Below are 288358 nucleotides of genomic sequence, written 5' to 3' on the forward strand. Positions count from 1 at the left end.
CCTATGTACAAGAATATAACTACTATAATACTGCCTCCTATGTACAAGTATATAACTACTATAATACTGCTCCTATGTACAAGAATATAACTACTATAATACTGCTCCTATGTACAAGAATTTAACTACTATAATACTGCTCCTATGTACAAGAATATAACTACTATAATACTGCCCCCTATGTACAAGAATATAACTACTATAATACTGCTCCTATGTACAAGAATATAACTACTATAATACTGCCCCCTATGTACAAGAATATAACTACTATAATACTGCCCCAATGTACAAGAATAACTGCTATAATAGTGTCCCCTATGTACAAGAATATAACTACTATAATGCTGCCTCTATGTACAAGAATATAACTACTATAATACTGCTCCTATGTACAAGACTATAACTACTATAATACTGCCCCTATGTACAGGAATATAACTACTATAATACTACCCCTATGTACAAGAATATAACTACTATAATACTGCCCCCTATGTACAAGAATATAACTACTATAATACTGCCCCCTATGTACAAGAATATAACTACTATAATACTGCCCAGTATGTACAAGAATATATCTACTATAATACTGCCCTGTATGTACAAGAATATAACTACTATACTACTGCCCCTATGTACAAGAATATAACTACTATACTACTGCCCCTATGTACAAGAATATAACTACTATAATACTGCCCCCTATGTACAAGAATATAACTACTATAATACTGCCCCTATGTACAGGAATATAACTACTATAATACTGCTCCTATGTACAAGAATTTAACTACTATAATACTGCTCCTATGTACAAGAATATAACTACTATAATACTGCTCCCTATGTACAAGAATATAACTACTATAATACTGTCTCCTATGTACAAGAATATAACTACTATAATACTGCCTCCTATGTACAAGTATATAACTACTATAATACTGCTCCTATGTACAAGAATATAACTACTATAATACTGCCTCCTATGTACAAGTATATAACTACTATAATACTGCTCCTATGTACAAGAATATAACTACTATAATACTGCTCCTATGTACAAGAATTTAACTACTATAATACTGCTCCTATGTACAAGAATATAACTACTATAATACTGCTCCCTATGTACAAGAATATAACTACTATAATACTGTCTCCTATGTACAAGAATATAACTACTATAATACTGCCTCCTATGTACAAGTATATAACTACTATAATACTGCTCCTATGTACAAGAATATAACTACTATAATACTGCTCCTATGTACAAGAATTTAACTACTATAATACTGCTCCTATGTACAAGAATATAACTACTATAATACTGCCCCCTATGTACAAGAATATAACTACTATAATACTGCTCCTATGTACAAGAATATAACTACTATAATACTGCCCCCTATGTACAAGAATATAACTACTATAATACTGCCCCAATGTACAAGAATAACTGCTATAATAGTGTCCCCTATGTACAAGAATATAACTACTATAATGCTGCCTCTATGTACAAGAATATAACTACTATAATACTGCTCCTATGTACAAGAATATAACTACTATAATACTGCCCCTATATACAAGAATATAACTACTATAATACTGCTCCTATGTACAAGAATATAACTACTATAATACTGCCCCCTATGTACAAGAATATAACTACTATAATACTGCTCCTATGTGCAAGAATATAACTACTATAATACTGCCCCCTATGTACAAGAATATAACTACTATAATACTGCTCCTATGTACAAGACTATAACTACTATAATACTGCCCCTATGTACAGGAATATAACTACTATAATACTACCCCTATGTACAAGAATATAACTACTATAATACTGCCCCCTATGTACAAGAATATAACTACTATAATACTGCCCCCTATGTACAAGAATATAACTACTATAATACTGCCTAGTATGTACAAGAATATATCTACTATAATACTGCCCTGTATGTACAAGAATATAACTACTATACTACTGCCCCTATGTACAAGAATATAACTACTATAATACTGCCCCCTATGTACAAGAATATAACTACTATAATACTGCCCCTATGTACAGGAATATAACTACTATAATACTGTTCCTATGTACAAGAATATATCTACTATAATACTGCCCCCTATGTACAAGAATACAACTACTATAATACTGCCCCCTATGTACAAGAATATAACTACTATAATACTGCTCCTATGTACAAGAATATAACTACTATAATACCGCCCCCTATGTACAAGAATATAACTACTATAATACTGCTCCTATGTACAAGAATATAACTACTATAATACTGCTCCTATGTACAAGACTATAACTACTATAATACTGCCCCTATGTACAGGAATATAACTACTATAATACTACCCCTATGTACAAGAATATAACTACTATAATACTGCCCCTATGTACAAGAATATAATTACTATAATACTGCCCCCTATGTACAAGAGTATAACTACAATAATACTGCCCAGTATGTACAAGAATATAACTACTATAATACTGCCCTGTATGTACAAGAATATAACTACTATACTACTGCCCCTATGTACAAGAATATAACTACTATAATACTGCCCCCTATGTACAAGAATATAACTACTATAATACTGCCCCCTATGTACAAGAATATAACTACTACAATACTGCTCCCTATGTACAAGAATATTACTATAATACTGCTCCCTATGTACAAGAATATAACTACTACAATACTGCTCCCTATGTACAATATAACTACTATAATACTGCCCCCTATGTGCAAAAATATAACTACTATAATACTGCTCCCTATGTACAAGAATATAACTACTATAATACTGTCTCCTATGTACAAGAATATAACTACTATAATACTGCCTCCTATGTACAAGTATATAACTACTATAATACTGCTCCTATGTACAAGAATATAACTACTATAATACTGCTCCTATGTACAAGAATTTAACTAGTATAATACTGCTCCTATGTACAAGAATATAACTACTATAATACTGCTCCCTATGTACAAGAATATAACTACTATAATACTGCCTCCTATGTACAAGTATATAACTACTATAATACTGCTCCTATGTACAAGAATATAACTACTATAATACTGCCTCCTATGTACAAGTATATAACTACTATAATACTGCTCCTATGTAGAAGAATATAACTACTATAATACTGCTCCTATGTACAAGAATTTAACTACTATAATACTGCTCCTATGTACAAGAATATAACTACTATAATACTGCCCCCTATGTACAAGAATATAACTACTATAATACTGCTCCTATGTACAAGAATATAACTACTATAATACTGCCCCCTATGTACAAGAATATAACTACTATAATACTGCCCCAATGTACAAGAATAACTGCTATAATAGTGTCCCCTATGTACAAGAATATAACTACTATAATGCTGCCTCTATATACAAGAATATAACTACTATAATACTGTTCCTATGTACAAGAATATAACTACTATAATACTGCCCCTATATACAAGAATATAACTACTATAATACTGCTCCTATGTACAAGAATATAACTACTATAATACTGCCCCTATATACAAGAATATAACTACTATAATACTGCTCCTATGTACAAGAATATAACTACTACAATACTGCTCCCTATGTACAAGAATATTACTATAATACTGCTCCCTATGTACAAGAATATAACTACTACAATACTGCTCCCTATGTACAATATAACTACTATAATACTGCCCCCTATGTGCAAAAATATAACTACTATAATACTGCCCCTATGTACAAGAATATAACTACTATAATACTGCTCCTATGTACAAGAACATAACTACTATAATACTGCTCCGTATGTACAAGAATATAACTACTATAATACTGTCTCCTATGTACAAGAATATAACTACTATAATACTGCCTCCTATGTACAAGTATATAACTACTATAATACTGCTCCTATGTACAAGAATATAACTACTATAATACTGCTCCTATGTACAAGAATTTAACTACTATAATACTGCTCCTATGTACAAGAATTTAACTACTATAATACTGCTCCTATGTACAAGAATATAACTACTATAATACTGTTCCCTATGTACAAGAATATAACTACTATAATACTGTCTCCTATGTACAAGAATATAACTACTATAATACTGCCTCCTATGTACAAGTATATAACTACTATAATACTGCTCCTATGTACAAGAATATAACTACTATAATACTGCCTCCTATGTACAAGTATATAACTACTATAATACTGCTCCTATGTACAAGAATATAACTACTATAATACTGCTCCTATGTACAAGAATTTAACTACTATAATACTGCTCCTATGTACAAGAATATAACTACTATAATACTGCTCCCTATGTACAAGAATATAACTACTATAATACTGTCTCCTATGTACAACAATATAACTACTATAATACTGCCTCCTATGTACAAGTATATAACTACTATAATACTGCTCCTATGTACAAGAATATAACTACTATAATACTGCTCCTATGTACAAGAATTTAACTACTATAATACTGCTCCTATGTACAAGAATATAACTACTATAATACTGCCCCCTATGTACAAGAATATAACTACTATAATACTGCTCCTATGTACAAGAATATAACTACTATAATACTGCCCCCTATGTACAAGAATATAACTACTATAATACTGCCCCAATGTACAAGAATAACTGCTATAATAGTGTCCCCTATGTACAAGAATATAACTACTATAATGCTGCCTCTATGTACAAGAATATAACTACTATAATACTGCTCCTATGTACAAGAATATAACTACTATAATACTGCCCAGTATGTACAAGAATATAACTACTATAATACTGCCCTGTATGTACAAGAATATAACTACTATACTACTGCCCCTATGTACAAGAATATAACTACTATAATACTGCCCCCTATGTACAAGAATATAACTACTATAATACTGCCCCTATGTACAAGAATATAACTACTATAATACTGTCTCCTATGTACAAGAATATAACTACTATAATACTGCCTCCTATGTACAAGTATATAACTACTATAATACTGCTCCTATGTACAAGAATATAACTACTATAATACTGCTCCTATGTACAAGAATTTAACTAGTATAATACTGCTCCTATGTACAAGAATATAACTACTATAATACTGCTCCCTATGTACAAGAATATAACTACTATAATACTGCCTCCTATGTACAAGTATATAACTACTATAATACTGCTCCTATGTACAAGAATATAACTACTATAATACTGCCTCCTATGTACAAGTATATAACTACTATAATACTGCTCCTATGTAGAAGAATATAACTACTATAATACTGCTCCTATGTACAAGAATTTAACTACTATAATACTGCTCCTATGTACAAGAATATAACTACTATAATACTGCCCCCTATGTACAAGAATATAACTACTATAATACTGCTCCTATGTACAAGAATATAACTACTATAATACTGCCCCCTATGTACAAGAATATAACTACTATAATACTGCCCCAATGTACAAGAATAACTGCTATAATAGTGTCCCCTATGTACAAGAATATAACTACTATAATGCTGCCTCTATATACAAGAATATAACTACTATAATACTGTTCCTATGTACAAGAATATAACTACTATAATACTGCCCCTATATACAAGAATATAACTACTATAATACTGCTCCTATGTACAAGAATATAACTACTACAATACTGCTCCCTATGTACAAGAATATTACTATAATACTGCTCCCTATGTACAAGAATATAACTACTACAATACTGCTCCCTATGTACAATATAACTACTATAATACTGCCCCCTATGTGCAAAAATATAACTACTATAATACTGCCCCTATGTACAAGAATATAACTACTATAATACTGCTCCTATGTACAAGAACATAACTACTATAATACTGCTCCGTATGTACAAGAATATAACTACTATAATACTGTCTCCTATGTACAAGAATATAACTACTATAATACTGCCTCCTATGTACAAGTATATAACTACTATAATACTGCTCCTATGTACAAGAATATAACTACTATAATACTGCTCCTATGTACAAGAATTTAACTACTATAATACTGCTCCTATGTACAAGAATATAACTACTATAATACTGTTCCCTATGTACAAGAATATAACTACTATAATACTGTCTCCTATGTACAAGAATATAACTACTATAATACTGCCTCCTATGTACAAGTATATAACTACTATAATACTGCTCCTATGTACAAGAATATAACTACTATAATACTGCCTCCTATGTACAAGTATATAACTACTATAATACTGCTCCTATGTACAAGAATATAACTACTATAATACTGCTCCTATGTACAAGAATTTAACTACTATAATACTGCTCCTATGTACAAGAATATAACTACTATAATACTGCTCCCTATGTACAAGAATATAACTACTATAATACTGTCTCCTATGTACAACAATATAACTACTATAATACTGCCTCCTATGTACAAGTATATAACTACTATAATACTGCTCCTATGTACAAGAATATAACTACTATAATACTGCTCCTATGTACAAGAATTTAACTACTATAATACTGCTCCTATGTACAAGAATATAACTACTATAATACTGCCCCCTATGTACAAGAATATAACTACTATAATACTGCTCCTATGTACAAGAATATAACTACTATAATACTGCCCCCTATGTACAAGAATATAACTACTATAATACTGCCCCAATGTACAAGAATAACTGCTATAATAGTGTCCCCTATGTACAAGAATATAACTACTATAATGCTGCCTCTATGTACAAGAATATAACTACTATAATACTGCTCCTATGTACAAGAATATAACTACTATAATACTGCCCAGTATGTACAAGAATATAACTACTATAATACTGCCCTGTATGTACAAGAATATAACTACTATACTACTGCCCCTATGTACAAGAATATAACTACTATAATACTGCCCCCTATGTACAAGAATATAACTACTATAATACTGCCCCTATGTACAGGAATATAACTACTATAATACTGTTCCTATGTACAAGAATATATCTACTATAATACTGCCCCCTATGTACAAGAATACAACTACTATAATACTGCCCCCTATGTACAAGAATATAACTACTATAATACTGCTCCTATGTACAAGAATATAACTACTATAATACCGCCCCCTATGTACAAGAATATAACTACTATAACACTGCTCCTATGTACAAGAATATAACTACTATAATACTGCCCCCTATATACAAGAATATAACTACTATAATACTGCCCTTATGTACAAGAATATAACTACTATAATACTGCTCCTATGTACAAGAATATAACTACTATAATACTGCTCCTATGTACAAGAATATAACTACAATAATATTGCCCCCTATGTACAAGAATATAACTACTATAATACTGCTCCTATGTGCAAGAATATAACTACTATAATACTGCCCCCTATGTACAAGAATATAACTACTATAATACTGCTCCTATGTACAAGACTATAACTACTATAATACTGCCCCTATGTACAGGAATATAACTACTATAATACTACCCCTATGTACAAGAATATAACTACTATAATACTGCCCCTATGTACAAGAATATAATTACTATAATACTGCCCCCTATGTACAAGAATATAACTACAATAATACTGCCCAGTATGTACAAGAATATAACTACTATAATACTGCCCTGTATGTACAAGAATATAACTACTATACTACTGCCCCTATGTACAAGAATATAACTACTATAATACTGCCCCCTATGTACAAGAATATAACTACTATAATACTGCCCCTATGTACAGGAATATAACTACTATAATACTGTTCCTATGTACAGGAATATATCTACTATAATACTGCTCCTATGTACAAGAATATAACTACTATAACACTGCCCCCTATGTACAAGAATATTACTACTATAATACTGCTCCCTTTGTACAAGAATATAACTACTATAATACTGCTTATATGCACAAGAATATAACTACTATAATACTGCCCCTATGTACAAGAATATAACTACTATAATACTGCCCCTATGTACAAGAATATAACTACTATAATACTGCCCCTATGTACAAGAATATAACTACTATAATACTGCCCTGTATGTACAAGAATATAACTACTATAATACTGCCCCTATGTACAAGAATATAACTACTATAATACTGCCCCTATGTACAAGAATATAACTACTATAATACTGCTCCCTATGTACAAGAATTTAACTATTATAATACTGCCCCCTATGTACAAGAATATAACTACTATAATACTGCCCCTGTATATAAGAATATAACTACTATAATACTGCCCCTATGTACAAGAATATAACTACTATAATACTGCTCCTATGTACAAGAATATAACTACTATAATACTGCTCCTATGTACAAGAATATAACTACTATAATGATCTTTTTATTTAAAACTGACAACCAAATATTACAGAATAATTACATTAAAATCACAAAATAATAAATATTAAAGAAAATAAATGCTGTGTTGTTACATCACTTACACAATAATATTAGATAACATTGATAAATTCCGCCACATGAATGTTCCTTCAGTTCACATTACCTGAGTTAATCTTTATGTCCTTCTTATACACTGACTTGAGACTTTCCAGGATCTTATACCTGACAGTATCACAGGACAGGACCTCCTTATTGATGAGCAGGCAGCACCGTGCACACCACAGATGATAGATGGTCACCACATTTATTACATATAGTGAGCTTCGGTTATACGCCCTGAGCTCAGGCTGGAAGTCTCCGTACAGCAGCTGACCATACGACTGTCCCACCAGGTGCGGTAACTTTAGGGACAAGGACACACACTCCCATACCTGCATACTGAAGGGACACTCTAGAAGCAGATGCTCCATAGTCTCCTGTATACGGGGGCACTCCTCTAGGACAGGATCTGTCTGATACATTCCTGCACTTTAGGTTATCTCTGACGTACATCTTACCATGGAGCCCCAGCCACGCCACATCTCTCATATGAGTGGGAATTCTGGGATCTAGTACGTTTTTTGCAGCCTGTTTTACATCTAGACTTGGGGCGCCCCTCAATTGAACATGGACACTAAAGTGAGATGACAGCACGTTCTTATACAGCTCCTTCCTACTGAGCTGCCTGACGTCCTCATACAGGATCCTCCATCTAATAACCTTACTTATTACATGGACACCATACCAAGAAACATTATTCTTTAGTCGGCCTGAGATTCTCTTGATGGGGTCCCCTACCGACCACACGGACACAAACTGCTGGATCTGGCTCTTAAACAAACAAGACCATGGCGTCTTCTCTGAATTCTTACAAAATGAAAAATTCTTCATAAGAAACGTGAGATTAAAGAAGAGCTCAGGACAGGGCATGGAGAGACCACCCTCCTTATGGGGGAGATAGACAATGTTTCTCCTGACCACATTCACTCTGTTACCCCACAAGAAGTGAAAGAAGACATTGGTAAGTCTGGGGAGTAACGCATCGGGCACCGGGAACACCACACTGATATAGAGGAAGAGCGGGAGCAGGAAGGTCTTCAGCAGGCGGACCTTCTCCAGATACGTCAGCTTCCAGTGTCTCCAGCTCTGCATCTTCTGCTCACACACCACCAGCTTCTCCTCCCAGTTCACCTTCCCATCATCTACAGCTCCAAACACTACTCCCAAAATCTTTATCTGACCCTGAACTGTTCTGAAGGGCACAGAGAAGACATCACTGTCACCCCCCAACCACAACGCCTCGCTCTTCTCCATGTTCACAGAGGAGTTAGACACATTGGAGAAGGCTGTCATCTCCTGCTGTAGAGCCGTACAGTCTTCTCTAGAAGACACCACCACCGACACGTCATCCGCATGGGCGCAGAACTTTACATCCTCCACTGTACTCTGCAGGTGACACCTCAGCCCTGTGAAACCTCTATGATCCTGCACTTTTCTGAGGAAAGGATCCAGACTAAAGACATACAACAATGGGCTGAGTGGACAGCCCTGCCTCACCCCTGACATGATCCTGAAGGGCTCAGCCAAGTGACCATTAATCAGTGGCAGGCTTACAGCCTCCTTATACACAACCTGCAGCCACTGCACAAACCGCATCGGGAGGCCACAGTGTAACAACACCTGGTACAGGTAGTCATGATGGACTCTATCAAAGGCTTTACTCTGGTCTAAGCCCACAATATACGCCCCCACATTGTGCTGCTTAATGTACGTCATAGCTTCTCTCACCAGCAGCAATGAGTCCTCTATCGTCCGACCCTTCACACCACACGTCTGGTTGGCGATGATCAGCTCACCCGCCACCTCACTCAGCCGATAATACAAGATCTTGGCCAGGATTTTATAGTCAGTGTTTAGCAAAGACAGTGGACGCCAGTTCTTTACATCTTTTAGATTTCCCTTCTTTGCTAAGAGAATCAGAACAGATCTATACTGGGACTGTAGAGGCTTCCCTGCAGAGAGGCAATCATTATAGACCTGCACCAGGTCCGGAGCCAACAAGTCCCTGAACTCTTTGTAAAACTCGCTGGTCAGGCCGTCCAGTCCTGGGCTCTTGTTGGCCTTTAAGGAGTCAATGCTCCTCTTCACCTCATCCTCAGTTATGGGATCGGCCATACTATCTGCCTGCACCAGGTCTAACGTTGGTAGGGACACCCCCTTCAGATAAGCTTTAATGTCATCCTTATTAATATGAGCCCCTTTATACAGATCTCTATAATAATCCCCAATGATCCTGTGGACTTTCTCCGGCTCTGACTGCTCCACCCCATTCTCTTCTAACAAGCCAGTGATCAGCTTCTTACTAACCCTGTTCTTACAGGCAATAAAGGGATCTGGGTTATGGATGCCCCAACTATCAAACTGTCCCTCCGCCTTGAGAGACTTGAGGCGATCGTACTGCAGCTCCCTCATCTGCTGCTTTATATGGCTGACGCTCCGTCCATCCACCTCCTCACCACCATTCATCCTGCTGTATAGCCGGCTGAGGTGCAGTCTCAGGGCTGTGTATCTCATATAATCCATATTACTACGTCTCCTGGCTGCTCGTATAATAAACTGCTTGATGTCACTCTTCATGATCTCCCACCACTCAGCTGTGTCATCACACATACACTGGGTGGTCCTACGTTCATTATAGAATGTGGTAAAGGCCTCTCTGAACCGAGGATCTTGGACCACAGAGCTGTTCACCTTCCAGTAACCCTTTCCACAGACCACAGCTTGGGCCAAATCCAGCGTCACACTCACCATACAATGGTCCGAATACTCCAGGGGGCTGATCCTGTACTGAGAGCATCTCACCTCCCTCTTTATATACACCCGGTCTATCCTACTGGCATTACCACCCTTATGGTAAGTGTACGTCTTACTGGTATGATGAGACCCATAGGGGTCTACTAGGTGGGCCTGCTGGACTATATTATTAAGGAATGTCTCATCATATCTTAGTTGCTTATGACTGCTGGATCTGTCCACATTACAGGACACATTATTAAAGTCCCCACACAATATAAATACTTTAGATGTAAAGCAATATGGTTTCATGTGGTCAAATAGTTCCCTCCGCTCTTTCCTGGTCTGCGGAGCATAAATGTTTATCGCTCTATAATGGATGGAGTCCAATGTAAAGTCCAGCATCAGACAGCGACCCGGACAGATCTCCAGGACTCTGTCCACCTGGACATTCATGGTATTAAAGAGGACCCCCACACCGTCATTTCTCTCCAGACCGAAGGACCAGTATGACGGCCCAAGTCTCCAGTCTCTCTTGGCTGCATACACATGAGCATTGCTCTTCAAATACGTCTCCTGCAAGAAGAAGACGTCAGATCTCTCGTCAGACAAACGCTGGTAAATCGCCTGCCGCCGGCTCCCAGTCCTCACACTGTTCACATTAATGGAGTTTATTCTCAGCCGCATCCTGATCACTTAGACTTTTTGGTCTTCTTCCTCCTTCCACTGCTGTCACCTGTAGTGCCCCATCTCTTTGTGGACACGGGAGGGTCAGGATCCCCCTCATCAGAGACGTTTTCGAGGACGCATGAAGGACTTTGCTCCATTTGTGACTCTTCATCTTGGTCTTCTCCCAGCACATTGTAACGTCCAGGACTTATCGCCAGCACTGGAGGCTCAGAGGTTTTCTGTACTGTTGTGACTTTTCTGGTGGGATCCACAGATGTATTTTTTCTTTTTACGGTCACAAAGCCTTCCTCATCCACACTGGACAGTGTACCTCAGACTCTGGAGCAGGTTCACTGATACTGTGACTTCTGTCCTCATCCATACCAGCTTCTGGGACATCAGAACCTCTGGTGACATCTTCCTGAATAACTTCTGAGGAGGTCTGGCCATTATATTTATAGTGTTCTGCATGCCGGCAGTCCCGGAACGTATGCCCTGGTTCTGAGCACAGATTACAGATGACGGCTCTCGTGCATTTGTCCTTTGTATGACCTGACTGTCCACATAATGAGCATGTGATATGAGAGCAGTTTATGGCGAGATGCCAGCCTCCACATCTATGGCACAGACGTGGCTGACCAGGGTAGTAGCAGATCCCCCTCTCTGAGCCCAGGTAGAAGGAGTGCGGCAGGTGTCTGGTCACACCGCTCTCTTGTATCAGCTGGATTTTCAGTGTATATCCTCCATTCCATATCTGCTCCTCATCATAGATCTTGTCAGGATGACTTCTCACTATGCACTGCCGGTTCAGCCAGTGCTGCAGATCCGCCACAGCCACCACCTCAGACTGGAACAGGACAGTGGCCGTTATCTCCTGCGGCTTAGACAGCTGGATACAATGGAGGTGATCCCAGATCTCATCTTCTCTGATGTCATTATAGATGTTCCAGAACAAATCCAGATCGCACTGGAGCTTAAAGCTGATGTCATAGATCCTGCTGGATGGGATATGGATCAGAGCGTAGACCTCAGACGCATTGAACTTCATGAAGTCTTTTAGGAGAACTTTCCCAATGTAAATTCTGGATGGGATGTTCTCCTCTGGTCCTGTGTATTTTATCCTGACTGCGTTTCTCCTCTGAGGCGGGGGGTTCACTGGTCTGGTGACATTAGAGAACAGTCTCCTGAACTGATGGTTAGCAGATGGGTCAGTGCCGGAGCTTTCACCAGCCGCAGATGGGTCAATGCAGGAGCTTTCACCAGCCGCAGGTGGATCAGTGCTGGAGATCTCCACCGCTGCTGGAGGATTAGTGCTGGAGCTCTCCCTAGCTCCATGATTACTGACACCTGACTGTGCTGCAACAACACCCAGATCTACTACTGATGGTTGCACAGTGTTGTCTCTATTCACTGACATGGAGGGTTGAGAGCCCATTACCACTGCAGTGTGGTCTCCATCCGCTGACATACATGACATAGAGTCCATCACCACTGATTGCTGCACAGTATTATCTCCAGTCACTGACATGGATGGTTCAGAGTCCATTATAATATTTGTATTATCTGTTGCAGAGAGACATTCACTAGCACCAGTGAGCAGGGTCTCACTCACAGCGCTGAGGGGGGTCTCACTCACAGTATCAGTACAGGGTGCACTTTCTTTCTCACTCTCAGCAGCTGAGCTCACTTCATTGCTGCATACAGAGGTCACTGCAGTTAACCCCTCGTTTGCTGGCACACTTTCCTCTGCAGCACTTTCTGGTGTCTCGGACCCCCCACATTGTGCCCCTGATATCAGCGCTGCACTTCTCACTGGGCTTCCTTGCTCCACAATGCTGTACACAGTTTTATATTTAATGTCTTTATTCCCTATGAAGCGTTTTCTGCTCACAGTCTGCGCTCCGGATTCTTTTTTTTTTCTCTTTAGCCCAAGTCTCCTTTCTGGGCACAGAGATTAAACCTTTCTCCAGTTTTTCTTTCCTGATCACCAGCTCTCGGCTGCAATCATCCAGACACTCGCACTTCATCAGTTTTACCTTAGGATCAGTCTCTTTCTTAATTTCTTCTTTTAGTTTGCTGATATGCAATTCCAGCTTAAATATACTTTGCCTTGTAACTTTACCACTTAATCCAGCAACATTACAAGCAGGTTTAGAAGACTCACCAGCCACCATCTCCAGCTTCCCATTACCATCAGGTGCAGGCTGCAGGCCAGACTCCAGACCAGGGGCTTTCCCTGGATCATCAGCCCAGCTCCCCTCCCCTCCATCTGGGTCAGAAGCCATGCCTCCGTCTTGCTGAGAGCTCACAAACACACGTCTATCCTCTCCTATGGACAAGAATAGAACTACTATAATACTGCCCCCTATGTACAAGAATATAACTACTATAATACTGCCCCTATGTACAAGAATATAACTACTATAATACTGCCCCCTATGTACAAGAATATAACTACTATAATACTGCCCCTATGTACAAGAATATAACTACTATAATACTGCCCCTATGTACAAGAATATAACTACTATAATACTGCTCCTATGTACAAGAATATAACTACTATAATACTGCCCCTATGTACAAGAATATAACTACTATAATACTGCCCCCTATGTACAAGAATACAACTACTATAATACTGCCCCTATGTACAAGAATATAACTACTATAATACTGCTCCCTATGTACAAGAATATAACTACTATAATACTGCCCCCTATGTACAAGAATATAACTACTATAATACTGCTCCCTATGTACAAGAATATAACTACTATAATACTGCCCCTATGTACAAGAATATAACTACTATAATACTGCCCCCTATGTACAAGAATACAACTACTATAATACTGCCCCTATGTACAAGAATATAACTACTATAATACTGCTTCCTATGTACAAGAATATAACTACTATAATACTGCCCCCTATGTACAAGAATATAACTACTATAATACTGCTCCCTATGTACAAGAATATAACTACTATAATACTGCTCCCTATGTACAAGTATATAACTACTATAATACTGCTCCTATGTACAAGAATATAACTACTATAATACTGCCCCCTATGTACAAGAATATAACTACTATAATACTGCCCCTATGTACAAGAATATAACTACTATAATACTGCCCCCTATGTACAAGAATATAACTACTATAATACTGCCCCTATGTACAAGAATATAACTACTATAATACTGCTCCTATGTACAAGAATATAACTACTATAATACTGCCCCCTATGTACAAGAATATAACTACTATAATACTGCTCCCTACGTACAAGTATATAACTACTATAATACTGCTCCTATGTACAAGAATATAACTACTATAATACTGCCCCCTATGTACAAGAATATAACTACTATAATACTGCTCCTATGTACAAGAATATAACTACTATAATACTGCTCCCTATGTACAAGAATATAACTACTATAATACTGCCCCTATGTACAAGAATATAACTACTATAATACTGCCCCCTATGTACAAGAATACAACTACTATAATACTGCCCCTATGTACAAGAATATAACTACTATAATACTGCCCCCTATGTACAAGAATATAACTACTATAATACTGCTCCCTATGTACAAGAATATAACTACTATAATACTGCCCCCTATGTACAAGAATATAACTACTATAATACTGCTCCCTATGTACAAGAATATAACTACTATAATACTGCTCCCTATGTACAAGTATATAACTACTATAATACTGCTCCTATGTACAAGAATATAACTACTATAATACTGCCCCCTATGTACAAGAATATAACTACTATAATACTGCCCCTATGTACAAGAATATAACTACTATAATACTGCTCCTATGTACAAGAATATAACTACTATAATACTGCCCCCTATGTACAAGAATATAACTACTATAATACTGCTCCCTATGTACAAGTATATAACTACTATAATACTGCTCCTATGTACAAGAATATAACTACTATAATACTGCCCCCTATGTACAAGAATATAACTACTATAATACTGCTCCCTATGTACAAGAATATACCTACTATAATACTGCCCCCTATGTACAAGAATATAACTACTATAATACTGCTCCCTATGTACAAGTATATAACTACTATAATACTGCTCCTATGTACAAGAATATAACTACTATAATACTGCTCCTATGTACAAGAATATAACTACTATAATACTGCTCTTATGTACAAGAATATAACTACTATAATACTGCACCCTATGTACAAGAATATAACTACTATAATACTGCCCCATGTACAAGAATGTAACTACTATAATACTGCCCCATGTACAAGAATATAACTACTATAATACTGCCCCCTATGTACAAGAATATAACTACTATAATACTGCCCCCTATGTACAAGAATATAACTACTATAATACTGCCCCCTATGTACAAGAATATAACTACTACAATACTGCTCCCTATGTACAAGAATATTACTATAATACTGCTCCCTATGTACAAGAATATAACTACTACAATACTGCTCCCTATGTACAATATAACTACTATAATACTGCCCCCTATGTGCAAAAATATAACTACTATAATACTGCTCCCTATGTACAAGAATATAACTACTATAATACTGCCTCCTATGTACAAGACTATAACTACTATAATACTGCCTCCTATGTACAAGACTATAACTACTATAATACTGCCCCTATGTACAAGAATATAACTACTATAATACTGTCCCCTATGTACAAGAATATAACTACTATAATACTGCCCCTATGTACAAGAATATAACTACTATAATACTGCCCCCTATGTATAAGAATATAACTACTATAATACTGCTCCTATGTAGAAGAATATAACTACTATAATACTGCCCCCTATGTATAAGAATATAACTACTATAATACTGCCCCTATGTACAAGAATATAACTACTATAATACTGCCCCCTATGTACAAGAATATAACTACTAGAATACTGCCCCTATGTACAAGAATATAACTACTATAATACTGTCCCCTATGTACAAGAATATAACTACTATAATACTCCCCCTATGTACAAGAATATAACTACTATAATACTGCTCCTATGTACAAGAATATAACTACTATAATACTGCCCCTATGTACAAGAATATAACTACTATAATACTCCCCCTATGTACAAGAATATAACTACTATAATACTGCTCCTATGTACAAGAATATAACTACTATAATACTGCCCCTATGTACAAGAATATAACTACCATAATACTGCCCCCTATGTACAAGAATATAACTACTATAATACTGCTCCTATGTACAAGAATATAACTACTATAATACTGCCCCTATGTACAAGAATATAACTACTATAATACTGCCCCCTATGTACAAGAATATAACTACCATAATACTGCCCCCTATGTACAAGAATATAACTACTATAATACTGCTCCTATGTACAAGAATATAACTACTATAATACTGTCCCTATGTACAAGAATATAACTACTATAATACTGCCCCCTATGTACAAGAATATAACTACTATAATACTGCTCCTATGTACAAGAATATAACTACTATAATACTGTCCCTATGTACAAGAATATAACTACTATAATACTGCCCCCTATGTACAACAATATAACTACTATAATACTGCCCCCTATGTACAAGAATATAACTACTATAACACTGTCTCCTATGTACAAGAATATAACTACTATAATACTGCTCCTATGTACAAGAATATAACTACTATAATACTGCCCCTATGTACAAGAATATAACTACTATAATACTGCCCCTATGTACAAGAATATAACTACTATAATACTGCCCCCTATGTACAAGAATATAACTACTATAATACTGCCCCTATGTACAAGAATATAACTACTATAATACTGCCCCCTATGTACAAGAATATAACTACTATAATACTGCTCCTATGTACAAGAATATAACTGCTATAATACTGCCCCCTATGTACAAGAATATAACTACTATAATACTGCTCCTATGTACAAGACTATAACTACTATAATGATCTTTTTATTTAAAACTGACAACCAAATATTACAGAATAATTACATTAAAATCACAAAATAATAAATATTAAAGAAAATAAATGCTGTGTTGTTACATCACTTACACAATAACATTAGATAACATTTATAAATCCCGCAACATGAAATGTTCCTCCAGTTCATATTACCTGAGTTAATCTTTATATCCTTCTTATACACTGACTTGAGACTTTCCAGGATCTTATACCTGACAGTATCAGGCTATGTGCCCACGATGCAGAAATGCTGCATATTTTTCCCGCTTCTCCCTGGCAGGAAAAACGCATGTGGATTGTACATGTGGATTGTACATGTGGATTGTACATGCGGATTGTACATGCGTTTTTCCTGCCAGGTAGAAGAGTTTGTCAAGCGTTTTTGCAGCATTTCTGCATGCGGGTTATCAAGCACTTTTCCAAGCGATTTTAGCATCCTTTGGAAAGTGCTTGACAACTTGTTCACACTATATAAATCCATGCAACCGGCATGGATTTATATAGAGTGACCAAGTAATCGTTAAAAAAAAAAAAAAGAATAAGAATGGTAAAAAATAAAAAAATAAAAGATTATACTTGCCTTCTGATGGCCCCCGGTCTCCTTCTCCGCTCCATCCGGTCTCCTTCTCCGCTCCATCCGGTCTCCCCGGTGTCTCGCGGTGGTGTAATGGACCTGTGATGACATCATTGAGTCATGTGGCAGGTCACGCGACCGCCGACGTCAGAGGTCGCGTGACCTGTCACATGTCTCAATTACGTCATGTCATGCCCTCACACCACCGTGTTGCCGCCCAACATATCGCATGCATCGCTGAGGAGGCCGGGAGACATCGGAAGGTAAGTATAATCTTTATTTTTTATTTTAAATTCTTTTTTTTTTTTTTTTACAGGTTCTATGGTACCCGGATCCGGATGAGAGTCTCCTCTACTCCAGACCTGGGTACCAGCCGCACATTCAACCGTGTGATATCTGCATGTACAGATGCAGTGATGCGGATGTCACGAGGTCTAATGCAAGTCAATGGCGGCGATTACGCTGCATGTCTGCAAAATTAATGGACATGCTGCGTATTGTTCCGCAATGATAATCCGCAGCGGAAATTTCCGCAGTATGTGCAGAGCACATGCGAATTATCATTGGGGACCATGGGGCACGTATTACCAAGCGTTTAAGCGTTTTCGCTGCGGAAATTCCACGGAAAAAAACGCTTGAAAAACACATAGTGGGCACGCAGACTCACAGGACTGGACCTCCTTATTGATGAGCAGGCAGCACCGTGCACACCACAGATGATAGATGGTCACCACATTTATTACATACAGGGAGCTTCTGTTACACGCCCTGAGCTCAGGCTGGAAGTCTCTGTACAGCAGCTGACCATACGACTGTCCCACCAGGTGCGGTAACTTTAGGGACAAGGACACACACTCCCATACCTGCATACTAAAAGGACACTCTAGAAGCAGATGCTCCATGGTCTCCTGTATATGGGGACACTCTTCTCTAGGACAGGATCTGTCTGATACATTCCTGCACTTTAGGTTGTCTCTAACGTACATCTTACCATGGAGCCCCAGCCACGCCACATCTCTCATATGAGGGGGAACTCTGGGATCTAGTACACTTTTTGCAGCCTGTTTTACATCTACACTTGGGGCGCCCCCCGGTTGTACATGGACACTAAAGTGAGATGACAGAACGTTCTTATAAAGCTCCTTCCTACTGGGCTGATTGACGTCATCATACAGGATCCTCCATCTAATGAACTTACTTATTATATGGACACCATACCAAGAAACATTATTCTTTAGTTGTCCAGAGATTCTCTTGATGGGGTCCCCTACCGACCACACGGACACAAACTGCTGGATCCGGCCCTTAAACAAACAAGACTATGGAGTCTTCTCTGAATTCTTACAAAATGAAAAATTCTTCATAAGAAACATGAGATTAAAGAAGAGCTCAGGACAGGGCATGGAGAGACCACCCTCCTTATGGGGGAGATAGACAATGTTTCTCCTGACCACATTCACTCTGTTACCCCACAAGAAGTGAAAGAAGACATTGGTAAGTCTGGGGAGTAACGCATCGGGCACCGGGAACACCACACTGATATAGAGGAAGAGCGGGAGCAGGAAGGTCTTCAGCAGGCGGATATTCTCCAGATACGTCAGCTTCCAGTGTCTCCAGCCCTGCACCTTCTGCTCACACACCACCAGATTCTCCTCCCAGTTCACCTTCCCATCATCTACAGCTCCAAACACTACTCCCAAAATCTTTATCTGACCCTGAACTGTTCTGAAGGGCACAGAGAAGACATCACTGTCACCCCCCAACCACAACGCCTCGCTTTTCTCCATGTTCACAGAGGAGTTAGACACATTGGAGAAGGCTGTGACCTCCTGCTGTAGAGCCGCACAGTCATCTCTAGACAACACCACCACCGACAAGTCATCCGCATAGGTGCAGAACTTTACATCCTCCACTGTACTCTGCAGGTGACACCTTAACCCTGTAAAATCTCTATGATCCTGCACTTTTCTGAGGAAAGGATCCAGACTAAAGACATACAACAATGGGCTGAGAGGACAGCCCTGCCTCACCCCTGACATGATCCTGAAGGGCTCAGCCAAGTGACCATTAATCAGTGGCAGGCTTACAGCCTCCTTATACACAACCTGCAGCCACTGCACAAACCGCACCGGGAGGCCATAGTGTAACAACACCTGGTACAGGTAGTCATGATGGACTCTATCAAAGGCTTTACTCTGGTCTAAGCCCACAATATACGCCCCCACATTGTGCTGCTTAATGTACGTCACAGCTTCTCTCACCAGCAGCAATGAGTCCTCTATCGTCCGACCCGTCACACCACACGTGTGGTTGGCGATGATCAGCTCACCCGCCACCTCACTCAGCCGATAATACAAGATCTTGGCCAGGATTTTATAATCAGTGTTTGGCAAAGACAGTGGACGCCAGTTCTTTATATCTTTTAGATTTCCCTTCTTTGCCAGGAGAACCAGAACAGATCTATACTGGGACTGTAGGAGCTTTCCTGCAGAGAGGCAATCATTATAGACCAGCACCAGGTCCGGAGCCAATAAGTCCCTGAACTCTCTATAAAACTCGCTGGTCAGGCCGTCCAGCCCTGGGCTCTTGTTGGCCTTTATGGAGTCAATGCTCCTCTTCACTTCCTCCTCAGTTATGGGATCGGCCATACTATCTGCCTGCACCAGGTCTAACATTGGTAGGGATGCCCCCTTCAGATAAGCTTTACTGTTATCCTTATTAATATGAGCCCCTTTATACAGATCTCTATAATAATCCCCAATGATCCTGTGGACTTTCTCCGGCTCTGACTGCTCCACCCCATTGTCATCTAACAAGCCAGTGATCAGTTTCTTACTAACCCTGTTCTTACAGGCAATAAAGGGATCTGGGTTATGGACGCCCCAACTATCAAACTGTCCCTCCGCCTTGAGAGACTTGTGGCGATCGTACTGCAGCTCCCTCATCCGCTGCTTTATGTGGCTGATGCTCTGTCCATCCACCTCCTCACCACCATTCATCCTGCTGTATAGCCGGCTGAGGTGCAGTCTCAGAACTGTTTATCTCATATACTCCATATTACTACGTCTCCTGGCTGTTCGTATATTAAACTGCTTGATGTCACTCTTCATGATCTCCCACCACTCAGCTGTGTCATCACAGATACATTGAGTGGTCCTACGTTCATTATAGAATGTGGTGAAGGCCTCTCTGAACCGTGGATCTTAGACTACAGTGCTGTTCACCTTCCAGTAACCCTTTCCACAGACCACAGCTTGGGCCAGATCCAGCGTCACACTCACCATACAATGGTCCGAATACTCCAGGGGGCTGATCCTGTACTGAGAGCATCTAACCGCCCTCTTTATATACACCCGGTCTATCCTGTTGGCATTACCACCCTTATGGTAAGTGTACGTCTTACTGGTATGAGGAGACCCATAGGGGTCTACTAGGTGGCCTTCTGGACTATATTATTAAGGAACGTCTCATCATATCTTAGTTTCTTATGACTGCTGGATCTGTCCGCATTACAGGACACATTATTAAAGTCCCCACACAATATAAATACTTTAGATGTAAAGAAATATGGTTTCATGTGATCAAATAGTTCCCTCCGCTCTTTCCTGGTCTGCGGAGCATAAATGTTTATCGCTCTATAATGGATGGAGTCCAATGTAAAGTCCAGCATCAGACAGCGGCCCGGACAGATCTCCAGGACTCTGTCCACTTGGACATTAATGGTATTAAAACGGATCCCCACACCGTCATTTCTCTCCAGACCGAAGGACCAGTATGACGGCCCTAGTCTCCAGTCTCTCTTGGTTGCATACACATGAGAATTACACTTCAGATACGTCTCCTGTAAGAAGAAGACGTCAGATCTCTCGTCAGACAAACGCTGGTAAATCGCCTGCCGCCGGCTCCCAGTCCTCACACTATTCAAATTAATGGAGCTTATTCTCAGCCGCATCCTGATCACTTAGACTTTCTGGTCTTCTTCCTCCTTCCACTGCTGTCACCTGCAGTGCCCCATCTCTTCGTGGACATGGGAGAGTCAGGATCCTCCTCAGAGACATTTTCCAGGACGCATGAAGGACTTTGCTCCATTTGTGGCTCTTCTTCTTGGTCGTCTTCTCCCAGCACATTGTAACGTCCAGGACTTATCACCATTACTGGAAGCTCAGAGGTTTACTGTACTGTTGTGACTTTTTTGGTGGGATCCACAGGTGCATTTTTTTCTTTTTACGGTCACAAAGCCTTCCTCATCCACACTGGACAGTGCAGGCGGACTAACTGCTTCCACAGATGTACTGGGCTGATGCTTGGTTGGTTAGGTGACAGGCTTTCTGGACACCTTAGGCCTCTCTTTAACAACTAGCATTTTAGTCCCTACTTTAGTGGCTGATCGAAGCTTAGGTCTTATTATAGTTACTGATGGCGGTTTAGGTCTTTCTTTAGTGGCTGGTGGGCCTTTAGGTGGTTCTTCAGTGGCTGGTGGTCCTAGTAGTGCAGAATCTGTTAATACATGAGACTCTGGAGCAGGTTCACTGATACCGTCACTTCTATCCTCATCCATACCGGCTTCTGGGACAACATCAGAACCTCTGGTGACATCTTCCTGAATAACTCCTGAGGAGGTCTGGCCATTATATTTATTATGTCCTGCATGCCGGCAATCCCGGAACGTATGCCCTGGTTCTGAGCACAGATTACAGATGACGGGTCTCGTGCATTTGTCCTTTGTATGACCGAACTGTCCACATAATGAGCATGTGATACGAGAGCAGTTTATGGCTAGGTGCCGGCCCCCACATCTATGGCACAGACGTGGCTGACCAGGGTAGTAGCATATGTGTCTGGTCACACCACTCTCTTGTATAAGCTGAAGTTTCACCATATAGCCTCCATTCCATATCTGCTCCTCATCATAGAGCTTGTCGGGATGACCTTACTATGCACTGCCGGTTCAGCCAGTGCTGCAGATCCACCACCGCCACCACCTCAGACTGGAACAGGACAGTGGCCGTTATCTCCTGCGGCTTAGACAGCTGGATACAATGCAGATGATCCCAGATCTTATCTTCTCTGGTGTCATTATAAATATTCCAGAACAAATTCAGATCACACTGGAACTATAGATCCTGCTGCATGGGATATGGATCAGAGCATAGACCTCAGACGCATTGAACTTCATGAACTCTTTCAGGAGAACTTTCCCAATGTAAATTCTGGATGGGATGTTCTCCTCTGGTCCTGTGGGGAGGGGGAATTCACTGGTCTGGTGACATTGGAGAACAGTCTCCTGAACTGATGGTCAGCAGATGGGTCAGTGCTGGAGCTTTCCCCAGCCGCAGGTGGATCAGTGCTGGAGCTCTCCACTGCTGCAGGAGGATCAGTGCTGGAGATCTCCCTGGCTCCATGATTACTGACACCTGACTGTGCTGTAACAACGCCCAGATCTACTACTGATTGTTACACAGTATTGTCTCTATTCACTGACATGGATGGTTGAGAGTCCATTACTACTGCAATGTGGTATCCATTCATTGACATACATGACAGAGTCCATCATCACTGACTGTTGCACAATATTGTCTCCATAAAGGCTATGTGCCCACGATGCAGAATTGAAGCAGAAAATTTCTGCAGCGTTTCTGCATGTTCTTGGCAGTAAAAACGCTTGCGGATTTGACTTGCGTTTTTCAAATGCATTGTGACCTCAAATCTGCATGCGGAAACGCACAAATAATGGACATGCTGCGGAAAATTCTGCAGCATGTGCACAGAACCTGCAGATTTTCATTGGGGATCATGGGGCACGGATTACCAAGTGTTTTTCAAGCGTTTACGCTGCGGAAATTCTGCATCAAAAACGCATAGTGGGCACACTGACATGGAGGGTTCCGAGTCCATTATAACGTTTGTACTATCTGCTGTATCTGTTGCAGACAGACATTCACTTGCAGCACTGAGGGGGGTCTCACAGTATCAGTACAGGGGGCACTTTCTCACTCTCAGGAGCTGTGTGAACTTCATTGCTGCATACAGAGGTCACTGCAGTTAACCCCTCGTTTGCTGGCACACTTTCCTCTGCAGGATTTTCTGGTGTCTTGGACCCCTCACATTGTGCCCCTGATATCAGCGCTGCACTTCTCACTGGGCTTCCTTGCTCCACAATGCTGTACACAGTTTTATATTTAATGTCTTTATTCCCTATGAAGCGTTTTCTGCTCACAGTCTGGGCTCTGGATTCTTTCTTTCTCTCTTTAGCCCAAGTCTCCTTTCTGGGCACAGAGTTTAAACCTTTCTCCAGTTTTTCTTTCCTGATCACCAGCTCTCGGCTGCAATAATCCGGACACTCGCACTTCATCAGTTTTATCTTAAGATCAGTCTCTTTCTAAATTTCTTCTTTTAGTTTGCTGATTTGGAATTCCAGCAAAAATATACATTGCCTTGTAACTTTACCACTTAATCCAGCAACATTACAAGCAGGTTTAGAAGACTCACCAGCCACCATCTCCCTCTTCCCATTACCATCAGGTGCAGGCTGCAGGCCAGACTCCAGACCAGGGGCTTTCCCTGGATCATCAGCCCAGCTCCCCTCCCCTCCACCTGGGTCAGAAGCCATGCCTCCGCCCTGCTGAGAGCTCTCAAGCACACGTCTATCCTCTCCTATGGACAAGAATAGAACTACTATAATACTGCCCCCTATGTACAAGAATATAACTACTATAATACTGCTCCTATGTACAAGAATATAACTACTATAATACTGCCCCCTATGTATAAGAATATAACTACTATAATACTGTCCCTATGTACAAGAATATAACTACTATAATACTGCCCCTATGTACAAGAATATAACTACTATAATACTGCTCCTATGTACAAGAATATAACTACTATAATACTGCTCCTATGTACAAGAATATAACTACTATAATACTGCCGCTATATACAAGAATATAACTACTATAATACCGCTCCTATGTACAAGAATATACCTACTATAATACTGCTCCTATGTACAAGAATATAACCACTATAATACTGCCCCCTATGTACAAGAATATAACTACTATAATACTGCTCCTATGTACAAGAATATAACTACTATAATACTGCTCCTATGTACAAGAATATAACTACTATAATACTGCCGCTATATACAAGAATATAACTACTATAATACTGCTCCTATGTACAAGAATATAACTACTATAATACTGCTCTCTATGTACAAGAATATAACTACTATAATACCGCTCCTATGTACAAGAATATAACTACTATGATACTGCTCCCTATGTACAAGAATATAACTACTATAATACTGCCCCCTATGTACAAGAATACAGTGGTTACGGAAAGTATTCAGACCTTTACATTTTTCACTTTGTTTCATTGCAGCCATTTAATAAATTCTAAAAAGTTCATTTTTTTTCTCATTAAAGTACACTCTGCACCCCATCTTGGCTGAAAAAAAACAGAAATGTAGAAATTTTTGCAAATTTAAAAAAAAAGAAAAACAGAAATATCACATGGTCATAATTATTCAGACCCTTTGTTCAGACACTCATATTTAAGTCACATACTGTCCATTTCCTTGTGATCCTCCTTGAGATGGTTCTACTCCTTCATTGGAGTCCAGCTGTGTTTCATTAAACTGATAGGACTTGATTTGGAAAGGCACACACCTGTCTAAATAAGACCTCACAGTGCATGTCAGACCAAATGAGAATCATGAGCTCAAAAGGAACTGCCCAAGGTGCTCAGAGACAGAATTGTGGCAAGGCAGAGATCTGGCCAAGGTTACAAAAGAATTTCTGCATTACTCAAGGTTCCTAAGAGCACAGTGGCCTCCATAATCCTTAAATGGAAGAAGTTTGGGACCACCAGAAGTCTTCCTAGACCTGGCTGTCCAGCCAAACTGAGCAATCATGGGAGAAGAGGCTTGGTGAAAGAGGTAAAGAAGAACCCCAAGATCACTGTGGCTGAGCTCCAGAGATGCAGTAGGGAGATGGGAGAAAGTTTCACAAAGTCAAATATCAAATATCACTGCAGCCCTCCACCAGTCGGGCCTTTATGGCAGAGTGGCCCGATGGAAGCCTCTCCTCAGTGCAAGACATATAAAAGCCCGCAAAGAGTTTGCTCAAAAACACATGAAGGACTCCCAGACTATGAGAAATAAGATTCTCTGGTCTGATGAGACGAAGATAGAACTTTTTAGTGATAATTCTAAGCAGTATGTGTGGAGAAAACCAGGCACTGCTCATCACCTGCTCAATACAATCCCAACAGTGAAACATGGTGGTGGCAGCATCATGCTATGGGGGTGTTTTTCAGCTGCAGGGACAGGACGACTGATTGCAATTGGAGCAAACATGAATGCGGCCAAGTACAGAGATATCCTGTATGAGAACATCTTCCAGAGTGCTCTGGACCTCAGACTTGGTCGAAGGTTCACCTTCCAACAAGACAATTACCCTAAGCACACAGCTAAAATAACAAAGGAGTGACTTCAGAACAACTCTGTGACCATTCTTGACTGGCCCAGCCAGAGCCCTGACCTAAACCCAATTGAGCATCTCTGGAGAGACCTGAAAATGGCTGTCCACCAACGTTCACCATCCAACCTGACGGAACTGGAGAGGATCTGCAAGGAAAAATGGCAGAGGATCCCCAAATCCAGGTGTGAAAAACTTGTTGCATAATTCCCAAGAAGACTCATGGCTGTACTAGCTCAAAAGGGGGCTTCTACTCAATACTGAGCAAAGGGTCTGAATACTTATGACCATGTGATTTCAGTTTTTCTTTTTTAATAAATTTGAAAAAATTTCAACTTTTCTGTTTTTATTCAGTCAAGATGGGGTACAGAGTGTACTTTAATGAGAAAAAAAATGAACTGTTTAGAATTTACCAAATGGCTGCAATGAAACAAAGAGTGAAAAATTTAAAGGAGTCTGAATACTTTCCACACCCACTCTGGAAGAGGTTTTCATCCAGGCTCTCTCTCTACTTGGCCGCATTCATGTTTCCTTCAATTGCAACCAGTCGTCCTGTCCCTGCAGCTGAAAAACACCCCCATAGCATGATGCTGCCACCACCATGTTTCACTGTTGGGATTGTATTGGGCAGGTGATGAGCAGTGCCTGGTTTTCTCCACACATACCGCTTAGAATTATCACCAAAAAGTTCTATCTTCGTCTCATCAGACCAGAGAATCTTATTTCTCATAGTCTGGGAGTCCTTCATGTGTTGATAGCTCGCAGAGCAAGGAATTTGAAAGATAATCTCTGCCGGAGTCACTATACGCGCCCCTCAGTGAGATTGAAAGGAGGGGGTAAGATTTTTGGCACGTACCCTTGTGGGGGCTGTAATATTTGTCAATACACTGCAGCACGAGATGGTATCACTTTGCCTATTCCCCCTTACCAGATCAGGCCTAAATCTTACTTTAATTGCAGATCAAGGAACCTGGTCTATGCTCTGATTTGTGGTTGTCCAAAAATATATGTCGGACAAACGACACAAGAACTTAGGAAAAGGATCCAACAACACATTTCAAATATCTCAACAGCAAAGAGGGACCGGGATAAGGACAAACCAATAACATCTGTGGCGGTGCACTACTTGGATGTTCACAATGGCCGAGTGACTAACTTACAGGTAATTGGACTGGAACAAATACAAACCAATATAAGGGGGGGGGGGGGGGGGGACTGCACTAATACCCTTTTAAGATGTGAATCCAAATGGATCTACAATCTATAAAGCCTGGCCCCTTTGGGCCTGAATGAGGAATTATTATTTACTGGTTTTTACAAACAGCTTTGAATATAGGGTTCTATATACCTTACTCACTGCCACCCGTGTTTCTTGCAGGATGCACTTGCTTAGAAATAAGGATTGGTGTCGAATTTGCCTGAAGAGGCTGGGACACCAAGCTAGTATGTGGTCCAACAATAGGAAATCAGAAGAATGAAAGTCATCTACAATACTTTAGTTTGGGACCTGCTCTGTTTTTTGGCCCGAAAATAAGTTAATCACATTAGACTCCGGGACTACAGTGGAAAATTCTCTTTTGGGACTCTTTATCATCGTTCTTTTCAATCCATTACAATAACTCTTACATGTTTCCTTGCCCATGTCTATGCGTTGCATCTGTGGTGGTCAATGTTCTACAGCCGGTCCTACTACAACCTTGCCATTAGACTGATAGGGTTTTGGTGCCTGACATGCTTAAGGCTCATAGACCAACCACCCTCTCCTGTTTCCTGTACGTCATTGGCACACCTGGTTGGTGTCAAATAAAATCAACGTACTGGTCTACAGTTTCAAAAGACTTCAATGTATAAAAGGGAAACATATGATGGGATGTGGTTCGTCGCAGTGGTCTCAAGATAGTGATTGCAGTTGGAACACGGTATTACAGTGGCACATAGTTGCAACCCTCGTAGCAGGCAGATGCTTGCGAGGATGCTTCTTTCAAAAGTCTGTATTTAAACCATAGCCTGGACTTCTCATGCCGGTGCCCCAGTAGTCACCTAATATCCATGCCTCTTACGATGGCGCTTGATGGTTATCATGGTGGACCGGCCACCAAACAGCATTTGTGTAGAGCATTGGTATATTATGAAATACCTAAATGTCTCTCAAATCTCCTATATGGTATATATAGTATGGAATAAACTTAATATAGTGTAGGCCATCGTTAGCCTTTATGGACAGCATGATGTCCGCTACACCCAGGCCTGTATATACTAGTTATATCTTTAAGAAGGATGCATGGTTTTGACTGATTTTTTTGTAATACCGGTATCCATCTAACATGGCAGTTATGGGGTGCCTGCGGGGATACTCGCAGACCCTATGACTTATTATGTGTATTTTCTGATAAGATTTGGGGGACCCATATGCTCTCAATTTATGCGAATATACCGTAGATCAGAAAGCCATGTGTAGTGTTCCTTTTTGGGAAGATTTTGAGATTTAGGAATCTCATTTGGAAGATTGGCAAGGTGCATCCGGATCAGTTTGCTCATTCCTGGTGGTACCTCCATATGGTGCATGAGTAACACCAAATACTTTAGGGGGATACCCTTCAAGAGAATTATATTCTACTCTCTTAATTGAAATACAATGTATTCAGACTGTAACATTGATTAATCGTGCCTTTTTTCTAGCATGAGATCCGTCTTTGTGCGCCCTCCGCACCCCCTGCACTTAACATTGAGCTAGCAATACTATGTGTGATCGGTGACCTGCTGCGCATGCGTGGTGACTATGACCGGCTAACAGCGGCTTCCTTGGTTACGAATATCACTAAGCTGCTACAGGAAGCATACATTGCGCTTGCGTTGTTGTGACTACTTCCGGCAAAATGGACGACGAAGCTACTTCCGAATGCGCGCGCCTCCACGCGCCTCCCGACGATCAGCTGATTACCGGGTAATTGATTTGACAGGCTGTACTTATACATAGACACAGGGTCACTCATCTCACAGACCCCTGACGAAGCCACCGTGCGTGGCAACACGCGTTGGGTACTCAGTACCCCTCTACACCTTTTGGCCATATTGGCTCCCCTACCTCTGTGACTTACCTCTGTGCCGAGTGCAGGCTGGGTTTGTACGGTGCACCGTAGCACCTTTGATATTAACACCTTTACTTAGTGACTCCCTCTAACAGGCAGGGTTGATTCTCTCCCAGTCTGTCTAGGGCATTTGAGGCTAGATTTAGCACAGGCTGATCCACCTCCGCTTATATTTTGGGTCTCTAGGTTCAGTACAACTGCTTACCTGTATATCATTTATTCAATTGTATGTTTTTTTCATTAGGGACAACGGCATTTTATATAACTGTTCCCCATATCTACATTCTCTATCTATTTATTATTATATTTTTGATCTGTAATCCGGGCCAGTGCAATACTGACCATCACAGAGGTTCTGTATGGGGGTGGTTTATATGCATATTACTTTATTTGTACAATCATGTATGTTTAATTGGGTGTAATCATGAAAGGTTTTGCCAGTAGAGGGGTCTAACAGGTGTGGATGGTTCCACTACCTTTTTTAATGGTGTTTTAAAGAATTTGGAGTGTTTATTATATATGTGTCGAGTTTACTTGAAATAAAATTTTGGTAATTTGTATTTATCATTTGAATCCATGATTATTACTAGTGGTGATCACCGCGGTATTGCATGTCTTCTTTCTCTTCTCCATGTGTATGGCTTTTTGATGACATGCTGCAGGTAGATCTCGATTATTGGATGGTGCCCTCCTAATATGTTAGTAGAATATAACTACTATAATACTGCCTCCTATATACAAGAATATAACTACTATAATACTGCCCCCTATGTACAAGAATATAACTACTATAATACTGCCCCCTATGTACAAGAATATAACTACTATAATACTGCCCCTATGTACAAGAATATAACTACTATAACACTGCCCCTATGTACAAGAATATAACTACTATAATACTGCCCCCTATGTACAAGAATATAACTACTATAATACTGCCCCCTATGTACAAGAATATAACTACTATAATACTGCCCCTATGTACAAGAATATAACTACTATAATACAGCCCCTATGTGCAAGAATATAACTACTATAATACGGCCCCTATGGACAAGAATATAACTACTATAATACTGCCTCCTATATACAAGAATATAACTACTATAATACTGCCTCCTATATACAAGAATATAACTACTATAATACTGCCCCCTATGTACAAGAATATAACTACTATAATACTGCCCCCTATGTACAAGCAGGGTCGGTCTGGGCTGGCGGGATACCGGGAAATTTCCCGGTGGGCCCCGCCCCCTGCTGCAGAGTAGAGGGGGGAGAAGAGAACAAAAAAAAATCCTGCGGTTTTAAGGGGCACGGGCCCTTTAAAAGCGCAGGCACAGTGTATGCAGGGAGGCGCGCACGCAGCGTTCATTACCTGAACCACCGCGGCGCACGTCCCAGTGAAGCAGCTGAAGCTGCGTGTCTCCATTCGCCGGCCGGCTTATGACGTCATCGTCATGCGCCTGCTGTGAAGGAGGCGCGCAACTCAGGAGAAGGAGGACACCGCACGGGATCGCAGGAAGGTAAGAGGTGTGTGTGTGTGTGTGTGTGTGTGTGTGTGTGTGTGTGTGTGTAATGGTCTGGACACACAAGGGGGGGCCCAGCTGGACAGACCCACAAGGGGGGGCCTGGCTGGACAGACACACAAGGGGGGGCCAAGTTGGACAGACACACAAGGGGGGGGGGCCCAGCTGGACAGACACACAAGGGGGGGCCCAGCTGGACAGACACACAAGGGGGGGCCCAGCTGGACAGACACACAAGGGGGGGCCCAGCTGGACAGACACACAAGGGGGGGCCCAGCTGGACAGACACACAAGGGGGGGCCCAGCTGGACAGACACACAAGGGGGGGCCCAGCTGGACAGACACACAAGGGGGGCCCAGCTGGACAGACACACAAGGGGGGGCCAAGTTGGACAGACACACAAGGGGGGGCCAAGTTGGACAGACACACAAGGGGGGGGCCCAGCTGGACAGACACACAAGGGGGGGCCCAGCTGGACAGACACACAAGGGGGGGCCCAGCTGGACAGACACACAAGGGGGGGCCCAGCTGGACAGACACACAAGGGGGGGCCCAGCTGGACAGACACACAAGGGGGGGCCCAGCTGGACAGACACACAAGGGGGGGCCCAGCTGGACAGACACACAAGGGGGGGCCCAGCTGGACAGACACACAAGGGGGGCCCAGCTGGACAGACACACAAGGGGGGGCCCAGCTGGACAGACACACAAGGGGGGGCCCAGCTGGACAGACACACAAGGGGGGGCCCAGCTGGACAGACACACGAGGGGGGGCCCAGCTGGACACACGAGGGGGGGCCCAGCTGGACACACGAGGGGGGGCCCAGCTGGACACACGAGGGGGGAACCCTGGCTGGACACGCAAGGGGGGGAGCCTTGGCTGGACACGCAAGGGGGGGAGCCTTGGCTGGACACGCAAGGGGGGAGCCCTGGCTGGACACGCAAGGGAGGGGAGCCCTGGCTGGACACACAAGGGAGGGGAGCCCTGGCTGGACACACAAGGGGGAACCAAGGTGGACCCAGGCAAAGGGGGGTGGGCAGGATGGGTATATGGGGGGCAGGCTGGACACATGGAGGCCAGGATGGATATATGGGGGGCAGGATGGATATATGGGGGGGCAAGATGGATATATGGGGGGGGCAGGATGGATATATGGGGGGGCAAGATGGATATATGGAGGCCAGGATGGATATATGGGGGAGGGGGGGCAGGCTGAACACATGGAGGCCAGGATGGATATATGGGGGGGGACAGGCTGGACACATGGGGGGCTAGGATGAATATGTGGGGGGGGCGGGCTCGATACACATGGGCTAGCATAAATATATGGAGGGGCATGCTGGATATATGGGGGGTGTCAGGATGGATATATGCAGGGGGTAAGGGCAGTATGGATATATGAGGGGAGAGGCTGGACACATGGAGGCCAGGATGAATATGTAGAGGGCAGGCTGGACACATGGAGGATATATGGGGGGGACATATGGGGGCGCAGGCTGGAAACATGGAGGCAAGGATGGATATGTGGGGGGGCAGACTGGCACATGGGGGGGCTAGGATGGGTCTATGGGAGGGGGCAGGCTCGATACACATGTGCTAGGATAAATATATGGAGGGGCACACTAGACAAATGGTGGCCAGAAGGGACATATGGGGGTGCCTGGCTAGACAAGGGACTTAATTACTGTTTGGGAGCCAGATTGAGGAACATACTTTATTAGTTTATGGTGGCCAGTGGGGAACATTATTACTTTAGATTCCAATTATTATTACATTATTACTTCTGTAATATAATTTACTTTTTAGGAAATTGTTTTCCATGGGATGGGACAAAAGAGAGGTCCTGTTACTGTGCAGGACGGCACTATGTTGCTTTTTTTCTTCAACTGGTGTAGTGTAGAGGTCGGGGGGGGGTGAAAGTGGGAATATTCTCTAGAAGAGATCAGTTATTAATAACTGTGTGTTATTTTCTGCAGAGATGATTCCTGGCTGGAAGAAGTGATGGCTGTCTGTGCCAGATGAAGAAGAAAAGCGAAGATGAAGGACTTCACCTAGAGACATCACTGGTGAGTCAGTGTATTACATGTACACTTACACTACACACGTGGTCAAAATTGTTGGTACCCCTCGTTTAATGAAAGAAAAACCCACAATGGTCACAGAAATAACTTCAATCTGATAAATTACAAATTTTTGAAAATGAAGAGATGAAAGTCAGACATTGATTTTCTGCTTCCACAGAATTTAAAAAAAAATTAACCTCATGAAATCGGCCTGGACAGAAATGATGGTTCTTCTTAACTTAATATTTTGTTGAACCTTTTGAGGCAATCACTGCAATCAAACGATTCCTGTAACTGTCAATGAGACTTCTGCGCCTCTCGACAGGTATTTTGGCCGACTCCTCATGAGCAAACTGCTCCAGTTGTCTCGTGTTTGAAGGTTGCCTTTTCCAGAATGTTTCAGCTCTTTCCAAAGATGCTCCATAGGATTTAGGTCAGGGCTCATAGAAGCCACTTCAGAATAGTCCAATGTTTTCCTCTTAGCCATTCTTGGGTGTTTTTAGCTGTGTGTTTTGGGTCATTATCCTGTTGCTAGACCTGCGACTGAGACCAAGCTTTCTGACACTGGGCAGTACATTTCTCTCTAGAATCCCTTGATAGTCTTGAGATTTCATTGTACCCTGCACAGATTCAAGACACCCTGTGCCAGGTGCAGCAAAGCAGCCCCAGAACATAACAGAGCCTCCACCATGTTTCACAGTAGGAACAGTGTTCTTTTCTTGATATGCTTCATTTTTCCATCTGTGAACATAGAGCTGATGTGCCTTGCCAAAAACTTCAATTTTTGTCTCATCTGTCCATAGTACATTCTCCCAGAAGCTTTGTGGCTTGTCAACATGTAGTTTGGCAAATTCCAGTCTGGCTTTTTTACTATTTTTTTTTTTCAACAATGGTGTTCTCCTTGGTCGTCTTACATGAAGTTCACTTTGGATCAAACAACGGTGGATAGTACGATCTGACACTGATGTTCCTTGAGCTTGAAGTTCACCTTTAATCTCTTTAGAAGTTATTCTGGGCTCTTTTGTTACCATTCATATTATCCGTCTCTTTGATTTGTCATCAAGCAGAAAAGCAATGTCTGACTTTCATTTGTTCATTTTCATAGATTTTTAATTTATTATTACTTTTGTCAGATTCAAGTTATTTCTGTGACCATTGTGGGTTTTTCTTTCATTAAACGAGGGGTACCAACAATTCTGACCACGTGTGTATATAGTATATACAGAACTCCTGTGTATGTCACTGGTGATCACTATATTATGTATACACTATATACAGAGCTTCTGTGTATAATGTCACTTGTGACCACTGTATTACCTGTGCAATATATACAGAGCTCCTGTGTATAATGTCACTGGTGACCACTGTATTACCTGTACACTATATACAGAGCTCCTGTGTATAATGTCACTGGTGACCACTGTATTATCTGTACACTATATACAGAGCTCCTGTGTATAATGTCACTGGTGACCACTGTATTACCTGTACACTATATACAGAGCTCCTGTGTATAATGTCACTGGTGACCACTGTAATACCTGTACACTAAATACAGAGCTCCAGTGTATAATGTCACTGGTGATCACTGTATTACCTGTACACTGACACTCTATACAGAGCTCCTGTGTATAATGTCACTGGTGAACCCTGTATTACCTGTACACTGTACACTATATACAGAGCTCCTGTGTATAATGTCACTGGTGATCCCTGTATTACCTGTACACTGACACTATATACAGAGCTCCTGTGTATAATGTCACTGGTGATCCCTGTATTACCTGTATACTGACACTATATACAGAGCTCCTGTGTATAATGTCACTGGTGGTAATAACAGTGTTGTTAGTATTGTGGTTTGTATTCATGATCAGTATTGTAGTATTTGGTCACTTTGGGGTGGTAATATGTGGTCTGGTCATGGTGTGGCCGTATTTGTTCCTTGTATGTAGTATTATTCGGTCACTATGTGGTGGTAATATGTGATCTAGTCATGGTGTGGCGATATTTGTCTCTTTTGTATGTGGTATTATTGGTGTTGATATAGTGGATTGTGTTGTGTATGGCAGTCATTTTGTTCTTGCTGATATTAACTAGGAAAAGATTTTTTTCCATTAGGCCACAGCCCCACCATCAGTATTCGGTCAGTATTTTTTCTCAGGAGTAGCTGCCAAAACCAGGAGTGGGTGATAAATACAGAATTGGTGACTTGTTTCTATTATACCTTTTCTCTGATTGTTCCTCACCTGGTTTTGGCTCCCACTCCTGAGAAAAATTACTGACCAAATACTGATAGTGGGGCCGCAGCCTTAGAGATTAAATACTTGGACCAGAGCGGCAGAGATGCACTTACAGGGGTTCTCTGGTGAAAACAAGTAATCACCTCTCCACAGGATCAGTGATGATATTGATTGGTGGGGGTCTGACTGCTGGGACACAATCGGCAGAATGTGGAGCTTTTCTCCCCATTAGACTGGAGCGGCATGTGAGATGCGACCACTGATCCATTCATTCCCTCAGTGACTGTGAGCGCTGCTCTTTTTTGGAAGCTGCATTTTAAAATGGGGATAAGTGTCCTGTCAGGGATGAAACTTCCCCATTCTTCTGATAGGCGCCTTTTCCAATGTTCGGACCCAAACGATCAATAAGTGATCACCGATCCTGTGAATCCCATGGATCAGTGATAACTTGTTTTAACCAAAGAAGCCCTTTAATGCAAACTACCGTAATTGTACATCCCAGTTATAGTGGTGCACAGTAGATGTGCAGGAGCCGCCAGTCAATGCTCCACTATAACAGGGATAGCGGATAACAGATATTTGCATATGGCTGTAGGTGGGCCCCTAGAGTCAGTTCTCCCTGTGGGCCCCAGACACCCCAGTCCGACCCTGTGTACAAGAATAGAACTACTATAATACTGCCCCTATGTACAAGAATATAACTACTATAATACTGCTCCTATGTACAAGAATATAACTACTATAATACTGCCCCCTATGTACAAGAATATAATTACTATAATACTGCCTCCTATGTACAAGACTATAACTACTATAATACTGCCCCTATGTACAAGAATATAACTACTATAATACTACCCCCTATGTACAAGAATATAACTACTATAATACTGCTCCTATGTACAAGAATATATCTACTATAATACTGCTCCCTATGTACAAGAATATAACTACTATAATACTGCTCCTTTGTACAAGAATATAACTACTATAATACTGCCCCTATGTACAATGATATAACTACTATAATACTGCTCCTATGTACAAGAATATAACTACTATAATACTGCTCCTACGTACAAGAATATAACTACTATAATACTGCCCCCTATGTACAAGAATATAACTACTATAATACGGTCCTCTATGTACAAGAATATAACTACTATAATACTGCTCCTACGTACAAGAATATAACTACTATAATACTGCCCCCTATGTACAATAATATAACTACTATAATACTGCCCCTATGTACAAGAATATAACTACTATAATACTGCCCCTATGTACAAGAATATAACTACAATAATACTGTCCCCTATGTACAAGAATATAACTACTATAATACTGCTCCTACGTACAAGAATATAACTACTATAATACTGCCCCCTATGTACAAGAATATAACTACTATAATACTGTCCTCTATGTACAAGAATATAACTACTATAATACTGCCCCTATGTACAAGAATATAGCTACTATAATACTGCCCCCTATGTACAATAATATAACTACTATTATACTGCCCCTATGTACAAGAATATAACTACTATAATACTGCCCCCTATGTACAAGAATATAACTACAATAATACTGCTCCTATGTACAAGAATATAACTACTATAATAGTGCTCCTATGTACAAGAATATAACTACTATAATACTGCTGCTATGTACAAGAATATAACTACTATAATACTGCCCCTTGCACCTAATAAATTATATGATGTTACTGTAAGCTATGTTGTTGTGGTTAGATGTATAAGTAGGCATTGATTTTTATTTTTTATGTGGGGGAGGGGTGACTTGATGGAGCAGATATTTAGCATTTCCTTTTACTGTCCATGGTACTAGGTTTCGCCTCTATCTGCAATCTGGAGAGACATCAGGAGACATTAGTAGTCTCTTATGAAATTGGAGAAGACGGATGGGTGACCTCTAGAAGTTGAAGTTGTGCAGTAGGGGACTCTGAGGGAGATGTTTATCTTGGCGGAGCGCTCGCTGTATAACGGTTTATATTACGGATTACACTATTTATAGACTCAATTCAGGCTACTTTTGTTCTGTGCCCGAGTTTTGTCTTCAAAGTTGATGTGACTTCGAAATTCATTTTTTGCTTCACATTCCTGTCTCTGATGTTGAAATTTGGCTTCTTAGCTTTATGACCCATAGTGTAGCTTTGGATATATTTCTAGACCAGTTAAGCATGATATACCTTATGGGAGGTGACCTCCACGGGATAGCATGGCCAGAAGGCATCGGGCTGCAGAACTACTAGACACCCAGGACTATGACACTAATCAAGCAGACACTGGGGAGTGTGGCACAAACAAGTCCTATTTAAAGTATCTAAAATGCACACAAGCCCCAATCTTTTACTAATTTGACCATTATGGCTGGACTAGCTAACAACTGATACTCTGGAAACAATGGAGTTTGTAAACTACATTTATATACAAAACACAAAAGAAAAACATGTGAAAAGTTAAAAAAAAAAATATACAAATCAATAAACAAACAAGAAATGTCACATCTGGTGTATTATATAAAGTTTGTAAATTTATAGACTATAACTACTATAATACTGCTCCTATGTACAAGAATATAACTACTATAATACTGCCCCCATGTGCAAGAATATAACTACTATAATACTGCCCCCTATGTACAAGAATATAACTACTATATTACTGCTCCTATGTACAAGAATATAACTACTATAATACTGCCCCCATGTGCAAGAATATAACTACTATAATACTGCCCCCTATGTACAAGACTATAACTACTATAATACTGTCTCCCGACGTACAAGACTATAACTACTATAATACTGCTCCTATGTACAAGAATATAACTACTATAATACTGCCCCCTATGTACAAGAATATAACTACTATAATACTGCCCCCTATGTCCAAGAATATAACTACTATAATACTGCCCCCTATGTCCAAGAATATAACTACTATAATACTGTCCCCTATGTACAAGAATATAACTACTATAATACTGCCCTCTATGTACAAGGATATAACTACTATAATACTGCTCCCTATGTACAAGAATATAACTACTATAATACTGCCCCTATATACAAGAATATAACTACTATAATACTGCCCCTATGTACAAGAATATAACTACTATAATACTGCTCCCTATATACAAGAATATAACTACTATAATACTGCTCCCTATGTACAAGAATATAACTACTATAATACTGCCCTCTATGTACAAGAATATAACTACTATAATACTGCTCCTATGTACAAGAATATAACTGCTATAATACTGCCCTCTATGTACAATAATATAACTAATATAATACTGCTCCTATATACAAGATTATAACTACTATAATACTGCTCGCTATGTACAAGAATATAACTACTATAATACTGCCTCCTATATACAATAATATATCTACTATAATATTGCTCCCCATGTACAAGAATGAGCGGAGATGGAAAAGGTCCCACTGCAATGAGCACTTCATTGTGTCCAAACAGTCCCACTACCTTCAAGTCCATACTTACTGCAGCAAAACAAATGTGACACCCCAGGGGTCTGGTTGCCACAGTAATAGAGATATTATGTCTGAGAGCAAGTGGGAGGTTTCTCTGGTCAGGATCCCTAAACATGCAACACGGTCCGCCCAGACCTGGGAGGGGAGGAATCTGCCCTTTTAAACTGGGTCTGGGGCGGGATTAGAGCAGACAGAGACAGAGTCAGAGTGGAGCTACAGACAGTTCCAGACACAGGGAAAGCAAGAACAGGAGCTCTGTAGGAGCAGTAGCTGAAGTCCAGGGGCTGGAGCTGAGCAGAGTTCGCCCTGGACGAAGACACTAAAACCGGACACAGGAGTCCGAGGCTGTGGGGACTGATATACACCCAGCAGCAGAAACCAGCCGGCAGGGGATTCCAGGTCCTCTGGCCATAGAAGCCCGGAGGCCCAGTCACAGAGAAGGGACCAGCGCCGCCATCCAGGAGCAGAGGCTAACAGAAGGCCCCAAGTCACCAGCCATACGGGTGAGCACCACACGGTATACTCAGGGACGTGGGCTACTTGTAACCGCTGACAGCAAGGTAGCCAGGAAGAGTGCAGATAAACGGGGAGGCCTACAACTCCACCTGGCCAGGGGAACTCCTGCTTGCTCGCAGACTGACCAGGCCCCTTATACTAGACAGTACTCCCGGGAGGGTCTGCCTTGTACCATCAGTAAAGACCCTGAACTGCACCTCACGTCTCAGTGATTCCTTGCCGCTCCTGCACCATTAGCACTGGGACCCTCAGACCATCACTCCCATCATCTTCCACATTAGCTGCCCTGAGGCAATACTTCTCCCGTGGGGAGTCATCCCATACTCGGCTGCGCACACAACATCAGCCTCAGCGGTCTGCAGCGCAGCGGCGGTCCCTACTGACCGCAATCCACGGGTGGCGTAGTCGGACACTTATTACAATACAAATAGACTGCCACTGGTTTGACCACCCTGGGCACGGACCGGGTCACCGCCACACGGAGACTACAACCCCCAGCATTCTACAACAGGCCCGGTTCTGGGTTCCCCTGCACAGCACAGGCCCAGGGGGTGCGTCAACTTTGGCGTAGTCGGCAGGATTTCGTGCCCGCAACCACCGGGTACTGCGTGCCTGAAAAAGAGACTTTTATACTTACCTGTGGTGAAGTTTCCCGCCGTCCGGAGTAGTTTCCCGCCATCCGGAGCCAATTCCCGCCATCAGACGCCATCTTGGACCGTTTCCCGCCGTCTTCTGCCTTCTTCCCGCCATCCGCAGCTGCTTCCCGCCTTCGGACGCCATCTTCGGGACGCCGCACAGGAAGAAGAGGGGCGTGGACGCCGAAAGCGCGCGGGATCCGAAGCTCCGCCCCACACAGTGACGCTGCGCAAGGTCCTGGAAGGGAGGAAGAGCGACGCTGACGTCATCGGAGCGCGACGCCAGGTCCTCAACTTCGACGATCGACTGCAGAGCCGCGGCCTACGGAAGAAGAGCATCACAAGGTAGGCCACGGTCCACTAGGGGGGAGGAGGATGCTGGATACCGAGGGGAGCTCCACTGCCACAGCCACCGCCAGCGCAACCGCTGCAGCAGTCATGCCATTCACCATGCCCTATATCCCGGGGGCAGCCTGGCTACCCCAGTACTCAGGGGAGTCACATACCCTAAATGACTTTAGAGAAAGACTGGATAGCCTCTTCCAGGTGTACCCCCTCACAGAAGAGCAAAAAGTGAGCATCCTGGTGGCCCAATTAATCGGGGCAGCCCAAAGGGAGGTAAAGTCCTGGCCACCTGGGAGGAAGAGGACTGTCAGAGAGATACTAGCCCGGCTGAAAGACACATTTGACACCCGCACCTCAGCCGAAATAAAGCTCCGATTTTACGGGTGCAAACAGCGGGCACATGAGAGTATAAGAGACTATGCTTTAAACCTACAAGAGGCCCTGAGAGCCATTAAGCAGGCAGACCCTGACAGCGTGGGAAATGAAGATAAGCTGTTGACTGAACAATTTATTGAGGGTCTACTGTGCATTGCCCACCGAACCCAGTTGCGGGCAATGGCCTTACAGGACCCTGACCTGGACTTTGCACAGTTCAAGGACAGAGCCATCCGGGTGCTCCGAGAACCGGCACCAGGTGGCGCTGTGACCCACAGGCGCCCTACTATCACTTACCACCAGGAGACGGCGCCCTTGTCTGCAGGGCCTGTGGGAGCTGATGCGCAGCCTTTAAACAGTGACCCGACTACAGACCTGCACCATCAGGTCCAAGAGCTGACTAAGAGCGTTGCCGCGCTAACCAGAACTGTGCAGTCTTTACAGGTCTCTTCTCCAGGAAAGATCCAGCTGGCATCCGGACCGGAGGACGTCCCGTGGCGCCGACTGAGGAGGACCCCACCGGTCAGAGGAAGACCCAGCGACAGATACAACGAGGACGGACGACCCATCTGCCGCCGCTGCAATCAACCCGGACATGTGGCAAGGTACTGTCATTTAAACGGGCACAACCTGGGGTAGAGGGCCAACCCCCAGGCATAAGACCATCAGGCCCATCAAACTGGCATGATAAATACGTAGGGGGACGTCCAATCTTGCCTGTGGTACTGGATGGCATTCCTATGAGTGCCCTACTAGACACTGGGTCACAGGTGACCACCATCCCGTACGTGCTCTTTAAACAGTACTGGAATGACTCGGACATAACCCGCTACCCAGATGACGACCTGAGTATCATCGCCAGCAATGGTCAGCCCGTGCCGCAGGTGGGATTCAAAGAGGTGACCATTAAGATCGGTAAAGTCGAACTGGCGGCACAAGGACTGATAATAGTGGACATAGACCGTCATGAGAGTCACCCTACAATAACCTTGGGAACTAATGTGATTGAAAATTGTCTTGCAGAGGTGATTCTCATTTTACAGCAGGTTGCCAAGAACGCCAGTTCCGGCCAGCAGTGTGTGCTCCAAAAAGAGATCCGGGCACTGATGAAGCGGCAACAGGTGGAACTATCTGGTGGTGAGATAGGTAGCGTGAGAATGTGTGACCCGTTCCCTATTGCCATGCCCCCAAAAAGTGAGATGATGATTTGGTGCCGGGCAGCTATTGGTCTAAGGGGTAGAGACTACCAAGCAATGGTAGAACCCGTCTACTCAGACAGTAGGCCCACCATTTTGACAGCACGGGGGGTGGTCGATGTACGCCATGGGAGGGTGCCCGTTCGCATCATAAATATCGGGGAGAGAGAAGTACACCTGCCCCGGTATGCCACGCTAGCCAAATTGTTCACCATAAACCAGAATTCTGTACAGGCCGTGGAACCCTTGCCTCCATCTCAACCAGAGGAAGGTAACGGCTCTAAGAAACCAATGGAGGACTGATGTCAGCAACTGCATTTGGGTACTGACTCCACTCCCTCACACTAGAAACAGGGAGTCTATCGGGTGGTTCGAGAGTACGAGAGAGTGTTTAGCAAACACCCGCTAGACTTCGGGCGAGTAAAGGGGGTAGAACACCACATCCCCACGGGAGACCATCCTCCCATAAAGGAGAGATACCGACCCGTACCCCTGGCACACTACCAACACGCCAAGGGGATGCTTAGAGACATGAAGGAGGCTGGGGTAATCAGGGACAGCTGTAGCCCCTGGGCAGCTCCACTAGTCTTAGTGAAAAAGAAAGACAACACCATGAGAATGTGTGTAGACTACAGGAAGGTCAACCGTATCACACACAAAGATGCGTACCCGTTACCAAGGATAGAAGAGTCCTTAGCTGCATTAAAATCTGCTAACTTCTTCTCTACTTTGGATCTCACTAGCGGGTACTGGCAGGTTCCTGTAGCAGAGGCGGACCGGGAGAAGACCGCATTCACCACCCCGATGGGTCTCAGTGAATTTAACTGTATGCCGTTCGGGCTCTGCAACGCACCAGGAACCTTCCAACGGTTGATGGAATGCTGTCTGGGACACCGGAACTTCGAGACGGTCCTGTTATACCTGGACGATGTCATCGTCTATTCCAAGACTTACGAGGACCACCTGAAACACCTGGCAGAAGTCTTTGAAGCTCTGGCAAACTACGGCCTAAAGGTGAAACCCTCCAAGTGTCACCTCCTGAAACCAAAGGTGCAGTACCTGGGACACGTGGTGAGTGCTGACGGAGTGGCTCCCGACCCTGATAAGATCACCGTAATTAAGGACTGGCCAAGACCCTCCAGCATAAAGGAAGTGCGGCAGTTCCTCGGGTTGGTAGGCTACTACCGAAGATTCATTCCCGGTTTCACCAAAATGGCAGCCCCTATGCAGGACCTCCTGATAGGTCAATCTCGGAAAGCCAAAAACCAGAAGCCGCCCTTCAGGTGGGAAAAGCTGGAAGAGGAGTCCTTCTGCCAGCTGAAGATGGCCCTCACGGGGGATGAAATCCTGGCATATCCAGACTACAGCCAGCCCTTTATCCTCCACACGGACGCAAGCAACATCGGGCTAGGAGCCGTACTGTCCCAGATCCAGCAAGGGAAAGAACGGGTAATCGCTTACGCCAGCCGAAAGCTACGGCCCACGGAGAGGAACCCTGAGAATTATAGCTCATTCAAGCTGGAGTTCCTGGCAGTAGTGTGGGCAGTGACCGAACGTTTCAAGCATTACCTTGCCTCCTCCAAATTCACCGTGTACACGGATAACAACCCGTTGACACACCTGGACACTGCAAGGCTCGGTGCCCTGGAACAGAGATGGATGGCCCGCCTGTCCAATTTTGAATTCACCATCAAATACCGGGCAGGACGCTCAAATGCCAACGCGGATGCCCTGTCTAGAATGCCGAACTTACCGGACGTAGGGGAAGATCCAGAAGATCTGGAAGAAGTTGAGCTCCCTGCGTTCCACCGTCATGGGATTACCCTGTATTCCCACCGTGTGAAGGACAGGCGCTCCGTGACGTTTAATCCCTTGCCCCACTACAACTGGGCGGAGATGCAAGACAGTGATCCCGCAGTCCATTTGGTGAAGGAAATGCTGACCCAGGCCGATGCCAGTCTTGACCCAGACGCTCCGGAGGAGACCAAGCAACTGTGGAAGGAGAAAAGTAAGCTGTTCCTCTACAGGGAGAAGCTGTGCCGGAGAATGGTTAACTCTCGAACACGAGTTGACCTGGCAGGTAGTGGTCCCAAGACGAGACGCAGCTATGGTTCTGGAGGCATACCACAACGGAGCAGGACACTTCGGATGGAAGAAGCTGGAGTTCTTGTTGCGTGAACGGTTCTACTGGGTAGGCATGAGAGGAGCCATCGAGAGGTGGTGCAGAGACTGTGGCCCGTGCCACCTGAGAAGAAAAGACCGTGCCAGCCAGAAGACTCCCGTGCAGCCCATCATCACCAGACAGCCACTGGAACTAGTAGCCCTGGACCATGTGAAACTGGCTCCAAGCAGATCCGGGTATGTCTACGCCCTCACAATCGTGGATCATTACTCCCGGTTCCTGGTGGTGGTCCCGGTCAAGGACTTAACGGCTCAAACAGCAGCTAGAGCCTTCCAGCAGCACTTCTGCCGTCCACACGGGTACCCGGACCAAGTGCTGACAGACCAAGGACCAGCCTTTGAAGCGGAGGTCTTCCAGGAGTTCTGCAACCTGTATGGCTGCAAGAAGATAAGAACAACGCCCTATCACCCTCAAACCAATGGACTCTGCGAGAAGATGAACCAGGTGGTGATAGATCTGCTAAAAACATTGCCCCTGGAAGAACGCAGTCTGTGGCCTGAGAAACTGCCCGATCTGGTGGACCTGTATAACCACATCCCTGTAGGTTCCACCAACTGTACCCCGGCTTACCTAATGAGAGCAAGACCTGGTAAGCTGCCTATTGACCTGGATATGGGAGTCCTGACGCCTGAGGACACCTCGCCAGAGGCAGACTGGGATACAGAACGGCAGCAGCAGTATCGGAAAGTACAGGAGAGCGTCGAGCGAAGTCTGTCTCAAGCTAGAGAAAGGCAAGAGAAGGCTTATAACCAGTATGCTCCCGCTGTTCCCCTGGTACCTGGAGAGCAGGTCTTGAAGAGGAAGAGGCGGCTCCACAAGTTGGACGACCAGTGGGAGAAGGACCCGTACACCGTACTGCCATCAAGCCATGAGAACCCAAAAATCTGCGTAATCAGTAAGGATGGAGGAGAAACCACAGCCATTGTCTCCAGAGACCACCTGAAGAAGTGTCCCGAGCAGCTGCAAAGCCCTGAAGAAGATCAAGAAAACCCTCAACCCGCAGAGGAAAGGGAAGAAATGATCAGTACCGTACTCGGAGACTTCCCCCGGTCTTGGACACAAGTAAACGGCGCTGTCGTGGTACCCGTCCTCACCTTTCTCCAGCCAGCCCCGCAAGTGCCTACAGAGGAACCGGTAGAGCTGGAAGAGCAGCCGGCCCAAGAGGCAGAAGAGTCCACACCAGCAGTACAGGAGGATCAACCCTCTGCTAGTAGTGAGCCTGCCGTGCCCCTAGTGAGCCAAAGAGTGCGCAGAAAGCTGCCCAGCTTGCCCATAACACCTCCTACACCCTGTAGTGCAGAACCAGTTAGTGAGCTCCGTAGGTCCACTAGAGTCACTAGAGGTCAGATGCCCGCTCGCTGGAGAATCTAAACCAATGCACTGTAAAGTTGACTGTTTATTGAAAAATGTTTATGGTTTATGTTTGTTGCCTGTTACTAATTATGTTTCTCAGTTACCCTGCAGATTTATTTGGACTAACAGGTTATGGACACTGGATAACCGGAACAGTTTTGTAGATAGTTGCACCTTGGTGCCTCTTGTGAAGACGGCCGCGGAAGAGAAAACCTGTCTGGCGTGGCCTCCTTGCGGCCCAAAGTAGTTAGTATACCCTTGCAGCCACGCCCAAGGACAACGCAAGGGGTTTGCTTTGGACAGGTCCCCTATTCTGTGCCAAGACTTCGCCTTGTTGGGTGACATGGACACCCCCTTTGTTTCATAAACTTCACATTGGGTGATATGGACACCCGGTCACGGAAACGCCGTGACCTCTACAGACTAAAGTTTCTTGTGAATATGTTGTCTTGTTATTGTTATACCTTGTATTTATGTTTCTTTAAAAAGTGTGTTTAGTCCCGGAGTACTAAAATTTACTAGAGGGGAATGTGACACCCCAGGGGTCTGGTTGCCACAGTAATAGAGATATTATGTCTGAGAGCAAGTGGGAGGTTTCTCTGGTCAGGATCCCTAAACATGCAACACGGTCCGCCCAGACCTGGGAGGGGAGGAATCTGCCCTTTTAAACTGGGTCTGGGGCGGGATTAGAGCAGACAGAGACAGAGTCAGAGTGGAGCTACAGACAGTTCCAGACACAGGGAAAGCAAGAACAGGAGCTCTGTAGGAGCAGTAGCTGAAGTCCAGGGGCTGGAGCTGAGCAGAGTTCGCCCTGGACGAAGACACTAAAACCGGACACAGGAGTCTGAGGCTGTGGGGACTGATATACACCCAGCAGCAGAAACCAGCCGGCAGGGGATTCCAGGTCCTCTGGCCATAGAAGCCCGGAGGCTCAGTCACAGAGAAGGGACCAGCGCCGCCATCCAGGAGCGGAGGCTAACAGAAGGCCCCAAGTCACCAGCCATACGGGTGAGCACCACACGGTATACTCAGGGACGTGGGCTACTTGTAACCGCTGACAGCAAGGTAGCCAGGAAGAGTGCAGATAAGCGGGGAGGCCTACAACTCCACCTGGCCAGGGGAACTCCTGCTTGCTCGCAGACTGACCAGGCCCCTTATACTAGCCAGTACTCCCGGGAGGGTCTGCCTTGTACCATCAGTAAAGACCCTGAACTGCACCTCACGTCTCTGTGATTCCTTGCCGCTCCTGCACCATTAGCACTGGGACCCTCAGACCATCACTCCCATCATCTTCCACATTAGCTGCCCTGAGGCAATACTTCTCCCGTGGGGAGTCATCCCATACTCGGCTGCGCACACAACATCAGCCTCAGTGGTCTGCAGCGCAGCGGCGGTCCCTACTGACCGCAATCCACGGGTGGCGTAGTCGGACACTTATTACAATACAAATAGACTGCCACTGGTTTGACCACCCACGGCACGGACCGGGTCACCGCCACACGGAGACTACAACCCCCAGCATTCTACAACAGGCCCGGTTCCGGGTTCCCCTGCACAGCACAGGCCCAGGGGGCGCGTCTCAAACATACTTCTCATCTCTCATATCCTCTCTGCCTCACAACCCTAAACAGCTATTCACTTTCAATTCTCTCCTCCGTCCCCCAGCACCTCCTCCCTCTCCTCTCAGCCGAAGACTTTGCCTCATTCTTCAAACGGAAGATTGACACACTCAGACAAAGCTTATGCCTAAAGTCCCCACAGCCCCTCCTCATATCTACTCAATCCTCCTCCTCCAAAACCAGCTTATCCACCATTACTGAAGATCAACTTTCCTTTTTACTCTCAAAGTCACACCTCACCACTAGTGTTGATCGAGCACTAAAATGCTCGGGTGCTCGAAGCTCGGGCCGAGCTCGCCGTGATACTCGGGTGCTCGAAGCTCGGGCCGAGCTCGCCGTGATACTCGGGTGCTCGACCCGAGCAACGAGCCCAATGTTAGTCTATGGGAGACCCGAGCATTTTTGCGGTGGCACCCCCGGCAGTCTTTTAAAAGCCTAACAAGTGCCCAAAACGATAGTGACAGTGCTCAAATGACATGGGGACAGCATGGGGATCGCCCCAGGAAGCATTTCTGACCACCAGGTCACTGCTGTCAACAACGTGGTCAGAGGTATTAAGCCACTTTTACCGGCTCACATTAAAAAGTTCAAAAACGAAACTGAAACTTTTTTCCTGTGAAATATGTTAAGGAATTTCTTTTACAGGGTAAAGACTTGTGTATAAGGTAAAATAAATAACCAAAAACAAAAATACTCCTCCACACCTTGGGCTATGTTCACAAGTAGCATTTTTTATGCGTTTTTGCACTTTTGTATTGCTTTCAACTGTGACAAATGCATTCACCAGGAAATGTCATTTTAACATTTTACAATCTTATCTGGCTATGTGCTGTGTGACACATGCATACAGTGCTGAAAAGACATGAGAACAGCATGGGGAAGACCCCTGGAAGCATCTCTGACACCCAGGTCAATGCCTAAAAGTGTGCCCATCAGAAGTGATCCTTGCCGCATCAGAAGATGCAGACTTGCAACTATCCCCGTGCAAGTTCTACTCCCAGGGCAGTGTTCAATTGTACCTCCCCCATTCCTTGCAATACAAGCGCAAGTATGCAGCCTGCCACCCACGCATCCCCAGGCTGCAATACTATACTGCTTGCTTGCTTGCACTTGAAATTGGGCCTTTTAGGCATGTGGAGGCGGAATCTGGCCACCACGTCATGGCTGCGTTGGCGGCCTGGAATCCATACTCAGTCCCCAGCCGCCCGGGTGTCCATGCTCTGTCCCCAGCCGCCCCGCGGCCGAGTGTCCACACACGGTTCCCAGCCGCCTGGGGGCAGCCGGGTGTCCATAAACGGTCCCCAGCCGCCCATATTTCTCCTTGGAACATCCCCCCACACACTTTTCTTAGCCCGGCCTGCTTTAGGGCAGCATTGGACGAGCCCACCAGAGAACCAGACTCCTCCGGTGGGCCCTGGCTTCTCCATCAGGGGAGTTGAGAGTGCCAAGGTGAGGAGCATAATGATGATGACAGAAGTTAGCATCTGCTTTGTTTTCTTTTAATGCAAGTGTAAGTATGCAGCCTGCCACCCACCCACCCCCAGACTGCAATGCCATACTGCTAGCTTGCACTTGAAATGAGGCCTTTTAGTTTGGAGGAGGCCGAAGCTGGCCACTACCTCATGGCTGCTTCGGCAGCAAAGTATCCATACTCAGTCCCCAGCCGCCCCTATTTGTCCTGGTGTGCCTTATACATAAGATTAAGCGCGTATACCAAAACATTACCTGTGCCCTCCCCAGTGCATTTAGTGGGAAGGAGAGCCTATTCCGCTGTAGTGTGTGCATGCCAAACCCCTGTTCATGGTACATGCGAAGATGCCTCCCACCCTGCACCTGTCATTGCAGACTTGCAACTATCCCCGTTCAAGTCCTTGTCCCAGGGCAGTGTTCAATTGTACCTCTCCCATTCCTTGCAATGCAAGCGCAAGTATGCAGCCTGCCACCCACCCACCCCCAGGCTGAAATACCATACTGCTTGCTTGCTTGCACTTTAAATTGGGCCTTTTAGGCATGTGGAGGCGAAATCTGGCCACCATGCCATGGCTGCGTCGGCGGCCTGGTATCCATACTCAGTGCCCAGCCGCCCGGTGGCCGGATGTCCCCGCTTGCTCCCCAGCCTCCAGGGGGCAGCCGGGTGTCCATACTCGGTCCCCAGCCACCCCTATTTGTCCCGGTAACCTTTCCCACACTTTTCTTAGAGTGGCCTGCTTTAGGGCCGCATTGGCTGAGCCCACCAGACAACCAGACTCCTCCGGTGGGCCCTGGCTTCTCCATCAGGGGAGTTGAGAGTGCCAAGGTGAGGAGCATGATGAGGATGATAGAAGTTAGCATCTGCTTTGTTTTGTTGGAATGCAAGCGCATGTATGTAGTAGCGGCTAGGCCTGAGGTGGTCAGCGTTTTGGCGCATATCCTACCTCCTCCGAGGATTGCTGGATGTTTTCCTGCTACTATCCCAGTTCTATGACTCCCGTTAAAACAAAGCTTCAGGTGATGAATGATGGATGAGGTGGTGGCAAAGGAGAAAGAGCAGGAGGAACAGGGACCATTCACATCAATATCAGGCCAGTCAACCACATCTGTCTTGTAGGATATGTTTCTGTAACAAAAGGAGCGGTTCGGCTACACAGTTATAGGGCATACAGAGAGTGCAATGCCTACCAAAAATTTCGAGGCACTCCAATGCCCCTTGGAAATGACATGGAGGTCAGAGGGCGTTAACTAAACCTTTTTTTCCATTTATAGCAACTGGGTCTCCTGTGCACTGTTGGCCTAAGCAGTGAATGGAAGGCTTTCCAAAAATTATGAAGAACTGCAATGCCCCTTACAAGAGCCATGCAGTACAGCAGATTACAAACATAAGTCCCATTATTGGGGAGTGGGTCTCCCATAGGATTTGCTTATGTCTTCCAAGCAAAAGCTTCCGAAAAATAGGACGGAGCAACTTGCAATGCCTCTTACAAGAGCCATGCAGTACAGCATATTACAAACATAAGTCCCATTATTGGGGAGTGGGTCTCCCATAGGATTTGTTTATGCCTTCCAAGCAAAAGCGTCCAAAAATTAGGACAGAGCAACTTGCAATGCCCCTTACAAGAGCCATGCAGTACAGCATATTACAAGCATAAGTCCCATTATTGGGGAGTGGGTCTCCCATAGTATTTGCTTATGCCTTCCAAGCAAAAGCTTCCAAAAATTAGGACGGAGCAACTTGCAATGCCCCTTACAAGAACCATGCAGTACAGCATATTACAAACATAAGTCCCATTATTGGGGAGTGGGTCTCCCATAGGATTTGCTTATGCCATCCAAGCAAAAGCTTCCAAAAATTAGGACGGAGCAACTTGCAATGCCCCTTACAAGAGCCATGCAGTACAGCATATTACAAACATAATTCCCATTATTGGGGAGTGGGTCTCCCATAGGATTTGCTTATGCCTTCCAAGCAAAAGCTTCCAAAAATTAGGACAGAGCAACTTGCAATGCCCCTTACAAGAACCATGCAGTACAGCATATTACAAACATAAGTCCCATTATTGGGGAGTGGGTCTCCCATAGGATTTGCTTATGCCTTCCAAGCAAAAGCTGACAAAAATAAGGACGGAAGAGCTTGCAATGCTGGCACCCTGGTGGTATAGTGGTGGTGGAGGCTGAGGATAAGGAGAAGAACATAAAACAGCCGAAATGAGGAAGCGTATACCCATGTGTGGGTGTGAAGCGGTGCATGTGAATACACCTTCCGAAATAACACAGTGGATTTGACTTTATGTTACTCTGCTGTCATTTGGTGGTGATGAGAAGTCTGGCCCAATCCAGCCCTTGTTCATTTTGATAAGGGTCAGCTTGTCAGCATTGTCAGTTGACAGGCGAGTGCGCTTATCAGTTATAATTCCCCCAGCGGCACTAAAAACACGCTCCGATAACACGCTAGCGGCAGGGCAGGCCAGGACCTCCAAGGCGTACAGAGCGAGTTCATTCCAAGTGTCCAGCTTGGATACCCAATAATTAAAAGGCACAGAGGAATCACGGAGGACGCTGGTACGGTCGGCAAGGTACTCCCTCACCATCTTTTGAAACTTTCCACTCCTTGTGAGAGTACCCCGCGCCTCAGGGCCTGTAAGCTGGGCGGGTGTCAGAAATCTGTCCCAGAACATTGACAGTGTTCCCCTGCCTCGGCTGGATTGGAGTTGCATCTCTCTCGCCTGTACGCCTTGGTTGGGCAACGAACTGTGACCTCTGCCGCTAGCGTGTTCAGATGGGAATTTTTTTAAGAGTTCTGCAGCAAGGGCCTTCTGGTACTGCCCCATGTTTGTAGACCTCTTCACCTCAGGAATAAGAGAGTGAAAGTTCTCCTTGTAGCGGGGGTCTAAAAGTGTCACCAACCAGTAATGACTGTCACCCAACATTTTGACAACGCGAGGGTCACGGTTAAGGCAGCGTAGCATAAAGTCAGCCATGCGTGCCAGACTGGTAACGGGCAAGACTTCCGTGTCCTCACCAAGATGACAACTGACCATGCTCTCCTCCTCCTCCTCCCCCCTGTCCTCAGGCCACCCACGCTGAACCGACGGTATGACACTTGTACAGGTACTACCGTCTACAGCGCATGATAGCAGCTCCTGTTCTTCCTCCCCCTCCTCCTCCTCATTGTCCCAATGCACGTTGGGATGAGATGAGGCTGGGCTTTGTGTAATCGCCCACTACAGCTTCTTGATCCATCTCATCGTACTCTGGCTGCAATGCCTCCTCTTTAATTCTCTGCAGAGAGCGTTGCAAAAGACAGACAAGTGGGATCCTGACACTAATGATGGCGTCATCGCCACTCACCATCTTGGTGGCCTCCTCAAAGTTTGTCAGGATGGTACATATGTCAGACATCCAGGTCCACTCCTGAGGTCTTATGTGTGGAGTCTGACCTGAATATCGACGGCCTTGTTGCATCTGGTACTCCACAACTGCTCTCTTCTGCTCACAAATCCTATGCAACATGTGGGGACATCACACACCAGTCGGTGTGCCGGAAGCTGCAAACGCTGCTGCAACACAGCAAGGGCGGCGGAAGCTGTAGCCGACTTGTGAAAATGAGCTGACAGGCGGCGCACTTTCACGAGCAGATCTGGCAACTCGGGGTACGATTTAAGAAACCGCTGAACCACGAGGTTAAGCACATGAGCCAGGCATGGTACGTGTGTGATCTCACCTCGCCTCAGAGCCGCCACCAGGTTACGGCCATTGTCAGACACGACCATGTCGGGATGTAGGTTCAGCGGTCTCAGCCACAGATCTGCCTGCTCTTTCACAGCTGTCCACAACTCACAAGCAGTGTGAGGTTTATCACCTAAGCTTATGAGTTTCAGCACAGCCTGTTGCCGCTTGGCGGAGGCAGTACTGCAGTGCTTCCAGCTTGTAACTGATGTGGTGATATCTGAGATGGAGGCTGAACATGAGGAGGAGGAGGGTGATGCGCAGGAGCAATACACTGTGGGGGCAACTATGACTGACATAGGGCCCGCAATCCTCGGTGTGGGGAGGACGTGTTCCGTCCCAAGGTCCGACTGGGTCCCGGCTTCCACTATGTTTACCCAGTGTGCCGTCAGAGAGATGTACCGTCCCTGGCCACAAGCACTTGTCCATGTGTCCGTTGTCAGGTGGACTCTCCCAGTAACTGCGTTGTTGAGGGCACGGCAGATGCTTTGGGACACGTGCTTGTGTAGTGCGGGGATGGCACACCGGGCAAAATAGTGTCAGCTGGGGACCGAGTACCGAGGGACGGCCACCGCTATAAGATTGCGGAAGGATTCCGTCTCCACCAGCTTAAAAGGCAGCATTTCCAACGCAAGCAGTCGTGAAATGTGCAAATTTAGGACTGTGGCCTGTGGGGCGTTAGCTGCGAATTTCCGCTTTCGTTCAAAGGTCTGGGATATGGACAATTGAACGCTGCGGTGGGACGTGGACGTTGATGCTGTTTCTTGAGAAACTGCCATAACAAGTGAAGACAGAGGAGGGGGCATCTTTACATGCAGTATGGACAGGGGATTGCCTTGCATACACAACAGGGGGTTCTATTGCACGCACAACAGTGGAAGAAGCAGTGGTGACACCCGCTGACACTGGTCGTGGACCTTGGGTTTCGCCCCACAAAGTCGGGTGCTTTGCTGCCATGTGCCTGATCATGCTGGTGGTGGTCAGGCGGGTAGTTTTGTCACCCCTGCTGATGCTGGCATGGCAGGTGGAACATATGGCCTTTTTGGGGTTATCAGCAGAGTCTTTAACCCCTTAACAACATCTGACGTACTAATACGCGTCTGTGCCCTGGGTCTTAAGAGCCAGACCCGTATTAGTACGTCATCGAGATCGCGCGCGCACACAGGCTGTGCGGGCGCGATCGCCGCCGGGTGTCAGCTGATTGTCACAGCTGACAGCCGGTACTATGTGCAGGGAGCGGTCCTGCACCGCTCCCAGCACATTAACCCCTGCGATGCTGCGATCGAAGTCGATCGAAGTCGATCGCGGCATTGCGGGGGCAAGGGGAGGTGATCGCCGATACTCACCTCCTCTTCCGGCTTCCAGCGCAGTCTGCAAAGGCTTCCCGGGTGTTGCCATGACGACCCGATGTCGTCATGACAACATCCGGGTCACCAGACAGCAGGAAGATTGTTTGGACATGCGCAGTGCATCTCCAAACAATCTTCACACTGTGCACCGCTGAAAGCCTGTATGGCATAGGGATGGTGCTGCATTCCTGTGCCATGCAGGCGATCAGAGAAAAAAAAGTGAAAGTCCCAGAGTGGGACAAAGTAATAAAGTGTATAAACGGTCTGAAAGTGAGAAAAAAAAAAAAAAAAATTGCAAAAATATAAAAAAATAAATAAAAAAAATAATCCACCAAAAATAAAAATATAATGTACCCATCAATAAATATTATTATAAAAAAAAAAAAAAAAAAAAAAAAACAACAATAAAAAAGTACACATATTTGGTATCGCCGCGTCCGGAACAACCTGACCTATAAATCTGTCCCACTAGTTAACCCCTTCAGTGAACACGGTAAAAAAAAAAAAAAAAAACGAAGCAAAAAACAATGCTTTATCACCGTACCGCCAAACAAAAAGTGGAATAACAGGCGATCAAAAAGACGCATATAAATAAAAATGGTACCGCTGAAAACGTCATCTCGTCCCGCAAAAAACAAGCCGCCATACAGCTCCATCAGCCGAAAAATAAAAAATTTATAGCTCTCAGAATAAAGCGATGCTAAAAAATATTTTTTTCTATAAAATAGCTTTTATTGTGTATAAGCGCCAAAACATAGAAAAATGATACAAATGTGGTACCGCTGTAAACGTACTGACCCGAAGAATAAAGCTACCTCATCAATTTTACCACACGCGGAACAGAATAAAAAATAAAAAAAAAAAACAATTCCTGAATTGTTGGTTTTTGTTTATTCTGCCTCCCAAAAATCGGAATAGAAAGCGATCAAAAAATGTCACGTGCCTGAAAATGGCACCAATAACAACATCAAGTCATCCCACAAAAAACGAGCCGTCACATGACTGTCTGCCAAAATCTGGAAAAATTATAGCTCTCAAAATATGGCGATGCAAAAACTAGATTTTGCAAAAAATGCGTCTTTTAGTGTGTGACAGCTGTCAGTCATAAAAACCCCATATGATTCTGGCATTCCTGTAATCACACCGACCTGAAGAATAAAGTCGTCTAATCACTTATACCGCACAAGGAACGGCGTCAAAAATAAACTCTTGGGTTAGGATTGGGCTAGGGTTAGGGCTGGGTTTGGGGCTAGGGTTGTGCTGGGGCTAGGGTTGTGCTGGGGCTAGGGCTGGGGTTGGGATTTTTTTCAAAAGTAAGAAAAAAAGATGACGATATGGCGACTAGTGTTGAGCGCAAGTGCTCGCTACTTTAGTTTGCATCGGGTGCTCTGGTATGCATTGAGTATCGTGGGTATTTGAGTGACATGCTCAAGTCTCTGCCCCATATGCTTCGCGGCCAAAAAAACTTTACGGGGATTGCCTGCCATGCACGAGCGATCCCCGCATGTTTTTTTTTGGGTGTCTAATAACCGTGAAACATGCGGAGCAGGGACTCGAGCATGTCACTTGAGCACACGCTGTACATGGTGCATACCTGAGTACCCGATGCAAACTCAAGTAGCGAGCACTTGCGCTCAAGAATAATGACAACTTATTCAATATGATGACCTAATGTAAACAAATTCTGTGCCGTACCTCTGGGTTCAAAATGTTCACTATACACCTTAATAAAATCCTTGAGGGGTATAGTTTCCAAAATGGGGACACTTGTGGGGGAGCTCCACTGTTTAGGCACATCACAGGCTCTCCAAACGTGACATGGTGTCCGCTAACGAATTGAATGGAAAATCGGCTCAAATTGTTAGCGGACGCCATGTTGCGTTTGGAGAGCCCCTGTGTGCCCAAACATTGGAGCTCCCCCACAAGTGACCCCATTTTGGAAACTAGACCCCCAAGGCACCTATCTAGATGCATAGTGAGCACTTGGAACCCCCAGGTGCTTCACAAATTGATTCGTAAAAATGAAAAAGTGAAAAAAAAAACACTTTTTCATTTTTATGAATCAATTCCAAACGCAACATGGTGTCCGCTAACAATTTGAGCCGACATTTTGTTAGCGGATATCATGTTGCATTTGGAGAGTCCCTGTGTGCCCAAACATTGGAGCTCCCCCACAAGTGACCCCATTTTGGAAACTAGACCCCCCAAGGCACCTATCTAGATGCATAGTGAGTACTTGGAACCCCAGGTGCTTCACAAATTGATTCATAAAAATGAAAAAGTGTTTTTTTTTTCAGTTTTTCATTTTTACGAATCAATTTGTGAAGCACCTGGGGGTTCCAAGTGCTCACTATGCATCTAGAAAGGTGCCTTGGGGGGTCTAGTTTCCAAAATGGGGTCACTTGTGGGGGAGCTCCAAAGTTTGGGCACAGAGGGGCTCTCCAAACGCAACGTGGTGTCCGCTAACAATTTGAGCCGATTTTCCATTCAATTTGTTAGCGGATACCATGTTGCATTTGGAGAGTCCCTGTGTGCCCAAACATTGGAGCTTCCCCACAAGTGACCCCATTTTGGAAACTAGACCCCCCAAGGCACCTTTCTAGATGCATAGTGAGCACTTGGAACCCCCAGGTGCTTCACAAATTGATTCGTAAAAATGAAAAAGTGTTTTTTTTTTCACTTTTTCATTTTTACGAATCAATTTGTGAAGCACCTGGGGGTTCCAAGTGCTCACTATGCATCTAGAAAAGTGCCTTGGGGGGGTCTAGTTTCCAAAATGGGGTCACTTGTGGGGGAGCTCCAAAGTTTGGGCACACAGGGGCTCTCCAAACACAACATGGCGTCCGCTAATTATTCAAGCAAATTTTACAATCAAAAAGTCAAATGGCGCTCCTTCCCTTCCGAGCCCTGCCGTGCGCCCAAACAGTGTTTTTTCCCCAAATATTGGGTATCTGCGTGCCCAGGGGAAATTGCACAACAAATTTTGGGGTCCATTTTTTCTTGTTACCCCTGTGAAAATAAAAAAAATTGGGTCTAAAGTAACATTTTTGTGAAAAAAGTTAAATGTTCATTTTTTTCTTCCACATTCAAAAAATTCCTGTGAAGCACTTGAAGGGTTAATAAAGTTCTTGAATGTGGTTTTGAGCACCTTGAGGGGTGCAGTTTTTAGAATGGTGTCACTTTTGGGTATTTTCTGTCATAAAGACCTCTCAAAGTGACTTCAAATGTGATGTGGTCCCTAAAAAAATGGTTTTGTAAATTTTGTTGGAAAAATGAGAAATCGCTGGTCAACTTTTAACCCTTATAGCTCCCTAACAAAAAAAAATTTTGGTTCCAAAATTGTGCTGATGTAAAGTAGACATGTGGGAAATGTTATTTTTTAACTCTCTTGTGTGACATATCTCTCTGATTTCAGGGCTTAAAAATTCAAATTTTGAAAATTGCAAAATTTTCGCCAAATTTCCGTTTTTTTCACAAATAAACGCAAGTGATATCGAAGAAATTTTTCCACAATCATGAAGTACAATATGTCACGAAAAAACAATCTCAGAATCAGGGGGATCCGTTGAAGGGTTCCAGAGTAATTACCTCAAAGTGACAGTGGTCAGAATTGTAAAAATTGGCCTGGTCATTAACATGCAAACCACCCTCGGGGCTTAAGGGGTTAAAAAAAATTCCAGACTCTGGAAGACCTACCGGTTGTACTGGCAACGTCTCTCGTGTTGGTGTTACAGGGAACTGTTGCCCGCCTTCTGTGTGCGGCCACCACACTGCTTCTTCCTCCCTGTTGGGGTACTCTGCCTCCCTCCCCCTGTGTGCTGCTGGTCTCGCTCTGCATGTCCTCCTGCCACGTTGGGTCAGTTACTAGATCATCCACCACCTCCTCCTCTCCCACTTCCGCACCACGGTCCTCCTCCTCACTTCGTGGCAATTGTGTCTCGTCATCATCCACCTCTTGTGACAAATTGCCAGCGTCGCCTTCCTGTGGCCGTGGCCGTGGCTGTTCAAATATTTGGCCATCGCTACATGGGATCTCCTCTTCCACCACTTCAAGAGGAGCAGGCGAGGGGCCCAAGTATGGAAATGGACCAGTGAACAGCTCTTCAGAGTGCCCAACTGTGGGATCAGTTGCTGTCTGACGACACTCGGCATGGTGGGAGGAAGGAGCATCAGGGTGAGGAGGAGTATGCGGTCGAGACTCACGGCTACTAAGACTTGACCGTGTGGAAGACATACCGGAGGTGGTGGTGCCCAGGTGACTGGAAGTATTATCTGCTATCCAATTAATAACCTGTTCACACTGATCAGTTGGCAATAGTGGTGTTGTTGTATGCTTCCCTAGTAATTCGGTCAAGAACTGGAAGCGAGAAGATGTGGCTGTTGGTTGTGGCACATTTTCACCTTGGCCACGGCCCCGTCCTCTGCACGAACCATCACCAGAACGTCCAGTTCCACATCCCTTGCCACGCGCCTTGCCCATTGTAAATGAAGTAAAATAGCTTACACTCGCACTATCAATGGCAAAAGGGTAATAAAAAATCCCTGATATCTGGGATGGATATTAGTCCTCAGAAGGACTGTTTGCTTGCTTTTGCAGGCTTTAGAGACCATACACTACCTATTTTGCAGTATAAATCTCTCCCTAGCTCAGCAGTACTCTCCCTACACTGTCTGATCCGGAGCGACTGTGTCCAAGATGGCGGCGCCCGGTTTTAAATACTCGAGGTGACGCTGTGCGGCCAGCCAATCACTGTAATGCCCACAACCAACATGGCTGCGGCATTACAGTGACTGGCTGGCAATTCCTGCATGTTCATTGGCTCTGTAAAGCGCGCCAAACATGCAGGGCAGAGACCCGAACTCCCGCCCGAGTAACCCGAAAATGCTCGGTGCTCGCCGAACGTCCCGAGTAATGAGATGCTCGGGTGAGTACCGAGCAGTGTCGAGCACGCTTATTACTACTACTACTACTACTGCTGCTACTGCTACTACAATACTGCCCCCTATGTACAAGAATATAATTACTATAATACTGCTCCCATTGTACAAGAGTATAACTACTATAATACTGCCCCTATGTACAAGAATATAACTACTATAATACTGCTCCCTATGTACAAGAATATAACTACTATAATATTGTCCCTATGTACAACAATATAATTACTATAATACTGCCCCCTATGTAGAATATAACTACTATAATACTGCCCCTATGTACAAGAATATAACTACTATAATACTGCCCCTATGTACAAGAATATAACTACTATAATATTGTCCCTATGTACAACAATATAATTACTATAATACTGCCCCCTATGTAGAATATAACTACTATAATACTGCCCCTATGTACAAGAATATAACTGCTGTAATACTGCTCCTATATACAAGAATATAACTATTCGTCTGTCCCCTATGGCTCTGAGTTTGGATCTGTTACTCTTTCCATCCTCTGCACTCTCCCGTAGTTTTACACGTCTTTCTGCTGATGTAGATCAGTCAGATATTATCGTAGTTATTCATAGTTAGATATCTGTGTCACTGGCAATAACGACTCTCTTCCTGTTAGCACAATCTGTAACCAAAATAAATTATTTACTATGTGCCTCAGGATAAGAGGGTCTTTGACCTCCAGAGCTGCGCTCATTGGATTGTTTAATTTTAGCTGTCATTCGAATGGAGATAAATATCTGGAGTTGGTTATGGGATATTTACTGTACTATAAGCCACAGATAGAGTCTGCTATACCGTAATATATAATGAGCACAAAGGAACAAGTAAGGTCCTGTTCACACCTTGTTTTTTGTTCACATTTATCGTATATGCCACAAAAAACTGTGAGGCTGTGCTGTACGTCTACCATGAAGGCATGAAGGTATGAAGGTACGCCTAGTCGCATCCATGGGGCTGCTGGTGGTAGTTCTCCTTTCACTGAAGGAAAAGGAAGAGAAATACATGCAATACTTGCACAATAATACCGCCATGCTGTGCCCAATAACAATTCCTTACACTGACTATGTAATGTGACTTCCCCAAAATGGTGTTATACATTTCAAGAGCAAGGTTATCATATAGTGAACACAGAAAAGTGCCATGTAGTGCCAACATTATTTTGCAATTTATTCCATAAATGATACCGCCATATAATTCTATACAGTGTATATGTAATTCTGTGGAAACCCCAAGATATTCATTTTCTAGGTAATATACCATATACTGAACACATTAAAATGCCATACTTTGGCCACATAACCTTAAAATGTAGTCCATAAATAATACAGCTATACAGTGCCAAATAGATCCATACAGTGTCTTTGAAATTCTGCGGGAAACCCAAAATATTGTCACTTATTTTCTGGATAATAGTGAATACATTGGTGAAATAAATATTTAATCTAGTCCCTAAATATTACCGCCATATTGTGCCAAATAGTAATTCAATACAGCATCTATATATTGTAGCTTTCAGAAAATGGTGTCTTACATTGCCCAGGTCATACTACCAAATAAAGAACACAAAGAAGTGTTATATTCTGCCCACATTGTCTTCTAATCTAATTAATAAATAATGCTACCATATAGTTCCAAATATTTCCATACTGTCTGTAATTCTGTGGGAATGCCAAAATAGTGTCATACATCTTCTAGGTAATACTACTATACACTACCCACTGTAAGGCGACGGTGTTCACACCGTGCAGTAACTGAGGCAGTGACTCAAGCGAGTCCAACATAAACAGCTTTTATTCAGCAACTCAGAAAACAGAAAAGTCCTCCGGTTCGCAGCCGGGTTAACAAGAGTCCTTAAACAACGGTTGCCGGGGACAACTGCCGCGCCATCAGAGCCTGACGGGTGCAGAGCCTTCCCAGGCGTGGGTTCAGCTACACACAGGCCCGCTAAGCTTTCCTGCTATGTTTCTTGCAGGTCCCAACACTGAACAATACTAATCCTTAGTGCAGGGTTTTAAAGGACCTGTGGCAAGAGCCACTGGAAAACCCGGGTTGAAGGGAGGAGGCCGCCCCACTGCCTTCCTGTAGCCTCCTCCAAGAAATGAAGGCCCTGCCGGGTTTTACTAATCTGCCCTAGCCAGATAGCCTGACCAGGTCAATGCTCACCTTCATTCCCGCATTGCAGCCGCAGGTGAGTTTGTGACTGCAATGCACTCCAATGGATTTAATAGGTCTCTGTACACATTCTGGGGGATATATAACGTCCCTCGTATACGATCCCGGTCACTGCCTCACATATCCCCCCCCTCTGTTCAAACTTGTGGGGTTGAACATTTGCCATCATACAGGGTGCCCGGGACAGGGCATCCGCGTTTGCTTGCGACTTCCCAGGGAGATGTTCTACAGAGAAGCTGAAATTTTGCAGTGACAGGAACCACCTGGTGACTCGCGCATTCCTCTCCTTGGCATTCCTCATCCATACCAAAGGTGAGTGGTCCGTCACCAAGCGGAACTGACGCCCGAGTAAATAATAACGTAGCGATTCCAAGGCCCACTTAATAGCCAAACACTCCTTCTCTACCACGCTATAGTTTTTCTCTGCTGGGACAAGTTTTCTACTCAAGTAGGTGACCGGATGCTCTTCACCATTCACTTTTTGTGACAATACCGCCCCTAGGCCTACCTCCGAGGCATCTGTCTGTACAAATGAAGGTTTCCTTGAAGTTGGGGCTGATGAGGACCGGCTGTCCACACAGGGCCAACATCATGGACTGAAAAGCTTCTTCTGCCTGAGGGTTCCACCGAACCATTACAGATTTTTTCCTTTCAAGAGATCGGTCAGGGCCGCCGTTCTCCCAGCAAAATTAGGTATAAACCGGCGGTAATACCCAAGGATGCCAAGGAACGCCCTGAACTGCTTTGTACTTGACGGTTTAGGCCAATTTTTTATGGCCTCAACTTTATTGATTTGGGGCTTGATAGCTCCTCGGCCACTCACATACCCCAAATATCGGGCTTCCTATAGCCCTATCGCACATTTTTTTGGGTTTGCTGTTAACCCCGCGGCTCTGAGAGAATCCAGCACTGCTTGTACATGGGATAGATGCGTATGCCAGTCGGTGCTAAAGATGATAATGTCATCTAGACGCGTACTCCTGATGAGGCTTGAGCACTATGTCCATCAACCTCTGGAATGTAGCCGGGGCCCCATGTAACCCGAAAGGTAAGACCACATAGTGATATAGACCCTCCGGAGTTATGAAGGCGGTCTTTTCCTTCACCAATTCAGTGAGAGGTACCTGCCAGTAACCCTTGGTGAGATCGAGCGTGGTAAAGTACTGGGCCTGCCCCAGTCTCTCAATCAGCTCATCCACCCTGGGCATTGGATAAAGGTCAAACTTTGACACTTCATTTAGTTTTCGGAAATCGTTACAGAAGTGTAACGATCCATCTGGTTTCGGAATCAGTACGATAGGGCTAGACCACTCACTCCATGATTCCTCGATGACGCCTAACTGGAGCATTTATTTTACCTCAGCTGTGATGGCTTGCCTCCGGGCTTCAGTACCCTGTACGGTCTCATTCACACCCTTATCCCAGGTTCGGTGACAATGTCATGTTGGAGAACCATAGTCCCACCCGGTAGCTCTGAGAACACGTCGGTATTCTGCTGCACCAGCGAGCGAGCCTCCCGTCGCTGCTGTTTAGGGAGAGCATCACTTATCCTGATCTCTCCCCCGGACGCATCCCTGGCTGAAGGTAGAGAACTCTGATGGCATGCCCCGAAGTGTAACTAAACACTCTCGATCTTTCCAAGGTTTTAGCAGGTTTACATGGTAAAGCTGCTCAGGTTTCCTCCTTCCGGGCTGATACACCCAGTAATTTACCTCCTCCACCTTTTCTCAAACCTCATATGGTCCTTGCCACTTGGCCATGAGCTTACTCTCGGCTGAGGGTACCAGTACTAACACCCGATTGCCCTTGCTAAAAGACCTGACTCTTTTATTATATGTGCGCCTCTCTGCTGCCTGGGCATCTAACAGATGTTCTTTCACGATGGGCATGACCGCCGCAAACTGGTCCTGCATACTAGCCACGTGTTCAATTATACTCCTATGTGTAGTTGGCTCTTGTTCCCACGTCTCTTTAGCTACGTCCAACAGACCCCTAGGGTGTCTGCCGTACAATAACTCAAAGGGAGAGAACCCTGTGGAAGCCTAGGGTACCTCACAGACAGCGAACATCAAATAGGGCAGTAACATGTTCCAATCTCTTCCGTCCTTAGAAACCACCTTTTTTAACATGGATTTGAGGGTTTTATTGAACCGTTCTACTAGCCCGTCGGTTTGAGGGTGGTACACCGAGGTGCGCAATTGTTTTGTTTTTAGCAGTTTGCATAGTTCCCTTGTCACTTTGGACATAAAAGGGGTCCCCTGATCCGTCAGGATCTCCTTAGGTAGTCCAAGACGACAGAACATGGCAAACAGCTCCCGTGCAATCAGTTTTGCAGAGATGTGGCGTAGCGGTATAGCCTCCGGGTACTGGGTGGCATAGTCGACGACCACCAGTATGTTGGATGCCACGAGCGGATTTTACAATGGGCCCTACCAAGTCCATTGCAATCCGTTCAAAAGGTACCTCTATCACTGGCAGGGGTACCAATGGGCTACGGAAACTTGCGATGGGTGTGGTCAACTGACATTCGGGGCAGTATTCACAGTACTTTTGGACCTCCGGGTAAATCCTCGGTCAAAAGAACCGCTGCAAGATACGCTCTTGCATCTTTTTAACCCCTAAGTGTCCACCCAGCAGGTGTGTGTGTGCCAACTCCAGAACCGCCCGACGTTACGACTGAGGTACCACTAACTGTTCCACGACCTCATCCCTGAATTTGTCTACCTTATAGAGAAACTCACCGTTGACTACCATGCGTGGAAATACAGTATCTGCACCGGGCTGTTGGGCTACGCCATTTACCTCTAACACCCTTTCCCGCGCCCAAGTCAGAGTGGGATCCTGTAGCTGAGCCGTCCCAAACGTGCCCCGGGACACTTCGATGGGGTCTCCTCGACCTCTCCTGCCAGCACCTCTAGGGGAAACCCATCGGGGTCACACTGTCCCTAGGTTGGACACCCCTACGGCAGGTTCCCCTGACTCGGGTTCATCGGGTACAGCGCCTGTAATAAATTTTACCGGGTGAGAGTGGATTTTATCTTTTCCAGAGTCCAGAACAGGGGCAAGTCTCTTCCCAACACAGTCCCATAGGGAAGAGTTTTTACCACCCTCACCACATGTTTTATGTCTCCACATGGCGTGGACAAAACTACCTCCGCAGCTGGGTACTCTCGGAGGTCCCCATGGATACACTGTCCATCCACTGGGGTTATCTCCTGCCACCAGCGACCCATGTACCAAAGTCACTAGGCTCCCCGAATCTAGGAGGGCCTCCGTGGGGTACCCATTAACCAGTACCTGGTACAGTTGGGGTTCACTGTCCGGGGCGGGGGGGGTCGGCGCTCGCAGTGCAGACAGTCTTGGCGTACATTGAGACCCGGCGGATAAACCCGCAGTCCATGTGTTCCGTAGTGGTTGCTAACTGCCCCCTGACATGTCCCAGCCCCTGACGCCGCCAGCACCTAATGGTGAAGGTACTGTTAGGTCTTATGTCTGTTTGGGAGGGAACTGGTCTCCTGACACTCTCATTCCGGGGTACCCCTTCAGCACGGGTACGGTGCTGACTGTCCTCAGCAGAGGGACGCGACCCCTTTACTGGTTCCTGGGTTGGCAGGGATCGACGTGACAGCCGCGAGGGGGCAGAGTCCCGGATAAAGTCCTGAGTGGCCGAGTAGCGCTCGATCAGGCTGACCACCTGGTCGAGGGTGCCGGGGCCCCTTTGCCCCTCCCAACTTTGGATAGCGGCTGGCAGAGTCCTCACCAGCCGGTCAACCACCACCCTCTCCACCATCTGGGCTGGAGACAAAGTCTCAGGCTGGAGCCACCTCTTTACCAGCTGCGGGAGGTCATAAGCCTGAGACTGGGCGGGGCGGGTCAGGTCTCCACATAGGCCCATGGAAAAACGTGCTGAGCCCTCATGTATGTATTGACCCCCAGTTGGGCAAGCATCTCACCTTTGAGCCTCTGGTAGTCCTGGGCGTCCTCCCGATTGAGGTCGAAGTAGGCCTTTTGGGTTTCGCCGACCAGAAATGGAGCCACCACTTCTGGCCACTGGCCGGCCGGTTTTCCCGCTCTGCTGCGCGCCCATAAATGGTCAGGAAGGCTTCCATATCGTCCTCCGGTCCCATCTTCCTCAACGCTGAGCAAACCTTGTCCCGGCCCCCGCAACGTTCTGGGGCTGGTGCTGTCGGTGTCTCCCGCAGGGCAGCAATCTGTTGCAGCAACAGTCCGTTTGTTTTTTGCTGCTGCTGGTACAGTAGCTGCTGCTGATTATGCTGCTGCTCCCGCTCCTGCTGTTGCCGCTGGGACTGTAGCTGCTGGGTGAGTACCAGCTGCTTTAACAGCTCCTCCATTTTGTCCACGGGGTTGGGCTGAAAGGTGGCCGGCCGGATTGTGGTCATGCAGCGGCCGGTGGGGTATGCCTCAGTCACATTCTCCACCAAGCTGTAAAGGCGGCGGTGTTCACACCATGCAGTAACTGAGGCAGTGACCCAGGCAAGTCCAACATAAACAGCTTTTATTCAGCAACTCACGGGTAACCAGAAAGTCCTCCGGTTCGCAGACCGGGTTAACATGAGCCCTTAAACAAAGGTTGCCGGGGGCAACGGCCACGCCGGGCCGCTCAGAGCCTGACAGGTGCAAAGCTTTCCCAGGCGTGGGTTCAGCTATACACAATCCTGCTGAGCTTACCTGCTGTGCTCCTAGCAGATCCCAACACTGAACACCACTAATCCTTAGTGCAGGGTTTTAAAGGACCTGTGGCAAGAGCCACTGGAAAACCCGGGTTGGAGGGAGGAGGCCGCCCCACTGCCTCCTGTGACCTCCTCCAAGAAATGAAGGCCCTGCCGGGTTTTACTAATCTGCCTTAGCCAGATAGCCTGACCAGGTCAATGCTCACCTTCATTCCTGCATTGCAGCCGCAGGTGTGTCTGTGACTGCAATGCACTCCAATGGGTTTAATAGGTCTCTGTACACATTCTGGGGGATATATAGCGTCCCTCGTATACGATCCCAGTCACTGCCTCACACTACATAATTTTGTAATCTAGTCCCTAAATAATACCGGCAAACTGTACCAAATAACTATTCTATACAGCTTGTGTAATACTGAGGGTTCATCAAAATGGTGTTTTACATTTCCTGGGTAATACTTTCATATAGTGAACATGTAAAAGTGTTAAACACTGCCCACATAGCCTTCTAATCTAGCCTATGAATAATACGACCATAATGTGCAAAATAATTCCAGCCTGTGATTCGGTAATATGAGTGCCCATAAGAGAGTTAAACATTTCCTGTGTAATACTACAATAAAGTAAGCACAATAAAGTGCCATATATTTCCTACACAACCTTGATGTTTAGTCCATAAATACTACCGCCATACAGTGTGAAATAATTCCATATAGAGTTTATGTAATATTATGATTACCCTCAAAAGAGTATCCTGGATTTCTGAGTAATAGAACCACATAGTGTACACATAAAAGTGCTAAACACTGCCCACATAACCTCCTCCCTAAATAATACCGCCATACAATGACAAAAAGTTGCATATAGTCATGTAATTACAAATGATGATGATAATAGTAATAACAATAATTTTATATATACAGTGTCAACATATTCCGCAGCACTACAATTAAAATTATATTTTGCATTGTGTGAAAATACTACCATATAGTGAAAACGCACAATACAGTTCTCTAAATATAGTCCAAAAATAATACTGCTATAGTGCGTCAAATAATAATTCCATACAGAGTTTATATAGTGCTATGATTACCCTCAAAAGAGTGTCATGCATTTTCTGTGTAATCCTACCACAAAGTGAACACAGAAATTCCATACAATGCCGGCATAATCTTGTAACCTACTCCATAAATAATACCGCCATACAATGACAAATAATTCAATACAGATTAATGTAATCATGTGAGTGCACAAAAATGATGCCTTGCATATAGTGAAATGTAAAATGTGGCCTTCTAATCTAGGCCATAAATAATACCGCCATATAGTGCTCAATTACTAGCTGATAACAGGAGATCAGCTCATAATAAAATGCTGGGCAGAAGGTTTATGGTCGGGAAGGAGTAGTAGAAACTCACAAATAGTGGAGGATACGGGCCGGTAGCCCTTTACATGTTTTGCAATTTGCTTTTTCTTTTTCTGGCCGCACCTAAAAGAAATGATCCAAAAAAAAAAAAAAACTGCAGTGAATGGATGAGGGTTGGGAAATATCCGTTCAGAGGACTCTGCTGATAGACTGAATGTTTGCTCTGCTGCGGACTAGAGAGTTGGCCGGACTGTGATATAGGCCCGAGACCCTGGGGTCATCACCGACACTTCCTGTAAACTGGGTGGGGTGTTCCAAGCCTCGTCTGGGTCGGACGACGCAGAATACAACTGGAGCCCTGAATGCACAACTATGGGGTGTGATCTGCAGAACTACGGCTAGAGAAAAGAATACTCGATGAGTCTCATGACCACCCTTACTTCTAGACTGAGACCCTCGGAGGGAGCCACCAGACAAGCCCCCGATAAAGGTAACAATCCTTGTAGTCCTAGACCTGTGGACCTAAATGGTGCTGTACAGTAGGGTTTGGATTGGTGACAATCAAAGAGGATCTCTCCTGTTGCTTTATCAGCACTACTGATTTTACCTGCAGTGACCCCAGAGGAAAAACATTGAATTACAAGTAGTCTACTGCAATCAGTCCTCCAGAGCTGTAAACTCAGGTGTAACCAATAGATGCGGGTATTCTGGGGCAGGACATCACTCCTGAAAGTTTTCATGACCTAGGTAGACATTATCTGACAGATGCAGGTCACGAAGAAGGGCGGAGGATCAACCTGGATCCTTAATGGTAGAGAGGATCCCGAAATGGAAAATGGTCCAGAGAGGATCTGGTGATGGCATCCATGTATCAGTCATTTGGCCTAGTGGTCAAATTATGGTGCAGGCACTAAGGTATCGAACTAAAGAGATATTCGTGAAGAACTGAAAAACAAGGTACATACCTCCCGACCTTCCCAGATCCAGTAATACAGTCCTGAATTTGGGGAGTTTTCCCTCTGTCTCTGGCGGTCAGGGGTATGTCCGCAAGACACAGATACAGTTGCATTTATTAGTGGAGAAAGGAGCTGACCGATCCCTGCTCCATCATTCTGTCAGGGTAGAGACAAATGAAGGACCTTCAGGGACCTACAGGCCATATGACATGGCCAGGAATGGACAGCAGAGACCAGCTCAGAAGCAGAGAATTGGGAAAGTGACAGCACACACACAGGTACGTTTGGGGGTCCTGAAAGGGGTATCATACTGTACAGGAAAACCAATGGGCTTCACTGGGAGAGATATTTGGGTACACATAAAGGACTGAAATACAATGTACATAGAGTATCTAGCTGGACAGTTCTGAATTTGGGGAGCTGTTCCTGGAGGTCGGGTTATTTCCTCAGGACATAGATACATATGAATCCAATAGTGGAGCAGGGAGCCGACATATGCCTGCTCCATCATTCTGACTTGGTAGAGACTAATGAAGGACCTACAGGGACCTTCAGGTCATGTGACATTCTCAGGACTGGGCAGCAGAGAAGCCGGAATGAGAGAGGACGTACAGACTAGCGAGATACTGTATGGGGAGAACTGTGGGGGCAAAGGATGGGAACCGCACTGTATGGGAAGAACTGTGGGAGCAATGGAAGGGAACTGCACTGTATGGGGAGAAGTGTGAGGGCAAAGGATGGGAACCGCACTGTATGGGAAGAACTGTGGGAGCAATGGAAGGGAACCGCACTGTATGGGGAGAAGTGTGAGGGCAAAGGATGGGAACCGCACTGTATGGGAAGAACTGTGGGAGCAATGGAAGGGAACCGCACTGTATGGGGAGAAGTGTGAGGGCAAAGGATGGGAACCGCACTGTATGGGAAGAACTGTGGGAGCAATGGAAGGGAACTGCACTGTATGGGGAGAAGTGTGAGGGCAAAGGATGGGAACCGCACTGTATGGGAAGAACTGTGGGAGCAATGGAAGGGGAATAGCACTGTATGGGGAGAAGTGTGGGGGCAAAGGATGGGAACCGCACTGTATGGGAAAAACTGTGGGAGCAATGGAAGGGGAACCGCACTTTATGGGGAGAAGTGTGGGGGCAAAGGATGGGAACCGCACTGTATGGGAAGAACTGTGGGGGCAAAGGAAGGGAACTGCACTGTATGGGGAGAACTGTGGGGGCAAAGGAAGGGAACCGCACTGTATGGGGAGAACTGTGGGGGAAAAGGATGGGAACCCCACTGTATGGGGAGAACTGTGGGGGCAGAGGATGGGAACCACACTGTATGGAGGGGAACCGCACTGTATGGGGAGAACTGTGGGGGCAAAGGATGGGAACCGCACTGTATGGGGAGAACTGTGGGGGCAGAGGATGGGAATCGCACTGTATGGAGGGGAACAGCACAGTATGGGGAGAACTGTGGGGGCAAAGGATGTGAACCGCACTGTATGGGGAGAACTGTGGGGGCAATGGAAGGGAACCGCACTGTATGGGGAGAACTGTGGGGGCAATGGAAGGGAACCGCACTGTATGGGGAGAACTGTGGGGGCAATGGAAGGGAACCGCACTGTATGGGGAGAACTGTGGGGGCAATGGAAGGGGAACCGCACTGTATGGGGAGAACTGTGGGGGCAATGGAAGGGGAACTGCACTGTATGGGGAGAACTGTGGGGGCAATGGAAGGGAACCACACTGTATGGGGAGAACTGTGGGAGCAATGGAGGGGAACCGCACTGTATGGGGAGAACTGTGGGGGCAATGGAGGGGAACCACACTGTATGGGGAGAACTGTGGGAGCAATGGAAGGGGACCGCACTGTATGGGGAGAACTGTGGGGGCAAAGGATGGGAACCGCACTGTATGGGGAGAACTGTGGGGGAAATGGAAGGGGACCGCACTGTATGGGGAGAACTGTGGGGGCAATGGAAGGGAACCGCACTGTATGGGGATAACTGTGGGAGCAATGGAAGGGGACCGCACTGTATGGGGAGAACTGTAGGGGCAATGGAAGGGAACCGCACTGTATGGGGATAACTGTGGGAGCAATGGAAGGGGACCGCACTGTATGGGGAGAACTGTGGGAGCAATGGAAGGGGACCGCACTGTATGGGGAGAACTGTGGGGGAAATGGAAGGGGACCGCACTGTATGTGAACGCTAATGCGCCTCAGGAACTATATTATAGGGAGGGTAGAGCCGGTTTATTTTTGGGCACAGTTGCCCTTAGATCTTTAGGTTGTGGTCTAAATATATTGGCGCTGACGGAAAGGGTTTCCATTGATTGCAGCGCATTAATTACGGTATTAATAACATCCCTCAGATGTGCATGCAGAAGCAGTGATGTTGTTGAGCCCCCGTAACAATAGCACGTGCGCCCCCGCCCTCTGCCACCACCGTACTTCCAGGCAAGCAGCAGAAGAGATTTGTCAGGGAGGAAGCCGAGCTGTGCGCGATGGTTTCCTGCCCTCTTCCGGTCTCGATCTCGCTGCGGGGAGGATGTGATACCGTACAGGGAGCTATTCACAGCGCTGCGCCGGAGGTGGCCGAGCGCGGGGCCGCTGAGGGTCTCCCGATGGTACAGACAATACCCCAGGTGGGGAGAACAAATGGCGATCACAAGGATCCTACAGCCACAAATAGGGACAATAATAAACAATAGGGCAGAAATAATGGTGAGAAAAAGGGAGGAGGTGAGAACTAAAGAGTGAGTGAGAACACCCACACCACGTCCACGAGATAAGGAGACAGCATGTGTGTATGGTACCGCAGGATAACTACACTGTACTCACAGTGCCCCCATAATAACAACGACATCCACAGTGCCCCCATAATAACAGTGATATCCACAGTGCCCCCATAATAACAGTGACATCCACAGTGCTCCCATAATAACACTGATATCCACAGTGCCCCCATAATAACAGTGATATCCACAGTGCCCCCATAATAACAGTGATATCCACAGTGCCCCCATAATAACAGTGATATCCACAGTGCTCCCATAATAACAGTGATATCCACAGTGCCCCATAATAACAGCGATATCCACAGTGCCCCATAATAACAGTGATATCCACAGTGCCCCATAATAACAGTGATATCCACAGTGCCCCCATAATAACAGTGATATCCACAGTGCCCCCATAATAACAGTGACATCCACAGTGCTCCCATAATAACACTGATATCCACAGTGCCCCCATAATAACAGTGACATCCACAGTGCCCCCATAATAACAGTGATATCCACAGTGCCCCCATAATAACAGTAATATCCACAGTGCTCCCATAATAACAGTGATATCTACAATGCCCCCATAATAACAGTGATATCCACAGTGCCCCATAATAACAGTGACATCCACAGTGCCCCCATAATAACAGTGATATCTACAGTGCCCCCATAATAACAGTGATATCAACAGTGCCCCATAATAACAGTGATATCCACAGTGCTCCCATAATAACAGTGATATGCACAGTGCTCCCATAATAACAGTGACATCCACAGTGCCCCCATAATAACAGTGATATCTACAGTGCCCCCATAATAACAGTGATATCAACAGTGCCCCATAATAACAGTGATATCCACAGTGCTCCCATAATAACAGTGATATCCACAGTGCTCCCATAATAACAGTGACATCCACAGTGCCCCCATAATAACAGTGATATCCACAGTGCCTCCATAATAACAGTGATATCCACAGTGCCCCCATAATAACAGCGATATCCACAGTGCCCCCATAATAACAGCGATATCCACAGTGCCCCCATAATAACAGTGATATCCACAGTGCCCCCATAATAACAGTGACATCCACAGTGCCTCCATAATAACAGTGATATCCACAGTGCCCCCATAATAACAGTGATATCCACAGTGCCCCATAATAACAGTGATATCCACAGTGCTCCCATAATAACAGTGACATCCACAGTGCCCCCATAATAACAGTGATATCCACAGTGCCCCCATAATAACAGTGATATCCACAGTGCCCCATAATAACAGTGATATCCACAGTGTCCCCATAATAACAGTGATATCCACAGTGCCCCCATAATAACACTGATATCCACAGTGTCCCCATAATAACAGCGATATCCACAGTGCCCCCATAATAACAGCGATATCCACAGTGTCCCCATAATAACAGTGATATCCACAGTGCCCCCATAATAACAGTGACATCCACAGTGCTCCCATAATAACAGTGACATCCACAGTGCTCCCATAATAACAGTGATATCCACAGTGCCCACATAATAACAGTGATATCCACAGTGCCCCATAATAACAGTGATATCCACAGTGCTCCCATAATAACAGTGATATCCACAGTGCTCCCATAATAACAGTGATATCCACAGTGCCCCCATAATAACAGTGATATCCACAGTGCCCCCATAATAACAGTGATATCCACAGTGCCCCCATAATAACAGTGACATCCACAGTGCTCCCATAATAACAGTGATATCCACAGTGCCCCCATAATAACAGTGATATCCACAGTGCCCCCATAATAACAGTGATATCCAAAGTGCCCCATAATAACAGCGATATCCACAGTGCTCCCATAATAACAGTGATATCCACAGTGCCCCCATAATAACAGTGACATCCACAGTGCTCCCATAATAACTGATATCCACAGTGCCCCCATAATAACAGTGACATCCACAGTGCCCCCATAATAAAAGTGACATCCACAGTGCCCCCATAATAACAGTGACATCCACAGTGCTCCCATAATAACTGATATCCACAGTGTCCCCATAAAAACAGTGATATCCACAGTGCCTCCATAATAAAAGTGACATCCACAGTGCCCCCATAATAACAGTGATATCCACAGTGCTCCCATAATAACAGTGATATCCACAGTGCTCCCATAATAACAGTGATATCCACAGTGTCCCCATAATAACAGTGATATCCACAGTGCTCCCATAATAACAGTGATATCCACAGTGCTCCCATAATAATAGTGACATCCACAGTGCCCCCATAATAACAGTGACATCCACAGTGCCCCCATAATAACAGTGACATCCACAGTGCTCCCATAATAACAGCGATATCCACAGTGCCCCCATAATAACAGCGATATCCACAGTGCCCCCATAATAACAGCGATATCCACAGTGTCCCCATAATAACAGTGATATCCACAGTGCTCCCATAATAACAGTGATATCCACAGTGCCCACATAATAACAGTGATATCCACAGTGCCCCATAATAACAGTGACATCCACAGTGCCCCATAATAACAGTGATATCCACAGTGCCCCATAATAACAGTGATATCCACAGTGCTCCCATAATAACAGTGATATCCACAGTGCTCCCATAATAACAGTGATATCCACAGTGCCCCCATAATAACAGTGATATCCACAGTGCCCCCATAATAACAGTGATATCCACAGTGCCCTCATAATAACAGTGATATCCACAGTGCCCCCATAATAACAGTGATATCCACAGTGCCTCCATAATAACAGTGACATCCACAGTGCTCCCATAATAACAGTGATATCCACAGTGCTCCCATAATAACAGTGATATCCACAGTGCCCCCATAATAACAGTGATATCCACAGTGCCCTCATAATAACAGTGATATCCAAAGTGCCCCCATAATAACAGTGATATCCACAGTGCCTCCATAATAACAGTGACATCCACAGTGCCCTCATAATAACAGTGATATCCACAGTGCCTCCATAATAACAGTGATATCCACAGTGCCCCCATAATAACAGTGATATCCACAGTGCCCCCATAATAACAGCGATATCCACAGTGCCCCCATAATAACAGCGATATCCACAGTGCCCCCATAATAACAGTGACATCCACAGTGCCTCCATAATAACAGTGATATCCACAGTGCCCCCATAATAACAGTGACATCCACAGTGCCCCATAATAACAGCGATATCCACAGTGCCCCATAATAACAGCGATATCCACAGTGTCCCCATAATAACAGCGATATCCACAGTGCCCCCATAATAACAGTGACATCCACAGTGCTCCCATAATAACTGATATCCACAGTGTCCCCATAAAAACAGTGATATCCACAGTGCCTCCATAATAACAGTGACATCCACAGTGCCCCCATAATAACAGTGACATCCACAGTGCCCCCATAATAACAGTGATATCCACAGTGCTCCCATAATAACTGATATCCACAGTGTCCCCATAATAACAGTGATATCCACAGTGCTCCCATAATAATAGTGACATCCACAGTGTCCCATAATAACAGTGATATCCACAGTGCCTCCATAATAACAGTGACATCCACAGTGCCCCCATAATAACAGTGATATCCACAGTGCTCCCATAATAACAGTGACATCCACAGTGCCCCCATAATAACAGTGATATCCACAGTGCTCCCATAATAACAGTGATATCCACAGTGCTCCCATAATAACTGATATCCACAGTGTCCCCATAATAACAGTGATATCCACAGTGCTCCCATAATAATAGTGACATCCACAGTGCTCCCATAATAACAGTGACATCCACAGTGCTCCCATAATAACTGATATCCACAGTGCCCCCATAATAACAGTGACATCCACAGTGCCCCCATAATAACAGTGACATCCACAGTGCCCTCATAATAACAGTGATATCCACAGTGCCTCCATAATAACAGTGATATCCACAGTGCCCCCATAATAACAGTGATATCCACAGTGCCCCCATAATAACAGTGATATCCACAGTGCCCCCATAATAACAGTGATATCCACAGTGCCCCCATAATAACAGCGATATCCACAGTGTCCCCATAATAACAGCGATATCCACAGTGCTCCCATAATAACAGTGATATCCACAGTGCCCACATAATAACAGTGATATCCACAGTGCCCCATAATAACAGTGACATCCACAGTGCCCCATAATAACAGTGATATCCACAGTGCCCCATAATAACAGTGATATCCACAGTGCTCCCATAATAACAGTGATATCCACAGTGCTCCCATAATAACAGTGATATCCACAGTGCCCCCATAATAACAGTGATATCCACAGTGCCCCCATAATAACAGTGATATCCACAGTGCCCTCATAATAACAGTGATATCCACAGTGCCCCCATAATAACAGTGATATCCACAGTGCCTCCATAATAACAGTGACATCCACAGTGCCCCCATAATAACAGTGATATCCACAGTGCTCCCATAATAACAGTGATATCCACAGTGCTCCCATAATAACAGTGATATCCACAGTGCCCCCATAATAACAGTGATATCCACAGTGCTCCCATAATAACAGTGATATCCACAGTGCTCCCATAATAACAGTGACATCCACAGTGCCCCATAATAACAGTGATATCCACAGTGCTCCCATAATAACAGTGATATCCACAGTGCCCCATAATAACAGTGATATCCACAGTGCTCCCATAATAACAGTGATATCCACAGTGCCCCATAATAACAGTGATATCCACAGTGCTCCCATAATAACAGTGATATCCACAGTGCTCCCATAATAACAGTGATATCCACAGTGCCCCATAATAACAGTGATATCCACAGTGCTCCCATAATAACAGTGACATCCACAGTGCCCCCATAATAACCGTGATATCCACAGTGCACCCATAATAACAGTGACATCCACAGTGCCCCCATAATAACAGTGATATCCACAGTGCCTCCATAATAACAGTGATATCCACAGTACACCCATAATAACAGTGATATCCACAGTGCCCCATAATAACAGTGATATCCACAGTGCCCCCATAATAACAGGGATATCCACAGTGCCCCATAATAACAGCGATACCCACAGTGCTCCCATAATAACACTGATATCCACAGTGCTCCCATAACAGTGATATCCACAGTGCCCCATAATAACAGTGATATCCATAGTGCCCCCATAATAACAGTGATATCCACAGTGCCCCCATAATAACAGTGATATCCACAGTGCCCCCATAATAACAGTGATATCCACAGTGCCCCCATAATAACAGTGACATCCACAGTGCCCCATAATAACAGTGATATCCACAGTGCCCCCATAATAACAGTGATATCCACAGTGCCCCCATAATAACAGCGACATCCACAGTGCCTCCATAATAACAGTGACATCCACAGTGCCCCCATAATAACAGTGATATCCACAGTGCTCCCATAATAACTGATATCCACAGTGTCCCCATAATAACAGCGATATCCACAGTGCCCCCATAATAACAGCGATATCCACAGTGCTCCCATAACAGTGATATCCACAGTGCCCCCATAATAACAGTGATATCCACAGTGCTCCCATAATAACAGTGATATCCACAGTGCCCCCATAATAACAGTGACATCCACAGTGCCTCCATAATAACAGTGATATCCACAGTGCCCCCATAATAACAGTGATATCCACAGTGCCCCCATAATAACAGCGACATCCACAGTGCCTCCATAATAACAGTGACATCCAGTGCCCCCATAATAACAGTGATATCCACAGTGCTCCCATAATAACTGATATCCACAGTGTCCCCATAATAACAGCGATATCCACAGTGCCCCCATAATAACAGCGATATCCACAGTGCTCCCATAACAGTGATATCCACAGTGCCCCCATAATAACAGTGATATCCACAGTGCCCCCATAATAACAGTGATATCCACAGTGCCCCCATAATAACAGTGACATCCACAGTGCCTCCATAATAACAGTGACATCCACAGTGCCCCCATAATAACAGTGACATCCACAGTGCCCCCATAATAACAGTGACATCCACAGTGCTCCCATAATAACTGATATCCACAGTGTCCCCATAATAACAGCGATATCCACAGTGCCCCCATAATAACAGCGATATCCACAGTGCTCCCATAATAACAGCGATATCCACAGTGCCCCCGTAATAACAGCGATATCCACAGTGCCCCCATAATAACTGATATCCACAGTGTCCCCATAATAACAGCGATATCCACAGTGCCCCCATAATAACAGCGATATCCACAGTGCTCCCATAACAGTGATATCCACAGTGCCCCCATAATAACAGTGATATCCACAGTGCCCCCATAATAACAGTGATATCCACAGTGCCCCCATAATAACAGTGACATCCACAGTGCCTCCATAATAACAGTGACATCCACAGTGCCCCCATAATAACAGTGACATCCACAGTGCCCCCATAATAACAGTGACATCCACAGTGCTCCCATAATAACTGATATCCACAGTGCCCCCATAATAACAGCGATATCCACAGTGCTCCCATAATAACAGCGATATCCACAGTGCCCCCATAATAACAGCGATATCCACAGTGCCCCCATAATAACAGCGATATCCACAGTGCCTCCATCATAACAGTGACATCCACAGTGCCCCCATAATAACAGTGATATCCACAGTGCCCCAATAATAACAGCGATATCCACAGTACCCCCATAATAACAGTGATATCCACAGTGCCCCCATAATAACAGTGATATCCACTGTACCCCCATAATAACAGTGATATCCACAGTGCCCCATAATAACAGTGATATCCACAGTGCCCCCATAATAACAGTGATATCCACAGTGCTCCCATAATAACACTGATATCCACAGTGACCCCATAATAACAGTGATATCCAGTGCTCCCATAATAACAGCGATATCCACAGTGCTCCCATCAGAACAGCGACATCCACAGTGCCTCCATCATAACAGCGACATCCACAGTACCCCCATAATAACAGCGACATCCACAGTGCCCCCATAATAACAGTGATATCCACAGTGCCCCCATAATAACAGTGATATCCACAGTGCCCCCATAATAACAGTGATATCCACAGTGCCCCATAATAACACTGATATCCACAGTGCCCCCATAATAACAGTGATATCCACAGTGCCCCCATAATAACAGTGATATCCACAGTGCCCCCATAATAACAGTGATATCCACAGTGCCCCCATAATAACAGTGATATCCACAGTGCCCCCATAATAACAGTGATATCCACAGTGCTCCCATAATAACAGTGACATCCACAGTGCCTCCATAATAACAGTGACATCCACAGTGCCCCCATAATAACACTAATATCCACAGTGCCCCCATAATAACAGTGATATCCACAGTGCCCCCATAATAACAGTGATATCCACAGTGCCCCATAATAACACTGATATCCACAGTGCCCCCATAATAACAGTGATATCCACAGTGCCTCCATAATAACAGTGATATCCACAGTGCCCCATAATAACAGTAACATCCACAGTGCCCCCATAATAACAGTGATATCCACAGTGCCCCCATAATAACAGTGATATCCACAGTGCCCCATAATAACAGTAACATCCACAGTGCCCCCATAATAAAAGTGATATCCACAGTGCCCCCATAATAACAGTGATATCCACAGTGCTCCCATAATAACAGTGATATCCACAGTGCCCCCATAATAACAGTGACATCCACAGTGCCCCCATAATAACAGTGACATCCACAGTGCCCCCATAATAACAGTGATATCCACAGTGCCCCCATAATAACAGTGATATCCACAGTGCCCCCATAATAACAGTGATATCCACAGTGCCCCCATAATAACAGTGATATCCACAGTGCCCCATAATAACACTGATATCCACAGTGCCCCCATAATAACAGTGATATCCACAGTGCCCCCATAATAACAGTGATATCCACAGTGCCCCCATAATAACAGTGATATCCACAGTGCCCCCATAATAACAGTGATATCCACAGTGCCCCCATAATAACAGTGATATCCACAGTGCTCCCATAATAACAGTGACATCCACAGTGCCTCCATAATAACAGTGACATCCACAGTGCCCCCATAATAACACTAATATCCACAGTGCCCCCATAATAACAGTGATATCCACAGTGCCCCCATAATAACAGTGATATCCACAGTGCCCCATAATAACACTGATATCCACAGTGCCCCCATAATAACAGTGATATCCACAGTGCCTCCATAATAACAGTGATATCCACAGTGCCCCATAATAACAGTAACATCCACAGTGCCCCCATAATAACAGTGATATCCACAGTGCCCCCATAATAACAGTGATATCCACAGTGCTCCCATAATAACAGTGATATCCACAGTGCCCCATAATAACAGTAACATCCACAGTGCCCCCATAATAAAAGTGATATCCACAGTGCCCCCATAATAACAGTGATATCCACAGTGCTCCCATAATAACAGTGATATCCACAGTGCCCCCATAATAACAGTGACATCCACAGTGCCCCCATAATAACAGTGACATCCACAGTGCCCCCATAATAACAGTGATATCCACAGTGCCCCCATAATAACAGTGATATCCACAGTGCCCCCATAATAACAGTGATATCCACAGTGCCCCCATAATAACAGTGATATCCACAGTGCTCCCATAATAACAGTGATATCCACAGTGCCCCCATAATAACAGTGATATCCACAGTGCCCCCATAATAACAGTGATATCCACAGTGCCCCCATAATAACAGTGATATCCACAGTGCCCCCATAATAACAGTGACATCCACAGTGCCCTCATAATAACAGTGACATCCACAGTGCCCCCATAATAACAGTGATATCCAGTTTCCCATAATAACAGTGATATCCAGTGTCCCCATAATAACAGTGATATCCACAGTGCCCCCATAATAACAGTGATATCCACAGTTTCCCATAATAACAGTGATATCCACAGTGCCCCCATAATAACAGTGACATCCACAGTTTCCCATAATAACAGTGACATCCACAGTGCCCCCATAATAACAGTGACATCCACAGTGCCCCCATAATAACAGTGACATCCACAGTGCCCCCATAATAACAGTGACATCCACAGTGTCCCCATAATAACAGTGACATCCACAGTGCCCCCATAATAACAGTGACATACACAGTGTCCCCATAATAACAGTGACATCCACAGTGCCACATAATAACAGTGACATCCACAGTGCCCCCATAATAACAGTGACATCCACAGTGCTACCATAATAACAGTGATATCCACAGTGCCAACATAATAACAGTGACATCCACAGTGCCCCCATAATAACAGTGACATCCACAGTGCCCCCATAATAACAGTGATATCCACAGTGCCAACATAATAACAGTGATATCCACAGTGCCCCATAATAACAGTGATATCCACAGTGCCTCCATAATAACAGTGATATCCACAGTGTCCCCATAATAACAGTGATATCCACAGTGCTCCCATAATAACAGTGACATCCACAGTGTCCCCATAAAAACAGTGATATCCACAGTGCTCCCATAATAACAGTGACATCCACAGTGCTCCCATAATAACAGTGATATCCACAGTGCCCCCATAATAACAGTGACATCCACAGTGCCACATAATAACAGTGACATCCACAGTGCTCCCATAATAACAGCGATATCCACAGTGCCTCCATAATAACAGCGATATCCATAGTGCCTCCATAATAACAGTGATATCCACAGTGCCCCCATAATAACAGTGATATCCACAGTGCTCCCATAATAACAGCGATATCCACAGTGCTCCCATAATAACAGCGACATCCACAGTGTCCCCATAATAACAGTGACATCCACAGTGCCCCATAATAACAGTGATATCCACAGTGGACCCATAATAACAGTGATATCCACAGTGCCCCCATAATAACAGTGATATCCAGAGTGCCCCATAATAACAGTGATATCCACAGTGCTCCCATAATAACAGCGACATCCACAGTGTCCCCATAATAACAGCGACATCCACAGTGTCCCCATAATAACAGTGATATCCACAGTGCCTCCATAATAACAGTGACATCCACAGTGCCCCCATAATAACAGCGACATCCAAAGTGCTCCCATAATAACAGCGACATCCAAAGTGCTCCCATAATAACAGCGACATCCACAGTGCCTCCATAATAACAGCGATATCCACAGTGCCTCCATAATAACAGTGACATCCACAGTGCCCCCATAATAACAGCGACATCCAAAGTGCTCCCATAATAACAGCGACATCCACAGTGCCTCCATAATAACAGCGACATCCATAGTGCCTCCATAATAACAGCGACATCCACAGTGCCCCCATAATAACAGCGACATCCACAGAGCCCCCATAATAACAGCGACATCCACAGTGCCCCCATAATAACAGCGACATCCACAGTGCCCCCATAATAACAGCGATATCCATAGTGCCTCCATAATAACAGTGATATCCTCAGTGCCACATAATAACAGTGATATCTACAGTGCCCCCATAATAACAGTGACATCCACAGTGTCCCCATAATAAGAGTGACATCCACAGTGCCCCCATAATAACAGTGATATCCACAGTGCCCCCATAATAACAGTGATATCCACAGTGCCCCCATAATAACAGTGACATCCACAGTGCCCCATAATAACAGTGATATCCACAGTGCCCCCATAATAACAGTGATATCCACAGTGCTCCCATAATAATAGTGATATCCACAGTGCCCCCATAATAACAGTGATATCCACAGTGCGCCCATAATAACAGTGACATCCACAGTGCTCCCATAATAACAGTGATATCCACAGTGCCTCCATAATAACAGCGATATCCACAGTGCCCCATAATAACAGTGATATCCACAGTGCTCCCATAATAACAGTGATATCCACAGTGCTCCCATAATAACAGTGATATCCACAGTGCCCCCATAATAACAGTGATATCCACAGTGCCCCCATAATAACAGTGATATCCACAGTGCCCTCATAACAGTGATATCCACACTGCTCCCATAATAACAGTGATATCCACAGTGCCCTCATAATAACAGTGATATCCACAGTGCCCCCATAATAACAGTGATATCCACAGTGCCCCCATAATAACAGTGATATCCACAGTGCCTCCATAATAACAGTGACATCCACAGTGCACCCATAATAACAGTGATATCCACAGTGCTCCCATAATAACAGTGATATCCACAGTGCTCCCATAATAACAGTGATATCCACAGTGCCCCCATAATAACAGTGATATCCACACTGCTCCCATAATAACAGTGACATCCACAGTGCCCCCATAATAACCGTGATATCCACAGTGCTCCCATAATAACAGTGATATCCACAGTGCTCCCATAATAATAGTGACATCCACAGTGCCCCCATAATAACAGCGATATCCATAGTGCCTCCATAATAACAGTGATATCCTCAGTGCCACATAATAACAGTGATATCTACAGTGCCCCCATAATAACAGTGACATCCACAGTGTCCCCATAATAAGAGTGACATCCACAGTGCCCCCATAATAACAGTGATATCCACAGTGCCCCCATAATAACAGTGACATCCACAGTGCCCCATAATAACAGTGATATCCACAGTGCCCCCATAATAACAGTGATATCCACAGTGCTCCCATAATAACAGTGATATCCACAGTGCCCCCATAATAACAGTGATATCCACAGTGCCCCCATAATAACAGTGATATCCACAGTGCGCCCATAATAACAGTGATATCCACAGTGCCCCCATAATAACAGTGACATCCACAGTGCTCCCATAATAACAGTGATATCCACAGTGCTCCCATAATAACAGTGATATCCACAGTGCCCCATAATAACAGTGATATCCACAGTGCTCCCATAATAACAGTGATATCCACAGTGCTCCCATAATAACAGTGATATCCACAGTGCCCCCATAATAACAGTGATATCCACAGTGCCTCCATAATAACAGTGACAACCACAGTGCCCCCATAATAACAGTGATATCCACAGAGCCCCATAATAACAGTGATATCCACAGTGCCCCCATAATAACAATGATATCCACAGTGCCCCCATAATAACAGTGATATCCACAGTGCCCCATAATAACAGTGACATCCACAGAGCCCCCATAATAACAGTGATATCCACAGTGCCCCCATAAAAACAGTGATATCCACACTGCCCCCATAATAACAGTGATATCCACAGTGCCTCCATAATAACAGTGATATCCACAGTGCCTCCATAATAACAGTGATATCCACAGTGCCCCCATAATAACAGTGATATCCACAGTGCCTCCATAATAACAGTGATATCCACAGTGCCTCCATAATAACAGTGATATCCACAGTGCCCCCATAATAACAGTGATATCCACAGTGCCCCATAATAACAGTGACATCCACAGTGCCCCATAATAACAGCGACATCCACAGTGCCCCCATAATAACAGCGATATCCACAGTGCCCCCATAATAACAGCGATATCCACAGTGCCCCCATAACAGCGATATCCACAGTGCCTCCATAATAACAGTGATATCCACAGTGCCCCCATAATAACAGTGATATCCACAGTGCTCCCATAATAACAGTGATATCCACAGTGCCCCATAATAACAGTGACATCCACAGTGCCTCCATAATAACAGTGATATCCACAGTGTCCCCATAATAACAGTGATATCCACAGTGCTCCCATAATAAGTGACATCCACAGTGCCCCCATAATAACAGTGACATCCACAGTGCCCCATAATAACAGTGACATCCACAGTGCCCCCATAATAACAGTGACATCCACAGTGCCCCATAATAACAGTGACATCCACAGTGCCCCCATAATAACAGTGACATCCACAGTGCCCCCATAATAACAGTGATATCCACAGTGCCCCATAATAACAGTGATATCCACAGTGCCCCATAATAACAGTGACATCCACAGTGCCCCCATAATAACAGTGATATCCACAGTGCCCCATAATAAGTGACATCCACAGTGCCCCCATAATAACAGTGATATCCACAGTGCTCCCATAATAACAGTGATATCCACAGTGCCCCCATAATAACAGTGATATCCACAGTGCGCCCATAATAACAGTGATATCCACAGTGCCCCCATAATAACAGTGACATCCACAGTGCTCCCATAATAACAGTGATATCCACAGTGCCTCCATAATAACAGCGATATCCACAGTGCCCCATAATAACAGTGATATCCACAGTGCTCCCATAATAACAGTGATATCCACAGTGCTCCCATAATAACAGTGATATCCACAGTGCCCCCATAATAACAGTGATATCCACAGTGCCCCCATAATAACAGTGATATCCACAGTGCCCTCATAACAGTGATATCCACACTGCTCCCATAATAACAGTGATATCCACAGTGCCCTCATAATAACAGTGATATCCACAGTGCCCCCATAATAACAGTGATATCCACAGTGCCCCCATAATAACAGTGATATCCACAGTGCCTCCATAATAACAGTGACATCCACAGTGCACCCATAATAACAGTGATATCCACAGTGCTCCCATAATAACAGTGATATCCACAGTGCTCCCATAATAACAGTGATATCCACAGTGCCCCCATAATAACAGTGATATCCACACTGCTCCCATAATAACAGTGACATCCACAGTGCCCCCATAATAACCGTGATATCCACAGTGCTCCCATAATAACAGTGATATCCACAGTGCTCCCATAATAATAGTGACATCCACAGTGCCCCCATAATAACAGCGATATCCATAGTGCCTCCATAATAACAGTGATATCCTCAGTGCCACATAATAACAGTGATATCTACAGTGGCCCCATAATAACAGTGACATCCACAGTGTCCCCATAATAAGAGTGACATCCACAGTGCCCCCATAATAACAGTGATATCCACAGTGCCCCCATAATAACAGTGACATCCACAGTGCCCCATAATAACAGTGATATCCACAGTGCCCCCATAATAACAGTGATATCCACAGTGCTCCCATAATAACAGTGATATCCACAGTGCCCCCATAATAACAGTGATATCCACAGTGCCCCCATAATAACAGTGATATCCACAGTGCGCCCATAATAACAGTGATATCCACAGTGCCCCCATAATAACAGTGACATCCACAGTGCTCCCATAATAACAGTGATATCCACAGTGCTCCCATAATAACAGTGATATCCACAGTGCCCCATAATAACAGTGATATCCACAGTGCTCCCATAATAACAGTGATATCCACAGTGCTCCCATAATAACAGTGATATCCACAGTGCCCCCATAATAACAGTGATATCCACAGTGCCTCCATAATAACAGTGACAACCACAGTGCCCCCATAATAACAGTGATATCCACAGAGCCCCATAATAACAGTGATATCCACAGTGCCCCCATAATAACAATGATATCCACAGTGCCCCCATAATAACAGTGATATCCACAGTGCCCCATAATAACAGTGACATCCACAGAGCCCCCATAATAACAGTGATATCCACAGTGCCCCCATAAAAACAGTGATATCCACACTGCCCCCATAATAACAGTGATATCCACAGTGCCTCCATAATAACAGTGATATCCACAGTGCCTCCATAATAACAGTGATATCCACAGTGCCCCCATAATAACAGTGATATCCACAGTGCCTCCATAATAACAGTGATATCCACAGTGCCTCCATAATAACAGTGATATCCACAGTGCCCCCATAATAACAGTGATATCCACAGTGCCCCATAATAACAGTGACATCCACAGTGCCCCATAATAACAGCGACATCCACAGTGCCCCCATAATAACAGCGATATCCACAGTGCCCCCATAATAACAGCGATATCCACAGTGCCCCCATAACAGCGATATCCACAGTGCCTCCATAATAACAGTGATATCCACAGTGCCCCCATAATAACAGTGATATCCACAGTGCTCCCATAATAACAGTGATATCCACAGTGCCCCATAATAACAGTGACATCCACAGTGCCTCCATAATAACAGTGATATCCACAGTGTCCCCATAATAACAGTGATATCCACAGTGCTCCCATAATAAGTGACATCCACAGTGCCCCCATAATAACAGTGACATCCACAGTGCCCCATAATAACAGTGACATCCACAGTGCACCCATAATAACAGTGACATCCACAGTGCCCCATAATAACAGTGACATCCACAGTGCCCCCATAATAACAGTGACATCCACAGTGCCCCCATAATAACAGTGATATCCACAGTGCCCCATAATAACAGTGATATCCACAGTGCCCCATAATAACAGTGACATCCACAGTGCCCCCATAATAACAGTGATATCCACAGTGCCCCATAATAACAGTGACATCCACAGTGCCCCCATAATAACAGTGATATCCACAGTGCTCCCATAACAGTGATATCCACAGTGCCCCCATAATAACAGTGAGATCCACAGTGCTCCCATAATAACAGTGATAACCACAGTGCTCCCATAATAACAGTGATATCCACAGTGCCTCCATAATAACAGTGATATCCACAGTGCCTCCATAATAACAGTGATATCCACAGTGCCTCCATAATAACAGTGATATCCACAGAGCCCCATAATAACAGTGACATCCACAGTGCCCCCATAATAACAGTGATATCCACAGTGCCCCATAATAACAGTGATATCCACAGTGCCCCCATAATAACAGTGATATCCACAGTGCCCCCATAATAACAGTGATATCCACAGTGCCCCATAATAACAGTGACATCCACAGTGCCCCCATAATAACAGTGATATCCACAGTGCCCCCATAAAAACAGTGATATCCACACTGCCCCCATAATAACAGTGATATCCACAGTGCCTCCATAATAACAGTGATATCCACAGTGCCTCCATAATAACAGTGATATCCACAGTGCCCCCATAATAACAGTGATATCCACAGTGTCCCATAATAACAGTGACATCCACAGTGCCCCATAATAACAGCGACATCCACAGTGCCCCCATAATAACAGCGATATCCACAGTGCCCCCATAATAACAGCGATATCCACAGTGCCCCCATAATAACAGCGATATCCACAGTGCCCCCATAATAACAGTGATATCCACAGTGCCCCCATAACAGCGATATCCACAGTGCCTCCATAGTAACAGTGATATCCACAGTGCCCCCATAATAACAGTGATATCCACAGTGCCCCATAATAACAGTGATATCCACAGTGCCCCATAATAACAGTGACATCCACAGTGCCCCCATAATAACAGTGACATCCACAGTGCCCCCATAATAACAGTGATATCCACAGTGCCCCATAATAACAGTGATATCCACAGTGCCCCATAATAACAGTGACATCCACAGTGCCCCCACAATAACAGTGATATCCACAGTGCTCCCATAATAACAGTGATATCCACAGTGCTCCCATAATAACAGTGATATCCACAGTGCTCCCATAATAACAGTGAGATCCACAGTGCCCCCATAATAATAGTGAGATCCACAGTGCTCCCATAATAACAGTGATAACCACAGTGCTCCCATAATAACAGTGATATCCACAGTGCCTCCATAATAACAGTGATATCCACAGTGCCTCCATAATAACAGTGATATCCACAGTGCCTCCATAATAACAGTGACATCCACAGTGCCTCCATAATAACAGCGATATCAACAGTGCCCCCATAATAACAGTGACATCCACAGTGCCCCATAATAACAGTGATATCCACAGTGCCCCCATAATAACAGTGATATCCACAGTGCCCCCATAATAACAGTGATATCCACAGTGCCCCCATAATAACAGTGATATCCACAGTGCCCCCATAATAACAGTGACATCCACAGTGTCCCCATAATAACAGTGATATCCACAGTGCCCCCATAATAACAGTGATATCCACAGTGCTCCCATAATAACAGTGACATCCACAGTGCTCCCATAATAACAGTGACATCCACAGTGTCCCCATAATAACAGTGATATCCACAGTGCTCCCATAATAACAGTGATATCCACAGTGCCCCATAATAACAGTGATATCCACAGTGCTCCCATAATAACAGTGATATCCACAGTGCCTCCATAATAACAGTGATATCCACAGTGCCCCATAATAACAGTGATATCCACAGTGCCTCCATAATAACAGTGATATACACAGTGCCCCCATAATAACAGTGATATCCACAGTGCCCCATAATAACAGTGACATCCTCAGTGCCCCATAATAACAGCGACATCCACAGTGCCCCCATAATAACAGCGATATCCACAGTGCCCCCATAATAACAGCGATATCCAGTGCCCCCATAACAGCGATATCCACAGTGCCTCCATAATAACAGTGATATCCACAGAGCCCCATAATAACAGTGACATCCACAGTGCCCCCATAATAACAGTGATATCCACAGTGCCCCATAATAACAGTGATATCCACAGTGCCCCCATAATAACAGTGATATCCACAGTGCCCCATAATAACAGAGACATCCACAGTGCCCCATAACAGCGTCATCCACAGTGCCCCCATAATAACAGCGATATCCACAGTGCCCCCATAATAACAGTGATATCCACAGTGCCTCCATAATAACAGTGATATCCACAGTGCCTCCATAATAACAGTGATATCCACAGTGCCCCCATAATAACAGTGATATCCACAGTGCCCCATAATAACAGTGACATCCTCAGTGCCCCATAATAACAGCGACATCCACAGTGCCCCCATAATAACAGCGATATCCACAGTGCCCCCATAATAACAGCGATATCCACAGTGCCCCCATAACAGCGATATCCACAGTGCCTCCATAATAACAGTGATATCCACAGTGCCCCCATAATAACAGTGATATCCACAGTGCCCCATAATAACAGTGATATCCACAGTGCCTCCATAATAACAGTGACATCCACAGTGCCCCCATAATAACAGTGATATCCACAGTGCCCCCATAATAACATTGACATCCACAGTGCCCCATAATAACAGTGACATCCACAGTGCCCCCATAATAACAGTGACATACACAGTGCCCCCATAATAACAGTGATATCCACAGTGCCCTCATAATAACAGTGATATCCACAGTGCCCCCATAATAACAGTGATATCCACAGTGCCTCCATAATAACAGTGACATCCACAGTGCCCCCATAATAACAGTGATATCCACAGTGCTCCCATAATAACAGTGATATCCACAGTGCTCCCATAATAACAGTGATATCCACAGTGCCCCCATAATAACAGTGATATCCACACTGCTCCCATAATAATAGTGATATCCACAGTGCTCCCATAATAACAGTGACATCCACAGTGCCCCATAATAACAGTGACATCCACAGTGCCCCCATAATAACAGTGATATCCACAGTGCCCTCATAATAACAGTGATATCCACAGTGCCCCCATAATAACAGTGATATCCACAGTGCCTCCATAATAACAGTGACATCCACAGTGCCCCCATAATAACAGTGATATCCACAGTGCTCCCATAATAACAGTGATATCCACAGTGCTCCCATAATAACAGTGATATCCACAGTGCCCCCATAATAACAGTGATATCCACACTGCTCCCATAATAACAGTGATATCCACAGTGCTCCCATAATAACAGTGACATCCACAGTGCCCCATAATAACAGTGATATCCACAGTGCCCCATAATAACAGTGATATCCACAGTGCCCCCATAATAACAGTGACATCCACAGTGCCCCCATAATAACAGTGATATCCACAGTGCCCCATAATAACAGTGATATCCACAGTGCCCCCATAATAACAGTGACATCCACAGTGCTCCCATAATAACAGTGATATCCACAGTGCTCCCATAATAACAGTGATATCCACAGTGCTCCCATAATAACAGTGATATCCACAGTGCCCCCATAATAACAGTGATATCCACAGTGCTCCCATAATAACAGTGATATCCACAGTGCTCCCATAATAACAGTGATATCCACAGTGCCCCATAATAACAGTGACATCCACAGTGCCCCATAATAACAGTGATATCCACAGTGCTCCCATAATAACAGTGACATCCACAGTGCCCCCATAATAACCGTGATATCCACAGTGCACCCATAATAACAGTGACATCCACAGTGCCCCCATAATAACAGTGATATCCACAGTGCCCCCATAATAACCGTGATATCCACAGTGCACCCATAATAACAGTGACATCCACAGTGCCTCCATAATAACAGTGATATCCACAGTGCCCCCATAATAACAGTGATATCCACAGTGCCCCATAATAACAGTGATATCCACAGTGCCCCCATAATAACAGCGACATCCACAGTGCCCCCATAATAACAGCGATATCCACAGTGCCCCATAATAACACTGATATCCACAGTGCTCCCATAATAACACTGATATCCACAGTGCTCCCATAATAACAGTGATATCCACAGTGCCCCCATAATAACAGTGATATCCACAGTGCTCCCATAATAACAGTGATATCCACAGTGCCCCCATAATAACAGTGATATCCACAGTGCCCCCATAATAACAGTGATATCCACAGTGCCCCCATAATAACAGTGACATCCACAGTGCCCCATAATAACAGTGATATCCACAGTGCCCCCATAATAACAGTGATATCCACAGTGCCCCCATAATAACAGCGACATCCACAGTGCCTCCATAATAAGTGACATCCACAGTGCCCCCATAATAACAATGATATCCACAGTGCTCCCATAATAACTGATATCCACAGTGTCCCCATAATAAGAGCGATATCAACAGTGCCCCCATAATAACAGCGATATCCACAGTGCTCCCATAACAGTGATATCCACAGTGCCCCCATAATAACAGTGACATCCACAGTGCCTCCATAATAACAGTGACATCCACAGTGCCCCATAATAACAGTGACATCCACAGTGCTCCCATAATAACTGATATCCACAGTTTCCCCATAATAACAGCGATATCCACAGTGCGCCCATAATAACAGCAATATCCACAGTGCTCCCATAATAACAGCGATATCCACAGTGCCCCCATAATAACAGCGATATCCACAGTGCCCCCATAATAACAGCGATATCCACAGTGCCCCCATAATAACAGCGATATCCACAGTACCCCCATAATAACAGTGATATCCACAGTGCTCCCATAATAACAGTGATATCCACAGTGCCCCCATAATAACAGTGACATCCACAGTGCCCCATAATAACAGTGATATCCACAGTGCCCCCATAATAACAGTGATATCCACAGTGCCCCCATAATAACAGTGATATCCACAGTGCTCCCATAATAACAGCGATATCCACAGTGTCCCCATAATAACAGCGATATCCACAGTGCTCCCATAATAACAGTGATATCCACAGTGCCCACATAATAACAGTGATATCCACAGTGCCCCATAATAACAGTGACATCCACAGTGCCCCATAATAACAGTGATATCCACAGTGCCCCCATAATAACAGCGATATCCACAGTGCCCCCATAATAACAGCGATATCCACAGTGCTCCCATAACAGTGATATCCACAGTGCCCCCATAATAACAGTGACATCCACAGTGCCTCCATAATAACAGTGACATCCACAGTGCCCCATAATAACAGTGACATCCACAGTGCTCCCATAATAACTGATATCCACAGTTTCCCCATAATAACAGCGATATCCACAGTGCCCCCATAATAACAGCGATATCCACAGTGCTCCCATAATAACAGCGATATCCACAGTGCCCCCATAATAACAGCGATATCCACAGTGCCCCCATAATAACAGCGATATCCACAGTGCCCCCATAATAACAGCGATATCCACAGTACCCCCATAATAACAGTGATATCCACAGTGCTCCCATAATAACAGTGATATCCACAGTGCCCCCATAATAACAGTGACATCCACAGTGCCCCATAATAACAGTGATATCCACAGTGCCCCCATAATAACAGTGATATCCACAGTGCCCCCATAATAACAGCGATATCCACAGTGCTCCCATAATAACAGCGATATCCACAGTGTCCCCATAATAACAGCGATATCCACAGTGCTCCCATAATAACAGTGATATCCACAGTGCCCACATAATAACAGTGATATCCACAGTGCCCCATAATAACAGTGACATCCACAGTGCCCCATAATAACAGTGATATCCACAGTGCCCCATAATAACAGTGATATCCACAGTGCTCCCATAATAACAGTGATATCCACAGTGCTCCCATAATAACAGTGATATCCACAGTGCCCCCATAATAACAGTGATATCCACAGTGCCCTCATAATAACAGTGATATCCACAGTGCCCCATAATAACAGTGATATCCACAGTGCTCCCATAATAACAGTGATATCCACAGTGCTCCCATAATAACAGTGATATCCACAGTGCCCCATAATAACAGTGATATCCACAGTGCTCCCATAATAACAGTGACATCCACAGTGCCCCCATAATAACCGTGATATCCACAGTGCTCCCATAATAACAGTGACATCCACAGTGCCCCCATAATAACAGTGATATCCACAGTGCCTCCATAATAACAGTGATATCCACAGTGCCCCATAATAACAGTGATATCCACAGTGCCCCATAATAACAGTGATATCCACAGTGCCCACATAATAACAGTGATATCCACAGTGCCCCATAATAACAGTGACATCCACAGTGCCCCATAATAACAGTGATATCCACAGTGCCCCATAATAACAGTGATATCCACAGTGCTCCCATAATAACAGTGATATCCACAGTGCTCCCATAATAACAGTGATATCCACAGTGCCCCCATAATAACAGTGATATCCACAGTGCCCCCATAATAACAGTGATATCCACAGTGCCCTCATAATAACAGTGATATCCACAGTGCCCCATAATAACAGTGATATCCACAGTGCTCCCATAATAACAGTGATATCCACAGTGCTCCCATAATAACAGTGATATCCACAGTGCCCCATAATAACAGTGATATCCACAGTGCTCCCATAATAACAGTGACATCCACAGTGCCCCCATAATAACGTGATATCCACAGTGCACCCATAATAACAGTGACATCCACAGTGCCCCCATAATAACAGTGATATCCACAGTGCCTCCATAATAACAGTGATATCCACAGTGCCCCATAATAACAGTGATATCCACAGTGCCCCATAATAACAGTGATATCCACAGTGCCCCCATAATAACAGCGATATCCACAGTGCCCCATAATAACAGCGATACCCACAGTGCTCCCATAATAACACTGATATCCACAGTGCTCCCATAACAGTGATATCCACAGTGCCCCATAATAACAGTGATATCCATATTGCCCCCATAATAACAGTGATATCCACAGTGCCCCCATAATAACAGTGATATCCACAGTGCCCCCATAATAACAGTGATATCCACAGTGCCCCCATAATAACAGTGACATCCACAGTGCCCCATAATAACAGTGATATCCACAGTGCCCCCATAATAACAGTGATATCCACAGTGCCCCCATAATAACAGCGACATCCACAGTGCCTCCATAATAACAGTGACATCCACAGTGCCCCCATAATAACAGTGATATCCACAGTGCTCCCATAATAACTGATATCCACAGTGTCCCCATAATAACAGCGATATCCACAGTGCCCCCATAATAACAGCGATATCCACAGTGCTCCCATAACAGTGATATCCACAGTGCCCCCATAATAACAGTGATATCCACAGTGCTCCCATAATAACAGTGATATCCACAGTGCCCCCATAATAACAGTGACATCCACAGTGCCTCCATAATAACAGTGATATCCACAGTGCCCCCATAATAACAGTGATATCCACAGTGCCCCCATAATAACAGCGACATCCACAGTGCCTCCATAATAACAGTGACATCCACAGTGCCCCCATAATAACAGTGATATCCACAGTGCTCCCATAATAACTGATATCCACAGTGTCCCCATAATAACAGCGATATCCACAGTGCCCCCATAATAACAGCGATATCCACAGTGCTCCCATAACAGTGATATCCACAGTGCCCCCATAATAACAGTGATATCCACAGTGCCCCCATAATAACAGTGATATCCACAGTGCCCCCATAATAACAGTGACATCCACAGTGCCTCCATAATAACAGTGACATCCACAGTGCCCCCATAATAACAGTGACATCCACAGTGCCCCCATAATAACAGTGACATCCACAGTGCTCCCATAATAACTGATATCCACAGTGTCCCCATAATAACAGCGATATCCACAGTGCCCCCATAATAACAGCGATATCCACAGTGCTCCCATAATAACAGCGATATCCACAGTGCCCCCATAATAACAGCGATATCCACAGTGCCCCCATAATAACAGCGATATCCACAGTGCCTCCATCATAACAGTGACATCCACAGTGCCCCCATAATAACAGTGATATCCACAGTGCCCCAATAATAACAGCGATATCCACAGTACCCCCATAATAACAGTGATATCCACAGTGCTCCCATAATAACAGTGATATCCACAGTGCCCCCATAATAACAGTGATATCCACTGTACCCCCATAATAACAGTGATATCCACAGTGCCCCATAATAACAGTGATATCCACAGTGCCCCCATAATAACAGTGATATCCACAGTGCTCCCATAATAACACTGATATCCACAGTGCCCCCATAATAACAGTGATATCCACAGTGCTCCCATAATAACAGTGATATCCACAGTGCTCCCATCATAACAGCGACATCCACAGTGCCTCCATCATAACAGCGACATCCACAGTGCCCCCATAATAACAGCGACATCCACAGTGCCCCCATAATAACAGTGATATCCACAGTGCCCCCATAATAACAGTGATATCCACAGTGCCCCCATAATAACAGTGATATCCACAGTGCCCCATATTAACACCGATATCCACAGTGCCCACATAATAACAGTGATATCCACAGTGCCCCCATAATAACAGTGATATCCACAGTGCCCCCATAATAACAGTGATATCCACAGTGCCCCCATAATAACAGTGATATCCACAGTGCCCCCATAATAACAGTGATATCCACAGTGCCCCCATAATAACAGTGATATCCACAGTGCTCCCATAATAACAGTGACATCCACAGTGCCTCCATAATAACAGTGATATCCACAGAGCCCCCATAATAACACTGATATCCACAGTGCCCCCATAATAACAGTGATATCCACAGTGCTCCCATAATAACAGTGATATCCACAGTGCCCCATAATAACACTGATATCCACAGTGCCCCCATAATAACAGTGATATCCACAGTGCCTCCATAATAAAAGTGATATCCACAGTGCCCCATAATAACAGTAACATCCACAGTGCCCCCATAATAACAGTGATATCCACAGTGCCCCCATAATAACAGTGATATCCACAGTGCTCCCATAATAACAGTGATATCCACAGTGCCCCATAATAACAGTAACATCCACAGTGCCCCCATAATAAAAGTGATATCCACAGTGCCCCCATAATAACAGTGATATCCACAGTGCTCCCATAATAACAGTGATATCCACAGTGCCCCCATAATAACAGTGACATCCACAGTGCCCCCATAATAACAGTGATATCCACAGTGCCCCCATAATAACAGTGATATCCACAGTGCCCCCATAATAACAGTGATATCCACAGTGCCCCCATAATAACAGTGATATCCACAGTGCCCCCATAATAACAGTGATATCCACAGTGCCCCCATAATAACAGTGATATCCACAGTGCTCCCATAATAACAGTGATATCCACAGTGCCCCCATAATAACAGTGATATCCACAGTGCCCCCATAATAACAGTGATATCCACAGTGCCCCCATAATAACAGTGATATCCACAGTGCCCCCATAATAACAGTGACATCCACAGTGCCCTCATAATAACAGTGACATCCACAGTGCCCCCATAATAACAGTGATATCCAGTTTCCAATAATAACAGTGATATCCACAGTGTCCCCATAATAACAGTGATATCCACAGTGCCCCCATAATAACAGTGATATCCACAGTTTCCCATAATAACAGTGATATCCACAGTGCCCCCATAATAACAGTGACATCCACAGTTTCCCATAATAACAGTGACATCCACAGTGCCCCCATAATAACAGTGACATCCACAGTGCCCCCATAATAACAGTGACATCCACAGTGCCCCCATAATAACAGTGACATCCACAGTGTCCCCATAATAACAGTGACATCCACAGTGCCCCCATAATAACAGTGACATACACAGTGTCCCCATAATAACAGTGACATCCACAGTGCCACATAATAACAGTGACATCCACAGTGCCCCCATAATAACAGTGACATCCACAGTGCTACCATAATAACAGTGATATCCACAGTGCCCCCATAATAACAGTGACATCCACAGTGCCCCCATAATAACAGTGATATCCACAGTGCCAACATAATAACAGTGATATCCACAGTGCCAACATAATAACAGTGATATCCACAGTGCCTCCATAATAACAGTGATATCCACAGTGTCCCCATAATAACAGTGATATCCACAGTGCTCCCATAATAACAGTGACATCCACAGTGTCCCCATAATAACAGTGATATCCACAGTGCTCCCATAATAACAGTGACATCCACAGTGCTCCCATAATAACAGTGATATCCACAGTGCCCCCATAATAACAGTGACATCCACAGTGCCACATAATAACAGTGACATCCACAGTGCCCCCATAATAACAGTGACATCCACAGTGCCCCATAATAACAGTGATATCCACAGTGCTCCCATAATAACAGCGACATCCACAGTGTCCCCATAATAACAGTGATATCCACAGTGCCCCCATAATAACAGTGATATCCACAGTGCCCCCATAATAACAGTGATATCCACAGTGCCCCCATAATAACAGTGATATCCACAGTGCCCCATAATAACAGTGATATCCACAGTGCTCCCATAATAACAGCGACATCCACAGTGTCCCCATAATAACAGTGACATCCACAGTGTCCCCATAATAACAGTGATATCCACAGTGCCTCCATAATAACAGTGACATCCACAGTGCCCCCATAATAACAGCGACATCCAAAGTGCTCCCATAATAACAGCGACATCCACAGTGCCTCCATAATAACAGCGATATCCATAGTGCCTCCATAATAACAGTGACATCCACAGTGCCCCCATAATAACAGCGACATCCAAAGTGCTCCCATAATAACAGCGACATCCACAGTGCCTCCATAATAACAGCGATATCCATAGTGCCTCCATAATAACAGTGACATCCACAGTGCCCCCATAATAACAGCGACATCCACAGAGCCCCCATAATAACAGCGACATCCAAAGTGCCCCCATAATAACAGCGACATCCACAGTGCCCCCATAATAACAGCGATATCCATAGTGCCTCCATAATAACAGTGATATCCACAGTGCCACATAATAACAGTGATATCTACAGTGCCCCCATGATAACAGTGACATCCACAGTGTCCCCATAATAAGAGTGACATCCACAGTGCCCCCATAATAACAGTGATATCCACAGTGCCCCCATAATAACAGTGACATCCACAGTGCCCCATAATAACAGTGATATCCACAGTGCCCCCATAATAACAGTGATATCCACAGTGCTCCCATAATAACAGTGATATCCACAGTGCCCCCATAATAACAGTGATATCCACAGTGCCCCCATAATAACAGTGATATCCACAGTGCGCCCATAATAACAGTGATATCCACAGTGCTCCCATAATAACAGTGATATCCACAGTGCCCCATAATAACAGTGATATCCACAGTGCTCCCATAATAACAGTGATATCCACAGTGCTCCCATAATAACAGTGACATCCACAGTGCCCCATAATAACAGTGATATCCACAGTGCCCCCATAATAACAGTGACATCCACAGTGCCCCCATAATAACAGTGATATCCACAGTGCCCCATAATAACAGTGATATCCACAGTGCCCCATAATAACAGTGACATCCACAGTGCCCCCATAATAACAGTGATATCCACAGTGCTCCCATAATAACAGTGAGATCCACAGTGCCCCCATAATAACAGTGAGATCCACAGTGCTCCCATAATAACAGTGATAACCACAGTGCTCCCATAATAACAGTGATATCCACAGTGCCCCCATAATAACAGTGATATCCACAGTGCCTCCATAATAACAGTGACAACCACAGTGCCCCCATAATAACAGTGATATCCACAGAGCCCCATAATAACAGTGATATCCACAGTGCCCCCATAATAACAATGATATCCACAGTGCCCCCATAATAACAGTGATATCCACAGTGCCCCATAATAACAGTGACATCCACAGAGCCCCCATAATAACAGTGATATCCACAGTGCCCCCATAAAAACAGTGATATCCACACTGCCCCCATAATAACAGTGATATCCACAGTGCCTCCATAATAACAGTGATATCCACAGTGCCTCCATAATAACAGTGATATCCACAGTGCCCCCATAATAACAGTGATATCCACAGTGCCCCATAATAACAGTGACATCCACAGTGCCCCATAATAACAGCGACATCCACAGTGCCCCCATAATAACAGCGATATCCACAGTGCCCCCATAATAACAGCGATATCCACAGTACCCCCATAACAGCGATATCCACAGTGCCTCCATAATAACAGTGATATCCACAGTGCCCCCATAATAACAGTGATATCCACAGTGCTCCCATAATAACAGTGATATCCACAGTGCCCCATAATAACAGTGACATCCACAGTGCCTCCATAATAACAGTGATATCCACAGTGTCCCCATAATAACAGTGATATCCACAGTGCCCCCATAATAACAGTGACATCCACAGTGCCCCCATAATAACAGTGACATCCACAGTGCCCCATAATAACAGTGACATCCACAGTGCCCCCATAATAACAGTGACATCCACAGTGCCCCATAATAACAGTGACATCCACAGTGCCCCCATAATAACAGTGACATCCACAGTGCCCCCATAATAACAGTGATATCCACAGTGCCCCATAATAACAGTGATATCCACAGTGCCCCATAATAACAGTGACATCCACAGTGCCCCCATAATAACAGTGATATCCACAGTGCCCCATAATAACAGTGACATCCACAGTGCCCCCATAATAACAGTGATATCCACAGTGCTCCCATAATAACAGTGATATCCACAGTGCCCCCATAATAACAGTGAGATCCACAGTGCTCCCATAATAACAGTGATAACCACAGTGCTCCCATAATAACAGTGATATCCACAGTGCCTCCATAATAACAGTGATATCCACAGTGCCTCCATAATAACAGTGATATCCACAGTGCCTCCATAATAACAGTGATATCCAAAGAGCCCCATAATAACAGTGATATCCACAGTGCCCCATAATAACAGTGATATCCACAGTGCCCCCATAATAACAGTGATATCCACAGTGCCCCCATAATAACAGTGATATCCACAGTGCCCCATAATAACAGTGACATCCACAGTGCCCCCATAATAACAGTGATATCCACAGTGACCCCATAAAAACAGTGATATCCACACTGCCCCCATAATAACAGTGATATCCACAGTGCCTCCATAATAACAGTGATATCCACAGTGCCTCCATAATAACAGTGATATCCACAGTGCCCCCATAATAACAGTGATATCCACAGTGCCCCATAATAACAGTGACATCCACAGTGCCCCATAATAACAGCGACATCCACAGTGCCCCCATAATAACAGCGATATCCACAGTGCCCCCATAATAACAGCGATATCCACAGTGCCCCCATAACAGCGATATCCACAGTGCCTCCATAGTAACAGTGATATCCACAGTGCCCCCATAATAACAGTGATATCCACAGTGCCCCATAATAACAGTGATATCCACAGTGCCCCATAATAACAGTGATATCCACAGTGCCCCATAATAACAGTGATATCCACAGTGCTCCCATAATAACAGTGATATCCACAGTGCCCCCATAATAACAGTGAGATCCACAGTGCTCCCATAATAACAGTGATAACCACAGTGCTCCCATAATAACAGTGATATCCACAGTGCCTCCATAATAACAGTGATATCCACAGTGCCTCCATAATAACAGTGATATCCACAGTGCCTCCATAATAACAGTGATATCCACAGAGCCCCATAATAACAGTGACATCCACAGTGCCCCCATAATAACAGTGATATCCACAGTGCCCCATAATAACAGTGATATCCACAGTGCCCCCATAATAACAGTGATATCCACAGTGCCCCCATAATAACAGTGATATCCACAGTGCCCCATAATAACAGTGACATCCACAGTGCCCCCATAATAACAGTGATATCCACAGTGCCCCCATAAAAACAGTGATATCCACACTGCCCCCATAATAACAGTGATATCCACAGTGCCTCCATAATAACAGTGATATCCACAGTGCCTCCATAATAACAGTGATATCCACAGTGCCCCCATAATAACAGTGATATCCACAGTGCCCCATAATAACAGTGACATCCACAGTGCCCCATAATAACAGCGACATCCACAGTGCCCCCATAATAACAGCGATATCCACAGTGCCCCCATAATAACAGCGATATCCACAGTGCCCCCATAACAGCGATATCCACAGTGCCTCCATAGTAACAGTGATATCCACAGTGCCCCCATAATAACAGTGATATCCACAGTGCCCCATAATAACAGTGATATCCACAGTGCCCCATAATAACAGTGACATCCACAGTGCCCCCATAATAACAGTGACATCCACAGTGCCCCCATAATAACAGTGATATCCACAGTGCCCCATAATAACAGTGATATCCACAGTGCCCCATAATAACAGTGACATCCACAGTGCCCCCACAATAACAGTGATATCCACAGTGCTCCCATAATAACAGTGATATCCACAGTGCTCCCATAATAACAGTGATATCCACAGTGCTCCCATAATAACAGTGAGATCCACAGTGCCCCCATAATAACAGTGAGATCCACAGTGCTCCCATAATAACAGTGATAACCACAGTGCTCCCATAATAACAGTGATATCCACAGTGCCTCCATAATAACAGTGATATCCACAGTGCCTCCATAATAACAGTGATATCCACAGTGCCTCCATAATAACAGCGACATCCACAGTGCCTCCATAATAACAGCGATATCAACAGTGCCCCCATAATAACAGTGACATCCACAGTGCCCCATAATAACAGTGATATCCACAGTGCCCCCATAACAGTGATATCCACAGTGCCCCCATAATAACAGTGATATCCACAGTGCCCCCATAATAACAGTGATATCCACAGTGCCCCCATAATAACAGTGATATCCACAGTGCCCCCATAATAACAGTGACATCCACAGTGTCCCCATAATAACAGTGATATCCACACTGCCCCCATAATAACAGTGATATCCACAGTGCTCCCATAATAACAGTGACATCCACAGTGCTCCCATAATAACAGTGACATCCACAGTGTCCCCATAATAACAGTGATATCCACAGTGCTCCCATAATAACAGTGATATCCACAGTGCTCCCATAATAACAGTGATATCCACAGTGCCTCCATAATAACAGTGATATCCACAGTGCCCCATAATAACAGTGATATCCACAGTGCCTCCATAATAACAGTGATATACACAGTGCCCCCATAATAACAGTGATATCCACAGTGCCCCATAATAACAGTGACATCCTCAGTGCCCCATAATAACAGCGACATCCACAGTGCCCCCATAATAACAGCGATATCCACAGTGCCCCCATAATAACAGCGATATCCAGTGCCCCCATAACAGCGATATCCACAGTGCCTCCATAATAACAGTGATATCCACAGAGCCCCATAATAACAGTGACATCCACAGTGCCCCCATAATAACAGTGATATCCACAGTGCCCCATAATAACAGTGATATCCACAGTGCCCCCATAATAACAGTGATATCCACAGTGCCCCATAATAACAGAGACATCCATAGTGCCCCATAACAGCGTCATCCACAGTGCCCCCATAATAACAGCGATATCCACAGTGCCCCCATAATAACAGTGATATCCACAGTGCCTCCATAATAACAGTGATATCCACAGTGCCTCCATAATAACAGTGATATCCACAGTGCCCCCATAATAACAGTGATATCCACAGTGCCCCATAATAACAGTGACATCCTCAGTGCCCCATAATAACAGCGACATCCACAGTGCCCCCATAATAACAGCGATATCCACAGTGCGCCCATAATAACAGCGATATCCAGTGCCCCCATAACAGCGATATCCACAGTGCCTCCATAATAACAGCGATATCCACAGTGCCTCCATAATAACAGTGATATCCACAGAGCCCCATAATAACAGTGACATCCACAGTGCCCCCATAATAACAGCGATATCCACAGTGCCCCCATAATAACAGCGATATCCACAGTGCCCCCATAACAGCGATATCCACAGTGCCTCCATAATAACAGTGATATCCACAGTGCCCCCATAATAACAGTGATATCCACAGTGCCCCATAATAACAGTGATATCCACAGTGCCTCCATAATAACAGTGACATCCACAGTGCCCCCATAATAACAGTGATATCCACAGTGCCCCCATAATAACATTGACATCCACAGTGCCCCATAATAACAGTGACATCCACAGTGCCCCCATAATAACAGTGACATACACAGTGCCCCCATAATAACAGTGATATCCACAGTGCCCTCATAATAACAGTGATATCCACAGTGCCCCCATAATAACAGTGATATCCACAGTGCCTCCATAATAACAGTGACATCCACAGTGCCCCCATAATAACAGTGATATCCACAGTGCTCCCATAATAACAGTGATATCCACAGTGCTCCCATAATAACAGTGATATCCACAGTGCCCCCATAATAACAGTGATATCCACACTGCTCCCATAATAATAGTGATATCCACAGTGCTCCCATAATAACAGTGACATCCACAGTGCCCCATAATAACAGTGACATCCACAGTGCCCCCATAATAACAGTGATATCCACAGTGCCCTCATAATAACAGTGATATCCACAGTGCCCCCATAATAACAGTGATATCCACAGTGCCCCCATAATAACAGTGATATCCACAGTGCTCCCATAATAACAGTGATATCCACAGTGCTCCCATAATAACAGTGATATCCACAGTGCCCCCATAATAACAGTGATATCCACAGTGCTCCCATAATAACAGTGACATCCACAGTGCCCCATAATAACAGTGATATCCACAGTGCCCCATAATAAGTGATATCCACAGTGCCCCCATAATAACAGTGACATCCACAGTGCTCCCATAATAACAGTGATATCCACAGTGCCCCATAATAACAGTGATATCCACAGTGCTCCCATAATAACAGTGATATCCACAGTGCTCCCATAATAACAGTGATATCCACAGTGCCCCCATAATAACAGTGATATCCACAGTGCTCCCATAATAACAGTGATATCCACAGTGCTCCCATAATAACAGTGATATCCACAGTGCCCCATAATAACAGTGACATCCACAGTGCCCCATAATAACAGTGATATCCACAGTGCTCCCATAATAACAGTGACATCCACAGTGCCCCCATAATAACCGTGATATCCACAGTGCACCCATAATAACAGTGACATCCACAGTGCCCCCATAATAACAGTGATATCCACAGTGCCCCCATAATAACCGTGATATCCACAGTGCACCCATAATAACAGTGACATCCACAGTGCCTCCATAATAACAGTGATATCCACAGTGCCCCCATAATAACAGTGATATCCACAGTGCCCCATAATAACAGTGATATCCACAGTGCCCCCATAATAACAGCGACATCCACAGTGCCCCCATAATAACAGCGATATCCACAGTGCCCCATAATAACAGTGATATCCACAGTGCTCCCATAATAACACTGATATCCACAGTGCTCCCATAATAACAGTGATATCCACAGTGCCCCCATAATAACAGTGATATCCACAGTGCTCTCATAATAACAGTGATATCCACAGTGCCCCCATAATAACAGTGATATCCACAGTGCCCCCATAATAACAGTGATATCCACAGTGCCCCCATAATAACAGTGACATCCACAGTGCCCCATAATAACAGTGATATCCACAGTGCCCCCATAATAACAGTGATATCCACAGTGCCCCCATAATAACAGCGACATCCACAGTGCCTCCATAATAAGTGACATCCACAGTGCCCCCATAATAACAATGATATCCACAGTGCTCCCATAATAACTGATATCCACAGTGTCCCCATAATAAGAGCGATATCCACAGTGCCCCCATAATAACAGCGATATCCACAGTGCTCCCATAACAGTGATATCCACAGCGCCCCCATAATAACAGTGACATCCACAGTGCCTCCATAATAACAGTGACATCCACAGTGCCCCATAATAACAGTGACATCCACAGTGCTCCCATAATAACTGATATCCACAGTTTCCCCATAATAACAGCGATATCCACAGTGCCCCCATAATAACAGCGATATCCACAGTGCTCCCATAATAACAGCGATATCCACAGTGCCCCCATAATAACAGCGATATCCACAGTGCCCCCATAATAACAGCGATATCCACAGTGCCCCCATAATAACAGCGATATCCACAGTACCCCCATAATAACAGTGATATCCACAGTGCTCCCATAATAACAGTGATATCCACAGTGCCCCCATAATAACAGTGACATCCACAGTGCCCCATAATAACAGTGATATCCACAGTGCCCCCATAATAACAGTGATATCCACAGTGCTCCCATAATAACAGCGATATCCACAGTGCTCCCATAATAACAGTGATATCCACAGTGCCCACATAATAACAGTGATATCCACAGTGCCCCATAATAACAGTGACATCCACAGTGCCCCATAATAACAGCGATATCCACAGTGCTCCCATAATAACAGTGATATCCACAGTGCCCACATAATAACAGTGATATCCACAGTGCCCCATAATAACAGTGACATCCACAGTGCCCCATAATAACAGTGATATCCACAGTGCCCACATAATAACAGTGATATCCACAGTGCCCCATAATAACAGTGACATCCACAGTGCCCCATAATAACAGTGATATCCACAGTGCCCCCATAATAACAGCAATATCCACAGTGCCCCCATAATAACAGCGATATCCACAGTGCTCCCATAACAGTGATATCCACAGTGCCCCCATAATAACAGTGACATCCACAGTGCCTCCATAATAACAGTGACATCCACAGTGCCCCATAATAACAGTGACATCCACAGTGCTCCCATAATAACTGATATCCACAGTTTCCCCATAATAACAGCGATATCCACAGTGCCCCCATAATAACAGCGATATCCACAGTGCTCCCATAATAACAGCGATATCCACAGTGCCCCCATAATAACAGCGATATCCACAGTGCCCCCATAATAACAGCGATATCCACAGTGCCCCCATAATAACAGCGATATCCACAGTACCCCCATAATAACAGTGATATCCACAGTGCTCCCATAATAACAGTGATATCCACAGTGCCCCCATAATAACAGTGACATCCACAGTGCCCCATAATAACAGTGATATCCACAGTGCCCCCATAATAACAGTGATATCCACAGTGCCCCCATAATAACAGTGATATCCACAGTGCTCCCATAATAACAGCGATATCCACAGTGTCCCCATAATAACAGCGATATCCACAGTGCTCCCATAATAACAGTGATATCCACAGTGCCCACATAATAACAGTGATATCCACAGTGCCCCATAATAACAGTGACATCCACAGTGCCCCATAATAACAGTGATATCCACAGTGCCCCATAATAACAGTGATATCCACAGTGCTCCCATAATAACAGTGATATCCACAGTGCTCCCATAATAACAGTGATATCCACAGTGCCCCCATAATAACAGTGATATCCACAGTGCCCCCATAATAACAGTGATATCCACAGTGCCCTCATAATAACAGTGATATCCACAGTGCCCCCATAATAACAGTGATATCCACAGTGCCTCCATAATAACAGTGACATCCACAGTGCCCCCATAATAACAGTGATATCCACAGTGCTCCCATAATAACAGTGATATCCACAGTGCCCCCATAATAACAGTGATATCCACAGTGCTCCCATAATAACAGTGATATCCACAGTGCCCCCATAATAACAGTGATATCCACAGTGCTCCCATAATAACAGTGATATCCACAGTGCTCCCATAATAACAGTGACATCCACAGTGCCCCATAATAACAGTGATATCCACAGTGCTCCCATAATAACAGTGATATCCACAGTGCCCCATAATAACAGTGATATCCACAGTGCTCCCATAATAACAGTGATATCCACAGTGCCCCATAATAACAGTGATATCCACAGTGCTCCCATAATAACAGTGATATCCACAGTGCTCCCATAATAACAGTGATATCCACAGTGCCCCATAATAACAGTGATATCCACAGTGCTCCCATAATAACAGTGACATCCACAGTGCCCCCATAATAACCGTGATATCCACAGTGCACCCATAATAACAGTGACATCCACAGTGCCCCCATAATAACAGTGATATCCACAGTGCCTCCATAATAACAGTGATATCCACAGTGCACCCATAATAACAGTGATATCCACAGTGCCCCATAATAACAGTGATATCCACAGTGCTCCCATAATAACAGTGATATCCACAGTGCCCCCATAATAACAGTGATATCCACAGTGCTCCCATAATAACAGTGATATCCACAGTGCTCCATAATAACAGTGATATCCACAGTGCTCCCATAATAACAGTGATATCCACAGTGCCCCCATAATAACAGCGATATCCACAGTGCCCCATAATAACAGCGATACCCACAGTGCTCCCATAATAACACTGATATCCACAGTGCTCCCATAACAGTGATATCCACAGTGCCCCATAATAACAGTGATATCCATATTGCCCCCATAATAACAGTGATATCCACAGTGCCCCCATAATAACAGTGATATCCACAGTGCCCCCATAATAACAGTGATATCCACAGTGCCCCCATAATAACAGTGACATCCACAGTGCCCCATAATAACAGTGATATCCACAGTGCCCCCATAATAACAGTGATATCCACAGTGCCCCCATAATAACAGCGACATCCACAGTGCCTCCATAATAACAGTGACATCCACAGTGCCCCCATAATAACAGTGATATCCACAGTGCTCCCATAATAACTGATATCCACAGTGTCCCCATAATAACAGCGATATCCACAGTGCCCCCATAATAACAGCGATATCCACAGTGCTCCCATAACAGTGATATCCACAGTGCCCCCATAATAACAGTGATATCCACAGTGCTCCCATAATAACAGTGATATCCACAGTGCCCCCATAATAACAGTGACATCCACAGTGCCTCCATAATAACAGTGATATCCACAGTGCCCCCATAATAACAGTGATATCCACAGTGCCCCCATAATAACAGCGACATCCACAGTGCCTCCATAATAACAGTGACATCCACAGTGCCCCCATAATAACAGTGATATCCACAGTGCTCCCATAATAACTGATATCCACAGTGTCCCCATAATAACAGCGATATCCACAGTGCCCCCATAATAACAGCGATATCCACAGTGCTCCCATAACAGTGATATCCACAGTGCCCCCATAATAACAGTGATATCCACAGTGCCCCCATAATAACAGTGATATCCACAGTGCCCCCATAATAACAGTGACATCCACAGTGCCTCCATAATAACAGTGACATCCACAGTGCCCCCATAATAACAGTGACATCCACAGTGCCCCCATAATAACAGTGACATCCACAGTGCTCCCATAATAACTGATATCCACAGTGTCCCCATAATAACAGCGATATCCACAGTGCCCCCATAATAACAGCGATATCCACAGTGCTCCCATAATAACAGCGATATCCACAGTGCCCCCGTAATAACAGCGATATCCACAGTGCCCCCATAATAACTGATATCCACAGTGTCCCCATAATAACAGCGATATCCACAGTGCCCCCATAATAACAGCGATATCCACAGTGCTCCCATAACAGTGATATCCACAGTGCCCCCATAATAACAGTGATATCCACAGTGCCCCCATAATAACAGTGACATCCACAGTGCCTCCATAATAACAGTGACATCCACAGTGCCTCCATAATAACAGTGACATCCACAGTGCCCCCATAATAACAGTGACATCCACAGTGCCCCCATAATAACAGTGACATCCACAGTGCTCCCATAATAACTGATATCCACAGTGTCCCCATAATAACAGCGATATCCACAGTGCCCCCATAATAACAGCGATATCCACAGTGCTCCCATAATAACAGCGATATCCACAGTGCCCCCATAATAACAGCGATATCCACAGTGCCTCCATCATAACAGTGACATCCACAGTGCCCCCATAATAACAGTGATATCCACAGTGCCCCAATAATAACAGCGATATCCACAGTACCCCCATAATAACAGTGATATCCACAGTGCTCCCATAATAACAGTGATATCCACAGTGCCCCCATAATAACAGTGATATCCACTGTACCCCCATAATAACAGTGATATCCACAGTGCCCCATAATAACAGTGATATCCACAGTGCCCCCATAATAACAGTGATATCCACAGTGCTCCCATAATAACACTGATATCCACAGTGCCCCCATAATAACAGTGATATCCACAGTGCTCCCATAATAACAGTGATATCCACAGTGCTCCCATCATAACAGCGACATCCACAGTGCCTCCATCATAACAGCGACATCCACAGTGCCCCCATAATAACAGCGACATCCACAGTGCCCCCATAATAACAGTGATATCCACAGTGCCCCCATAATAACAGTGATATCCACAGTGCCCCCATAATAACAGTGATATCCACAGTGCCCCATAATAACACCGATATCCACAGTGCCCACATAATAACAGTGATATCCACAGTGCCCCCATAATAACAGTGATATCCACAGTGCCCCCATAATAACAGTGATATCCACAGTGCCCCCATAATAACAGTGATATCCACAGTGCCCCCATAATAACAGTGATATCCACAGTGCCCCCATAATAACAGTGATATCCACAGTGCTCCCATAATAACAGTGACATCCACAGTGCCTCCATAATAACAGTGATATCCACAGTGCCCCCATAATAACAGTGATATCCACAGTGCCCCCATAATAACAGTGATATCCACAGTGCCCCCATAATAACAGTGATATCCACAGTGCCCCATAATAACACTGATATCCACAGTGCCCCCATAATAACAGTGATATCCACAGTGCCTCCATAATAAAAGTGATATCCACAGTGCCCCATAATAACAGTAACATCCACAGTGCCCCCATAATAACAGTGATATCCACAGTGCCCCCATAATAACAGTGATATCCACAGTGCTCCCATAATAACAGTGATATCCACAGTGCCCCATAATAACAGTAACATCCACAGTGCCCCCATAATAAAAGTGATATCCACAGTGCCCCCATAATAACAGTGATATCCACAGTGCTCCCATAATAACAGTGACATCCACAGTGTCCCCATAACAGTGACATCCACAGTGCCACATAATAACAGTGACATCCACAGTGCCCCCATAATAACAGTGACATCCACAGTGCTACCATAATAACAGTGATATCCACAGTGCCAACATAATAACAGTGACATCCACAGTGCCCCCATAATAACAGTGACATCCACAGTGCCCCCATAATAACAGTGATATCCACAGTGCCCCCATAATAACAGTGATATCCACAGTGCCCCCATAATAACAGTGATATCCACAGTGCCCCCATAATAACAGTGACATCCACAGTGCCCTCATAATAACAGTGACATCCACAGTGCCCCCATAATAACAGTGATATCCAGTTTCCCATAATAACAGTGATATCCACAGTGTCCCCATAATAACAGTGATATCCACAGTGCCCCCATAATAACAGTGATATCCACAGTTTCCCATAATAACAGTGATATCCACAGTTTCCCATAATAACAGTGACATCCACAGTTTCCCATAATAACAGTGACATCCACAATGCCCCCATAATAACAGTGACATCCACAGTGCCCCCATAATAACAGTGACATCCACAGTGCCCCCATAATAACAGTGACATCCACAGTGTCCCCATAATAACAGTGACATCCACAGTGCCCCCATAATAACAGTGACATACACAGTGTCCCCATAATAACAGTGACATCCACAGTGCCACATAATAACAGTGACATCCACAGTGCCCCCATAATAACAGTGACATCCACAGTGCTACCATAATAACAGTGATATCCACAGTGCCAACATAATAACAGTGACATCCACAGTGCCCCCATAATAACAGTGACATCCACAGTGCCCCCATAATAACAGTGATATCCACAGTGCCAACATAATAACAGTGATATCCACAGTGCCCCATAATAACAGTGATATCCACAGTGCCTCCATAATAACAGTGATATCCACAGTGTCCCCAGAATAACAGTGATATCCACAGTGCTCCCATAATAACAGTGACATCCACAGTGTCCCCATAATAACAGTGATATCCACAGTGCTCCCATAATAACAGTGACATCCACAGTGCTCCCATAATAACAGTGATATCCACAGTGCCCCCATAATAACAGTGACATCCACAGTGCCACATAATAACAGTGACATCCACAGTGCTCCCATAATAACAGTGATATCCACAGTGCCTCCATAATAACAGCGATATCCATAGTGCCTCCATAATAACAGTGATATCCACAGTGCCCCCATAATAACAGTGATATCCACAGTGCTCCCATAATAACAGCGATATCCACAGTGCTCCCATAATAACAGCGACATCCACAGTGTCCCCATAATAACAGTGACATCCACAGTGCCCCATAATAACAGTGATATCCACAGTGGACCCATAATAACAGTGATATCCACAGTGCCCCCATAATAACAGTGATATCCACAGTGCCCCATAATAACAGTGATATCCACAGTGCTCCCATAATAACAGCGACATCCACAGTGTCCCCATAATAACAGTGACATCCAGTGTCCCCATAATAACAGTGATATCCACAGTGCCTCCATAATAACAGTGACATCCACAGTGCCCCCATAATAACAGCGACATCCAAAGTGCTCCCATAATAACAGCGACATCCACAGTGCCTCCATAATAACAGCGATATCCATAGTGCCTCCATAATAACAGTGACATCCACAGTGCCCCCATAATAACAGTGATATCCACAGTGCTCCCATAATAACAGTGACATCCACAGTGCCCCTATAATAACAGTGACATCCACAGTGCCCCATAATAACAGTGATATCCACAGTGCCCCCATAATAACAGTGACATCCACAGTGCCCCCATAATAACAGTGATATCCACAGTGCCCCATAATAACAGTGATATCCACAGTGCCCAATAATAACAGTGACATCCACAGTGCCCCCATAATAACAGTGATATCCACAGTGCTCCCATAATAACAGTGAGATCCACAGTGCCCCCATAATAACAGTGAGATCCACAGTGCTCCCATAATAACAGTGATAACCACAGTGCTCCCATAATAACAGTGATATCCACAGTGCCCCCATAATAACAGTGATATCCACAGTGCCTCCATAATAACAGTGACAACCACAGTGCCCCCATAATAACAGTGATATCCACAGAGCCCCATAATAACAGTGATATCCACAGTGCCCGCATAATAACAATGATATCCACAGTGCCCCCATAATAACAGTGATATCCACAGTGCCCCATAATAACAGTGACATCCACAGAGCCCCCATAATAACAGTGATATCCACAGTGCCCCCATAAAAACAGTGATATCCACACTGCCCCCATAATAACAGTGATATCCACAGTGCCTCCATAATAACAGTGATATCCACAGTGCCTCCATAATAACAGTGATATCCACAGTGCCCCCATAATAACAGTGATATCCACAGTGCCCCATAATAACAGTGACATCCACAGTGCCCCATAATAACAGCGACATCCACAGTGCCCCCATAATAACAGCGATATCCACAGTGCTCCCATAATAACAGTGATATCCACAGTGCTCCCATAATAACAGTGATATCCACAGTGCCCCATAATAACAGTGATATCCACAGTGCCCCATAATAACAGTGATATCCACAGTGCTCCCATAATAACAGTGACATCCACAGTGCCCCCATAATAACCGTGATATCCACAGTGCACCCATAATAACAGTGACATCCACAGTGCCCCCATAATAACAGTGATATCCACAGTGCCTCCATAATAACAGTGATATCCACAGTGCACCCATAATAACAGTGATATCCACAGTGCCCCATAATAACAGTGATATCCACAGTGCCCCCATAATAACAGCGACATCCACAGTGCCCCCATAATAACAGCGATATCCACAGTGCTCCCATAATAACACTGATATCCACAGTGCTCCCATAATAACACTGATATCCACAGTGCTCCCATAATAACAGTGATATCCACAGTGCCCCCATAATAACAGTGATATCCACAGTGCCCCCATAATAACAGTGATATCCACAGTGCCCGCATAATAACAGTGATATCCACAGTGCCCCCATAATAACAGTGATATCCACAGTGCCCCCATAATAACAGTGATATCCACAGTGCCCCCATAATAACAGCGACATCCACAGTGCCTCCATAATAAGTGACATCCACAGTGCCCCCATAATAACAGTGATATCCACAGTGCCCCCATAATAACAGCGACATCCACAGTGCCTCCATAATAAGTGACATCCACAGTGCCCCCATAATAACAGTGATATCCACAGTGCTCCCATAATAACTGATATCCAGTGTCCCCATAATAACAGCGATATCCACAGTGCCCCCATAATAACAGCGATATCCACAGTGCTCCCATAACAGTGATATCCACAGTGCCCCCATAATAACAGTGACATCCACAGTGCCTCCATAATAACAGTGACATCCACAGTGCTCCCATAATAACTGATATCCACAGTGTCCCCATAATAACAGCAATATCCACAGTGCCCCCATAATAACAGCGATATCCACAGTGCTCCCATAATAACAGCGATATCCACAGTGCCCCCATAATAACAGCGATATCCACAGTGCCCCCATAATAACAGCGATATCCACAGTGCCTCCATCATAACAGTGACATCCACAGTGCCCCCATAATAACAGCGATATCCACAGTGCACCAATAATAACAGCGATATCCACAGTACCCCCATAATAACAGTGATATCCACAGTGCTCCCATAATAACAGTGATATCCACAGTGCCCCCATAATAACAGTGACATCCACAGTGCCCCATAATAACAGTGATATCCACAGTGCCCCCATAATAACAGTGATATCCACAGTGCCCCCATAATAACAGTGATATCCACAGTGCCCCCATAATAACAGTGATATCCACAGTGCCCCCATAATAACAGTGATATCCACAGTGCCCCCATAATAACAGTGATATCCACAGTGCCCCATAATAACAGTGATATCCACAGTGCCCCATAATAACAGTGACATCCACAGTGCCCCCATAATAACAGTGATATCCACAGTGCTCCCATAATAACAGTGACATCCACAGTGCCCCCATAATAACAGTGACATCCACAGTGCCCCATAATAACAGTGATATCCACAGTGCCCCCATAATAACAGTGACATCCACAGTGCCCCCATAATAACAGTGATATCCACAGTGCCCCATAATAACAGTGATATCCACAGTGCCCCATAATAACAGTGACATCCACAGTGCCCCCATAATAACAGTGATATCCACAGTGCTCCCATAATAACAGTGAGATCCACAGTGCCCCCATAATAACAGTGAGATCCACAGTGCTCCCATAATAACAGTGATAACCACAGTGCTCCCATAATAACAGTGATATCCACAGTGCCCCCATAATAACAGTGATATCCACAGTGCCTCCATAATAACAGTGACAACCACAGTGCCCCCATAATAACAGTGATATCCACAGAGCCCCATAATAACAGTGATATCCACAGTGCCCGCATAATAACAATGATATCCACAGTGCCCCCATAATAACAGTGATATCCACAGTGCCCCATAATAACAGTGACATCCACAGAGCCCCCATAATAACAGTGATATCCACAGTGCCCCCATAAAAACAGTGATATCCACACTGCCCCCATAATAACAGTGATATCCACAGTGCCTCCATAATAACAGTGATATCCACAGTGCCTCCATAATAACAGTGATATCCACAGTGCCCCCATAATAACAGTGATATCCACAGTGCCCCATAATAACAGTGACATCCACAGTGCCCCATAATAACAGCGACATCCACAGTGCCCCCATAATAACAGCGATATCCACAGTGCCCCCATAATAACAGCGATATCCACAGTGCCCCCATAACAGCGATATCCACAGTGCCTCCATAATAACAGTGATATCCACAGTGCTCCCATAATAACAGTGACATCCACAGTGCCTCCATAATAACAGTGATATCCACAGTGTCCCCATAATAACAGTGATATCCACAGTGCTCCCATAATAAGTGACATCCACAGTGCCCCCATAATAACAGTGACATCCACAGTGCCCCATAATAACAGTGACATCCACAGTGCCCCCATAATAACAGTGACATCCACAGTGCCCCATAATAACAGTGACATCCACAGTGCCCCCATAATAACAGTGACATCCACAGTGCCCCCATAATAACAGTGATATCCACAGTGCCCCATAATAACAGTGATATCCACAGTGCCCCATAATAACAGTGACATCCACAGTGCCCCCATAATAACAGTGATATCCACAGTGCCCCATAATAACAGTGACATCCACAGTGCCCCCATAATAACAGTGATATCCACAGTGCTCCCATAATAACAGTGATATCCACAGTGCCCCCATAATAACAGTGAGATCCACAGTGCTCCCATAATAACAGTGATAACCACAGTGCTCCCATAATAACAGTGATATCCACAGTGCCTCCATAATAACAGTGATATCCACAGTGCCTCCATAGTAACAGTGATATCCACAGTGCCTCCATAATAACAGTGATATCCACAGAGCCCCATAATAACAGTGACATCCACAGTGCCCCCATAATAACAGTGATATCCACAGTGCCCCATAATAACAGTGATATCCACAGTGCCCCCATAATAACAGTGATATCCACAGTGCCCCCATAATAACAGTGATATCCACAGTGCCCCATAATAACAGTGACATCCACAGTGCCCCCATAATAACAGTGATATCCACAGTGCCCCCATAAAAACAGTGATATCCACACTGCCCCCATAATAACAGTGATATCCACAGTGCCTCCATAATAACAGTGATATCCACAGTGCCTCCATAATAACAGTGATATCCACAGTGCCCCCATAATAACAGTGATATCCACAGTGCCCCATAATAACAGCGACATCCACAGTGCCCCCATAATAACAGCGATATCCACAGTGCCCCCATAATAACAGCGACATCCACAGTGCCCCCATAATAACAGTGACATCCACAGTGCCCCATAATAACAGCGACATCCACAGTGCCCCCATAATAACAGCGATATCCACAGTGCCCCCATAATAACAGCGATATCCACAGTGCCCCCATAACAGCGATATCCACAGTGCCTCCATAGTAACAGTGATATCCACAGTGCCCCCATAATAACAGTGATATCCACAGTGCCCCATAATAACAGTGATATCCACAGTGCCCCATAATAACAGTGACATCCACAGTGCCCCCATAATAACAGTGACATCCACAGTGCCCACATAATAACAGTGATATCCACAGTGCCCCATAATAACAGTGATATCCACAGTGCCCCATAATAACAGTGACATCCACAGTGCCCCCACAATAACAGTGATATCCACAGTGCTCCCATAATAACAGTGATATCCACAGTGCTCCCATAATAACAGTGATATCCACACTGCCCCCATAATAACAGTGATATCCACAGTGCTCCCATAATAACAGTGAGATCCACAGTGCCCCCATAATAACAGTGAGATCCACAGTGCTCCCATAATAACAGTGATAACCACAGTGCTCCCATAATAACAGTGATATCCACAGTGCCTCCATAATAACAGTGATATCCACAGTGCCTCCATAATAACAGTGATATCCACAGTGCCTCCATAATAACAGTGACATCCACAGTGCCTCCATAATAACAGCGATATCAACAGTGCCCCCATAATAACAGTGACATCCACAGTGCCCCATAATAACAGTGATATCCACAGTGCCCCCATAATAACAGTGATATCCACAGTGCCCCCATAATAACAGTGATATCCACAGTGCCCCCATAATAACAGTGACATCCACAGTGTCCCCATAAAAACAGTGATATCCACAGTGCTCCCATAATAACAGTGACATCCACAGTGCTCCCATAATAACAGTGACATCCACAGTGCTCCCATAATAACAGTGATATCCACAGTGTCCCCATAATAACAGTGACATCCACAGTGCCCCCATAATAACAGTGACATCCACAGTGCTCCCATAATAACAGTGACATCCACAGTGCCCCATAATAACAGTGATATCCACAGTGCCCCATAATAACAGTGATATCCACAGTGCCCCCATAATAACAGTGACATCCACAGTGCTCCCATAATAACAGTGATATCCACAGTGCCCCATAATAACAGTGATATCCACAGTGCCCCCATAATAACAGTGACATCCACAGTGCTCCCATAATAACAGTGATATCCACAGTGCTCCCATAATAACAGTGATATCCACAGTGCTCCCATAATAACAGTGATATCCACAGTGCCCCCATAATAACAGTGACATCCACAGTGTCCCCATAATAAGAGTGACATCCACAGTGCCCCCACAATAACAGTGATATCCACAGTGCCCCCATAATAACAGTGACATCCACAGTGCCCCATAATAACAGTGATATCCACAGTGCCCCCATAATAACAGTGATATCCACAGTGCTCCCATAATAACAGTGATATCCACAGTGCTCCCATAATAACAGTGATATCCACAGTGCTCCCATAATAACAGTGATATCCACAGTGCCCCCATAATAACAGTGATATCCACAGTGCCCCCATAATAACAGTGATATCCACAGTGCCCCCATAATAACAGTGATATCCACAGTGCCCTCATAACAGTGATATCCACAGTGCCCCCATAATAACAGTGATATCCACAGTGCCCCCATAATAACAGTGATATCCAGTGTCCCCATAATAACAGTGATATCCACAGTGCTCCCATAATAACAGTGATATCCACAGTGCCCCATAATAACAGTGATATCCACAGTGCTCCCATAATAACAGTGATATCCACAGTGCTCCCATAATAACAGTGATATCCACAGTGCCCCCATAATAACAGTGATATCCACAGTGCCCCCATAATAACAGTGATATCCACAGTGCCCTCATAACAGTGATATCCACAGTGCCCCCATAATAACAGTGATATCCACACTGCTCCCATAATAACAGTGATATCCACAGTGCCCTCATAATAACAGTGATATCCACAGTGCCCCCATAATAACAGTGATATCCACAGTGCCTCCATAATAACAGTGACATCCACAGTGCACCCATAATAACAGTGATATCCACAGTGCTCCCATAATAACAGTGATATCCACAGTGCTCCCATAATAACAGTGATATCCACAGTGCCCCCATAATAACAGTGATATCCACACTGCTCCCATAATAACAGTGACATCCACAGTGCCCCCATAATAACAGTGATATCCACAGTGCTCCCATAATAACAGTGATATCCACAGTGCTCCCATAATAATAGTGACATCCACAGTGCCCCATAATAACAGTGATATCCACAGTGCCCCCATAATAACAGTGATATCCACAGTGCCCCCATAATAACAGTGATATCCACAGTGCCCCCATAATAACAGTGATATCCACAGTGCCCCCATAAAAACAGTGACATCCAGTGTCCCCATAAAAACAGTGATATCCACAGTGCCCCCATAATAACAGTGATATCCACAGTGCTCCCATAATAACAGTGACATCCACAGTGCTCCCATAATAACAGTGACATCCACAGTGTCCCCATAATAACAGTGATATCCACAGTGCCCCCATAATAACAGTGATATCCACAGTGCCCCCATAATAACAGTGATATCCACAGTGCCCCATAATAACAGTGATATCCACAGTGCTCCCATAATAACAGTGATATCCACAGTGCCTCCATAATAACAGTGATATCCACAGTGCCCCATAATAACAGTGATATCCACAGTGCCCCATAATAACAGTGATATCCACAGTGCCTCCATAATAACAGTGATATCCACAGTGCCCCATAATAACAGTGATATCCACAGTGCCTCCATAATAACAGTGATATACACAATGCCCCCATAATAACAGTGATATCCACAGTGCCCCATAATAACAGTGACATCCTCAGTGCCCCATAATAACAGCGACATCCACAGTGCTCCCATAATAACAGTGACATCCACAGTGCTCCCATAATAACAGTGATATCCACAATGCCCCCATAATAACAGCGATATCCAGTGCCCCCATAACAGCGATATCCACAGTGCCTCCATAATAACAGTGATATCCACAGAGCCCCATAATAACAGTGACATCCACAGTGCCCCCATAATAACAGTGATATCCACAGTGCCCCATAATAACAGTGATATCCACAGTGCCCCCATAATAACAGTGATATCCACAGTGCCCCCATAATAACAGTGATATCCACAGTGCCCCATAATAACAGAGACATCCACAGTGCCCCATAACAGCGTCATCCACAGTGCCCCCATAATAACAGCGATATCCACAGTGCCCCCATAATAACAGTGATATCCACAGTGCCTCCATAATAACAGTGATATCCACAGTGCCTCCATAATAACAGTGATATCCACAGTGCCCCCATAATAACAGTGATATCCACAGTGCCCCATAATAACAGCGACATCCACAGTGCCCCATAATAACAGCGACATCCACAGTGCCCCCATAATAACAGCGATATCCACAGTGCCCCCATAACAGCGATATCCACAGTGCCTCCATAATAACAGTGATATCCACAGAGCCCCATAATAACAGTGACATCCACAGTTCCCCCATAATAACAGCGATATCCACAGTGCCCCCATAATAACAGCGATATCCACAGTGCCCCCATAACAGCGATATCCACAGTGCCTCCATAATAACAGTGATATCCACAGTGCCCCCATAATAACAGTGATATCCACAGTGCCCCATAATAACAGTGATATCCACAGTGCCTCCATAATAACAGTGACATCCACAGTGCCCCATAATAACAGTGACATCCACAGTGCCCCCATAATAACAGTGACATACACAGTGCCCCCATAATAACAGTGATATCCACAGTGCTCCCATAATAAAAATGATATCCACAGTGCCGCCATAATAACAGTGACATCCACAGTGCCCCCATAATAACAGTGATATCCACAGTGCCTCCATAATAACAGTGACATCCACAGTGCCCCCATAATAACAGTGATATCCACAGTGCTACCATAATAACAGTGATATCCACAGTGCTCCCATAATAACAGTGATATCCACAGTGCTCCCATAATAACAGTGATATCCACAGTGCTCCCATAATAACAGTGATATCCACAGTGCCCCCATAATAACAGTGATATCCACACTGCTCCCATAATAACAGTGATATCCACAGTGCTCCCATAATAACAGTGACATCCACAGTGCCCCATAATAACAGTGATATCCACAGTGCCCCCATAATAACAGTGATATCCACAATGCCCTCATAATAACAGTGATATCCACAATGCCCTCATAATAACAGTGATATCCACAGTGCCCCCATAATAACAGTGATATCCACAGTGCCTCCATAATAACAGTGACATCCACAGTGCTCCCATAATAACAGTGATATCCACAGTGCCCCCATATTAACAGTGATATCCACACTGCTCCCATAATAACAGTGATATCCACAGTGCTCCCATAATAACAGTGACATCCACAGTGCCCCATAATAACAGTGATATCCACAGTGCCCCATAATAACAGAGATATCCACAGTGCCCCCATAATAACAGTGACATCCACAGTGCTCCCATAATAACAGTGATATCCACAGTGCCCCATAATAACAGTGATATCCACAGTGCTCCCATAATAACAGTGATATCCACAGTGCTCCCATAATAACAGTGATATCCACAGTGCCCCCATAATAACAGTGATATCCACAGTGCTCCCATAATAACAGTGATATCCACATTGCCCCCATAATAACCGTGATATCCACAGTGCACCCATAATAACAGTGACATCCACAGTGCCCCCATAATAACAGTGATATCCACAGTGCCCCCATAATAACCGTGATATCCACAGTGCACCCATAATAACAGTGACATCCACAGTGCCTCCATAATAACAGTGATATCCACAGTGCCCCCATAATAACAGTGATATCCACAGTGCCCCATAATAACAGTGATATCCACAGTGCCCCCATAATAACAGCGACATCCACAGTGCCCCCATAATAACAGCGATATCCACAGTGCCCCATAATAACAGTGATATCCACAGTGCTCCCATAATAACACTGATATCCACAGTGCTCCCATAATAACAGTGATATCCACAGTGCCCCCATAATAACAGTGATATCCACAGTGCTCCCATAATAACAGTGATATCCACAGTGCCCCCATAATAACAGTGATATCCACAGTGCCCCCATAATAACAGTGATATCCACAGTGCCCCCATAATAACAGTGACATCCACAGTGCCCCATAATAACAGTGATATCCACAGTGCCCCCATAATAACAGTGATATCCACAGTGCCCCCATAATAACAGCGACATCCACAGTGCCTCCATAATAAGTGACATCCACAGTGCCCCCATAATAACAATGATATCCACAGTGCTCCCATAATAACTGATATCCACAGTGTCCCCATAATAACAGCGATATCCACAGTGCCCCCATAATAACAGCGATATCCACAGTGCTCCCATAACAGTGATATCCACAGTGCCCCCATAATAACAGTGACATCCACAGTGCCTCCATAATAACAGTGACATCCACAGTGCCCCATAATAACAGTGACATCCACAGTGCTCCCATAATAACTGATATCCACAGTTTCCCCATAACAGCGATATCCACAGTGCCCCCATAATAACAGCGATATCCACAGTGCTCCCATAATAACAGCGATATCCACAGTGCCCCCATAATAACAGCGATATCCACAGTGCCCCCATAATAACAGCGATATCCACAGTGCCCCCATAATAACAGCGATATCCACAGTACCCCCATAATAACAGTGATATCCACAGTGCTCCCATAATAACAGTGATATCCACAGTGCCCCCATAATAACAGTGACATCCACAGTGCCCCATAATAACAGTGATATCCACAGTGCCCCCATAATAACAGTGATATCCACAGTGCCCCCATAATAACAGTGATATCCACAGTGCCCCCATAATAACAGTGATATCCACAGTGCCCCCATAATAACAGTGATATCCACAGTGCCCCATAATAACAGTGATATCCACAGTGCCCCATAATAACAGTGACATCCACAGTGCCCCCATAATAACAGTGATATCCACAGTGCTCCCATAATAACAGTGACATCCACAGTGCCCCCATAATAACAGTGACATCCACAGTGCCCCATAATAACAGTGAGATCCACAGTGCTCCCATAATAACAGTGATAACCACAGTGCTCCCATAATAACAGTGAAATCCACAGTGCCCCCATAATAACAGTGACAACCACAGTGCCCCCATAATAACAGTGATATCCACAGAGCCCCATAATAACAGTGACATCCACAGTGCTCCCATAACAGTGATATCCACAGTGCCCCATAATAACAGTGACATCCACAGTGCCTCCATAATAACAGTGATATCCACAGTGTCCCCATAATAACAGTGATATCCACAGTGCTCCGATAATAAGTGACATCCACAGTGTCCCCATAATAACAGTGACATCCACAGTGCCCCATAATAACAGTGACATCCACAGTGCCCCCATAATAACAGTGATATCCACAGTGCCCCCATAATAACAGTGACATCCACAGTGCCCCCATAATAACAGTGACATCCACAGTGCCCCATAATAACAGTGATATCCACAGTGCCCCCATAATAACAGTGACATCCACAGTGCCCCCATAATAACAGTGATATCCACAGTGCCCCATAATAACAGTGATATCCACAGTGCCCCATAAAAACAGTGACATCCACAGTGCCCCCATAATAACAGTGATATCCACAGTGCTCCCATAATAACAGTGATATCCACAGTGCTCCCATAATAACAGTGAGATCCACAGTGCCCCCATAATAACAGTGAGATCCACAGTGCTCCCATAATAACAGTGATAACCACAGTGCTCCCATAATAACAGTGATATCCACAGTGCCTCCATAATAACAGTGATATCCACAGTGCCTCCATAATAACAGTGATATCCACAGTGCCTCCATAATAACAGTGATATCCACAGAGCCCCATAATAACAGTGACATCCACAGTGCCCCCATAATAACAGTGATATCCACAGTGCCCCATAATAACAGTGATATCCACAGTGCCCCCATAATAACAGTGATATCCACAGTGCCCCCATAATAACAGTGATATCCACAGTGCCCCATAATAACAGTGACATCCACAGTGAACCCATAATAACAGTGATATCCACAGTGCCCCCATAAAAACAGTGATATCCACACTGCCCCCATAATAACAGTGATATCCACAGTGCCTCCATAATAACAGTGATATCCACAGTGCCCCATAATAACAGTGACATCCACAGTGCCCCCATAATAACAGTGATATCCACAGTGCCTCTATAATAACAGTGATATCCACAGTGCCTCTATAATAACAGTGATATCCACAGTGCTCCCATAATAACAGTGATAACCACAGTGCCCCCATAATAACAGTGATATCCACAGTGCTCCCATAATAACAGTGAGATCCACAGTGCCCCCATAATAACAGTGATATCCACAGTGCCTCCATAATAACAGTGATATCCACAGTGCCCCATAATAACAGTGACATCCACAGTGCTCCCATAATAACAGTGATATCCACAGTGCCTCCATAATAACAGTGATATCCACAGTGCCCCCATAATAACAGTGACATCCACAGTGCCCCATAATAACAGTGATATCCACAGTGCCCCCATAATAACAGTGATATCCACAGTGCCCCATAATAACAGTGATATCCACAGTGCCTCCATAATAACAGTGATATACACAGTGCCCCCATAATAACAGTGATATCCACAGTGCCCCATAATAACAGCGACATCCACAGTGCCCCCATAATAACAGCGATATCCACAGTGCCCCCATAATAACAGCGATATCCAGTGCCCCCATAACAGCGATATCCACAGTGCCTCCATAATAACAGTGATATCCACAGAGCCCCATAATAACAGTGACATCCACAGTGCCCCCATAATAACAGTGATATCCACAGTGCCCCATAATAACAGTGATATCCACAGTGCCCCCATAATAACAGTGATATCCACAGTGCCCCATAATAACAGTGACATCCACAGTGCCCCATAATAACAGCGTCATCCACAGTGCCCCCATAATAACAGCAATATCCACAGTGCCCCCATAATAACAGTGATATCCACAGTGCCTCCATAATAACAGTGATATCCACAGTGCCTCCATAATAACAGTGATATCCACAGTGCCCCATAATAACAGTGATATCCACAGTGCCCCATAATAACAGTGACATCCTCAGTGCCCCATAATAACAGCGACATCCACAGTGCCCCCATAATAACAGCGATATCCACAGTGCCCCCATAATAACAGCGATATCCAGTGCCCCCATAACAGCGATATCCACAGTGCCTCCATAATAACAGTGATATCCACAGAGCCCCATAATAACAGTGACATCCACAGTGCCCCCATAATAACAGTGATATCCACAGTGCCCCATAATAACAGTGATATCCACAGTGCCCCCATAATAACAGTGATATCCACAGTGCCCCATAATAACAGTGACATCCACAGTGCCCCATAATAACAGCGACATCCACAGTGCCCCCATAATAACAGCGATATCCACAGTGCCCCCATAATAACAGCGATATCCACAGTGCCCCCATAACAGCGATATCCACAGTGCCTCCATAATAACAGTGATATCCACAGTGCCCCCATAATAACAGTGATATCCACAGTGCCCCATAATAACAGTGATATCCACAGTGCCTCCATAATAACAGTGACATCCACAGTGCCCCATAATAACAGTGACATCCACAGTGCCCCCATAATAACAGTGACATACACAGTGCCCCCATAATAACAGTGATATCCACAGTGCCCCCATAATAACAGTGATATGCACAGTGCTCCCATAATAACAGTGATAACCACAGTGCCCCCATAATAACAGTGATATCCACAGTGCCCCCATAATAACAGTGATATCCACAGTGCCCCCATAATAACAGTGATATCCACAGTGCCCCCATAATAACAGTGACATCCACAGTGCTCCCATAATAACAGTGATATCCACAGTGCCTCCATAATAACAGTGATATCCACAGTGCCCCCATAATAACAGTGATATGCACAGTGCTCCCATAATAACAGTGATAACCACAGTGCCCCATAACAGTGACAACCACAGTGCTCCCATAATAACAGTGATATCCACAGTGCCCCCATAATAACAGTGATATGCACAGTGCTCCCATAATAACAGTGATAACCACAGTGCTCCCATAATAACAGTGATATCCACAGTGCTCCCATAATAACAGTGATATCCACAGTGCCTCCATAATAACAGTGATATCCACAGTGCCTCCATAATAACAGTGATATCCACAGTGCCTCCATAATAACAGTGATATCCACAGTGCCTCCATAATAACAGTGACAACCACAGTGCCTCCATAATAACAGTGACATCCACAGTGCCCCCATAATAACAGTGATATCCACAGAGCCCCATAATAACAGTGACATCCACAGTGCCCCCATAATAACAGTGATATCCACAGTGCCCCATAATAACAGTGATATCCACAGTGCCCCCATAATAACAGTGATATCCACAGTGCCCCCATAATAACAGTGATATCCACAGTGCCCCCATAATAAGAGTGATATCCACAGTGCCCCATAATAACAGTGACATCCACAGTGCCCCCATAATAACAGTGATATCCACACTGCCCCCATAAAAACAGTGATATCCACACTGCCCCCATAATAACAGTGATATCCACAGTGCCTCCATAATAACAGTGATATCCACAGTGCCTCCATAATAACAGTGATATCCACAGTGCCCCCATAATAACAGTGATATCCACAGTGCCCCATAATAACAGTGATATCCACAGTGCCCCATAATAACAGCGACATCCACAGTGCCCCCATAATAACAGCGATATCCACAGTGCCCCCATAATAACAGCGATATCCAGTGCCCACATAACAGCGATATCCACAGTGCCTCCATAATAACAGTGATATCCACAGTGCCCCCATAATAACAGTGATATCCACAGTGCCCCATAATAACACTGATATCCACAGTGCCCCCATAATAACAGTGATATCCACAGTGCCCCCATAATAACAGTGACATCCACAGTGCCCCATAATAACAGTGACATCCACAGTGCCCCCATAATAACAGTGATATCCACAGTGCACCCATAAAAACAGTGATATCCACAGTGCCTCCATAATAACAGTGATATCCACAGTGCCTCCATAATAACAGTGATATCCACAGTGCCTCCATAATAACAGTGATATCCACAGTGCCCCCATAATAACAGTGATATCCACAGTGCCCCATAATAACAGCGACATCCACAGTGCCCCCATAATAACAGCGATATCCACAGTGCCTCCATAATAACAGTGATATCCACAGAGCCCCATAATAACAGTGACATCCACAGTGCCCCCATAATAACAGTGATATCCACAGTGCCCCATAATAACAGTGATATCCACAGTGCCCCCATAATAACAGTGATATCCACAGTGCCCCCATAATAACAGTGACATCCACAGTGCCCCATAATAACAGTGACATCCACAGTGCCCCCATAATAACAGTGATATCCACAGTGCCTCCATAATAACAGTGATATCCACAGTGCCTCCATAATAACAGTGATATCCACAGTGCCCTCATAATAACAGTGATATCCACAGTGCCCCATAATAACAGCGACATCCACAGTGCCCCCATAATAACAGCGATATCCACAGTGCCCCCATAATAACAGCGATATCCACAGTGCCCCCATAAGAGCGATATCCACAGTGCCTCCATAATAACAGTGATATCCACAGTGCCCCCATAATAACAGTGATATCCACACTGCCCCCATAATAACAGTGATATCCACAGTGCCTCCATAATAACAGTGATATCCACAGTGCCTCCATAATAACAGTGATATCCACAGTGCCCCCATAATAACAGTGATTTCCACAGTGCCCCATAATAACAGTGACATCCACAGTGCCCCCATAATAACAGTGACATCCACAGTGCTCCCATAATAACAGCGATATCCACAGTGCCTCCATAATAACAGTGACATCCACAGTGCTCCCATAATAACAGTGATATCCACAGTGTCCCCATAATAACAGCGATATCCACAGTGCCTCCATAATAACACTGACATCCACAGTGCTCCCATAATAACAGTGATATCCACAGTGCCCCCATAATAACAGTGATATCCACAGTGCCCCCATAATAACAGTGATATCCACAGTGCCCCCATAATAACAGTGATATCCACAGTGCCCCCATAATAACAGTGATATCCACAGTGCCCCCATAATAACAGTGATATAAACAGTGCTCCCATAATAACAGTGACATCCACAGTGCTCCCATAATAACAGTGATATTCACAGTGCCCCCATAATAACAGTGACATCCACAGTGCCCCCATAATAACAGTGATATCCACAGTGCCCCATAATAACAGTGATATCCACAGTGCCCCATAATAACAGTGACATCCACAGTGAACCCATAATAACAGTGATATCCACAGTGCCCCCATAAAAACAGTGATATCCACACTGCCCCCATAATAACAGTGATATCCACAGTGCCTCCATAATAACAGTGATATCCACAGTGCCCCATAATAACAGTGACATCCACAGTGCCCCCATAATAACAGTGATATCCACAGTGCCTCTATAATAACAGTGATATCCACAGTGCTCCCATAATAACAGTGATAACCACAGTGCCCCCATAATAACAGTGATATCCACAGTGCTCCCATAATAACAGTGAGATCCACAGTGCCCCCATAATAACAGTGAGATCCACAGTGCTCCCATAATAACAGTGATATCCACAGTGCTCCCATAATAACAGTGAGATCCACAGTGCCCCCATAATAACAGTGATATCCACAGTGCCTCCATAATAACAGTGATATCCACAGTGCCCCATAATAACAGTGACATCCACAGTGCTCCCATAATAACAGTGATATCCACAGTGCCTCCATAATAACAGTGATATCCACAGTGCCCCCATAATAACAGTGACATCCACAGTGCCCCATAATAACAGTGATATCCACAGTGCCCCCATAATAACAGTGATATCCACAGTGCCCCATAATAACAGTGATATCCACAGTGCCTCCATAATAACAGTGATATACACAGTGCCCCCATAATAACAGTGATATCCACAGTGCCCCATAATAACAGCGACATCCACAGTGCCCCCATAATAACAGCGATATCCACAGTGCCCCCATAATAACAGCGATATCCAGTGCCCCCATAACAGCGATATCCACAGTGCCTCCATAATAACAGTGATATCCACAGAGCCCCATAATAACAGTGACATCCACAGTGCCCCCATAATAACAGTGATATCCACAGTGCCCCATAATAACAGTGATATCCACAGTGCCCCCATAATAACAGTGATATCCACAGTGCCCCATAATAACAGTGACATCCACAGTGCCCCATAATAACAGCGTCATCCACAGTGCCCCCATAATAACAGCAATATCCACAGTGCCCCCATAATAACAGTGATATCCACAGTGCCTCCATAATAACAGTGATATCCACAGTGCCTCCATAATAACAGTGATATCCACAGTGCCCCATAATAACAGTGATATCCACAGTGCCCCATAATAACAGTGACATCCTCAGTGCCCCATAATAACAGCGACATCCACAGTGCCCCCATAATAACAGCGATATCCACAGTGCCCCCATAATAACAGCGATATCCAGTGCCCCCATAACAGCGATATCCACAGTGCCTCCATAATAACAGTGATATCCACAGAGCCCCATAATAACAGTGACATCCACAGTGCCCCCATAATAACAGTGATATCCACAGTGCCCCATAATAACAGTGATATCCACAGTGCCCCCATAATAACAGTGATATCCACAGTGCCCCATAATAACAGTGACATCCACAGTGCCCCATAATAACAGCGACATCCACAGTGCCCCCATAATAACAGCGATATCCACAGTGCCCCCATAATAACAGCGATATCCACAGTGCCCCCATAACAGCGATATCCACAGTGCCTCCATAATAACAGTGATATCCACAGTGCCCCCATAATAACAGTGATATCCACAGTGCCCCATAATAACAGTGATATCCACAGTGCCTCCATAATAACAGTGACATCCACAGTGCCCCATAATAACAGTGACATCCACAGTGCCCCCATAATAACAGTGACATACACAGTGCCCCCATAATAACAGTGATATCCACAGTGCCCCCATAATAACAGTGATATGCACAGTGCTCCCATAATAACAGTGATAACCACAGTGCCCCCATAATAACAGTGATATCCACAGTGCCCCCATAATAACAGTGATATCCACAGTGCCCCCATAATAACAGTGATATCCACAGTGCCCCCATAATAACAGTGACATCCACAGTGCTCCCATAATAACAGTGATATCCACAGTGCCTCCATAATAACAGTGATATCCACAGTGCCCCCATAATAACAGTGATATGCACAGTGCTCCCATAATAACAGTGATAACCACAGTGCCCCATAACAGTGACAACCACAGTGCTCCCATAATAACAGTGATATCCACAGTGCCCCCATAATAACAGTGATATGCACAGTGCTCCCATAATAACAGTGATAACCACAGTGCTCCCATAATAACAGTGATATCCACAGTGCTCCCATAATAACAGTGATATCCACAGTGCCTCCATAATAACAGTGATATCCACAGTGCCTCCATAATAACAGTGATATCCACAGTGCCTCCATAATAACAGTGACAACCACAGTGCCTCCATAATAACAGTGACATCCACAGTGCCCCCATAATAACAGTGATATCCACAGAGCCCCATAATAACAGTGACATCCACAGTGCCCCCATAATAACAGTGATATCCACAGTGCCCCATAATAACAGTGATATCCACAGTGCCCCCATAATAACAGTGATATCCACAGTGCCCCCATAATAACAGTGATATCCACAGTGCCCCCATAATAAGAGTGATATCCACAGTGCCCCATAATAACAGTGACATCCACAGTGCCCCCATAATAACAGTGATATCCACACTGCCCCCATAAAAACAGTGATATCCACACTGCCCCCATAATAACAGTGATATCCACAGTGCCTCCATAATAACAGTGATATCCACAGTGCCTCCATAATAACAGTGATATCCACAGTGCCCCCATAATAACAGTGATATCCACAGTGCCCCATAATAACAGTGATATCCACAGTGCCCCATAATAACAGCGACATCCACAGTGCCCCCATAATAACAGCGATATCCACAGTGCCCCCATAATAACAGCGATATCCAGTGCCCACATAACAGCGATATCCACAGTGCCTCCATAATAACAGTGATATCCACAGTGCCCCCATAATAACAGTGATATCCACAGTGCCCCATAATAACACTGATATCCACAGTGCCCCCATAATAACAGTGATATCCACAGTGCCCCCATAATAACAGTGACATCCACAGTGCCCCATAATAACAGTGACATCCACAGTGCCCCCATAATAACAGTGATATCCACAGTGCACCCATAAAAACAGTGATATCCACAGTGCCTCCATAATAACAGTGATATCCACAGTGCCTCCATAATAACAGTGATATCCACAGTGCCTCCATAATAACAGTGATATCCACAGTGCCCCCATAATAACAGTGATATCCACAGTGCCCCATAATAACAGCGACATCCACAGTGCCCCCATAATAACAGCGATATCCACAGTGCCTCCATAATAACAGTGATATCCACAGAGCCCCATAATAACAGTGACATCCACAGTGCCCCCATAATAACAGTGATATCCACAGTGCCCCATAATAACAGTGATATCCACAGTGCCCCCATAATAACAGTGATATCCACAGTGCCCCCATAATAACAGTGACATCCACAGTGCCCCATAATAACAGTGACATCCACAGTGCCCCCATAATAACAGTGATATCCACAGTGCCTCCATAATAACAGTGATATCCACAGTGCCTCCATAATAACAGTGATATCCACAGTGCCCTCATAATAACAGTGATATCCACAGTGCCCCATAATAACAGCGACATCCACAGTGCCCCCATAATAACAGCGATATCCACAGTGCCCCCATAATAACAGCGATATCCACAGTGCCCCCATAAGAGCGATATCCACAGTGCCTCCATAATAACAGTGATATCCACAGTGCCCCCATAATAACAGTGATATCCACACTGCCCCCATAATAACAGTGATATCCACAGTGCCTCCATAATAACAGTGATATCCACAGTGCCTCCATAATAACAGTGATATCCACAGTGCCCCCATAATAACAGTGATTTCCACAGTGCCCCATAATAACAGTGACATCCACAGTGCCCCCATAATAACAGTGACATCCACAGTGCTCCCATAATAACAGCGATATCCACAGTGTCTCCATAATAACAGTGACATCCACAGTGCTCCCATAATAACAGTGATATCCACAGTGTCCCCATAATAACAGCGATATCCACAGTGCCTCCATAATAACACTGACATCCACAGTGCTCCCATAATAACAGTGATATCCACAGTGCCCCCATAATAACAGTGATATCCACAGTGCCCCCATAATAACAGTGATATCCACAGTGCCCCCATAATAACAGTGATATCCACAGTGCCCCCATAATAACAGTGATATCCACAGTGCCCCCATAATAACAGTGATATAAACAGTGCTCCCATAATAACAGTGACATCCACAGTGCTCCCATAATAACAGTGATATTCACAGTGCCCCCATAATAACAGTGACATCCACAGTGTCCCCATAATAACAGTGATATCCACAGTGCCCCATAATAACAGTGATATCCACAGTGCCCCCATAATAACAGTGATATCCACAGTGCCCCCATAATAACAGTGACATCCACAGTGCCCCATAATAACAGTGACATCCACAGTGCCCCCATAATAAAAGTGATATCCACAGAGCCCCCATAAAAACAGTGATATCCACAGTGCCTCCATGATAACAGTGATATCCACAGTGCACCCATAAAAACAGTGATATCCACAGTGCCTCCATGATAACAGTGATATCCACAGTGCCTCCATAATAACAGTGATATCCACAGTGCCTCCATAATAACAGTGATATCCACAGTGCCTCCATAATAACAGTGATATCCACAGTGCCCCCATAATAACAGTGATATCCACAGTGCCCCATAATAACAGCGACATCCACAGTGCCCCCATAATAACAGCGATATCCACAGTGCCCCCATAATAACAGCGATATCCAGTGCCCCCATAACAGCGATATCCACAGTGCCTCCATAATAACAGTGATATCCACAGAGCCCCATAATAACAGTGACATCCACAGTGCCCCCATAATAACAGTGATATCCACAGTGCCCCATAATAACAGTGATATCCACAGTGCCCCCATAATAACAGTGACATCCACAGTGCCCCATAATAACAGTGACATCCACAGTGCCCCCATAATAACAGTGATATCCACAGTGCCTCCATAATAACAGTGATATCCACAGTGCCTCCATAATAACAGTGATATCCACAGTGCCCCCATAATAACAGTGATATCCACAGTGCCCCATAATAACAGTGACATCCACAGTGCCCCATAATAACAGCGACATCCACAGTGCCCCCATAATAACAGCGATATCCACAGTGCCCCCATAATAACAGCGATATCCACAGTGCCCCCATAAGAGCGATATCCACAGTGCCTCCATAATAACAGTGATATCCACAGTGCCCCCATAATAACAGTGATATCCACAGTGCCCCCATAAAAACAGTGATATCCACACTGCCCCCATAATAACAGTGATATCCACAGTGCCCCCATAATAACAGTGATATCCACAGTGCCCCCATAATAACAGTGATATCCACAGTGCCCCCATAATAAGAGTGATATCCACAGTGCCCCATAATAACAGTGACATCCACAGTGCCCCCATAATAACAGTGATATCCACACTGCCCCCATAAAAACAGTGATATCCACACTGCCCCCATAATAACAGTGATATCCACAGTGCCTCCATAATAACAGTGATATCCACAGTGCCTCCATAATAACAGTGATATCCACAGTGCCCCCATAATAACAGTGATATCCACAGTGCCCCATAATAACAGTGATATCCACAGTGCCCCATAATAACAGCGACATCCACAGTGCCCCCATAATAACAGCGATATCCACAGTGCCCCCATAATAACAGCGATATCCAGTGCCCACATAACAGCGATATCCACAGTGCCTCCATAATAACAGTGATATCCACAGTGCCCCCATAATAACAGTGATATCCACAGTGCCCCATAATAACACTGATATCCACAGTGCCCCCATAATAACAGTGATATCCACAGTGCCCCCATAATAACAGTGACATCCACAGTGCCCCATAATAACAGTGACATCCACAGTGCCCCCATAATAACAGTGATATCCACAGTGCACCCATAAAAACAGTGATATCCACAGTGCCTCCATAATAACAGTGATATCCACAGTGCCTCCATAATAACAGTGATATCCACAGTGCCTCCATAATAACAGTGATATCCACAGTGCCCCCATAATAACAGTGATATCCACAGTGCCCCATAATAACAGCGACATCCACAGTGCCCCCATAATAACAGCGATATCCACAGTGCCTCCATAATAACAGTGATATCCACAGAGCCCCATAATAACAGTGACATCCACAGTGCCCCCATAATAACAGTGATATCCACAGTGCCCCATAATAACAGTGATATCCACAGTGCCCCCATAATAACAGTGATATCCACAGTGCCCCCATAATAACAGTGACATCCACAGTGCCCCATAATAACAGTGACATCCACAGTGCCCCCATAATAACAGTGATATCCACAGTGCCTCCATAATAACAGTGATATCCACAGTGCCTCCATAATAACAGTGATATCCACAGTGCCCTCATAATAACAGTGATATCCACAGTGCCCCATAATAACAGCGACATCCACAGTGCCCCCATAATAACAGCGATATCCACAGTGCCCCCATAATAACAGCGATATCCACAGTGCCCCCATAAGAGCGATATCCACAGTGCCTCCATAATAACAGTGATATCCACAGTGCCCCCATAATAACAGTGATATCCACACTGCCCCCATAATAACAGTGATATCCACAGTGCCTCCATAATAACAGTGATATCCACAGTGCCTCCATAATAACAGTGATATCCACAGTGCCCCCATAATAACAGTGATTTCCACAGTGCCCCATAATAACAGTGACATCCACAGTGCCCCCATAATAACAGTGACATCCACAGTGCTCCCATAATAACAGCGATATCCACAGTGCCTCCATAATAACAGTGACATCCACAGTGCTCCCATAATAACAGTGATATCCACAGTGTCCCCATAATAACAGCGATATCCACAGTGCCTCCATAATAACACTGACATCCACAGTGCTCCCATAATAACAGTGATATCCACAGTGCCCCCATAATAACAGTGATATCCACAGTGCCCCCATAATAACAGTGATATCCACAGTGCCCCCATAATAACAGTGATATCCACAGTGCCCCCATAATAACAGTGATATCCACAGTGCCCCCATAATAACAGTGATATAAACAGTGCTCCCATAATAACAGTGATATTCACAGTGCCCCCATAATAACAGTGACATCCACAGTGCCCCCATAATAACAGTGATATCCACAGTGCCCCATAATAACAGTGATATCCACAGTGCCCCCATAATAACAGTGATATCCACAGTGCCCCCATAATAACAGTGACATCCACAGTGCCCCATAATAACAGTGACATCCACAGTGCCCCCATAATAAAAGTGATATCCACAGAGCCCCCATAAAAACAGTGATATCCACAGTGCCTCCATGATAACAGTGATATCCACAGTGCACCCATAAAAACAGTGATATCCACAGTGCCTCCATGATAACAGTGATATCCACAGTGCCTCCATAATAACAGTGATATCCACAGTGCCTCCATAATAACAGTGATATCCACAGTGCCTCCATAATAACAGTGATATCCACAGTGCCCCCATAATAACAGTGATATCCACAGTGCCCCATAATAACAGCGACATCCACAGTGCCCCCATAATAACAGCGATATCCACAGTGCCCCCATAATAACAGCGATATCCAGTGCCCCCATAACAGCGATATCCACAGTGCCTCCATAATAACAGTGATATCCACAGAGCCCCATAATAACAGTGACATCCACAGTGCCCCCATAATAACAGTGATATCCACAGTGCCCCATAATAACAGTGATATCCACAGTGCCCCCATAATAACAGTGACATCCACAGTGCCCCATAATAACAGTGACATCCACAGTGCCCCCATAATAACAGTGATATCCACAGTGCCTCCATAATAACAGTGATATCCACAGTGCCTCCATAATAACAGTGATATCCACAGTGCCCCCATAATAACAGTGATATCCACAGTGCCCCATAATAACAGTGACATCCACAGTGCCCCATAATAACAGCGACATCCACAGTGCCCCCATAATAACAGCGATATCCACAGTGCCCCCATAATAACAGCGATATCCACAGTGCCCCCATAAGAGCGATATCCACAGTGCCTCCATAATAACAGTGATATCCACAGTGCCCCCATAATAACAGTGATATCCACAGTGCCCCCATAAAAACAGTGATATCCACACTGCCCCCATAATAACAGTGATATCCACAGTGCCTCCATAATAACAGTGATATCCACAGTGCCTCCATAATAACAGTGATATCCACAGTGCCCCCATAATAACAGTGATATCCACAGTGCCCCATAATAACAGTGACATCCACAGTGCCCCATAATAACAGAGACATCCACAGTGCCCCCATAATAACAGCGATATCCACAGTGCCCCCATAATAACAGCGATATCCACAGTGCCCCCATAATAACAGCGATATCCACAGTGCCCCCATAACAGCGATATCCACAGTGCCTCCATAATAACAGTGATATCCACAGTGCCCCCATAATAACAGTGATATCCACAGTGCCCCATAATAACAGTGATATCCACAGTGCCTCCATAATAACAGTGACATCCACAGTGCCCCCATAATAACAGTGACATCCACAGTGCCCCCATAATAACAGTGACATACACAGTGCCCCCATAATAACAGTGATATCCACAGTGCCCCCATAATAACAGTGACATCCACAGTGCCCCCATAATAACAGTGACATCCACAGTGCCCCCATAATAACAGTGACATCCACAGTGCTCCCATAATAACAGCGATATCCACAGTGCCTCCATAATAACAGTGACATCCACAGTGCTCCCATAATAACAGTGATATCCACAGTGTCCCCATAATAACAGCGATATCCACAGTGCCTCCATAATAACACTGACATCCACAGTGCTCCCATAATAACAGTGATATCCACAGTGCCCCCATAATAACAGTGATATAAACAGTGCTCCCATAATAACAGTGATATCCACAGTGCCCCATAATAACAGTGATATCCACAGTGCCCCATAATAACAGTGATATCCACAGTGCCCCCATAATAACAGTGATATCCACAGTGCCCCATAATAACAGTGATATCCACAGTGCCCCCATAATAACAGTGATATCCACAGTGCCCCCATAATAACAGTGACATCCACAGTGCCCCCATAATAACAGTGATATCCACAGTGCTCCCATAATAACAGTGATATCCACAGTGCCTCCATAATAACAGTGACATCCACAGTGCCCCCATAATAACAGTGATATCCACAGTGCCCCATAATAACAGTGATATCCACAGTGCCTCCATAATAACAGTGATATCCACAGTGCCTCCATAATAACAGTGATATCCACAGTGCTTCCATAATAACAGTGATATCCACAGTGCCTCCATAATAACAGTGACATCCACAGCGCTTCCATAATAACAGTGACATCCACAGTGCCCCCATAATAACAGTGATATCCACAGTGCCCCCATAATAACAGTGATATCCACAGTGCCTCCATAATAACAGTGACATCCACAGTGCCCCATAATAACAGTGATATCCACAGTGCCTCCATAATAACAGTGACATCCACAGTGCCCCCATAATAACAGTGATATCCACAGTGTCCCCATAATAACTGATATCCACAGTGCCCCCATAATAACAGTGATATCCACAGTGCCCCCATAATAACAGTGACATCCACAGTGCCCCATAATAACAGTGATATCCACAGTGCCTCCATAATAACAGTGATATCCACAGTGCCCCATAATAACAGTGATATCCACAGTGCCCCCATAATAACAGTGACATCCACAGTGCCCCATAATAACAGTGATATCCACAGTGCCTCCATAATAACAGTGACATCCACAGTGCCTCCATAATAACAGTGATATCCACAGTGCCCCCATAATAACAGTGACATCCACAGTGCCCCATAATAACAGTGACATCCACAGTGCCCCCATAATAACAGTGACATCCACAGTGCCCCATAATAACAGTGACATCCACAGTGTCCCCATAATAACAGTGATATCCACAGTGCCCCCATAATAACAGTGACATCCACAGTGCCCCATAATAACAGTGACATCCACAGTGTCCCCATAATAACAGTGATATCCACAGTGCTCCCATAATAACAGTGATATCCACAGTGCCCCATAATAACAGTGACATCCACAGTGCCCCCATAATAACAGTGATATCCACAGTGCCTCCATAATAACAGTGACATCCACAGTGCCCCCATAATAACAGTGATATCCACAGTGCCTCCATAATAACAGTGACATCCACACTGCCTCCATAATAACAGTGATATCCACAGTGCCCCCATAATAACAGTGACATCCACAGTGCTCCCATAATAACAGTGACATCCACAGTGCCCCATAATAACAGTGATATCCACAGTGCCCCCATAATAACAGTGATATCCACAGTGCCCCATAATAACAGTGATATCCACAGTGCTCCCATAATAACAGTGATATCCACAGTGCCCCATAATAACAGTGATATCCACAGTGCCCCCATAATAACAGTGATATCCACAGTGCCCCATAATAACAGTGATATCCACAGTGCCCCCATAATAACAGTGATATCCACAGTGCTCCCATAATAACAGTGATATCCACAGTGCCCCCATAATAACAGTGATATCCACAGTGCCCCCATAATAACAGTGATATCCACAGTGCCCCCATAATAACAGTGATATCCACAGTGCCTCCATAATAACAGTGACATCCACAGTGCACCCATAATAACAGTGATATCCACAGTGCTCCCATCATAACAGTGACATCCACAGTGCCTCCATCATAACAGTGATATCCACAGTGCCGCAATAATAACAGTGATATCCACAGTGCCCCATAATAACAGTGATATCCACAGTGCCTCCATAATAACAGTGATATCCACAGTGCTCCCATAATAACAGTGATATCCACAGTGCCGCAATAATAACAGTGATATCCACAGTGCCCCATAATAACAGTGATATCCACAGTGCCCCCATAATAACAGTGATATCCACAGTGCCCCCATAATAACAGTGATATCCACAGTGCTCCATAATAACAGTGACATCCACACTGCCCCCATAATAACAGTGACATCCACACTGCCCCCATAATAACAGTGATATCCACAGTGCTCCCATAATAACAGTGACATCCACAGTGCCTCCATCATAACAGTGATATCCACAGTGCCCCCATAATAACAGTGATATCCACAGTGCCCCATAATAACAGTGACATCCACAGTGCTCCATAATAACAGTGACATCCACAGTGCCCCCATAATAATAGTGACATCCACAGTGCCCCCATAATAACAGTGACATCCACAGTGCCCCCATAATAACAGTGATATCCACAGTGCTCCATAATAACAGTGATATCCACAGTGCCCCCATAATAACAGTGATATCCACAGTGCTCCCATAATAATAGTGACATCCACAGTGCCCCCATAATAACAGCGATATCCACAGTGCCCCCATAATAACAGCGATATCCACAGTGCCCCCATAATAACAGCGACATCCACAGTGCTCCCATAATAACAGCGATATCCACAGTGCCACCATAATAACAGTGATATCCACAGTGCCCCCATAATAACAGTGACATCCACAGTGCTCCCATAATAACAGTGATATCCACAGTGCCTCCATAATAACAGTGATATCCACAGTGCCCCCATAATAACAGTGATATCCACAGTGCCCCATAATAACAGCGACATCCACAGTGCCCCATAATAACAGCGACATCCACAGTGCCCCCATAATAACAGCGATATCCACAGTGCCCCCATAACAGCGATATCCACAGTGCCTCCATAATAACAGTGATATCCACAGAGCCCCATAATAACAGTGACATCCACAGTTCCCCCATAATAACAGCGATATCCACAGTGCCCCCATAATAACAGCGATATCCACAGTGCCCCCATAACAGCGATATCCACAGTGCCTCCATAATAACAGTGATATCCACAGTGCCCCCATAATAACAGTGATATCCACAGTGCCCCATAATAACAGTGATATCCACAGTGCCTCCATAATAACAGTGACATCCACAGTGCCCCATAATAACAGTGACATCCACAGTGCCCCCATAATAACAGTGACATACACAGTGCCCCCATAATAACAGTGATATCCACAGTGCTCCCATAATAAAAATGATATCCACAGTGCCGCCATAATAACAGTGACATCCACAGTGCCCCCATAATAACAGTGATATCCACAGTGCCTCCATAATAACAGTGACATCCACAGTGCCCCCATAATAACAGTGATATCCACAGTGCTACCATAATAACAGTGATATCCACAGTGCTCCCATAATAACAGTGATATCCACAGTGCTCCCATAATAACAGTGATATCCACAGTGCTCCCATAATAACAGTGATATCCACAGTGCCCCCATAATAACAGTGATATCCACACTGCTCCCATAATAACAGTGATATCCACAGTGCTCCCATAATAACAGTGACATCCACAGTGCCCCATAATAACAGTGATATCCACAGTGCCCCCATAATAACAGTGATATCCACAATGCCCTCATAATAACAGTGATATCCACAATGCCCTCATAATAACAGTGATATCCACAGTGCCCCCATAATAACAGTGATATCCACAGTGCCTCCATAATAACAGTGACATCCACAGTGCTCCCATAATAACAGTGATATCCACAGTGCCCCCATATTAACAGTGATATCCACACTGCTCCCATAATAACAGTGATATCCACAGTGCTCCCATAATAACAGTGACATCCACAGTGCCCCATAATAACAGTGATATCCACAGTGCCCCATAATAACAGTGATATCCACAGTGCCCCCATAATAACAGTGACATCCACAGTGCTCCCATAATAACAGTGATATCCACAGTGCCCCATAATAACAGTGATATCCACAGTGCTCCCATAATAACAGTGATATCCACAGTGCTCCCATAATAACAGTGATATCCACAGTGCCCCCATAATAACAGTGATATCCACAGTGCTCCCATAATAACAGTGATATCCACATTGCCCCCATAATAACCGTGATATCCACAGTGCACCCATAATAACAGTGACATCCACAGTGCCCCCATAATAACAGTGATATCCACAGTGCCCCCATAATAACCGTGATATCCACAGTGCACCCATAATAACAGTGACATCCACAGTGCCTCCATAATAACAGTGATATCCACAGTGCCCCCATAATAACAGTGATATCCACAGTGCCCCATAATAACAGTGATATCCACAGTGCCCCCATAATAACAGCGACATCCACAGTGCCCCCATAATAACAGCGATATCCACAGTGCCCCATAATAACAGTGATATCCACAGTGCTCCCATAATAACACTGATATACACAGTGCTCCCATAATAACAGTGATATCCACAGTGCCCCCATAATAACAGTGATATCCACAGTGCTCCCATAATAACAGTGATATCCACAGTGCCCCCATAATAACAGTGATATCCACAGTGCCCCCATAATAACAGTGATATCCACAGTGCCCCCATAATAACAGTGACATCCACAGTGCCCCATAATAACAGTGATATCCACAGTGCCCCCATAATAACAGTGATATCCACAGTGCCCCCATAATAACAGCGACATCCACAGTGCCTCCATAATAAGTGACATCCACAGTGCCCCCATAATAACAATGATATCCACAGTGCTCCCATAATAACTGATATCCACAGTGTCCCCATAATAACAGCGATATCCACAGTGCCCCCATAATAACAGCGATATCCACAGTGCTCCCATAACAGTGATATCCACAGTGCCCCCATAATAACAGTGACATCCACAGTGCCTCCATAATAACAGTGACATCCACAGTGCCCCATAATAACAGTGACATCCACAGTGCTCCCATAATAACTGATATCCACAGTTTCCCCATAACAGCGATATCCACAGTGCCCCCATAATAACAGCGATATCCACAGTGCTCCCATAATAACAGCGATATCCACAGTGCCCCCATAATAACAGCGATATCCACAGTGCCCCCATAATAACAGCGATATCCACAGTGCCCCCATAATAACAGCGATATCCACAGTACCCCCATAATAACAGTGATATCCACAGTGCTCCCATAATAACAGTGATATCCACAGTGCCCCCATAATAACAGTGACATCCACAGTGCCCCATAATAACAGTGATATCCACAGTGCCCCCATAATAACAGTGATATCCACAGTGCCCCCATAATAACAGTGATATCCACAGTGCCCCCATAATAACAGTGATATCCACAGTGCCCCCATAATAACAGTGATATCCACAGTGCCCCATAATAACAGTGATATCCACAGTGCCCCATAATAACAGTGACATCCACAGTGCCCCCATAATAACAGTGATATCCACAGTGCTCCCATAATAACAGTGACATCCACAGTGCCCCCATAATAACAGTGACATCCACAGTGCCCCATAATAACAGTGAGATCCACATTGCTCCCATAATAACAGTGATAACCACAGTGCTCCCATAATAACAGTGAAATCCACAGTGCCCCCATAATAACAGTGACAACCACAGTGCCCCCATAATAACAGTGATATCCACAGAGCCCCATAATAACAGTGACATCCACAGTGCTCCATAATAACAGTGACATCCACAGTGCCTCCATAATAACAGTGATATCCACAGTGTCCCCATAATAACAGTGATATCCACAGTGCTCCGATAATAAGTGACATCCACAGTGTCCCCATAATAACAGTGACATCCACAGTGCCCCATAATAACAGTGACATCCACAGTGCCCCCATAATAACAGTGATATCCACAGTGCCCCCATAATAACAGTGACATCCACAGTGCCCCCATAATAACAGTGACATCCACAGTGCCCCATAATAACAGTGATATCCACAGTGCCCCCATAATAACAGTGACATCCACAGTGCCCCCATAATAACAGTGATATCCACAGTGCCCCATAATAACAGTGATATCCACAGTGCCCCATAAAAACAGTGACATCCACAGTGCCCCCATAATAACAGTGATATCCACAGTGCTCCCATAATAACAGTGATATCCACAGTGCTCCCATAATAACAGTGAGATCCACAGTGCCCCCGTAATAACAGTGAGATCCACAGTGCTCCCATAATAACAGTGATAACCACAGTGCTCCCATAATAACAGTGATATCCACAGTGCCTCCATAATAACAGTGATATCCACAGTGCCTCCATAATAACAGTGATATCCACAGTGCCTCCATAATAACAGTGATATCCACAGAGCCCCATAATAACAGTGACATCCACAGTGCCCCCATAATAACAGTGATATCCACAGTGCCCCATAATAACAGTGATATCCACAGTGCCCCCATAATAACAGTGATATCCACAGTGCCCCCATAATAACAGTGATATCCACAGTGCCCCATAATAACAGTGACATCCACAGTGAACCCATAATAACAGTGATATCCACAGTGCCCCCATAAAAACAGTGATATCCACACTGCCCCCATAATAACAGTGATATCCACAGTGCCTCCATAATAACAGTGATATCCACAGTGCCCCATAATAACAGTGACATCCACAGTGCCCCCATAATAACAGTGATATCCACAGTGCCTCTATAATAACAGTGATATCCACAGTGCTCCCATAATAACAGTGATAACCACAGTGCCCCCATAATAACAGTGATATCCACAGTGCTCCCATAATAACAGTGAGATCCACAGTGCCCCCATAATAACAGTGAGATCCACAGTGCTCCCATAATAACAGTGATATCCACAGTGCTCCCATAATAACAGTGAGATCCACAGTGCCCCCATAATAACAGTGATATCCACAGTGCCTCCATAATAACAGTGATATCCACAGTGCCCCATAATAACAGTGACATCCACAGTGCTCCCATAATAACAGTGATATCCACAGTGCCTCCATAATAACAGTGATATCCACAGTGCCCCCATAATAACAGTGACATCCACAGTGCCCCATAATAACAGTGATATCCACAGTGCCCCCATAATAACAGTGATATCCACAGTGCCCCATAATAACAGTGATATCCACAGTGCCTCCATAATAACAGTGATATACACAGTGCCCCCATAATAACAGTGATATCCACAGTGCCCCATAATAACAGCGACATCCACAGTGCCCCCATAATAACAGCGATATCCACAGTGCCCCCATAATAACAGCGATATCCAGTGCCCCCATAACAGCGATATCCACAGTGCCTCCATAATAACAGTGATATCCACAGAGCCCCATAATAACAGTGACATCCACAGTGCCCCCATAATAACAGTGATATCCACAGTGCCCCATAATAACAGTGATATCCACAGTGCCCCCATAATAACAGTGATATCCACAGTGCCCCATAATAACAGTGACATCCACAGTGCCCCATAATAACAGCGTCATCCACAGTGCCCCCATAATAACAGCAATATCCACAGTGCCCCCATAATAACAGTGATATCCACAGTGCCTCCATAATAACAGTGATATCCACAGTGCCTCCATAATAACAGTGATATCCACAGTGCCCCATAATAACAGTGATATCCACAGTGCCCCATAATAACAGTGACATCCTCAGTGCCCCATAATAACAGCGACATCCACAGTGCCCCCATAATAACAGCGATATCCACAGTGCCCCCATAATAACAGCGATATCCAGTGCCCCCATAACAGCGATATCCACAGTGCCTCCATAATAACAGTGATATCCACAGAGCCCCATAATAACAGTGACATCCACAGTGCCCCCATAATAACAGTGATATCCACAGTGCCCCATAATAACAGTGATATCCACAGTGCCCCCATAATAACAGTGATATCCACAGTGCCCCATAATAACAGTGACATCCACAGTGCCCCATAATAACAGCGACATCCACAGTGCCCCCATAATAACAGCGATATCCACAGTGCCCCCATAATAACAGCGATATCCACAGTGCCCCCATAACAGCGATATCCACAGTGCCTCCATAATAACAGTGATATCCACAGTGCCCCCATAATAACAGTGATATCCACAGTGCCCCATAATAACAGTGATATCCACAGTGCCTCCATAATAACAGTGACATCCACAGTGCCCCATAATAACAGTGACATCCACAGTGCCCCCATAATAACAGTGACATACACAGTGCCCCCATAATAACAGTGATATCCACAGTGCCCCCATAATAACAGTGATATGCACAGTGCTCCCATAATAACAGTGATAACCACAGTGCTCCCATAATAACAGTGATATCCACAGTGCCCCCATAATAACAGTGATATCCACAGTGCCCCCATAATAACAGTGATATCCACAGTGCCCCCATAATAACAGTGATATCCACAGTGCCCCCATAATAACAGTGACATCCACAGTGCTCCCATAATAACAGTGATATCCACAGTGCCTCCATCATAACAGTGATATCCACAGTGCCCCCATAATAACAGTGATATGCACAGTGCTCCCATAATAACAGTGATAACCACAGTGCCCCATAACAGTGACAACCACAGTGCTCCCATAATAACAGTGATATCCACAGTGCCCCCATAATAACAGTGATATGCACAGTGCTCCCATAATAACAGTGATAACCACAGTGCTCCCATAATAACAGTGATATCCACAGTGCTCCCATAATAACAGTGATATCCACAGTGCCTCCATAATAACAGTGATATCCACAGTGCCTCCATAATAACAGTGATATCCACAGTGCCTCCATAATAACAGTGACAACCACAGTGCCTCCATAATAACAGTGACATCCACAGTGCCCCCATAATAACAGTGATATCCACAGAGCCCCATAATAACAGTGACATCCACAGTGCCCCCATAATAACAGTGATATCCACAGTGCCCCATAATAACAGTGATATCCACAGTGCCCCCATAATAACAGTGATATCCACAGTGCCCCCATAATAACAGTGATATCCACAGTGCCCCCATAATAAGAGTGATATCCACAGTGCCCCATAATAACAGTGACATCCACAGTGCCCCCATAATAACAGTGATATCCACACTGCCCCCATAAAAACAGTGATATCCACACTGCCCCCATAATAACAGTGATATCCACAGTGCCTCCATAATAACAGTGATATCCACAGTGCCTCCATAATAACAGTGATATCCACAGTGCCCCCATAATAACAGTGATATCCACAGTGCCCCATAATAACAGTGATATCCACAGTGCCCCATAATAACAGCGACATCCACAGTGCCCCCATAATAACAGCGATATCCACAGTGCCCCCATAATAACAGCGATATCCAGTGCCCACATAACAGCGATATCCACAGTGCCTCCATAATAACAGTGATATCCACAGTGCCCCCATAATAACAGTGATATCCACAGTGCCCCATAATAACACTGATATCCACAGTGCCCCCATAATAACAGTGATATCCACAGTGCCCCCATAATAACAGTGACATCCACAGTGCCCCATAATAACAGTGACATCCACAGTGCCCCCATAATAACAGTGATATCCACAGTGCACCCATAAAAACAGTGATATCCACAGTGCCTCCATAATAACAGTGATATCCACAGTGCCTCCATAATAACAGTGATATCCACAGTGCCTCCATAATAACAGTGATATCCACAGTGCCCCCATAATAACAGTGATATCCACAGTGCCCCATAATAACAGCGACATCCACAGTGCCCCCATAATAACAGCGATATCCACAGTGCCTCCATAATAACAGTGATATCCACAGAGCCCCATAATAACAGTGACATCCACAGTGCCCCCATAATAACAGTGATATCCACAGTGCCCCATAATAACAGTGATATCCACAGTGCCCCCATAATAACAGTGATATCCACAGTGCCCCCATAATAACAGTGACATCCACAGTGCCCCATAATAACAGTGACATCCACAGTGCCCCCATAATAACAGTGATATCCACAGTGCCTCCATAATAACAGTGATATCCACAGTGCCTCCATAATAACAGTGATATCCACAGTGCCCTCATAATAACAGTGATATCCACAGTGCCCCATAATAACAGCGACATCCACAGTGCCCCCATAATAACAGCGATATCCACAGTGCCCCCATAATAACAGCGATATCCACAGTGCCCCCATAAGAGCGATATCCACAGTGCCTCCATAATAACAGTGATATCCACAGTGCCCCCATAATAACAGTGATATCCACACTGCCCCCATAATAACAGTGATATCCACAGTGCCTCCATAATAACAGTGATATCCACAGTGCCTCCATAATAACAGTGATATCCACAGTGCCCCCATAATAACAGTGATTTCCACAGTGCCCCATAATAACAGTGACATCCACAGTGCCCCCATAATAACAGTGACATCCACAGTGCTCCCATAATAACAGCGATATCCACAGTGCCTCCATAATAACAGTGACATCCACAGTGCTCCCATAATAACAGTGATATCCACAGTGTCCCCATAATAACAGCGATATCCACAGTGCCTCCATAATAACACTGACATCCACAGTGCTCCCATAATAACAGTGATATCCACAGTGCCCCCATAATAACAGTGATATCCACAGTGCCCCCATAATAACAGTGATATCCACAGTGCCCCCATAATAACAGTGATATCCACAGTGCCCCCATAATAACAGTGATATCCACAGTGCCCCCATAATAACAGTGATATAAACAGTGCTCCCATAATAACAGTGACATCCACAGTGCTCCCATAATAACAGTGATATTCACAGTGCCCCCATAATAACAGTGACATCCACAGTGCCCCCATAATAACAGTGATATCCACAGTGCCCCATAATAACAGTGATATCCACAGTGCCCCCATAATAACAGTGATATCCACAGTGCCCCCATAATAACAGTGACATCCCCAGTGCCCCATAATAACAGTGACATCCACAGTGCCCCCATAATAAAAGTGATATCCACAGAGCCCCCATAAAAACAGTGATATCCACAGTGCCTCCATGATAACAGTGATATCCACAGTGCACCCATAAAAACAGTGATATCCACAGTGCCTCCATGATAACAGTGATATCCACAGTGCCTCCATAATAACAGTGATATCCACAGTGCCTCCATAATAACAGTGATATCCACAGTGCCTCCATAATAACAGTGATATCCACAGTGCCCCCATAATAACAGTGATATCCACAGTGCCCCATAATAACAGCGACATCCACAGTGCCCCCATAATAACAGCGATATCCACAGTGCCCCCATAATAACAGCGATATCCAGTGCCCCCATAACAGCGATATCCACAGTGCCTCCATAATAACAGTGATATCCACAGAGCCCCATAATAACAGTGACATCCACAGTGCCCCCATAATAACAGTGATATCCACAGTGCCCCATAATAACAGTGATATCCACAGTGCCCCCATAATAACAGTGACATCCACAGTGCCCCATAATAACAGTGACATCCACAGTGCCCCCATAATAACAGTGATATCCACAGTGCCTCCATAATAACAGTGATATCCACAGTGCCTCCATAATAACAGTGATATCCACAGTGCCCCCATAATAACAGTGATATCCACAGTGCCCCATAATAACAGTGACATCCACAGTGCCCCATAATAACAGCGACATCCACAGTGCCCCCATAATAACAGCGATATCCACAGTGCCCCCATAATAACAGCGATATCCACAGTGCCCCCATAAGAGCGATATCCACAGTGCCTCCATAATAACAGTGATATCCACAGTGCCCCCATAATAACAGTGATATCCACAGTGCCCCCATAAAAACAGTGATATCCACACTGCCCCCATAATAACAGTGATATCCACAGTGCCTCCATAATAACAGTGATATCCACAGTGCCTCCATAATAACAGTGATATCCACAGTGCCCCCATAATAACAGTGATATCCACAGTGCCCCATAATAACAGTGACATCCACAGTGCCCCATAATAACAGAGACATCCACAGTGCCCCCATAATAACAGCGATATCCACAGTGCCCCCATAATAACAGCGATATCCACAGTGCCCCCATAATAACAGCGATATCCACAGTGCCCCCATAACAGCGATATCCACAGTGCCTCCATAATAACAGTGATATCCACAGTGCCCCCATAATAACAGTGATATCCACAGTGCCCCATAATAACAGTGATATCCACAGTGCCTCCATAATAACAGTGACATCCACAGTGCCCCATAATAACAGTGACATCCACAGTGCCCCCATAATAACAGTGACATACACAGTGCCCCCATAATAACAGTGATATCCACAGTGCCCCCATAATAACAGTGACATCCACAGTGCCCCCATAATAACAGTGACATCCACAGTGCCCCCATAATAACAGTGACATCCACAGTGCTCCCATAATAACAGCGATATCCACAGTGCCTCCATAATAACAGTGACATCCACAGTGCTCCCATAATAACAGTGATATCCACAGTGTCCCCATAATAACAGCGATATCCACAGTGCCTCCATAATAACACTGACATCCACAGTGCTCCCATAATAACAGTGATATCCACAGTGCCCCCATAATAACAGTGATATAAACAGTGCTCCCATAATAACAGTGATATCCACAGTGCCCCATAATAACAGTGATATCCACAGTGCCCCATAATAACAGTGATATCCACAGTGCCCCCATAATAACAGTGATATCCACAGTGCCCCATAATAACAGTGATATCCACAGTGCCCCCATAATAACAGTGATATCCACAGTGCCCCCATAATAACAGTGACATCCACAGTGCCCCCATAATAACAGTGATATCCACAGTGCTCCCATAATAACAGTGATATCCACAGTGCCTCCATAATAACAGTGACATCCACAGTGCCCCCATAATAACAGTGATATCCACAGTGCCCCATAATAACAGTGATATCCACAGTGCCTCCATAATAACAGTGATATCCACAGTGCCTCCATAATAACAGTGATATCCACAGTGCTTCCATAATAACAGTGATATCCACAGTGCCTCCATAATAACAGTGACATCCACAGCGCTTCCATAATAACAGTGACATCCACAGTGCCCCCATAATAACAGTGATATCCACAGTGCCCCCATAATAACAGTGATATCCACAGTGCCTCCATAATAACAGTAACATCCACAGTGCCCCATAATAACAGTGATATCCACAGTGCCTCCATAATAACAGTGACATCCACAGTGCCCCCATAATAACAGTGATATCCACAGTGTCCCCATAATAACTGATATCCACAGTGCCCCCATAATAACAGTGATATCCACAGTGCCCCCATAATAACAGTGACATCCACAGTGCCCCATAATAACAGTGATATCCACAGTGCCTCCATAATAACAGTGATATCCACAGTGCCCCATAATAACAGTGATATCCACAGTGCCCCCATAATAACAGTGACATCCACAGTGCCCCATAATAACAGTGATATCCACAGTGCCTCCATAATAACAGTGACATCCACAGTGCCTCCATAATAACAGTGATATCCACAGTGCCCCCATAATAACAGTGACATCCACAGTGCTCCCATAATAACAGTGACATCCACAGTGCCCCATAATAACAGTGACATCCACAGTGTCCCCATAATAACAGTGATATCCACAGTGTCCCCATAATAACAGTGATATCCACAGTGTCCCCATAATAACAGTGATATCCACAGTGCCCCCATAATAACAGTGATATCCACAGTGCTCCCATAATAACAGTGATATCCACAGTGCCCCCATAATAACAGTGACATCCACAGTGCCCCATAATAACAGTGATATCCACAGTGCCCCATAATAACAGTGATATCCACAGTGCCTCCATAATAACAGTGACATCCACAGTGCCTCCATAATAACAGTGATATCCACAGTGCCCCCATAATAACAGTGACATCCACAGTGCTCCCATAATAACAGTGACATCCACAGTGCCCCATAATAACAGTGACATCCACAGTGTCCCCATAATAACAGTGATATCCACAGTGCTCCCATAATAACAGTGATATCCACAGTGCTCCCATAATAACAGTGATATCCACAGTGCCCCCATAATAACAGTGACATCCACAGTGCCCCATAATAACAGTGATATCCACAGTGCCCCATAATAACAGTGACATCCACAGTGCCCCCATAATAACAGTGATATCCACAGTGCCTCCATAATAACAGTGACATCCACAGTGCCCCCATAATAACAGTGATATCCACAGTGCCTCCATAATAACAGTGACATCCACACTGCCTCCATAATAACAGTGATATCCACAGTGCCCCCATAATAACAGTGACATCCACAGTGCTCCCATAATAACAGTGACATCCACAGTGCCCCATAATAACAGTGATATCCACAGTGCCCCCATAATAACAGTGATATCCACAGTGCCCCATAATAACAGTGATATCCACAGTGCTCCCATAATAACAGTGATATCCACAGTGCCCCCATAATAACAGTGATATCCACAGTGCCCCATAATAACAGTGATATCCACAGTGCCCCCATAATAACAGTGATATCCACAGTGCCCCATAATAACAGTGATATCCACAGTGCCCCCATAATAACAGTGATATCCACAGTGCTCCCATAATAACAGTGATATCCACAGTGCCCCCATAATAACAGTGATATCCACAGTGCCCCCATAATAACAGTGATATCCACAGTGCCCCCATAATAACAGTGATATCCACAGTGCCTCCATAATAACAGTGACATCCACAGTGCACCCATAATAACAGTGATATCCACAGTGCTCCCATCATAACAGTGACATCCACAGTGCCTCCATCATAACAGTGATATCCACAGTGCCGCAATAATAACAGTGATATCCACAGTGCCCCATAATAACAGTGATATCCACAGTGCCTCCATAATAACAGTGATATCCACAGTGCTCCCATAATAACAGTGATATCCACAGTGCCGCAATAATAACAGTGATATCCACAGTGCCCCATAATAACAGTGATATCCACAGTGCCCCCATAATAACAGTGATATCCACAGTGCCCCCATAATAACAGTGATATCCACAGTGCTCCATAATAACAGTGACATCCACACTGCCCCCATAATAACAGTGACATCCACACTGCCCCCATAATAACAGTGATATCCACAGTGCTCCCATAATAACAGTGACATCCACAGTGCCTCCATCATAACAGTGATATCCACAGTGCCCCCATAATAACAGTGATATCCACAGTGCCCCATAATAACAGTGACATCCACAGTGCTCCATAATAACAGTGACATCCACAGTGCCCCCATAATAATAGTGACATCCACAGTGCCCCCATAATAACAGTGACATCCACAGTGCCCCCATAATAACAGTGATATCCACAGTGCTCCATAATAACAGTGATATCCACAGTGCCCCCATAATAACAGTGATATCCACAGTGCTCCCATAATAATAGTGACATCCATAGTGCCCCCATAATAACAGCGATATCCACAGTGCCCCCATAATAACAGCGATATCCACAGTGCCCCCATAATAACAGCGACATCCACAGTGCTCCCATAATAACAGCGATATCCACAGTGCCACCATAATAACAGTGATATCCACAGTGCCCCCATAATAACAGTGACATCCACAGTGCTCCCATAATAACAGTGATATCCACAGTGCCCCCATAATAACAGTGATATCCACAGTGCCCCCATAATAACAGTGACATCCACAGTGCTCCCATAATAACAGTGATATCCACAGTGCCACCATAATAACAGTGATATCCACAGTGCCCCCATAATAACAGTGACATCCACAGTGCTCCCATAATAACAGTGATATCCACAGTGCCCCATAATAACAGTGACATCCACAGTGCCCCCATAATAACAGTGATATCCACTGTGTCCCCATAATAACAGTGATATCCACAGTGCCCCCATAATAACAGTGATATCCACAGTGCCCCCATAATAACAGTGATATCCACTGTGTCCCCATAATAACAGTGATATCCACATTGCCCCCATAATAACAGTGACATCCACAGTGCCCCCATAATAACAGTGATATTCACAGTGCTCCCATAATAACAGTGATATCCACTGTGTCCCCATAATAACAGTGATATCCACTGTGTCCCCATAAAAACAGTGACATCCACAGTGCCCCATAATAGTGATATCCACAGTGCCCCCATAATAACAGTGATATCCACAGTGCTCCCATAATAACAGTGACATCCACAGTGCCCCCATAATAACAGTGATATCCACAGTGCTCCATAATAACAGTGATATCCACATTGCCCCCATAATAACAGCGATATCCACAGTGCCCCATAATAACAGTGATATCCACAGTGCCCCCATAATAACAGTGATATCCACAGTGCCCCCATAATAACAGTGATATCCACAGTGCCCCCATAATAACAGTGATATCCACAGTGCCCCCACAATAACAGTGATATCCACAGTGCCCCCATAATAACCGTGATATCCACAGTGCCCCCATAATAACAGTGATATCCACAGTGCCCCATAATAACAGTGATATCCACAGTGCCCCATAATAACAGTGATATCCACAGTGCTCCCATAATAACAGTGATATCCACAGTGCCCCCATAATAACAGTGATATCCACAGTGTCTCCATAATAACAGTGACATCCACAGCGCACCCATAATAACAGTGATATCCACAGTGCTCCCATAATAACAGTGATATCCACAGTGCCCCCATAATAACAGTGATATCCACAGTGCCCCATAATAACAGTGATATCCACAGTGCCCCCATAATAACAGTGACATCCACAGTGCCTCCATAATAACAGTGACATCCACAGTGCCCCCATAATAACAGTGATAACAACTGGCTACGTCGATGGTGCCGTCAACAAGGATTTGGATTTCTGGATCACGGAATGAATTACCTATACGATGGACTACTTGCTAGAGATGGGGTGCACCTTACGAAGACTGGAAAACATGTATTTGGAAGTCGCCTTGCTACACTCATCAGGAGAGCTTTAAACTAGAACAATGTGGGAAGGGAAGCAAAAGGCCAGAAAAAGCCATACAGCTGACAAATACTATTGAGATCTCTGCTACTGGAAGTGGAAAAGAAGAACAAAGACAAAACAATTTAAATAATAAAAATATGGGAGGAAGAGAAACCAATCACAAACTAAAATGTTTTTATACAAATGCACAAAGCATGGGCAACAAACAAGGAGAATTGGAACTACTAATGCAGGAAAAGGAATATGATGTCATTGGAATCACTGAAACTTGGTGGGACGATACACATGATTGGAATAAAAGGCTAAAAGGATACAACTTATTTGCAAGAAACAGACTTGATAAACGAGGAGGAGGTGTTGCATTGTATGTTAGAAAAGCGTATATCTGCACAGAGATTGAAGCTTCAGAGACTGGGAGTTCTGTGGAAACTGTTTGGGTAAGAATACAAGGAGAGAACAACGGAAAGGACACCATTGTAGGCATTTACTACAGGCCACCTGGGCAAGCTGAAGATATGGATGAACTCTTTATGTATCAAATGACCAAGTTCTCCAAAAAATATGACGTAGTGGTCATGGGAGATTTCAACTATCCAGACATTTGTTGGGAATCTCTCTCAAGTAAAACTAACAGGTCAAGCAAATTCTTATCCTCTCTTGCTGACAACTTTATCTTCCAAAAGGTAGGGGAGAAAACAAGGGGATCTGCTACTTTGGATCTAATCCTTATAAACAGGGAGGAAATGGTTGAGGAGGTAAAGGTGGCTGGGACCCTAGGAAGCAGCGATCATGCTATTATAGAATTTTGGATAACTAGAGGAGGAAGACATGTGAAGACTCAAACTTCAAGGTTAGATTTTAGAAAGGCAGATTTTAAGAGACTCAGAAAGAGAATAGGAGGGATCCAATGGCTGGATGTCCTTAAGGACAAAAATGTCCAGGAAGGATGGGAAATTTTTAAAAATGAGATTCTCAAAGCACAATCGTTAACAATCCCGAAAAGTAGGAAGAATGGGAAGCATTTAAGGAAACCAGGATGGATGAACACAGAACTTAAACACATGCTAAAAAGAAAGAAAGAAATGTTTATTAAATGGAAAGAGGGAGGCATATCTAAAGAAGATTATAATGCAGTCTGCAGATCCTGCAGGGCACGTATCAGGTTAGCTAAAGCTGACAATGAATTAAGGCTTGCAAGAGATGTCAAAAGCAATAAAAAAGGATTTTGGGGGTATGTCAGAAGTAAAAGAAAAGTCAAAGATGCTATAGGATTTTTACAGGATGAAAATGGAGAAATGGTAAGAGAGGATGTTGAGAAGGCCGAACTTTTTAATTCCTATTTTGCATCTGTTTTCTCTCAGAAAGAAAATGTAACATCAACTGATCTTCACTGTCCTTTTAAAGGAATAGAGGAATCCAAGTTATCTGTAAACAGAAAGATTGTGAGGGAATATTTAGCTAACATAAATGAGTTCAAGTCTCCAGGTCCAGATGAATTACACCCCAGAGTACTGAAGGAGATCGTAGAAGAAATTTTAGAACCACTCTCCATAATCTTTGAAAATTCTTGGAGAACAGGAGAAGTCCCAGAAGACTGGAGAAGAGCAAATGTTGTTCCTATCTTCAAAAAGGGGAAGAAGGTGGACCCAGGGAACTATAGGCCGGTGAGTCTGACTTCTATACCAGGAAAGATCTTTGAACAAATTATTAAACAACATGTATGTAAGTACATGGATAAGAATGAAGTGATTAACCAGAGTCAGCATGGGTTTGTAACTAACAAGTCATGTCAGACTAACTTAATTTCCTTCTATGACAGAATCACTGACTGGGTGGATCAGGGAAATGCTGTAGATATAGTATATCTTGACTTCAGCAAAGCATTTGACAAAGTATCTCACACCATCCTTATTGAAAAAATGACCAAGTATGCAATGGACCAGGCAACTGTTAGGTGGATTCATAACTGGCTTAGTGATCGGACTCAAAGGGTGGTTGTAAATGGCTTCACATCCAGCTGGATGAATGTCTCAAGTGGGGTACCACAGGGCTCTGTCCTGGGACCTGTATTGTTCAACATCTTTATCAATGATTTAGATGAAGGAATTGAGGGTAAACTGATTAAATTTGCTGATGACACAAAGCTAGGAGGGATAGCTAATACTAGAGAAGAGAGAGAGAGGATTCAAAAAGACCTAAATAAACTGGAGCAGTGGGCAGCAACCAACAGAATGGTTTTTAACAGGGAAAAATGCAAAGTACTACATCTGGGCAATAAAAATGAAAAAAACATATACAGAATGGGAGGAATAGAGCTAAGCAACAGTACATGTGAAAAAGACTTAGGTATACTAATAGATCATAGACTGAACATGAGTCAACAGTGTGATGCAGCAGCAAAAAAGGCAAATACAATTCTGGGATGTATTAACAGAAGCATACAGTCTAGATCACGTGAAGTCATTATCGGTCTTTACTCCTCTTTGGTCAGACCTCATCTGGAATACTGTGTACAGTTTTGGGCACCACATTTTAAAAAAGACATAGACAAACTGGAGCAAGTTCAGAGAAGAGCGACCAGAATGGTGACTGGTCTGCAAACCATGTCCTATGAGGAACGGTTGCAGGATTTGGGAATGTTTAGCTTGCAAAAAAGAAGACTGAGAGGAGACTTAATAGCCGTCTACAAATATGTCAAGGGCTGTCACATTGTAGAAGGATCATCTTTATTCTCATTTGCACAAGGAAAGACTAGAAGCAATGGGATGAAACTAAATGGGAGGAGACACAGATTAGATATTAGAAAAAACTTTTTGACAGTTAGGGTGATTAATGAGTGGAACAGGCTGCCACGAGAGGTGGTGAGTTCCCCTTCAATGGACGTCTTCAAACAGAGGCTGGACAGACATCTGTCTGAGATGATCTAGTGAATCCTGCTTTGAGCAGGGGGTTGGACCAGATGACCCAGGAGGTCCCTTCCAACTCTACCATTCTATGATTCTATGATATCCACAGTGCCCCCATAATAACAGTGATATCCACAGTGCCCCATAATAACAGTGATATCCACAGTGCCCCCATAATAACAGTGATATCCACAGTGCCCCATAATAACAGTGATATCCACAGTGCCCCCATAATAACAGTGACATCCACAGTGCCTCCATAATAACAGTGACATCCACAGTACCCCCATAATAACAGTGATATCCACAGTGCCCACATAATAACAGTGATATCCACAGTGCTCCCATAATAACAGTGATATGCACAGTGCCCCCATAATAACAGCGATATCCACAGTGCCCCCATAATAACACTGATATCCACATTGCCCCCATAATAACAGTGATATCCACAGTGCTCCCATAATAACAGTGATATGCACAGTGCCCCATAATAACAGTGATATCCACAGTGCCTCCATAATAACAGTGACATCCACAGTGCCCCCATAATAACAGTGATATCCACAGTGCCTCCATAATAACAGTGATATCCACAGTGCCCCCATAATAACAGTGATATCCACAGTGCCCCCATAATAACAGTGATATCCACAGTGCCCCCATAATAACAGTGATATCCACAGTGCCCCCATAATAACAGTGATATCCACAGTGCCTCCATAATAACAGTGATATCCACAGTGCCCCCATAATAACAGTGATATCCACAGTGCCCCCATAATAACACTGATATCCACATTGCCCCCATAATAACAGTGATATCCACAGTGCTCCCATAATAACAGTGATATCCACAGTGCCCCATAATAACAGTGATATCCACAGTGCCTCCATAATAACAGTGACATCCACAGTGCCCCCATAATAACAGTGATATCCACAGTGCCTCCATAATAACAGTGATATCCACAGTGCCCCCATAATAACAGTGATATCCACAGTGCCCCCATAATAACAGTGATATCCACAGTGCCCACATAATAACAGTGATATCCACAGTGCCCCCATAATAACAGTGATATCCACAGTGCCCCCATAATAACAGTGATATCCACAGTGCCCCCATAATAACAGTGACATCCACAGTGCCCTCATAATAACAGTGATATCCACAGTGCCCCCATAATAACAGTGATATCCACAGTGCCTCCATAATAACAGTGATATCCACAGTGCCCCCATAATAACAGTGATATCCACAGTGCCACATAATAACAGTGACATCCACAGTGCCCCCATAATAACAGTGACATCCACAGTGCCCCATAATAACAGTGATATCCACAGTGCCCCCATAATAACAGTGATATCCACAGTGCCCCCATAATAACAGTGACATCCACAGTGCCCCATAATAACAGTGATATCCACAGTGCCCCATAATAACAGTGATATCCACAGTGCCCCCATAATAACAGTGATATCCACAGTGCCCCCATAATAACAGTGATATCCACAGTGCCTCCATAATAACAGTGATATCCACAGTGCCCCCATAATAACAGTGATATCCACAGTGCCCCCATAATAACAGTGATATCCACAGTGCCCCCATAATAACAGTGACATCCACAGTGCCCCATAATAACAGTGATATCCACAGTGCCCCATAATAACAGTGATATCCACAGTGCTCCCATAATAACAGTGATATCCACAGTGCTCCCATAATAACAGTGATATCCACAGTGCCACATAATAACAGTGACATCCACAGTGCCCCCATAATAACAGTGACATCCACAGTGCCCCCATAATAACAGTGATATCCACAGTGCCCCCATAATAACAGTGATATCCACAGTGCCCCCATAATAACAGTGATATCCACAGTGCCTCCATAATAACAGTGATATCCACAGTGCCCCCATAATAACAGTGATATCCACAGTGCCCCCATAATAACAGTGATATCCACAGTGCCCCCATAATAACAGTGACATCCACAGTGCCCCATAATAACAGTGATATCCACAGTGCCCCATAATAACAGTGATATCCACAGTGCTCCCATAATAACAGTGATATCCACAGTGCTCCCATAATAACAGTGATATCCACAGTGCCACATAATAACAGTGACATCCACAGTGCCCCCATAATAACAGTGACATCCACAGTGCCCCATAATAACAGTGATATCCACAGTGCTCCCATAATAACAGTGCACAGTGCCCCCATAATAATAGTGATATCAACAGTGCGGTTGTACAGGCAGTGCGGTCAGCAGACCTATTAGTGTCAGTAAGGTGAGCCCTCATCATTTATTCAGTATGAAGGGAAGAGGCTGCAGAAATGGCAGAAAGATCCACAGGAGCACAGGGAGGGTGCGGGGTACAGCACAGAGTACACCATTATTAGAATTGGTTATCTCCATTAGTGCATTGTGACCATGTTGCAAACCTACTCCATAGTGCGGTATTGTGGTACACAGCATTTTTTTGGGGAGCGACATGGCATTATTTATTTAATTTTCTCACTCATATAGCGCCATTAAATCCACAGCGCTTCACAGACATTAATCATTGCTGTCCCCATCGGGGCTCACAATCTACATTCCCTATCATTGTCTTTGGAGTGTGGGAGGAAACCAGAGAACCCGGAGGAAACCCACACAAACACGGGGAGACTCCTTGCAGATGTTGTTCTTGGTGGGATTTGAACTCAGGACCCCAGTGCTGCAAGGCTGCAGTGCTAACCACTGAGCCACCATACAGTGCTAACCACTGAGCCACCATACAGTGCTAACCACTGAGCCACCATGCTGCCCATTATGTGCTCACAATGTGATGGTATCATACAGGCTCTGTGTCACTGTATTATGTAAGCACTTTATGGCGGTATTATGTTGTTACTGTATGGCGATACTAAATGGAATTCAAGCTCTTCAGACTGAGAAGATCTCAACATATTACATCCGTATTTACCAGAGGAACCTTATAGCCGAATCCCCCGACACTACCAGAAAACTCAGCCTAGTCATCACACAGGACAGGGTTAGATACACGGCTCAGCAGACAGTATCACACAGGAGAGGATTAGATACACAGCTCAGCAGACAGTATCACACAGGATAGGATTAGATACACAGCTCAGCAGACAGTATCACACAGGAGAGGATTAGATACATGGCTCAGCAGACAGTATCACACAGGATAGGATTAGATACACAGCTCAGCAGACAGAATCACACAGGATAGGATTAGATACACGGCTCAGCTGACAGTATCACACAGGATAGGATTAGATACACGGCTCAGCAGACAGTATCACACAGGATAGGATTAGATACATGGCTCAGCAGACAGTATCATACAGGAGAGGATTAGATACACTGCTCAGCAGACAGTATCACACAGGATAGGATTAGATACACTGCTCAGCAGACAGTATCACACAGGATAGGATTAGATACCCAGCTCAGCAGACAGTATCACACAGGATAGGATTAGATACACAGCTCAGCAGACAGTATCACACAGGATAGGATTAGATACACAACTCAGCAGACAGTATCACACAGGATAGGATTAGATACACGGCTCAGCAGACAGTATCACACAGGATAGGATTAGATACACAACTCAGCAGACAGTATCACACAGGATAGGATTAGATACACGGCTCAGCAGACAGTATCACACAGGATAGGATTAGATACACAACTCAGCAGACAGTATCACACAGGACAGGGTTAGATACACGGCTCAGCAGACAGTATCACACAGGATAGGATTAGATACCCAGCTCAGCAGACAGTATCACACAGGATAGGATTAGATACACGGCTCAGCAGACAGTATCACACAGGATAGGATTAGATACACAGCTCAGCAGACAGTATCACACAGGATAGGATTAGATACACTGCTCAGCAGACAGTATCACACAGGATAGGATTAGATACATGGCTCAGCAGACAGTATCACACAGGAGAGGATTAGATACACAGCTCAGCAGACAGTATCACACAGGATAGGATTAGATACACGGCTCAGCAGACAGTATCACACAGGAGAGGATTAGATACACAGCTCAGCAGACAGTATCACACAGGATGGGATTAGATACACAGCTCAGCAGTCAGTATCACACAGGATGGGATTAGATACACTGCTCAGCAGTCAGTATCACACAGGATAGGATTAGATACACAGCTCAGCAGACAGTATCACACAGGATGGGATTAGATACACAGCTCAGCAGTCAGTATCACACAGGATGGGATTAGATACACTGCTCAGCAGTCAGTATCTCACAGGATAGGATTAGATACACAGCTCAGCAGACAGTATCACACAGGATAGGATTAGATACACAGCTCAGCAGACAGTATCACACAGGATAGGATTAGATACATGGCTCAGCAGACAGTATCACACAGGATAGGATTAGATACATGGCTCAGCAGACAGTATCACACAGGATGGGATTAGATACACTGCTCAGCAGTCAGTATCACACAGGATAGGATTAGATACATGGCTCAGCAGACAGTATCACACAGGATGGGATTAGATACACTGCTCAGCAGTCAGTATCACACAGGATAGGATTAGATACACAGCTCAGCAGACAGTATCACACAGGATAGGATTAGATACACGGCTCAGCAGACAGTATCACACAGGATAGGATTAGATACATGGCTCAGCAGACAGTATCACACAGGATAGGATTAGATACACAGCTCAGCAGACAGTATCACACAGGATGGGATTAGATACACAGCTCAGCAGACAGTATCACACAGGATGGGATTAGATACACAGCTCAGCAGACAGTATCACACAGGATAGGATTAGATACACAGCTCAGCAGACAGTATCACACAGGAGAGGATTAGATACACGGCTCAGAAGACAGTATCACACAGGATGGGATTAGATACACGGCTCAGCAGACAGTATCACACAGGATAGGATTAGATACACGGCTCAGCAGATAGTATCACACAGGATAGGATTAGATACACGACTCAGAAGACAGTATCACACAGGATGGGATTAGATACACGGCTCAGCAGACAGTATCACACAGGATAGGATTAGATACACGGCTCAGCAGACAGTATCACACAGGATAGGATTAGATACATGGTGCAGCAGACTGTATCACACAGGATAGGATTAGATACATGGCTCATCAGACAGTATCACACGGGACAGGATTAGATACAGCTGTGCGGTACTAGTCCCTGGAGATGATGTATCTCTGTAGTTCTGGTGTTACACGGGGGTTCGGGTTTCCCCGTGGTTCTCCACACCTCGCAGGTTACCCGGTGCCCTCAGTGCAGCCCCCTCCCCGGTGGAGGGCGGGACGGCTCGCGAGTTCCTCAAGGAAGTGCCGAGAAGTTATCGGAGACGTTTGTGCGTCTGTCAGCGGCGGGAGAGTCCGTCACAGAGCTGCTCCCGGGAGGCTGCACACGTAAGTGACCGGGGGGAAACACGGACCGGGTGCCGGCTGCATCTGCACAGCCAGATCCCCTGGGATCACTTCTTACGGCTCGAGCTTAAGCAGAAGCTGCCGCAGAACAAAGAAGTCTGCGATCTCAGCCTGCTCCCCACGTCGCGGTATCACTGCGTTACCGTATGCGGCTCACTGTCACTCTCAGCGCCAGCATGTGTGCTGCACCAGAGACACAGGCAACATAGGTACCTGGCAAGCATGGGGTTAAGTCTTGCAAGAAGGGACAAAGCTGGAGGAATAGAATGAATCCGGTCTCTTTCTGGTCTTGTAGGGACATGCCGGCAGGAATGAGCATCTGTACAGTATAAAGGGCCCCCCACAGAGGAGAATGTCCAGGAAGATTCACTGCATTCTCAGTCTGTGTGTTTGTAGGGTGGTCAGGACTGAGATAAGATGTCAGCACTCAGCCCTCACCAGAGACCCCGAGCTCCATTCATAGCTGTTGTGGCCTATCACAGCTAGGCAGGGGACCGCCATGGGGCATACAGTAACCCCTGGAATCAGATGAGGAGATGTATTACTAGCTCACTGTCTCAACAGGTCAAGATCTACTGCTGGTGAAGGTGTAGAGTGCAGACTGTCACATGTTTGCTGTATTAGGCTCTGTCACTTCTGTCACCCATAGTCCTGCTGTCACCCATAGTCATTCATTGATCCAAGTCATTGTGGACAATACATAACAGCGGAGCCTGGGCTCTATCTTCTGTAAATGTGCCTGCACTATGGAAGTCTCAGTCTAGACCAAGTCCTCCTTGTCCTTATTCAGTCTCTGTCCCGTCTCTTCTCTAGGTTTTCTACACTTTTCTTCCTCACATTATCTGTAAAATCCCTCTCTCTACACTTCCTTTTATTCTGCATCTCTCAATCGCACTCTTTTCATCTTTCTTTGTTTCGTTTGTCTTTTTTCCCTCTGACTTTCTATCAAGTGCTCTCTTTCCTCATTTCTCTCTCGCTCTTTCGTTCTCATTTCTCTTTTTTCTTTCCCCCCGCTCGGTCTTTTTCGCTCTCTATTTGCTCAGACTCTCTCTCTGTATCTTCTCTCATATACTCTCTCATTCACTTTCTCTCATTCTTCTTTCACACTCTTCCTCTCTTGCTTTTTTCACCCCTTCTTTCTTACCACTCCCTCTCTTTTCTCTCTCTCTGCACATCTGGGGTAGGGGTCACTGCTGTGGAGATGGGGCACTGGCGCCCCAGTGACAGGATGTGCCGGCTGCAGGTTTTCGGGGCATAGGAACCTGTCAGTCATCCTGAGGTTGAGGATGGACAGGAAGCAGGCGACTGTCATGTCGTAACCCCACCATTAACCCTCTAGTTCCTGTACATGGTGACAATGTCATTCTTACGCCACAAACTTAGCTTCTCTTCATAGTCATCTGTAAATGGGGCGTTCTCCATGGTGCTCGGGGACTGACCTCCGAAATCTGCCCTCCTCAGCCCAGCTAGGGTGGGCTCAGCATCCAGCCGCCAAAGACCAGAGTGCCGCCTTCTATCACTGGAGATCAGCAGTGACATCACTGAGAATGCCGCCTATCCATCACCAGAGATCAGAGGTGACATCACTGAGAATGCCGCCTATCCATCACTAGAGATCAGCGGTGACATCACTGAGAATGCCGCCTATCCATCACTAGAGATCAGCGGTGACATCACTGAGAATGCCGCCTATCCATCACTAGAGATCAGCGGTGACATCACTGAGAATGCCGCCTATCCATCACTAGAGATCAGCGGTGACATCACTGAGAATGCCTCCTATCCATCACTAGAGATCAGCGGTGACATCACTGAGGATGCCGCCTATCCATCACCAGAGATCAGCGGTGACATCACTGAGAATGCCGCCTATCCACTAGAGATCAGCGGTGACATCACTGAGAATGCCGCCTATCCATCACCAGAGATCAGCGGTGACATCACTGAGAATGCCGCCTATCCATCACCAGAGATCAGCGGTGACATCACTGAGAATGCCGCCTATCCATCACCAGAGATCAGCAGTGACATCACTGAGAATGCTGCCTATCCATCACTAGAGATCAGCGGTGACATCACTGAGAATGCCGCCTATCCATCACTAGAGATCAGCGGTGACATCACTGAGAATGCCGCCTATCCATCACCAGAGATCAGCCGTGACATCACTGAGAATGCCGCCTATCCATCACTAGAGATCAGCGGTGACATCACTGAGAATGCCGCCTATCCATCACTAGAGATCAGCGGTGACATCACTGAGAATGCCGCCTATCCATCACCAGAGATCAGCGGTGACATCACTGAGAATGCCGCCTATCCATCACCAGAGATCAGCGGTGACATCACTGAGAATGCCGCCTATCCATCACTAGAGATCAGCGGTGACATCACTGAGAATGCCGCCTATCCATCACTAGAGATCAGCGGTGACATCACTGAGAATGCCGCCTATCCATCACTAGAGATCAGCGGTGACATCACTGAGAATGCCTCCTATCCATCACTAGAGATCAGCGGTGACATCACTGAGGATGCCGCCTATCCATCACCAGAGATCAGCGGTGACATCACTGAGAATGCCGCCTATCCATCACTAGAGATCAGCGGTGACATCACTGAGAATGCCGCCTATCCATCACTAGAGATCAGCGGTGACATCACTGAGAATGCCGCCTATCCATCACTAGAGATCAGCGGTGACATCACTGAGAATGCCGCCTATCCATCACTAGAGATCAGCGGTGACATCACTGAGAATGCCGCCTATCCATCACTAGAGATCAGCGGTGACATCACTGAGAATGCCGCCTATCCATCACTAGAGATCAGCAGTGACATCACTGAGAATGCCGCCTATCCATCACTAGAGATCAGCGGTGACATCACTGAGAATGCCGCCTATCCATCACTAGAGATCAGCGGTGACATCACTGAGAATGCCTCCTATCCATCACCAGAGATCAGCGGTGACATCACTGAGAATGCCGCCTATCCATCACCAGAGATCAGCGGTGACATCACTGAGAATGCTGCCTATCCATCACCAGAGATCAGCAGTGACATCACTGAGAATGCTGCCTATCCATCACCAGAGATCAGCAGTGACATCACTGAGAATGCCTCCTATCCATCACTAGAGATCAGCGGTGACATCACTGAGAATGCCTCCTATCCATCACTAGAGATCAGCGGTGACATCACTGAGGATGCCTCCTATCCATCACTAGAGATCAGCGGTGACATCACTGAGGATGCCGCCTATCCATCACTAGAGATCAGCGGTGACATCACTGAGAATGCCACCTATCCATCACCAGAGATCAGCAGTGACATCACTGAGAATGCCTCCTATCCATCACTAGAGATCAGAGGTGACATCACTGAGAATGCCACCTATCCATCACTAGAGATCAGCGGTGACATCACTGAGAATGCCGCCTACCCATCACCAGAGATCAGCAGTGACATCACTGAGAATGCCGCCTATCCATCACCAGAGATCAGCGGTGACATCACTGAGAATGCCGCCTATCCATCACCAGAGATCAGCAGTGACATCACTGAGAATGCCTCCTATCCATCACTAGAGATCAGAGGTGACATCACTGAGAATGCCTCCTATCCATCACCAGAGATCAGCAGTGACATCACTGAGAATGCCTCCTATCCATCACTAGAGATCAGAGGTGACATCACTGAGAATGCCTCCTATCCATCACCAGAGATCAGCAGTGACATCACTGAGAATGCCTCCTATCCATCACTAGAGATCAGCGGTGACATCACTGAGAATGCCTCCTATCCATCACTAGAGATCAGCGGTGACATCACTGAGGATGCCGCCTATCCATCACTAGAGATCAGCGGTGACATCACTGAGAATGCCGCCTATCCATCACTAGAGATCAGCGGTGACATCACTGAGAATGCCACCTATCCATCACCAGAGATCAGCAGTGACATCACTGAGAATGCCGCCTATCCATCACTAGAGATCAGCGGTGACATCACTGAGAATGCCGCCTATCCATCACCAGAGATCAGCGGTGACATCACTGAGAATGCCGCCTATCCATCACTAGAGATCAGAGGTGACATCACTGAGAATGCCGCCTATCCATCACTAGAGATCAGAGGTGACATCACTGAGAATGCCGCCTATCCATCACCAGAGATCAGCGGTGACATCACTGAGAATGCCGCCTATCCATCACTAGAGATCAGAGGTGACATCACTGAGGATGCCGCCTGTTTAAAAATCTATTAATTATTTGGTTGAACTACAAATCCCAGGTCCTGTGGTGCGGTCAGGAATTCTGATTTCATACTGGAGGAGTGCCGCTCCTCACACGCACCGCACCGCTATACCCTGCACCACTGCCAGTGTTTACACTGCTTACTAATCACAAATCACTCGTGGATGAGTCACGATCATTTAGTGGCGACATGTCCTCTGGCAGCGAAAAATTAATTATTCCCATTCTCGGGACTGGCGGTGAAGGCGTTAATCCTCCCTCTACTGCTAGTAACACCTTACAGTTTTTTGAGCCCACTAAAAACAAATCAGTGTGATGGGTAATGGGGAACCTAACCGGGAATATTCTAATAGCGGGGGACAAATAGAGTTGGGTAACTAGTCTGATTTCTAATACATAGGGGGCAGTATTATAGTATTTATATTCTTGTACATAGGGGGCAGTATTATAGTAGTTATATTCTTGTACATAGGAGCAGTATTATAGTAGTTATATTCTTGTACATAGGAGCAGTATTATAGTAGTTATATTCTTGTACATAGGGGCAGTATTATAGTAGTTATATTCTTGTACATAGGAGCAGTATTATAGTAGTTATATTCTTGTACATAGGGGCAGTATTATAGTAGTTATATTCTTGTACATAGGAGCAGTATTATAGTAGTTATATTCTTGTACATAGGGGCAGTATTATAGTAGTTATATTCTAGTACATAGGGGGCAGTATTATAGTAGTTATATTCTTGTACATAGGAGCAGTATTATAGTAGTTATATTCTTGTACATAGGGGGCAGTATTATAGTAGTTATATTCTTGTACATAGGGGGCAGTATTATAGTAGTTATATTCTTGTACATAGGGGGCAGTATTATAGTAGTTATATTCTTGTACATAGGGGCAGTATTATAGTAGTTATATTCTTGTACATAGGGGCAGTATTATAGTAGTTATATTCTTGTACACACGAGCAATATTATAGTAGTTATATTCTTGTACATAGGAGCAGTATTATAGGAGTTATATTCTTGTACATAGGGGCAGTATTATAGGAGTTATATTCTTGTACATAGGGGGCAGTATTATAGTAGTTATATTCTTGTACATAGGAGCAGTATTATAGTAGTTATATTCTTGTACATAAGAGCAGTATTATAGTAGTTATATTCTTGTACATAGGGGCTGTATTATAGTAGTTATATTCTTGTACATAGGAGCAGTATTATAGTAGTTATAGTCTTGTACATAGGAGCAGTATTATAGTAGTTATATTCTTGTACATAGGGGCAGTATTATAGTAGTTATATTCTTGTACATAGAGGCAGAATTATAGTAGTTATATTCTTGTACATAGGAGCAGTATTATAGTAGTTATATTCTTGTACATAGGAGCAGTATTATAGTAGTTATATTCTTGTACATAGGGGCTGTATTATAGTAGTTATATTCTTGTACATAGGGGGCCAGTATTATAGTAGTTATATTCTTGTACATAGGGGCAGTATTATAGGAGTTATATTCTTGTACATAGGGGGCAGTATTATAGGAGTTATATTCTTGTACATAGGAGCAGTATTATAGTAGTTATATTCTTGTACATAGGAGCAGTATTATAGTAGTTATATTCTTGTACATAGGAGCAGTATTATAGTAGTTATATTCTTGTACATAGGGGGCAGTATTATAGTAGTTATATTCTTGTACATAGGGGCAGTATTATAGTAGTTATATTCTTGTACATAGGAGCAGTATTATAGTAGCTATATTCTTGTACAGAGGAGCAGTATTATAGTAGTTATATTCTTGTACATAGGGGCAGTATTATAGTAGTTATATTCTTGTACACACGAGCAATATTATAGTAGTTATATTCTTGTACATAGGAGCAGTATTATAGGAGTTATAATCTTGTACATAGGGGGCAGTATTATAGGAGTTATATTCTTGTACATAGGAGCAGTATTATAGTAGTTATATTCTTGTACATAGGGGGCAGTATTATAGTAGTTATATTCTTGTACATAGGGGGCAGTATTATAGTAGTTATATTCTTGTACATAGGGGCAGTATTATAGTAGTTATATTCTTGTACATAGGAGCAGTATTATAGTAGTTATATTCTTGTACACACGAGCAATATTATAGTAGTTATATTCTTGTACATAGGAGCAGTATTATAGGAGTTATATTCTTGTACATAGGGGCAGTATTATAGGAGTTATATTCTTGTACATAGGGGCAGTATTATAGGAGTTATATTCTTGTACATAGGGGGCAGTATTATAGTAGTTATATTCTTGTACATAGGGGCTGTATTATAGTAGTTATATTCTTGTACATAGGGGCAGTATTATAGTAGTTATATTCTTGTACATAGGGGCTGTATTATAGTAGTTATATTCTTGTACATAGGGGCAGTATTATAGTAGTTATATTCTTGTACATAGGGGGCAGTATTATAGTAGTTATATTCTTGTACATAGGGGGCAGTATTATAGTAGTTATATTCTTGTACATAGGGGGCAGTATTATAGTAGTTATATTCTTGTACATAGGGGGCAGTATTATAGTAGTTATATTCTTGTACATAGGGGGCAGTATTATAGTAGTTATATTCTTGTACATAGGAGCAGTATTATAGTAGTTATATTCCTGTACATAGGAGCAGTATTATAGTAGTTATATTCCTGTACATAGGGGGCAGTATTATAGTAGTTATATTCCTGTACATAGGAGCAGTATTATAGTAGTTGTATTCTTGTATATAGGGGAAGTATTATAGTATAGTAGTTATATTCTTGTACATAGGGGGGCAGTATTATAGTAGTTATATTCTTGTATATAGGGGACAGTATTATAGTAGCTATATTCTAGCACATAGGGGTAGTATTATAGTAGTTATATTCCTGTACATAGGAGCAGTATTATAGTAGTTATATTCTTGTACATAGGGGCAGTATTATAGTAGTTGTATTCTTTTATATAGGGGCAGTATTATAGTAGATATATTCTTGAACATCGGTGCAGTATTTTTTTTTAATTTACATCACTTGAGCTGTGATCAGATAATTATTAAGACGTTCCATTATCTTGGTTAAATCGCGACTTTCTACTTTTTGTCTTTTTGGATGTTTATCTAGTTTTCAGCCTATTTCACATATCATATGACTCTTTCCCTATACGGAAGTGGTGACTTTCATGCAACGGATTCAGATTTCTATATAACGATAGCGCAGAGGATTAACTATGAATGTCCCAATGGTCTGGGAACATTGGAGATTTTTTCAATAAGTCCATGTGTAACAGAGATGAATCTCCTGCAATTGATATTGCGCCTTAGTGAAAGGGGATGATCCGATGTCGTGTGAGATCATCTCTCAAAATGCGAAATCCTTACATTAAGACAGTGGTGTATATGTATAAATTGGGAGAGGGGGAGTCACATCAGCCTTCTCTTGTTTGCTACGCATGGATAGAAGGACCTCAGGTCCATCAGGGAATATGGTTCCAATTGTTATGGACTCAGCTGGTGAAGTGGATCCTTTAAGTCTAAGGTCTGAGAAGCAGCAAGGACTGGAAGCAATGGTGCGGACAGACGATACGTGAATCAGCAAAAAAAACAGGGCAGCAAGGTATGCAGGACGGCAGACAAAAAAGTGGAGCAAGTAGCATAGATGAAGCAGAGCCTGGTGTGTGGACTTACACAGGAACAGTGGCACTACAGAAAACTGGTATCTTCCGGAAAGAAAGCAGTTAATCACAGGAAAGCAGTCTCCTATCTTCCAGCAGGCAGTGGTTAATAGCAAAAATGTAACAGAGAAGTACCGTAAATGCAGTCTGGTATCTTCTAGCAAGTCAATAGTTAATAGCAGCAATGTATGTAAACTGGAACTTGCAGCATGGAATGGTTAACTGCAGGAATGCAATGAAGTATAGGCAAACTGGAGACTTGCTTGAAGAGATGCGTTACCTTGATTGCAGAGGCCAGGTTTGAACAGGACTGAGAATAGCTGCAAGAAGTTGGTAAATTGCGTGCTGGGGGGATTGGTTTGGATGTCACCCAATAAGCAGGACTGAACTTGGAAACAATGCTGATTGTGGCATGGAAGTCAGAAGAAGCAGAGGAGATGATGGACTCAAGGCTGGAGCGGAGCATAAGCAAACACCTGCTGTTTAATTCCCAAGAACCAGGCTTCTGCCTGAGCTAGTCTTAAAAGGTCTAGGCTGATGATGTCAGGAGTCTTCCGGGCTTCCAGGGAAACGCGGCGTGAACTAATGCAAAGGAAGAAGGCTATAGAAGCAAGAAGTGTCCAAAGCCAGGACAGGTGAGTAACACAATATTCCAGGGGGTTGTCACTCTTTTAAATTAATAAAATTTTTGGTATAATTACACAGGGGATCAGAAATTATATCCTACTCCCCCAAAAAGTGCCAAGTAGGTGTGTTTTTGAGGACCACACCCAGTTGGTTAGAGAAAAACACTCGATTTGTATACAGGGAAGAGGGGGTCGTATATCAGGAATAGAGAGTCACATGAACGAAAGAAAAATATCCCAAGATTAAGGAGAACAGCGACACTTAAAGCAGTTAAAAAATGCTAATTTATGGGAAGTGTCATGTTCCCTTTAAAAAAAGTCATACGGATGGGTCATTGCACCCTGGGGGTTATACGGATGGGTCATTGCACCCTGGGGGTTATATGAATGGGTCATTGCACCCTGGGGGTCATACTGATGGGTCATTGCACCCTGGGGGTTATATGAATGGGTCATTGCACCCTGGGGGTTATATGAATGGGTCATTGCACCCTGGGGGTCATACTGATTGGTCATTGCACCCTGGGTATCAAAGCCCTAAATTATCAATTGTCCCTGTAACCTCGCACAACCAAGGTAAGGCCCTAAAGTTTGTCTGCATGGATGCAGCATAGAGTACAATACTGTTCATCCTGATCCACCTGGTTCATGTACAGGAAACCCAAGACAGACAATGAAGAGAGCAAGACAAAAAAAAATGACACAATTGTGATATGCTATGCCATTCACAGTCTGAGCAAAGCTCATTGACAGCCTCATTTACCACAGTCATAGTGACTTGCAGTTCACACCCCAGAGAGATTGTGGGGGCAGTTGTTTGTTAGATCACCCCCCTCCGAGCTGGTTCATTTCTACCTCGCTCGTCTTTTCTCGAATGTTTCCGTTTGTTCCGTCAGAACATAAACAGGATTATTTCTTGAGGCCGAAAGCAAATATCATCCTGTGTTCCTAGGAGGGAGAGCGAAGCAGCGGCACTGAATTTAAAGGGAACAAGTCCCCATAAATTCTTCCAGCAGCATGCTATAAAGCAGGAGGAGCTGAGCAGACTGATATATAGTTTTGTGGAAATTGATTCAGTATAACTTGTGTTTTCATTCACTTTAATATCTGCTCATTCTGAGTCCAGTGGGCGGTCTTGTCAGGGAAGTGTCAGTCACTGATTAGGACCGCCCACTGGACTCCTATTAAGGTAGAAAGAATTAGAATGCGTAGAATACAGGTTCTACTGCATCTCTCCCCACAAAACTATATATCAATGCGCTCATCTCCTCCTGCTCTATAACCTGCTGCCCCTATAGGGGTTATCGCTGGCTATCTAAAATTGTCTGAATGAAAGCAAAGGGCTACATTGCGATTCAGAGCTTTAGGAAAGCTGGATGAGCTGTAAGTGCGATCATACTAGTTGTCACCCAGCTTTTCTAGAGTTCTGAATGGCAAGATTGTCTAGTTATGATGCAGATTTGCTACTTGGGGCTCAAGAAAAGCTGGGTGAGCGTAGCGTCTCAGTCATATAATTAACCCTGCATAAGTTCGATAACTGTCCAGAAATGGACAGATTATCTTTTCAGGACTTTGGGAAAGTCGGACATGTTGGTTTTCACCCAGCTTTGCAAGACTGGAAGCAGTGGCGAAACCACTGTATTGTATTGTTGTTCCAGACCGTGGGAAAGATGGATGAGCTCCAAAAATCAGCCGTATTTGTGTTTAACCAGCTTTCCCAGAGTTCTGAAGGATAAGTTTGTCTAGGTTTTGCTAGCATCCCTTACAAGACTAGGTAAAGGGTCGTACATTAACTTACAAGGTAGCCTATCTCCACTAGGTGGCTCTAACGAGGCAGCTTTCTTTCCAGGAGAGAGCTAATTTGCATTTTTTATCCCATAAGACACCGCACTCAGCTAGTCTCCTTAAGGTGTGCCCAAGTCACAAAACGACTCTTACAATCAGATTTCTTTTAGAGCATAAGGGGTTAATTAGACAATTTGGAAAAAGCAGCATATCTTGTTTTTTTTGGCTGCCCTGCAGATGCTCCTCCGCAGACCATGTGACATGCGGCAGGGGAGGGTCGGGAGGCGATTGTTACTGGCAACAAGTTGGTCTGGAAATCCGATACAAAGTGACAATGGACCGCGCCGCGCACCTGACAGACAATGAGCAGGGCTTTCTTATTTTCGGTAGCTCCTGGTGAAGTGTCAGACGTAATGGTTGCTTGTTTGTGCAGCTCGTTCTATTCTCATTAAACAGGAAAGACTTCCTGCATCCTGCACGACGCGGCGAGGAGCGCCACTCATCCACACCAGGAAGAACTGCAGCCTCCGGCTACGTAGACATGGAGCTCCAGTAATGGAGGCGCCTGAGGAAAGGGTCGCAGATTTTGATGCAGTTTTCAAGACGAAGCCATAAGTGAAATCGATGAGAATGAAAAGTATAAAAGAAAAATGGAAACAGAAAAGAATCTGACGTATCAATTTCCAACGGCTGATCCTTTTGTTCCCTGTAAAATAAACCATCGCAAGAGAAGTCTGGTAGCAACTATCTCCTAGAGATCACAGGAGATCTTGGCGAAACCGAGTGGTCATGTGTACGGTAGACTCAAGAGTGACAGCTGGAGGCCGAATGATCATCCGACAGACATCTATTATGTATGGGGTGCTTAAGGGACACCAAATCCAAGGCTCTGTTTCTACAAAGCCAATCCTTCTAGGCATTCGGAGGAGAACAATCATGAAACCCCCAAAAATCAATGAGAGTACCTTTTGAGACCCGATATGCCTCATACCAAAAATATATAACCATCTCCTGGTATATATAGGAGCTTTAGAAATCTGTAATGTTTGAAAATCTCAGCTAGCTCATTTTTCCTGGGAATGTGAGTTCCTGTCGTTAAAACTGCAGATACTAATTAACAAAGTCTGGAAAGAGACGTCCAACTAATTGGTTCCATAGTTTAACTGACTAAACAAAGACATTGACGTTTTCATAAATCAAAGAGGCTTTTTTTTTAGGTTGAAACCAAGAAGGTAAAAGTGACCTTAAGATAACGAGACCGATGCTAGCAAACACGACTAGGATGAGGTCTTTGTGGGGGGACCTGTGGCGTTGTGGTCCTACAATGAAGGTAAAAATTATCAGGCAAGTTGGGTTTCTCCTCCAGGCAAAACATACAGGTCCACAAAGTTTTGGTCATGATGTCTCCACGTGAAATATTCCAAGTCCAACATTGAGTGATTTCCAAGGTAATACAATGTTTTCTAGGCTGAGGTTTTATGCCGGACCTTATTTATGTCCAGAGAGTAAGAAGTTGAGCGGTCAATCAGGAAGCGCCTTCAATCTTTTGACTAACCAGGCACAGTATCTTCGGAAACTTGTTGTAGTCCGGGTGCATCTTTGTCTGATAAGGGTGGGAAACTGGATTGAAATCATACCAGGGTTTGTTTTTTTTTAAACCATATTTGTGATTGCTTCCATCCAGAAGCCAAAAAATATATTGGCAGCCTGTCTCTACATCTATATTTTATTACATCCAGATATTAACTACAAAAAATGTTCCTAATTATCTCCAGCTTGGAGGAATGCAATTACGACTTGTAGTATCCCACTCTGAGCTTCAGATTGAATTCTTGGAGTGAGCCAAACGATTATGAAACATCTCAACGATATGACCTTAATTAGTCTTGAATATTCAGCTTTTGGCAGGTTGGTGCTTAGAAGCTCAGTGGAACCGGTGTACTCAGTATTTATCTTCTTGGCTAGAATTTTTTTTGGCCAAGGTGGAAAATATGGTTAGATATTGGAAGTTGGTAACTCTTATGGACTTGTGTATGTGATCATCTTCTCTGAACAAATGGTTCGGAATGAATGAAGTCTAAAGACATCTGGCCAAAGATCTAAGTGTCTTGCCAATTAACGACCCTTGTGTACATGGAACAATCTGTGAGGGTTTACAGATGGTTTCTCCTACAGTACATCTTTTAGGGTATGGAGGATACAGTGTGGATTTTCAGGACTGAAAATCTATAATAGGACGAGATCTGAGACACATCCACATATAAAGAGGATTTTGCAGCAGATCAGTTGAAGAATTTATTTTTGTTCAGTTCACATCCCAATGGACATAGTCTTAAAGTGCCCCCCTCTAGGAGCAAAATGTTAATTTTACAAGATGATACCTAAAACATATACTATCTTTTTGGCGTTCTCAGTTGGAATGTAGACTCCGTTATCATCAATATTTCTTTGTTCTGAGGACAACCGAGTCGTTTTTTTTTTCTACAGAGCTCCAAAAAGTTCTTAGTGACCTAATTGCACCAGAGTATTTGTTAAGAAACGTTGAGTACTGACTACTTTTGATCTGCTTCTCATGGTACCAAGGGTCACTAACATCATGCCTGACTTGTAAAACTTATGTTTTTATCCATATAATTAATCTGTTTCTTCTTTTACTTTTCATTGCAGACCATGGAGACCTTCAGTTCCAAAGATCTTGCCCTCCAGGCGCAAAAGAAAATCCTGAGTCGAATGGCCAGTAAATCCATGGTGAACATGTTCATCGATGAAACAAGTGGTGAAGTCTTGGACGAACTTTACAGAGTGTCTAAAGAGTACACCAAAAACAAAGCAGAGTCTCAAAAGGTCATCAAAAACTTGATCAAGATTGCTGTAAAAATCGGTGTTTTGTATCGTCACAACCGTTTTAGCCCTGAGGAACTGGTCCTAGCTGAAGATTTCAAGAACAAACTACACAATGGAGCAATGACAGCCATTAGCTTCTACGAAGTAGAATTTACTTATGAGAAGGAGGTGCTGCCTGGAATCCTCACCGAATGCAAAAACTTGCTCCTACGCCTCGTGGACAAGCACCTTACCCCTAAGTCCCATGGTCGCATCCAGCATGTGTTTAACCACTTCGCAAACAAGGAAATGCTCAGTGAACTTTATGACCCCAATGGGTCTATGAAGCCACATTTACAAAAAATTTGTCAGGGAATGAACAAACTGATTGATGATGGGAAACTGTGAGAGACATTGGACTCAAAAAAGGGAAATTGTGCAAAATGATGGACTTAACTTGGAGAATGAAGACCAGGATTTTAGTACCCTGGAAGGTAATCAACCTTGGGAACAGTGAAATGGTGTTTATGATATGAATGAAAGGGTTCCCATATGTCGTCAATGGATATCCAAACTTGAAGACAAGTAAGCAATATGGACACATTTGCGTTTTGCTGCATACAGTAGATCTTCCAAAAACTTTGTCTTCAAGATTGAAAGGATAGACTGTTTTTCATCTTTTCTCAGTCCAAAGATGTTGATTATTTTTGAAGAACTCCATCATGGAAAAAAGAATTCTCTTGGTGAAGATGTCCGGTCTCTTGTTGAGGTGCTTCATGGCACTTATCTATATGGCACAAGTTCACTGACCTGTTCCACCTACAACTTGGACTTTGGTCTACACCTAAGCGTTTACATGATAGGAGCCTGCCTGGAGATTATGTCTGTGATGCATGTTCCGTGACTTTAAAGTATTTTGGTACACATGGGGCATAATGGTTGTTGTGTGTCTTACAGAGACCGAACACAAAATTGTGAAATTCTTTTCGTTTTGAGGTTTGATATGATGTCAGGGTCCATAATCACTATCCTGGTGCTTCATGGTTGTCCCTGCTATTGAATGACGCATATATTTGATCAGGAAATTTGGGGATTTCAATAGGTCGACTATTGATGTTGACTTCTTGCAGAACAAAAGTAATGTTTACAGCCTCTTGGGAACATTTTGCAGAATTAAAAAAAAAAAATGAAACACCCAACTTTAAGGGACTTGAGTAACTCAGAAAACAAGAAACCCACTGCTTCCTTTCACAAAGTTAAAGTTTGTGGGTTTTTTTTGAGAATTCGGAACCAAACCAAAGAGCCACAAAGGTTCAAAAATGCTGACCGCTACAGCAATCACGTGCCCTACTACCGGCATGGTGGCTCAGTGTTGAGGGGTGATACCACCAGTGGTGCGGTACGTAAGAACTAAGACTGGCTGCAGTTTATAAAGACCGGTAAGGACCCCTGGAGCTACAGCAGTCCCCACTGCAACAACTGGCTATGTACTTTTTAGGTACATAAAAAAAAAAAAAAATTGAAAAAAAAAAAAAAAAAAAAAATCTGTGAAAACTTTCACTTCTCCTTCTCCTTTTTCCCCATAATCTACATAAACATATTTTATTGTAAAAGTCTATAGTGAAATCTGCCAAGATGTCAATCCTAAAAATGATCAAAATGCCGGAATGTATCGGTTGTTTTTTTTATCTCGCAACTTGAAAATGTGGATTTCTGAGCCTACGACTAAAAACATTTCCTCAGTTACGTAGAGTTTTATTTCTTCAATAAATGAGTTGTATCAGATTTTATAGATTTTTTTTACTATACGACGTTCACTGCAGCTTTGATATTGACTTCATACTGTACTTTGTCTTTTTTTTTTTGTATATTTTTATATTGAAAACACTGGTCTACGAAAGCTCAAAAGCAAAAAATGGCCTGAGGGGTAAAGGGTTAATACTGTAACAGTATTTTCACGATTCCCCTTTCTGGTGATCTGAACCGTCCTCCTCCTCTTCCTCCTCCTCAGACGTCTAGGATGACAGCTTGGAAATAAAGCTTTGTCTTCAGACTGCGGGGCGAGGTGTGGCGGCTTGTCCTACATGTTATGAGGCGTTTTTCTTCGCGTCTCCTCGGCCTTTAATATGAAAGGAGGAAGAAAGGAAGGTGATAAAAGATTCGGGGGATTATTGAGAAGTCTTCCATCGCTGCGCAGCGACTCGTGTCACCGCCACTATTCAGATCGTTTAACAAATAAAGTTGATTCAAAATGGCTAAGTGCCTACACCGTCATGGAAACAGTGAGGGTTAAATGAGGCCTAAAGGATATTTGTCCTAAGAATATAGAGGATTAATGTCCGGCCTTAAAAAAAAATTACAATAACTAGAAAAGAAAGGATTATACACATATATGTACAGTCTGCACAATGATCAGTCCGTGGTCCGGGTCACATCCATGGGATGCCGGGACTCCATTGCTTGTCTTCTATCCATAATGCATCCTGGTGCCATCTCTTCTCCTGTAAAATGGCAGACACACCCGACTGTCCATATTATGGAAAACGTGAATCACAGGACTAACACCCCACAAGACCCGGCGTGTACCAGGGGCGCCCCCACGAGACCCGGCGTGTACCGGAAGCGCCCCCACGAGACCCGGCGTGTATTGGGAGCACCCCCACGAGACCCGGCGTGTACCGGAAGCGCCCCCACGAGACCCGGCGTGTACCGGAAGCGCCCCCACGAGACCCGGCGTGTACCAGGGGCGCCCCCACGAGACCCGGCGTGTACCGGGAGCACCCCCACGAGACCCGGCGTGTATTGGGAGCACCCCCACGAGACCCGGCGTGTATTGGGAGCACCCCCACGAGACCCGACGTGTATTGGGAGCACCCCCACGAGACCCGACGTGTACCGAGAGCACCCCCACGAGACCCGGCGTGTACCGGGAGGACCCCCACGTACCGGAAGCACCCCCACAAGACCCGGTGTGTACCGGAAGCACCCCCACGAGACCCGGCATGTACCGGGAGCACCCCCACGAGACCCGGCCTGTACCGGGAGCACCCCCACGAGACCCGGCATGTACCGGGAGCACCCCCACGAGACCCGGCATGTACCGGGAGCACCCCCACGAGACCCGGCATGTACCGGGAGCACCCCCACGAGACCCGGCGTGTACCGGGAGCACCCCCACGAGACCCGGCGTGTACCGGGAGCACCCCCACGAGACCCGGCGTGTACCGGGAGCACCCCCACGAGACCCGGCGTGTACCGGGAGCACCCCCACGAGACCCGGCGTGTACCGGGAGCACCCCCACGAGACCCGGCGTGTACCGGGAGCACCCCCACGAGACCCGGCGTGTACCGGGAGCACCCCCACGAGACCCGGCGTGTATCGGGAGCACCCCCACGAGACCCGGCGTGTATCGGGAGCACCCCCACGAGACCCGGCGTGTATCGGGAGCACCCCCACGAGACCCGGCGTGTATCGGGAGCACCCCCACGAGACCCGGCGTGTACCGGGAGCACCCCCACGAGACCCGGCGTGTACCGGGAGCACCCCCACGAGACCCGGCGTGTACCGGGAGCACCCCCACGAGACCCGGCGTGTATTGGGAGCACCCCCACGAGACCCGGCGTGTATTGGGAGCACCCCCACGAGACCCGGCGTGTATTGGGAGCACCCCCACGAGACCCGGCGTGTATTGGGAGCACCCCCACGAGACCCAGCGTGTACCGGGAGCACCTCCACGAGACACGGTGTCTACCGAAAACACCCCCACGAGACCCGGAGTGTACCGGGAGCACCCCACGAGATCCAGCATATACCGAAAACACCCCCACGAGACCCAGCGTATACCGAAAACACCCCCACGAGACCCGGCGTGTACCGGGAGCACCCCACGAGACCCGGCGTGTACCGGGAGCACCCCCACGAGACCCGGCGTATAGTGGGGGCACCCCACGAGACCCGGCGTATACCGAAAACACCCCCACGAGACCCAGCGTATGCCAGGAGCACCCCACAGATTCAATAATACTCAGATCCTTCCGCTTGCTCCTTCTTCCTGTTTCCAACCAGGGCTGTGGAGTCGGAGCCCATTTTGCTGGAGTCAGTATAAAATGGACTGACTCCAACTCCTAAAATATATAATAAATTAGGTACAGTAGTTCAACGCAGTTTGTGGGGAATATTTTTTCATAAGAATTTGGGAAAGTTCTGAAATGTCCTATAAATGTCTGTCCTATTTCTGATCTAAGGGTCTGGACTTTTAGCTGAGATGAATCTGTGCTGCTGTAAATTTATCACTTACACATGAGCCAGGTATGAGGGAGTCGGAGTAATGGAGTCGGAGTCATGGAAATTGAGGAGTCGAAGGTTTGGCTTACCGACTCCACAGCCCTACTTCCAACACATCAAGTTGTGGTTATTAGGCGTATATAGTATATAACTCATTTTAACCATCCTCCAAAAATCCCACTTATGAACTAAATAGGAATTTAATAACCAAATATTAAACATTTTTTTATTTATATTTTTATTATTTTTGACCAACTTTTTGACAGAATACACTAAAAAGAATAAATTATTTTATACAAAATTTCTACAAAACGTACATATCTGAAAAGAAGCCGGCCGCGCGTCTATAGCTCTCCGCACTGATTATATCAGAAAACGTGTAAACTGTTCGGTCATACCTACAGCGCCACACGAGGGCCACCAGCATATAACAAATACTTATCATTGTGGTCATATGTTCCAGATTATGCCCTCAAAAATACAAAGAAAAAGTAAAAAATATTTTGTCTCCGAGTCGTTAAAGCCTAAAAACATTACAAATCCTCCTCACCTGTCTGTTTATGGGAAGTGACATTAATATAGGGCTACAGAACAGTGCCTCTCCGGTCCACAGGTTGTGAGTGGTATTGCAACTCAGCCTTATCCACTTTAATGGAGATATACTGCTATTCCAGACACAACCTGTAGGCAGGGGGTGGCGCCATTTCTGGTAGTAAGCAGCCATGTTTTGCTAACTCTTTAATTTAGCATGTAGTTAAATAACTAGGACAGGGAAATCTGAGTGACGACCCTGCAGAAGTTATAGTCTAACATCTCAGATATCCAACGAGGGATCAAAGATCGTCGCCTGCCATGGATAAATGACCAGGACTTTAACCCCATTTACGGCTCTTCGGAGAGGTAGTGGGGGAAAAAAAAAACCCTGAACTGTCCACAGATTCCAGTATGACCAGTATTAATAGCTGTAGTGTAATCAATATCCATCAATGTCCATCTCTATGAAATATAATGTAAAAAAATTACCTTTACGGCAGAAATGACGCTTTACGGCAATTGGTTCACAGCAGTGCAGAAAAGCAACTACATCAAAATAAAGCTAAATGGCATATAAAGAGGTAATAGGGACAAAGACACCGCATTATTGCAGGTACCAGAGTAGCGTTAGACATTTTGTAAAACAATGGCGCCCCCATCTGGTGAGACTGTGACTAAGCGCATTATATGTGTATTATAGAAACATGTTCAAAAGTATGTGCACCCTGAGGTCATTTATAGCCATATTTGTAAAATCCAGCATACAGAAGTAGAATGAGATGCACAATGCCAAGAGGGGGCCGGATTGGGGTAAAGCCAGGTTCTTTTCTGGCTCAAGGTGTGCAGGACCATGAAACGACCCGATCACCTACCGTCAGCGCCTGATCCCAAAAGCTTTGTGGCTGGATGGACGTGAAACTCTACAACTCACCTCCATGTCAATTTATGTGGTTCCGAAATAAGATGTCCCATGTGGATGAGGTATTCAGGGGTGCACATACTTTTATCATCGAGTGCGTGTGTGAGTGTGGAGGACCTGTGACACACAGAGGAGGGATAGTATTACATGTGCTTAGGATTTCTAATTTATAGACCCTGGGATTAAAAAAAGAAAGGAAAAATCTTATTTCAATTTGTTCAAAAGCACCAAAAATAAAAAGATAAACTCAAATAAAAAGAAGAAAAAATAAGATAAGAAAAACGAAAAGCACAAACAATAAAAAGGCAAATAAAACTCAAATAAGAATAAAATAATAATATAAGAAAAACAAAAAGCACGAAAAATAAAGACAAATTAAAAGAAAAAGAAAAAAAAACAAAAAGCACCAAATATAAAAAACAAACAAGAAAAAAAGGAAAAACAAAAAGACTAAAATACAATTAAGAAAAAGAAACAAAAAAATGGAGAAAAACAAAGAAAAAAAACAGTTAAAACAAAAAGTGAAGTAAAAAAAATAAAATATGCTACATTTAAAAAAATGTAACAAAAAAATAAATAAATAAAAATGTTAAAAAAAAAAAATAAATAAATAGCAATATAAAAACTAAAATAAAAATAAATAAATGAAATAAAAAAAAACCTCAGGAACTGAGGTTCCCCGGACTCGGCTCGCATTGAGAATTTGGAAATTTCAGTGTCCAAAGTTAGATTTTAAAATAATTTTTGTGACTTTTTTTGAAAATAAAAACAAACAAAAATAAATAATAAAAGAAAAATCATAAAATAAAGTTAGAGTTTAAATATCTCATCTTCACGGTCCCGGAGGGCAGACGCCCGCGTGGTGACGGTGAGAGGGAGCGGTCCAAGCAGGGAGCGCTGGGCAGCTGGCGGAGAGGCTTCCTCGCTGGCGCCTTGGTAGCCGGTGACTGCTTCGGGGGATGACTCCTCCTCTTTGGCTCTGAAAGTACGAAATATAGGTAAGGAGTTGTCGTCTTCTATTGCAGATGACGGCTGCAGCCGATCATTTGTCTCAGTGGTCACTTGGCGTATCATAGCCAAGGCCAGTGATTGGCTGCAGCGGTCACATGCTGGAGCTAGTGGGGAATTATACAAGTTACTTTTTGGATTTTCTGCCATTTCTTCCTTGTGGCCATTATTTTTGTGCAAAACTGGAAATCCCCTCTAATGAGACGAGAATTTTGTTTCTTTCTTTCTCTTCCACTTTTTTAAGGCCACGACTTATTAATTCTTCGTTGGACGGTAATTTTGCCTTCGATTTCCCCGTAACGTAATGACTTTATTACACGGGTCAGACTAACAGCGCAGTTTTGTGTAACCCCTTAGGTGCCGTGTTCAGCACTGCCCGCAGCGTCTAGGCGGTGAGATCACGGCTGTCGGAGCGTAATGCCGGCTGTATAACACCCGCAGTACCCTGTGCGGTGACGTGGGCAGCCATGATGTGGCGCACCGATACTTACACGGGCTCCACCTCCCGCATCTTCTTGACCACCGTCCTCTTGGAGACACGGATCCTGGTGTCCAGCTTGGTCATGAAGTCAGTGGCGGAGACCTCGTCCTTTCGGGCGTCCAGGGACATACTGCGCTGAGGGCGGCTCGCCGTCCCCTCCTTCCCTGCGCCGTAGCCCCCCGCCGCCCCTGAATCCTCTGTCGGATGCGCCCCATTGGTCAGCTGCGGCTGCTCCATCAGGACGGGGATGCTGAGGTATTTCTTCAGGAAGATGGAGTCGTTGGTGTACAGCCGGTTCACTCTCTTGATCTGCTCCATCTGCGGAGAGAGGGACAAATCCGATTGGAAGAGGAATTTCAATGTGACCGTCTCTGGATCGCCAGGAACCTCTTACCAGACATGCGACCCCCCCAGCTATCCTGGACCCCTCAATGACAAACATGAAGCATGTGACAGCTAGGTCAAGCTGGGAGTAGTAGTCCCATAACAACCACGAGCCAGCTGAACACCAGGAGTTACCGTTCCACAAAGGCATGCTGGGAGTTATAGTACTACAGCGAGCAGGGGATTTAGAGGCTGCATTTACGTAAACCACTATGGACCCCACTTATGGGCATGCTGGGAGTTATAGTTCCACAATGACGCCCAGTGCAGACATACATGAGCCCAGTAAATGTTCTATTGGACATGCTGGGAGTTACAGTACCACTGAACCGCGACCTAGGAGCCTGCCGGTACGTACAGGGCTCCGGACCATACAGGCGGAGCCGTGGGCATGCTGGGGGTTATAGTTCCACAATGACGCCCAGTGAAGACATACATGAGCCCAGTAAATGTTCTATTGGACATGCTGGGAGTTACAGTACCACTGAACCAGCGACCTAGGAGACGGTCGGTACATAAGGAGCTCCGGACCCTACAGACGGAGCCGTGGACATGCTGGGAGTTACAGTACCACTGAACCAGCGCATTAGGAGCCTGTCGGTATGTAAGGCGCTCCGCACCCTACAGGGTTGTAGTTCAGCACACTGACACTCACCGTGACCCCATACTTCAGCGCCAGCCCCGGCAGCGTGTCCCCCGGCTGCACCAGATGTTCCAGCTTCCTCAGCCGGGCAGGGGAGTAGGAGGACTGGACCAGGCTGCCATAGGAGCGCGTCCTGGCTCCCCGCAGCAGCCCCGCGTCCCCTTCTTCCCTGGAGGCCATGCTTCCTGCAGCACAATGAGGCTCCTGTCACTGTCACATGATGGGAGAAAACAAGAAGAGAATTCAATTACAAGAGCAGAACTAGGAGGCCAGCCATGGTCACATGACCCCCCGCAGCAGCAGCAGGTCTATTGCACAAGCCCTTCTAGCGATGGGAATGGTTAGCAGCAGCTGGCCAGAGGTGACAGCCGCCAAGCATCCTGGGAAGTGTAGTCCCAAGCACAGGAGGGCCGTAAACGTCTTAACACTAAAAAACTACATATCCCGGCAAGCAACGGGCGACGTAAAACGTGATAACGGGCGCGTCCAAACATGCAAACTACACCTCCCATGAAGCTTTGCGCAGCGGTACGGTGGCCGCTTGGTGATAAAGATGTCTTTCAAACGGGAAGGAGATGACGGCAGCCAGCTGAACGTGCTGAAGGTGAGTTCTGGAGCTGGGAGGCCGCCCAGTTCCTGGAGGACTACAAGTGTAAGCATGTCTATAGCACGTATACCGGCTACAGGAAGTTCTTGCGCCCTTATTCTAAGGTCTATGGGGGCGGAGTCACAGAAAGCAATATGGCGGCCTACTGTGAGGTTTTAAAGGGGAAAATATAAAACCTATTTTTTTTTTCTTTACAGAAGAGAAGAGTAGCCGAGCTGTTGGCCAGTTACATCCCTGAGGATGAGGCGCTGCTCCTCAAAAATGGCACGTACGTGATTATCTGGTAAACTCCCCCGTAAAGTGGGAAACTCGGGCGGAGGTTCAGTTCTTCTCATTTACAGACCTGACAGCAGGAAGTGTTTAGAAATGCGGTTGTCAGACTTCACCGGAGTCCCTGACTGCAATACACAGTGGTGAGAGGTGCAGCCATGACCCCGGACCCTGCGGGGCTTCTACTTACTGCCAGTGACGTCTGACATCCGCGCACCCAGGCATTTCTAGTAGTCAGGAGAGTGAAGGGGCGATGTCCTGCACGGCGTAATGTGGGGTGTCACTTCCCAGGTACGCCTGCACCGTGTGTCACCACAGGCCGGTCTTTGATACCGTCGACATGCTGAGCGTGCATCGGAAAGGAAAGAAGCACACGGCCTGTGAGTAGCGGCTTTACCTTGGGGTTTGTGGGGTCTTGTCGGGGTCCCGTTGGTTTATTATCTGCTCTCCCGCCCTCAAGGTTTGCAGAAATTCTATGGGAAGAAGGCGGCTCACAAGAACGAAGTGCTGAAGCGGCAGCACGAGCAGTATGTCCGGGCGGAGGAGGCCGGGGAGCAGGTCTGTGCACCACACAGTGACCCAACCCCCAAATTTATCGCTCTCATAGCACACACAGACGTCACAGCAGAACTATAGTGGGAGAGCCTCTTCCTGTACACTGCCTCCTCTTTGCGGGCCTCCTCTCTGCCGACATCGCCTCTCTTTGCGGGTGTCGTCTCCTCTTTGCGGGCCTCCTCTCTGCAGACATCGCCTCCTCTCTGCAGACATCGCTCCTCTTTGCGGGCCTCCTCTCTGCAGACATCACCTCTCTTTGCGGGTGTCGCCTCCTCTTTGCGGGCCTCCTCTCTGCAAACATCGCCTCTCTTTGCGGGTGTCGCCTCCTCTTTGCGGACTGTTGCCTTTCTTTGTATTACGCATCTCTGTGGACATTGTAGTCCGCCTTTCTGCAGATTGCCTTCTCTCTCTGTGGGCCGCCTCCCTGGTGCCTGCCTGTGTATATGGGGCTGGGTAATCCTCTCCTGTAAGTTGCCAGTATCTAACTTGAATCTTTTCCTTTTTCTTCAGCCTCCGGCTCCTCTACTGGAGCTGACCAGAAAGATTACCCAGCATGCACTGCTGAAAGCTGCGCCATATAACAGCTGCTGCACCAGGCACAGGTACTAGGCTGCAATGGAGCTTCATGGAGAGAAAGATGATCTGAGCCCCCCATAGTGTCTTTAATGGGAGAGATGCCCCCGACTGTGGTGGGCCTGTAGTTGCTATTGAGTAATAGTTCTCTTTTTTTTAAAAAAACTCTGTTTGTTTATTCCAGGCCAGAAGAAGTGAGAAGGAAAGGAAGTTCTTCTGAGGTCGAGGGGTCTGCTCAGTCCATGTCTTCTCTACTGAGGAACCGTCCAGTATGTACTCAACCTGACCAACCCAAGACCCCTGCTGAGACATCTGGACCTGAGCCCAGCAGCTCCACAGGTGACGGCAGTGAAGGGTTAAACTTATTTATTCTTTATTTCTACTGATCCTGATTAAGATCCTATATTATACCCCAGAGCTGCCCTCACGATTCTGCTGGTATAACCTGGGTGCAGCTGTGTGTATACATTCAGCAGATACCGATGTGTCGTCATTTCTCAGGTAGCTGCAGACAATCGCAGTCAAAGAAAGATGGTAAAAAGAAGAAGATGCAGAAATCTTTGGGGAAAGGAGAGGATCCTGCCGATGACCCTGAGAGAACGCGAGTGATGGAGCACTACCTGTCCCTGAGGAGGTAAGTAACACCCTGCCCGGGATAAGCTACTGCTGCTGCCTGTAGTGCTGCCATATGGTGCCCCCTTCATCAGTTTGTGGTAGTCTCTCACTCCTCCTCTCTCCGCAGCTCTGGGTGGATTCCTGACGGCGCAGGAAAATGGGTGAAAGATGAAAATGTTGAGTTTGACTCTGATGAGGACGAGCCTCCAGCAATTCCACCGCCCTAACGCAGCCCACAGACAGAAATATAGACGACCATCTACCCGGCTTCTTCCATCTACTGTTAAAGGGGTTGTTCGGTCTAACTTGATAAGTCTGCAATCACTCTGTGTGACTGCAGACTTATCAATCCCCTCAGCGTATGCACTGTACAAGTGTACGGGGCGAGGCTGTGCCCACGAGACGGCTTCTGCCCGTGAGTATGCATATGGCATACATCATTCATTCCCGGCTCAGAAACTAGCGAATCCTCGCAGCGCACAGTGCACTGAGGGGATTCATAAGTCTGCAATCACACAGAGTGACTGCAGACTTATCAATTTAGACCGGACAACCGCTGTAATTATGACTGTTTAACCTGCAGTTCAACTCATGGCGTGCCAGAGGGCGCTATATCATCAAGAATTCTGTGTCATACCTATATATTTTGTATTTATTATTCTTGCAAGAATTCGGTGTATAAAATATATTTTTTTGCTAAATTTTGCAGCGTTTTGGCTATGCGAAATATAAAAAAATACAAGTGGACAGCATAAGGAAAATGTCAACTTCTAATGTCATCTGTAGAAATGACCAAGTGGTTAACAGCAATATTTATATGTGATAATCAGGGCCATTTTGACCAATCAATTCTCCTGCTGCCAAGCAAAATGTCAGCTCTAATGTAATGACTCGATGGTCTATGTATAGTTATGTACGCAGAAGCACTACAGACAGCCATTGGAAATATGAACAAGTCAGTGGTCACTGCAATACACAGATCAGCCACTAGATGACGTAAGGGTATGAAGCATTCTACTGAGCTGTCAGGCACAGTGTCCCTAGGACACACTGAGTGATGAAACCGTATCCGCACCCCCTCTTCTAGGGGGGCCACTGGACCCCCGGGCTTCCCAGGAAACCTAGAATGAAAGGCCCTGACGAGTCGATCAGGCTGGAACCCAGGATCTCTCCTGTGGTCTGTATCCCTTCCAATGGATGAGGTACTGGAGGGAATTTGGACCCTCCAAGAATCCACAATTCTCTGCACCTCTTACTCTAAACTTAGCTGTCATCGACAGCAACCGGAGGAAGTGGGGATGAGGGTGACATCACCGAAGGGACAAACTCAACGGGGATCAAAGGAGGACATTAGGGATTCCAAGAGATGGAAGAAGCTTCAACCTAAAGGGCTCCAGATTGACCACTTCCATAATCTCATAGGGACCAATGGATTTCGGACCCAACTCTGCCAATTGTACCTTAAGTTTAATGTTTCTGGATGACAACCAAACCTTATCACCTACTTTAAAAGCAGGAATCACCGAACATCTATCAACCTCCCTCCAGACATCCCTGAGCTTCTGTTTGGCGACCTCTACCTTAGGACATTCAGAGCTTATCCTAGAAAATTCTCCAAAATGGGGATGAAAACCGTAATTACAGAAAAATGGTGATGTTCCCGTGGACTGATTGGCTGAGTTCGTCTTTAACAATCGGATCAGAGGTAGGAATGAGGACGAATCCTCCTGTTCAGCCACAACAAAACACCTGAAAATATGTCCCAAAGATTGATTTGTCCTCTTAGTCTGACCGTTGGTTTCAGGGTGGTAAGCAGAGGAAAATAACAAGTCATTCCTCAGTTTCTTACAAAAAGCTTACAAGAACCTGGAGACAAACTGCTCTCCCCTGTAGGATACTATGTTAAGAGGAATTCCATGTAATCTCACAACATGGCAAATAAACAACCTGGAGAGTGTTTCTGCATTAGGTAACCCTGATAAAGGAATAAAATGAGCCTGATTACTGAATCGGTCTACCACTATCCAAATAACAGTTTTCCCATCCGACAGAGGCAAATCCGTGATGAAATCCATGGACAGATGAGTCCACGGTCTTTCCGGAATTGGCAATGGGACCAATCCCCCTGCCGACCGGTTTGAAAGACTAGCGCATGTGCAGACTTCACTGGCAGATACAAAATCTTTAATAATCATTACTCCTAGACGACCAACAAAAGAGTCTGGAAATAGCTTTCTGCATAGTGGTGACCACTCAAGACGGAATCATGAAACTCCTGTAACAGGCGCAATCTTAAGTACTCGGGCACAAATAGCTTGGACCCTGGAGTTGCGGAAAGGGCCAACAACTAAGTTTTATGGATCTCAGCCTCCAACACCAGGGATACCACAGAAACCACAATGCCCCTAGGAAGAATGTAGGTTCTGGAGGTAAAACTGAATCCAGACAATGCGTCAGCCTTCACATTCTTAGAGCCTGGCCTGAATGTGATAGAGAGCTTGAACGTAGAGAAAAATAAGGACCATCTGGCCTGTCTAGGACTTAGCCGTTTAGCTGATTCAATGTAAGCTAAATTCTTATGACCACAGTAACTTGATAAACCGCCCCTCCAAAAAATTCCTCCATTCTTCAAATCTAATTTATCAGCGAGTAACTCGCAATTCCCGACATCATAATTTCTCTTGGCGGATGAATTTTTTTTTTTGAGAAAAATGCACATGGCCCCTGAGATAAAACGACCCCTACCCCGACCTCTAAAGCATCCACCTCCACAAAGAATGATTCCTGAAGATCAGGTTGAATTAGAACAGGAGTACAGTCATGGCCAAAAGTATTGAGAATGAGACAAATAGTAATTTTTCCAAAGTTTACTGCTTCATTTTTTGTAATGGCAATTTGCATATACTCCTGAATGTCAAAGAGTGATCAGCTTAACAGCAATTACTGTACTTGCAAAGTCAATATTTGCCCAGAAAATGAACTTTAACCCTCAAAACACATTTCAACATCATTGCAGTCCGGCCTTAAAAGGAGCAGCTAACATCGTTTTAGTGATTGATCCATTAACACAGGTGTGGGTGTTGATGAGGACAGGGCTGGCGATCAATCAGTCATGATTAAGTAAGAATGACATCACTGGACACTTTAAAAGGAGGCTGGTTCTTGGTATCATTGTTTCTCTTCAGTTAACCATGGTTATCTCTAAAGAAACACGTGCAGCCATCATTGCACTGCACAAAAATGGCCTAACAGGGAAGAGTATCGCAGCTACAAAGATTTCACCTCAGTCAACAATCTATCGCATCATCAAGAACTTCAAGGAGAGAGCTTCCATTGTTGTCAAAAAGGCTCCAGGGCGCCCAAGAAAGACCAGCAAGCGCCAGGACCGTATCTTAAAACTGTTTCAGCTGCGGGATCGGACTACCAGCAGTGCCGAGCTTGCTCAGGAATGGCAGCAGGCTGGTGTGAGTGCTTCTGCACGCACTGTGAGGCGGAGACTCTTTGAGCAAGGGCTGGTTTCAAGGAGGGCAGCAAAGAAGCCACTTCTCTCCAGAAAAAACATCAGGGACCGACTGATATTCTGCAAAAGGTACAGGGAGTGGACTGCTGAGGACTGGGGCAAAGTCATTTTCTCTGATGAATCCCCTTTTCGATTGTTTGGGACATCTGGAAAACAGCTTATTCGGAGAAGAAGAGGTGAGCGCTACCACCAGTCTTGTCTCATGCCAACTGTAAAGCATCCTGAAACCATTCATGTGTGGGGTTGCTTCTCAGCCAAGGGAATCGGCTCACTCACAGTCTTACCTAAAAACACAGCCATGAATAAAGAATGGTACCAGAATGTCCTCCAAGAGCAACTTCTCCCAACCATCCAAGAGCAGTTTGGCGCCCAACAATGCCTTTTCCAGCATGATGGAGCACCTTGCCATAAAGCAAAGGTGATAACTAAATGGCTCATGGAACAAAACATAGAGATTTTGGGTCCATGGCCTGGAAACTCCCCAGATCTTAATCCCATTGAGAACTTGTGGTCAATCATCAAGAGACGGGTGGACAAACAAAAAACAACAAATTCTGGCAAAATGCAAGCATTGATTATGCAAGAATGGACTGCTATCAGTCAGGATTTGGTCCAAAAGTTGATTGAGAGCATGCCAGGGAGAATTACAGAGGTCTTGAAGAAGAAGGGGCAACACTGCAAATATTGACTTGCTGCATTAACTCATTCTAACTGTCAATATAACCTATTGGTACTCATAATATGATTGCAATTATATTTCTGTATGTGATATAAACATCAGACAAACACTAATAAAAACCAGAGGCCAGCAGATCATGTGAAAATATAACTTTGGTGTCATTCTCAAAACTTTTGGCCATGACTGTAGACATAAAACACCTTTCAATTTCTGAAAAGCCTCAATAGCATCCAGTGACCAAATCTTGAGATCTGCCCCGTATGTTGGAGGTCAGTAAGAGGTTTAACAATCTGAGAAAACCCCTTAATGAATTTCCTATAAGAGTTGGCAATTCCTAGAAAACGCTTTCAGGTCACGAGGTTGAACCCAATCTATTATGGCTTGCACCTTCCCAGGATCCATTTTAAACCCATCTGTCGATAAAATAAACTCCAGGAATGAAACCTCTTGAACAGAAAAAATACATTTCTCAGTATTTGCAAACAAAGAATTCTCCCTCAACCATTGTAATACTACATGGACATGTTCCTGGTGAGAGTCCAAATCGTGCGAGAAAATGAGAATATCATCGAGGTAAATCACAACAAATCTCCCAATGCAATCAAAAAAGACATCATTCATAAAGTTTTGAATCACTGCTGGCACATTGGTTAACCCAAAAGGCATGACAAGATTTTCAAATAAACCCTCCGATGTTACGAACTCCATTTTCCACTCATCACCCTTCTGAACACGTATCAAATTGTAAGGCCCTCCAAGGTCAAACTTAGAAAACCACTTAAGCCAGGGCTGGCGTCAAGCACCTGGCGCTCCCGGGAAAGTGCCGGGGCCTGGACCATCAGGGGGGCTGGCTCTCCGTCGGGGCTCAGGCCACTCCCTCAGCATCTGTGCAGGGCCGCTGGCGCTGTTTGATTGCCCTCACTTCACCAGACATGGCCGCGCGCAGTGTGCTGTGCGGCTGTGTCTTGTAGTAATGACAGGGCTGGGTCGGCACTGCCTTTAATTTTGCTTGTGAGACGCACCTGCCGCGTCATTACAGCGCACTGCTCGCGGCCATGTCTGGTAAAGTGACAGCAATCAAACAGCCCCATCGGTCCTGCACAGATGCTGAGGGAGCGGCCCGGGTCCTGATGGCGAGTGAGTCCCCTTGATGGTCCAGGGCCATGTCTGTGACTGTGAAAGTGACGGCCATCAAACACAGGCTGGTGGCCCTGCACAGCCACATGCCAAAGGAGCTGGATGGGAGAGAGGCCGGGGGCAGAGGAGCTAGGCTTGTTACCGGCTTCCCCAATCCCCATATTAAACATATTTCTAATGTGTCTGTGTATGTGTGCATGTGTGATGTGAATATCTGTGTATGTCAATGTGTATGACTGTGCATATATATTTATGTCTGTTCTATATGTGTTTTTAAAAATTTGTGTTCAAATATGTACGTATGTCTGTATGTGTACGTATCTGTGTATATGTTTGTGTATGTGCGTGTCTGTATATTGTGTGCGTGCATATCTGTGTACCATGTGTATGTGTGTGGGTGTGTGCATGTCTGCATGTGTGTGCATGTCTGCGTACCGTCTGTGTGTGCATGTCTATCTACTGTGTGTGTGTGCATGTCTGCGTACCGTCTGTGTGTGCATGTCTATCTACTGTGTGTGTGTGCATGTCTGCGTACCGTCTGTGTGTGCATGTCTATCTGTGTGTATGTGCATGTCTGCATACTGTGCATGTGTTCATGTCTGCGTACTGTATGTGCATGTCTGCATGTGTGCGCATGTCTGCATACTGTATGTGTGTGCATGTCTGCGTACTGTGTGTGTATGTCTGCGCACTGTGTACATGTCTGCATACTGTGTGTGCATGTCTGCGTACTGTGTGTGCATGTCTGCATGTGTGCGCATGTCTCCATACTGTATGTGTGTGCATGTCTGTGCATGTCTGCATACTGTATGTGTGTGCATGTCTGCATGTGTGCGCATGTCTCCATACTGTATGTGTGCATGTCTGCGTACTGTGTGTGTGTGCACGTCTGCGTACTGTGTGTGCATGTCTGCATGTGTGCGCATGTCTCCATACTGTATGTATGCAGGTCTGCGTACGCTGTGTGTGTGCGCATACAGCATACTCTGTGTGTGTATGCATGTCTGCGTACTGTGTGCGTGTGTGTATGCATGTCTGCATACTGTGTGCATATGTGTATGCCTGTCTGCGCACTGTGTGCATGTGCATGTCTTCATATGTGAAGGATGAGGGGGCAGGCTGGGCTCTGTGTTGTATACCTATATTTCTCCGCCGTATCTGTGCATCATGAATCGTGGTATGTGTTAAAGGGGCCCACTGAGACTCTTTCACCCGGGGACCACGAAAACCTGGAGCAAGCCTTGCACTTAGCCTCCATAAGCTGATTATAAAGGTCGGGGATGAGTGTAAGTGGGTATTTTTAACCGTGACTTTGTTCTGTTCTCGTAAATCGAGGCAAGGACAGAGACCTCCATCATTATTTTTTACAAAGAAAAATCCAGCAGCTACAGGAGAGGAGGAAGGATGGATTTGAACCTTCTGTAAACTTTTGTTCACATAATTTTTCATGGCTGTAAGTTCAGGCCCAGATAAATTATACAGGCGAGCTTTAGGTAATTGGCACCAGGGACAAGATCAATAGCACAATCATAAGGATGATGGGGAGGTAATGTATCCACCTCTTTTTCTGAAAATACATCTCCAAAGTCTTCCAGGTACCCCGGCAGACCCTCCAGACTTGCAGAACATACTGCAGAGCTTAAACATTTCTAATGACATTTGGGGTCCCACTTAACAATTTCCTTCTGACACCAGTCAATAACAGGATTGTGAATGAGCAACCATGGAAGCCCCAATACCAACCAGCAGGTAACTTATCCAAGACAAAACAGGAGATGGATTCAGAGTGAAGTGCTCCTACTTGAAGAGTAAATTCCACTGTTTCCAATTTGACAAAGTTCTGAATAAGCAGTGTTTTGTCAATCGCAAACATTTGAATGGGTTTTTGCAGACAAACTGTCCCTAATCCTAATTTCTGAACCAGTCCAGAATCAATAAAGTTAGCTGCAAACCCGCAGTCAATAGAAGCCAATGCAGGCAATACCTGGTTCTTGAAAGACAAAACCATTTTAAGCAGTACTTTATCTAAGGAGAAAAAGGGTACCTGGAGGTCAGGGTGACCTCCTCAACTATCACCCAGACTTAGACATTCTTCCGTCGGCTTGCTTGCTTAAAGACAAATTGAAAAGTCGTTCAAAAAATATCCTGCGAGACCACAGTAGAAGCAAAGTCCAAGATCCTGTCTACGTTTTTCCTCCGTGCATGACAACTGGCAGCTTCAACCTCATTTGGCGCTACCGTGGGTAAACGGGTGTGGCGCCCCTGAGGGTTCAGTCGCCACAGAGGTACTGCACCTCACCCAGAGGTGTGGTGTCTCCCTTCTCTCAGGTAAGGAGGGAGTGCTGCACGGAACCCCAAACACCTGCATCCAACACTACACTGCTCCAGGCCGGCTGGAGGTGCAACATGCAGAGCGCAGCTGCTGAGCCCTGACCCTGGCTGGAGTGGGGAGAACCCAAAGGTAGGGGGGACCAGTAGTGGGTGTGGGTGGAGGAAGTAGTTAGAGGGAGCACTTTGGTAGGAGTATAAAATAGGGAAGCCATCTTAGGGTGGCAGTTCAGTAGTAGAGTGAGTTCTAGGGAGCTGTTCAGAAGAACAGTTCGGGACAGTTCAGAAGAACAGACCGGGAGCAGAATCACATTAGGAGATCTGCTCCACAGTTAGGGCCAAGTCAGAAGGCCCCGAAGGGGAGCAGGGAGTAGGCTCCGTTCTAAGAGGGGATCCCAGGGGGTACGGCACATGCAGGATGGCACCCGTACGCCCCGCATCTGTCAGAAGACAGAGGGATCGCAGCCGCATTCTAGTCCCCGGAGGGTCAAGTAAGTCTTTGTAACTCCGACGGACAGGAGGGACTTCAGAGTACTTGAACAGGACTGAGAGTGGGCAGCGCAGAGCAGCAGGGAGAAGGACCAGTGTGAAGACGGTCAAAATAGGAACACGAGAAAGTGGGGTTCTGCCAGGTATTCCCAAGTTGCCTGAGGAAGGATTGAACCCCTGCCTGGTGAACGCAGTGCAACGCGGGAGGCCTTAACCTGTATAGTGTACCTGTGGACTGCCTTAAGAACTGTGAGTAAAGACACGGATGACTGCACTGCACCGCCTCTGTCCAATTATTTCATCCACGCCATCATTCCCTCCCTGCACTACAACGCCCAGCGCAACCACCATTCACCTACACTGCCCTGAGGCCTGCTCCACCTGTGGGGAGCCGTTCCATCACAAGCTGCCCTAACATCTGCCTCAGAGGACTGTTGCAGCGCTGGTGATCCTCACCAGACACCACAGGTGGCGTCACGAACTTTCTAAAAATAAACCCCCTTTTGCACTGACCGCCCTGGGTCACGGACCGGGCCAGCCACCGTGATATTCCCCGCCAACCGGCATCCAGAGGCCCGGGTGCCGAGTACCCCATGGCCCTGGGGGCGCGTCAGATCTGGCGTCACAAACAGGATGCGTGACCAGCCCATACCGGCGGGTGAAGTGTGCCTAAAGAACTGTGTTATGTTACTGAATGTGGCGCCCGCCCCTGAAGAACGGGCGCCATTATGTGCGTGCTAAAGGACAACAAAATGGAACCTCCCATCGTGGGCCGGGTCCAGGAATGGCGCCAAAAGCCAACCCTGCCCCTTGCAATAGTGACTGTCCGCATAGATGTGTCCGTCAAGGCAGGGAGGCCGTCACAGGGAGTGACCGACAGCAGATCGCCCCCGAAAGAAGAGAGGAGGCGGAGAGAAGGAATGGAGACAAGGTGTGGCCTTAATCAGTCTAGCCAGACCGCACCCTGCAGCCAGAGCTGGAGGAAGGCCATCCCGATCGGAACCTGTATCCGGGAGACCGCGTCACGTTCACCCGGCACCATGGTGAACATGGCTGGTACGCCCTGCACGTGTATCGTGTCAGCGAGGACACATCACTGCAGGAAGTCCCTCGTGACCCGGCTGGGTCAGGGAAGAATGAAGAGTACCCCAGGCGGGGTCCCCACTATTGATCCAGCGAGTGGGACTGAACATTGTTTAAATAAGTCACCCGGAAGGGTGTAGTAGCTAAAGTTGAAGTAATGTTTTTTCTTTGAGTGTAAAAGTTTAAAATAATGTTTTTCTCATAGTGTGTTTTCGTAATTATCCGTCAGGGTATACAGAGTTCAGGCTGGGGACAGTGAACGGCCAAGAACTTGCATTGTAAAATAGTTCAGCACTTCCTAAAGTGCCGCTATTGGCTTTATATTAGTAACCATGACCACAGAACAAAAAGCCGTTTGGCGTGGCGGAAGCCGTGGTCCAACTCCAGGATCGCCTATGCCCTGCAGCCACGCCCAGGGCCTACGTTGAGTGTTTGCGGACGTGTCCCTCATGCTGCTACCTGTTGCACTTCTTGAAGAAGAAAGATGTTATTTAAGAAAGTTTTATAATGTTTCCAAAAATGTAACCTGTAACGTTTAAGGAAGATGTGCCTCCCATAAAGGGAAGAAATGTTGTGTTTTTATAATCTTATATGCGAATGCATTCTTAAAACTTTGCATGTCAAATATCCCTGTTTTGCTTTGATCCAGCCCGTGGACGTGCTGTGTTTTACCGGGGGGGAATGTGGCGCCCCTGAGGGTTCAGTCGCCACAGAGGTACTGCACCTCACCCAGAGGTGTGGTGTCTCCCTTCTCTCAGGTAAGGAGGGAGTGCTGCACGGAACCCCAAACACCTGCTTCCAACACTACACTGCTCCAGGCCGGCTGGAGGGGCAATATGCAGAGCGCAGCTGCTGAGCCCTGACCCTGGCTGGAGTGGGGGAAACCCAAAGGTAGGGGCAACCAGTAGTGGGTGTGGGTGGAGGAAGTAGTTAGAGGGAGCACTTTGGTAGGAGTATAAAATAGGGAAGCCATCTTAGGGTGGCAGTTCAGTAGTAGAGTGAGTTCTAGGGAGCTGTTCAGAAGAACAGCTCAGGACAGCTCAGAAGAACAGTCCAGGAGCAGAGTCTCATTAGGAGATCTGCTCTACAGTTAGGGCCAAGTCAGGAGGCCCAGGAGGGGAGCAGGGAGTAGGCTCCGTTCTAAGAGGGGATCCCAGGGGGTACGGCTTGTGCAGGACGGCACCCGTACTCCCCGCATCTGTCAGAAGACAGAGGGATCGCAACCGCATTCTAGTTCCCGCAGGGTCAAGTAAGTCTGTGTAACTCAGACGGACAGGAGGGACTTCAGAGTACCCGAACAGGACTGACAGTGGGCAGCGCAGAGAAGGAGGGAGAAGTACCAGTGTGAAGACGGACAAAATAGGAACACGAGAAAGTGGAGTTCTGCCAGGTGTAGCGTCTAGCAGGAGGCAGGGACGCTGTTCCCCTCACCTCTCCGCTCCGTGCCCGGCGTCTTCCTCCCGCTCTGCTGGCAGTGCGCGCTGCTTCCCGGCCACGGTGCTTAGGGCGCGCGCGCTCCCCCTCTCTTAAAGGGGCCGCGCGCGCCGTCCTAAGGAGTCCCCGGCCAATGGCCGGAGGACTTCACCATATATAAGGCACCTCCTCCAAAATGGAGGTGCCCGAGCAATGTTGTTGCAAAGCCTTCACTCTGCTTCAGCCCTCAGGTCCCGTTACCAGTTACTTGCCAGTCACCTGCCAGATTCCTGCCTGTTACCTGCCAGTCACCTGCCAGATTCCTGCTTGATACCTGCCTGATATCCGCTTACCTGCTTGCAAGCCTGCGGTCCGACGGTCTGCCTTCCGACACCTGTTAGTCAGTCTATGGACCAGCCTGCCCGCTCACCTGGGAGCGCTCACCTGCTACCTGCCTGCTAGCCTACCTGGAGGCTCTGCCGTCACTTGCCGTGACCACCTGCCTGTCCAGAGACTCTTGCCCGCTCACCTGGGAGCGCTCACCTGCTACCTGCCTGCTAGCCTACCTGGAGGCTCTGCCGTCACTTGCCGTGACCACCTGCCTGTCCAGAGACTCTTGCCCGCTCACCTGGGAGCATCCACCTGCTACCTGTCTGCTAGTCTACCTGGAGGTTCTGCCGTCACTTGCTGTGACCACCTGCCTGTCCAGAGACTCTTGTCCGCTCACCTGGGAGCGCTCACCAGCCTCCTGCCTGCTGTCCTTCTACCCAGAGAATGTCCCTGTCACTTGCCGTGACTACCTGCCCTTCTACCCAGAGACTGTCCCTGTCACTTGCCGTGACTACCTGCCCTTCTACCCAGAGACTGTCCCTGTCACTTGCCGTGACTACCTGCCCTTCTACCCAGAGACTGTCCCTGTCACTTGCCGTGATTACCTGCCCGTCTTCCCTGGGAGCCACCCGCTTCCTTACAAGGACCGCCCCCTTGTATAGTTGCTCAGAGGTTCCACCTCCCAGACCCGTTACAGTTTGCTCGGGCCATGGAACCCGGTGGCACCCAAGCTCCCTCGCTCTCGGACCTATGTCATGAACTTTCCCGTCAGAGGTCCCAACAGGAGTCCATCCTGAATCACCTGCGTGGTGTTAACTCCCGCCTGGACACATTGACTACCTCTTCGGGAGCTGCCTCCACTCACACACTTACTACCCCGGCACCGCCGCAGCCCATCAACACCATGGCATCTCTTCCCGGTCCCCGCCTCTCCGCCCCTCCTCGTTTTGGCGGAGATCCCAGCCAGGCACGGGGCTTCATTAACCAGTGCACTCTGCACTTCGAACTGTTGACACACCAGTTTTCCAGCGACCGAGCCAGAGTAGCCTTCATCATGTCCCATCTCACGGGAGAGGCACTGGCTTGGCTAAATCCTCTATGGGAGAGAGGAGACCCCCTGGTGTCCAACCTGCCAGCCTTTCTCACGGCCTTCCGGAAAGTCTTCGACGAACCAGGACGGAAGACCTCATCCGCATCATCTCTGCTACGCCTCCGTCAAGGAAATCTCTCCGTGGGCCAATACGCCATACGGTTCCGTACCCTTGCTTCGGAGCTGGCCTGGGATAACGACGCCCTGGTGTCTGTCTTTTGGGAGGGTCTGTCCGGCCGTATTTTATATGAACTCGCCGGTCGGGACATTCCTACCACTCTCGACGACTTAATAACACTTGCCACCCGGATTGACATCCGGTTCCAGGAGCGCGCCAAAGAGGTCACTCGTGAGAGGAGGTTTCCACGTCTAGCCCCTACCTTCCAGAAACCTGTCACTTCTCCCGTTACTACCCAGGCGCACTCACCTGAGCCTATGCAGGTCGACCAGACCAAGATGGTCAAAACCCATCAAGAATTACGCCGATCCGAGGGGAGCTGCTTCTACTGTGGCAGTAAGGAGCACCGGATCCGTTCCTGCCCGGAGAGGTCGGGAAACGCCAGTGTCTAGGATCGCTCAGAGAGGTCGTCCTAGACAAGAGTAAACCCTCTCCATCTCTGTTGCTGTCGGTCTCTATCATCTGCGGGGAGAACCGTTATTTTGAACTAGCCCAACTTGACTCTGGAGCTGCCGGAAATCTCATTTCTCAGTCTCTGGTAGAGAAATACCGCATTCCCACCAAACCTCTAGCTGTACCCTTATCTGTCGCTGCCGTGGATGGGGGCCTCTTACCACATCCCATCCAACTCATCACCGAATCCATAACCCTGCAGGTGGGAATGCTGCACTCTGAGAGCATCTTCTTTCATGTTCTGCCTGGACTCTCTCACGCCCTCTTACTAGGCCTACCTTGGCTTCAGAGACATGCACCCGTGCTTGATTGGCAGACCGGAGAAGTCCTTCGCTGGGGACAGGACTGCCATAAGACTTGTTTAGTTCCCGTCCATCCTGTCCGTCCTTCTCCTACTCCAGCCAATCTACCTGGTCTTCCGGCTCCTTATTGGTCGTATGCGGACGTCTTTAATAAAAAGGAGGCAGAGACATTACCCCCTCATAGACCATACGACTGCCCAATCGACCTGATGCCCGGCGCTACTCCTCCCCGTGGGCGCATTTACTCTTTGTCCGCTGCTGAGACCCGATCCATGTCAGAATATATTGAGGAGAATCTGGCCCGGGGATTCATCCGGAAATCTACTTCCCCGGCGGGAGCAGGCTTCTTCTTCGTCAAAAAGAAGGACGGCTCACTCCGTCCCTGTATAGACTATAGAGGCCTTAACCAGATCACGGTGAAGAATAAATACCCCCTTCCGCTCATTCCGGAATTATTTGACCGTCTGAGGGGGGCTAGAATCTTCACCAAGCTGGACCTCCGTGGGGCGTATAACCTGGTCCGTATCTGTCAGGGGGATGAATGGAAGACGGCATTCAACACCCGGGACGGCCACTATGAATACCTGGTAATGCCCTTCGGTCTCTGTAACGCTCCCGCCGTCTTTCAAGAGTTGGTCAATGACATCTTCCGGGACCTTCTCTACTCCTGCGTAGTGGTGTACCTGGACGACATCTTGGTCTTCTCTCCGGATCTCCCCACACACCGGAGGGATGTTCGTCAGGTTCTGCTCAGGCTCAGGCAGAACCACCTCTACGCTAAATATGAGAAGTGCCTCTTTGAGCAGACCTCGCTTCCGTTTCTGGGCACATAATCTCTCAGACCGGCCTACGAATGGATCCTGAGAAACTGTCTGCCATTCAGAAGTGGCCCCGACCAGAGGGGTTGAAAGCTATTCAGCGGTTCCTGGGTTTCGCCAACTACTACCGCATCTTCATACCGCACTTCTCTTCCCGGACTGCTCCAATCTCTGCGCTCACCCATAAGGGCACTAATCCCAGAGAATGGCCGCCCGAAGCAGAGGAAGCCTTTCTTTCCTTAAAACAGGCTTTCTCTTCCGCCCCGATGCTGCATCGTCCGGACGGCAACAAACAATTCTTCCTGGAAGTTGACGCCTCCTCCTCTGGAGCCGGAGCGGTACTTACCCAAAAGTCGCCTTCCGGAAGAATGGTAACTTGCGGCTTCTTCTCCAAACTCTTCTCCTCTTCTGAGCGCAATTATTCTATAGGAGATCGAGAGTTATTGGCCATTAAGCTGGCACTGGAGGAGTGGCGTTACCTGCTCGAGGGGGCTCTTCACCCGGTAATTATTTACACGGACCACAAGAACTTGGCTTACCTCCAGAGCGCCCAGAGACTTAACCCGCGCCAAGCCCGGTGGTCCTTGTTTTTTGCCCGCTTTGATTTCGTTCTTCATTTTCGCCCGGCAGACAAAAACATCAAAGCTGAAGCCTTGTCCCGATCCTTCCTGGTGTCTGATCTAGAGGAGGAACCGAAGCACATCATTGATCCCGCCAGAGTAATGCAGGTGGCTCCCGTGAATCTAAATCGTCTCCCTCCCGGTAAGACGTTCGTAACAGTACCTGATCGGAAGAAGTTCCTACTCTGGGGTCACTCGTCTAAGCTAGCTGGCCACGCCGGTCAGAAAAAGACCCTCCAGCTTATTACCCGGCATTACTGGTGGCCTACCCTGCACAAGGATGTAATAGACTTTGTTTCAGTCTGTGTGTCCTGCGCCCGCAACAAAGTTCCGAGACACCTGCCAGCCGGTCGTCTCCTTCCTCTTCCAGTACCTGCTGCCCCGTGGCAGCATATAGCTATGGACTTTATAACGGATCTCCCTGTCTCTGCCGGTTGTACGGTCATTTGGGTGGTCGCTGACCGCTTTTCCAAGATGGCGCACTTAATTCCCCTGCCGGGTCTCCCGTCTGCACCCGAACTGGCTAAAGACTTTATCCGCCACATCTTCCGTCTCCATGGCCTGCCCCTCCACATCGTGTCGGATCGTGGGGTTCAGTTCACCTCACACTTCTGGAGAGCCACATGTAAGCTGCTTGACGTCACCCTGGACTTCTCCTCCGCTTACCACCCACAGTCCAATGGTCAAGTGGAGCGGATCAATCAGATCCTGACCAGTTACCTCCGGCACTTCGTTAATGCCCACCATTCGGACTGGGTGGATCTCCTACCATGGGCCGAATTCTCTTACAATAATCACGAGAGCGAATCTTCCTCCAAATCCCCGTTTTTTGTAGTCTTCGGTCAGCATCCTCGGATCCCATTTCCCGTCTCCACCTCGGTGGACAATCCGGCTGCGGAATCTCTCATTAGCGAATTCTCCTCCATTTGGGAGAGTACCCGATCCGCACTCCTTCAGTCGTCCGAGCGGATGAAAAAACACGCTGACAAAAAACGCCTGGATCCTCCACAATTCCGTCCTGGAGATAAAGTCTGGCTCTCGTCCAAGTATGTCCGGCTCAAGATTCCCTCCTACAAGTTAGGGCCTCGGTTCATCGGCCCACTAGAAGTTATCAAACAAATCAATCCGGTGGCCTATAAATTGAAACTCCCGGCCAACTTACGGATTCCTAACTCCTTCCATGTATCTCTCCTCAAACCCGTGGTACTTAACTCTTTTTCCAAGTCTACAGGTACGCCCCCTGCTCCGGTTTCCGCTGAGAACGAGTTTGAGGTAGAGAACATTCTGGCCACCAAAAGGGTAAGAGGAAAAACCTTTTTTCTGGTAGATTGGAAGGGGTTTGGTCCTGAGGAGAGAACGTGGGAGCCCCGGGAGAACATCCATGCCCCTCTCGTCCTTGATAAATTTCTCTCTGGCCTAAAAAAGGGGGGGCCTAAAGGGGGGGGTACTGTAGCGTCGGCGTCCCTGCCTCCTGCTAGGCAGGGACGCTGTTCCCCTCACCTCTCCGCTCCGTGCCCGGCGTCTTCCTCCCGCTCTGCTGGCAGCGCGCGCTGCTTCCCGGCCACGGTGCTTAGGGCGCGCGCGCTCCCCCTCTCTTAAAGGGGCCGCGCGCGCCGTCCTAAGGAGTCCCCGGCCAATGGCCGGAGGACTTCACCATATATAAGACACCTCCTCCAAAATGGAGGTGCCCGAGCAATGTTGTTGCAAAGCCTTCACTCTGCTTCAGCCCTCAGGTCCCGTTACCAGTTACCTGCCAGTCACCTGCCAGATTCCTGCCTGTTACCTGCCAGTCACCTGCCAGATTCCTGCCTGTTACCTGCCAGTCACCTGCCAGATTCCTGCTTGATACCTGCCTGATATCCGCTTACCTGCTTGCAAGCCTGCGGTCCGATGGTCTGCCATCCGACACCTGTCAGTCAGTCTATGGACCAGCCTGCCCGCTCACCTGGGAGCGCTCACCTGCTACCTGCCTGCTAGCCTACCTGGAGGCTCTGCCGTCACTTGCCGTGACCACCTGCCTGTCCAGAGACTCTTGCCCGCTCACCTGGGAGCGTCCACCTGCTACCTGTCTGCTAGCCTACCTGGAGGCTCTGCCGTCACTTGCCATGACCACCTGCCTGTCCAGAGACTCTTGCCCGCTCACCTGGGAGCGCTCACCTGCTACCTGCCTGCTAGCCTACCTGGAGGCTCTGCCGTCACTTGCCGTGACCACCTGCCTGTCCAGAGACTCTTGCCCGCTCACCTGGGAGCATCCACCTGCTACCTGTCAGCTAGTCTACCTGGAGGTTCTGCCGTCACTTGCCGTGACCACCTGCCTGTCCAGAGACTCTTGCCCGCTCACCTGGGAGCGCTCTCCAGCCTCCTGCCTGCTGTCCTTCTACCCAGAGACTGTCCCTGTCACTTGCCGTGACTACCTGCCCTTCTACCCAGAGACTGTCCCTGTCACTTGCCGTGACTACCTGCCCTTCTACCCAGAGACTGTCCCTGTCACTTGCCGTGACTACCTGCCCTTCTACCCAGAGACTGTCCCTGTCACTTGCCGTGACTACCTGCCCGTCTTCCCTGGGAGCCACCCGCTTCCTTACAAGGACCGCCCCCTTGTATAGTTGCTCAGAGGTTCCACCTCCCAGACCCGTTACACCAGGTATTCCCAAGTTGCCTGAGGAAGGATTGAACCCCTGCCTGGTGAACGCAGCGCGACGTGGGAGGCCTTAACCTGTATAGTGCACCTGTGGAGTGCCTTAAGAACTGTGAGTAAAGACACGGATGACTGCACTGCACCGCCTCTGTCCAATTATTTAGTCCGCGCCATCATTCCCTCCTTGACTACAACGCCCAGCGCAACCACCATTCACCTACACTGCCCTGAGGCCTGCTCCACCTGTGGGGAGCCGTTCCATCACAAGCTGCCCTAACATCTGCCTCAGAGGACTGTTGCAGCGCTGGTGTTCCTCACCAGACACCACAGGTGGTGTCACGAACTTTCTAAAAATAAACCCCCTTTTGCACTGACCGCCCTGGGTCACGGACCGGGCCAGCCACCGTGATATTCCCCGCCAACCGGCATCCAGAGGCCCGGCTGCCGAGTACCCCGCGGCCCTGGGGGCGCGTCACGGGCCTGCTCCAGGGAAGTATGCAAGGTATCCTGCTGCCCACCATGCCTCTCACTAATGCTGCCCACTATGCCTCCATCCATACAACTTGGGTTATGGCCTCCACCAAAGAACAAGGGAGATCATACAGAGACAGAGCATCCTTCAGGGATTCAGACAGATGTCTATGAAATTGGCACCCGAGGGCTGCATTGTTCCACCGATTCTCAGCGGACCACTGTCAGAAATCAGTACTGTAGTCCTTAGCTGTGCGGCTCCCGTGCAGGTTCATGATCCCAGCATCAGCGACCTGGATTCTGCGGGGTTCGTCATAGATAACACCTAACGCATCAAAGAAGGCGTCAACCGAAGACCATTCTGGGGCTAGTGGGGATAGCGAAAATGCCCAAGTCTGAGGGCCCCCTCACATTAGGGACATGACTATTTCCACTCACTGAGAATCATCCCCTGAAGACCAGGGCTGTAGGGTAAAGAATAGCCTACAGCTCTCCCTGAACACCCTAAACTGTTTTTTCTCTCCTGAAAATTCATGAAGAAGGGCCATTACTGGTTCGGGGGAGACCAACTGAACGTCATAAGGTGCAGACATTGCTGTCTTTGCTGACAGAGAAGAGCTATGGGGAGTTTTCACAAAACTAACCACCTGGCCCTGCAACTGGGCATGTGAAGATTCAAGGTTCTGGTGCTTTTCAGCCAGATCTTGAATCACTTGAGTCAGGTTCGCCACATGATCACCAAGCATGTAAATGGGATCAATGCTGGCGAAAAATAGTAAGGGTCAGTTGTAATGTGATGCTGAGTCACTTTTCACGGACAAGCCGTGAGACAGGGTAATCAGAAGGTCCGAGGTTAGATACGAGGAGAGCTCATAGTACAGAGGGGCAAGACAAAGGCGTATATGTTGGTTGATCACCATGGGTCAATAAACCGCTGAAAATTGGCCTTTGGAGTGCTGCCTTCATCTTTTGAAAATAATTTGAGGTTTGGAATTGCCAGGGGGCTTTGCACCCGTTATATCTTTTTGCCTCAGCTAGTGCTGCACCTCTATTTTTGTATTTAGTCAGTGAAATAGCTAGCAAATTATCAAGAACGGGAGACACCTGGAGGAAAGCCCACAGGCTAGACCAGATTGAGCAGCAGGGTTATCAATCAAGATACTGATAGTCCAGCTTGCCCCAGCCTCAGGTAGGACAACTGAGCTGTCACTCACCATACTGACAGTTCGGCTTACACCCTGCTTGCCACATTTCCTGATTCCCGGCTCTTGCTCCACACAGGTCCTCCTTCACATGAAAAAGATCTTACGGTTTACGTTATTGCTCTACTAGATTTCTGCCTACCTGCACCTTGACAAAGACCGCTCCCAGTCGAAACGTTGGACCATATCTGTTTATGACTCCTTTCCGGATCAAAATAAACTAACACTGCAGAAAGACCTACAGTCTCGTTTTCTTTTGTGGTGCTGAGGTTCGTACCTCAACAAATCATACTTCAGCACACTCCAGATCCTATAGGGCGGCTGAGCTGTCACTCCCAGCGTCCCTAAGTCACCGTGAGTGATGAAAACGTGACATTACACTTATGTCACAGAGCCTACCTGACATGTTTTGCTGTTAGCATGGTACTCTCAGGGTACCAGGACCAGGCAAGAAAAATTTGTGGTGTCTAATAATGAAACAGTTTTTAACAATCTTCTGCCGTAAAATTTGAAAATTTTGGCGTTTTTACTCCAGTACGAAAGTCACCATAATTTACACCTCAGTGACAGAAAGATTCTGCAGTCAAAGCTGGAGTAAAATTTTCTGCAGTTGCGGATGGCAGCTGAAAGATGCACCAAATTCATTAAAAGGGGCAAGCCATTTAATAGATTTGGTGCATATTATCCCAGCACGCTGTTCATAAAGACTGGTGTAGAAAATGCTAGTCTTGTTGAATCGGGACCCAAGAATATTACATTTAGGGCACAAAGTAATTTTGTATTTTTTCACTACTCGATTTTGTATTAACCTATTTACTTTTCAACGCATTTTCAAAAAAAAAAAAAAGTACAGCGATGGGCATGATTTATACACCCACTTACACAAATTAACTTTTTAATTCTTATTTTTCATTTTACATTTTTAAAAAGGCATTTATTTTCCTTCTTTCAACAAGGGGCTGACAAGAATTCTAGCGAAAAACTGCTTGAAATGTTGAAAACAAATGTGTGACTTTTAGTAATTTTATTGAAATCCCAGCCAATTCCAACTTTTTGGTCCAAGCGAGGCCAGCAAATTCATCATAATTTACCCCACAAAAGTGGGGTAAATTACATCACATATATATTGCAATCACTGGAGTACAATTCTGGTAATGGCAGACAGGAGGTGAAAGGGGTAATTAATTCATTATGAATTTAGCACATCTTACTCCATGGGACCCTTCATCAAGACATGTACAAAATGACAACCTTCACACTTCAACAAGTAAAAAAACACTGGCAATGCCTAAAGTCACTGTGATGAAAGCCGGCCGGTGGGTGCAGCTCTCTGGCGCCCCCTTACCTCTCAGGTCAGTCAAGGTACTGCACCTAGAGAAAGTAGTGCCAGGTAGCTGCAACCAGCGCAGGGAACACGGTAGTGTGTTATCCCTTCAACGTCACTAAACCGTAACGTCACTACACAGCACAACTCGCTAGCGCCCTCTTAGCCTCAGGTCAGTCAAGGAACTGCACCTAGGATAAGCGGTCGCCAGGGAGACTGTCCTGTAACCTACTGGGTATCGGGGCCCTCTGTAGTGAGGGCGGTATATATATCTTCCTTGGCCGCGCCAGGAATATATATATCTGAACCTCCGACCGTCACTACCAGCCTTCCCCAATCCCCAGTTGGTATGCTGCCACCAGTCCCTATTTTAGATATACGCCCAGTCCGTGAATGGGCCTATATCGGGTCAGGAACCAACCCTGGGTAGCGTTTTGGCTTGAGCCGAGCTCACACGGACGTGCGTTCGTTATGCAGAATAAAAGGCAGGCCCACAATTACTTGAGGTAATTGATTATAATAATACACTAGATACACGATATACAACTAAATATACACAGGTATAAGGTCAGGCTAAACTATACAACAATGGAATACAACACACAGAATCACCACAGCATATCAGTTACCGGTTTCTTGATTTTCTTGTGACGCAGGGAGAGGATTCTGCGATCGCAGGCACGGTTCTTTGTTACAGGCTGAGGCCTACCACCGCATGGTCAAACTGCTCCTCCCCTTGGTGGCCTCAGCTGGTGCTCAGATGTTCAGCACACCACTCTTGGGTCAAGACTGACTTATCTCTTGTCTGTCCTGCTATCTTACCTGCCCCGTCCCGCCCACTGCTGGTGAGGTCAGCTGGCTCAGTCTCCACCCTCAGGTCTAACTTCGATCAGAAGCCCAAATTCTATGGAACCCAATAACTTCTTCTGGGATAGTCTCATGATACCCCCAGGGGTTCCCATGGATTCGGGCCGCCGTAACCGACCTTTTGATATCAATTATGATACCATACGGTCCTCAGGAATGGCTCCGCGCTATATCTTGGCTTCCAGAGCACGTACAAACGTCTACCGCGGAGGCTTGTGTGCGCAATGGCTCCGGGACGCCGTGATATTTTTTTATTGGCCCATCCCACGCAACATGCGTGTACTATTCATGTTTCTATATCTTATGCCTCCATGCTTGTGACAGACAAAGAAACTAGTCCTATGGGACAAATGGTCAGGTACAGATAGACGAAGCACCCCCCCCTGCTGGCTGTGTTTCCTCTCGAAGTCTTTGAAGCTCCTAGCATTCAAGTGTTAAGTAGGCTTCTTATCTTACAGGAGCCTGGATGGGGGGAAACTATCTAGTTGACGTTTTAACAGAAGGTCCCAAGGGTGGGGGCTGCTGAAGTGTGGCCATCCCTGGATATGATTTATCATTACCAAGATGGCGGCTACAGGTTCATCACACCTCCCCCTATACGAGGGCGCGAGGGGGTAGCACATTCCTGTGTTCCCCCGTGCGTCCTTCTGCACCCTCCCCTTGCCGGGATAACCCGTCAGCGTTACCGTGGTCACGGCCTCTTCTGTGGCGAATGGAGAAGTGGTACTGCTGGAGAGCGAGGCTCCAGCGTAGCAACCTGCCATTCGACCCAGAGACCGTGTGTAACCAGCTGAGGGGGTTGTGGTCCGTCTCCACGGTGAAATGGCTCCCGTACAAGTAGGGCTGCAGACGCTGCAGGGCCCATACAATTGCCAGGCATTCTTTTTCCACCGTGGAGTAAGCCACCTCCCGGGGCAGTAGCTTCCTGCTCAGGTACAAGACAGGATGTTCCTGGCCTGTCGTGTTGACCTGACTTAGCACAGCACCGAGGCCAAAGTCACTGGCGTCGGTCTGTACCACAAACGGCCGGTCGAAGTCGGCAGCTTGCAGTACAGGGGAGCTACTTAGGGCGGCCTTGAGTGCCCCGAAAGCTGTCTCGCAGGCGACTGTCCAGTCGACTGCGACGGGCAGCTTCTTCTTGGTGAGGTCCGTCAGGGGCTTGGCCAGGGTGCTATAGTGTGGGACGAACCTCCTATAGTACCCGGCGGTCCCTAAGAAGGACATCACCTGCTTTTTGGTCCTAGGAGTGGGCCAGGATGCGATGGCATCCACTTTCCCCGGTTCTGGCTTCAGAACCCCCCCGCCTACCCGGTGACCCAGGTAGAGGACCTCACTCATGCCCAGCTGGCACTTTTCCGGCTTGATGGTCAAGCCTGCCCGGTGGATCCGACCGAGCACCTGCCGCAGGTGCTCTAGGTGATCCTCCCAAGTGGGACTGAAGACTGCAATATCGTCCAAGTACGCAGCCGCGTACCCTTCAAGTCCCTCAAGCAGCGTATTGACCATCCGCTGAAAAGTGGCAGGGGCATTCTTCATGCCGAATGGCATCACTGTGGACTCGTACAGTCCAAAAGGGGTGATAAAGGCAGAGCGTTCCCTTGCCGCGGGGGTCAGAGGAATCTGCCAGTACCCCCGGCTCAGATCCATGATGGTCAGGTACTTAGCCCCGGCCATCCGATCGAGCAGGTCATCGATGCGTGGTATGGGGAACGCATCGGTGGCCGTTACAGCGTTGAGCCCCCGGTAGTCCACGCAGAACCGTGTAGTTCGGTCCTTCTTTGGTACGAGGACTACAGGTGAGGCCCACGCGCTGCTGGATGCCTGGATCACCCCCAGCTTCAGCATCTCGTCTATCTCTTGGCGCATGTTTCCCTGCACCTCGAAAGAGACCCGATATGCTGAACGCCGGATCGGCGGGTGATCGCCAGTGTCCACGTCGTGGACAGCCATCTCAGTCCTTCCGGGCAGGCTGCTGAACAGCCCCCGGAAGGGGTGCAGGGTGGTCCCCAGCTGGGACCGTTGGTCCTCCGTGAGCTGGTGGCCAACCCCCACATCCTCGATGGACCCACCCGCCTTGGCTTGGGTGAGCAGATCCAGGAGGGTTTCTACCTCTCCTTCCTCGGGAAGGTTGCACACTGGGTGGGCAGTCGCTTCCCGCTCATGATGAGCCTTCATCATGTTCACGTGGAAGGCCTTCCTCCTTCCACGGGCGTGATCCAGGGTGACCAGATAGGTGACGGCATTGAGTTTCTGGTGCACGAAGTAGGGACCTTCCCAGGCTGCCTGAAGCTTGTTCTGTGGTACGGGGACCAGTACCCACACCTTTTGACCCACCTGGTAGGTCCTCTCACAAGCATTCTGGTCGTACCACCGCTTCTGGTCGGCCTGGGCCTGGGCCATATTGTCCTGCACCAGCTTTGCCAAGGCCATCATCCTGTCCCGGTGGCGCACGACATACTCGATGACCGACACCTCGGGGGTGGCCAAATCCCCTTCCCATGCTTCCTTCACCAGAGCCAGGGGGCCCCGTACCCGTCGCCCGTACAGGAGCTCAAAGGGGGAGAACCCCGTTGAGGCCTGCGGAACCTCCCGGTAAGCAAATAGGAGGTGTGGGAGGTAACGCTCCCAGTCTCTCCCGTGGGAGTCGACCAACATCTTAAGCATCTGCTTTAAGGTGCCATTGAACCGCTCACACAGGCCATTAGTCTGTGGGTGATACGGGCTGGCCACCAGATGTTGCACCTGCATTTGCTTACAGAGGGACTCCATCAGCCGCGACATGAACTGGGTCCCTCGGTCGGTGAGCATTTCTTGGGGGAAACCCACTCTGGAGAAGATCTCCAGTAAGGCGGTAGCCACCTTGTCGGCCCGAATGGACGACAAAGCTACCGCTTCCGGGTACCGGGTGGCATAGTCCACTACCGTGAGTATGAAGCATTTCCCGGAGTGGCTGGGAGTGGACAGAGGTCCAATAAGATCCACAGCAACCCTCGAGAAAGGCTCTTCGATGATTGGCAGAGTTACCAGTGGGGCTTTGGGGCGCGGCCCCGCCTTCCCCACCCTCTGACAGGTGTCACACGAACGGCAGTAGGCACCCACCGCGGCTCCCATCCCAGGCCAGTAGAAATGCTGAGCTATCCTGGCCTTGGTTTTAGCGATCCCTAGGTGTCCGGCCATCGGAATCTCGTGTGCGATCCGCAACAATTCCGCCCTGAACGGATAGGGTACCACTAACTGTCGGTCCCTGGGCCACGCCTCCGGTGAACCCTGCTGGACCGTTACCCGGTACAGCCGTCCCTGGTCCCAGACCACACGCTCGCAGTCTGACTCCATGGGAGGCTGTGCCGCCTGTTCCTTGAGAGCTTTCAGGCTGTCGTCTGCTTCCAACGCAGCCTGAAATTCCTGACTTGATGTGGCCAGAATCGACGAAACTGCCACATCCTCCGTCAGCCCCTCCGGGCATGTCACCTGGCCGCTGTCTGACCCGGCAGACACTTGGTCAGAAGTGGGGAAGCCGTCGGACCTCTGCAAGGCTCCTTGGGCTCCGGCGCTCCCACTCCTGGTGACAGCGGCTATGACCGCTGTGACCGTGGGTAGTGCCTGCTTCCCCTCTGTTTCTGACCAAGCCGCCCGATCAGGCAGGCTTCCTAGGCCTTTGGACATCTCGGATGTGGGGAACTCCTGCCCTGGGGTCTTACCTGGCGGCTCCTCTCTTGGGACACCCCCACCTCCCATGGCCTGTTCCTCCCCCTGCAGTGGGCCTATACTCAGCAGCCTGGATACCCCTGGGAGCCCTACACTGCCGGTAGCTGCCCCCCTCTCCATCCCTGAGCTTCCCTCTACAGAATCCTGCCCGCCCCCTCCCTCACCGGAGGACAAGAGGTCACGGCACGCCGGCTGAGCACCTCTGCGGGCATCCCCACACTCCCCACCTGCTTTCACTAACCCTGTTTGTGTTGTGTCTGTGCAGGTGTTACCCTCAGGTTTCACTCCCTCCTCCTCAGCAGGACACACACTACATACAACATGGTTGGCATTAGCAGCAGACAAATCAATACACTCTTGGGGGGCCGAACTTGGGGGTTCAGAGGGTACATACTGCGATACTAGACGCCCCAAGTCGGTCCCTAATAAAACATTTGCGGGAATATTTGGCGTTACTCCCACCTCCCGCATCCCCCTTCCGGCACCCCAGTCCAAATACACCATGGCAACGGGAAGTGCCGGCTCCACGCCTCCAACCCCGGAGACGGAAAGAGTCTTTCCTGGTACCAAGTCCTGGGGGGACACCACCTCAGGCCGTACCAGTGTTCGTTCAGCGCCCGTGTCCCGCAGTCCCATGACCGCAGAACGGCCTATGGTGACGGGTTGGATGTTGTCCAGGGACCTACCACCACCCCCTCCCACACACAAAACATTGGGCGCTCTCTGGGACTGGGATGGGGTCTTTTGGCGCTGGGGACACTCAGCCCTAAAGTGTCCTGGTTTGTTGCATAGATGACAACGTCTTACGTCTGGTCCTTGCCTGGAGAGGGCAACAGGGGGATACACCCCTTGTGTTCTAGGGGCCGGGGAAACAGGGGCATGACTGGGCTTACCCCCTCTCCAGGTGCTGCTGGCAGACTTCTTCAGCTCAGGCGCCCTGTTATTGGCATACTCGTCTGCCAGGGCGGCTGTAGCAGAAGCCCCTGTTGGTTTTCGGTCACGGAGGAACTGTCGGAGGTCCTCTGGGCAGTTCCACAAGAACTGCTCCGTGACGAACAGTTCCTGGACCTCCTGGCGGGTAGTAAGCGCTAGACCCGAGGTCCAGTGCTCTGCGGCTCTCAACAGCGCCCGCATATGATCGGTCCAGGTGTCCTTGGGGCCACGCAGCAGGCTCCGGAACTTCTGGCGGTACGACTCGGGAGTGAGGTTGTACTGCCGGATCAGGGCCCGCTTGATGCAGTCGTAGTTCTGTACCTCCCCGGCAGGTAAGTCCCCCAAGGCATCCAGGGACTTACCCCTCAAACGGGGGGTCAGGTATCTGGCCCACTGATCCCGGGCCAGATGGTGCTGAAGACAGGTCCGTTCAAATGCCACCAGAAAGGAGTCCAGGTCCCCATCCTTCTCCAGTAGAGGGAAGTCCTCAGCTCGGACTTTGGACGACTTGGTCTCCTGATGGGTTGGTTGCTCTAGCGGAAGCCCCCGCTGGGCCAGGTCCAGTTGGTGCTGGCGCTCCGCAGCTCGCTCTGCACGCTCTGCAGCTTCACGCTCCGCAGCCTCCCGGCGCTCTGCAGCCCGCTCTGCACGCTCCGCAGCCTCCCGGCGCTCCGCAGCTTCGCGCTCCTCCTCCGCTGCCTTCTCTGATGCTGCCAGGAGGGTTTTGTAGACGGCATCGCCATGAGACTGGAGACTTGCCATAGCCGCTTGTAAAAGGGCTTGTGATCTGGACAGGCTGGGCTGGGTAGGTGGTGGGCAGCCCACTGCGGGACCGTATACTGGGGACTGGCTCCCTGAGGTGCCCGGGCTGGACTCCTCCTCGCCATGAGTAACAATGTCCTCCCCTCCTGCCACACGGACCGTAGCATTAGCCTCCTGCAGGGTCTTGCTCCTGGTGCCGTCTGCCATCTTGGTAACCGACACCGCTGCAACCCTGAGTTTGCACACACCTTGTTATACTTTTAGCCTGACCGTCTAATGTTGGGCTGACCTTAAGACTCCAGCAGTGGAAGTTACCACTGGCAGTCTTTAGTGCCTGGGAGTAGGGGTCCCACAACACTATTATTCTGCAATCCCACCGCTCTGCCACCAATGTGATGAAAGCCGGCCGGTGGGTGCAGCTCTCTGGCGCCCCCTTACCTCTCAGGTCAGTCAAGGTACTGCACCTAGAGAAAGTAGTGCCAGGTAGCTGCAACCAGCGCAGGGAACACGGTAGTGTGTTATCCCTTCAACGTCACTAAACCGTAACGTCACTACACAGCACAACTCGCTAGCGCCCTCTTAGCCTCAGGTCAGTCAAGGAACTGCACCTAGGATAAGCGGTCGCCAGGGAGACTGTCCTGTAACCTACTGGGTATCGGGGCCCTCTGTAGTGAGGGCGGTATATATATCTTCCTTGGCCGCGCCAGGAATATATATATCTGAACCTCCGACCGTCACTACCAGCCTTCCCCAATCCCCAGTTGGTATGCTGCCACCAGTCCCTATTTTAGATATACGCCCAGTCCGTGAATGGGCCTATATCGGGTCAGGAACCAACCCTGGGTAGCGTTTTGGCTTGAGCCGAGCTCACACGGACGTGCGTTCGTTATGCAGAATAAAAGGCAGGCCCACAATTACTTGAGGTAATTGATTATAATAATACACTAGATACACGATATACAACTAAATATACACAGGTATAAGGTCAGGCTAAACTATACAACAATGGAATACAACACACAGAATCACCACAGCATATCAGTTACCGGTTTCTTGATTTTCTTGTGACGCAGGGAGAGGATTCTGCGATCGCAGGCACGGTTCTTTGTTACAGGCTGAGGCCTACCACCGCATGGTCAAACTGCTCCTCCCCTTGGTGGCCTCAGCTGGTGCTCAGATGTTCAGCACACCACTCTTGGGTCAAGACTGACTTATCTCTTGTCTGTCCTGCTATCTTACCTGCCCCGTCCCGCCCACTGCTGGTGAGGTCAGCTGGCTCAGTCTCCACCCTCAGGTCTAACTTCGATCAGAAGCCCAAATTCTATGGAACCCAATAACTTCTTCTGGGATGGTCTCATGATACCCCCAGGGGTTCCCATGGATTCGGGCCGCCGTAACCGACCTTTTGATATCAATTATGATACCATACGGTCCTCAGGAATGGCTCCGCGCTATATCTTGGCTTCCAGAGCACGTACAAACGTCTACCGCGGAGGCTTGTGTGCGCAATGGCTCCGGGACGCCGTGATATTTTTTTATTGGCCCATCCCACGCAACATGCGTGTACTATTCATGTTTCTATATCTTATGCCTCCATGCTTGTGACAGACAAAGAAACTAGTCCTATGGGACAAATGGTCAGGTACAGATAGACGAAGCACCCCCCCCTGCTGGCTGTGTTTCCTCTCGAAGTCTTTGAAGCTCCTAGCATTCAAGTGTTAAGTAGGCTTCTTATCTTACAGGAGCCTGGATGGGGGGAAACTATCTAGTTGACGTTTTAACAGAAGGTCCCAAGGGTGGGGGCTGCTGAAGTGTGGCCATCCCTGGATATGATTTATCATTACCAAGATGGCGGCTACAGGTTCATCACAGTCACATACAAGTCGTGCGAAGAACAAGCTGGAGGATTCATGCAGAAACCAACATCTTTGGTGGTTCTCAGCCTTATTAAAAGGTTCATACAAGTCCCAAATCCATGAATTATTAAGGGCATTCACCACCAAATGCATATAAAAACCTTTATTGCAGATTCACATGATGCCAGGGAATACAGGAATGTATAGGCGGACAGCCGTTGCGCCTGTAACCTGCGCTTCCTTGAAAGCTAGTCTTGATGAATCAGCGCCTAAGAGTGTAACATTTAGAGCACAAAATGATTTTGTTTTCTTCACTACTTAAATTTTTTATGTCATCTACTTTTTTTCTGAGACCATTTTCCTTCACAAAAAAAGGTACAGTGATGGGCACGGTGTCTGGATCCTCTTACGCAAATTTATTTTTTGTGGGGGGGGGAGGGGGGTAGATACCTACACACAATCACACAGGATATACTTTTTTACAGGAATTCTATTTGGCGGCATTATATTAAAGTTTTTTTCTATGGAAATATTGATGGCACACATCATAAGGACCAAAATTTGCGAGTAGAAACACGGTCATAGGGTTTAATCACTGAGGAATTAAATACTTAAAGGGTTAACTCACAGGAACTAAAAGAAACTGTCTTGAGGAGGATCCTTTTTGGCTCTCTTCCTTTACTCCAGAGATCGCGCTGTGCACGGCTTTCAGGTAAGACATTCACCTCTCTTCTATGCTGTTATATATATCATATATGTCACTTATTTTACCATGGAGGTTATTGTTTTGATTGGTAGTATAAAGGGGGGGTCACAAACTTTCATGGAGATTCAATTTTTGGTGAAATTCAGAGCATTCAAATTCACTGTGGAAGAAAATGAGGAAAGAAACATCAAAGATACTTATAAACCCAACAAATATGTACACTACAGCAAGTTATAACACCCAACCACATACATTATATGGAGAAGTGCATTGGGACACACATCTTAATCATTGAATTCTGGTTTGTCGTTCACCCTCATTGCCCCGGTATATGACATCCGTCCCCTCGTCATGCCATCTACCTTTATTAACCTGTGACAGAATGGCTGGTGGTGCAGAGCTCACTAATATCAGTGTGGTCCTGTAATACGAGCCACCGGGGTAACAGGTCAGTTCTTGACATTTCCTCCTTCCTAAATATCCCACCATTATCTTGGAGTGTTAGTATTAAAAAGTGGAATTCAGTCACAAAGTGGAGACCACATAAAGTTACAGAGTGGGGTCACCAAATGCTGAGGAGCAGAGGGCAGAAAAGTCACCAATGCACTGCTGCCTCCATAACTGCAGAGTTCAGACCTCCTCTGGTATTAACATCAGGGCAAAAATTGTACCCACTGCCGGGAGCTTCATGGTTGAGCAGCTGCATGCAGCCTTACATCACCAAGCACAATGTTAGGCGTTGGATGGAGTGGTGTAAAGCCAACAACACTGGAATGCACTTCTCAATCTGGACGAGTCTAGGTTTGGTGAATGTCAGGAGAACATTACCCATCTGACTGCATTGTGCCCTCTGTACAGGTTGATGGAGGAGGATAATGCTATGGCGTTGTTTATCAGGGGTCGGCCTCGGCTCCTTAGTTCAAGTGAAGAGAAATCCTAATGACATTGTGAACAATTGTAGCTTCCAGCTTTGTGGAAACAGTTTGGGGAAGGCCCTTTTCTGTTCCTCATGATTGTGCCCAGTGCACAAGGTCCATAACCACATGGTTGGAGGAATTTTTTGGAAGAACATGACCGGCCACACTGAGCCTGGACCTCAGCTCCATCCAAGAATGGTGATTGTGCGCCCAGCATCTCATCCAACATCCGTGTCTGACTTCACAAATGGGCAAAAATTCCCAGAGACCCCTTCAAAATGTTGTAGAAATCCTTCGCAGGGGGAAGCTGTTAGAGCTACAGAGGGGCCGAATTCATATTAACATTTATAGATGTAGAATAGGAGGTTAGAAAAGCTCCTGGAGATGGGATGTAGAGGGGCACATACTTTTCCCATAAGAATATAAAGAGGGAGAATTTTTCACATGCTTTCAGCATCTCCTATTTGCCGATATATTTGCCCATGCATGCCCGATATTGGCATATTCAGAATTTATTTTAAAGATGGCTATCTCTGTATGAGCGAGTTTGAGCTCGCACGGCTCAGTACGATGGCACGCTACAGTGTATAATCATGCTGTGAACTCAGTGCCATGAATACAGCTTAGGTAAATCCAGTGAGGTCTCCTCTAATTGGTGTTGATAGTCTTTCCCTTCTCCTTTGTTTCGCCTACAACTCTCTCGGTGTCTCTGGCTCTTACCTCATCTGTCTTTTGCACAAGTTTCTCCTCCTGCAGTTTCCAAATGCTACACAAATAGTCCCATACCCCAATATAATAGTGGCAAATATATCTAGTGTCCCACACAATAGTGCCCCCTTTGTGCCCTGTACAGTATTAGTGCCCACACACTGTAACACTGCTCCATACAGGGAAATAGTTCCTCAAACAGGAATAGTGCCCTTTTTTGTGCAGCACACTCTAATGGTTCCACCATTAGTGCCCCTTCACAGTAATATTTCCATAGTGCCCCCCAAAGTAACAATGCCTGCTAATAACCCCATCAAAGTAATACCCTCTTGGAGCCCATTATAAAGTCTTGATGACTCTGATGTGCCTCATACCAATTAAGGATGCCTCTTTTAGGTCCTCCCAACCAGTAAGGATGCCCAATTGGTTCCCTCCACACACAGTGGCGTTACCCCCTTAGTGCCCACCACACAGAAAGGATGTTACTGCAGATTTAGCAATAATCGGTACTGAAAAACTCATGATGTTGGTATTGTCAATTCACGTTGGTCGGCCCTCCGCCCCCATCTTAATTCTAACCCCAAAAACGACAGACATCATGGCTTGGATGATATTGGCCACAGTGGCCCTTTATTATAGTCGTAATTAAAAACCGTGTTATATATACAGATGTGTTAAGGTCCTTGCTAAGAAGAGTCTGATGATCCCAATGACACAAACACACTTACTCCCAGCCGTGAACCTCAAGCTCCCGGAGCACCAAGAACCCCTCGAAAGGTGCTTCAGAAACAGTTGGAAACCGCCAAACCTGGGACTCGACATTCCTTTTTGTCGGGAGTCCTATAAATCACCAGACCCACATACCACTTATAACCGAGGGATCCATGTCCTGTGGACACTCCCATACCAATTTATAACCAACTTCAATGACCCTAAAGCACACAAGCCCTTGCAAAGGGCCGACTCGGCAAACCTCCAACTCACTAAGAGTCATCCTACAGCACTGAGGAGAGGAAAAAACCCCTGTAGAGGAAACCTCTAGGGAACCATGGCTGATGGATTGCCATTCCCTTCCTTCCTTTGGGCTTAGAAGGATGCTAATCGTAACTCTTTTAGTCATGACAAAGTTGAACATGGTACAAGATATACAGTGGTTAATTAACAAATACAGTAAAGTGTTCCTCAATATACAAATTATGGTTAACTACGGTGTGCGAAAATGCCACTATGACCCATGAAATTTACCAACACAAGGAGGGCGGGAATCTTGTGCTGTGCCCTGGGAACAGGGAAAAAGACCAGACCCCTCCCAGGATGCCCCTTATAAACGACCCCCCACCTGTCTCCACCCACACTATACCTGTCCTCACCTATGCCACACTCCGGTCATGCCGGCTTCCACCCACTGTCCTAGGCCAGTGCTCCAGCCTTTTCTTTACAAACTCTCACTGCCTGAGCATGCTGGAGGGGAGCAGAGAAGCTCACACAGAATGGATTCCAGCTATAGCTGCAGTTCAAAGCAGCTTCTAAAGGAGCGTGAACTAGGCAGATAAAACAGCACATCCAACAAGATGTTTGAGAGAGTAGAAAGCAAAATAAGGTAATTGAGTTTATTACAAAGATTCATAACCTTGCAGAGGTTGATCAATAAGTACATAAAAATACATAGACAGCACGGACAGGCTGTGTTGCGTAAGCTGAGAAGCTGGGCTGGCTGGCACTCCGGTGGCATCCAGCTTTCTGTCTAAACATGGTCTTCCTTCTGCCTCTCTGCAATTGTCAGGCACTTCAGCATGTCACATAGCACACGCATTGTGAGGGGTGTCTTAGAAGAAAGGATTGAGCATGTTGAAATCCAACATGCTTGATCCTTCTCGAACAGGCAATAAGTTGAATCAGAGTTGTCTTATCCAGCCTCATCCCTTCATGCTCAGCCGAGCACAAAGAATGAGTAAGAGGGAGGACACAATGGACAGAACATGTATACTGGAAACTCTGTTTTTTGGTCTGTAAATCAAACTAAAGTCTTTATTTTGCAGGGAGCTTATCATGGACCCAAGAATGTACCAGGAGCCAAAGCAGGTTTTCCATTATGATGGTAGGGATATCACATTATATTTTGCATTTTTTGATCAACAAGCTTATAAAACTTAAATGAGTTGTCCAATACAATGCAACTGGTGACCTATCCTTGTAAGGATAGATCAGCAATATCACATCAATGGGGTCCGGCACCCCTACTGAGTGGTTGTTACCAGCTCTGGTGGTGGCCAGGTGTTTGCAAAGTACGGAGCGGAACAGCACCATGCCGTCACACTGTTTATTGGCCGTTCTTGGTGCCTATACGAATCCAAGCAGGATATGGAGGGGTTGTCTCATAATAGACATAGGATATGCCATAAATGTGTGATATGAGCTAGTCCCACCTCTGGGACCCACTCCTATCTCCAGTACAGGGGTCCTCTGATTCTTCTGTCCTGGAAGGCGTTGGACTAAGAGGGAGTGGAGTTGGCGGTGCATCAGATTTACCTGAAGAGTCACATTGTCAGGTCATCTTTACCGAACACTCCCCCTCCCCTTCCGCAAAAAAAAGTGTGGGAATTGCTGTTTTTTTCCAGCATTTTGCCACACTTGAAATTTTTTTCACACATTTTTCAGTACATGATATGGTAAAGCGTCATTCAAAACTACAACTTATACAGCAAAAGCTAAGCCCTCGTATGGCTATGTCGATGACTAATTAAAAAAGTTATGACTGTTGAAGTGAAAAAAAGAATGGACGCTCAAAAACTAAAATTGGTCCGATCGAATGTGAAGACAGAAAATTATCCCAGTAAAAAAAAACAGCTAAGTGAAAACATAAAAAAACTAAACGACCTGTCACTGTTGAAGGATAAAGCTTTCAGGAAAAGCCTATCAGATTAGTGATGCACAATAGATGTTGGCTGTTATTCAAATGTTTTGGTACGTGTTGTCTTATCAAATCTGATAAGCTTCTCTGGTGAAAAGTTGGCAGCTGTGCAGGGGTGTACATAGAAATCATGGGGCCCCATTGCATAAGTTCTAATTGCCCCCACCCACCCCACCCAAAGAAAAACAAAAAAGAAATATTTGTTGGGGTCACAGAAGAGCAGATCTCATAACTTTCCAGCCTTTACAAAGTAATTTTCCTCCTGCTGAAGTCCTAGATTCCTCTTTCATTGCCCCATAAAGTATGATGCCAACAAAAGTGCCCCCAAACACAGTATGATTCCCCAATGGTACATTCCTCCACATGCACAGTATAATGACCCTACTGTACCTCACCTCAACTCCCAAGGCAAAGTATGGTAACCCCAACACAGTATGAGCCCCCAACTGTGACTCCCACACAGCTCTCCATGCAGTATAATGGGCTTACATACCGTATAAAGGCCCCACTCTGTATAATGACTCGCACTAGCTCTCCAAACAGTAAGATGGACCCCACACAAACCTTCACACTGAATAATTGCTTGCATACAGTATAATGGCCCCACATAACCCTCCAAATATTATAATGGCCCTACATAGCCTTCCATATAGTATAATGCGCCCCCCCCATGATCCTCCATACAATATAATGCACCCCGTGGTCCTCCATACAATATAATGCACTTCCGTGGTCCTCCATACAATATAATGCACCCCATGGTCCGCCATACAATATAATGCACCCCCATGGTCCTCTACACAATATAATGCACTCCCCATAGTCCTCCATACAGTATAATGCAGTCTACATAGAATATAATGCAGCCCCCATAGAGTATAATGCAGCCCCCATAGGGCATAGTGCAGCCTCCATAGGGTAAATGCAGCCACAGTCCTCCAGTATTATAGGGACCACATACTCACCAATTTTAAAAAAATAAATAGATACAATACTCACCTCTCCTCGCTACTTCGGTCTCTATAGCGCATCTCCTCTGCTCCACTACCTGACCCAGCATGGCAAGGTGAAGTAGTGTCATTGCGCCTCTGCGTCAGTCACGGAGGGGGAGTAATGGGAGAGGGAGTGTCACATGACGCTCCCTCCTCCATAATTGACTTCAACTGTATCGGCATCTGCTGATACAGTTTAATATGGATCGGGGGAGGGGGGTGGTGCTGGTTGCCAAGAGGGGGAGCCTGATGTGAGGGTGGCCTAATGCAAGCGCTGACACTGGGCCCCCCTGGCTCACGGGCCCCATAACAGTCATGTTGACTGCTGCCATTGGCGGTACGCCACTGTGGCTGTGATCACTACCCCCGAGTGGAGGGTTAATCGTTTCGATACCCTGCACACACAGATAAGAAAAAGCACCACTATGTACAGATTGAAAATGTGTCACGTTGTGGAAACCATGTGTGGCGCCCCTGAGGGTTCAGTCGCCACAGAGGTACTGCACCTCACCCAGAGGTGTGGTGTCTCCTTTTCTCAGGTAAGGAAGGAGTGCTGCCTGGAACCCCAACACCCGCATTCAACACTACACTGCTCCAGGCCGGCGGGAAGGGCAAGATGCACTGTGTTCTGCTGAGCCCTGTCCCTGGCTGGAGTGAGGGGGAACCAAAGAGAGGGGGAACCAGTAGTGGGTGTGGGTGGAGGATGTAGAGTAGGGGAGCACCATTATAGGAGATATATAAAGGGAAGCCATCTTAGGGTGGCAGGCAAGACAGAGAAGTCAGAGAGCAGTAAGGATGGGAGCAGAATCTCTTCAGGAGCTCTGCTCCACAAGTGGGACCTAGTGATAGAGGCCCAGGAGGGGAGCAGAGGAGAAAGGCTCCGGTAACAGAAGGGACCACAGGGGGTACGGTGAGTGCAGGACGGCACCCGTACGCCCGAATCTGCCAAGCGTCAGAGGGATCAGGCCGCAGGAAGGAGACCGGCCCCTGGACCAGCCGTGTTACTCCAGGTCTCGGCTGGAAAACCGGAGGCTTCTGCACTTCCATGGTGCAGTTGCGACAGTCTCACCCTAGTCACCGTGAAGGGCATCAAGCAGGTCTGGGAACTCCAGGTTGCCCAGAGGGACTTCAGAGCACCCGATCGGGACTGTGTGTGGGGAAGCGCAGGACAGGAGGGAGAAGACCCAGCGCGGGAAGTCGGTCTAGTAAGGAACATAAAGAAAGCGAGGTTCCGTCAAGCGCTCCTGATATACTTGAGAAAGTGCTGAACCCCTGGTCTGGTGGACGCAGTGCGACGCGGAGGCTGACACCCGTAGAGGCTACCTGAGAAACTTGAACAAGAACTGTAAGTAAAACTCGGATGACTGCACTGCACTGCCTCTGTCAGTTATTCCCGCTGCGCCATCTCTCCTGCACTACAAGCCCCAGCATCACCACCATCTGCACCTACACTGCCCCGGGGGCCTGCTCCGCCTGTGGGGAGCAGAAACATCCCAGCTGCCATCCCATCACCCCCCGGAGGTCTGCAGCAGCGCCGGTAACCATTACCGGAAACCACAGGTGGCGTCACGAGACAAACTGTACACTAAAACCCCTTTTAAAAGAGAGACCCAGAGGACGGTCCCGGGAGCCGACTGCCGTGACATCCTAAACAAGGTAAAAGGCCCGGGTACCGAGTCCCCTATATTCCCCCTGGGTGACACACATGCATTTAATGGAACCAACCTCACTAGACAGGTGGAGTTGTGATCTGGCTTTCAAATTGAGTGTGTTACACCCCATGTACTATAATAAGATGTGTGACCGGTAATCAAATCTATGACGAATTTTGGCTGTATTTTATATATTGCTTAATTTGGATGTGGGAAAAAATCTTGAGACACATTGCATGGTGTGGTGTGTAAAGTGGTTTGTCTCGAATGTTTGCGATACATCTGGATGACAATTTTATATTATATATTTTCTATCTATGTTTTAGCTATTTTCTAACCATCTAGCGTTACGCCTCTGACCGAGTAGGAACTGCTGAGTTGTGCCTTTTTAGAGATTAAAGGCTTGTGTTTGTTGCCCACAAATTATTTTGCAACCTTCCAATTGGGGATAGCATCAAACACAGACTTTATTTCTTCTTGCCAACGTTTCTGAAATGTGTGGAAAGTTAATGGGAAAAATGGAAAGGCCTCCAAGACTCACTGGAGAGTTGGCAAATCTCCAAGATGCACGTTGAAGCCTCTTGAAACATCATTCAGTGTTTCTTGAATGTAATGCCATGATGTTCCTGTTTTAGACGGCACTTATGAATGTTCATCAAGGTGAGACGGGGCGTACAAGAGGTCCAGAACAGAAGCAGAATCCTAAGGCAGGTGGATGGCCAAGCCGAGGTCAACACCAGACTACCAGCTAAACAGAAATGGTTAGATATGGGTGAACGAGATCTGGCAGAACTCTAACTGGCAATAGGAACAGGCAATCAAGATCTTAAGTAGCCAGCAGCCCATCTCTGATTTAACAGCAGGAACCTGCAGACTAAAGTTTAACCCCAGAGCACCCGGCCAGGATGGTACCATAAATTCCAGAATGACACAGAACCATAATCACTTTGTCACCTACGACAAAGACGATGCTCGCCATTACTATGGTAACTTGAGTAACTAGAGTTGTGTGCTTCTCCCTAGATGATGAGGCCCAGAAGTTTCACCGACAGCTTTATCAGTATGAAGATCACGCAATAAGGATGATTCATGAATATTTCCGGGATGATCTGCTCCACATTGTGGAGAACTTGAATATTGAATTACTTCTGGATGAACTGCATTCCCGAAACGTCCCTGATGTTGAGGTGAGAGACCTTTATAGTATGGCAACCCTTCTCTATTCCACGTGACTGTCCTCAATTTAGTGACAATTTGGCCTGAAGGCTTGAAACCTCTAAGACAGAATGGTTCCTATGGATTTGCTCCCTAGTAAAACAATATAGAAGACTGGTTGTTGGCAGCGGATTAATCTCTGCACTGTCCAGCCTTTCAACAGTGAATATATATTTATTCAGGAACAAAGATAACACAGCTTACAACTGGTATTTCTTATAGCTTAGGATCTTAGCATTTTTTTGTCAGCTTGCAAAGTGAAAGTAAAATGTGTTCCAGCTACACACACAGGGAACAGGAACTTCCTGATTTTTTTTTTTTTTTTTTTTAACAGTGCTTTACTGGCAATATAACGCTATTACTGGAGACAGAAACTCATGCACTATTAAACAGTAGTAAATAGTAGTTGTAATATTTACAATAATAAGCATTATTCCAACACTGGTAGTAGTGTATCTGTAGCAATGAGGCCTGTGACTTTCCTCAGTTCACTGACTCTTGGGTCTTTAGCCTTGATCCGCCTAAGAAAGATTGGTTGCTAGGGATGTGCTAATTTCTAATTAGGGCTTTGTGGGCTAGTTTTTAAATGATATCTTGACCATACAGGTTTGCCAGGATTTTTTTGGGGGGGAACATTGACCCCAAATTTTTCATTTTTTGGTGACATTTTTAAATGACCTTGAATTGTTTCACACGCAGTGACCATGAATTTTAGAAAAAAAAATCTACTGGATTCAGTCTCTTCCTTTTGTGTTGTAGAAATACGTATGTCTACAAAATGACAGAAAACTATTTTCCCGGACTTTGCTCCACGATATTCATAACCTCGGAAAGAACGCTGTGATCGGACTGTGGGTCAGCCTCTTTGCCTTACAAAGGAATCATCCGCTTCCTACATTTCGGGCTGTACTGGAGGAACTCTGTGAGGAAGGTAACTGTGTATGTCATTCATTATTTGGTTGTTTTTCAATTTTTTAGTTTTTGCTTATGGATCCATATTTCAGCACCTGAAGCCTTAAATACAGGAAATTTAGGCTCTGTAATCAGAAAAATGTAAAGGGCATGTTAACCTTTCCTTTATGGTCCCAAAATAACTAATATATTTAAGGAAAAATATAGCAACTTTGCATATAGTTTTGATTAAAAAAAAATATTTACTCCAATTTTGTGTATTCAGCTCCTACAAAGACTTGTGTCTCCATGGTTACAGACTACAGGAAACCCTTCTGTAGTCTGATCTGACTCACAGGTGTTAAAGACCCCTTAAACCTCACAAGTGTTAAAGACCCCTTAAACATACATATTTTAGTTCATATTGCCCTCAACAAACGTGTTCAAAGAACAAAATTTGTGGAAATATTCGCAAGCTGACCATACACATGAAATAGATGTCAGCCAAATGTTCATTCGTAGACCGCTATCTCCCCTGACTCTTGTATTTTCAATGGGGAGAGATAATAAAAGTAATGGAATTTGAAATTCCAAAAGCCGATCCTTCTCTTCCCCAATTTCATCAGTTCAGAGGCTTCCATACACATGACATTGTTGGACGGCTCCGCCAAAAATCATGAGCTTTAGGTGGCTATCATCTAATGCAGATGGAGAGCTTTACAATGAGATCTTTCTTTAGATTTTTAGTCGAAAAGCTCAAAGATGACTTAATTTGAAGCAGCCTAATCAGGTCGTTAAAACAATTGTTTTTCTTAGATTTTTACCCGACAAAGAATCGTTTTGGTTGAAATCTTTTTCATCTACGTTAATCTAATCTATATAGGTGCCTATACTCTTCCCTTCTGGCCTTCTGGCTCCTCTTTAGGCTATCAAAAAGGTAAAGTAGAGGATACAGAATATTCTGGAGGTTCTGCTCCTCAGTCACAGTTTGCTTACACCATGTTTTTAATCATTTTTTTTTAATAAAGTACTGATTTTTTGGGGGGAAAGTGGTAGGGCAAGAGGGGGGTCATTTCCAAGTGAAGTGGTATCAAGAAGCCAAAAAAGCTACTTAGTGTTCTACAGATACTGAATGACATGCCTTGCTTGTAATTCTTGGTCAAAGGTCACGGCCCCACTATCAGTATTTGGACAGTATTCGGTCAGGATTTTTTCTGGAGTGGGAGCCAAAACCAGGTGAGGAACAATCAGAGAAAAGGTATAATAGAAGCAAGTGCACCAATTCTGCATTTATCACCCACTCCCGGTTTTGGCTCCCTCTCCTGAGAAAAAATACTGACCGAATACTGATAGTGGGGCTGAGGCCTAAAGTTTAGTAACATCCCTGGTAGTTTATAGGTTAAAATTTAATTTCTCAGTGACGAGGACTGTAGCGGTGTAGCGTTCTACTACTGGTGGTTCAACGATTGCTTATGTCTGCAGGCTTCAGGAAGGAGTTGATATTTTTTGCCTTGTATGAGTCAGGGTATGGAGTCATGTGTGTAATGCCTGAGTGGTTATGATGGGTAAAGAAACTCTTTCAGACCTCGACGATAATCTGGTTTTACTACATTTAAAGGGTATCTGCAACTTTCCATAAATACGTAATTTTTTTTTTTACCTGGTGTAAATGTTGCTATTCTCCTGAATTTGGCTCTGTTATTCCTTTGTTCTTACGCCTTTCCATTCATAAGATATGGCCTACTCGTCCCTGTATGTTTACAGTGCTCAACTCTACTCTGTGGGTGTATTCTTGAGAGCCATGCCCTCTTGATTAACAAGGTTAGAATTATATACAGGAATGAAGGGGCCATATCTCTGGAGCGAAGAGGCGCAATAACAAAAGAAAAATCTTGCCAGATTCAGGAGAACAGCGGCATTTGGACCACATAAAGCAATTACATATTTATGGAAAATGATAGATCCCCTTTAAATCATCCTATTGTTCCAGTGTTCCTCTTCTCAGTATTGATTTTAATGAAATTGGTCCAAAATCTATTGAATTATTTTGCAATTTATCTTTTAATATCTCTTTCTCATTAGGTACAGCTCTTGTGGAGAAGATTTTACTGGATGAATATGGGCACATACTTCTCCCAGAAATGAAAGGTTCAAATTTTATACTTTAGATATAACTAAACCATACGTTCTGCCAAAATTGTACCAAAGACAACCTGACAGAATAGAGGCCAAGTGTGATTGTTTGCCATTAGGAAAAAAATCCATAAAAAGCAATAAAAATGGGCATGGAAAGTACTACTTAAATCCTTGTGTACTAAAAAATAGCTCAGCTTGTATTCGTCCATGGCTTTCTTAAAACGTACTTGGAAATCAGCAGACCAGCTCCAAAATAACTACGCACAGCCACCCTGACCCAATATGAACATGCATGAATTCAGAACTGCATGTGGCGGCAGGATGTAGAAGCAGGTATCCGAAGATAAGTATGGTGCAGAGTGACGTAATCATACCGGCGTGCTGTCTGTGGGAAAAAGAGGACACGGCAATGTGGCAAGGCACAGATTTCATGTTTCCAGAGCTACTGACTACATGGATAAAATCTAAAGTGGTGCTCAGACCATAAGGTGATTGATGGGTTGCCAATCCCCAGAGTGACAGAATCTTCCACAGCTGATTCCTGTTTCCTTACCAGTGACAGGAAGATGGCAGATATGGGTTGCAGCCAGTGGTCTATCCAACACCAGGCCCGTACGTGGCCCACCACTTAGGGGCGTTTTGATTCCCTTTCTTTTTCCGTTTAAGTGTATCCAAGGAGGCTCTGGATAGATTGGTATTAGCAAACATTCCTCTTTAGCCCATAAATGATGTCCATTAAATGAGCAGAGACAGTTCAATATCCGCATTTTACCACTTCATATTTTTCCTCTAAACTTGGCTCACTGCCTCTTGATGGTCAGAATGTTCTTCTGAGGAGAAAATCAGCTCGATATTACCACAAGCCAAAAGATGTTTCTCAGAGTGGGCCTCCCTGACGGTTACTCTCTGGGATCCTACACTCTTGGTGTCCTAAGATCCTCTGAACATGTGCATGCTTCATTATCACACCACAAGAAATTATAAGTGTTGGCCTCGTAGGCCTCATAGGATGTTAAAGTGGAGAGAGGTACATGGACCTAAGTCTAACAGGAAATCTTAGAGATTGACCTATTGACAGGTCCATGAACTTGAGTATGAAGTCTTACAGGCAATGTTCCATGAAAAAAAAAATGAAAATCGACTCATAAAAAAATGGAAGAAAACTATATCTCTAGTGCCACCTATAGGTACTGTAACTACACTGTATATCAAACTTTAAAGATTTACTCCCAACTTAGCCTTTCATGGGTGACATAGAAATAACTTTGTCCCAGGCACCGACCACTGGTGGTGGGGTTATGGAAACAGCAGATAGCAGTTGAGTTATGCTTTTCCATGGCTCCCAAAGGAATGAAACAGTGTAGTATTATTATTTATTCCTGCCTCTGCCATGAAAGGGTGAGATGGGAATAAACCTTCAACGGCAAGTCTTCCAGTCAGTAGACTTATTTGCACAAATGAGGGACAACAATTCCAAAACAGCAGTCCACAGATGGGAGTCCCTCGTTTGGCAAATATTTTCATCTTTCATGGGTCATTAAAATTTATAAGTGAGCATCTAACAAAATGTTTGCTCTTTGTTTGTTGACAAATCCTACACTTACATTTGATAATTTATTTCTCTAGACTTCCAGAACCATCACAAGAAACATTTGCTGACAAAAACTGAGACGCTTGTAGACAACAAACCTCCAGGGTGTAACCAGCGAAAGGAAAGTTTTTCTTTCTGTACACGTTATGTGAACCTCATTATTTGCTCCACTGATAACTTTAGGGAACGCTCTGAGAATGAGCTTATAGAAACTGGAGTAAAACATGAGAAATATTTAAAGAGAAGACAAAATGAATTACAATGGATGTTCCCCAACAAGTTATTCCGCAGGTGTCACCGGTCCAGACTTGTGCCACATATGGTAATGGTGAGCGGAGTGCCCGGTGTAGGGAAGACCACCCTGATGCAGAAGTTTGTCTATGACTGGGTGAAGGGTGATCTCTATCAAAGATTCTCTTTTGTCTTTTTCTTCAAATTCCGGGAACTCAACAGACTGGATAAGATTAGTCTGGAGACCCTGATTCTTCATCAGTACCCATATCTAGAGGAGCAGCTCGAGAACATCTTAAAAGATCCAGAGAAACTTCTCTTTATATTTGATGGTTTAGATGAAAGTCTACATAAAATGGATTTCACATCCCCTCACTTGTGCTCTAATCCTAAACAGCCTGAACCTTGTGGTCAGATTGTGGCTAGTTTGGTGAGAAAATCTCTTCTTACTGGTTGTTCTGTTCTGATGACCAGTCGGCCAAACAATCTGACATCAATTAATTGTAATATTTTCCAACAAACTGTAGAAATCATTGGATTTTTTCCAGAAGAAAGATGGATGTATTTTGAAAATTTTTTTCCAGTCCAAGAACTGGCAAAAAAGGCTTTTAATTTCTTGAAGCAGAATGAGACATTGTACACGTTCTGTTACCTCCCGTCCTACTGCTGGATCATCTGTACAGTATTATCCCGTAGCTTCCTACTGCCAAGTAGTGATCAGCCGGTGTCATTATTACCCAAAACCGTGACACAACTTTTTGCCATATTTATCGCCAACATCCTGTCCAATCACAGTCTGCACAAATGTGACGCTCAGCAGATCCTGCGGTCCATCGGATGGATGGCAGAACATGGAGTAATGAATCACTTGATTATTTTTGATGACCGAGATTTGGAATCTTTCCATGTGGACAAAAACTCAAAGCTTTTATCAAGTTTTCTGATGGAATCGGAGGAACCTGGAACCTATTCCTTCTTACATCTCACTGTGCAGGAATTTTTTTCTGCCATGGTGCATTATGTGGATTATTCTCCTGAAAAGTTACAGAAATCACTTAATAAAACAAAGTCCTTCTCTGATGGACGTGGTGAAATATTCCTCCGGTTCCTGTGTGGTCTATCAGACAGCTCCACCAGGTCAACACTAACTGGATATCTGGACAAACTAGCAGCTCAGGCCTCCAGAGATGTCATTACTTGGGTGAAGAACTTCTTTTTAGAAAAGACTGAGGTGGGAGAAGACAAACAATGTCTTCTCAATGCATTCTTCTATCTGTATGAATGCCGAAACAAGGCTCTTGTGTTGGAATCATTGAAATCACAAAGACGTTTTGACTTTTCGAACGTTCACATGTCATCTCTAGACTGCACGGTGCTAGCATTTATTCTGGAGACCTGCACAAATATAGTTGGCCTCAATCTGACTGCTTGTTCCTTGGACACTGAAGGACTAGAAAGACTTACTCCAGCTTTATGTAACCTACAGAATCTGAGGTAAATTACTAATTACATGATATCTTAGTGTGGTTTTAAGACTGACAAACTTCTGATACATGTATTGCATGAATGCTTCATCACTACCAGCATGAGGCCTAGTATATATAGAGAACATCTATTTAGTTTGGGTCGTGTAGAACATTTTCCTAGAAACATTGTGGTACATCCAGGTGGTCTTGGGGAAACAGACAGGCCACATCCATCTACTAACCCCATTCTTAGTCAATGTTTTTAATAACTAGATGGTGGCCCGATTCTAACGCATCGGGTATTCTAGAATATGTATGCGGGCGCAATCAGCAGAACGTTGTTTAAATTTGGTGCCAAAATCACTGATTGGTCGCGGCCGGCAACCGCGACCAATCAGCAAAACGGTGTTTAAATTTGGCGGCAATATCGGTGATTGGTCGCGGGTGGCATGATGCATGATAATGCCCCGTCTCATGCTGCACATAACACATCTGCATCTCTGGCTGCTATGGGCATAAAAGGGGACAAACTTATGGTGTGGCCCCCATGCTCCCCTGACCTCAACCCCATTGAGAACCTCTGGAGCATCATCAAAAGGAGTGTCTATGATGGCGGGAGGCAGTTCACATCTAAGCAACAGCTCTGGGAGGGTATTCTGTCCTCATGCAAAACAATTGAAGCAGAAACCATCCAAAACCTGACAAATTCAATGGACGAGAGAGTTCAGAAGCTCCTTTCGAACAAGGGGTCCTATGTGCAAATGTAACATCACCTAGAATAAAGTTTTGAGTTGAAAACTGTTTGATTTCAGTGTGTAATAACCTGCTAATGCTTATAATTTCAAAAATGACCATTTTTTTGTTCTTTATTAAAATGAAAAGGTTGAAAACTCTGCTGTGCATAATAATTTGGAACATGCATTTTGAGTGCAGTTTGAGTTTTTTATTTTTTTAAAAATATCCTGTTATCATAGGCAGTTTATACAAAAACCTTTCAGTTGTAATCTAATAGTTATTTGACTGGAAAATTACAATGACTGCAATTTATATAGGTAATTTGGGAAAATCTGAGAAAATATTATTTGCATAATAATTTGGAACACAGTGTAGAGAGCATTAATTTTTTTTTCTGGCAACATACACAAACGATCTTTTGTATTTTCTGGGATGAGTTGTGTTTTTCAATAACGCCTTTGTGGCTGGGTACAAATATTTTATTGTATGTTTTTTTACAGAAATGTTACTTATTTGTATGCATTCTATATTTAAGGTGTTAGCTTTTTTTATTTTTTTTATTTTATAACTATGTTCATTAAAATCTTAACTCAAACTAAAAAAAAAAGATTGATATGAACGTATTGGTCTAGAAAACAGAATAAACATTCATAATTATAACATACTAGATGGTGGCCCGATTCTAATGCATCGGGTATTCTAGAATATGTATGCGGCAGACCGGGCGCAATCAGCAGAGCGGTGTTTAAATTTGGTGCCAAAATCGCTGATTGGTCGCGGCCGGCAACCGCGACCAATCAGCAAAGCGGTGTTGAAATTTGGCGACTATATCGCTAATTGGTCACGGCCGGCGGTCGCGACCAATCAGCAAAGCGGTGTTTAAATTTGGCGCCAATAATGGTGATTGGTCACGGCGGCGACCATTCAGCAGAGCGGTGTTTAAATTTGGCAGCAATAATGGTGATTGGTCACGGCCGCGACCAATCAGCAGAGCGGGGTTTAAATTTGGCGCCAAAATCGCTGATTGGTGGCGGCCGGCGGTCGCGACCAATCTGCAGAGCGGGGTTTAAATTTGGCGCCAATAATGCTGATTGGTCGCAATCGCCGGACGCGACCAATCAGCAGAGCGGTGTTTAAATTTGGCGTCAATACTGCTGATTGATCGCGGCCAGCAACCACGACCAATCAGCAGAGCGGGGTTTAAATTTGGCGCCAATACTGCTGATTGGTCACAGCCGGCAAACGCGACCAATCAGCAGAGCGGTGTTTAACTTTTGCGCCAATATTGCTGATTGGTCGCGGACGGCGACTGCGACTAATCATTAGAGCGGTGTTTAAATTTGGCGCCAATACTGCTGATTGATCTCGGCCAGCGACCGCGATCAATCAGCAGAGCGGTGTTTAAATTTGGCGCCAAAATCGCTGATTGGTCGCGTCTGGCATCCGTGACCAATCAGCACAGCGGTGTTTAAATGTGGAGGCAAGATCGGTGATTGGTCGCGGCCGCTATTTAAATTTGGCGCCCAAATCGGACATTTGTGTTAAAAATCGCTGATTGGTCGCCGACGCTGGGCGCGACCAATCACCGATTTTGGCGCCACATTTAAATAGCGTCGGCGACCAATCAGCGATTTTTAACACAAATGTCTGGACCTTTGTAACACCATGCGGATACTGTGGGGACATCAGCGGCTAGGGAGTGAAGGGAGGACCGGGGAGCGGCGCTGACATCCATGCGGCTAGGGTGTGAAGGGTGGACCGGGGAGCGGCGCTGACATCCAATTGGTCGCGGCCGCTATTTAAATGTGCCGCACAAATCGGTGATTGGTCACGGTCTTGGCCCGCGACCAATCACCGATCTTGGCTCCACATTTAAACACCGCTGTGCTGATTGGTCGCGGACGCTATTTAAATGTGGCGACAAAATCGGTGATTGGTCGCGCCCAGCGTCGGCGACCAATCAGCACAGCAGCGTTTAAATGTGGAGCCATGATAGGTGATTGGTCGCAGCCGATATTTAAATTTGGCGTCCAAATCAGTGATTGGTCGCGGGCAGCGTCCGCGACCAATCAGCACAGTAGTGTTAAACTTTTGCGGTAAGATCAGTGATTGGTCGGGTCCGAAGACAGCGACCAATCATCGAATCGTCTTGGTGAGGACCGGGGAGCGGCGCTGCCTGTGCGGGTACTTCCGCAGCGAGAACCCGGGACATGAGCGGGCGCTCGCAGCAGAAGTATCCCGACCCGCAGTGCCGCTCCCCGGTCCTCCCTTCCGCATGGAGGTCAGCGACGCCGGCGGTCCTTCCGCTGCTACCGGCCGGGAGATGAGCGCCTCGCGCCGGTCATCTCCCGGCTGCATCTCCGTCCCGCAGATGGGTCCGGCGGTCGAGGTCCTTCTGCTGGTACCGGCCGGGAGATGAGCGCCTCGTGGCGCTCATCTCCCGGCTGCATCGCCGCTGAGCTCCGTCCCGCAGATGAGCCGCTAACGGCTGCCATCTTTTTTCAGAAATCCCGCGGCGCTGATTGGCCGCTGCCGGACCAATGAGCAACGCGGGATTTCCAGGACAGACAGACAGACAGACAGAAAGAAAGACAGACAGACAGACAGAGGGGATAAGACAATTATATAGTAGATTCAATCCTTGTATGGACATGCACTACCGATGGCGAAACCTGTGCATCATCTTGGGCCTTGAGAAATCCAGGAACCGGGTCACCAGACTTCCTCCTTTTGATAACTTTATTAGTACAGAAAAATCACAACATTTCGGCTGCGTAGGGCCTTTATCAAACCATGAAAAAGAGAGATGTGGCCTTTGAGGTGAGGGTTTGGCATTTTCTTGGCCTGTCTAATGAGGCCTCAGTACAAAAAATTTGAGAAGCCCTCCTGTAGTGGACCGGACCGGTTATATGGTGTCCTTGAATAGTGCGGCACAACTGTCTCTGTACAATACCACTCACAGATAATGTAGCAGAACTGTCCTGGTGTTATATTAACTTTACATAGCAGACATTATGTGTTGATTTTTGTGCAAGGATGACTGTGATCCATAGCTATCTGGCACTTAAAACACATTTTTGCATTTGTAAATTACGTTGCTACAAAAATCACGGATTTATGACATGCAATAAAATATGGTCATTATTCATGGATTATGTAATTCTAGATCATACAGCCATGGCCAAAAGTCTTGGCACCCTTGAAATTGTTCCAGAAAATGAAGTATTTCTTTCAGAAAATTATTGCAATTACACATGTTTTGTTATACACATGGTTATTTCCTTAGTGTGTTTATTGGAACAACAAAAAAAACAGAGAAAAATAGGCAAATTGGACATAACAAAACCCCAAAAATGGGCCGGACAAAATTATTGGCACCCTCAGCTTAATATTTAGTTGCACACCCTTTGGAATAAATAACTGCAATCAATCGCTTCCTATAACCATCAACAACCTTTTTAGATCTCTCATCTGTGATTTCAGATAACTGTTGCACACTGCTCCAGGTGTCTCATATTTGAAGACACCTTCTCCCAACAGCAATTTTAAGATCTCTCCACAGGTGTTCAATGGGATTTAGATCCGGACTCATTGCTGTCACTTCGGAACTCTCCAGAGCTTTGTTTCCATCCATTTCTGGGGGCTTCTTGAAGTATGTTTTGAGTCATTGTCCTGCTGGAAGACCCATGACCTAGGACACAAACCCATCTTTCTGACACTGGGCACTACATTGCGTCCCAAAATCCTTTGGTAATCTTCAGATTTCACGATATTTTGCACACAATCAAGGCACCCAGTGCCAGAGGCAGAAAAACAACCACAAAACAAAGCATCTTGTGGACAGTTGAGACCAAGATAGAGCTTTTTGTTAAAGCACATCTTTCTCATGTTTACCTTAAATGGAATGAGAAAAGAACACAGTACCTACAATCAAATATGGTGGAGATTCAATAATGTTTTAGGGTTGTTTTGCTGCCTCGAGCATTGGGTGCCTTGACTGTGCAAAATATCATGAAATCTGAAGATTACCAAAGGATTTTGGATCGCAATGTAGTGCCCAGTGTCAGAAAGCTGGGTTTGTGTCCTAGGTCATGGGTCTTCCAGAAGGACAATGACTCCAAACATACTTCAAGAAGCACCCAGAAATGGATGGAAACAAAGCGCTGGAGAGTTCTGACGTGGCAGCAATGAGTCCGGAACTAAATCCCATTGAATATCTGTGGATAGATCTTAACATTGCTGTTGGGAGAAGTCACTTTCAAATACGAGAGACCTGCAGTAGTTTGCAAAAGAAGAGTGGCCCAAAATTCCAGTTGAAAGGTGTAAGAAGTTTGTTGATGGTTATAAGAAGAGTTTGATTGCAGTTATTTATTCCAAAGTGTGTGCAACAAAATATTAAGATGAGAGTGCCAACAAATTTGTCTGGCCCATTTTTGGAGTTTTGTGTGACATTATGTCCAATTTGCCTTTTTTTCTCAGTTTTTTTGTGTTGTTCCAATACACACAAATGAAGTAAACAATTGTATAACAAAACATGTATAATTGTAATAATTTTCTAGAAGAAATACTTCATTTTCTGGAACAATTTCAAGGGTGCCAACACTTTTGGCCATGCCTGTATATATAGCAGCCTGCATTTTTTACATATTCTCTCCAGATTTACAATCTTCAGATTTTATATTAATGTTTTATGTATGCATCACCCACATCTCACCTTCTTATTCCTGCAGTTTGTACAATAATAATCTACCAAGTACTTCCTGCATCCATTTGGCATCTGTAATAAGGAATAACCAATCGCTGAAGACACTTGGCCTGTCCGGTAATGATCTGTTTGGTCCTCACTTCAGTGATTTGATGGAGGCTCTGTCCAGTCTGGACTGCAGGATAGAAATAATAGAGTGAGTATCAGAGTTGTGGACAGGGTGGAGATGTGTTGAGGCAAGTTGTACATGGGTTTTATTCTATTTTATGCTCCGTACCATTGTTTTAGTAATGAATTGACTGATCAATTATAACTGAGGCTCCATAAGAGTCCAAAAGCCCAGTAGGGTCCGCATCCCTTTTATGGTAACATTTTTAACTGCACAGAAACAATCAATTTAACCTAAAAGCTTGGATTCTTGGCATTCTCTTAAGGTAGGTGAAAAAATATAGCCAATATATCATCGTCGTTGCCCAAGAGATACAGTATAGTAACTAGACTCTTGGTCTTCTTCTCAAAGCTAGGAACACCAAAATAACAAATGAAACTGTCAATACGTTGTACAGAAAACACTGAGGTTCAGCAAATTGGAAGGGTTCATGGACAGCTCACAGGATGATGAGCTACTTGCCTGAGCATCCAAGATGGTAGCAGGTGAAGGATTGATGGGGTATGTCAGGGATCACCACACAGGGAAGACACCGGGGAGATCATGCGATATCTCGCCGTGCCGTCACACTGTCAGTATTTCATCCAGAATCGCGAGCACACGATCCAGACTACTCGCTACGTAGGTATCGGTAAGCGACCAGTGAGAGTATGGTGTCACACCTCTGGGTTCCAACGCATGGAATCTGTGTTTACGCCCCCGTACCGTCACTGTCAGCTTCACGATAGCCCGATTATTATTCTCTGCCACCACCGGCCGGGCCGGTCATTGCTAGGGGAGATGTCACAGTGGCGGTGACCCGGTCCGTGACCCAGGGCGGTCAATCAAAAAAGGATTATTTACAGGGGATTTATAGTTTTGATATAATGTTCGTGACGCCACCTGTGGTATGCAGGCAGTGTAGATGTTGCTGTTATGGAAGTAACACTTGTAGTGCGGTGTAGTGCAGGGGGTGATGGCACAGCAATAATTTCACAGAGACAGTGGGGTGCAGTCCTCAGGGTTTACTCACAGTTGATAAGTTCCTCAGGTTACACTTTCCGGACTACGACCTCCCACGTCGCGCTGCTTTCACCAGGCAGGGGTTCAGCAAACTCCCAGGTGTTTCAAGAGTGCCTGACAGGACCCCGTTTTATATGCCCTTCTCAGCCGTCTTCCTACGCTGGCCCTCACCCTTCTTGCCCTGCGCCTCGCCAAACAATGTCCCAAGCCAGTATCCTCGGATCTTTCTGGGCAATCTGGAGTTCCCTGGATCCTATATGGTTACCTTTTTGGCGACTTGAGTGCGGATGTGGCAACTGCACCCCGAAAGTACAGAAGCCTCCGGTTTCCAGTTGAACTTTGTAATTCTCACTGATTAGGGGCCGGTCCATTCTGTGGCTTGATCCCTCCACCGCCTGGCAGATTCGGGCGTACAGGTGGCCTCCAGCACTGCCCGTACCCCTGGGATCCCTTCTTCGTTCCTGAAGCCTTCCTCCTACTCTCTCCTCCTCAGTCTGTCCTGGGCCTCTATGGCTAGGCCCTCCTCCTCCTGAGCAGAGCTCCTACAGAGCTCCTGCTCCCTCTACTTCTCCTCTCAGACTCCCCTCACTGACTGACCTGTCCTTTCAAGATGGCTTCTCTCTATATACTATCCCTAACAAGTGCTCCCCTGACTTCTTCCTCCACCCACACCCACTACATGGTTCCCCCTTCTTTGGTTCCCCCCACTCCCGCCAGGGACAGGGCTCAGCAGGAAGCATCTTGCCCCTCCTGCTGGTCTGGAGTAGTGTAGTGTTGGATGCAATTGTTAGGGTCCCGGGCAGCACTCTATCCTTACCTGAGAGTGAGATACCACTCCTCTGGGTGAGATGCAGTACCTCTGTGGCGACTGAACCCGCAGGGGCGCCACAGTAGCGTATATGGCTTCGGGGAAGGGAACGATTACAGAACAAAAGAAACAGAACTATTAAATTTTATATTTAATCTAAAAGGAAGGCAGTGTTTAAGAAAAAATATATACAAGGATGGTACAAAGGAGACATTAAAATACATGAGCAGTTACATAAAATAAACAGGATAAAAAGGAGAAACGTACACTATTAAGACCGCTGCGAGGATTCAATATAAGTGGAGGGGAGACGCTCTGTTTAAACTGTTATCGAACAGGGTCCTCCGCTATGATAGACATATAATCCCGGGCAAAGAACACGGCTTCAGCCTCAACAAACTATTTTATGCTGAAGGGAGAGACTCCCCTGTGATGACATCACAGGGGCTGGGCTCCAACGTTCAGATTTGTATTAAAAAACTGTTTTTTGGGATAACTCATCGCACATTGATCCCAGAAGCCCAAAAGTGCTATCATATTTTCTATTATGATTTTATCTTCATGTAGAGACCACACATCGCATAGCTGCAGTCTGCTATTCTGGGGTTTTTGCGCTATAGCTCTCCAGAGGGGCCAACGACTATGAAAAACTGAGCATCTTGTTTCTTAGCTGTCCTTGCCACCAAAAATATGGGTCCCGTTATTGTCAGAATTACGGAACATCAGTTATTCCATATTTCATATCGGAGTCGATGTGGCTGGAGATCTCTTTTTTAAGCTCGGGAAAGCAAACCTTCTCAGCTACAGACAAATTATTGCAATCCGGCCACTAATTAAGGCCCCGTCACACTAAGCGACGCTACAGCGATCCCGACAACGATACGACCTGTCACGGATCGTTGCTGCGTCGCTGGGTGGTCGCTGGTGAGATGTCAAACAGTCAGATCTTCCTAACAACACAGCAACGATGCGGCGACCCGTAATGATCAGTATAACGATGCACGTGACGCGCCCCCTGGGCCATGTTCAAGGGATACCCGGAGCCGGATCTGGATAGGGGTAGTAGTCCTTGTGGCGGTGACCCGGTCCGTGCCCAGGGTGGTCAAACTAAGTGTGTGGCAGTCCTGGTAGATGTTGTTTCAGTGTCGACTACGCCACCCGTTGATTTGCGGTCACAAGGCCGCCGCTGCAGAACAGTCCGCTGAGGCCGGTAGTATGTGTGCAGCAATGGTGGTATAACCCCCAACGGGAGGGGTATGGCCTCAGGGCAGCTGGTGCGGATGATGGAGGTAGTGATAGTGCAGAAAGGAGAGTCAGAGACGCAAGATGCAGTTTCAGGGTTTTTACTCAAAGATGTTGTTTTAGTCACTTCGGCCGGGAGTGACCACCCGAGCCGTACTGCGTTCACCAGGTGCGGGACTCGGCTAACCCCCAGGCAGTTCCGGAGCGTGGTCCTGAGCTTCCCTCTCACTCTCTTTCTCCTGGCCGTCCCCACCAGGGATCCACCTTTGTCCGGTTCCCTTGGGCCTTCTATTGTAAAACCTTCTCTGGCTTTCCTGACCCTACTCTTGGTGTACCTTCCTGGTGGATGTGGTGAGGGTCGTGGCAAAACTTGACCACGACCTCCGGTTCCTGGTTAAGGGTTACTTTTGCCTCCGCCAGCTTGGGATCCGGTGCCCTCTTCTGCCAACCCTTCACCCTTTTTAGCTCACTCGTGGGATCTCAGGGTTCCCTCTTGGTCTTATGCCTCTGGGCCTTTCTTCCCCTTACTCTCTGCTTCAGGCCTGGCCCTGGAGCTGGGCCCAGCCGGAGCCACAGCTCCCTGTCAGCCCTCCTGGCTGAGCTCTCCTTCAGCTTCTCCTCAGGCTGAACTCGACCCTATTTCTAGTTGGTGCCCACCTTATATACTCCCTCTATGTGTGAGCCCAGGTGACCAGCACCCAATGGGCTCCTAGCTTTACCCAGAGTACTCCCCCTATCTGCCCCTACACTACTGGGATGTTCCACCCCCCCTCCCACTCCAGCCAGGGACAGACGCTGTCGTACCTGCACATTTACTTGGTGGGAGTACCGTAGTTCTGTCCCCCGGAAATGGGATGTATGTAGTGCATGCAGCCTACTAAGCTCAGTCCCACACTCCATCCTTACCCGGGAGTGGAATACCACACCTCTGGTTTGAGGTGCAATACCCCTGTAGCAGCCGAGTCCTCAGGGTGCTACACACGCCTATGTGTTTCTGTGTCTGAGTCGTCAACAAGGGCGTTGGTAAGGTGTCAAACACACTGATGCATGCTACCCAGCTGGGCATCAACGATCAAAGAAATGTCCAGACCATTCCGACACGACCAGCGATCTCACAGCAGGGGCCTGGTCGCTGCTAAGTGTCAAACGTAGCGAGATCGCTACTGAGGTCGCTGTTGTGTCACAAAACTTGTGACTCAGCAGTGATCTCGCTAGCGATCTCGCTTAGTGTGAAGGGGGCTTTACCCCCTGCGTCTTTCAGGGACAAGATGCTTGTATTCTAAGTAGCTTGGTGGCACCTCTTGGCTGCCATTTGTTTGTCTAAGCTCTTACTCATGGCTGTGTTAATTGGGTCTTTGTGCTGGGATTTTTATGGAGACAGCTTGGTACTGACAAAAGAGAGAAATGGTCAATATCCATGTCAGGGAAATATGGAAGAACATTTTCCTGACATCAATATCTCCCTGACAGGGTACAATACTATAAGAGATAACCATTATAGAGAAAGGGCAAAAAAGTGTGCTGCATCACATCAGGAGACTATAACCTCACTTTTTCCAAGAAACAGCAGTGGGATGACTAGGGTTCAGGCGTGTTGTGGAGTCAGAATTGCCAAGCCCTTGGAAAGCTCTCAGCAGAAGGCTGCCGGAGAAGACATCTACATTAGAAGTGGAAGGAAAGCCAAGTTTCACCAGAAAGACTCTCAGTCAACCATCATCATCATCTTCTGGTCTGGACAAGTGGACACAAAAGCTCAGAACTTGCCTCCAGGTCAAACGGAAAAAGGAGACAAAGATAATTATGCCAAAGACTGTGGTGTGGAGCCAGATTACTATGACGGAAACAGGAAATGAGGGAGCACCAACTGCATATACATTTATATAGCACCATGGAATCAATGGTGCTATATAAATAAATAATAATACACATACAGCTTCCTCAGCTCTCCTATTACGAAGTGCGCTCTCTCAGTTAATTTGCACCCTCATCGATTAGTCCTGAGCACTCTAGTAATGCCCCCTTTATAGCACGGTATAAGCTGTTATGTTCACAATATGCTCTGTTAATAGTGATATTCCACTCTGTGGCCTCATCACCCACCTCTCATTTTATTATTTTCACAGATTGGCTGATAATAATCTACCAGACACTTCCTGTGTCCAGTTGGCATCTGTATTAAGGAATAACCAGTCCTTGAAGATACTTGGCCTGTCTAGTAACAGTCTCTCTGGTCCTTACTTTGGTGTCTTGCTGGAGGCTCTGTCCAGTGCAGTTTGCAGGATAGAGACCTTATAGTGAGTATAGGAGATTGCTCAAAATCATTTCACCCGACGAACAAGCGCTTTTCTCAATTCATAAAGTGATTGTCTGCCTGTTTACACAGGCCATTAATTGGGAAAGCACTCTTACTAGCGCTCTTTCCTGATTATCAGCCTGTCTAAATGGGCCCCCTAGTTGGTTGGCACCCTGTGCGAAAATCTCTTTATTCTACTTACCCAACATTTTATTTCAGGGTTTATTGTATTTTTTTTCTCTTCGGTTTTGCAAATTTTTTTAAAAAGTTGTAACTAAACTTAATGAAAAAAGACAAACTGGGTCCAGATCCAGGTAAACCCCCCACACTCTGGGGCGCCTACTGTGCCAAAGATTTGATGATTTTCGAATGGTGGGCGTGTGGCTCAGCTGCTGGTCCCACTTCATACAGCACTGGTGTCACCTGTGTTATACAGCCGGCATCTGAGTTATAAACTGCTGTGATCAGTAGGCCCCTGATTGCCATCACAACTGACACCCCATTTTCACAACTGATAGCAGCATCTAAAGGGTTAAGCTGCTGCAACTGGAGCTAGTGGTTATGATCAGGTGCCAGCAGTACAGTACAGACGGCATCCATGTTGTACGGAGCCCCAGACACAATGGGCCACAGATTTGTACAGCTGTCCAGGGAGCTTGCGCCAGCTGTGCTGCATTGCTTAGGTATCCATGGTTACGACCACTAGGAACTATCTAACTAACTGTCACAATGTGAGTGGTCGTAACAATAGATACCTAAGGTCTTGCAATGCCCTGCACATGGGGTAAGTGACATAGTGAACCAGAAGAACTATACTACATTTCTAATTGGAGGTATTTGCTAATATTATTATTATTACATCTACTACATATTGGGATAGGATCTTGGAGATGGAATACCCCTTTAAGTGCTCAGTCCAATCCGGTCACTCTGAGGTAATGAGAATATCCTTACAATCTGAAGTCACTAATAACAGGGGTCTTTTTTTTTGTTATAGCCTGTTTGACAATAAATTGTCTGAAGAGGAGAAAGAAGCCTTGAAAAAGCTGGAAACACACAAACCAAATATGAGGATACGCTGTGACGAGCAAACTGCAGAAAATTTGATGGTCACCACAATTTCGGAGACCAAGTATTAAAGAGGACCTACCGAATATGAGAAAAACAGAAAATAGTCAGCAGATTACATTTTAAGACGTTTCTCAATTACTTGTCATTAGTAAATCCGATGGTTCCCTCAGTCTGACCGCAACGCAGGATTTACTTTCACTTTACCTCAGAGAGCTCAAAGTCAGGTGACTCTCTTCTCTGGGAGATACCAACTGTGAGGAGAGGGGGTGCTGATTCTATGCAGCTGCTGAATGGTAAAGATGATGTCTGTTTCGACATCTTGTCGAACCGCTGGTCCATAGAATACGATGGGGGAATTAATTAGCCCATTCCCGACATAGAACGTACAGTTACGTCATATGTCGGGTCCTTGACTTTCCCAGCAGATGATGGCTGAATTATTCAGCCATCATCTGCGTCTACCAGCCGTGGGTGCGTACATACCTCCCAACTTTTGCAGAACAGAAAGAGGGACGAATGTTGCGGCGCTCAGTGTGCCACGGCAAGCTTTGACCACACTCCTGGCCACACCCCAATCCATGCCCATTTACCATTTCTTTCTCCCCTGGCAGAAGGAGTTATCAGCGGGGCGGTGGCAGTGAGGGACATTCAGCAGACGCCCGAGATTGTAGGGTGTAGACCCAAATCCGGGACTGTCCGCTGTATCCGGGGCTGTCCGCTGTATCCGGGGGCTGTCCGGTTGTATCCGGGGCTGTCCGCTGTATCCGGGGCTGTCCGCTGTATCTAGGGCTGTCCGGTTGTATCTGGGGCTGTCCGCTGTATCCGGGGCTGTCCGCTGTATCTAGGGCTGTCCGCTGGTATCCGGGGCTGTCCACTGTATCCTGGGCTGTCCGGTTGTATCCGGAGCTGTCCGCTGTATCCTGGGCTGTCCGGTTGTATCCGGAGCTGTCCGCTGTATCTGGGGCTGTCCGCTGTATCCGGGGCTGTCTGGTTGTATCCGGGGCTGTCCGCTGTATCCTGGGCTGTCCGGTTGTATCCGGGGCTGTCTGGTTGTATCCGGGGCTGTCCGCTGTATCCGGGGCTGTCCGCTGTATCCGAGGCTGTCCGCTGTATCTAGGGCTGTCCGGTTGTATCCGGGGCTGTCCGCTGTATCCTGGGCTGTCCGGTTGTATCCGGAGCTGTCCGCTGTATCCGGGGCTGTCCGCTGTATCCGGGGATGTCCGGTTGTATCCGGGGCTGTCTGCTGTATCCGGGGCTGTCCGCTGTATCCAAGGTTGTCCGCTGTATCCGGGGCTGTCTGCTGTATCCGGGGCTGTCCGCTGTATCCAAGGTTGTCCGCTGTATCCGGGGCTGTCCACTGTATCCGGGGCTGTCTGCTGTATCCGGGGCTGTCTGCTGTATCCGGGGCTGTCTGCTGTATCCGGGGCTGTCCGGTTGTAACCGGGGCTGTCTGCTGTATCCGGGACTGTCCGCTGTATCCAGGGCTGTCCGGTTGTATCTGGGGCTGTCCGGTTGTATCCGGAGCTGTCCGGTTGTATCCGGGGCTGTCCGCTGTATCCGGGGCTGTCCGTTGTATCCGGGGCTGTCCGCTGTATCCAAGGTTGTCCACTGTATCCGAGGCTGTCCGCTGTATCCGGGGCTGTCCGCTGTATCTGGGGCTGTCCGCTGTATCCGGGGCTGTCTGCTGTATCCGGGGCTGTCAGCTGTATCTTGGACTGTCTGCTGTATCTGGGACTGTCCGCTATATCCGGGACAGTTGAGACTAGAGATAAATTGACCAATTCACGGGTCTGTGGTCCAGGTCAGTGCTACCTGAGGCCGTGAATCTCTAACCTTCCGGTGTCCCCGGCGGCTTTTGGTCACCAGGGGCAGCGTGACGCCATCTGTGCGTCCTATTCTTCTCTAGTTGTGGATTATTTTTTGTTCCCTCATTCTCAGTCGGAGCCGCCAGAACTTTCTCATATTTATGTAGCGTCACTATACAACATCCGGCTTCTGGTGTCTGTAAGGCCGTATTCACACAGTGCAGAAATACTGTTATTTTTGTTTTCTGCAGGATCTGCACCAAACTACACAATAACAATCTTCTCTAATTATTGCTGCATTTTTTTACGCCGTTTCCCCTTTATTTGATGCGTTTCTGGTGCGTTTTTTAAGTGCTTTTTATAGCACAGAAAAGTTTTGATTCTTAATAAAGCATCTGTAGTTTTTTACATGCGTTTTTTTTAACATCAAAAAGCACCAAAACTGCAGCAGCGTCTTTAGACCACAGGGGGCGCAGTTGTCCACATCCACTTTGCTTGGACAGTTAAACACAGCAGAATTTCTGTGCAGAAAAAACAACAGCATTTACGCTACGTGTGAACGCGGTCTAAATGTCCAAGCAAAGTGGATGTAATTCCATTAAATCTCGGCCCTCTGTGCATCTAAAGACTCTGCTGAACTCTGAGGTTTTGGTGCATTTTTTCTCTCTAGGCTTCTTCTGAAAAAAACGCTGTTGCATTTTTAAGCTCAGAATTAAAGCTTTTCTGTACTATTAAAAAAGCATTAAAAACGTGAATTCACATCTGCACCAAAATCGCATTAAATATGGGGAAAATGCATAAAACAAAAACACAGCAAACACGCAATAATCAGAGCAGATTGTTACTGCGTTGTGTAGTGAGGACATCTGCAGACAACGTGCAGAAAAAAAGCAGTAGAAAAAAGGCAGCATTTACACTACATGTGAACACAGCCTCAGCATTATGTTTTTATAAAAAAAAATTTGGGGGTTTAATAGAGAAAAAATATCAATCACGCCATTTTTTTCACCATTTACCAACTCCTGTAAATAATCTGATCTCTGTGTTGTGCGGGTCATTACAATTACAGGGACACCAAATATGTGCATGTTGTGTTCTGACTTGTGATGTTTATTATTTAAAAAAACAACGCATTAAATATGACAACATTTTAAGTGTTTTTCATTATTTTTTAGTAATTTTATAGGAAGAAAAAAAATTATTCTCCAACTAGAATACAATACATAGAAATACACTGCTGTGTACAATGTATCTCTATGTAATCTGTCTGCAGTCTGAGCTGCTATATCAGATCAAACATAAAAAGTTCTCCTCATGGCATCACCTGAGCTTGTGGCTCAGTATGTTCAGCTTCTGCCTGGGATGTTGAGGGTTGTGTGTTTGTTAACTGGGGGAGACTCTCACATAAAAAAAAAATTATAATTTTGTAATTTTTTATAATAAAAATATTAGTTTTATAGGAACAAAAATCTGACTTTTTTTCATCTCAGAATACAGGTACAAAGAAATTCACTGCTGTATCCAATGTATTTGTATTCTCTGCTTCTGGAGTCACTGCCTGATACAGAGGTCAAGATTACCAAAATATCATATATACAGTATATATACAGTATGTCATTATGAGCTTTGGCTCATTGATAGAGCTGCCGCCTGTGAACTAGTTTGAGTTCCAGGAAACCTGATGGTGAGTGAAGTGAATACGTTAAATTTAATTTATGCACTGAGCTGACAGAAGCGGACCCGCCCCAGAGGAGGAGCCACAGGTGCAATGAAGTTGAAGCCGGGAGCTGAGACGTAATGTGAGGAGACGCGGGGTGGAGCCCTCAAAGCTGGACAGTCCCGCTAAATGCGAGAGAGTCACGCTGAATCCGGGACGGTGGGAAGCTATGGGTGTGGCTGTTAACATGTTAAATGCCACTGTTAATCTCTGACAGCAGGTTTTAACATGCACTGGTAGGGGCGCATCATTCCCCGTGCCCATCGGCACAGCCGTGACATGATCGTGGGGCGCCAATGGGATGCTACGATAGCCGGAGGTCTACTGAAGACCACCATGTTTGTCATGATGGTTCTCCTGTTAAAGCCAACATTTAGCTGGCATTCATAGGAGATTCTAATTTTCACTATACACAGCAGTGCGCTATGTGTAGCACAAGCGATCAGACGATCACAGCATCAAATACTAACAAATAGAGTAAAAAGTGAGAAAAAAATGTTTTTATAAATATGGAAAAAATAAGAAAAACACAAAAGTTCCAATCACCCCCCCTTTTGCCCCATTAAAAATAAAACAATAAATAAATAATAAAACAAAATACACATTTGGTATCGCTGTGTTTGTAGAAGTCCGATCTATCAAAATATAAAGTTAATTAATCTGATCGGTAAACTGCGTAACGAGAAAAAAAAAACAAAATGCCAATATGGTATCAATAATATGTCAGCTCAGGGCGCAAAAAATAAGCCGTCACACAGCAGCAGATCCCGAAAAATGATAACGTTATGGGTCTTGGAAAGTGGTGACCCAAGAAAAAAAAATTTTTCACCAATTAAATAAAAAAATATATATACATGTTTGGTATCTGCATAGTCGTACTGCGTACGTAATATTGCCAGGTCAGTTTCACCATATAGTAAACATGGTAAATAAAAAAATTACTATTGTGGAAAAAAAACTATTGTGGAATTGCGATTTTTTTGCAATTTCAACACACTTGGAATTTGTCCTCGCTTTACAATGCATCACATGATAAAAAGAATGATTATAATACAAAGGTACAACCTGTCCCACAAAAAAACAAGCCCTCATACGGTTATGTGGACGGAAAACAAAAAAGTTATGGCTCTTGGAAGAAGGGGAGGGAAAAACAAAAATGGAAAAAAGCAAAAAACGAAACATAGCCATGTCATGAAGGGGTTAGATTATTTTTTCTTATAAATTCACCACAAGTAAATCAGAGAAATGCAAATCAGGAAAAAAATTGCCTCATCTTCTTAGACTCAATATAATAAGTTGTGGATGCAAGAAAGTGCCAATGATTCCGCGCTCCTCTGGGTCAGAAGAAGGGATGCATTACCCAGTGCTTGGTTAAGAGTCCATTTATTTAGAAGCTAAAATCAGACGCGTTTCGTGGACGTCCTGTCCACTTCATCAGTGCATAGCATCCTATTGTAGACTCAATATAGTTATTTTTCAGCCATGTAATTCGATGTGCCTGGGTGTAATGGTGCCCACTAAGGATGTGCCAATTGATTTTACACTAAACATATTCATTTTGAATTTCCAAAAATTGTCTGATTCCAGCAAATTCAAAATTTGGAGAATTTGATAAACATGAATTAACCAAAAAGGCGGCCAGTTGGCTGCCATTTTACTTGATTTATATGGCCCGGCAATCATACTTGCCTCACCCCTCACCTATCCTTGCCGCCTCTGCTCACTACTCATACTCCTTTTGCTCTCTAAGTCTCTGTTCACATCACATTTTATCCACTCATTCAAGGCGCTGTTATGGTAAATATTTATAGTTTGCTTTATTATTTAGACAGTAATATTTCCGGGGTTCTGAATCAACGCAAAATAATTTTATATGAATTCTCTTGTAAAGTTATACATCTTGAGAAGCCATGTGAATTGGAAAGGATGGAGTCAGTTTCCTCTTCGGACAATGTGATGTTTAATTCCTTCTCTCAGGAGAATATGAAAGTGGGTTTTTGAGAGAACTGGGATAATGTCCGTCAGGAACATATTAATGTCAGGGATATATTAACAGAATATTAGCCCCTTCTCCCATGCCCTCTCCTGTAGTGTTTGTCCAGAGATGACAATTATACAGTGTCTTACTGCAAATTATCACCCACAGCCAAAAGACCAATTAACACACGCCTGAGAAATAGCTTATGCAAACAATGCCAGCCAAGGAGTGTTATAACTTCGTTAGGAAGCAAGCATCTTGTCTCTGAAAGACGCATGAGGTAATTAAAACGCAGGCTTGCACTAATTTGCATGTAACCGTGAGGCTGCTTCCCGAGCCTCAAAGGGAAATTTGCAGACATGCTGACTCCGATATGAACTATGAAATATTGGGAGTTCCATACGTTCGTCAATAACGGGACCCATATGTTCAGTGACCAAATCAGCCCAGGAATGTATAGGTAGTTTTCCAGGGCTGTAAGCAAAATCAGGGAGCTGTAGTGCAAAAACACCAGAATAGCAGACTGCAGCTATGTGATGTGTGGTCTCTAAATAAAGATAAAATCATAAGGGAAAAAATGGTGTAGTTTGTAAGCTTCTGCGATCAACGAGCGATGAGTTATCGCTGAAGTTAGCATTTTTAATAAAAAATGTACAGGCTGGAGACCGGCCCACATGATGTCACCACAAGGGGCGTGTGGCCAGATCTCCCCTTACGTATAAGAGAACTCAGGGACAGTACAGAAGCACTCATTGCCAGGGGGGAATAAGAATTATAAGCAACGGGTCCTGTTCAATTACTGCATAATCCAACTGGGGAGCCCCTCCTCCACCTATACTGAGTCGTCGCAGCAAACTTTATAGTGTAAGTTTCACCTTTTTATCCTGTTTTATTTTATGTAACTGCTTGTATTTTAATGTCTCCTTTGTAACATCCTTGTATAGATTTTTCCTAAACGCTGCCTCCCTTTTGGATTAAATATAAAATTTAATAGTTCTGTTTCTTTTGTCCTGTAATCGTTCCCTTCCCCGAAGCCATATACGCTATCAAAACGCAGGCGACTGGCCAGGCCTGTATCATATTTCAAACTCGGCCGGTGGTGGCAGCGAATATTAATAATAATTGGGCTATCGTGAAGCTGACAGTGACCGTACGGAGGATGTTAAACACGGATTCCAGGCTTTGGAATCCCCAAGGTGTGACGCCATACGCTCACTGGTCGCTTGTCGATATCCACGTAGCGAGTAGCCTGGATCGCGTCCTCGCGACTCCGGACGAAATATGGATAGCGTGACGGCAAAGGCGAGGTACCGATAGGCCAAGAGTCTAGCATAGGGATCTCGTTTGAAAGGAATTGTTTAACAGAATAGTTTGGTAACTCTGACCAGAGGTGATAAGGGTCTGTATACTTGGGGTCTAGGAAGTATGGGATAGTAGATATTGGGGCATTAGACATAGGGATAATGTTGCCATGGAGTTCTTGAACTAGGTTACGTTTAATAGACAGGGAAGTGGATGTAATGGTGTCTCTCGACATCTCAGAGACAGGAATCACATCTGCCCATATGAAGTTATGGGGGTTGTTACCTAGTAGAAGGTAGTCAATGTCTGTAGTATCTCTTCTTTTGGAGGCATTGGCCATCTTTAGCCATCTGAGCATGTGGATAGATTTATAATATGTTAGGATTTCCGGAAGTCCAATACCACCTCTATGGTTTGGTTGGGATAATAATTTGTGTGAGAGCCTAGATCTTTTATGTTTCCATATGTATTGAGCTAGTACCTGTTTTATGGAAGAAAAGAAAGACAAAGGGAGACATATGGGGAGCATATTTATGTGGTAGATGATTTTAGGCAGAATGTATGCTTTTACTACATTTTTCCTACCAATCCAAGATAACAGTGGGTTGTCGTAAGTTTTAAGGAGGGATCTCATTTTCTCAACCAATGGTGTAAAATTTTTCTCATAAGAGATCTGGGTTATTAGTGATCTGGATCCCTAGATATTTGATACAACTGTGTGGCCACTTAAAGGGGGTAGAATTTTGTAGAAATTCAACATCAGGTGTGGGAGTGGAAATGTTTAATGCTTCCGATTTCTCATAGTTAATTTTAAAATTAGAGAGCTCTCCAAATTGTTCAAAAATAGACATGAGTTTGGGGAATGCTTTAATTGGATTGGATAGCATGAGGAGCAGATCATCTGCAAAAACTGCCGTCAATAGTTCGGTATTTTTAATTTTAACTCCCTGAATATCTGGATCCTGTCTGATTACTTGGACAAGTGTTTCCATGAGGAGTATTAAGAGGGGAGGTGAGAGGGGGCAACCTTGCCTGGTCCCATTTTGAATATTGAAACTTTATGAAAGAGTACCATTTACGTGTATTTTAGCAGAAGGGGAGGAGTATTAAGAGAAGCTGGCATTTACAAAAAATTGAGGGAAAGCAAATTTTTCTAAAGTATATGCTAAAAACCTCCAGCTCACTCTGTCGAACGCCTTTTCGGCATCTGTAGAGAGCAAGATCAGAGGGGTGCCCCCTCTCCTAGCATAGGCAATGGCGTGAATGATTTTACTAGAATTATCTTTACCCTCCCTTCCCTTAACAAAACCCACCTGGTCGCGGTGTATTAGATATGGGAGCACACATTCCAGTCTCCTAGCAAGGAGTTTAGCCCATAATTTAATGTCAGCATTCAATAGAGAAATTGGACGGTAGCTACCGCAATGTGTAGGGTCTTTGCCCTCCTTGTGAATAACCGAAATATGCGGCTCCAAAGTTTGAGTAGTCGGGGTGTCTCCTGAATGCATTAAATAACTCTACTAAGTGTGGGAGAAAAGATTTGATACGTTTTTTTTATAATAAATTATGGGAAGCGCCATCTGGGCCAGGTGATATTCCGTTAGGAATGGATTTCAAAGTATCCAAAATTTCTTGTTGTGTAACATTCTTTGTTAGTAATTGTATGTCTTCTGGTTTAAGAGTGGGAAGGTTCAGCAAGTTTAAAAAATCTTTAATTTTTGTAGATGCCAAATATGGGTCAAGCATAGAGGGCGGGGATTCTATATTATAAAGCTCCTGATAGTAAGATTTAAAAGAGTGTGAAATGTCTGCCGTATCTTCACTTAACGTTCCATCTTTGGAACGGATTTTCTTAACCCTAGAACGCATACCTGGGGCCTCGCAGACCCGCCCTGTTAATTGTTTTCTATTTTCTACAAGATTACTTTAGTTAGAATTTTGAAACTCTAGGTATTCTTCAGGTATATAGTTGTTTGTCATTTTTGTTTGAGTTATTCCATGTTATTTGCACACGGGCCTAAAAGGCCCCAGGTATGTGAAAATGTAGATTTTTATGGTCATGCGTTCTAGGGTTAATATAAGAACGCTCAAGATTTTTCTTGAGCAAAGAGGACATAAGCTTACTCCCTCTGTTGCCATGTAGATAGATTCTTTGCTTGCACCTTTGGAATATTTTGGCAGATTTTATGCTTAAAGCATCCTTGAGTTTATTTCTTAAGACCAAAAGGTCATTTTGAGCTTTATTAGCTAAAGACTTTTTATGAAGTTTTTCTAAAGTATTGATTTGATGGAGCCAAGAAAAAATTTCTTTATCTCTCGATTTTTTTAGATGGGCGTTTAATAATAATAGTTCACCTCTAATAACAGTCTTATGAGCTTCCCAAATCACCGGAATAGAGGGACCAGAGTTCAAATTTTCTTGGAAGTATGAATCCAGAAACTTGGAAATCTTAGAGATATATTCTTCATTGCTCATTAGAGTCTCATTTAATCTCCAAGTAGTGATGAGCGAGCACTAAAAGGCTCGGGTGCTCGAAGCTCAGATCGAGCACATTGGAATACTCGGGTGCTCGACCCCGAGCAACGAGCCCAATGTAAGTCTATGGGAAACTCGAGCATTTTTCTGGCGGTCCCCACCCGGCGGTCTGCAGAAGGTCAAAAATTGCCCAAATCGATGGGAACAGTGCTCAATTAAACGTCAGGCATGCAGAATATATAGGCAGACAGGCAGGCAGGGTATATAGGTGGGTGCATGAAAAACATAGCAGGGCACTTGGAACACACTAGTGCCCTGCGATTTTCATGCACCCCTCTCTTTAAAAAAGCCGGCCGGCATTTCAGCAGCGGCATACACCGGTACCCGACAATTTAGAACAGAAAGAATAGAGCATCACACATAGATTAGATAGATAGAAACATGTCAGTCACATATATAATAAGTACAGTGACAGTGTTGGTTACTGTACTTGTACATTTAGTGTTAAAATAAAGGATTTATTTAAAAAAAATTGGCGTGGGGTTCCCCGTAATTTTAGTCTCTAGTGGAGGTTAAGCAGACGGCTGGGGCAGATGTTTGAAGCCTGGGAAGGGGGTAATACCCACGGAGCTTCCCAGGCTACTAATATCAGCCCCCAGCTGAATACCTAGCCTTTACTAGCTATTAAAATGGGGGACCCCCAAAAAAATGACGTGGGGCCCCCCCTATTTTAATAGCTAGCAAAGGCTAGGCAGACAGCTGGGGGCTGATATTAATAGCCCAGGAAGGGTGCCATGAATATTGGCCCCCTCCCAGGCTAGAAACACCAGCCGTCAGCCACCCCAGAAATGGCGCATCCACAGGATGCGCCAATTCTGGCACTTAGCCTCGCTCTTCCACGCTGCCCTGGTGCGGTGGCAGTGGGGTAATAGGGTTGGGGTTGATGTCAGCTTATAACGCCAGCTGACATCAAGCCCAGGTTACTAATGGAGAGGAGTCTATAAGACGCCCCCATTACTAACCCCATAGTCAAAGTTAAAAAAAAACACAAACACCCAGAATAAAGTCCTTTAATTGAAATAAAGACACAATTCTTTAATGTTCTAAATTAAACTCTACTTACCGTATCGCCCATTCCAGCTGAATCCAATGTCTTCTGCAATAAAAGTAAAATAATAAACCAACCTCATCCTTACCTTTCCATGGTTCCCAGGACGGCTTCAGCTGTGGTACATTGACATGACAGGCTGGAGCGCAGCAGAACGCTGCCATCCAGCTTGCCATGCGGCAGACACTGAGAAGCTCCTCAGTGAAGCTCCTCAGTGTCTGGCTGTGACGGCATCCAGATGAGCCGAGTTCATGTCCAATGAACTCAGCTCACCTCATGCACGTCACTGACAGCGTGGGAGAATTCTCCTGCGCATCCGGTGCCGGCAAATGACGTCACCGCATGAGCAGGAGAATTCTCCCACGCTGAGACGGCATTGAGATGGCAGGCTGGATGGTAGCAGAACGCTGCCATCCAGCATGCCATCCTTCAGCGACACTGAGGAGCGCAGGCATGTGATGCTCTATTCTTTTTGTTCTAAATTGTCGGGTACCGGTGTATGCCGCTGCTGAATTGCCGGCTTTTCATGTTTCACTGTGAGCACTGTTCCCATCGATTTGGGCAATCACTGTAATGCCACAACCACCATGGCTGTGACATTACAGTGAGTTGCAGACAATCCCTGCATGATTGGTGCTCTAAATAGCGCCAAACATGCAGGACGGGGACCCGAGCTCCCGACCGAGCATCGCGCAAGTACTTTGCGAGCTCCGAGCATCTCGAGTACTGAGATGCTCGGGCGAGTACCGAGCAGTGGCAAGCATGCTCGCTCATCACTATCTCCAAGTCATCTATCTTTTTGGTAGTGAGGATATGGATAATTCCAAGAAGATTGGGGCGTGGTCCGATAGTGTTATAGAACCTATTGAGGCAGATTTTTTAAGAGATAAAGAAGAGTTTTGAATAAACAAATAGTCTATTCTGTGATAGGTGGAGTGTGGATGGGAAAAGAAGATGTAATCCTTTGAAGAGGGATTTAGAAGTCTCCAAGTATCTATAAGGTGTAATGTATTCAGAGACATATGTATTTTCCTCAAAGTCTTTTGAGAAAGAGCAGATGATCCTGAGGAAACATCAAATTGGGGATTTAATGAAGTATTTAGGTCACCACCTACTATTAAGAGGCCTTCTTTAAAGGAGTTTAGAGTAACCAGAGTATTAACCAACCAGCCAGCTTGACCTTGATTTGGGGCATAAATGTTACATAGTGTAACAGTGGTGTTTGCGATACTTCCTTTAATGAATATATATCTACCTTCCGCATCTGAAAGTTGGTCCTTGAAAGAGAAGGATAAATTTTTGTGAAAAGCAATACTGGTTCATCTGGAAGCTGAAGAGCTGCAGCTGTGGAACCAAGTTGGGAACTTAGATCTGGACATATCAGCAGTGCGTTCTGCTTTAAAATGTGTTTCTTGTATGAAAGCTATGGAAGTGTTATTTTTATTTAACAGGTGGAGGATCTGACTGTGTTTGTGCGGGGAGTTAAACCCTTTAACATTAAATGATGCAATTACTATAGTGTCATTTTGGGGTCATACTTGTCATCATAATTTCTAACAAAGAAATGAGAATATAAGGAGGTCCAATCAGCAAGGCACGAGAATAAACATATATAACATTTTAGAACTATAATATAATTAATATACAACTTATCTGCTGCAGGAGGAGGGGGGGAATCATCCCAGGAATAGCAGACAAGATAAATCAGGTGGTGATACCTTAAAAAGATAAAAGGTAATACACATACCAATAACTGGTGTGACAGTAATGTACAAAGCTAATCGTAATTATAACGTTTTTTGTCAAGTGAAAACAAAACTAGTAAAGAGAAAACAATCAGGGGGAGTCCCAAGAAAAGCTTTCTCAGCCAACTAAGACAAGTAAAGAAGCTGTAAGGCGGCGGTGTTCACACCGTGCAGTAACTGAGGCAGTGACTCAAGCAAGTCCAACATAAGCAGCTTTTATTCAGCAACTCACGGGTAACCAGAAAGTCCTCCGGTTCACAGCCGGGTTAACAGAAGTCCATATACAATGGTTGCTGTGGGCAACGGCCGCACCGGGCCGCTCAGAGCCTGACGGGTGCAGAGCTTTCCCAGGCGTGGGTTCAGCCACGCACAGGCCCGCCAAGCTTTCCTGCTCTGCTCCTAGCAGATCCCAACACTGAAGAACACTAATCCTTAGTGCAGGGTTTTAAAGGACCTGTGGCAAGAGCCACTGGAAAACCCGGCTTGGAGGGAGGAGGCCGCCCCACTGCCTCCTGTGACCTCCTCCAAGAACTGAAGGCCCTGCCGGGTTTTACTTAATCTGCCCTAGCCAGATAGCCTGACCAGGTCAATGCTCACCTTCATTCCTGCATTGCAGCCGCAGGTGAGTTTGTGACTGTGTGGCACCCCAGGGGTCTGGTTACCACAGTAATAGCAATATTACGTCTGAGAGCAGGTGGGAGGTCTCCTGGTCAGGAACCCTAAGCATGCAACACTTCCTGCCCAGTCCTGGGAGGGGAAGAACTTCCCCTATATAAACTGGGGCTGAGGCGGGGTTAGAGGAGAAGAGGAGTCCCAGACAGAGACACAGTCTGGTCTGGAGTGGAGCAGATACAGGGAGAGCAAGATCAGGAGCTCTGTGGGAGCAGTGATAAAAGGGGTCAGAGACTGAAAGCTGTAGAGCTCGTCCTGACTGAAGAGATCTCACCGGACACGGAGTCCAAGGCTGTGGGGACTGATCCATACCCAGCAGCAGAAACCGTCCGGCAGGGGATTTCAGGTCCTCTGGCCAAGAAACCCGAAGGCACGGTCACACGCAAGGGACCAGCACCGCCGTTGTGGAGCGGAGGCTACCAGAAGGCCCCGAGTCACCGGCCATACGGGTGAGCACCACACGGTACACTCAGGGACGTGGGCTACTTTTACCCGCTTCTAGCAAGGTAGCCAGGGAGAGTACAATAAGTTGGGGAGGCCTACAACTCCGCCTGGCCGGGGGAGATCCTATCTGCTCACGGACTGACCAGACCCCGAACGCTAGCCAGTACTCCCGGGAGAGTCTACCTTTGCCACCAGTAAAGACCCTGAACTACACCGCACCGTCTCTGAGTGGTTCCTGGTGCCTGCGTGCAATTCTGCTATCCCCATCATCCACGTCCGCTGCCCTGAGGCCATACCCCTCCCGTTGGGGGTTATACTATCCACGCTGCACAACCGTACCACCGGCCTCAGCGGTCTGCCCTGCAGCGGCGGCTTCATAACCGCATTCAACGGGTGGCGTAGTCGAACACTATAACATCTTCTACTAAATTCCGCCACTTAGTTTGACACCCTGGACACGGACCGGGTCACCGCCACGAGGACTACTAACCCCAACAGATCCGGCTCCGGGTATCCCCTGCACAACACAGGCCCAGGGGGCGCGTCAACTTTGGCGTAGTCGGCAGGATTCCGTGCCCGCAACCACCGGGTACTGCGTGCCTGAAAAAGACTGTTAAACTTACCTGTGGTGAAGATTCCCGCCATCCGACGCCATCTTCTGCCTTCTTCCCGCCATCCGTGGAGTTTTCCCGCCATCCGACGCCATCTTCTGCCTTCTTCCCGCCATCCGTGGAGTTTTCCCGCCATTGGACGCCATCTTGAGGACGCCGCACGGGAAGAAGAGGGGCGTGGACTCCGAAAGCGCGCGAGAACTGAAGCTCCGCCTCACGTCCGGACGTTGCGTAAGGTCCTGGAAGGAGCCCAGCAGACGCCGACGTCACAGGAGCGCGACGGAAGGTCCTCAACCCTGACGATCCACTGCGGAGCCGCGGCCTACGGAAGAGGATCATCGCAAGGTAGGCCACGGTCCACTAGGGGGGAGGAGGATGTCGGATACGGAGGAGAGCTTCACTGCCACAGCCACCGCCAGCGCCACCGCTGCTGCGGTCATGCCTTTCACCATGCCCTATATCCCGGGGGCAGCCTGGCTACCCCAGTACTCAGGGGAGTCACATACCCTAAATGACTTCAGAGAAAGGCTGGATAGCCTCTTCCAGGTGTACCCCCTCACAGAGGAGCAAAAAGTGAGCATCCTGGTGGCTCAATTAACAGGGGCAGCCCAAAGGGAGGTAAAGTCCTGGCCACTTGGGAGGAGGAGGACTGTCGCAGAGATACTAGCCCGGCTGAAGGACACCTTTGATACCCGTACCTCAGCCGAGATCAAGCTTAGATTCTACGGGTGCAAGCAGCGAGCACATGAGAATATAAGGGACTATGCACTAAACCTACAAGAGGCCCTGAGAGCCATTAAGCAGGCCGACCCTGAGGGCGTGGGAAACGAAGACAAGCTGTTGACTGAACAATTTATAGAGGGTCTACATTGCAATGCCCACCGAACCCAGTTGCGGGCAATGGCCTTACAGGACCCTCATCTGGACTTTGCACAGTTCAAGGACAGAGCCATCCGGGTGCTCCGAGAACCGGCACCAGGTGGCGCTGTGACCCACAGACGCCCTACTACCACTTACCACCAGGAGACGGCGCCCTTGTCGGCAGGGCCTGTGGGAGCTGATGCGCAGGCTTTAAACAATGACCCGGCTACAGACCTGCACCATCAGGTCCAAGAGCTAACTAAAAGCGTTGCTGCGCTAACCCGAACTGTGCAGTCTTTACAGGTTTCTACTCCAGGGAAGATCCAGCTGGCATCCGGACCGGAGGACATCCCGTGGCGCCGACCAAGGAGGACCCCACCGGCCAGAGGAAAACCCAGCGACCGATACAACGAGGACGGACAACCCATCTGCCGCCGCTGCAATCAACCCGGACATATGGCAAGGTACTGTCCTTTAAACTGGCACAACCTGGGGTAGAGGGCCAACCCCTAGGAATAAGATCACCAGGCCCATCGAACTGGCGTGACAAATACGTGGGAGGACGTCCAGTCTTGCCTGTGGTACTGGATGGCATTCCTATGAGTGCCCTACTGGACACCGGGTCACAGGTCACCACCATCCCGTACGTGCTCTTCAAGCAGTACTGGAATGACTCGGATATCACCCGCTACCCTGACGACGACTTGAGTATCATCGCCAGCAATGGTCAGCCCGTGCCACAGATCGGATTTAAAGAGATGACCATTAAAATCGGTAAAGTCGAACTGGCAGCACAGGGACTGATCATTGTGGACATTGACAAGCGCGAGAGTCACCCAAAGATAACTCTAGGAACTAATGTGATTGAAAATTGTCTTGCAGAGGTGATTCTCATTTTACAGCAGATTGCCAAGAACGCCAGCTCCGGCCAGCAGCGAGTGCTCCAAAAAGAGATCCGGGCACTGATGCGACGGCAACAGGTGGAACTCTCCGGTGGTGAGATTGGTAGCGTGAGAATGTGTGACCCTTTCCCTATTGCCATGCCCCCGAAAAGTGAAATGATGATTTGGTGCCGGGCAGCTATTGGTCTGAGAGGTAGAGATTACCAGGCAATGGTAGAACCAGTCTACTCAGACAGTAGGCCCACCATTTTGACGGCACGGGGGGTGGTGGATGTACGCCATGGGAGGGTGCCCGTTCGCATAATAAATATCGGGAAGAGGGAAGTGTACCTGCCCCGGTATGCTACGCTAGCCAAATTGTATACCATCAACCAAAATTCTGTACAGTCCGTGGAACCCTTGCCTCCGTCTCATCCAGAGGAAGGTAACGGCTCTAAGCAACAAATGGAGGACTGGTGTCGGCAACTGCATTTGGGTACTGACTCCACACCCGCTCACCACAAGCAGGGAGTCTACCGGGTGATCCAGGAATACGAGAGAGTGTTCAGTAAACACCCGCTAGACTTCGGGCGGGTAAAGGGAGTGGAACATCACATCCCCACGGGAGACCATCCTACCATAAAGGAGAGGTATCGTCCCGTACCCCCTGCACACTACCAACACGCCAAGGGGATGCTTAGAGACATGAAGGAGGCTGGGGTAATCAGGGATAGCTGTAGCCCCTGGGCAGCTCCACTAGTCTTGGTTAAAAAGAAAGACAACACCATGAGAATGTGTGTAGATTACCGGAAAATCAACCGTATCACACACAAAGATGCGTACCCCATACCAAGGATAGAGGAGTCTTTGGCTGCTTTAAAATCTGCTAACTTCTTCTCCACTTTGGATCTCACTAGCGGGTACTGGCAGGTTCCTGTAGCAGAGGCGGATCGGGAGAAGACCGCATTCACCACCCCGATGGGACTTAGCGAGTTTACCTGCATGCCGTTCGGACTCTGCAACGCACCAGGAACCTTCCAACGATTGATGGAATGCTGTCTGGGACACCGGAACTTTGAGACGGTCCTGCTGTACCTGGACGATGTTATAGTTTATTCCAAAACCTACGAGGACCACCTGAAACACCTGGCGGAAGTGTTTGAAGCCCTGGCAAACTACGGTCTGAAGGTGAAACCGTTGAAGTGTCACCTGCTAAAACCAAAAGTGCAGTACCTGGGACACGTGGTGAGTGCTGACGAAGTGGCTCCCGACCCTGATAAGATCACCGCGATTAAGGAATGGCCAAGACCCTCCAGCGTAAGGGAAGTACGGCAGTTCCTCGGGTTGGTAGGCTACTACCGAAGATTCATTCCCGGTTTCACCAAAAAGGCAGCTCCTATGCAGGACCTCCTGATAGGCCAGTCCAGGAAGGCCAAGAACCAGAAGCCGCCCTTCAGATGGGAGAAGCTGGAAGAAGAGTCCTTCCGCCAGCTGAAGATGGCCATCACGGGGGATGAAATCCTGGCGTACCCTGATTACAGTCAGCCCTTTATCCTCTACACCGACGCAAGTAACATCGGGCTAGGAGCCGTACTGTCCCAGATCCAGCAGGGGAGAGAACGGGTAATTGCTTACGCCAGCCGAAAACTGCGACCCACCGAAAGAAACTCTGAGAATTACAGCTCATTCAAGCTAGAGTTCCTGGCAGTGGTGTGGGCAGTCACCGAACGCTTTAAGCACTACCTCGCCTCTTCCCGGTTCACCGTGTACACGGATAACAACCCGTTGACACACCTGGACACTGCAAGACTCGGTGCCCTGGAGCAGAGATGGATGGCCCGCCTGTCCAACTATGAGTTCACGATCAAATACCGGGCAGGACGCTCCAATACCAACGCGGATGCCTTGTCCAGAATGCCAAACCTACCGGACGTAGGGGAAGATCCGGAGGAACTGGAAGAAGTTGAACTCCCCGCGTTCCACCGTCATGGGACTACCCAGTATTCCCACCGTGTAAGGGGTAAGCAATCCGCTACGTTCAACCCCTTACCTCATTACAACTGGGCGGAAACGCAAGACAGTGACCCCGCCGTCCGACTGGTGAAGGAGATGCTGACTCAGCCAGATGCTCGCCTTGACCCAGACGCTACGGAGGAAACCAAGCAACTGTGGGCTGAGAAGAGTCGACTGTTCCTTTACAAGGGGAAGTTGTGCCGTAGAATGGTTAACTCCCGGACGCATGAACTGATCTGGCAAGTAGTGGTGCCAAGAAGAGACGCGGCTATGGTACTGGAGGCATACCACGACGGAGCTGGGCACTTCGGATGGAAGAAGCTGGAGTTCCTGCTGCGCGGGCGGTTCCACTGGGTAGGCATGAGAGGAACCATCGAGAGGTGGTGCAGAGACTGTGGCCCATGCAACCTAAGAAGGAAGGACCGTGCCAGCCAGAAGACTCCCCTGCAGTCCATCGTCACCAGGCAGCCGTTGGAACTGGTAGCCTTGGATCATGTAAAACTGACCCCCAGCAGAAGTGGCTACGTCTATGCGTTAACCATCGTGGATCACTACTCCCGGTTCTTGGTTGTAGTCCCCGTCAAGGACTTAACGGCTCAAACAGCAGCTAGAGCCTTTCAGCAGCACTTCTGCCGTCCACACGGATACCCAGAGCAGGTGCTGACGGACCAGGGACCTGCCTTTGAAGCGGAAGTCTTCCAGGAGTTCTGCACTCTGTATGGCTGCCGGAAGATAAGAACAACACCCTATCATCCGCAAACCAATGGACTCTGCGAGAAGATGAACCAGGTGGTGATGGACCTTCTGAAAACGTTGCCCCTGGAAGAACGCAGTCTGTGGCCTGAGAAACTGCCTGATCTGGTGGACCTATACAACCACATCCCTGTAGGTTCTACCAACTGTACCCCGGCTTACCTAATGAGAGCAAGACCTGGTAAGCTGCCTGTTGATCTGGATATGGGAGTCCTGACACCCGAGGACACTTCACCAGAAGCAGACTGGGACACAGAGAGGCAGCAGCAGTACCGGAAAGTACAGGAGAGCGTTGAGCGAAGTCTCTGTCAAGCAAGAGAAAGACAGGAGAAGACTTACAACCAGTATGCTCCCGCTGTTCCCCTGGTACCTGGAGAGCAGGTCTTGAAAAGGAAGAGATGGCTCCACAAGTTGGACGACCAGTGGGAGAAGGACCCGTACACCGTACTGCCATCGAGCCATGAAAACCCAAAAATCTGCACAATCAGTAAGGATGGAGGAGAAACCACAGCCATTGTCTCCCGAGATCACCTGAAGAAGTGTCCCGAGCAGCTACGAAACCCTGAAGAAGATCAAGAAAACCCTCGACCCGCAGAGGAAAGGGAAGAGATGGTCAGTACTGTACTCGGAGACTTCCCTCGGTCTTGGACACAAGTAAATGGTGCTGTTGTGGTACCCGTCCTCACCTTCCTCCAGCCAGCATCCCAAGTGCCTACGGAAAAACAGGTAGAGCTGGAAGAGCAACTGGTCCAGGAGGCAGAAGACCCCACACAAGCAGACCAGGAGAATCGACCCTCTGCTTATAGTGAGCCTGCCGTGCCCCTAGTGAGCCAAAGAACCCGTAGACAGCTGCCCAGCTTACCTTTGACAGCTCCTACACCCTGTAGCTCAGGACCGGTCAGTAAGCTCCGTAGGTCTACTAGGGCCACTAGAGGCCAGTTGCCAGTACGTTGGAGGATCTAAAGTGTTCAGACTGTTTTATTGGTATTTACCCGTTTACTGTTGCTTGTAAATAATTATGTTTTTCCAGTTATTTTATAGGTGTCTTTTGTGGATTAACCGAAATTCTTTGTATATATGTTTGGAGCGTAACCCAGGAATGGACTAAGACTGCTAAAGACTCGGGGTAGGACAGACCCCCACCTGGTTACGGCTTCCTGTTCTTTGGTGAAATGGACACCCTTATTGCTTCAAAAACTGCACCCGGTTGCGGACACGCTGTGACCGCCCTAACGTGTTTTTCCTTATTGTATTGTTCCTGTTTATACCCTGTTATGTTTTCAAAAATATGTTTAGTCCCGGAGTACTAAATTTTACTAGGGGGGAATGTGGCACCCCAGGGGTCTGGTTACCACAGTAATAGCAATATTACGGCTGAGAGCAGGTGGGAGGTCTCCTGGTCAGGAACCCTAAGCATGCAACACTTCCTGCCCAGTCCTGGGAGGGGAAGAACTTCCCCTATATAAACTGGGGCTGAGGCGGGGTTAGAGGAGAAGAAGAGGAGTCCCAGACAGAGACACAGTCTGGTCTGGAGTGGAGCAGATACAGGGAGAGCAAGATCAGGAGCTCTGTGGGAGCAGTGATAAAAGGGGTCAGAGACTGAAAGCTGTAGAGCTCGTCCTGACTGAAGAGATCTCACCGGACACGGAGTCCGAGGCTGTGGGGACTGATCCATACCCAGCAGCAGAAACCGACCGGCAGGGGATTTCAGGTCCTCTGGCCAAGAAACCCGAAGGCACGGTCACACGCAAGGGACCAGCACCGCCGTTGTGGAGCGGAGGCTACCAGAAGGCCCCGAGTCACCGGCCATACGGGTGAGCACCACACGGTACACTCAGGGACGTGGGCTACTTTTACCCGCTTCTAGCAAGGTAGCCAGGGAGAGTACAATAAGTTGGAGAGGCCTACAACTCCGCCTGGCCGGGGGAGATCCTATCTGCTCACGGACTGACCAGACCCCGAACGCTAGCCAGTACTCCCGGGAGGGTCTACCTTTGCCACCAGTAAAGACCCTGAACTACACCGCACCGTCTCTGAGTGGTTCCTGGTGCCTGCGTGCAATTCTGCTATCCCCATCATCCACGTCCGCTGCCCTGAGGCCATACCCCTCCCGTTGGGGGTTATACTATCCACGCTGCACAACCGTACCACCGGCCTCAGCGGTCTGCCCTGCAGCGGTGGCTTCATAACCGCATTCAACGGGTGGCGTAGTCGAACACTATAACATCTTCTACTAAATTCCGCCACTTAGTTTGACACCCTGGGCACGGACCGGGTCACCGCCACGAGGACTACTAACCCCAACAGATCCGGCTCCGGGTATCCCCTGCACAACACAGGCCCAGGGGGCGCGTCAACTGCAATGCACTCCAATGGATTTAATAGGTCTCTGTACACATTCTGGGGGATATATAACGTCCCTCGTATACGATCCCGGTCACTGCCTCACAAAGGATATAACTGAACTTCTTCCATAAGAAAAGTTTCATCGCATGCTTGAAACCGGTAGGAGAAGTCTAGTTCATCATGGAGGAGGATGTCTAGGTGGTCTTTCCCTGACTCTGTTAGTGGTGTTTTTCCCCTGCATCGACCATTTTTCAGGCCTCTGTAGCTGAGGAAAGGTGAAGTTCTCTTCCTCTAATGGCATCCACGAAGGTATGTCAATTTTTTTAATTCCTAGTATATCCCATGAAGCCTGTAGATCTTCCGGAGTGCAAATATAAATTTGTTTGCCATCTTTTAGGACGGCTAGACCAAAAGGGAAGAGCCATCTGTATACCAACTTATTGATTCGAAGAGCATCTAGAAGGGGTTTAATTTTCCTCCTCCTGGCCAAGGTGTTATCGGGTTATTGTCGTAAGTTATAGGACCTTATTCCCTCATCTTGGATAGGATTGCCGCAGTGTCAACGTAGCTTAACAGTCCGCAGATTATGTTCCTTGGTGGGTCAGAGGACTTTGGTTTAGGTCTCAGAGCACGATATATTCGTTCAATAGTAATGCTTTTGGTTCTTTCTGGACCAAGAAGAGAGGTGAAAATCTCATTGGCGACACTTCTAAGGGTATCAGGAGCGAAGGATTCTGAGATTCCCTTTATCCTAAGCTTCTTGCGCCTACTCCTATTTTCCTGATCTTCTATAGCGAGCAGAGCAGAATTCAGTTGTAGTTTATGGTAGGACATTTGGTCTTTCAGGGTGTCCGAAAAATCTAGTAAATCCGTCTGTACAATTTCCAGGGATTCAACTCTCTGATCTACTTGTTTAAGGTCTGCCCTCAGGCTGGACAATTCTTGCATTAGTGGTTGTGACGCGCCCCCTGGGCCGTGGGGTACTCGGCAGCCGGGCCTCTGGTTGCTGGGGGATATCACAGTAGCTGGCCCGGTCCGTGACCCAGGGCGGTCAGTAAAAGGGGGGGATTATTATATGGGGTTTGGAAAGTTCGTGACGCCACCTGTGGAATGCGGCTAAGGGGAGCCGCCGCTGCGGAGGAGTCCTCTGAGGCAGATGGTAGGGCAGCTTGTGATGGAATGGCTCCCCACAGGTGGAGCATGCCTCAGGGCAGCGTGGGATGTAATGGATGGTGGTGCAGGGGAGAGACGGCAGGACGGTCCCGGAGGAAAGACAGACACTCACACAGGGGTAAGCTTCAGTACCTTTACTGGTGATGCTGCAGGCACGGTCCAGGGTACTCCAGGCGAAGGGCGCACTTTTTGACTCTCCCAAGTGAGTGGATATAGGGCCTCCTGATCCGTGGCTTTACTCCCTGAGCTTCTGACCTGCCTGGAGCTAGGCCTAGCTTGGTTACTGTCTCTCTTTGCACCTGCTGACCTGGTGGTAGGGCCTTCTCTTTGGAGATAACTCTCCCTGGACGCTGGGGCCGCCGTGACTCCTAGCCCTGGTACTGTAATCAGCATTTGGTGAACCTGGGACCTGTAGTTCTGCAGGGGTTCCAGTGGTTCCTACTTGGTATGAAAAGTCCCTGTAGGCGCGGACCCGGTGTCCGGTGTATATCTTGGGGTGAGCCTGGTATGCTCCTCTGCCCCCTTACTACTTCTTCCTTCTTCTCTCGCCTTCGGCCCACTCAAGGCCCTCACTAGGCCTTCACACGTGCTGTAGGTCTTGGCTCGCCTAAGCACAGCAGCAAGCGTGCTGCTCTCTGAGCGTCAGCACGCTCTCTGCTCAACTCTGAGCTGTGTTCCTCTCTGTCTCTGAACACTTCACTGAAACTGAACTTCTCACAGACTGAGCTGCCTGGCTCCACTCTCCCTATATACAGTGGTGCCCAAAAGTATTGGCACCCCTGCAATTCTGTCACATAATACTCAGTTTCTTCCTGAAAATGATTGCAATCACAAATTCTTTGGCATTATTATCTTCATTTAATTTGCTTGCAAGGAAAACACAAAAGAGAATGAAGCAAAAATCAAATCGTTGATCATTTCACACAAAACTCCAAAAATGGGCCAGACAAAAGTATTGGCACCCTCAGCCTAATACTTGGTTGCACAACCTTTATCCAAAATAACTGCGAACAACCGCTTCCGGTAACCATCAATGAGTTTCTTACAATGCTCTGCTGGAATTGTAGACCATTCTTCTTTGGCAAACTGCTCCAGGTCCCTGATATTTGAAGGGTGCCTTCTCCAAACTGCCATTTTGAGATCTCTCCACAGGTGTTCTATGGGATTCAGGTCTGGACTCATTGCTGGCCACCTTAGAAGTCTCCAGTGCTTTCTCTAAAACCATTTTATAGTGCTTTTGGAAGTGTGTTTTGGGTCATTGTCCTGCTGGAAGACCCATGACCTCTGAGGAAGACCCAGCTTTCTCACACTGGGCCCTACATTATGCTGCAAAATTTGTTGGTAGTCTTCAGACTTCATAATGCCATGCACACAGTCAAGCAGTCCAGTGCCAGAGGCAGCAAAGCAACCCCAAAACATCAGGGAACCTCCGCCATGTTTGACTGTAGGGACCGTGTTCTTTATATTGAATGCCTCTTTTTTTTTCCTGTACACTCTATGTTGATGCTTTTTCCCAAAAAACTCTACTTTTGTCTCATCTGACCAGAGAACATTCTTCCAAAACGTTTTAGGCTTTCTCAGGTAAGTTTTGGCAAACTCCAGCCTGGCTTTTTTATGTCTCGGGGTAAGAAGTGGGGTCTTCCTGGGTATCCTACCATACAGTCCCTTTTCATTCAGACGCCCACGGATAGTACGGGTTGACACTGTTGTACCCTCGGACTGCAGGGCAACTTGAACTTGTTTGGATGTTAGTCGAGGTTCTTTAAACACCATCCGCACAATCTTGCGTTGAAATCTCTCGTCAATTTTTCTTTTCCGTCCACATCTAGGGAGGTTAGCCACAGTGCCATGGGCTTTAAACTTCTTGATGACACTGCGCACGGAAGACACAGGAACATTCAGGTCTTTGGAGATGGACTTGTAGCCTTGTGATTGCTCATGCTTCCGCACAATTTGGTTTCTCAAGTCCTCAGACAGTTCTTTGGTCTTCTTTCTTTTCTCCATGCTCAATGTGGTACACACAAGGACACAGGACAGAGGTTGAGTCAACTTTAATCCATGTTAACTGGCTGCAAGTGTGATTTAGTTATTGCCAACACCTGTTAGGTGCCACAGGTAAGTTACAGGTGCTGTTAATTACACGAATTAGAGAAGCATCACATGATTTTTCAAACAGTGCCAATACTTTTGTCCACCCCCTTTTTTAGGTTTGGTGTGGAATTATATCTAATTTGGCTTTAGGACAATTCTTTTTGTGTTTTTTCATTGAAGACAAATTAAATGAAGATAATAATACCAAAGAATTTGTGATTGCAATCATTTTCAGGAAGAAACTGAGTATTATCTGACAGAATTGCAGGGGTGCCAATACTTTTGGCCACCACTGTATGTCCCTATTGGACTCCCTCTGCTGGTCTGAGGTGGTAGGGTGGAGGTGTGTGAATGTGTGAGGGCCTCTTGTGGAGAAGTCCATCCATGCACCCTTCTGGGTTCTGTGGCACCAATGCGCAGCAGGGCGCCACATTCCCCCTTAGTAAAACTCAGTACTCCTGGACTGAAGCATTTTCCTCAAAACAAGTTAAACAATAACATTAACATTTCTTCCCTTTATGGGAGGCACTTTTCTTGAACGTTACATGTAACATTATAATACAATACATATATGTACAATAGTTAGAGTTTTTGAACAATTGTCAGTGAGTCCCCCAACAGGGTGTCCATTTCACTGCAAAGTACAAGGGAGCTTGAGGGACCTGTCCGTAAACCCTCCACGTAGGCCCTGGGCGTGGCTGCAGGGCATAGGTGATCCGGAGTTGGACCACGTCTTTCGCCACGCCAAACAGGTTTTTGTTCAGTGGTTACCTAAAAGGGGCACTCCAGGGAGTGCAATTATGTACAAATAAACAGTTTTTGGGCTGCACACAGTCCTCAGCCACCGAGTCCTTTATATATACCCTTACGGGTAACTAAATGCAACAAGAAAAGTGTCCATGTCACCTAAATTGTCCATTGTAAGGCAAAAATACATCAATACATACATGAAAATTACACAAGAACAACATACCCCAAGGGGCAACTATTTATACTATCAGAGTTTCTCTTTCTACTCTCTATACCTGACAGGGGTCTGACCTTGCGTGCTTCGTGTTGACCTACATAGTACTGGGATGCGTGTGGTACTGGTGTTTGTACTACCTCCCATTCTGTTAGTTCTAGGTGTGGAGGAACTGCAAGGCTGCCTTAAACTTCCTACGGGACTGGCAAGTGTACCATTGGCTGGGCCTTCTTGCTCTGCTCCAACCGGGGATCCTTCTTCCAGGGATTCTTCCTGAGCAGGCTCTTCTGGGGCACCTACAGGTTCTACTTGCTGTGGAGGGTCTTCTGGCTGTTGGTAGAAGTGGATCACAGGTATTATCACTGCTCCTCCTAGTTGGGGCCAATCTGCCGGGAAATCTCCTAATTCAGTATGTATTACTGCTTCTTTAGGCTCCTCCGGTACGATGAGAGGCACTTCTTCCTGGGGCTTTAGCAGACCTGGACACAACTTCAGATGGTCTCTAGATACCGTTGCAGTCATTCTTCCTCTGTCCTTGGTAATTAAACAGGTCTTCCTGTTATCAAATCTTGAATTCAACACAGTGTAGGGTTCGCTCTCCCACTGGTCATCAAGTTTCTGGTTTCTTCTTTTTCTCTTTAGCACAACTTCTCCAGGTGAAAAGGGTTCTGCTGGTGCACTCTTGTTGTACTGTGCTTCCTGCTTGTCTCTTACCCTATTCAGACTGTCTTCGACACAGGCTTGTACTCTCCTGTACAATTCCTGTCGCGTCGTGTCCCAGCCTTCAGTGGACATATCTGCTTCTGGCTCTACCACTCCAAGCTCCAGGTCCATGGGCAACTTTCCAGGTCTTGCTCGCATGAGATATGCTGGAGTACAGTTGGTGGAACTCACAGGTATGTGGTTGTACAAATCTACCAGGTCAGGTAGCTTGTCTGGCCACTGGTTTCTTTCTTCCAGCGGTAAGGTCTTCAACAGGTCGATGACGATGTTATTCATCTTTTCACATAACCCATTGGTTTGGGGGTGGTACGGTGTAGTCCGGATCTTCTTACACCCGTACAGATGGCAGAACTCCTTGAACAATTCGGCTTCAAAGGCAGGGCCTTGATCCGTCAGCACCTTATCCGGGTATCCATGGGGCCTGGAGAAGTAGGCTTGAAACGTCCTTGCTGCAGTTTCTGCCATCAGATCCTTGACAGGGGCTACCACCAGGAACCGGGAGTAGTGATCCACCATGGTCAGGGCATACGAGTAACCTAACCTACTGGATGACAGTTTGACGTGATCCAAAGCGACGATCTCCAGGGGCTGGGTTGTCTTGATGGACTGCAGGGTTTCTTTCTGGCTGTTGTAGTCTTTTCTTCTGAGGCTACAGGGTCCACAATCCCGGCACCACCTCTCTATGGAACTCCGCATTCCAACCCAATAAAACCGATTCATCACGAGGGTTTCTAGCTTCTTCCAGCCAAAGTGTCCTGCTTGATTGTGGTAGGCCTCCAACACCATCTGGATGTCTGTCCTAGGCACTACGATCTGCCATACCATCTCATGGGTCCTCGGGTTGACGTACCTTCGACACAGCTTCTCCCTATAGATGAACAGCCGCTTCTCTCATTCCACAGTTGCTTGGCTTGTGGAAACGCGTCCTTCTCCAGGGAGGAACCTTCCTGGGTTATCAGTTCCTTGATACGGCTGACAACCGGGTCGCTGCCCTGGGTCTCCTTCCAGCTGTGGTGAGGCAAAGGGTTTAACGTCTTACTGCGATCCCTCCTGGAGGCTCGTTGCTCGTGGACCATTCCAGTACGGTAGAAGGCAGGTAGCTCAATCTCCTCCAGGTCATCCACTTCTTCTTCAGTATCCGACTGGTGCGGCATCCTGGACAGGGCATCGGCGTTGGCATTCTTACGGCCTGCCCGGTACTTAATGATGAACTGGTATTTTGACAGCCGAGCCATCCATCGTTATTCCATGGCTCCTAACTTGGCTGTTTCCAGATGAGTCAAGGGGTTATTATCAGTGTAGGCAGTGAACTTACTGGAGGCTAGGTAGTGCTTGAACCGCTCGGTGATGGCCCAGACCAGGGCCAGGAACTCCAACTTGAAGCTGCTATAGTTCTCTGGGTTCCTCTCGGTCGGGCGGAGCTTCCTGCTTGCATAGGCGATCACCTTCTCTCGGCCATTCTGCTTCTGACTTAACACAGCTCCTAATCCCTCGTTGCTGGCATCAGTGTACAGCAGGAAAGGTTGGCTGTAGTCAGGGTAGGCTAGGATCTCTTCGCCGGTCAGGATCTCCTTCATCACCTCAAAAGATTCAGCTTGCTCCTTACCCCACTGGAACAGGGGGTTTCTGCCTCTCCCGGACTGTCCTACAAGGAGATCTTGCAAAGGCGCCGCTTTCTTGGTGTAATCCTTCACAAACCTCCTGTAATACCCGACTAGTCCCAGGAACAGATGTACCTCTTTGAGGCTCTTCGGCTCCGGCTATCTCTGGATGGCAGTGACCTTCTCCGGGTCCGGTGCTACTCCTTCTGGACTGACGATGTGCCCCAGGTACTGTACCTTTCGCTTGAGGAGGTGGCACTTTGAGGGCTTCAGCTTCATCCCATACCGGGACAGCGACTCAAATACCTCTGCCAGGTGCTTCAAATGGTCCTCGTACGTTTTGGAGTACACTATCACGTCATCCAGGTATAGCAGTACAGTCTCGAAGTTGGGGTGTCCCAGGCAGCACTCCATCAATCTCTGGAACGTTCCGGGGGCGTTGCAGAGTCCGAACGGCATACTGTTGAACTCGCAGAGCCCCATCGGGGTCGTAAAGGCCGTCTTCTCCCGATCCTCCTCAGCAACAGCTACTTGCCAGTACCCACTAGTGAGGTCAAGGGTGGAGAAGTAATTTGCAGACTTTAATGCAGCCAGGGATTCCTCTATACGGGGCAAAGGGTATGCATCTTTGTGTGTTATGCAATTTACTTGTCTGTAATCTACACACATTCTCATGCTTCCATCCTTTTTCCTGACTAGGACCAGGGGAGCTGCCCCGGGGCTACAGCTATCTCTTATTACCCCTGGCTTCCTCATGTCATTCAACATTTCCTTCGCTTTCTGGTAGTGTGCTATTGGGATTGGCCTGTAATGTTCTTTGATGGGTGGATGGTCACCTGTGGGTATATAATGTTGTACCCCTTTAATTCTCCCAAAATCAAGTGGGTGTTTACTGAGTACCCGCTCGTATTCCTGAACCACCCGGTGTACACCCTGTTTCTGATGGGCAGGAGTGGTGTCTGTCCCAACATGGAGCTGTTGACACCAATCCTCCACCTGGGTTGCCGGGTCATTATCCTCCACTTTGTCTGGTGAGGTTAGGGACTCCGCCGTGTGTATGGAGTTGTTATCTACTGTGTACAGTTTAGCAACAGTGGCGTAGCGTGGTAATCTAACCTCGTCCTCCCCATAGTTTAGGAGGCGTACGGGCACCCTCCCATTGCGTACATCCACCACCCCTCTGGCAGTCAATAGTGTAGGCCTATGCTCCGAACTAAGGGGCTCTACTACCGACTGGTAGCTCCGTCCTTTGAGACCTATTGCTGCTCTACACCAAATCAGCATTTCACTCATCGGGGGGATCACAATGGGTATCGGGTTTGTCACCCGTACATTACCAATTTCACCACCTGATAGCTTTACCTGTTGCTGGTACATAAGGGCTCGGATCTCTTTCTAGAGCACCCTCCTCTGCCCTGCTTTGCCGGTGTCAGCAATCTGTTGGAGCAAAAACAACACTTCTCCCAAACAGTTACCAACAATATTTGTACCAAGTATCATATACAAGTCTGTATCATCTGGATTAGACTCCACTACAATTAGTCCTTGGTCCTTTAGCTCCGCTTTCCCCACTTTCACTGTCACATTCTTAACCCCTACTAGGTTAAGAGGAAGGCCGTTAGAGGCATACACGGAGAGATTCGGGGCTGGCGGCTAGAGTTCATCTATGGACCAGAACCTTTTGTAGAGGACATCAGGTATGAAGGTTACCTGTGAGCCAGTGTCCAGCATGGCAGGTGTCGCGATGCCATCCAGCACAATGTACAGGAAAGGTCTTCCTCCCACGAACCGATGGTACCAGTTTGATGGGCCTGCTTGATTTACTCCTGGGTGTCGGCTCTCGGCCCCAGGGTTTGCTCGTTTAAAGGACAGTTCCGCGCTGTGTGGCCTGGCAGCGATAGCAGATGAACTCTCCTGGATGGCGACGTTGGTCGTGGGTCCTCCCACGGGGTGGCGTTGTCCTCCTCCGGGATGGCGTTGTCCTCCTCCTTCTTCTCATCCAGCCGACATCCTCAGGGCTGTCGGCAAGTAGTATCCTTCCTTCCGGCTTGGGCTCCTCCTGTAGCTGCAGGACAGTGGCCAGGGTTTTACTTAACTGGCGCACTTCAGAGCGCAGGCTGTCCAGCTCACTAGGAGGCACTGTTTGCACCTTTGTTTCAGCCGTTAATGAAGGAGCAGTGGGTGCTGCGGGCACAGGGGTGGCGCCACCCTGGTAACGTTGGATAGAAGGGGGCTGCATACCCTTTATAGCCATGTCCTTAAGGGTGTCAAAGGTGGCATCTGGATGATCTAAGGCCCACCACCATACAGTTCTGCTCTCCTCCTGGGACCTCAACCCCCGGATGAACTGTTCCGTCAGCATTTTATTGTCATTTTGTATGCTGGCTGGACTAACCTGTTTCAGGGCCCGCAGGGCTTCCTTTAAGCGCCAGGCAAAGTCCCGGATACTGTCCTCAGGTTTCTGGACGCAGTGATAGAACCTCATCCGGGATCTGTCTCAGTGCGGTTTTCAAACACAGTTTGCAGTCTCTTAAAGATGATGGACACTGATTGCTGGTCTGCGGCTGGCCAGGTTTCAACTTCCCGCTCTGCGGCACCAGTCAATTTTCCCAGCACAACAGCAGCTCTCTGTTTACCGGTCATAGAATACATGTCTAGCACACCGCATATTCGTCTCTTGAATCCAGACAGGGTGTCCGGTTTGCCGTTATACTGGGGGAGCCACTTCGCTCCAGGGATATACGGCAGGGCCATAGGTAATAACGGGGTCATGACCCCTGTAGGTGGAGCGGCCGCTCCGGCCTGTGCAGCGCCGGGCGCAGGTTGGGCATCAGGAGCGTTAACCAGTGCTCCGGCGGCTTGCTGGTCGTCGGCCATTGTTGCGCCCCCCTAGTGAACCGGAGCCTACCTTCTTCACTTTCTTTACCAGGTAGGCAGCAGCTCCGCGGGCGACGGTCTTCTTCCAGGACCTTGCGTCGCTCGCGTCTGACGTCAGAGCGTCCTCTGGCTCCTTCCTGGACCTGACACTTCCTGGTTCAATGTCAGGGGCGGGGCGTGTCCTCAACTTCGCGCGCTTCCAGCGGTTAGGCCTCTCTGATTCCCGCGGTTACGCCCCACTTCTTCCCGCGCGGCAACAGGAAGATGGCGGACAATGGCGGCAAATCTCGGGAATGGCGGGAAAACTTCACCACAGTGAGTATCACAGTCTTTAAAGGCGCACAGTACCTGGTGGCAACGGGCACGGAATCCTGTTCGTGACGCCAAGGCTGACGCGCCCCCTGGGCCGTGGGGTACTCGGCAGCCGGGCCTCTGGTTGCTGGGGGATATCACAGTAGCTGGCGCGGTCCGTGACCCAGGGCGGTCAATAAAAGGGGGGGATTATTATATGTGGTTTGGAAAGTTCGTGACGCCACCTGTGGAATGCGGCTAAGGGGAGCCGCCGCTGCGGAGCAGTCCTCTGAGGCAGATGGTAGGGCAGCTTGTGATGGAATGGTTCCCCACAGGTGGAGCGGGCCTCAGGGCAGCGTGGGATGTAATGGATGGTGGTGCAGGGGAGAGACGGCAGGACGGTCCCGGAGGAAAGACGGACACTCACACAGGGGTAAGCTTCAGTACCGTTACTGGTGATGCTGCAGGCACGGTCCAGGGTACTCCAGGCGAAGGGCGCACTTTTGGACTCTCCCCACTGAGCGGGTATAGGGCCTCCTGATCCGTGGCTTTACTCCCTGAGCTTCTGACCTGCCTGGAGCTAGGCCTAGCTTGGTTACTGTCTCTCTTTGCACCTGCTGACCTGGTGGTAGGGCCTTCTCTTTGGAGATAACTCTCCCTGGACGCTGGGGCCGCCGTGACTTCTAGCCCTGGTACTGTAATCAGCATTTGGTGAACCTGGGACCTGTAGTTCTGCAGGGGTTCCAGTGGTTCCTACTGGGTATGAAAAGTCCCTGTAGGCGCGGACCCGGTGTCCGGTGTATATCTTAGGGTGAGCCTGGTATGCTCCTCTGCCCCCTTACTACTTCTTCCTTCTCCTCTCGCCTTCGGCCCACTCAAGGCCCTCATTAGGCCTTCACACGTGCTGTAGGCCTTGGCTCGCCTAAGCACAGCAGCCAGCGTGCTGCTCTCTGAGCGTCAGCACGCTCTCTGCTCAACTCTGAGCTGTGTTCCTCTCTGTCTCTGAACACTTCACTGAAACTGAACTTCTCACAGACTGAGCTGCCTGGCTCCACCCTCCCTATATATGTCCCTATTGGGCTCCCTCTGCTGGTCTGAGGTGGTAGGGTGGAGGTGTGTGAATGTGTTAGGGCCTCTTGTGGAGAAGTCCATCCATGCACCCTTCTGGGTTCTGTGGCACCAATGCGCAGCAGGGCGCCACAGTTGCATCGCCTGTGAAAGTGTTTTCTTTAGGAAAGATCTGGAGATTGGTGTAGAGTTAGAGGATTGAGATCTCGAGTCCGAATCTTCGCTGCCTGAATCTGTGTCTGCAGCGGAAGCAAGCAATGGTGAGTTAGAGGCAATTTTTCTAGAGGCTTTTTGGGGTGCGTTTTTCATGCGTTTCCGCTGCGGAATTTCCGCAGCGGAAACGCATCAAAAACGCATGGTAATCCGCACCCCATGGTCCCCAATGGCATTCTGCAATGTCAATGCACATGCTGCGGATTTTTCCGCAGCGTTTCTGCAGCGCTCATAAATCCCCAGCATGTTCATTAATTTTGCGGAAGCGCCGCCATTGACTTGCATTGAGACGCATAGAATCCGTGTCTGTACATTTGTACACGCGGATAATATGCGTTTCAATGTGCGGATGGTACCCGGGTGTGGAGGACAGGAGACTCTCATCCAGACCTGGGTACCATTGTACCTGTAAAAAAAAGAATAAAAGAATAAATAAAGTTTATATTCACCTGTCTGGCGGCCTCTCTCTGCATGCTGGCAGCGCTTCTCCTTCCAGGACCTGAGATGACGTCGCGGTCATATGACCGCAGGCTGTTTCGCGAGATGTCGGCAAGCCAGGAAGGAAGGAAGGTAAGTATAGCTTTATTTTTTTTATTTTTACGGTCACACTGTATAAATCCATGCCGTTTGCATGGATTTATACAGTGTGACCTAGTTGTCAAGCACTTTCCAAGTGATGCTATCGCCTGGAAAGTGCTTGTCAGTCCGCATGCGGAAACACGTGCATTAACGCATGTGGATACGCATGTGAATCCGCATGTATTCTGCAGGAAAAACGCATAATTTTCTGCTTCATTTCTGCATCGTGGGCACATAGCCTTAGAGGTAATTTTTCTAGAGGCTTTTTGGGGCGTGGGAATTTATTTTCTTAAGAAACTTGTCTAGTTCTCCTTGCTTATGAGGAGTGGCATTACCTTCAGTCTTTTTCTTTTACACACTCTTTGACTGTTTTAACCATTTTGAAGTAGCGCTTTGAGCGTGTATAAAAAAGTATCACCTCCTGTTTTCGTTACATGTCACACTGTCATGGAAAATATAGAGTGTTACCAAAAGATCACTAGTGGTAGACTATTGTTTACTTGTGGTAAATGTAAAATTGGACAGGTGAAGGAAAAAAATAATTTTAAAATTTCTTCTCCTACAAACCAGTAGGTGTCACACTGTACTACACTAACAAACAAGAACTTAACTGGATGGGTAATATTTAGTGTTGAGCGAGCACTAAAATGCTCGGGTGCTCGAAGCTCGGGCCGAGCTCACTGTGATACTCGGGTGCTCGACCCGAGCAACGAGCCCAATGTTAGTCTATGGGAGACCCCAGCATTTTTGCGGTGGCACCCCCGGCAGTCTTTTAAAAGCCTAACAAGTGCCCAAAACGATAGTGACAGTGCTCAAATGACATGGGGACAGCATGGGGATCGCCCCAGGAAGCATTTCTGACCCCCAGGTCACTGCTGTCAACAACGTGGTCAGAGGTATTAAGCCACTTTTACAGGCTCACAATAAAACGTTCAAAAACAAAAGTGAAAATTTTTTCCTGTGAAATATGTTAAGGAACATCCTTTCCAGGGAAAAGACTTGTGTATAAGTTAAAATAAATGACCGAAAACAAAAATACTCCTCCACACCTTGGGCTATGTTCACAAGTAGCATTTTTTATGCGTTTTTGCACTTTTGTATTGCTTTCAACTATGACAAATGCATTCACCGTGAAATGTGATTTTAACATTTTACAACCTTATCTGGCCATGTGCTGTGTGACACATGCATAAAGTGCTGAAAAGACATGGGAACAGCATGGGGAAGACCCCTGGAAGCATCTCTGACTCCCAGGTCACTGTCTAAAAGTGTGCCCATCAGAAGTGATCCTTGTCGCATCAGAAGATGCAGACTTGCAACTATCCCCATGTAAGTTCTAGTCCCAGGGCAGTGTTCAATTGTACCTCCCCCATTCCTTGCAATACAAGAGCAAGTATGCAGCCTGCCACCCACCCACCCCCAGGCTGCAATACCATACTGCTTGCTTGCTTGAACTTGAAATTGGGCCTTTTAGGCATGTGGAGGCGGAGTCTGGCCACCACGTCATGGCTGCGTTGGCGGCCTGGAATCCATACTCAGTCCCCAGCCGCCCGGCGGCTGGGTGTCCATACTCGGTCCCCAGCCACCCCGCGGCCGGGTGTCCACACACGGTCCCCAGCCGCCCCTATTTCTCCTTGGAACATCCCCCCACACACTTTTCTTAGCCCGGCCTGCTTTAGGCAGCATTGGACGAGCCCACCAGAGAACCAGACTCCTCCGGTGGGCCCTGAGTTCTCCATCGGTGGAGTTGAGAGTGCCAAGGTGAGGAGCATGATGATGATGACAGAAGTTAGCATCTGCCATGTTTTCTTTTAATGCAAGTTTAAGTGTGCAGCCTGCCAACCACCCACCCCCAGACTGCATTTCCATACTGCTAGCTTGCACTTGAAATGGGGCCTTTTAGTTTGGAGGAGGCCGAATCTGGCCACTACCTCATGGCTGCTTCGGCAGCGAGTTATCCATACTCAGTCCCCAGCCGCCCCTATTTGTCCTGGTGTGCCTTATACATAAGATTAAGCGCGTATACCAAAACATTACCTGTGCCCTCCCCAGTGCATTTAGTGGGAAGGAGAGCCTATTCCGCTGTAGTGTGTGCATGCCAAACCCCTGTTCATGGTACATGCGAAGATGCCTCCCACCTTGCACCTGTCGTTGCAGACTTGCAACTCTCCCCATTCAAGTCCTTGTCCCAGGGCAGTGTTCAATTGTACCTCTCCCATTCCTTGCAATGCAAGCGCAAGTATGCAGCCTGCCACCCACCCACCCCCAGGCTGCAATACCATACTGCTTGCTTGCTTGCACTTTAAATTGGGCCTTTTAGGCATGTGGAGGCGGAATCTGGCCACCACGCCATGGCTGTGTCGGCGGCCAGGTATCCATACTCAGTCCCCAGACGCCTGGTGGCCGGATATCCCCGCTTGCTCCCCAGCCTCCAGGGGGTGGCCGGGTGTCCATACTCGGTCCCCAGCCACCCCTATTTGTCCCAGTAACCTTTCCCACACTTTTCTTAGCCTGGCCTGCTTTAGGGCAGCATTGGCCGAGCCCACCGGACTATCAGACTCCTCCGGTGGGCCCTGGCTTCTCCATCAGGGGAGTTGAGAGTGCCAAGGTGAGGAGCATGATGAGGATGATAGAAGTTAGCATCTGCTTTGTTTTGTTGTAATGCAAGCGCATGTATGTAGTAGCGGCTAGGCCTGAGGTGGTCAGCGTTTTGGCGCATATTCTACCTCCTCCGAGGATTGCTGGATGTTTTCCTGCTACTATCCAAGTTCTATGACTCCCGTTAAAACAAAGCTTCAGGTGATAAATGATGGATGAGGTAGTGGCAAAGGAGAAAGAGCAGGAGGAACAGGGACCATTCACATCAATATCAGGCCAGTCAACCAGATATGTCTTGTAGGATATGTTTCTGTAACAAAAGGAGTGGTTCGACTACGCAGTTATAGGGCACTCCAATGCCCCTTGGAAATGACATGGAGGTCAGAGGGCGTTAACTAAACCTTTTTTTCCATTTATAGCAACTGGGTCTCCTGTGCACTGTTGGCCTAAGCAGTGAATGGAAGGCTTTCCAAAAATTATGAGGAACTGCAATGCCCCTTACAAGAGCCATGTGTGGCACCCCAGGGGTCTGGTCACCACAGTAATAGAGATATTATGTCGGAGAGCAAGTGGGAGGTTTCCTGGTCAGGATCCCTTAAACATGCAACATCCTCCTGCCCAGTCCTGGGAGGGGAGAATTCTGCCCTTATAAACTGGATCTGGGGCGGGGTTGAGTGAGTCAGAGAACAGAGAACAGTCAGAGTCAGAGTGAGAGCAAGGGAAAGTAACAGCAAGGAGCTCTGTAGGAGCTAGGAGCTAAAGACCAGGGGCTGGAAGCTGAGCAGAGCTCGCCCTGGCAGAAGACAATAGGGACCGGACACAGGAGTCCGAGGCTGTGAGGACTTATATATCCAGCAGCAGAAACCAGCCGGCAGGGGATTTCAGGTCCTCTGGCCATAGAAGCCCGGAGGCTCAGTCACAAGCAAGGGACCAGCACCGCCGTCGTGGAGCGGAGGCTAATAGAAGGCCCCAAGTCACCAGCCATACGGGTGAGCACTACACGGTACACTCAGGGACGTGGGCTACTTCTACCCGCTTACAGCAAGGTAGCCAGGAAGAGTGCAGACAGACGGGGAGGCCTACAACTCCACCTGGCCAGGGGAACTCCTGCTTGCTCACAGACTGACCAGGCCTCTTATGCTAGCCAGTACTCCCGGGAGAGTCTACCTTCTAATCATCAGTAAAGACCCTGAACTGCACTGCAAAGACTCTGAGTCGTTCCTGCTGCGCTCATGCACCATCACCCCCATCATCCACACTCACTGCCCTGAGGCTATACTCCTCCCGTGGGGAGTTATCCCATTCTCTGCTGCGTACACAACACCAGCCTCAGCGGTCTGACTCGCAGCGGTGGTACTCCCTGACCGCAATCCACGTGTGGCGCAGTTGGAAAATTAACCTCAAAACCTAAGAAAGACTGCCACTGGTTTGACCAGCCTGAGCCACGGGACCGGGTCACCGCCACGGAGACTACAGACCCCAGAGACCCGGCACCGGGTATCCCACACACGTGTACACACGGCCCAAGGGGCGCGTCACATGCAGTACAGCATATTACAAACATAAGTCCCATTATTGGGGAGTGGGTGTCCCATAGTATTTGCTTATGCCTTGCAAGCAAAAGCTGCCAAAAATAAGGACGGAGGAACTTGCAATGCTGGCACCCTGGTGGTATAGTGGTGGTGGAGGCTGAGGATAAGGAGAAGAAGATAAAACAGCTGAAACGATGAAGAGTATACCCATATGTGGGTGTGAAGCGGTGCATGTGAATACACCTCCCGAAATAACACAGTGGATTTCACTTTATGTTACTCTGCTGTCATTTGGTGGTGATGAGAAGTCTGGCCCAATCCAGCCCTTGTTCATTTTGATAAGGGTCAGCTTGTCAGCATTGTCAGTTGACAGGCGAGTGCGCTTATCAGTTATAATTCCCCCAGCGGCACTAAAAACATGCTCCGATAACACGCTAGCGGCAGGGCAGGCCAGGACCTCCAAGGCGTACAGAGCGAGTTCATTCCAAGTGTCCAGCTTGGATACCCAATAATTAAAAGGCACAGAGGAATCACGGAGGACGCTGGTACGGTCGGCAAGGTACTCCCTCACCATCTTTTGAAACTTTCCACTCCTTGTTAGAGTACCCCGCGCCTCAGGGCCTGTAAGCTGGGCGGGTGTCAGAAAACTGTCCCAGAACGTTGACAGTGTTCCCCTGCCTCTGCTGGATTGGCGTTGCATCTCTCTCGCCTGTACGCCTTGGTTGGGCAACGAACTGTGACCTCTGCCGCTAGGGTGTTCAGATGGGAATTTTTTTAAGAGTTCTGCAGCAAGGGCCTTCTGGTACTGCCCCATTTTTGTAGACCTCTCCACCTCAGGAATAAGAGAGTGAAAGTTCTCCTTGTAGCGGGGGTCTACAAGTGTCACCAACCAGTAATGACTGTCACCCAACATTTTGACAACGCGAGGGTCACGGTTAAGGCAGCGTAACATAAAGTCAGCCATGCGTGCCAGACTGGTAACGGGCAAGATTTCCGTGTCCTCACCAAGATGACGACTGACCATGCTCTCCTCCTCTTCCTCCTCCCCCCCGGTCCTCAGGCCACCCACGCTGAACCGACGGTATGACACTTGTACAGGTACTACCGTCTACAACGCATGATAGCAGCTCCTGTTCTTCCTCCTCCTCCTCCTCCTCCTCCTCCTCTCCCTCATTGTCCCCCAATGCACATTGGGATGAGATGAGGCTGGGCTGTGTGTAATCGCCCGCTACGGCTCCTTGATCCATCTCATCATACTCTGGCTGCAATGCCTCCTCTTTAATTCTCTGCAGAGAGCATTGCAAAAGACAGACAAGTGGGATGCTGACACTAATGATGGCATCATCGCCACTCACCATCTTGGTGGCCTCCTCAAAGTTTGTCAGGATGGTACATATGTCAGACATCCAGGTCCACTCCTGAGGTATTATGTGTGGAGTCTGACCTGAATATCGACGGCCTTGTTGCAGCTGGTACTCCACAACTGCTCTCTTCTGCTCACAAATCCTTTGCAACATGTGGAGGGTAGAGTTCCAACGTGTGGGGACATCACACACCAGTCGGTGTGCCGGAAGCTGCAAACACTGCTGCAACACAGCAAGGGCGGCGGAAGCTGTAGCCGACTTGCGAAAATGAGCTGACAGGCGGCGTACTTTCACGAGCAGATCTGGCAACTCGGGGTACGATTTAAGAAACTGCTGAACCACGAGGTTAAGCACATGAGCCAGGCATGGTACGTGTGTGATCTCACCTCGCCTCAGAGCCGCCACCAGGTTACGGCCATTGTCACACACGACCATGCCGGGATGTAGGTTCAGCGGTCTCAGCCACAGATCTGCCTGCTCTTTCACAGCTGTCCACAACTCACAAGCAGTGTGAGGTTTATCATCTAAGCTTATGAGTTTCAGCACAGCCTGTTGCCGCTTGGCGGAGGCAGTACTGCAATGCTTCCAGCTTGTAACTGATGTGGTGATATCTGAGATGGAGGCTGAACATGAGGAGGAGGAGGAGGAGGAGGATGCACAGGAGCTGTACACTGTGGGGGCAACTCTGACTGACATAGGGCCCGCAATCCTCGGTGTGGGGAGGATGTGTTCCGTCCCAAGGTCCGACTGGGTCCCGGCTTCCACTATGTTTACCCAGTGTGCCATCAGAGAGATGTACCGTCCCTGGCCACAAGCACTTGTCCACGTGTCCGTTGTCAGGTGGACTCTCCCAGTAACTGCGTTGTTGAGGGCACGGCAGATGCTTTGGGACACGTGCTTGTGTAGTGCGGGGATGGCACACCGGGCAAAATAGTGTCGGCTGTGGACCGAGTACCGAGGGACGGCCACCGCCATAAGATTGCGGAAGGATTCCGTCTCCACCAGCCTAAAAGGCAGCATTTCCAACGCAAGCAGTCGTGAAATGTGCGAATTTAGGACTGTGGCCTGTGGGGCGTTAGCTGCGAATTTCCGCTTTCGTTCAAAGGTCTGGGATATGGACAATTGAACGCTGCGGTGGGACGTGGACGTGGACGTTGATGCTGTTTCTTGAGAAACTGCCATAACAAGTGAAGACTGAGAGGAGGGGGCATCTTTGCATGCAGTATGGACAGGGGATTGCCTTGCACACACAACAGGGGGTTCTATTGCACGCACAACAGTGGAAGAAGCAGTGGTGACACCCGCTGACACTAGTCGTGGACCCTGGGTTTCGCCCCACAAAGTCGGGTGCTTTGCTGCCATGTGCCTGATCATGCTGGTGGTGGTCAGGCTGGTAGTTTTGTCACCCCTGCTGATGCTGGCATGGCAGGTGGAACATATGGTCTTTTTGGGGTTATCAGCAGAGTCTTTAAAAAAATTCCAGACTCTGGAAGACCTACCGCTTGTACTGGCAACGTCCCTCGTGTTGGTGTTACGGGGAACGGTTGCCTGCCTTCTGTCTGCGGCCACCACACTGCTTTTTCCTGCCTGTTGGGGTACTCTGCCTCCCTCCCCCAGTGTGCTGCTGGCCTCACTCTGCATGTCCTCCTTCCACGTTGGGTCAGTTACTAGATCATCCACCACCTCCTCCTCTTCTACTTGTGCACCACGATCCTCCTCCTCACTTCCTGGCAATTGTGTCTCGTCATCGTCCACCTCTTGTGACAAATTGCCAACGTCGACTTCCTGTGGCCGTGGCTGTTCAAATATTTGGGCATCGCAACATGGGATCTCCTCTTCCACCACTTCAAGCGTATCAGGCGAGGGGCCCAAATATGGAAATGGACCAGTGAACAGCTCTTCAGAGTGTCCAAGTGTGGGATCACTTGCTGTCTGACGACACTCGGCATGGTGGGAGGAAGGAGCATCAGGGTGAGGAGGAGTATGCGGTCGAGACTCACGGCTACTAAGAGTTGACCGTGTGGAAGACAGACCGGAGGTGGTGGTGCCCAGGTAACTGGAAGTATTATCTGCTATCCAATTAATAAACTGTTCACACTGATCAGTTCTCAATACTGGTGTTGTTCTGTGCTTCCCTAGTAATTCGGTCAAGAAGTGGGAGCGAGAAGTTGTGGCTGTTGGCTGTGGCACATTTTCACCTTGGCCACGGCCCCGTCCTCTACACGAACCATCACCAGAACGTCCACTTCCACGTCCCTTGCCACGCGCCTTGCCCATTGTAAATGCACTATCAATGGAAAAAGGGTAATAAAGAGTAGATTAGAACCGTGGAAGAGGAAAACCACAGTTATTGTTTACTGGGGTATACCACACTTTTTTAAATAGAGATATTTGCGGCTGAACAGTGAGCAACACACTCAAACTGCTTTTTTTTAAGATACCAAAGGCCCAAAACTGGGTAGTACAGCGATTTGACCCATGGAACTGCGAAACCACACTGGGATGTCGGGCCTACACAAGACTATTTTCAACAGATATATTTTTGTGTCACAACAGTCAGGAGACACTACTGTTTTTCTTTACGGAAAAAACTACCAAAAGCTGAATAATAGAGATTTTTTACCGTGGGATGGCAAAACCACAGTTATTGTTTACTGGGGTATACCACACTTTTTAAATAGAGATATTTGCGACTGAACAGTGAGCGACACACTCAAACTGCTTTTTTTTTAGATACTAAAGGCCCAAAACTGGATAGTACAGCGATTTGACCCATGGAACTGCGAAACCACACTGGGATGTCGGGCCTACACAAGACTATTTTCAACAGATATATTTTTGTGTCACAACAGTCAGGAGACACTACTGTTTTTCTTTACGGAAAAAACTACCAAAAGCTGAATAATAGAGATTTTTTACCGTAGGATGGCAAAACCACAGTTATTGTTTACTGGGGTATACCACACTTTTTTAAATAGAGATATTTGCGGCTGAACAGTGAGCGACACACTCAAACTGCTTTTTTTTTTAGATACCAAAGGCCCAAAACTGGATAGTACAGCGATTTGATCCGTGGAACTGCGAAACGACACTGGGATGTCGGGCCTACACAAGACTATTTTCAACAGATATATTTTTGTGTCACAACAGTCAGGAGACACTACTGTTTTTCTTTACGGAAAATATACCAAAACCTGAATAATAGAGATTTTTTACCGTGGGATGGCAAAACCACAGTTATTGTTTACTGGGGTATACCACACTTTTTTAAATATATAGATTTGCGGCTGAACAGTGAGCGACACACTCAAACTGTTTTTTTTTTTTAGATACAAATGGCCCAAAATGGATAATACAGAGGTGTGAACCGTGGAACTGCAAAACAACACTTCTGTTTCTCTAGCCTACACCAGACTATTTTCAACAGTTATATTTGTGTCTGAAAAATCAGAGACACGCTTTTTTTTTTTTGGGGGGGGGGGGGACACACACCAAAAGGTTAATAAGACGGGTATTTGTACAGTGTGAAGGAGGAAAAAAAATGGAGGATTTAGATGAAAAAAAAAGGATTTTTCCTGGCCCCCGACACCTGGTGCTAAGTCCAGCAATTTCAGCAACAGGAGCACACAGGACTGTAATGCAGCGTTTGCTGGTATAACCACTGTGTCTCCTATACAGCCTGCCTGCCTGATATCTGGGATGGATATTAGTCCTGAGAAGGACTGTTTGTTTGTTCTGGCAGCCTTTACAGACCCTACACTAACTATTTCGCAGTTTATATCTCTCCCTAAATCAGCAGCGCTGTCCCTACACTGTCCAATCCGGAGCGACTGTGTCCAAGATGGCGACCAGCCAATCACTGTAATGCCCACAACCAACATGGCTGCAGCATTACAGTGACTGGCTGGCAATCCCTGCATGTTCATTGGCTCTGTAAAGAGCGCCAAACATGCAGGGCGGAGACCCGAGCTCCCGCCCGAGTAACCCGGAAATGCTCGGTGCTCGCCGAACATCCCGAGTAGCGTGATGCTCGGGCGAGTACCGAGCAGTGTCGAGCATGTTCGCTCAACACTAGTAATATTCAATTGTACTTAAAGTTCAATTTAATGATTAAAGCTCATTTAAATATAGAGGCTGCAGTTCCACTTATAGATGATAGGTGATAGGTGTCAGCAAAACTCTTTATATTTTGAATATATAGATGAGAGAATTATATCAATAGAGAGCCTTCTATAAATGTAAAAAGTTTATGAAAAAGGAATTATAGAGATGTTGAGTGAAGTTATCCGTGCAGGCCACAGAAGATGAGCTGAGAAAAAGTAAGTTACCTGCTTCCCTGCAGCAGGGGAGAGAGGCAAGAGGGAGCAACAAGCGTCCCAAGATGGCGAATTTGGCACCTAATCCTCAAATGGCGTCAGCAACTGGCCACAGCTGGTTCCCAGGAAGGAGGCCACGACCACGCTGTCCCTCATAGCAGAGTCTCAAAGGAGGAACGCCGCGCCGGTGGCCGCACTGCGACCCGTCAGAGCCAGCACGAGGTGAGGCAGAGGCCCTTTGTGCTTCACTATGTTAGGCTGCCCGAACGCCGCAGGTGGGAGGCGGGGGAGGGAGAAGCGCGGCTGCAGGCTCGCCGCACTCCGGACCGGCGCCGATAACGGGGATGCCTGCCCAGAGCCGTATGGAATCCTTTACTTCGGGGGGGGATCGCCGCACTCCGATGCTCCTCACCTCCTCTTTCACAGGCGCCGTCTCCTTTACACAGGCGTCCACGCCGGCCGCCACGTTGTACGCGGCAAGGCCTCTGTCAGGGGGCCGCTGGAAGAGGCGGTAAAGTTGCTCCTGAAGAAAGATTTTGGCTTCAGGCGGCTTCTCAGGGTCCCTTCCGTAGGAGATAGTTAGGGAGAGGTAATAAATACCCTGAAAAGTGAGAGAGAGGGTATATTTAGAAGATCTAGGACCAGGAGCTGCACAAGTACACGTCCTGTCTGCTTTCAGCCTAGGCCACGCCACATTTTTTAATTTTTTTTAACTATCCTTCAAATTTTTTTTATCTGCATTACTGTATAAACTTTCTTCTTTTTGTAAAGATCACTTTGGTTGTGTTTATGGTCTTCATATGAGGATTTTGTAAGATTATAACAGTCAAATCCTGTTTGTCATGTTCTCCCCTAGTGTAGGATGTAGGAGACATTTTTTATTAAGTGCTTTTAAATCTGACTCTTACAAACTGATTTAATGTCGTCCAGACACGTTCTGCATCAGATTGTGAAGTGTTACATTTGTGACCAGATCTATTGCAAAATCCACAAAGATGTTTGTGGCTTCTGCACCGGAAAAACAGACCCTGCTACATTCTGAGGTGTGGAGATGAAGGATTGGTCCGGAGCGGTCACATTGTTTCTGAGAAATGCATTGTAAGAAAGTGCTAGAACGTTCTGGAACTTTCAGACTTCTTTCCCGCCCCATTTCCGTCCCTTGGTGAAAAGGCGCGGTAGTGCAGAGTTGACTGAGAAGAAGACATTACTGCCGAAGTAGAAGAAGACGCTCCTATCAAGACCTTATAAAACCAAAAATTTTTTACTTTTTGATTTTTTTTCCATATTTTACAGATTATGATATTAGATAAGATCAAAGAGGAGCTGAAGTGCCCCATATGTCTTGGGATTTTTGACCTTCCAGTGATGCTGGGTTGTGGCCATAGCTTCTGTCTTAGATGTATTCGGCAAGCCCTGGCAGAATATGAAGAATCCGATAGGCGCCTTGACATGCCCTCCTGTCCTGTCTGTAGGATGGCGCTCAGAGAGCCCCATATGATGCCCAGGAATATCATTTTGCAAAATCTAACTAACATCTTGACTAATAACCCAGATGAGAACAACCTCCATCTTGATACCAGAGCTGCTCCTACAGATATAAATCTACCAGTAATTATATATATTTTTCAGTTACAATTTTATTTATTTTTAATCAATTTTATTTCCATTTATTTAATGATCTAGTTTAAACTTTATTAAGATTAATGAATTGTCCCCCTTGGGTGACATTTTACTCACCAGAAGTGAATGCATGTAAACGGGGCTAATAATTACTTTTGCAAATGTTTTTTTTTTTTTAAAAATGTGGTTTATTGTCAAGTGACTTGTTGGTGCTCCCCCTGGCATCTAAAACCCAAAGCACATACAACCCTGTCCAAGGCCAAGAGATCCCTGAACACATTGAGACAATAAGCTTCTTTCTGAACAAAACCCTATTGCAGCGTCATATACTTTCAGCCTTAATCAGAGGATCAAATCCTATTGTGGGACAAAAAAAAAACATTGAAAAAGTATACAAGATTGATATCTCTGTAACAACGAGACCTGGACTGTAAAATGAATGCAATATCAATCCACCATGGTGGTCATAAGCCCTCATAAAGTAAAAGACAATGAATAAAAAATATTGTTTTTTGGAATGCAGCAACCACAACAAAACAAAGAGGGAAAAGGAATCGATGACCATAATGGTGAACTTTGTCACGTAATAAGATACATTGAGTTACAGATCTTGGATTGCTGCAAAATTGCTTCATATTCAAGGACATTTTGGGTCAGTAGAAAAACAGCACCTTTGACAACTTTTAAACTTTTACAAACTTGGACATTACCTGTTCTCCTACCATGATGACCATGTGCATGGGACACCTCAAAACTTCACACTCTCAGGAGAAACTCGACGAGAAGACCTGCGGATTTCTATCAAATCTTGAAACGCAGTGATTACAGTTTTCCGGCATGTCCTGGTCGGGGGCTCTAGAAGTCTGAACGTGAAGAAGTCCAGATTCATGGACTCGTAATGAACGTTTTGATGCCTTTATAATGTGTTTTGTAATGTTGTATGACTCAATTGTGTAATATATTTTCTTTTAAACCGAGTTTCTGTACTTTTATTCACTATTTAGACCTCGTAAGATAAAACTTCCACACAGCTATTTGGTGTCCACTAATATCATTGACTGTGACAATTCAAAACCATAAAATAAAACACAATTGTCACAGATCAGTGAATTATGGGAATTCTGCAGGTTCTCAATCTGGATTTTTGGACAGAAACCCACAGCATTTTACAGTATTATGCACCTAGACACTAAAAAAGTATAATGTATGGTGACACACCGGTAGAAAATTACTCAATGACTATAAATAAACTGGTATAACAAAAATAAAAATTGATTCAATACAATATTTTACCAAAACAAAATAAAAGCAGAGCTAAAAATACACGGAGGTTGCAAAACACGAGCCCCAAGCCACACAAAAACAAATGTGAGGTAAAAGTAAAAAAATTACGCTGAAAACGTATGCATAATGTGTATATGTACAAATCCATTGCATTGTATCAGTCAAGTAAAGTGCTGTACAACGGTGGAGTCAGCATACTGCTACCAAGCAAGGTAATGTATTACACCAGCCCCACAACATCTAATACAAAAAAAAAATTCTATGCATTGAACAACAGCAGTGCAGGCAGGATGGGGGACATATACAAGAAAGGGGGTTATATACCAGGATGGGGGACATATACAAGGATGGGGATATATGCCAGGATGGGGGGCATATACAAGGATGGGGGATATATACCAGGATGGGGGACATTTACAAGGATGGGGGATATATGCCAGGATGGGGGAGATATATAAAAGGATGGGAGATATATACCAGTATGGGGGACATAAACAAGAATGGGGGATATATACCAGAATGGGGGACATATACAAGGATGGGGGATATATACCAGTATGGGGGATATATACCAGGATAGGGGGCATAAACAAGAATGGGGGATATATACCAGGATGGGGGACATATACAAGGATGGGGGACATATAACAGGATGGGGGACATATACAAGGATGGGGGACATATACAAGGATGGGGATATGTGCCAGGATGGGGGACATATACAAGGATGGGGAATATATACCAGGATGCGGGATATATACCAAGATGCGGGATATATACCAGGATGGGGGGCATAAACAAGAATGGGGGATATATACCAGAATGGGGGACATATACAAGGATGGGGATATATGCCAGGATGGGGGACATATACAAGGATGGGGGA

General features: G+C 46.1%; 4 protein-coding genes across 10 annotated transcripts; 3 read left to right on the forward strand and 1 right to left on the reverse strand.

The window, feature by feature from the left end:
* Positions 1-67805: 67805 nt before the first annotated feature.
* Positions 67806-177738, forward strand: TNFAIP8L2 (TNF alpha induced protein 8 like 2). Of its 4 annotated transcripts, none has more exons than XM_073639383.1 (2): positions 67806-68096; positions 175798-177738. In XM_073639383.1, the coding sequence occupies exon 2, from the start codon at positions 175801-175803 to the stop codon at positions 176359-176361; it is 561 nt and encodes a 186-aa protein (XP_073495484.1). In that variant the 5' UTR covers positions 67806-68096; positions 175798-175800; the 3' UTR covers positions 176362-177738. The 4 variants fall into 4 exon arrangements, with proteins under 4 accessions (XP_073495484.1, XP_073495483.1, XP_073495485.1 ...); XM_073639382.1 differs by lacking the exon at positions 67806-68096 and adding an exon at positions 162601-162754; XM_073639384.1 differs by lacking the exon at positions 67806-68096 and adding an exon at positions 171122-171354.
* A 2764-nt stretch (positions 177739-180502) lies between these two features.
* On the reverse strand, positions 180503-184608 carry LYSMD1 (LysM domain containing 1). The gene is made up of 3 exons (XM_073639387.1): positions 184220-184608; positions 183191-183498; positions 180503-182670 (listed from the first exon to the last, which is right to left on the reverse strand). Exons 1-3 carry the CDS (start codon positions 184385-184387, stop codon positions 182502-182504), a joined length of 645 nt encoding a protein of 214 aa, XP_073495488.1. The 5' UTR covers positions 184388-184608; the 3' UTR covers positions 180503-182501.
* A 51-nt stretch (positions 184609-184659) lies between these two features.
* SCNM1 (sodium channel modifier 1) lies at positions 184660-187528 on the forward strand. 2 transcript variants are annotated; one of them, XM_073639385.1, is made up of 8 exons: positions 184660-184811; positions 185012-185097; positions 185376-185464; positions 185545-185642; positions 186150-186241; positions 186397-186551; positions 186714-186846; positions 186955-187528. In XM_073639385.1, exons 1-8 carry the CDS (start codon positions 184761-184763, stop codon positions 187052-187054), a joined length of 804 nt encoding a protein of 267 aa, XP_073495486.1. In that variant the 5' UTR covers positions 184660-184760; the 3' UTR covers positions 187055-187528. The 2 variants fall into 2 exon arrangements, with proteins under 2 accessions (XP_073495486.1, XP_073495487.1); XM_073639386.1 differs by having other exon boundaries at positions 185012-185082.
* A 28115-nt stretch (positions 187529-215643) lies between these two features.
* Positions 215644-245740, forward strand: LOC141154009 (NACHT, LRR and PYD domains-containing protein 12-like). 3 transcript variants are annotated; one of them, XR_012247380.1, is made up of 10 exons: positions 215644-215737; positions 219396-219454; positions 223935-224098; positions 224886-225057; positions 227100-227165; positions 228780-230469; positions 235907-236077; positions 241226-241396; positions 242393-243899; positions 244170-245740. XR_012247380.1 is itself a non-coding variant. In XM_073639388.1 (9 exons), the coding sequence occupies exons 2-9, from the start codon at positions 219406-219408 to the stop codon at positions 242532-242534; spliced, it is 2625 nt and encodes an 874-aa protein (XP_073495489.1). In that variant the 5' UTR covers positions 215644-215737; positions 219396-219405; the 3' UTR covers positions 242535-245740. The 3 variants fall into 3 exon arrangements, 1 of the variants encoding a protein (XP_073495489.1); XR_012247379.1 differs by having other exon boundaries at positions 242393-243739; positions 243797-245740; XM_073639388.1 differs by having other exon boundaries at positions 242393-245740.
* Positions 245741-288358: the final 42618 nt, after the last annotated feature.

The sequence above is a fragment of the Phyllobates terribilis genome, unplaced genomic scaffold, assembly GCF_046119375.1.
Source record: "Phyllobates terribilis strain yellow unplaced genomic scaffold, ASM4611937v1 Scaffold_7__3_contigs__length_470593459, whole genome shotgun sequence".
Lineage (NCBI taxonomy): Eukaryota > Metazoa > Chordata > Amphibia > Anura > Dendrobatidae > Phyllobates > Phyllobates terribilis.

Coding starts and splice junctions, on each gene's coding strand:
- LOC141154009 (XM_073639388.1), top strand. CDS start 219,406: ATGGACCCAAGAATGTACCAGGAGCCAAAGCAGGTTTTCCATTATGAT. Junction 224,099..224,885: donor GAAACGTCCCTGATGTTGAG/GTGAGAGACCTT, acceptor TTTGTGTTGTAG/AAATACGTATGTCTACAAAA. Junction 236,078..241,225: donor TGCAGGATAGAAATAATAGA/GTGAGTATCAGA, acceptor TTATTTTCACAG/ATTGGCTGATAATAATCTAC.
- SCNM1 (XM_073639385.1), top strand. CDS start 184,761: ATGTCTTTCAAACGGGAAGGAGATGACGGCAGCCAGCTGAACGTGCTG. Junction 185,465..185,544: donor AGGAAAGAAGCACACGGCCT/GTGAGTAGCGGC, acceptor CCCGCCCTCAAG/GTTTGCAGAAATTCTATGGG. Junction 186,242..186,396: donor AGCTGCTGCACCAGGCACAG/GTACTAGGCTGC, acceptor TGTTTATTCCAG/GCCAGAAGAAGTGAGAAGGA.
- TNFAIP8L2 (XM_073639381.1), top strand. CDS start 174,392: ATGCTAGCAAACACGACTAGGATGAGGTCTTTGTGGGGGGACCTGTGG. Junction 174,461..175,797: donor GTTGTGGTCCTACAATGAAG/GTAAAAATTATC, acceptor TTTTCATTGCAG/ACCATGGAGACCTTCAGTTC.
- LYSMD1 (XM_073639387.1), bottom strand. CDS start 184,387: ATGGCCTCCAGGGAAGAAGGGGACGCGGGGCTGCTGCGGGGAGCCAGG. Junction 183,499..184,219: donor CGCTGAAGTATGGGGTCACG/GTGAGTGTCAGT, acceptor CTCTCTCCGCAG/ATGGAGCAGATCAAGAGAGT. Junction 182,671..183,190: donor ATGCGGGAGGTGGAGCCCGT/GTAAGTATCGGT, acceptor TCGTACTTTCAG/AGCCAAAGAGGAGGAGTCAT.